At 47.1% G+C, this 288,358-nt stretch overlaps 1 long non-coding RNA gene across 2 annotated transcripts; it reads left to right on the top strand.

The window, feature by feature from the left end:
- Positions 1-57,897: 57,897 nt before the first annotated feature.
- Positions 57,898-253,055, top strand: LOC138247469 (uncharacterized). 2 transcript variants are annotated; one of them, XR_011194516.1, is made up of 4 exons: positions 57,898-58,486; positions 215,697-215,729; positions 216,969-217,012; positions 252,813-253,055. It is a non-coding gene; the product is annotated as an uncharacterized lncRNA (long non-coding RNA). The 2 variants fall into 2 exon arrangements; XR_011194517.1 differs by lacking the exon at positions 57,898-58,486 and adding an exon at positions 157,683-157,859.
- The last annotated feature ends 35,303 nt before the right edge of the window (positions 253,056-288,358 follow it).

The raw sequence follows: 288,358 nt of genomic DNA, 5'->3' as shown, positions 1-288,358 counted from the left end.
ATCATGAAATATTGCTCACATATCAAGAGCATCAGAACTGGTTTGAAGGCGCCCTACCACATGTACTAAGACGAGTGAGGCTAGGTCCTTTAAGTAATGAGGGACCCATATGGCCTATGTTTGCCACATATACACCTGACCCAGGCATACAGAATATGCCGATCGCAGATTTACGAATATTATATAATGAATTAGTAGCATTATATAGACGATTGGTTCAGTTCGTAATGCGAACATTGAACACTACACCAGCGCGTCCAGCACCACCAGCAGCTGGTGGATATCAATTGGTTACTGGGATTAATCCACAAACAGTGCATACTATTATGGGTAAGGTGCCCACGGAACGGGAAAAAATACCGTTCTGGATTGCCCAGAAAACAAATCAGCTGGAAGCTGTGTTCCCCCATATGGGGCCGCAGGAAAAACATAGATTGCGCACTATGTGCTTGCCGTTTGGGATGGTTCCCTCGGTGGATGAATGTACCACATGGGGTACAGTCTTTGCTGCCGTTTATACTACCACACATGGTACCCCTACACTTGCCAATTTACCGGAAGTGTTAAAACAAATACAAAATGAACATGGGGCCGCACCGGCCCTGGATCTGGGGATGAAATTGATGCGTAACTTTGACGCCATCTCCTCGATAATACTAAGTAATATTAAAGGGGAAGCGGTGGCACTGGCAATACGCCAGCGTCTCCGGGAAACTTCAAATATGGAACAAGAGAGACAGCTGCCGAAAATAATATCCGATACCTAAACTAGTATAGGACGGGATAGTTTGGGAGCCAAACCTAAAAAATTGGAATTACCAAGTACTGCCCATAAGGAAGGTACAAAGCAGGCACAAGAGGGCTCTAAAAAGCGCTGGGACAAACAAAAAGATTTCAAAGACAGGAGAAATAAAAGAGCTGATTCTCCACATCCGGAGTACTCCGAAAAGAGGTATAATCTCAGAAATAGGGATAACATTACAACTCCAGACAGATATACTGATTCACGTCCTTCTCGTTCCTTTCAGGACGCACCGGATAGATGTAGCGAGAAAGGGGGCCGTCAAGATCGACGTCCGGAATACGTGAAAGAAAAGAAAGACTCACCACAGTCTACCATTAAAAAAGAAGAAAAGACTCCTCGGCAAAGGCCACAATTTAAAAAGAAGAAAGTGGCAGCACTGACAGTTAAAAATGCCAGTAGTATTGAAAACACTGTTGAGGAAGAAGAAGTGGGTCGTGACTCTGTTGGACAGCGCGGCAGAAGTCACGATATGTTGCCAGAGTCTGAAAGATCATCTGGATGCGACAGCAACTAGCGATTGCATCGCGGTTGAGACAGCGGATGGCCACGTTCTCCCACCCGATTGGGTTTATGATTTAACAATTCAGATAGAGGGAGACGTGGAACACGTTATTAGTGTGATATTTTGGGATGAACTAACTAGTGATATCCTGTTGGCCGAGAGACACTGGCCACCTGAACATGTCCGCAAGCTCCCACATGGGGAAGATGTCATTTTGCCTTCTTTTTCTGATCTTGTTCCGGAGGCAGACAAAAAAGCCTATCCTGCTGAATGGACTTTAGCGCAGGCACCTGCACTATACCATAATCATGTAGGGTGGGACAAGGACTCTCCTTGTCATGTTATTCCCGTTAGGTCTACTCCCCACCCGCAGTCACAATACCCTGTTAAGCATGAAGCCAAAGCTCCGGTGACAGAGATTCTGTCACAACTTGAGTATCAGGGAGTGATTGAGCCTTGTACATCGGCCATGAATAATCCATTATTTGCCATTGCGAAACCAGATCATTCATATAGAATAGTGGTTGATGATAGACACTTAAATAGTCATACTCGCACATTTGCTATACAAAATTCACACAGCACAGCACTGATAAACAATATAGTGCGTAAAAAATATAAAACTACATTGGATATATCTAATGGGTTTTTCTGCCAGAATTTAGCACATGAAAGTCGGGACCTAAGTGCATTTTCATTTGGCTCTCAGAAACGCTTTTGTCGTTTACCCCAAGGCTATAAAAATAGCCCAGGACTGTTTTTAGCCCGTGTGACATCGATTTTGCACGAGCTTGATTCCGATGCATTGTCCTATGTGGATGATATCTATCTCACTGATGACGCCCTCGACATTCATCTTGCGAGGGTCGATCGGATCATTTTGGGGTTTGCAGAATTCGGTTATAAATTTTATTTTAAGAAAAGCAAGATAGCCTTTTTTAGTGTTTTGTTCCTGGGATATGAGCTATCGAACGAGGGGAAGAGCCTGGCCCCGCACTTCCTAGAAAAGTGTGCTCAGCTACAGCCTCCGAACACAGTTAAGAAATTACAGTCATTACTGGGTTTCTTTAATTTTGGCAGAACATACATTCCAGATTATGCAGAACGCATCAAACCACTTTATGACTTAATTCAGCCCAACTTTTCCAGCAGACGATGGACGATTGAACACACATACATCCTTAGGGACATACAACGGAACATGCTAGAAGCTAGACACTTATTCACACGTGACAATAAAACAAATTTGTTCATCAGAATAATTGCTGGAGTCCTTGGGTTTACCTATGTCACCTTTAATGAGGGTGACACGGTGCCGATAGCATACAAATCACACTTATACTCCAATGCTGAAAAATGTTTTGCACCTACAGAAAAGATTCTGACAGCAGTTCAGATGGCCGTCATAAAGGAGAGGCCACTTGCCCAGGGGAAACGCATTATTGTTGTCTCCCCGGTGCCGGCCATAGAGGCTGTCACTAAAGCGAGCGTTCCAAACGCTAAGGCATTACATCCACTTTGGATTCAATGGGCAACGTCTCTGACCACCACTGATGTTGATTATGTGTTTGACCCAAGACTTCAGACACAAGAATTTCTCCAGTATGAAGAGGAGTACCCTGCTCCTCTACATATCTTGCAATAGACAGTAATAATACCATCATTTATACTGACGGGTCGGCACAACCGGCTGTAGGTACTAAACATCAATACTCGGCGGCTTGCGCAGCCGTGTGCGGGACGATGGAAAACTGAGTTTTCCATCCTCACAATACCTACACGCAGACCTTAGGGGACTGCACAGCCCAGTTAGCCGAACTTAAGGCTCTTCTTCTAGCGCTCGAACATACTGAGCCAGGAACCCAGACTTTGATAGTCTGTGATTCATATTACTGCGTCCAGTCATACAATGATTATCTCAATCATTGGAAACTGAACAGGTTTAGAGATTCTAAAGGGAAAACCATTAAACACAAAATGTTGTGGGGAAGGGTGGCTAATCTTAAGGAGAAGCTACCATGTGTCCATGTAGTTCATACATTAGGACACCAATGTGTAGGAATACACGTTGCCGGCAATACATTGGCTGATGAAGCAGCCAAAGCATCAGTAGCTACGGCTTCTGTGGCTGCAGTGACTCGTTCTCGGACGAGGTTGGATAATGAAATACTGGTTGCCATTAAAGCTTCGGCTGCAGGCAAGACCCTTCCGAAAGGACACCCTACGAGCTATACTTACCATATCAGTGCACAGAATGTTGCTTATGCCACAATTCCTCGAGTTGGTGATCGAGTAATCCCCAATGAAAACCAGAGATTAGAGCTGATTACAGCCGCACACGAGGGTGTCGCTTCTGCACATGCTGGTATACAGGCCACTATAACAATTCTACAACAACGATACTGGTGGCCTTGTCTATGCAGACGGACTAAGCAGTATGTCCTTTGCTGTGACATTTGTCAGCAGATTAAGGGCTCAAATATCAAACGCCCTCTGCAGACATCCCTCTTAGTGTCAGACAAACCACTCCAATGTGTGTACCTGGACCATTGTGGTCCCTTACAGCCTGATGGTGCATACAAATACATTTTAGTGGCTGTGGATTCCTGTTCTAGATTCCTGTGGGTATGGCCACAGCGGTCGGCTGACGCCCGGACTGTTATAAAAGATCTGCTGATCTTTATCGGTACATATGCAGTTGCAGCATTCCATTCGGACCAGGGCCCTGCATTTGCCTCTAAAGCTTTCAGGGACACCATGAGGACAATGGGTGTTGAACTCCATTACTCCTCACCATACCATCCCGAGGGAAATTCGGTCGTGGAGAGGCAGAATCATGATCTAAAGCAGTCCTTAACAGCTCGAGTATTAGGTTCAGGCCACAGTTGGTTACATCACCTATATGGGGTCCAGAGAGCACTGAATAATCTGCCAAGACGGTCCTTGGGGGGAAAGTCTCCATATGAGGTTCTCTTTGGGATACCTATGTATGTCCCCGATCTTGATGCCCCTGGTATGGTGGCAGCAGAAACACCACTTGACATAAAAGAACGTCTCACTGTTTTACAGGAGCTTCAACAATTTCGTGATGATAAATCATCTACAAGTGCTGCCACCTTAGGAATAAGGGAATTGGCGAAAACTTCGACTGGCTAAATTCCGAACGTTGGGGATCTGGTTTGTGAGAAGATCGCTGTGAAAAAAGAGTTCAGTCCATCATACAGAGCACCTGTACCTGTCTTGGGAATAAAAGGCACCAGGACTGTCATCCTTCCACCATTGTCTGGTTCTAAATCGAATAGATTCATCTCCATTGATGACATCAAATTACACCATGTGGCCGATTCTTCACAGTAGACCAGGAGGTCCCTTGGGTGGTTCCCGATCCCCTCTCACTACCCAACAGGACATCCCTCTACATAGTAGGATGAACATCTCTGCTACTGACTATGCAACTATGTCCACTGCTGTTCCAGACACTTCCTCGACCATGGGGAGGGCGGAACATGAACTTTTGTTAGTTCCAGTCACAACTTCAGTGACAACCCGCTTCAAGATTTGGCTGTATTCTACACGAACACTTCCACGACTAATGATGTTGTCTATCAAGACCCTCCACGAGCGGTGGATCAGAATGCGGCCTGTGTTTGCAGAGACTTCCTCTGGCTATTTCATTGACATTGATGATTTTTCTTCGGATTCATCCTCAACTGTGACTGACAAACTTTCGATAAGTAATAAGCTGTATCAATGGCTTAAAAATAACTATTTGATCTACCCATGGAACTATCTATGGTTCTGTTTGACATTTATTGCATTATTTTTATGGATTGGTTTTGTGACTGTTTTCTTTTTACTGATTAATGGTCACTATATTTCTGATCGCTCCTCTGTGGAGCCTGTTGATGAAATTTTGACACCACATCATTATTCACATAAGGTCCGACGTGATTTGTCCCCTGTCAATATTACAGCTATGCCAATTGCTGATGGGATTGTGTGGGACAAAGTTCCATTCGATATATACGGGCCTACAGAGATAATTCAAATACCATACGTGTTCAAAATTTCAATGTCTGATGTTATTACTCCTAATGTTGTCTCTGATGATTGGGATGTCTACACAGTTGATTCCATGCTAGCTGAAATGAAGGACTATTCCGCTTTTGGAAGTGATGATGTGTATGATTATACAATGAATTATGGGGAAATGTTCTGCTATAACGATTGGGGACATCACTACCTACACCGTGCAACTAGATATAGGCCTATCTTGAACTATACACAATGGGAACATTGTTCGACACCACAGGTGGGGAGTCCGAAGTATTACAGCGAAAACTTTACATACTTTTCTGGGCATGATACAAAAAAAGCAGAGTCGTATTATTTTAAAGTACCTCAGGCACAAATTAGAAAACTGCTGCTAACAGATACAAAACTGATTTATTCAGATCCCTTTGTTTCCTGGCTCTCGATTGAGGGTTACGAATATTGGAAAGATACTATTGATTTGAAAAGTGTATGGGGGACACAAGATTGGCAGATACAGGGTAGGGAGGCTTTGTAACGAGCTTGCCTGATTCCTGTGCAAATGATTTTCTTAAATGACACTATTGAGCAGACATCCTGTCTGGGGTTAGCAAAAATTAAAGACCTGAACACACCCAGTATCCCTGCTCCGACAAAGTTTAAAGATTGGCAACACTTTCTCAATGTCTCAGAAGACAGGCTAGATGCAATGGTTTAGGCTGGTACCTATAATTCTTCACTTTCCCGTCCCGGCGGGTGGGTTGTTTGGCCCTCCGACACTGATGAGTGTACAAAACGTTTCTTGAACTCTTCAGGGGGTTTTTCCATTCACAGGCCAGACCCTTGCTTTATATCAGGTCAACATTCAAGTATAATTACAACATACAGTGTGGGTAAGCTGTGCCAGCAATGGGTGCAGACGAATACGTTAACAGCGGTTAAGCAACACCTGAACACTCTTTCTGACAGTGTAGACTTGCAGGATTTCCTGTTAGGTTCTAGGAAACAACGCTCGAAACGGTTCTTATATGCTATGTACAATGAGATTTGGAAACTTTCCCAGATTGAGGCTGCTGCACGTTTAAGGCAACTAGATAAAGAGAATTTGGAAAAGACATTAGTTGTTGTCGACAATGGCATGAACACGCTGTCCAACAGGATTTATTCACTATCAAATATAGTGTCGTCTGCTATTGATATCACTCAGACTGACTTGTCCCGATTATATCATGGGCAAACGCAGCTACGTTCCATCATGCAGCTGGGTTGGACATTACAGACACTGAAAAGTGGCCACATTCCATGGAAGTACATTAATGGGAGTGAACTATTCACTGCTTTTAATTTTTCCAGGGAAGAAGAGACAATGGCTTAAAGGGAGGCTCGTTTCACTCTGCTTCAAGTAGAGAAATTAGATAAGTTGCCCTTCATGGTAGCAGAGAGTCCTTCAACTATCTGGCTCTTGCACGGCATTATTAATTTACGGATTTCAACTTTTCGTTTCTCGAGCTGCCTGAAACATCTTGCAGTGGGACGATATGAGCAGCTAGGAGATAGCTTTATTAAGGAAGAGTGGGAGTTGCCCTTTGACTATAAATGTCTGAACGGTGAACAGGAGGTCTTTCTTAGCGGAAGTGAATGTGAGACTGCTGTTCGTTATTCTATGATATGCAAACAGGTGTCCCTTCACAGTCTTTGCAATGCGGGTGTCACGAATTTGGCCTGTTTTCTGAAGGGTACTCTCGTCCCGTTGATTTGTCCAGTGTTTCATGTACTTTCCAATGGAAGTTATATTCTACTGAACGATGAAAGCTGTTGCGACTTGCGACCTGGAATTGCCTACACAATTTCAGTCACGAAGGTCGTTACGTGTTGTGGACATGTTTTGTTTCCCCCCACACAAGAGATACAAGTATCTGAAATGTGGTCCCACATAGATACTATTAATATGAACTATGACAAGTTGAGTAGACTGAAGGCGCTATTGTTTCAGAAACAGGTCGCCTTAACATCCGCAAAAGAGACGTATGCTCTCCAGATTGCGAGATCATCAGCCGAGATACAATCCCTTTTAAATACCGATTTCCCCAAACACTTTGGAGAGCTGGTATCCAGAATATTCAATGCTACAAGCACGACTGGGATTGTTCATTTCTTTAAGGCTGTCGGGTCTGGTTTCGTGTCCATCTTCCAGACTGTCTTCGGAGTCATCCCATCAGCCATCCATTCTCTCTTTTCCAGTGTGTTTTGTGGCTTTCCAATTATTTTGGCTTTACTTGGCGGACTACTACTGCTATTTCTTCTGATTCGCAGTGGTTGTTTCTTTCCAGCAACACAGAGCAATGGAGCCGATCCTGTCAACCCCACTGTGCCGTGAACGCATGGTTCGGATCTTCGGTACACCTTTGCTTGTGGAACTGGAGTTCGACTGGTCGTTGTCATTCCGGCCGCTACTCTGGTGTGTACAGCCAGTCTTCCACTGCATATGGTGCCTCTTTGAACATCTGCCTATGGTCTGTCTTGTTGTTGCACCGACATCTCCTGTGGACCACGCACTGCTGATGTCCCCGATGAGGGTTCATTCACGGTCATGCCCCTTGAGACTGAGGTTGCACCGCGAGGCCACCTATGAGCCTTCCGTTATAAGATCTAACATGGATGAGGACACTGCAGCGAGTGTCGATGCACCAATGAATGTGGCTCACTTCTGCTCTGTGGATCCGTTGGTCCGTCCAGCAATAGATTTCACTTCAGACGACGTTGACTCGTTTTTGAGCTCCTTGACTGATGGCTTCGATGACATTCTTCAAGATCCTGCGTATAACACATAATTTGATGAATTTGCTTACCATTCCCGATTCCAAATTATGCAATTATAGTAGACGATTGCTGTACTTGTCATGGTTGATATTGACATCTCTGTATGTGTTTTTAGACAGATGTGTTTTGATGTGTTTTTCACCCACATCGGTTTTTATTATTATTAGCTTTTTATTAGCAGGGCTTTTGCCTTCGGCTTTTTTAGTTCAGAAGCAGCCTTTTTAACGTTTGGGTTCCTGTACCTTCATCATACCTGTTACGGCAATGGGGAGGGTGTAGTGAATCCTAGTTTGTTTTAATGGGAGAACAGGAGTTAGCATAGCCGTAGGCTTGTAAACTTGTGCCCCTGTCACCTAGTGACTTTTAACCTACTTAGCTTGTTCTGTCTTAGATCATTTATTTATTTATTTCCTTTAAGATGGCGGCCTTGTTTATAGTTAGGCCACTTCTTATGAGTTTTATTATCAGTGTCACTGCGCCAAGGCGTCAAGATCAAGCACGAAAGACAAACAAACAGTATGTGTTCACACTTAGGGATTTTCCCTCTCTATACTTTCGAGGGATTGTTGACGTTAATTGCTGTCCCAAGTATGCCTGTTATCTATTGTTTGGAATTACACCTACGTCAGGGGACCTTGTAGATCTGTATAAATACATCACACTTTAGACAGATAATCAGAGGGATTCCGACCAGAGGGCATCGCCACCATCGCTGATACCGATGCTGCAGTCGTCTTGAAGCTGACCCAGTCTTCTTGTCCCTACGGAGTCTGAGATAGAGACCTCATTCCAAGGTAACGAGGGTTGGGGGATCCTCTCATGGACATGGCTTTGGCAGATTAGGTTTAGCAAACCCAGCTCTCCTTTAGGTAGGAGGTTAGGCCTATTCTCATTAGGGTATTACGGCATATTCCACCTCGTACATATATATATATTTCTTTCATATATTGCAAAAATGGTGGGGGTATTTATAACCATGACTCTCTTCTTCACAATACTGTTGCTTGGTATATTCATTATCCTAATCATTGCAGTTCATGCAACTTATCACAAATGGCAGTTATGTTAATTAAAAACTATTATAACTTCACTGCATCTGTGTCATTGCCTTTGTTTGTATGAGACATAATATAACTGTGAGAAAAGGGTCATTTCCGTTTAACCACGACAACCCTGAGATATCGTACTTTGAATCCATGCGTAAGCGACTGCTACAAATCACCTTTTACTATTGTGTTTCTGGTGAGGTACTGCTAGTGAGCCGGTAAGGTTTGGACAACAGTTACAACTAGTTGTAGGAAGAGACCATGGTGGTCATTATGACCCTGGCGGTATTATAACCGCAGGGCCAAAACGACGGGAGCTGGCGGTGCCTCCCGGCGTATTTTGACCGCGGCGGTAGCGCCATGGTCGCACCGCCGGGGCCGGCGGTTTACCGCCACAATGGCCCCGGCGGATGTAATCAGCCAGGGCAGCGCTGCTTGCAGTGCTGCCCAGGGGAGTACGACTCCCCAACCGCCAGCCTTTTTCTGGCGGTCTGAGCCGACAGGAAAAGGCTGGCGGTACGGGGAGTCGTGGGGCCCCTGGCATGGGCAGTGCAGGGGCCCCCTGAGAGGGCCCCATGCGGCTTTTCACTGTCTGCTGCGCAGGCAGTGAAAAGCGCGACGGGTGCAACTGCACCCGTCGCACGGCCGCAGCACCGCCGGCTCCATTTGGAGCCAGCTCCTATGTTGCGGCCGTGATCACCGCTGGGCCAGCGGGTGGAAACCAGGTTTCCGCCCGCCAGCCCAGCGGGGATCTCCAAATGGCCGCGGCGGGGGTGCGGCCGCATTGGTGGCCGCATGGCGGTCAGATCTTGGCGGGCGGCTGATGCCGCCCGCCAATGTCGTAATGACCCCCTTAGTCACCTACAAACGAAAGTACTGTCATCCTGAGACCAGCAGTCTTGCTCAGAGCAAGAGTCCGAACTACGACAGTTTAGTGATAGGGAAGAACCCCTCTAGAGAATTTCTATTTAATTTGCTCATTGAGAATGATAAGTCCCTAGCTGGCACTTCAATTGAGAAGATGGTAGATAGCTCACACTCTGACTCAGGGGAACCCCTTGATGGAGGTGTAGAGGGTTCTCTTCCAAATCTGCCCCTTAGCAGACCTCCTAGCAATGCTGGTAGTAATAGAAGCTCTCATCATAGTAGGGAGGCTTTTGTTCCTGGAGGCCAGGTTGTTAGAGTCCAAACTGTTAGGGACAGATCTCCCTCTGTTATTTCCAATTTGTCCTCCGGGTCCCCTCAAAGGCAGTGGGCTGCTATTCTATGGCTATCTTTCAATGAAAAGGGTAGGGATAGGCTCCTTACTGTTAGAGAAAGTGATGCTAATAATTTTGCAGTTTTGAAGGATGCACTCTTGGATGGATTTGGCTTAACCACTGAACAATTTGCTGGGGCAGCTGTGCGCGGTACAAATAAAAATAACATAACATAACATAACATAACAATACAGGATTAAGTTCAAAGACACCAGAAAAGAGTCCTCACAAGACTGGATAGACTTTTTTGACTGTTCAGTGAAGGCCTTGGAGGGGTGGTTACATGGCAGTAAACTTTCTGACTATGAAAGCCTGTATAATCTTATTCTGAGAGAGCATATTCTGAATAACTGTGTGTCTGACTTGTTACACCAATATCTAGTGGACTCAGATCTGACCTCTCCCCAAGAATTGGGAAAGAAGGCAGACAAATGGGTCAGAACAAGAGTGAACAGAAAAGTTCATACAGGGGGTGACAAGGATGGCAAGAAGAAGGATGGTAAGTCTTCTTACAAGGGTGGGGACAAATCTAAAAATGAGTCTTCATCAGGCCCACAAAAACACTCTGGTGGGGGTGGTGGGTCCAAATCCTCTTCAAATCAAGTAAAAAAGCCTTGGTGTTATTTATGTAAAGTAAAATGCCATTGGACAACTGATGCCAATTGTCCAAAGAAAAACACCAAACCTCCCACTACCACAACCCCTACTGCAACCTCTAGTGTCCCTAGTAATAGCAGTTGTGGTGGGAGCAAACCTACTAATAGCCAATCCAAGGGAGTAGCTGGGCTCACTTTTGGTAATTTAGTTGGGGTTGATCTTGTTAGGTTTGTCCACAGAGGCTGTGCTAGTCTCTAAAGGTGCCATTGATTTGGCCACCTTGGTTGCTTGTCCCCTTAATATGGATAAGTACAAGCAACTTCCCCTAATCAATGGTGTTGAGGTTCAGGCCTACAGGGACACAGGTGCCAGTGTTACCATGGTGATAGAGAAACTGGTACACCCTGAACAACACCTACTTGGTCACCAGTACCAAGTGACAGACGCTCATAACAACACTCTTAGCCACCTCGTGGCTGTTGTGAATCTCAACTGGGGGGGGGGTTACTGGTCCAAAGAAAGTTGTGGTTGCCTCAGATTTACCTGTAGACTGTCTACTGGGGAATGATTTGAGACATCAGCTTGGGCAGAAGTGGAGTTGGAAGCTCATGCAGCAATGCTGGGCATTCCCGGGCATATTTTTGCTTTGACAAGGGCTCAGGTCAAAAAGCAAAAAGGACAGGGCGACGTGGATCCTGGAACAATAAACCAAGTGCTCCCTAAGGCTAGGGGTAGCAAGGGTAAATCCCTACCCTCTATCCCTCCCTCTACAGATGATTCATCTTCTGAGGAAGAAGAATTTCCTCCCTGTGCAGAACCTTCACCAGAGGAGCTGGCAGCAGACACTGCTGAGCTTTTGGGTGGAGGGGGGCCTGCCAGGGAAGAGCTGAGTGTGGCACAGCAATCCTGTCCCACATTAGAGGGTCTCAGACAGCAAGCTGTCAAACAGCAAAATGGAGATGTCAGTGACTCACATAGAGTTTACTGGGAGGACAACCTCTTGTACACAGAGGCAAGGGACCCAAAACCTGGAGCAGCCAGGAGATTGGTCATTCCCCTGCAGTACAGAGAGTTCCTTCTAACTCTGACACATGACATTCCCTTGGCTGGGCATTTGGACCAGATTAAAACATGGGAAAGGCTTGTCCCCACTGGCCTAGGATGTCAGAGGACACAAAAGATTTTTGTAAGTCTTGCGTGACTTGCCAAGCCACTGGCAAGACTGGTGGCACTCCAAAGGCTCCCCTTATTCCACTACCTGTGGTTGGGGTTCCCTTTGAAAGGGTAGGGGTTGACATAGTTGCCCCCCTTGACCCTCCTACTGCTTCAGGCAATAGGTTTATCTGGTGGTAGTGGACCATGCCACAAGCTATCCTGAAGCTATTCCTCTAAGGACCACTAGCACCTTCAGTGGCAAAAGCCCTCCTGGGAATCTTTTCCAGGGTGGGTTTTCCAAAAGAGGTTGTAACAGACAGGGGTAGCAACTTTATGTCTGCATACTTGAAGGCTATGTGGAAGGAATGTGGTGTAACATACAAATTCACCACACCTTATCATCCACAAACAAATGGACTGGTAGAGAGGTTTAATAAAATACTGATAATGAATGATAATGGGACTCCCTGAAAATCTCAGGAGGAGATGGGATGTCCTGTTACCTTGCCTCCTTTTTGCTTACAGGGAGGTACCCCAGAAAGGAGTGGGGTTCAGCCCCTTTGAACTCCTCTTTGGGCACCCTGTAAGAGGTCCACTAACACTTGTGAAGGAGGGTTGGGAACAACCTTTAAAAGCTCCTAAGCAGGATATAGTGGACTATGTACTTGGCCCAAGATCCAGAATGGCGGAGTACATGAAAAAGGCCAGTAAAAACCTTCAGGCCAGCCAAGACCTCCAAAAGCAATGGCATGACTAGAAGGCTGTTCTGATTCAGTACGAACCAGGACAGAAGGAGTGGGTATTGGAGCATGTGGCCCAAAGGGCACTCCAAGACAAATGGAGTGGACCCCATCTCATTGTTGAAAAGAAGGGCGAGGTCACCTACTTGGTTGACCTGGGCACTGCCAGGAGTCCCCTTAGGGTGCTCCATGTCAACCGCCTAAAACCCTACTATGACAGGGCTGATCTCACCCTGCTCATGGCAACAGATGAAGGACAGGAAGAAGAGAGTGACCCTCTCCCCTGATCTCTTCTCTTCCACTGAAGATGATGCTTTAGTGGAAGGTGTAGTTTTGGCAGACTGTCTTACTACAGAGCAGAAAGACAACTGCATAAATCTCCTAGGTCAGTTTTCTGAACTCTTTTCAACTGTGCCAGGCACCACATCTTGGTGTGAACACACAATTGATACTGGAGACAGCTTGCCTGTCAAAAGTAAAATCTATAGGCAGCCTGACCATGTCAGGGACTGCATAAAGCAAGAAGTTCAGAAAATGCTTGATCTAGGAGTGGTTGAACATTCTAAAAGCCCATGGGCCTATCCTGTGGTGCTTGTACCAAAGCCTCATTCAAAAGATGGAAAAAGGGAGATGAGGTTTTGTGTAGATTACAGAGGTCTCAATCAGGTAACAAAAACTGATGCTGACCCTATACCCAGGGCAGATGAGCTCATAAAAACGCTGGCATCTGCCAAGCATCTAAGCACCTTTGATTTGACTGCAGGGTATTGGCAGATCAAAGTATCAGAGGATGCTAAAGCAAAAACTGCATTTTCTACTATTGGAGGGCACTACCAATTCACAGTAATGCCCTTTGGTTTGAGAAATGCACATGCCACTTTTCTGAAGTTGGTGAATACAGTCCTGCAAGGGTTGGAAGATTTTAGTGCAGCATATCTGGGCAATATAGCTGTCTTTAGCTCCACCTGGGATGATCACCTGGTCCAGCTGTGGAAAGTTGTGAAGGCCCTGCAAAAGGCAGGCCTCACTATCAAGGCTTCAAAATGCCAGATAGGGCAGGGGAAAGTGGTTTATCTGGGACACCTGGTAGGTGGAGAACAGATTGCACCACTTCAGGGGAAAATCCAAACTATCATAGATTGGGTTCCCCTTACAACTCAGACCCAGGTGAGAGCCTTTTTAGGCCTCACTGGGTATTACAGGAGGTTCATTAAGAACAATGGCTCAATTGCAGCCCCACTTAATGACCTCACTTCAAAGAACATGCCTAAAAAGGTATTGTGGACAGCCAGCTGTCAGAAAGCTTTTGAGGAGCTCAAACAGGCCATGTGCACTGCACCTGTCCTAAAAAGGCCATGTTGCTCCAAGAAATTAATTGTTCAAACTGATGCATCTGAATTAGGGGTAGGGGCAGTCTTATCACAACCCAATTCTGAGGTCCAGGATCAACCTGTTGCTTTTATCAGTAGGAGGTTGACCCCTAGAAAAAAGTGTTGGTCTGCCATAGAGAGGGAGGCCTTTCCTGTGGTCTGGGCACTGAAGAAGTTGAGGCCATACCTGTTTGGCACTCACTTCATTGTTCAGACAGACCACAAACTTCTACTTTGGCTAAAACAAATGAAAGGTGAAAACCCTAAATTGTTCAGGTGGTCCATATCTCTACAGGGAATGAACTATACAGTGGAACATAGACTTGCGAGTACCCACTCCAATGCAGATGGACTCTCCAGATATTTCCACTTAGACAATGAAGACTCATCAGGTCATGGCTAGTCTTATTGTCCTTCGTTTGGGGGGAGGGTTGTGTAGGAAAGTTCCATCTTGCCTTGCATGTTACCCCCATATTTCACTGTATATATGTTGTTTTAGTCTATGTGTCACTGGGACCCTGCCAGGCAGGGCCCCAGTGCTCATAAGTATGTGCCCTGTATGTGTTCCCTGTGTGATGACTAACTGTCTCACTGAGGCTCTGCTAACCAGAACCTCAGTGGTTATGCTCTCTCTGCTTTCCAAATTGTCACTAACAGGCTAGTGACCAATTTCACCAATTCACATTGGCATACTGGAACACCCTTATAATTCCCTAGTAAATGGTACTGAGGTACCCAGGGTATTGGGGTTCCAGGAGATCCCTATGGGCTGCAGCATTTCTTTTGCCAACCATAGGGAGATCTGACAATTCTTACACAGGCCTGCCAATGCAGCCTGAGTGAAATAACGTCCACGTTATTTCACAGCCATTTACCACTGCACTTAAGTAACTTATAAGTCACCTATATGTCTAACCTTCACCTGGTGAAGGTTGGGTGCAAAGTTACTTAGTGTGTGGGGATCCTGGCACTGTTCAGGGCAAATTCCCCGGACTTTGTGAGTGCGGGGACACCATTACACGCGTGCACTATACATAGGTCACTACCTATGTATAGTGTCACAATGGTAACTCCGAACATGGCCATGTAACATGTCTAAGATCATGGAATTGCCAACCCAATGCCATTCTGACATTGGGGAGACAATTCCATGATCCCCCGGGTCTCTAGCACAGAACCCGGGTACTGCCAAACTGCCTTTCCGGGGTCTCCACTGCTGCTGCTGCTGCTGCCAACCCCTCAGACAGGTTTCTGCCCTCCTGGGGTCCAGGCAGCCCTGGCCCAGGAAGGCAGAACAAAGGATTTTCTCTGTGACACCCTCTCCCTTTGGAAATAGGTGTGATGTCTGGGGAGGAGTAGCCTCCCACAGCCTCTGGAAATGCTTTGATGGGCACAGATGCTGCCCATCTCTGCACAAGCCAGTCTACACCGGTTTAGGGATCCCCCAGCCCTGCTCTTGCGCGAAACTGGACAATGGAAAGGGGAGTGACCACTCCACTGACCTGCACCTCCCAGGGGAGGTGCCCAGAGCTCCTCTAGTGTGCCCCAGACCTCTGCCATCTTGGAAACAGAGGTGTTGCTGGCACACTGGACTGGCCTGAGTGGCCAGTGCCAGCAGGTGACGTCAGAGACTCCTTCTGATAGTCTCTTACCTCTCTTAGTAGCCAATCCTCCTTCCTAGGTAGCCAAACCTCCTTTTCTGGCTATTTAGGGTCTCTGCTTTGGGGAATTCTTCAGATACCAAATGCAAGAGCTCACCAGAGTTCCTCTGCATCTCCCTCTTCACCTTCAGCCAAAGGATTGACCGCTGACTGCTCAGGACGCCTGCAAAACCACAACAAAGTAGCAAAGACGACTACTGCAACCTTGTATCGCTTCATCCTACAGGCTTTCTTGCCGGTTTCCTGGTGGTGCATGCTCTGGGGGTAGCCTGCCTCCTTCTTGCACCAGGAGCTCTGAAGGAATCTCCTGTGGGTCGATGGAATCTTCCTCCTGCAACCGCAGGCAACAAAAGACTGCATCACCGGTCCTCTGGGTCGCCTCTGAGCACAACGACCGTGGTCCCTGGAACTCAGCAACTCTGTCCAAGTGATTCCCACAGTCCAGTGACTCTTCAGTCCAGGTTTGGTGGAGGTAAGTCCTTGCCTTCCCACGCTAGACTGCATTGCTGGGTACCGCCTCATTTGCAGCTGCTTCGGCTCCTGTGCACTCTTCCAGGATTTCCTTCATCCACAGGCAAGCCCGGGTCCCCGACACTTTAACCTGCAGTGCACAACCTTCTCAGTTGTCCTCCGGCGTCGTGAGACTCACTTTTCTGACTTCGGCTGGACTCCGGTTCACTCCTCTTCTAAGTCCTTTCTGCAGGTGCTGCCTGCTTCTGTTAGGGTTCTCTGACTTGCTGGGAGCCTCCTCTGTCTCCTCGTCCAAGTGGCGACATCCTGGTCCCTCCTGGGCCACTGCAGCATCCAAAAACCCTAACCATGACCCTTGCAGCTAGCAAGGCTTTTTTGCGGTCTTTCTGCGTGGGAATACCTGTGCAAGCTTCTTCACGATGTGCAACATCTATCCTCCAAAGGGGAAGTTCCTAGTCCTCTTCGTTCTTGCAAAACACCAACCTTCTTCCATCCAGTTGCAGCTTCCTTGCACCCTCAGCTGGCATTTCCTGGGCTCCTGCCCACTCTCGACACTGTTGTGACTCTTGGACTTGGTCCCCTTGTCTTACAGGTACTCAGGTCCGGAAATCCACTGTTGTTGCATTGCTGGTGTTGGTTTTCCTTGCAGAATCCCCCTATCACGACTTCTGTGCTCTCTGGGGGTTGTAGGTGCACTTTACACCTACCTTACAGGGTCTTGGGGTGGGCTATTTTTCTAACCCTCACTGTTTTCTTACAGTCCCTGCGACCCTCTACAAGCTAACATAGGTTTGGGGTCCATTCGTGGTTCGCATTCCACTTTTGGAGTATATGGTTTGTGTTGCCCCTATACCTATGTGCTCCTATTGTAATCTATTGTAACTTTACACTGCTTGCATTACTTCGTTTTGCTATTACTGCATATTTTTGGTATTGTGTACATATGTCTTGTGTATATTTGGCATCCTCATACTGAGGGTACTCACTGAGATACTTTTGGCATATTGTCATAAAAATAAAGTACCTTTATTTTTAGTATATCTGTGTATTGTGTTTTCTTATGATATTGTGCATATGACACCAGTGGTATAGTAGGAGCTTTGCATGTCTCCTAGTTCAGCCTAAGCTGCTCTGCTATAGCTACTTTCTATCAGCCTAAGCTGCTAGAAACACCTCTTCTACACTAATAAGGGATAACTGGACCTGGCACAAGGTGTAAGTACCTCTGGTACCCACTACAAGCCAGGCCAGCCTCCTACACTCTCCTGTGGGTTTCTCTTCAGATAATTAATGCAAGACCTCACCAGAGTTACTCTGTATCTCTCTCTTCGACTTCTGCCAAGGATCGACCGCTGACTGCCCCAGGATGCCTGCAAAACCGCAACAAAGTAGCAAGACGACTACCAGCAACATTGTAGCGCCTAGCCCTGCCGGCTTTCTCGACTGTTTCCTGGTTTTGCATGCTCTAAGGGCTGTCTGCCTTCACCCTGCACTGGAAGCCAAGAAGAAATCTCCTGTGGGTCGACGGAATCTTCCCCCCTGCTAACACAGGCACCAAACTTCTGCTTCACCAGTCCTCTGGGTCCCCTCTCATCTCAACGAGCATGGTCCCTGGAACGCATGAGCTGGATCCAAGTGACCCGACAGTCCAGTGGTTCTGTCCAAATTTGGTGGACAAATTTTGCCTCCCCACTCCAGACAGTAATCCTATGTACTGCCTGAACTGCAGCTGCTAGGGCTTTTGTGCACTTTTGCAAGGAATCCTTCATGCACAGCATAGCCCAGGTCCCCAGCACTTCGTCCTGCATTGCTCAACTCGCTGAGTTTAACCACTAACTTTGTGGGACCCTCCTTTGTAGTGTTGAGACGACCGCCGTGCTCATATTTCTTGAATGGCTGTTCAACTGCCTCTGCGGGTGCTGCCTGCTTCTACATGGGCTCTCTGTGCTGCTCAGTGCCCCCTCTGTCTCCTCCTCCAAGGGGCGACCTCCTGGTTATTCCTGGGCCTGGGCAGCACCCATTTTCTTCAACTGCAACCTTTGCAGCTAGCAAGGCTTGTTTGCAGTCTTTCTGCTTGAAAGCAACTCTGCATCCTCAAGCACGCCGTGGGACATCTTTTGTGCAAAGGAGAAGTTCCTGGCATTTTCCGTTGTTGCAAAATCTTCAGCTTCTTCCACCTGGAGGCAGCCATTTTGCACCTTCATCTGGGATTTAGTGGGCTCCTGCCACCCCTGGACACTTTCGTGACTCTTGGACTTGGTCCCCTTCCTTTACAGGTCCTCAGGTCCAGGAATCCATCTTCAGTGATTTGCAGTCAGTTGTTGTCTTTGCAGAATCTACTATCACGACTTTAGTATGTTTCTGGGGAAGTTGGGTAACTTTACTGCTAATTTTCAGGGTATTGGGGTGGGGTATTTTGGACACCCTTAGGCCCATATTTATACTTTTTTAGCGCCGCATTTGTGTCATTTTTTGATGCAAAATCGGCGCAAACGTACAAAATACAATTGTGTTTTGTAAGTTTGCGCCGATTTTGTGTCAAAAATGACGTAAATGAGGTGCTAAAAAAGTATAAATATGGGCCTTAGTGTTTTCTTACACTTCCAATGGCCCTCTACACACTACACTAGGCCTGGGGACCCTAAGTGGTTCACATTCCACTTTCTTAGTATATGGTGTGTGTTGCCACTAGGCCTATTGCATCCTATTGTATTCTACAGTGTTTGCACTACTTTTCTAACTGTTTACGTACCTGATTTTGGTTTGTGTGTATATTTTGGGTATTTTACTTACCTCCTAACGGAGTATATCCTCTGAGATATTTTTGGCACATTGTTACTAAAATAAAGTACCTTTATTTTTAGTGACACTGAGTATTGTGATTCTTATGATATAGTGCTATATGATATAAGTGGTACAGTAGGAGCTTTGCATGTCTCCTAGTTCAGCCTAAGCTGCTCTGCTATAGCTACCTCTATCAGCCTAAGCTGCTAGAACACTACTAATCTACTAATAAGGGATAACTGGACCTGGCACAAGGTGTAAGTACCATCAGGTACACACTATAAGCCAGACCAACCTCCTACAGTGTTCCCTGCAACATCCATGGATTTTGATGGATTTCTGGATTTACCAGAAGTGGTAGATCTGGGAACGTGCAAAAACCTCCACCTCCTTAGGTGGGAATATCTTTATTTCGCCTTGTTTTTCCTCTCAGGATTTTTTGTTTGTGCAGGAAGTTGCCCCTTGCTGCACAAAATCAATCCTGCATGCAATGCAGCCATGGTGCAGCCCATTATGCACCAAAAGGACAGGAATGTGCTGTGTTGCCTTAAATATGGGGCATTGCTGTCCTTTCCCTGTGGCGCTGTGCAGTGAGGTGACTTGCTGTGCTGCACCACAGTTTCATAAATATGCCATCTAATATATAAAAAGGCTGTAAACTGAAGAGATACCGTCTGCACTCAGTATACTAGAGTGTAGAGAGGGAGCAGCCTTTTACATGAGATCTCTCTCTTGGATGATGGGTGAGTGTTGTAGGATATTGGGAAGGACTGGCTTCTCCCTTGAGACCTCTCTTGGATGGCAGGCGTGCATTACAGGGTGTGTGGAGGGACTGATGTAGGAGGCTAGCCTGGTGTGTGGTGGGTCCCTATGGTACTTTTATGGTCCAGATATCCCTTTTTGTTGTAGTGTAGTCAGTGTCTAGAAGCCATGCTCTCTAGAGGTAGCTGTGAATGAGCAGCCAAGGCTTATCTAGGAGACATGCAAAGCTCACACAATATCACTGCAGTCACACAGTACTTAAACAGATAAAAGAAAACACTCAGTGTTAAAAAATAAAGGTACTTTGTTTTGGTGATACAAGTACCAAAAATACCATAGAGGCTATACTCCCTTAGGAGGTAAGTAATACACAAATTATATACACTACTATGCAGAAATAGGCATGACAACAGTTATAACACAGTGCAATTAGTGAAATAGAGAGAAATAGCCATAGGGGGAGCACAAGCCATATACTAAACAAATGGAATGTAAGAGTCGGTCCCCCACCTAGAAAAAATGGAGTGTGTAGAGGGGAGCTGGGAGTACTAGTACTAGGAAAGCCCAAAGGTAAGTACCAAAACCCACCCCAGCGACCAGGAAAGCAGGAATAAATCATTGTTAATTCCCCAGAACCCCCACTTGGAAGAAAAGAAGAAGAATGCAAAAGCCAAAAGAGACTGCAGGATACCAACAGTGGATTTCTGGACAAGTGGGCCTGTAGAAGACGGGACCAAGTCCAAGAAGCACAGCAGAGACCAGGATGGGCAGGAGCCCCTACCCACCAGACTGAAGGTGCAAAAGATGAGTTGACATTGAAGGAGAGTCAGCACCTCACCCAAGAAGACAAAGTCGAGTTCCTGGAGGATGCAGGTGTTGTTCCATGCCGGAAGGAGGATTGCAATTGGCTTTGTGTCTTCAGACTCTGCCAACAAACCTTGGCACACGCAAAACTCACGGTTAGCAGAAAGTGGAGTTGCCAGAGACCAGGAAGGACCAGGTGGACTCTACTCAGGAGTGGGAGTCAGAGGGGGCTCTCAGCAACACAGAGAGCTCACAGAAGCACAGGCAGCCCCCAGTGGAGTCCCACAGGACTGGGACACAGAAGTCTAAGAAGGAGCCCATTCAGCACTACGAAAAGGGGTTCCACGCCGCAGGAGAACCACTCAGGAAGCTGTGTATCACAGGATTGAGTGCTGGGGGCTGGAGATTCAAGATGCCTGAAGAGCCCTTGGAAAAGATGGCAACAAGCCTTGACAGCTGCAAAGGACCTGGTGCAAGGGGGTACTGTCCTGCGTGGGCAGGCAAGGGCTTACCTCCACCCAAGTTGGACAGCTGGAAGAGAGGACCATTAGGACAACTTCAGTCCACCACCCATGATGCAGGATCCACGCAGCTCAGCAGGAGAGGGGATCCACGCAGCCGTTCTTGCAGTTGGTGCTTGCAGATGCTGGGGATTGATTTCTTCACCCCAAGGGAGATTCCTTTTTCTTTCTGGTGCAGGCTGAAGACGGGTTGTCCTCAGAGGATGCACGACCGGGGAAATGTTGCAGTTGCTGGACAGAGCTGTGGATACAATGTTGCAGGAGATGTCTTGCTTCTTTTTTGCAGCTTGTCGGGTCTTGGAGTGTCCAGATGCAGTTTCTTCAGTTAGAAGTAGAAGTGGAGGTTGCAGAAGAATCATGCTGGAGTCGTGCAAACCGAATCTGAGAAACCACCCAAACGAGAGACAGTGAATAGCCCTGAAAGGGGGGTTGGTCACCTAGCTGGGTGACCACCTATCAGGAGGGGGCTCTGACGTCACCTGCTGGCACTGGCCACTCAGATGCTACCATGGCAAAACCCAGGGATCCTCTGGAGGAGCTCTGAGCACCACCACTGGGGTGGTGATGTACAGGGAAGTGGTCAGTCTCCAGTCCTTTGTCCAATTTTGCACCAGAGCAGGGACTGGGGGTCCCTGAACCAGTGTAGACTGGTTTATGCAAGGAGAGCACCAAATGTGCCCTTCAAAGCATTGCCAGTGGCTTGAGGAGTCTATCCCTCCCAAGCCTGTAACACCTATTTCCAAAGGGAGAGGGTGTAACACCCATCTCCCAAAGGAAATCCTTTGTTCTGCCTTCCTGGGCTTGAGCTGCTCAAACAACAGGAGAGCAGAAACTTGTCTGGGAGGTGGCAGCAGCTTGGGCTGCTCATAAACCCTGGGATGACTGTATTGGCAATACTGGGGGTCCTCCAAGGAGCCCCCAGAGTGCATGGAATCATACAACCAATGCTTGCAAAAGCCTTGAGGTATGATTCCAGCATGTTTGATACCAAACATGCCTATGTTGGGAGTTACTATTATGTAGCTGGAAATAGGTGGTGACCTATGTACCGTACACATGTAAAATGGCATCCTCGCACTCACGAAGTCTGGAGAAATGAGCCTGGAGTTTGTGGGGGCGCCTCTGCTAGTGCAAGGGTGCCCTCTCACACAGTTACTTTGCACCCTGCCCTCCGGGCTAGAAGGCCTGCCATAGGGGTGATTTATAAGTGACCTGGTGCAGTGAAAAGTGGCAGTGAAAGGGTGCTTGCACCTTTTCACACAGACTACAATGGCAGTCCTGCATAACCCTTTGCTTGGGCTCCCTATGGTTGGCAAAAGATATGTTGCAGCCCATAGGGATCCCTTGGAACCCCAATGCCCTGGGTACCTTGGTACCATATACCAGAGACTTATAATGGGGCACCAGTGTGCCAATTGTGGGATGAATTACAGAGTTTTGGGAGAGAAAGCATAATCACTGTGGTCCTGGTTAGCAGGATCCCAGTGAACACAGTCAAACACACTGACATCAAGAAGAAAAATGGGGTAACCATACCAAGAAAGAGGGTACTTTCCTACGGATGGGAACTATTGACCAGGTCATCTGACCTTACATGATTTCATATAAATTCACAGTAATCAGGAGGTCCTCACTGTGTTTTGTCTTTATATTGTAGACCTGAAAGCTGCCTTTGATTCAGTGGACAGGGGCAAATTATGGAGGTCATCGCTGGGCTTAGGGGTTGATGCTTCCCTAGTGAAAGCTATAGCGGTACTGCACTCAGATAACACGGCCAAAGTAAGATACGAGATGGGCAGGGGGTGTACAGATCCTTTCCAGTTACAAAAGGGTGTCCAGCAAGGTTGTTTCCCTGCTCCTCTATTCTTCAGCCTCTTCCTGAATGAAATGGTCCACTGCCTCCTAACAATTAGATATCCCTGTTGTACCCGGCAGGAGGGTCCCAATATTACTATTCGCAGACGACGTTGTGCTTATGGCACACAGAAAATGCAGCCCATAGGATGTTTGGTTGCCTTGTTAAATACTGCGAGATAAAATCACTGACCATCAACTGTAGTAAGACCATGGGGATGACCTTGCAGCCATTTCCTATTCTTCAGCAAAAATTAGCGATCAACGATGTAGCAATTGATACCATCAAGCACTTTGACTATATGGGTGTGCCATTTTCGGACAACTTAAATTGGGACACCCTCACACAGAAGGCAGTTATAGTCCTCAAGCAAGCAGCGGGAGCAATACTGAAGTTCAAGCGTAAGGCTGGAGCTAGAAGCATCAGTACCATCCTGACAATTTATATCCAAAAAGCAGAGACTGTAGCACTCTACGGGGCAGATCTCTGGGGATATGCAAATACTAGTGTCCTGCAAGCAGCTGAGAATAACTTTCTGAGGACTCTATTGGGGCTAGGGCTAGGAAGCTCCATTTTAAGGCTCTCTTTGCAGAGCTGAGACTGGTGCCGATATCAGAATTATCAGCTCTAAGGCCAATATTGTACTGGGCAAGGATAGTATGCAACCCCTGGCCGGCAGTGTATTTGGAAACTCTTGAAGAGGTCACCGTGAATGGTGGACCTGGGGAACGCTCGTGGGAGGGGGCAGACATAAAAAAAAACCTCTAGGGAATCTCCGTTTAGAGGCTCTGTGGGCGGATCTGGGCAGAGACAAACAGGACACTGTGGGTCAGGTAAAAGGCTGGTATCGAGAATTTAATGAGATGAGGGTGCACCAGCAACTTAGGCCCGATTCAATTACAGGTCATTACTTTAATAATGTCTATGACCCTGCCCCCTCAGATTATCTGGACCTGTTTTACCCCGAATTGAAGCACTCTCTGTACATAAACTCTAGGTTGGGTGTGCTGCCTATAAGAGGCTATTTGGTACGTACATGTAGGCTGGCTGCAGGACTGGAGTACTGTGACTGTAGTCCTGGGGAGGTAGACAATATTACCCACTTTACCCGGTTCTGTAGGCTTTACCCCCTTTTCAAATCTAATGGAGTGAACTGTACCAAAACTGTATTAGCACTTTGTGCAAGGCCGGGTAATATCAGGGCACACAACTTGGTAGCCTCATATATATGAGCTGCTTGGCCCTTTTTGAGGGAGTTCTCATCTAAACTAGGGTTGACTGAACTATAAGATCTCATAAGGCCTCAGTTTGATGTATGTGAGATGCAATTGCTTGCTACCATCTGTACAAATGTAGCCTTATTTAATGCATTGCTGCAACAAACATATTGTTGTCATTATTAATTGCTATATGCACAAGCACCGTCTCTCTGGGTTCCCTTTGTCGTTCTTTTTATAGACATAAATGGTGGGCTCATACTTGCATCGATACATGTAGCATTTATGATTAATGAACTGCCGGTGCGGAGTTGCTTGCTGCTGTTACATTTTTTTAACTCTGGTTGATTGATTTTATATGCAAATTAAGTTCTTTTATTGTTTATGTACATTGTTTTATAATATTGTGAGGCTTATAGCTGAAATAATTAAATAAATAAAACAGACTCTCATTTATTTCCATCACAGTAGTTATGCTTTGCAAACCTCCTGTCAAAAATTAGGGGGATAGGACGCCTTTCTCCTGTCCCCTTATGTACTTTTTATTCACAGTAAGCAGTAATGGCAGCCATTTCACTGAATTTCTAAACCTTCAATAACCAGACAATTAAAGATCTCTTTCCTGCAGGACTCATGTAAGTTTCTCGCTCCTGCAGGAGTGAGATGGCTAAAAGGGAAAACAGGCCCCTCAACCAATCACAGGGCTCTTTTCTTTGAACTTGCACTCCTGTGGACCTCTTGCAATACTCTCGTATACCAAACCTTTCAGGCATTCACACAAGTTTCAACTTCAATTTGCCCAAAAATCTTCTGAACAATTTACACAAAATCATGAAAAGCACTATCTGTGGACCAAAATCTAGCTCCCTGCCAAATTCAGTGTAATTCTGTTTAGGAGCTTTTGCTGTTGCCTTGCCTAAAACAGGACCTGGTGGTAAACTCTGCTACGCTGGCAGATTTTTTGGAATTCAGGCACTTTGCAGAGTAGCACAGAGTTCCCTAATTCCGCTATATGGCACGAAGTATGTTTTCTTCTTTCCATTCAAGCTTGTGAAATTAGTTGTTGGCGCTCGCGCAACAATATTCTCAGGCCGCTAGCTTGCACACATGAGATTTTGCGCTCACTTGTGTTGCTTCCGGCCATGACAGCACTAATATAGTGCCGCTTGTGAATGCACCTTGAGTAGATTTTCTATTCGAAAAGCAGCTAAATCTACTCAAAAATACATTTTTGAGTAGATTTTCTTCTCCAATGGACCGCTCAATTTGTTTTTTAGTGCAAGAAGCCCTTTTCTTTTTACTTTTCTTTCCAACAGTAAGTAAGTGACCCAGATACTCCAACTTCCTGTGCCTGTCCAGCAGGCTCCACCCAGTGCTTTGTCTGTCTCCTGGCCACTTTTCACTTGGATTTGAGGTAAAAGGATTACTCTGTCTACTGGATATCTACCTTTGGATTTAAGGAAACTGTTATTGTGATATCACACAAGTAATTACAAAAACTATTTTATAAAGGTGTTGTTTGTTTGATAGAGCATGCACCAGTATTTCTTTGTACTTTTGTTTGATTTTTAAATTTCATTGTATTGGGTGACCTGGAGTTTAAGTAGGGGCTTAGTTATTTTTTTGCATTTCATTGTTCACTTTTTGTAAAGGAAAAATTTTGCACAGTTCAGTACCTTTCGTCCATGTTTGTTACATTTGCAATATTCATTTATTTTACTATGTGGCCTAGTCTTTCAATGGGCCATCCAGCTCATAGGCCTAGTGCTAGTCCTCAGTGCATGAAATAAATGTTTCTGCGGTTATGTTTTTAAAACATCATTTAGGGTGGGAATGGCATTGGATTGAATTAAAAATGCTGGCTATTGTTTGTATTTTATGTTTTTTTCTGCAAAAAGTATATATGTGGGGTAACATATATTGCATGTCTTAGAAGGATGTGTGTTATTGTAAAATGTTTAACTTTTATGTTTTGCCTTGCTGACCTAATGGTAGCGTTTTCTTCAATGTTACTGTGCCTCCTTTTTCTGGCCAGTGCGTGTGAGTGTGTTTGTCATCGGCCACCATTTATCTTTGTTCTCCATTCCATGTGGCCAGGGGGCATTTTGTGTAGTCTCTGCCCATAGGCCTGAATGTGTTCTTTGTTCTTTATGCCTCCTCACTCGTTGTTGTTGGTGGACCATGTGGCTGGTTGGCATTTTCTGCAGCCAGCCAATGTGTTCTTGCCAAATGCATACATGCATTCTTAGTTCCCCATGCCTCCTTGCTTGCTGTTGTTGTTTGGCCATGTGTCTAGCTGCATTTTTGTACATCCAACCAGTGTGATTTTTTTGCCATAAGTTTGCATGTGTTCTTTCTTCCCCATGCCTCCTTGCTCGTAGTTGTTATTTGACCATGTGGATAGCGGCCATTTTGTGCATTCAGCCAGTGTGCCTTTGACTGTAGGTTTGCATGTTTTCTTCATTCCCTGTGCCTTTTTGCACACTGCTGTTGTTTGACCATGTGGCTGGCAGCCATTTTGTGCATCCAAACTGTTTGCTTTTGCCATAGGCTTGCATGTGTTTTTTGTTCCCCATGCCTACTTGTTTGCTGTTGTAGTTTGTAGGACCATGTGGCTGGCGGCCATTTTGTGCAACTGTGCCTTTGTCATAGGCTTGGATGTTTTCTTTGTTCCCCATGGCTCCTTGCTCCCTGTTGCTGTTTGACCATGTGGCTGGCAGCCATTTTGTGCATCCAGCCAGTTTGCTTTTGCCATAGGCTTGCATGTGTTCTTTGTTTCCTATGCCTCCTTGCTCGCTGTTGTTGTTTGACCATGTGACTGGTGGCCATGATGTGCATCCTGCCAGTGGTTTTTTGCCATAGTCTTGCATAGATGGATGTGATATAAGTTTAATAATATGCTTGAGGATCATTGTCGTATATGTATAATGAATATGTTTATGATGAACAGTGCTTTATATTACATGCATTTTTTTCCATTTTTCATTTGCACCTCCTTGCCTCACAATAGGTTTCTCATACTTCTATACGAACATCATTTAAAAAAAAAAAAAAGTGTATTATTTTTTTATTTAAGTTTTTTAAAAAGTATTTTTATTCTGTTTTAATTTCTTAAAATTTTTATTTTATATGTTTTAATTTTTTTTTTTTTTAATTTGTATTTTATTTTTGCACTTTGCCTCAATCCTTCCATCCACTGTAGGTGCACAGGCACACAACAGCATTAATTTATTTTAGGTATACTTCGATTTTCTCCTAGACCCCCTGTCTTCCATAGAGTAGGTGCATTGCAGACACATCAGCATCATTAGTTTTTTAATGATTATTCTATTTCCCCTTGACCTCCTTGCCTGCCGTAGGTGAACATTAACCCCCTGACCGCCACTGGTGTCTCCCTTAGGATAGATGCACATAAAACAAAAAACTATGGCCCTCATGATGACTTCAACGGTCTTTTCCAAAGACCGCCACAGGTGTCGAAATACTGCCAGTGCTGGTGGTCTTAAGCCCGCACTAATACGTCTGATCTCTGACTCCCACCCGAAATCAGGTGGAATTCTGAGACCAGTCATGCGGGCGATCAGCGGTGCAGACGTAGTACCAACACTGGTACCGCCATGCCAAAAAGAGACCGCACACTGTATTGCAACCCGCCAAGACCCATCCCCTCCCAGGCGACCTCGACAAACGAGGTAAGTAGATTGTCCCACAGGGGAGGGGTGTGTGTGTGTGAGTGTGTGTGTGCATGTGTGAATGTCATGAATGCGGGAGGAGGGGGAGTGTTTGTGGCTGCATGTCTGCGTGGGTGAGTGATTGTGAGTGGACAGAGGAGGGGGGTGAGTGTTTGTGTGAGTGGCTGGGGAGAGCGGGTGAGTGCGTGTATGCGGTGCAGGAAGGGGTGTGTGTGAATGTATGTATGCACATGGGGGAGTGAATGCGTGCATGAGCGGGGTGTTTGTATATGTTTGTCCGTGTGAATGGGTGTGTATGTCATGTTTGCATGGGAGAGTGTGGTGTGTTTGTGTGTAGAAGTGTGTGAGTGCATGTGTGCAGGTATGTGGACGTGTGTGCAAGTCTATCCTGGTGACAGGAATGCTTATTGCTGTCTCCAGGGTGCAAGACCACAGCTTTTTCTGGCGATGCAACCGCCAGAAAAATGCTACACTCACCCGCATCATGATACTACTAGCGACGTCACGCCATCCGCCTTGTTGGAAGTGCTCACATCCAGCCAGTTGGAATGCGGTAATGTGGAAGGATGGGTGGAGGCTCGATGGTTTGGCTTCAGCCAAACCACCAAACTTCTAATTTGGCAGTATTCACTCCCAGCCCATCGGCGGTGACACCGCCACAACGGCCCTGGCAGTCTTTGGACCACCATGGTCGTCATGAGGGCCAATATCTGTATGTTGTTTTATCCTGATTGAAAATTACATTTTGTCATTGTATGGTGGTGTGGTTCAACTTTAAAATGTTTGGATACATTGTTATTTATCACATAAGAAACCAACCGCATTAATATTGCCTTTGTCTGTACTAATTCAAACTGCAACAATGCCACCTTTCACTAACTAAATGTTTTTCTTCCTTGTTTGCTTTTAGGGGCACAAGAGAAGAAGAGACATCACACTCAGTACTGCCAAACAGAAGGGCTGTACATTGACTTCAGTCATCAAATCTCTTGTGCATGCCGATGAGCAATGAGGTTGAATTTGATTTGTCCCTTTCGTAAAGTAGTACCCAACCGTTTTAGGAAACAGTGCAAAGTGGACAGGAGCCACAGGCAACAATAGTAGATTTTCCTGAAGATGGAGTGGAACAGGAGGTTGAGCTTCATGCTGAGCAAGAATTATTGGCTCCCAGATCTCCAGCAAGGAAAAGGAAGGGTACTCCACTATCTTCTCCAACCACCTCTGGTGATGATGGGCACATGGAGTGGACCCCAACAGAGCCCAGCTGATGCCAGGAGAGGCTAGGGACAAGAAAAGTTCCTGAAAGCTGTAGAATAATGGAAAGGGATGATGAAGAGGATGACAACGACGAATAAGTCATTGTGGAAGCTGTCACATAGGACTCCGACATTACTCCTCCTGTTCAACCTGCTCTGAGGGATGTTTTACAGGTAGCACTGCCTGCTCCCATATTTCTAAAGCCCCAGCTGAGACATGCATGGTGATGAAGGTGAGGAGAGCTGGAAAACATTAGCTACAAGTCCTATCATGGTGGGAGGTCATGAGAAAGAAGAGGGTGACATCCTCATGCAAAACAGCACTATCCCCAGCAGTGCATCAGCATCACCCGCCTCAGGGCCTCACAATGGCACAAGAAGACTCCGACTTAGATGGAGACACCATGGAATACAGTGCCTGCCCCACAATGCACATTGAGTCTACCACTATCTACTTCTCGAAAGCCACCTGGGTCAGCAGCCTCAGAAAAGAAGAAAATCCAGACTACTATCACGGAGGATGTTTAGGCAGGAGGGTCCCTGCGACTGCAACCATCTATCGGTGCGTTTCTACAATGGGAAGCTAGCAAACATTTTAGCGCTGGACTCTTCCCTTTTTCTTTTGTGGAAGTCTTGGGATTCTTAGAATTTGTGACAGCCCTCTGCCTGAAATTGAAGGTTCCAAGTCAGACCTATTTTGCCACAGTTTCTATTTCAGTGCTGCATCATGATGTGCTGCAATTAGTTGGCCAATCTTTGCAGAAAAGGGCTGTTCGGACTGTCCACCTGACGACAGACATGTGTTCCAGTTGTCAGGTGACTGATTACATGTGCATCACTGCACACTGGATCTCTTTTGTTGGGGTAAGGCAATAGCTATCTATAGGTCTTGTCTTTTCAGAAAGCTTCAAGAGTGTTCGGCGGCATGCAACAGTAGCTATGTCTACCATGGAGAAATCACATTCAGCTGCATACATTTTGGATGAATTTAAGAGGAAACTGTCTGAATGGCTCTGACCCAGAGGTCTCCAAATTGGATTTGTTGCCATGGATAACGGCAGTAACATAGTCAAGATCAAAGCAGATGGTGGCTTTTTCAGGGTCCTGTTTTTGGCACATTGCAACAACCTGGGTGTGCAAGACTTTTCAAAAGAAGAAGACATTCAGCAAAATACTGTGAATCTACACTCATTTCAGCCATTCTTTTAAAGCCCGGAAGCAGTTGTGAGTTATTCAGTGTGCTAACAAAGTACCAGTTAAAGCCTTGATACAGGAGATGCCAACACATTGGAACTCAACCTATTATATGTTGCAACATGTTTGAGCAGTACAGAAAGATCAATGACTATGTCAGTCAAAGAGGAGGGCATTAAATTGGGAAATCTATGACTATGGATGAGGACAAATGCGGCCTAGTCAAATGCCTGGCATGGATGCTTCTGTCTTTTGAGGTTTTCCCTTGGAAAGTTAGTAAGGAGGACAGTACGATGGGCTATCTCGATGTTGCATCTGGTACATGACCAGCTAAAAGAAGTGTCTGAAATGTTCGCACTTGTAGGTGTGAACGAAAACCCAGAAGCTTATGCCTTTGTTGAGGGCTTAATCTTTCAATTGGTTTGTAATACACAGGGAACACATATAGGCCACAAACCTATGAGCACTGGGGTCCTGGCTAGCAGGATCCCAGTGACACATATCAAACATACTGACAACATAGGATTTTCACTAGGAGCACTGGACCCTGGCTAGCAGGATCCCAGTGAGACAGTAAAAACACCCTGACATATACTCACAAACAGGCCGAAAGTGGGGGTAACAAGGCTAGAAAGAGGCTACCTTCCTACACAGAGGTGGAGGCAAAAGAGGTCAAGAAAGTGTCAGCACAAGTGGCCATTTTGAGGATGTTCCAGGAGTATATGGATGCCCCAATGGAGGTCTCTGTGAATCAAAATGCATTGGTGTGTTGGTATGGGAAGATGTCCCAATGGCCAGAGTTCAGTAGGCTTGCTTGTCCTGTAGCCATTGTGTCTGCTGAGCGTGTGTTCAGTGCAGCTGGCACAGTTGTTGCAGTGAGAAGGACTAGTTTTTCACCTCAAAATGTAGAGAGGTTGACTATGATCAAAATGACCTAACATTTCATAACACATGATTACACCATTCCTGAAACAGCACAGGAGAAAGAAGAGGACGATTGGTCAGAATCAAGTATGTTAGCTGAACAACGTCTGGGAGAACCACCTTGGTTTGAGGTCAAACTCTGCTTCCCGGACTGAGTAAGACAGTGCCACCATAGAACTTTTTAATTATTAATCATTGAGCTTCTTCCTTTGAACAAAATACAGTAGCTAGTAGAACATTATGTTTCTGTCAGATTTATGCTGCACCACCATTTTGTAGGCATATATATGGCCGGATTGGAGTTGGACTAGTATGCAGTGAAGAAGCCTAGACAATTCCTTCATGGCAGTGGAGACAATGCCTGCCTCTCTCACAGGCCTAAACATTTTTTGCATCACTTAGCAGGGCTGCCACAGAAAATCATTGATTTATACGAGTGCCAATACCAAATTCCAATGTGTTGCCTGAATCAAAGATACAATTTTGTACCTACCACTGTGCTTGGGTTGGAAGAGGTAACTACAACTATTGCACCAATGAGTGAGTGATTGTGACTGATGATTTATATGGTAGACTGTGAGGGAGGTTGTTTTACTAATAGTAAACTTGATTTCCATGAATTGCAATGTTTGGGTCTGATGGGTGGTCATTTGTACTGAAGGTGAGTGGCCTTTAGACACGTAGTAAGTGAAAATGTACCTTTTGGGTCCACTCCTTTTTTCTGATTCTTCAGAGACCAGACCAGTCACTTTATTTAACAAACACAAATCTATACAAAATAATGCAATTCTGTTTCTATACTTGTTATATAACAGCAGTGCAAAACAGGTCTTTCTCGCTCAGGTGGGGAGTGGGGGCAGAGACGGATTTGCACAGAGTCAGGGGAAGGTGAAAGGACTCAGGGCTGGACTACCTCAACAGCCAGAAGGAGGAAGTTATTGACTTCAAAGGGAACCCATGGTGATGAGAACTTAGAGGCCCACTACTCAGCTGTGTGGAATGGAGAGAGGTGCGTTGATTTGGTATATGCTGCTGACTGTGTATGTTGCACGGGTGGCAAATATGAAACTCCTCTTGTTTTTGCTCTGCCTCTGAGTCTTCTTGGTACCGTTCTCATGAAGCTTACCGTCCTTCTGTTCTTCTCCTTGACTCTACAATACAGTTTCTGTTTTACAATCTGCAGGCATTCTCCTCTACTGCACAAATGAAAGGCAAAAGCTGAGCTCAACACTCCTGCTGGATCGGTTCAGACAGGCACCCAAGAGTGAAGGGCAATCCCGAGGAGAATGCAGATGCACTGCCCAATTTGGCAATACAGTATCATTTTTCTTTTAATATTTTTTGGAACTGAGTGGGTTCAATTCATTCCTCTATAATTTGATTTTTTCGGACAGAGATGGCAGAACATTTAGATATCAATAACTTGGCTCTCTGGGCCAGAAGGACTGTTTGCAATGCATTCAATGGAACTGTGTCATACTCATTCCTTTGTTTCCTTCCACAACAGATTGAGGATGATGTACTGCTCATCCTCCTGATGAATATTGTTTTTGTGTTGTGTTTGTCTTTGTCACACCTTTCCCCAAATCCCCTTTCCCATTCACTCAACAAACTCCTAACTCTCTTACCCCTGGTTGTGTGATTTTTTTAGATTTGTCATTTTCACACCAAATAGGTCACGCACCTGGTTGGGCTGATATGGCTACATGTGAGACCAACTCACTACAGGATCTTCTATTACCGGAGCAATAGCTCACACCGGCCCCACTTACCCAACCATGTATAAGAATATCATTCCTCAGTGTCAACATATCAATTCAGGCCTTTGTTATGTGTAAATAAATGCAAAACCTTGTTGAATACAGAGTACAGACTTTGAGTACACTTTTCCTGACTTGAGGATTTCGTAACATTGGTTTTCATTAAATTCTATACTCACCATTGCTCAGAATAATTTACTATAGTTGTTTTTTGTTATAATATGTGGTATTCTTTGATGTGTCATGGTGGTAATAGTCTGTATTCAGTCTTTCTAATGCTACAACATAAATGTACATATGTATAATCTTCTAACTCTCTGTTTTTCTTTCAGTGTAGTTGCCTGTGATGGATAATCCTTTTGATGAATCCTACAATTTGAGATCTCCTAGGTGGGAGTGGGACCTCACTTGTTGTGATGCTTTCCCTGTTAACACACTACCACTACAATAAAGAAGGCACCTTTGGAAAGCCTACATTAAGGTGTTGGAAGATTGAGTGAGAGAGAGAGCAGGCACCAGCCATCCCTTCATCTACACAGGTAAGACAACTATGGGGTGAAGTGAACTAATTCAGTTGTGTATCGAGGTTTCTGTAAGCATTGTAGGGAATGGCAGCATATATTTGCTTCGCAAATCATAACCTCTTTGATGGGCCAACTCAGTCAGTTTCCCTTTTCACTGTATAGATACTAACTACACAGCACTTTAAGATGGCTTGGGACTGTAGGTTCTACATGAAAAGAAGGACATGGAGAACACTAACTCACTGATATTATATTACTACTACTACTGCCACAGTACCAGTATCTTAGTGACAGGAGGACTCAGGATAAATATTCAGCCCAAGTGAGCGCCTACAGCAACGAGCAGAACTCGGTATCCCCGAGCTCCAAGCTCGCTCAAATTGGATCACAGGATATTTGAAACATTACATGAGCTTAACGTACCTCTGAATGTGAGCAGCATGCTTTTGAAAAAAAATAGCATTGTAGGTCATAAGAAAATTAGTAAGAATTACTAGTACTCACAAAGCTGCTCAACCTGGGCACCCAGCAAATCAAGCAGATCCCGCTCATTATCAAGGATAATGAAGATATCAGCTGAGTGGTTCATGAGCTGTTGATGGGTGTGCTGAACCCCGGTACATCTGTGAATGCAGTGGCGCACCCTCCCCCACACCAGCTGATGCGCCTGCAAGCCGTACCCACTCCTGGGCATGCCTCCTGCTGCCAGCATGGAGGAGAGGTGGTGCTGCATCAAAAAAAGTGTGTCCACCTCATCCTCACTAAAAATGGCACGAGGCTGCACCCCCTGGTGGCGCTGGCACCCACAGGGTGTGTAGTTCACTGTACCCCTTGACTGGCCCTGCGCCTCCCATGCTCTGCTATGGTAATGAGTGGGAATAAAAAGAGACAGAAGGAAAGAGAAGGATCATAGAGAAAGAAATTAGGAAGTTAGGGGAAAACAAAAAAGAGGAAATGTAACAGAAAATAAAAAAAGAGGCAAAAACGTAAAATATACCAACACAAATACACGCACTTAGCAAATAAATGTAAAACAGAGAGGGATAAGTAGGATAAGTAGGATCAAGTAAGAATTGGAAAGATATAGCTTAGATTGAAAAGTAGACCCTGGCCCACGCACAGAATAGGAAAACTAAGATGGCCGCATGCATGGGCGACCGTACGCAGTCGTTTGCACTTGTGTTGCAATAAGGAGAATGCTACTTGCACCAATAAATGTGAGCAGGCAGGCAAGCAAAACTCTGCCCCCTCACGGAGTTACTAGCGGAGTTTGCAGAGTTTTTTGGTCACTGTGAGGAATTTCACATAGCAGAACTCCACATCCTCCGGCGACCCCTACAGTTTACTGGATTAACAACTGGATCTGTCATTTTAGAAATGGAATTCAGGGAAGGAAATACTAAGCGGGGTATCCTTTAAAAGGTTCAAACTTGAACAACCAACAAACAAATATAAGCGCTTCCTCTACTGCTAGTGGATATTTCCCTACCATCATGGACATCACTCTATTATGGTGAATAAGGCACCTTAGGCACACACGGGAAACTACTCAGGAGACCCGTTAAATAAGTGCCTGTCCTGCATGCGTTGGGCGTCAGGTTATATGGTTCCTACTCAGATAATATGACTGCATATTTAAGGCGATAGAACTTCAGAATGTGGGAGACTGAGTCCATCCACGCCATTAGTGACTGTCTAGCTCACAGTGCCTAATCCAAACCCTCAAACCTCCCGGGGTGGAAGGTGATTATGGCACCCAACATGACTCTGACTCCCCAGGGAACTCATGCAAACAGATCTTACCTTTCATAATATTACTAATGCATGCCACGTCAGAATACTTACTGAACATGTGGTAGATCAGAAGAAGGCTGTACCTGTTGTCTGTGAACTGAGAGGATCCTAGCAGGACTGGACCTTCTCTGTCTTGTACCCAGGACAAAGAAGTTAACTACTGGGGTCAGTTTGCTTGCATTGCATGTGGCTCAGAGACACAGCAAGCTGCAAAAGGCATTGTCCCTGACGTTCCCTGCTGACCAATGGCAACTGGATATGGACTAAAGTATGCTGTTGGCCTCTGACTCATACCTTGAAAGTCAAAGGGCCTGATTTAAGAAATGTGGTACTGCATCCATTGCAGCTACACTTTTCTTGTGCCACTTAGTTCCCCCCTAACAGCACTAGGTATGTACAATATATAATATACGGCACACCATGGCAGTGGTAACGGAACTATCGTCAACATTTTTGATGCTAGTTTGGTGCGTTGCAGGAAAAGCACCAAAAATGTTGACATAATCCTGTAAAGCACATTGAGGCCATTATACATAACAGTATGCCTCGTTTTAACACCTGCTTTGTACAGGCATTAAAAATGCTAGAAAAATAGCACAAAGAAATCTTTTAGACGCTCCACTTGCATACATTATGCCTGGTGCAGGAATAATGTGCCTCAAGGGATTACAAAGTGGCGCATTGCATGCATTGCACCACCTTTAAATCTGTTGCAGTGATTTCGGCCTTGTTGGGCCACATTGGCGTAAAAAAGATGACACTAATGGGGTGCAAGGAGATGCTACACCCTCTTAAATCTGGGCTAAAGTGTGTTCTCCTGAGATTCTAGGGGCCATAGATGTGTACTCCGTTGGTTGTTTGTCACAAAGAAGAAAGTCAGAAAATGATTTAACACGTTCCTTTCTGAGTTCAGTAATGCGACTATTCAGGGCCGACCAGACACTGGCCATACCTACCCAGTCCATAACTAGCAGGCAGGACTGATAACATCAGCCACAGAATAAGAGAGAGAAATTTGGGGGCAAGTCTTACAGAACACTCTGCAGCATGTGGTCAAAGTTTTCAACAAAATCGTTTTCCCTGTGGGCAGCCAATGGAGTTCCCTCAGTCTTTTTAGGACAGAACATCACCAAGGCAATTTAAGAGCTAGTCTAATTGTGACTTTCTGAATGTCCTGCAAATATTTCCTCAGGTATTTAGGTATACCCAGATAGAGAGTGTTACAATAATCAAGCTGTGCTGTGATGATTGCATGGACTTCAGTTTTCTGTACCGTGAAATTAAGGAACTCAAAGAACATTCTTCAAGATTTAATCAAAGAGAAACACATTGCTGTGACTGTACTGACCTGGTGATAGAAAGAAAGATCATTATTAAACTTCACTCCAAGGTTATTTGCTGCCTCTGTGGGCATGGGAGGTTTAGAAAGCTCATCTGGCTACCAAGCTGTAGGAAAGTACCCTCTTTTTGCCATGGTTACCCCCATTGTCTGCCTGATGTCAGTGTGCTTAACTGTGTTCACTAAGGTCCTGCTAACCAGGACACCAGTGATTATACTCTCGCGCCTCTAAATTTGGTTCTTGCATACTGGTAACCCAGAATTCCAACCACAATTGGCATACTGGTGCCCCCTTATAAGTCCCTAGTATATGGGACATAGGTACCCAGGGCATTGGGGTTCCAGGGGATCCCCATGGGCTGCAGCATATATTTGGCCCCCCATAGGGAGCCCATGCAACCTGCGTGAAAGGGTCAAGTGCCGTTTACACTGCACCAGGTCCCTTATAAGTCACCCCTATAGTAGGCCCTCCAGCCCTGAACACAGGGTACAGAGTGCCTGTGTGAGAGGGCACCCCTGCTCTATCAGAGGTGCCCCCATGACCTCCAGGACCATTTTCCTGGACTTTGTGAGTGCATAGACGCCATTGTATGCATGTACTGGACATAGGTCACTACCTATGTCCAGCTACATAATGGTAACTATGAACATAGGCATGTTTGGTATCAAACATATTGGAATCATACCCCAAGGCTTTTGAAAGCATTGGTTGTATGATTCCATGCACTCTGGGGGCTCCTCAAGGGACCCCCAGTACTGCCATTACAGCCTTTTGAGGTCTTCTAGGCAGCCCTAGCTGCTGCCATCTCACAGCCAGGTTTCTGCCCTCCTGTTGCTTAAAATGCTTGAGCCCAGGAAGGCAGGACAAAGGATTTCCTTTGGGAGAGGTGTGTTACACACTCACCCTTTGGAAATAGGTGTTACAGGCTTGGGAGGGTTAACCTCCCCAAGCCACTGAAAATGCTTTAAAGGGCAAATTTGCTGCCCTCCTTGCATAATCCAGTCTACACTGGCTCAGTGAACCGCAGTACCTGCTTTGGTGTGAAACTGGACAAAGGAAAGGGGAGTGACCACTCCCCTGTCCATCACCACCCCAGGGGTGGTGCTCAGAGCCCCTTCAGGGGGTCCTAGGGTTTTGCCATCTTGGATTCCAAGTTGGCAGGGAACTCTGGGAGCATCTGAGTGGCCAGTGCCAGCAGGTAACATGAGAGGCCGCCCCTGATAGGTACGTACCTGGCTAGGTGACCAATCCACCTTTCAGGGCTATTCAGGGTCTCTCTGTTGGGTGGTTCTTCAGATTCGGATTGCAAGACTCCAGCAGGATCCTCTTCATCCTCCACTTCAACTTCTCACTGAAAAACTGCATCTTGACCCTTCAGGAACTCTACAAACTGCAACAAAGAAGCAAGACACCTTCTCCAACATTGTATCTTCTGCTCCTGCCAGCAACTGTTTCCTGTTCATGCATCCTCTGAGGACAGCCCGTCTTCCGCCTGCACCAGAAGAACAAAGGAATCTCCCTTGGGGTAAAGAAGTAACTCCCCTGATTCAGCAGGCACCTACTGCAATGATGACCGGCTATGTGGATACCCTCTCCTGCTGAGCTGCGTTGATCCTGCATCCCAGGTGGTAGACTGAAGTGGTCCCGATTGTCCTGACGTCCTACTGTCCAACTTTGGTGGAGATAAGAACGTGCCTCCCCACGCAAGACAGTACCCCAATGCACTGCATGTTTTGCAGTTGCCAAAGCTTGTTGGCATCCTTCCATGAAGCTCTTTATGCATCTTGCAGCTCCAGCCCCCAGCACTCTATCCTGCGACACACATCTTCCTAAATGGTTCTCCGGTGGTGTGGGAGCCTTAGCCATAGTGCTGTGTGAGCCTCTTTGTGCACCTCCTTTGTCCCCTGTCTCCTGTCTTCTGTGAGCACTGCCTGCCTGGTCTTCTGTGGGCTCTCTGAGTTGCTGAAAGCCCCCTCTGACGGCCCCTCCTGGGTAGAGTCCACCAGACCCTTGATGGTCCCGGGCAGCGCCATTTTCCGCTAACTGCAAGATTTGCGTGTGCCAAGGCATCTTGGAGGAATCCACTTTCGTAGTATACGGTTTGTGGTCCTCCAGGCCCATTTCTAACTGTTGTGATTTTCACTATTTGCACTGTTTTCTTGCTGTTTTTATGCCTATTTCTGCATACTAGTGTATGTAATTGGTAAGTTGCTTACCTCCTAAGGGAGTATAGTCTCTATGGTATTTTTGGCATTTGTGTCCCTGAGTGTTTTCTTTCATGTGTGAGTACTGTGTGACTACAGTGGTATTGCATGAGCTTTGCATGTCTCCTAGATAAACCTTGGCTGCTCAGCACAAAGCTGGATGTTGTCACCAAAGCAGATAATTTCTGTTTTATCTGTGTTACATTTCACATGATTATCATTAATCCTGATGCTTGTGAAAGACAATTTTGAAGGTTTTCATCAGAATTAGAGGAATTCTCGTTGAGCCAGAAGATCTGTTGGGCATCAGTGGCAGATGACCTATACAGTGACCCAGCTGCTAACACATTCAGAGTCTCCTCACCATTACCCAGACAATCTCTAGAAATGTGTGTTCTTATTACCTCTGGTTCATCCAGACCTCCATTTACAGGAGATGCTCTGTCCACTGTTCGGGCTGCACTATTCAAACGGGTCCCAGAAATGTCCTAATTCAGAAGGGCTATTCTTCATGTGACCTACTCAAAGCCCACTCAGTCCTCTTCTGTTACATTGTTAATGCTCTTTATGAGTTTGACACTTAGAACTTTCTTAGAGGAAAACCCTAACTAGGGATGTAATGAATTTGCATTTATTATGTACTTCTGCTTGGCCTTTGTAGTGTTTCCTGTATTTTATTCTCCCTTATACCATTTGTAATTTTATGTAATAAAATCCATTCTACTTATTTTTGACTTAGAACTCAAGACATTATGCATCTAATATTTTATTCTGTACAACTCTGATAAACTGAGTTTACCATGATGAGAAGAGGACTCTCTAACTGCTCGATCAATTGACGATTTAGGAGCCAAATTGTTTTGCTAAATATTGTGGTTTCCATCTTTTCTTCTATAACATTTCTCCTTATGAATATATTATTCCGAAACCTTACAAAGTATAACATGTCTGTCCATTACCCTAAAAGATGGCTGCTGACTTGAAGCTCACCAGGAAATTCAGACTAATCGCTATTCCTTCCATGCCTCACTCATCACCACTCATGAATGCATTGTCCCATTCCAGTCGGGCCTCAGATTGCCCGCAAACTAGCCTCTTGTTGGGAATACACCATTCTCTTTCCCCTCCCACATACACACTAGGTTTTTGATGCATCAAATATTTGTCTTTGATATTTTATTCTCTTCTTTTGAAGTACCTCAAGGCGCTCTCCTGGCACTCCTTCTGTTCACTCTTTATGTAGAGATACTTGGTGAACTTCTGTAAAAACATGGACACTTGTTCTATCAGTGTGTGGACACCTAGCTATACCTCTACCTGAACACTCTGACTTAACACATCTCTAAAGTACAGTCTTGGATAAAGATCATTGCATTGAAGTTCAACACACAAAAAAACTAAATTTGTCATACTATCACCCAAATCTATGAGCTCAACATAACATAGAAAGATCACCTGAACAGCACTGGAATCTCACCTGAAATCATCACCACAGAGAAATCCCAACGAATCACCCTAGATCCAAACCTAACTGGTAAGGTAGTTGTTAAACTAATATACAAATAACCTGATAAATCAAGTGCCACCAGCACAGTGGGTCAGAGTTTGGCCAATCTGCCAGAAAGTGTTGATGACCTATCTGTCATACTTAGACCATGGATATTAATGCACTCTTAGGGCCGTATTTATACTCCGTTTGCGCCGAATTTGCGTCGTTTTTTTCGACGCAAATTCGACGCTAAACTAACGCCAACTAACGCCATATTTATACTATGGCGTTAGAGGCGAATAGCGCCAAAGTTCCCGGAATGTGCGTCATTTTTTAGCGTGAACCCCTTCCTTGCGTTAATGATATGCAAGGGAGGCGTTCCCGTCTAAAAAATGACTCCCAGGCCTTTACGTGGTATTTATACTCCCGGGCAAAAGAGACGCCCGGGAGTGGGCGTGGCTAAAAACGGCGCATTTGCGCCGCTTTTTAACGCCTGGGTCAGGCATGGCGTTAAGGGACAAGTGGGCTCAAAATGAGCCCAGAGTGCCCTCCCCTGCCCCCAGGGACCCCCCCTGCCACCCTTGCCCACCCCAGGAGGACACCCAAGGCTGGAGGGACCCACCCCAGGGACATTCAGGTAAGTATTTGTTTATTTTTTTTTAATAATTTTTTTTGGCATAGGGGGGCCTGATTTGTGCCCCCCTACATGCCACTATGCCCAATGACCATGCCCAGGGGACAGAAGTCCCCTGGGCATGGCCATTGGGCAAGGGGGCATGACTCCTATCTTTACAATGATAGGAGTCATGTTGATGGGGGATGGGCGTCGAAAATAAATGGCGCAAGTCGGGTTACGACGATTTTTTCGACGTAACCTGACTTGCCCCATTTTAAGACGCCCATGCGCCATTTTCCCCCTATGCCGGCGCTGCCTGGTGTACGTGGTTTTTCTCGCGCACACCAGGCAGCGCCGGTCTGCTTGCGCCGGCTAACGCCATTCAATAAATACGGCGCCCGCATGGCGCTTCAGAATGGCGTTAGCCGGCGCAAAACTTTTTGACGCTAAACTGCGTTAGCGCAGTTTAGCGTCAAAAAGTATAAATATGGGCCTTAGTACGGTGGACATGCACCACCTAGCAGCAGATGTCCTGCATTTGCAGAAGTCTAAATAAAGCTCTTTGTCATTAGATAAAACTCACACAATACTCTGCTCCATCCCTCAAAGACAGACTGGGTCTGTGGGATGTATAGGCATCACAAATTAAATGCATCACCCTTCTTTGGGGTCTCATCTTTATGATGGAAGGTTTGTGGGCCGGATGAACAAAGATACACTTCCTTTGTAAATGGGAATTAACTATTTTCAGTGTTTAAAAGTAGGTTATTGTAGGAACGTACCATCTTGCCTGGCATGTTACCCCTATTTTTACATGTAAGTCAGTTTGTTTTTGCCTGTCTCACTGGGATCCTCCTAGCCAGGACCCCAGTGCTCATAGTTTGTGGCCTGAATGTGTATACCTGTGTAGTGACTAACTGTGTCACTGAGGCTCTGCCAATCAGAACCTCAGTGCTTATGCTCTCTCTGCCTTTAAAGCTGTCACAATAGGCTAGTGACCATTTTTACCAATTCTAATTGGCACACTGGAACACCCTTATAATTCCCTAGTATATGGTACCTAGGTACCCAGGGTATTGGGTGTTCCAGGAGATCCCTATGGGCTGCAGCATTTCTTTTGCCACCCTTAGGGAGCTCAGACAAATCATACAGAGGACTGCCACTGCAGCCTGAATGAAATAACGCATACGTTATTTTACAGCCATTTTACACTGCACTTAAGTAACTTAAAAGTCACCTATATGTCTAACCTTCAATTGGTGAAGGTTAGGTGCAAAGTTACTAAGTGTGAAGGCACCCTTGCACTAGCAAAGGTGCCCCCACATAGTTCAGGGCAATTTCCCTAGACTTTGTGAGTGTGGAGACACCATTACACACGTGCACTACATATAGGTCAATACCTATATGTATCTTCACAATGGTAACTCCGAATATGTCTAAGATGATGGAATTATCCCCCCATGCCGAATCTGGTATTGGGGTGCCAATCCCATGCATCCCCGGGGCTCCGCCATGGACCCCGGGTACTGCCAAACCAGCTCTCTGGGGTTTTCTCTGCAGCTACCACTGCTGCCACCCCACAGACAGGGTTCTGCCCTCCTGGGGTCTGGGCAGCCCAGTCCCAGGAAGGCAGAACAAAGGATTTCCTCTGAGAGAGGGTGTTATACCCTCTCCCTTCTGAAATAGGTGTTACAGGCTGGGGAGGGGTAGCCACTCCCAGCCTCTGGAAGTGCTTTGAAGGGCACAGATGGTGCCCTCCTTGCATAAGCCAGTCTACACCGGTTTAGGGAACCCCCAGTCCCTGCTCTGGTGCGAAACTGGACAAAGGAAAGGGGAGTGACCACTCCCCTGTCCATCACCATCCCAGGTGTGGTGCCCAGAGCTCCTCCGGTTTGTCCTAGACCACGGCCATCTTGAATCCAGAAGTGTGAGGGCACTCTGGAGGCCTCTGAGTGGCCAGTGCCAGCAGGCGACGTCAGAGACCCCTCCTGATGGGTGCTTACCTCACTAGATGGTCAATCCTCCTCTGAGGGCTATTTAGGGTCTCTCCTGTGGGCTTTTCCTGAGATAATGACTTGCAAGAATTCACCAGAGTTCCTCTGCACCTCTCTCTTCGACCTCTGCTAAGGATCGACCACTAACTGCTCCAGGACGCCTGCAAAACTGCAACAAAGTAGCAAGAAGACTACCAGCGACATTGTAGCGCCTAATCATGACCGCTTTCTCAACTGTTTCCTGGTGGTGCATGCTTTGGGGGCTGCCTGTCGTCATCTTGCACTGAAAGCCACTAAGAAATCTCCCGTAGATTGACGGAATCTTCCCTCTGCTCCAGCAGGCACCAAACTTCAGTGTCACCAGTACTCTGGGACCCCTCTCATCCTGACGAGTGTGGCCCCTGGAACATAGGTGGTGGACCCAAGTGACCCAGACTGTCCAGTGGTCCAACTGTCCAAATTTGGAGGAGGTAAGTCCTTGCCTCCCCTCTCCAGACAGTAATCCTGTGCACCACGTGAACTGCAGCTACTAAAGCTTCTGTGCACATTTACATAGAATCCTTTGTGCACAGTGAAGCCCAGGTCCCCAGCACTCTGTCCTGCATTGCTCCACTCCCTGAGTTTATCTTCGGCTTCGTGGGACCCTCTTTTGCAGTGTTGAGACAACCACCATGTTCAGTCTACTTGAACCCATTTTCAACGACTTCTGTGGGTGCTACCTTCTTGTGCGTGGGCTCTCTAGATTGCTGAGGGCCCACTCTGTCTCCTCTCCCAAGTGGAGACATCCTGGTCATTCCTGGGCCCGAGCGGCACCCTTTTTCTTCAACAGCAACTCTTGCAGCTAGCAAGGCTTATTTCTGGTCTTTTGCCAAAGAAACAACTCTGCATCCTCCAGCACTCAATGGGACATCTTCTGCATGAAGGAGAAGTTCCTAGCACCTTTTGTTGTTGCAGAATCTTTAGCTTCTTCCATCTGGAGGCAGCCATTTTGCAACTTCATCCGGGGTTTAGTGGGCTCCTGCCCCCCCTGGACACTTTCACAACTCTTGGACTTTGTCCCCTTCCTTTGCAGGTCCTCAGGTTCAGGAATCCGTCTTCAGTGCTTTGCAGTCTGTTGTGGTCTGTGCAAAATCCTCTATCACGAGTTTAGTGTGTTTCTGGGGAAATAGTAGTATTTTACTCCTACTTTCCAGGGTCTTGGGGTGGGGTATCTTCGACACCCTTAGTGTTTTCTTACAGTCCCAGCAACCTTCTACACACTATATAGCCTGGGGGTCCATTCGTGGTTCGCATTCCACTTTCTTAGTATATGGTTTGGGTTGCCCCTAGGCTTATTGCATCCTATTGTATTCTACAGTATTTGCACTACTTTCTGACTGTTTTACTTACCTGATTTTGGTTTGTGTGTATATTTTTGTGTATTTTACTTACCTCCTAAGGGAGTATATCCTCTGAGATATTTTTGGCACATTGTCACTAAAATAAAGTATTGCTTTTCTTATGATATAGCACCTATATGATATAAGTGGTATAGTAGAAGCTGCATGTCTCCTAGTTCAGCCTAAGCTGCTCTGCTACAGCTACCTCTATCAGCCTAAGCTGCTAGAACACTTCTAATCTACTAATAAGGGATAACTGGACCTGGCACAAGGTGTAAGTACCATCAGGTACCTACTATAAGCCAGGCCAGCCTCTTACATTGGCAGCAGCGATGGGATAAGTACTTGAAACTGCTTTACCGCTTTGTCATTGGTGCTTTCCATATGAAAACCATATTCTAAATACTTAGAAATATACATAGTTAACCTAAACAGTCTAAATCTCTTTCTAAGAACTTTCTAAAACGTTTCTAAAAAGTTTGAAAAAGTTTTTCTCTCTTCTTTAAAAGTTTCTAAAACTTTTTTCTCTCTATCCTAAATTATTTCTTGCAACTATGTCTGTAGTAGGGGCCACTCCCAAATTTGTACAGACAACCTATGACAATTTGAACTTTAAAAGTTTGAGGGGTCTCTGCATAGAAAGAAAGTAAGGAATTGGTAAGAACCCTACCAAAGATCTTCTCCTTAGCCTTCACCTTGAAAATGACCAGAACCAGTCTGGTCAAACCCAGGACCAGTAGAGGAGGAGGGTACCCAGGTAGAATCAGGAAAGGCCCGGTAACTAGAGTTGAGGTAGCTAGAGATAGGTCCACTTCTACCCATTCCCACATCAACTCTGAGTCAGAGAAATCCCAAGCCTCCCACCCTGAGGATTACACCCTAGACAGGGAACTCAGAAAGCTGAGGTTGGAAGAGGCCAGACTGAAGCTGAGACATCAGCAGTTGGCATTAGACAGGGAGGCCCGTATTGAAACTTTTTTTGCGCTGCATTTGCGGCGCGTTTTGACGCAAAATCGGCGCACACTTTCAAAATACAATTGTGTTTTGTAAGTTTGCGCCGATTTTGCGTCAAAAAAGTATAAATATCGGCCGGAGTCTCTAGATGTAGAGAGGGAAAAGCAGAAGTTGGGGCTAGTTCCCCATGGTGGCAGCAGCAGTGTTCTTGACAGTAATCCTGTTAGAGAAACAGATTAAAGAAACCTGCATAAGATTGTCCCCCCTTACAAGGAGGGGGATGACATAAACAAGTGGTTTTCTGCACTTGAAAGGGCCTGTATGGTACAGTTTGTCCCTCAAAGGCAGTGGGCTGCTATCTTTTGGCTATCTTTCACTGGCAAAGGTAGGGACAGACTCCTTACTGTCAGAGAGAGTGATGCCAACAACTACTAAGTTTTGAAAGATGCACTCTTAGATGGATTTGGCTTAACCACTGAATAATAGAGGATAACGTTCAGAGATACCAGAAAAGAGTTTTCTCAATGCTGGACCGACTTTGTAGACTGTTCAGTGAAGGCCTTGGAGGGATGGTTACATGGCAGTAAGGTGACTGACTTTGAAAGCCTATATAATCTTATTTGAAGAGAGCATATTTTGAATAATTGTGTCTCTGACTTGTTGCAACAGTACTTGGTAGACTCAGATCTGACCTTTCCCCATGAATTGGGAAAGAAGGCAGACAAATGGGTCAGAACAAGTGTGAGCAGAAACGCTCATATAGGTGGTGACAAGGATGGCCAGAAGAAGGATTGTAAGTCTTCTGACAAGGGTGGGGACAAAGATAAAAATAGTCTTCATCAGGCCCACAAAAATCCTCTGGGGGAGGTGGGTCCAAATCCTATTCAAACAATCAAAAGAAGCCATGGTGTTATTTATGTAAAAGTACAGGCCATTGTGCAAGTGATTCCACTTGTCCAAAGAAAAACACCGAGGCTCCCACTACCACAACCCCAACTGTGTCCTCTAGTGCCCCTAGTAATATCAGTGGTGGTGGGAAGAATACTACAAATAGCCAATCAAAAGGTGTAGCTGGGCTCACCATTGGTAATGTGGTTGGGGTTGGTCTTGTTAGGGAGACCACAGAGGCTGTTTTAGTCTCTGATGGTGGTATTGACTTTGCCACCTTTGTTGCTGGTCCCCTTAATATGGGTAAGTACAAGCAACTACCCCTAATAAATGGTGTTGAGGTTGAGGCCTACAGGGACACAGGAGCCAGTGTCACTATGGTGATTGAGAAACTGGTTCACCCTGATCAACACCTACTTGGTCAGCAGTACCAAGTGACTGATGCTCATAACAACACTCTTAGCCACCCCATGGCTGTTGTGAATCTCAAATGGGGGGGGTACTGGTCCAAAGAAAGTTGTGGTAGCTACTGATTTACTTGTAGACTACTTACTAGGCAATGATTTGGAGACATCAGCCTGGGCTGAAGTGGAGTTGGAGGCTCATGCAGCAATGCTGGGCATTCCAGGGCATATCTTTGCTCTCAGAAGGGCTCAGGCCAGCAAGGAGGACAGGGAAACTTGGATCCTGGAAAAATAGACCAAGTGCTCCCAAAAGCCAGGGGTAGAAAGTGTAAATCCTTGCCCACTATCCCTCCCTATCCAGAAGAAGATTCCCTTTTTGAGGAAGAGGAATCCTCTCCCTGTGCAGAACCTACACCAAATGAGCTGGCAGCAGACACTGCTGATCTTTTGGGTGCAGGGGGGCCTGCTAGGGAAGAGCTGAGTGTGGCACAGCAGACCTGTCCCACACTAGAGGGTTTAAGACAGCAAGCTGTCAAACAGCATAATGGGGATATCACTGATAGCCATAAAGTCTATTGGGAAGATAACCTCCTCTACACTGAGTCAAGGGACCCTAAACTTGGAGCTGCCAGGAGATTGGTCATCCCTTTACAGTATAGGGAGTTTCTTCTGTCTTTGGCACATGACATTCCTTTGGCTGGGCATTTGAGCCAGAGTAAAACTTGGGACAGACTTGTTCCATTGTTTCCCTGGCCTCATATGTCAGAGGACACTAAGGAGTTGTGTCGCTCCTATGTGACCTGCCAAGCCAGTGGCAAGACTGGTGGCACACCTAGGGCCCCCTTAATTCCACTTCCAGTGGTTGGGATGCCCTTTGAAAGGGTAGGTGTTGATATTGTTAGCCCCCTTGACCCGCCAACAGCTTCAGGCAATAGGTTTATCCTTGTGGTAGTGGACCATGCCACTAGGTATCCTGAAGCTATACCCTTAAGGACCACTACAGCTCCTGCAGTGGCAAAAGCCCTCCTAGGAATCTTTTCCAGAGTGGGTTTCCCAAAGAAAGTGGTCTCAGGCAGAGGTAGTAACTTCATGTCAGCATACCTCAAAGCGATGTGGATGGAGTGTGGTGTAACTTACAAGTTCACTACTCCTTATCATCCACAAACAAATGGTTTGGTTGAGAGGTTTAATAAAACTCTCAAAGGCATGATCACGGGCCTCCCTGAAAAACTCAGGCGGAGATGGGATGTCCTCTTGCCATGCCTCCTTTTTGCTTATAGGGAGGTACCCCAAAAAGGAGTGGGCTTTAGCCCCTTTGAACTCCTCTTCCGGCACCCTGTAAGAGGTCCCCTTGCTCTTGTAAAGGAGGGCTGGGAACAACATTTAAAAGCTCCCAAGCAAGACATTGTGGATTATGTACTTGGCCTGAGATCTAGGGTGACTGAGTACATGGCAAAGGCCAGTAAAAACCTTCAGGCCAGCCAAGAGCTCCAAAAGCAATGGCATGACCAGGAGGCTGTCCTGACCCAGTACCACATAGGACAGAGGGTGTGGGTATTGGAGCCTGTTGCCCCAAGAGCACTCCAGGACAAATGGAGTGGACCCCATCTCATAGTGGAGAAGAAAGGTGAGGTCACCTATTTGGTAGACCTGGGCACTGCCAGGAGTCCCCTTAGGGTGCTCCATGTCAATCACCTAACACCTTATTATGACAGGGCTGACTTAACCCTGCTCACTGCCACTGATGAAGGACAGGAAGAAGAGAGTGACCCTCTCCTGACCTTTTCTCCACCACTGAAGCTGATGGCTTAGTGGAGGGAGTTGTGCTTGCAGATTGCCTTACTGCTGAGCAGAAGGACAACTGCATAAAGCTCTTAGACCAGTTCACTGACCTCTTCTCACTGATCCCAGGTGCAACTACCTGGTCTGAGTACACAATCAACACTGGAAACAGTTTGCCTGTCAAAAGTTAGATTTATAGGCAACCTGACCATGTCAGAGATTGCATTAAACAAGAGGTACAGAAAATGTTAGATCTGGGAGTGATTGAGCGTTCTGAAAGTCCCTGGGGTAGCCCAGTGGTTTTTGTCCCAAAACCTCATAGTAAAGATGGTAAAAAGGAAATTAGGTTTTGTGTTGACTATAGAGGTCTCAATCAAGTAACCAAAACTGATGCTCACCCTATACCCAGGGCAGATGAGCAAGTAGATACACTGGCTTCTGCCAAGTATCTAAGCACTTTTTACTTAACTGCAGGGTATTGGCATATTAGGTTGTCAGAAGATGCTAAACCTAAAACAGCATTTTCAACCATTGGAGGGCGCTAACAGTTCACTGTTATGCCCTTTGGATTGAAAACTGCACCTGTCACTTTTCAGAGGTTGGTGAATACAGTCCTGCATGGATTGGAAGCCTTTAGTGCAGCTTATCTAGATGATATAGCTGTCTTTAGCTCCACCTGGGATGATCACCTGGTCTACCTATGGAAAGTTTTGGAGGCCCTGCAAAAGGCAGGCCTCACTATCAAGTCTTCAAAGTGCCAGATAGGGCAGGGGAAAGTGGTTTATCTGGGACACCTGGTAGGTGGGGAACAAATTGCACCACTACAGGGGAAGATCCGAACCATTATGGAATGGGCTCCCCCTACAACTCAAACCCAGGTGAGAGCCTTTTTAGGCCTCACAGGGTACTATAGGAGGTTCATAAAGAATTATGGCAGTATAGCTGCCCCTATTAATGACCTCACATCCAAAAAGATGCTTAAAAAGGTATTATGGACAGCTAGCTGTCGAAAGGCTTTTGATGAGCTCAAACAGGCCATCTGCTCTGCACATGTCCTAAAAAGCCCTTGTTACTTCAAGAAATTCATAGTCCAGACTGATTCTTCTGAATTAGGGGTGGGGGCAGTTCTATCACAGCTTAACACTGAGGGTCAGGATCAACCTGTTGCTTTTATCTGCAGGAGGTTGACCCCTAGAGAAAAGTGTTGGTCTGCCATAGAGAGGGAAGCCTTTGCTGTGGTCTGGATCCTGAAAAAGTTGAGACCATGCCTGTTTGGTACTCACTTTATTGTTCAGACAGACCACAAACCTCTATTATTGCTTAAACAAATGAAAGGAGAAAACCCTAAATTGTTGAGGTGGTCCATCTCCCTACAGGGAATGGACTATACAGTGGAACATAGGCCTGGGAGTACCCACTCCAATGCAGATGGACTCTCCAGATATTTCCACTTAGACAATGAAGACTCATCTGGCCAAGGTTAGCCTTATTGTCCCTTGTTTGGGGGGGGGGGGGGGGGTTGTGTAGGAAAGTACCATCTTGCCTGGCATGTTACTCCCATTTTTACCTGTATGTCAGTTTGTTTTCGCCTGTCTCACGGGTATCCTTCTAGCAAGGACCCCAGTGCTCATAGTTTGTGGCCTGACTGTGCATACCTGTGTAGTGACTAACTGTGCCACTGAGGCTCTGCTAATCAGAACCTCAGTGCTTATGCTCTCTCTGCCTTTACAATTGTCACTATGGGCTAGTGACCATTTTCACCAATTCTAATTGGCACACTGGAACACCCTTGTAAGAGCTATGTGTACACACACTGAACTTGTTTTGTATATTTTTCTCTTATGAAACGTACAATGGCAAGAGTGGTAAGTAGTCTCAAAGCACTTATCCCACCGCTGCACAACCAATGTAGGAGGCTGGACTGGCTTGTAGTGAGTACCAAGGGGTACTTACACCTTTCACCAGGCCCAGGTATCCCTTATTAGTGTATAGGGTGTCTAGCAGCTTAGGCTGATAGATAATGGTAGCTTAGCAGAGCAGCTTAGGCTGAACTAGGAGACGTGTGAAGCTACTACAGTACCACAAGTGTCACTTGCACAATATCATAAGAAAACACAATACACAGTTATACTAAAAATAAAGGTACTTTATTTTTATGACAATATGCCAAAGTATCTCAGAGTGTACCCTCAGAGTGAGGATAGCAAATATACACAAGTTATATGTACACAGTACTAAAAATATGCAGTATAGTCTTAGAAAACAGTGCAAACAATGTATAGTTACAATAGGATGCAATGGGGACACATAGGGATAGGGGCAACACAAACCATATACTCTAGAAGTGGAATGCGAACCACGAATGGACCCCAAACCTATGTGACCTTGTAGAGGGTCGCTGGGACTATTAGAAAATAGTGAGGGTTAGAAAAATAGCCCACCCGAAGACCTTGAAAAGTGAGTGCAAAGTGCACCAAAGTTCCCCCAAAGACAAAGAAGTCGTGATAGAGGAATAATGCAGGAAAGACACAAACCAACAATGCAACAACTGTGGATTTCCAATCTAGGGTACCTGTGGAACAAGGGGACCAAGTCCAAAAGTCACAAGCAAGTCGGAGATGGGCAGATGCCCAGGAAATGTCAGCTGTGGGTGCAAAGAAGCTTCTACTGGACAGAAGAAGCTGAGGTTTCTGCAGGAACGAAAAGGGCTAGAGACTTCCCCTTTGGTGGACGGATCCCTCTCGCCGCGGAAAGTCGTGCAGAAGTATTTTCCCGCCGAAAGAACGCCAACAAGCCTTGCTAGCTGCAAATTGTGCGGTTAGGATTTTTGGATGCTGCTGTGGCCCAGGAGGGACCAGGAGGTCGCAAATTGGACCAGGAGGTAGAGGGGACATCAAGACAAGGAGCCCTTTTAGCAGCAGGTAGCACCCGGAGAAGTGCCAGAAACAGGCACTACAAGGATGCGTGAAACGGTGCTCACCCGAAGTTACACAAAGGAGTCCCACATCGCCGGAGACCAACTTAGATAGTCGTGCAATGCAGGTTAGAGTGCCGTGGACCCAGGCTTGGCTGTGCACAAAGGATTTCCGCTGGAGGTGCACAGGGGCCGGAGAAGGTGCAAAAGTCGCGGTTACCAACAATGCAGTCTGGCGTGGGGAGGCAAGGACTTACCTCCACCAAACTTGCACTGAAGAGTCACTGGACTGTGGGAGTCACTTGGACAGAGTTGCTGGATTCAAGGGACCTCGCTCGTCGTGCTGAGAGGAGACCCAAGGGACCGGTAATGCAGCTTTTTGGTGCCTGTGGTTGCAGGGGGAAGATTCCGTCGACCCACGGGAGATTTCTTCGGAGCTTCTGGTGCAGAGAGGAGGCAGACTACCCCCACAGCATGCACCACCAGGAAAACAGTCGAGAAGGCGGCAGGATCAGCGTTACAGAGTTGCAGTAGTCGTCTTTGCTACTATGTTGCAGTTTTGCAGGCTTCCAGCGCGGTCAGCAGTCGATTCCTTGGCAGAAGGTGAAGAGAGAGATGCAGAGGAACTCTGATGAGCTCTTGCGTTCGTTATCTAAAGTTTCCCCAGAGACAGAGGGGGTCATTCTGACCCCGGCGGTCAGAGACCGCCGTGGCTAGGGTCGGCGGGAGCACCGCCGACAGGCCGGCGGTGCCCCCCAGGGCATTCTGACCGCGGCGGTTGGGCCGCGGTCAGATGCGGAAAACCAGCAGTCTCCCGCCGGTTTTCCGCTGCCCTTGTGAATCCTCCATGGCGGCGGAGCGCGCTCCGCCGCCATGGGGATTCTGACACCCCCTACCGCCATCCTGTTCCTGGCGGGTCTCCCGCCAGGAACAGGATGGCGGTAGGGGGTGCCGCGGGGCCCCTGGGGGCCCCTGCAGTGCCCATGCCAATGGCATGGGCACTGCAGGGGCCCCCGTAAGAGGGCCCCACTTTGTATTTCAGTGTCTGCTTTGCAGACACTGAAATACGCGACGGGTGCCTCTGGTCGCCCGCCAGCCCAGGGCAATTCCCAAAATACCCTCAGCGGTCTTTCGACCGCGGAGCGGTATTTTGGAGGGGGGAAGTCTGGCGGTCGGCCTCCGCCGCCCGTCAGACTCAGAATGACCCCCAGAGACCCTAAATAGCCAGAAAAGAGGGTTTGGCTACCTAGGAGAGAGGATAGGCTACTAACACCTGAAGGAGCATATCAGAAGGAGTCTCTGACGTCACCTGGTGGCACTGGCCACTCAGAGCAGTCCAGTGTGCCAGCAGCACCTCTGTTTCCAAGATGGCAGAGGTCTGGAGCACACTGGAGGAGCTCTGGACACCTCCCAGGGGAGGTGGAGGTCAGGGGAGTGGTCACTCCCCTTTCCTTTGTCCAGTTTCGCGCCAGAGCAGGGCTTAGGGGTCCCTGAACCGGTGTAGACTGGCTTATGCAGAATTGGGCACATCTGTGCCCAAGAAAGCATTTCCAGAGGCTGGGGGAGGATACTCCTCCCCTGCCTTCACACCATTTTCCAAAGGGAGAGGGTGTAACACCCTCTCTCAGAGGAAGTCCTTTGTTCTGCCATCCTGGGACAAGCCTGGCTGGACCCCAGGGGGGCAGAAACCAGTCTGAGGGGTTGGCAGCAGCAGCAGCAGTGAAACCCCTGAAAAGGCAGTTTGGCAGTACCAGGGTCTGTGCTACAGACCACTGGGATCATGGGATTGTGCCAACTATGCCAGGATGGCATAGAGGGGGCAATTCCATGATCATAGACATGTTACATGGCCATATTCGGAGTTACCATTGTGAAGCTACATATAGGTAGTGACCTATATGTAGTGCACGCGTGTAATGGTGTCCCCGCACTCACAAAGTCCGGGGAATTGGCCCTGAACAATGTGGGGGCACCTTGGCTAGTGCCAGGGTGCCCTCACACTAAGTAACTTTGCACCTAACCTTTACCAGGTAAAGGTTAGACTATAGGTGACTTATAAGTTACTTAAGTGCAGTGTAAAATGGCTGTGAAATAACGTGGACGTTATTTCACTCAGGCTGCAGTGGCAGGCCTGTGTAAGAATTGTCAGAGCTCCCTATGGGTGGCAAAAGAAATGCTGCAGCCCATAGGGATCTCCTGGAACCCCAATACCCTGGGTACCTCAGTACCATATACTAGGGAATTATAAGGGTGTTCCAGTAAGCCAATGTAAAGTGGTAAAATTGGTCACTAGCCTGTTACTGACAATTTGAAAGAAATGAGAGAGCATAACCACTGAGGTTCTGGTTAGCAGAGCCTCAGTGAGACAGTTAGGCACCACACAGGGAACACATACACATAGGCCACAAACTTATGAGCACTGGGGTCCTGACTAGCAGGGTCCCAGTGACACATAACAAACATACTGAAAACATAGGGTTTTCACTATGAGCACTGGGTCCTGGCTAGCAGGATCCCAGTGAGACAGTGAAAACACCCTGACATACACTCACAAACAGGCCAAAAGTGGGGGTAACAAGGCTAGAAAGAGGCTACTTTCTCACAGGTACTCAGGGTATTGGGGTTCCAGGAGATCCCTATGGGCTGCAGCACTTCTTTTGCCACACATAGGGAGCTCAGTCAAATCTTACACAGGATCGCCACTGCAGCCTGAATGGAATAACGCACATGTTATTTCACAGCCATTCTTCACTGCACTGAAGTAACTTATAAGTCACCTATATGTCTAAACTTCACTTGGTGAAGGTTAGGTACAAAGTTACTAAGTGTGAGGGCACTCTTGTACTAGCAAAGGTGCCCCCACATAGTTCAGGGCAATTTCCCCAGACTTTTTGAGTGCGGGGACACCATTACACGCGTGCACTATATATAGGTCAATACCTATATGTAGCTTCACAATGGTAACTCCGAATATGGCCATGTAACATGTCTAAGATCATGGAATTGTCCTCTCATGTCAAATCTGGTATTGGGGTGCCAATCCCATGCATCCATGGGCTCCTCCATGGATCCTGGGTACTGCAAAACCAGCTCTCTGGGGTTTTCTCTCCAGCTACCGCTGCTGCCACCCCACAGACAGGGTTCTGCCCTCCTGGGGTCTGGGCAGCCCAGTCCCAGGAAGGCAGAACAAAGGATTTCCTCTGAGAGAGGATGTTACACCCTCTCCCTTTGAAAATAGGTGTTAAAGGCTGGAGAGGGGTAGCCTCTCCCAGCCTCTGAAAATGCTTTGATGGGCACAGATGGTACCCTCCTTATATAAGCCAGTCTACACTGGCTTAGGGAACTCCCAGTCCCTGCTCTGGCACGAAACTGGACAAAGGAAAGGGGAGTGACCACTCCCCTGTCCATCACCACCCCAGAGCTCCTCCAGTGTTTCCCAGACCGCTGGCATCTTGAGTCTAAAGGTGTGAGGGCACTCTGGAGGCCTCTGGGTGGCCAGTGCCAGCAGGTGACATCAGAGACCCCTCCTGATAGGTGCTTACCTCAGTAGGTTGCCAATCCTCCTCTGAGGGCTATATAGGGTCTCTCCTGTGGGCTTTTCCTCAGATAACGACTTGCAAGAATTCACCAGAGTTCATCTGCACCTCTCTCTTCGACTGCTGACTGCTCCAGGACGCCTGCAACAAAGTAGCAAAAAGACTGTCAGCGACATTGTAGCGCCTAATCCTGACCGCTTTCTCTACTGTTTCCTGGTGGTGCATGCTGCCTGTCATCATCCTGCACTGGAAGCCACGAAGAAATCTCCAGTGGGTTGATGGAATCTTCCCCCTGCTCCAGCAGGCACCAAACTTCAGTGTCACTGGTACTCTGGGACCCCTCTCTTGCTGACGAGCCTGACCCCTGGAACACAGGTGGTGGACCCAATTGACTGAGACTGTCCAGTGGTCCAACTGTCCAAATTTGGAGGAGGTAAGTCCTTGCGTCCCCTCTCCAGACAGTAATCCTGTTCAGCACGTGAACTGCAGCTACTAAAGCTTCTGTGCACATTTCCAAGGAATCCTTTGTGCACAGCCAAGCCTAGGTCCTCAGCACTCTGTCCTGCATTGCTCAACTCTCTCAGTTGACCTCCGGCTTTGTGGGACCCTTTTTTTCAGTGTTGAGACGACCGCTGTGTTAAGTCTTCTTGAACCCGTGTTAAAGGGCTTCTGCAGGTGCTACCTTCTTGTGCCTGGGCTCGCTTCATTGCTGAGGGACCCCTCTGTCTCCTCTCCCACGTGGCGACATCCTGTTCCTTTTTGGGCCCGGGCATCAGCCTTTTTCTTCAACCCCGACTCTTGCAGCTAGCGAGGCTTGTTTATGATCTTTTGCCAAAGAAACAACTCTGCATCCTCCAGCACTCTGTTGGAGATCTTCTGCACAAAGGAGAGGTTCCCAGCACTTTTGGTTGTTGCAGAATCTTCTGCTTCTTCCATCCGGAGGCAGCCATTTTGCACCTTCATCTGGGGTTTAGTGGGATCCTGCCCCCCCTGGACATTTTCACAACTCTTGTACGTTGTCCCCTTCCTTTGCAGGTCCTCAGGTCCAGGAATCAGTCTTCAAAGCTTTGCAGTCTGTTGTGGTCTGTGCAAAATCCTCTATCACGAGTTTAGTGTATTTCTGGGGAAATAGTAGTACTTTACTCCTACTTTCCAGGATCTTGAAGTGGGATATCTTCGACACCCTTATTGTTTTTTTACACTCCCAGCGACCCTCTACACACTATGCTAGCCTAGGGTCCATTCGTGGTTCGCATTCCACTTTCTTAGTATATGGTTTGTGTTGCCCCTATGCCTATTGCATCCTATTGTATTCCACAGTGTTTGCACTACTTTCTGACTGTTTTACTTACTTGATTTTGGTTTGTGTGTATATTTTGTGTATTTTACTTAGCTCCTAAGGGAGTATATCCTCTGAGATATTTTTGGCACATTGTCACTCAAATAAAGTACCTTTCTTTTCAGTAACTCTGAGTACTGGCTTTCTTATGATATAGTACCTATATGATATAAGTGGTTTATTAGGAGCTTTGCATGTCTCCTAGTTCAGCCTAAGCTGCTCTGCTATAGCTACCTCTATCAGCCTAAGCTGCTAGAACACTACTTATCTACCAATAAGGGATAACTGGACCTGGCACAAGGTGTAAGTACCATCAGGTACCCACTATAAGCCAGGCCAGCCTCCTACAGTTATGATTTGCAATTGATAATGCACATTATGGTGCACACATTGCAAACTCTCATGAGTCACAAATGTTTATCAACCACCCATGCAGTCACAAAGCATAGAACTATTACTACTTGCTGTGGGCAGGTGGTGCCGATTGACAAAGTGTAAGCATTCACTTTCTGACCATTAGTGCCAGATGTGTGCAGGCTCTCTGCCCCCTGACCATGGAATGTTCAGCCTAGGTCCCAGTTCTCAGTAGAAATTACTGTCCTTATCACCTCTGTCCTTTCAAGCAACAGGGTCTCAATGCCAGCAGGTTAGAAGGCATTGAAAAGGCTCTGTTGTACCATGCATCGGTAAGACCCTCTCACTTGTAGCTAGGTCACTGCTGCCTTTTGCCCACACGACTTTCAGAGTGTCTGCATTGTGGTCAGAATAGCTTTCGTACAGGAAAATGTCCCTTTCTGAGCAAAAACTATGCTGAAAGGCAATTTCCTCTTGTGTGTGCTGCAGAAATAAAGATATTGATCCTTGTTACATTACCTTCAGGGTGATGCTGGATTTTAGCAAACTCCATGTCCACAAGTCTTTGTAGGTATGGGCTTGGTGAACTTAGATTTTCTTTCAGGTTGGTATTAAAAAAGTAATGCAAACCCCATGCAAAATCTTTGTTGATCTGGGCCAAAGTGTGTCCATTTCCTGGCTGAGATAGCAAGCCTACAAAGTTAAAGCGTGTCAAAAGACAAAGTGACTGTTTTCAGCTAGAGAAGAGGAGCTGACTTTTCTGGCGAAATAAACCCACACAGAAGATTTATGCAGAACATTGACAAACTCTAACCACAGACCTGAGGTTTCCATAGCTGGTGAGAGGGGAAGAGGCATCTCTGCATCATAGGGCAAGAGCAGGCACTCCTACTGCACACAGGATCATGAAAGGATCGGATTGTGAAAGGATCAGGAGTCCTGTCTCTGCAGAGAGGGGAGTACACAGGGCTGGTGAAGCGCTCTCACTGCTCACAGGATTGTGAAAGGATCGGATCGTGAAAGGATCAGGAGTCCTGTCTCTGCAGAGAGGGGAGCACACAGGGCCGGTGAAGCACTCTTACTGCACATGGGATTGTGAAAGGTTCGGATTGTGAAAGACTCAGGAGTCCTGTCTCGCAGACAGCGGAGTGCACAGGGCCGGTGAAGCACTCGTACTACACACAGGATTGTGAAAGGTTCAGATTGTGAAAAGATCAGGAGTCCTGTCTCTGCAGAGAGGGGAGTACACAGGGCGAGTGAAGCACTCTTACTGCCCACAGGATTGTGAAAGGATCGGATTGTGAAAGGATCAGGAGTCCTGTCTCTGCAGACGGAGAAGGGAGGGTGAAGCTCTCTTACTACACACAGGATTGTGAAAGGCTCAGGAGTCCTGTCTCTGCAGAGAGGGGAGTACACAGGGCTGGTGAAGCACTCTTACTGCACATGGGATTGTGAAAGGTTCGGATTGTGAAAGGCTCAGGAGTCCTGTCTCTGCAGAGAGGGGAGTACACAGGGCCGGTGAAGCACTCTTACTGCACATGGGATTGTGAAAGGATCGGATTGTGAAAGACTCAGGAGTCCTGTCTCTGCAGACAGGGGAGTTACAAAGGGTGGGCTCTCCACAATTGACTGGTCTTTAAGCTCAATTGTGAGCTTAGCTCGTGGTGTTTGAAGCAACATTGTGATTTCACTGAAGGGCTGGGCGCCAAGTGGACGAGTTCATGGTCACTGGGGCTGGATGCACACAGGTAAAAGCAAATGATGTGTGAGAGACACCATGACGAGTTCCTGCAGTGTCTACACAAGAGTTTTCCAAGGTCACACATTGTGTAATTTAGAGGTAGAGAAAACTGTCCTCAAAACATTACTAAATAGTTGCTTTGCTGGTGGCTGCAAACTCTGACTGTGGAAAGCCTTGTCTCTAAAGAATGATGTAAGCAGGGAGACAGAAGAGCAGGTGTATCTTCTACTTGCTCTTGTTCTTATAATACACTTAAATGGCCTTGAGACGTCTTCAAAGCACATAGGTTGAATAGGATAGGCGTGACGAAGTAAAACTGAGCGAGTGTTCTTACAGTTAGTGCACTATTGTTACAAGATGTGCACTATTGTGTGCACTATTGTTACTAACTGTGCACTAGTCGTGTGTACAGTGGTTATAAGGTAACCTACGGCCTTCTAATAACCAGGATGAGAGCTGTTTACTGTCCATGACCTCAATCAAGGGCCATGTGTGAAGGCTTCGGGGAGGCTTTAATTTCTTTTCATGACCTTCATGGGACCTTGAACACAAGGAGTTGACATGACAGGAGGTAAAGAGAAAAGGAGCCCTTATTTGTGTGTAGAGCCCTTCAACAGAGTGTTTCTACCTTGGAGGTGTCCCCTCCTTCCTGGGTGCAGCTCTCCCATTAGTTATTGATTTCTACTAGTCTTTGACCCAGTACAGAGCTCCGCTCCCTTTTGGCTAGGTTTGCACCAAGGAATACCATATTCAGAAATAGGTACAAACATATGTATCTGTTGTCCTGGTTGTGGCATCTGCTTCCCTCGAATTCATCTAGGCCACAGCAGCACCACTAACCTCAATACAGGCATTCACAGATATTGGCCCTCATTTCAACTTTGGCGGACGGCAACCGCCGCCCTCCAAGTTGAAACCGCCAGACAGCCGCCAATGCAGCCGCACTCCCGCGGGGTCTATTTGGAGAGCCCCGCTGGGCCGGCAGGCGAAAACCTGATTTCTGCCCGCCGGCCCAGCGGGGATCTCGGCCGCAACACGGGTGCCGGCTCCAAATGGAGCCGGCGGTGTTGCGGCTGGGCGACGGGTGCAGTTGCACCCGTCGCGCTTTTCACTGTCTGCATAGGCCCAGCGACTACCCTTTCCGCCAGCCTTTTCATGGTGGTTCATACCGCCATGAAAAGGCTGGCGGGAGGGGGTCTCGGAATCCCTTGGGCAGCGATGCAAGGAGCGCTGCCCTGGGGGATTACAACCGCCAGGACCAAAGTGGCGGTAAACCTCCGGAACCAAAGTGGCTGGAATCCGCCGGTCCCGGCGGTGCGACCGTGGCGCTTCCGCCGCAGTCATAATCCCTTGTGAAGTACCACCGGCCTGTTGGCGGTGCTTCCGTCAAAACAGCCCTGGCGGTCTTTGACCGCCAGGGTTGTAATGAGGGCCATACTGTTACTTATCCCAGAGTGGCGTCAAACAACACTCCGCCCTTTATTTATCCCCCCGGGAGTGGAAGTACTATACAATGTATCAATGAGGCTGGGTGTCATTCTACATCTCAGCTAACATTTATTATAATAGAAAATGTCACACCTCTCTCCTTGGAGCACAACAAACATAGCGCCTGATTTAGAAATTGCTGTAGGGGAATACTCTGTTACAAATGTGACGGATATCCCATCCACCGTATCACAATGCTATTATATTTTATGGACATTGTAATACGGCGTACAAGATAGCTGTCACATTTGTGATGGAGTATTCCATCTGCCAAGTTCTAAATCAGGCCCATAACCCTTCATCCTCTGGCTTGGTAGAGGGTTGGGCCAGAGTATATACTTCTGGCTCTGGCTACCTGAAACCCTCTTCGGAACAGTACCTGTGTCTGAGCTGGTCGCTCAAGTGTAATTGTTCCTGCTGAACGGAGCGGCAGCATTCCTGGGACTTGCAGCTCCTGCTGTTAACTCAGTACTCTCCTGTTCCACTTGTGTTAAGAGTTGCCGAGGGCTGGGCATCACAGTGTCTCCCCTGGCACTTTGTCCATCTTTCCTTGGCTAAAATCTTGGTCTCTTGCCAGGGATCCAACTCGCTCAAAGCAGGAGACATTCCTGGCGACTGTGGATTGACCTTGCTGAAGGGTGATCCTTGTTCCTTGGATGTTGATGACCTCCAACACCTCCTTCTCTAGTGGAGTGCAGAATTTCCACCCTGTGTCCCATTCCTGTGTAATTACCTCGTCTCCTATCACCAGATCAGGGGCCACTGCTTTGTGAGCCTGGCTTGCTCAGTCATTCGTGCACTATCTCTTCTCTTGGGCGGCCTGTATGTCAAAGATGGCAGGGCACCAGCTAGGTCTAGCCGGAATGATGTCCCAGGTGGGCCTTTGCATCAACAGTTCACTCAGGGAACAACTTGTGGTACTATGAAGTGCTTGCCAGTAAGCACTTAAGAATCATTGTAAGCAACACTCTGTGAATTCCGCTTGCTAAACTCCAATCCTTAGAGCCCTGTTAACCATGCACATGAAGTGCTATACTTCCCTGTTGGCTTGCGGCCATGCGGGGTCAATTTCTGATGTTAAATGTTTGAGACCGGGAATAGGACTGGAAATCCTGCACTTGGAATGAGGGTCCTTTAACCAGGGATAGCCGGGGTGTGGGCCCTGTAACCTTCTCGATCACCCCTTGTTGCTCTAATTGATCCAGTTCTTCCTCCACCAGTGGCCGCAAATGGAATGGCACCCTCAAGTGTCAGAGTGCCATCAGTTTCACAGATTTGTCAATCTGCAACTTTACTTTGAGGCATTTTAGTCACAGTAGCCTCTCGAACAGCTGAGGGAACTCTTGAAGGTTGTTCGCTACCTATGACTCATTTATTTGTTGTGTGAAGAAGACGAGCCCCAGGTTTTCTTCTATGTGGCATCCAAAGCGAGTGCCATGTTACCTTTGGCTACATGAAACCTGCCCGTATAGATTTCCTTTCACTCATTTCCATGACCTCTCTGACTCCTCTTGATGGCAGTAGCTCTGTGCCTCCGTAGGAATAGATTGTTGCCTTTGTTGGTGCTAGTTTGGGGTATGGCGTGATCTTGCCAAATTGAGCTGAGTTTATGGCTGTGATAAACAGGTCTTTACGCAGTGTGGCCCGACTTTCTGCCCGCATTTTTTACCCCTAGACACTGTTTTTCTGACTCTGACCATGCCCTGGGCTCTGCTGACCAGACACAGGGCCTGTGCTCTGAATAAAAGCATGTGCAATTTAGGCACAATTGTACTTGTCATGACAACCAACCTCTAACAACACAAAAGGATGTGACTGGGGGTGAGTGTTTGAAAAGTTTCAGCACTCCGTCCATCATTGTATTTTGTTTTGTGATGTTTCTTTGTGCGCCCTAAGTGCAGGGGTATGCCCAGACTTGGGTCCCTTGCTCACTGTGCCACTGGGTTCAAGCTAGCCTGGTTGATGAAGGGTGATACTCTGAAACCGGTCCCAGGATGCTTGTTTCCTGTCCAGGGAGGACCTGGCCTTGCAGTTTGGGCTGGACTGTTCCCATGAGGAACAGGGTCAAGACTGATTTGCATATGGCTGAGTCCAAACTGGGGTGACGTGGCGAGCAAAATAACAATGGATTAAACCCAGATCTGATACGGGGGATGATTTTTTGAAAAGTTTCAACACTCTGTCCATCATTTTATTTTGATTGTGATGTTGCTTAACCAACCTCTAACCCCTTAGCATATAACAGTGCATGGAGGGATATGGGCCAAGTGGATTTAATTTACTTAGGTGTGCACTGCTGTGGTGCCTTTTGTCATTTTAAAGGCAGCCCTGCTTCGCAGGCTCTTTTTAAAAGTAAAATTATATGCAAATTTGACTTTGAAATTAAAGGTACTTCCAAAGTCTCCAACTACCCTATTTTTGCATGTAAGTCACTCATAAGGTCTCCCCTATGTGCCCCGAGGGTAGGGTGCCTTGTATGCAGGGACATTATAAAATATGATTTATATGCTTGGTAAGGAAAAAGCTGCCAAATTAATATATCCCCATTGTAGTACTGTAGTTCCATAGATCAACAATGGGAAACTTTATTAAAGTATAACTTTCACTAAAAATGGTCTAACATTTCCATTCTTGAACTCAAAATGCTAGTTAGAATAAGCCTCATTGATTAGATTAGGGGTGGGGCTGGAGGGGGAGTGTTAGGGGAAATAAGGCATATCAGTGGGATGACTTAGCCAGATCTTGACTCCAAGGAGGGATTTCCTCCATCTTGGATTTTGAAAGAATAGTGCTTCCTGGGATTGGTTTTGGCCACACTTCACAGGAAGAGGTTTGGGGTACTCTCCTGCTTGCCAGCCAAGGAACACTGGATAAATATGAGAGAGTTGCCCAGAAACTCGAATCAATGCTTGAACTACAAGGACAAGAGGGACTGCCCTGCTGGAACCCTGGTCTGCACCCCAAAGGACTGAACTCTGCATGACCGCACTTGCTGCACACTGAGAAACTACAGCTCTAAGGACTTTGCCTGGCTACAAGAGAGTAACAGAGTAGACTCCCTGATAGTAAGTGGTTAAAAGAGATTCACCTGCAACATCCCCACCGAGGAGGACCCAGCTGACCATCTTCAACTGGACGTTTGAGGATTCATCAGATGCATTCTGGGAAATAAAACTCAAGGATAAAATCAGTCTTCTAGACCCTTGAACTGGTGTTGTGGACCACTGGAGACAAAAAGAGGAGGGCTTCTGAAAGGAGATCCAGAAGTTTGGAAAAGATTGGAAAAACATTAAAAAAACGTTATATAAGGTGACCCCCCCTTCAACGAGAATGAAGCCTCCAACGTCAAATTGTGGCCCACCTTCAAATTCGAGTTTGTCCTACTGAAGCACAGGAGCTTTTCCCAGTTGATGAGACTTCCAGGAGTTGACTGAGAGCCTGCGCTGAGCCAAGTCGACTACATTGCATCAAATTCCAGCCTAACGAGAAGTCTCACCTGACGATGAGAGAAAAAGCTCCAGAAACATGACTAAGGACCAGATTTATGACCCTGAGTTTTGCGACTTGCAATTTGCGACTCATTTGCGAGACGCAAAACCGTATGTACAACAGTGTACTACACACTGTTTTCGATTCCCAATGGGATTCCAAATGACCTACCTCAATAATATTCATGAGTAGGTCACAATTTGCGACCCCATTGGGAATGGCCGCACTCACAGGGATGGTGGTCTGCTGGAGACAGCAGACCACCATGTCTGTGACTGCTTTTAAATAAAGCAGTGTTTTTTTTTATTAATGCAGCCCGTTTTCCTTGAATGAAAATGGGATGTATTTAAAAACAAAAAATGAAAAGTTTACTTTTCATTTTTTCTGTGCAGGCAGTGGTCTGTGGTCTAAAGGTGAAACTTTGACCGAGGCCTCTCGCTCAGTGTATTTGAGCAGGTCTCCATTGCAGTCATCCTGAAATTGTGACTTGATCCCAGTTAAGCGCGACCAAAGGTTGCCAGTTGGTGCTACTGGTTTTTAAACACTAAAAAGCACATTTTTGATCTATTCTTTAAAAATTCATATCCCTGGTTCCCTGCATTGAATGTTTATTTTTGTTTCATTTCCTATTTTCATAATTTGATGTGGGATTCTTATTGTGTGTTGTGTCTTACTTATCTAATGTATTGGTGTTTTTAAATGCTTTGGACGCCTGTCTCCTAAATTAAATCTGCCTGCTCGGTGCCAGCTACCAGGGGTTGAGCAAGGGATTAATTTACTGTTACCTTCACTAAACATTTTATTGTCTTTGTTGCCTCACTGCTAGCAGTAGTACCATAGTTATCACTACTAATATCTCACTTTCCAACAATGATATTGTCTGATAAACCAATGTCGATTAGCTGGGTGCCTCCGATATGAACAGTGCACATCAGTGGGGGCTGCTTACCATTACCTTCCCTACCAGCGAATGAGATGGTGAATGCTTCCTCATCATCAGGGGGAATCAATAGGGTCGGGTCGGGTCGATTCGCTGAGCTTCTAACCTCCTCCTCTTCTACTGACAGCTGTCGTAGGGTCGCTCTCCCCTTTCATCCATACTCTGTCCACTGCTTCAGCACACCTTGGCAAAACGATTCATGTGCCCACACCCTGAACATTGTATTCCCTGTGCTGGGCATACATTGGGCGTGTGGTGTATCAGACTGTAGTTGCTGCACCCCCTTTCTGGCAACTTAAGGCCCATATTTATTCTTTTTGACGCAAACCTGCGCTAGCGCAGGTTTGTGTTCAAAAGATTAACGCCGGCTACCGCCATTCCTACATGCCAGCCGGGCATCTTATTTATGGAATGTTGCTAGCCGGGTTTGCGGCCTGATTAGCGTAAAAATAAATCACGCTAACCGGGCAGCGGGGGCGTAGGGAAGACTCGGGGTTGTGCGTCAAAGAATGGTGCAAGTCAGGTTAGCGTCAAAAATATTGACGCTAACCTGACGCATCATTTATTCATGCACAGCCCCCATGGGAATGACTCCTGTCTTAAAAAAGACAGAAGTGATGCCCCCCTACCCAATGGCCATGCCCAGGGGACTTCTGTCTTCTGTAACCCCTGACCTGCTTTTAAGGTCTGAACTCGCTCCACACGCCACGCAACTCCACCAGACTGTGCCTGCGCCCTCTACCCCGCCCTCGCTGCTGCCGCGAGTTCGAGGCCCTCCACCACCCGCAGGCACCTGTCTGCACTCATCCCTGGTGTCTAGTGGGTTTCCGTAAGTATTGTGTGTTGTTTTGTATCTGTCTTTGTTTTGTGCCATTTTCTGTGCTTGTTTTTTCCCTTTGTTTCCCTTGTTTTGTGCCTTTTTCTGTGCTTGTTTAGCCTTTTTTCTTTGTTTCCCTTAATTTGTGCCATTTTCTGTGCTTGTTTAGCCTTTTTCCTTTCTTTCCCTCGTTTTGTGCCATTTATTGTGCTTGTTTAGCCTTTTTTTGCTTTTTTGTGCCTCTGCACCCCTTCTGCCCGTTTTCGGCTCTTCCAAGCCGTTCTTTTACAGCTGCTGTGTCCCTAAGGCCCCGCCCCCCTCACGCCCCCATTCGCCCACCGCTCCAGCCTCCCAGCTGCTCCTCCTTCCCAACTCCTCTTCTTAATGGCGGTGCTCAGAGTGACCCCTGGCCTGCTTTTAAGGTCAGAGCTCACTCCACATGCCGTGGAGCTCCACCAGACTGTGCCTGTGCCCTCTACCCCGCCCTCACTGCTGCCGCAAGTTCGAGGCCCTCCTCCACCCACAGGCACCAACCTGCATCTCATCCCTGATGTCTAGTTGGTTTCCGTAAGTATTGTGTGTTGTTTTGTATCTGTCTTTGTTTTGTGCCATTTTCTGTGCTTGTTTAGCCTTTTTTTCCTTTATTTCCCTTGTTTTGTGCCATTTTCTGTGTTTGTTTAGCCTTTTTCCTTTGTTTCCCTTGTTTTATGCCATTTTCTGTGCTTGTTTAACCTTTTTTCCTTTTTTGTGCCTTTGCGCCCCTTCTGCCCGTTTTCGGCTCTTCTAAGCCATTCTTTTCCCGTGCTGCGTTCCTGTGGCCCCGCCCCCTCATGCCCCAATTCACCCACCACTCCTGCCTCCCAGCTGCTCTTCCCTCCCACCTCCCCTTCTTAATGGCGCCCGCTGCGCGGTGCTCAAAATGACCCCAGACCTGCTTTTAAGGTCAGAGCTCGCTCCACATGCTGCACATCTCCACCAGACTGTGCCCGTGCCCTCTACCCCACACTCGCTGCTGCCATGAGTTCGGGGTCCTCCACCACCCGCAGGCACCCGCCTGTGCCTCATCCCTGGTATCTAGTGGGTTTCCATAAGTATTGTGTGTTGTTTTATATCTGTCTTTGTTTTGTGCCATTTTCTGTACTTGTTTAGCCTTTTTTCCTTTGTTTCCCTTTGTAGTGTGGTCAGTTTTATGTATCCTTTGCGCATTAGCTTCAGGCTTTAGGCCTTTGTGCACTTTGCCCTGGATGTATTTTATTCCTTTGCTTGCAGCTTAGAGCCTCTGTGAACTTTGCTCTAAATGCTTTTTATTCAGCTTCGTACTGTTATTTTTCAAATAACCAGTTCTACGGTCTTGTTTTATTTTTTATATCACACTGTTTAGCCTACTTCAGCACTGGTGTTCTCAATAACACATTCCTGTTCACTCTGTGCTTCAGTCAAGGATACAGTCTGGTACATTGCTGATGGACGTGGTAGGAGTTTAGTCTTTGGCGTTCTTGCGTAGGGACATTTTGTGATCACGCTGACATGTTAGTTATAAAACACTTCCTTGTCCAAATACATGCAAGAGGGAGATTCCGACCAGGGAACCACGACTAGACGCTGACTGCCTCGTTGCAGATGCTGAACCAGATCACAGGCTTTTGCTCAGGTATGAGGGTTGATGGCTTCCCAGACAATCTGTAAGGCAAGTTAGAAGCTTAACATGCTGTGCTCGAACTAGAACTAGCTGAGAGAGAGTAGAAATTGTTAACACTATGATAGCGTTATTCTTATGTTTCACTCTCCTCGTGACTATTTCAATCCTACTGTGTTGTATGGTTCTGGTTATTGCGGCTCACGCCTTAGTATCTAAAATGCAGTTGTTTTATTAAAACAATGTATAAAACTTAAACTGCCTTTGTCATTTGTATATGAGATCATACTGTAAATGAGAGAGTTGGTTTGGATCTGAGTGACCACGACTTCCCTGAGAAGTTCCAAAGATGTCATGCGCTCGGCTGCCCAATCATCCTTCCCCATGGGAGAGATGAGGCACTGCTAGTTAGCCGGAGAAAAACCAGATTTAGGGTGACAGAGGTCCTTCCAAGTGGGTCAGACTCAGTCCCCCACACCGTGAACGATCCTGCTACCTAGAAATCCAGTAGTCTCATTTAGGATAATGAGAGCCCACGCGACACCTTGTTGTGTGCCATTTTCTGTGCTTGTTTAGTCTTTTTTCCTTTATTTTCCTTGTTTTGTGCCATCTTCTGTGCTTGTTTAGCCTTTTTCCTTTGTTTCCCTTGTTTTGTGCCATTTTCTGTGCTTGTTTAGGCTTTTTTCCTTTTTTGTGCCTTTGCTCCCCTTCTGCCTGTTTTCTGCTTTTCTAAGCTGTGCTTTTCCCGCCGCTGCGTCCCTGTAGCCCCGCCCCACTCATGCCCCCATTCACCCCCGCTCCTCCATCCCAGCTGCTCTTCCCTCCCACCTTCCCTTCTTAATGACACCTGCTGCGCGGTGCTCAGAGTGACCCCAGACCTGCTTTTAAGGTCAGAGCTCGCTCCACATGCTGCACATCTCCACCAGACTGTGCCCGTGCCCTCTACCCCGCACTCGCTGCTGCTGTGAGTTCGAGGCCCTCCACCACCCGCAGGCACCCGCCTGCGCGTCATCCCTGGTGTCTAGTGGGTTTCCGTAAGTATTGTGTGTTGTTTTGTATCTGTCTTTGTTTTGTGCCATTTTCTGTGTTTGTTTAGCCTTTTTTCCTTTGCTTCCCTTGTTTTGTGCCATTTTCTGTGCTTGTTTAGCCTTTTTTCCTTTATTTCCCTTGTTTTGTGCCATTTTCTGTGCTTGTTTAGCCTTTTTCCTTTGTTTCCCTTGTTTTGTACCATTTTCTGCACTTGTTTAGCCTTTTTTCCTTTCTTGCGCCTTTGCGCCCTTTTTGCCCATTTTTGGCTCTTCTAAGCCGTTCTTTTCCCGCTGCTGTGTCCCTGTGTCCCCGCCCCCCTCATGACCCCATTCGCCCACCGCTTCTGCCTCCCAGCTGCTCCTCCCTACCACCTCCCCTTCTTAATGGCGGCCACTGCGCAGTGCTCAGAGTGACCCTAGACCTGCTTTTAAGGTCAGAGCTCACTCCACACGCCACGCAGCTCCACCAGACTGTGTCTGTGCCCTCAACCCCACCCTCTCTGCTGCTGTGAGTTCGAGGCCCTCCACCACCTGCAGGCACCTGCCTGCACATCATCTCTGGTGTCTAGTGGGTTTCCGTAAGTATTGTGCGTTGTTTTGTATCTGTCTTTGTTTTGTGCCATTTTCTGTGCTTGTTTAGCTTTATTTCTGTTGTTTACTTTGTTTTGTGCCATTTTCTGTGCTTGTTTAGTCTTTTTCCTTTGTTTCCCTTGTTTTATGCCATTTTCTGTGCTTGTTTAGGCTTTTTTCCTTTTTTGTGCCTTTGCTCCCCTTCTGCCCGTTTTCGGCTCTTCTAAGCTGTTCTTTTCCAGCTTCTGCGTCCCTGCTGCCCCACCCCCTCGCGCCCCCATTCACCCACCGCTCCCGCCTCCCAGCTGCTCCTCCCTCCCTCCTCCCCTTCTTAATGGCAGCCGCTGCGCCAGAGACGCGCCAGAGGCAAGCCCATCTGCACCCGTCCGCGCCTGGACTGTGCCAGTGGCAGTCCCCCTGGCCAGCACGCTCCCCCTCTGCCAGACGCTACTACAGTGCCAACGAACTCCACACCCTCAACCCAGGCTGCTCCACCGCCTGTGTCCAAACCACCCCGAGGCACACCCATGGACCCTTCTCCTGTCGGATCTTCAGCTTCACCTGCCCCCAAGCCACCAAGCACAATGCCAGAACCACACACAACCTCCTCAGCTGCATCCTCCTCAGCACCCACTCCGTCCACAAGCACACAGTCGAACTCTGGGACCTATTCACCTCATATTTCCCAGACATCGCCTTCCTCACCGAAACCTGGATGACTCCCTCCTAGGAACCTGACATCGCCATAGCCATCCCCGAAGGCTATAAGATCACCTGCAGAGACCGCACCAACAGACCGGGAAGAGGAATCACCATAGTCCACAAGAACGCCATTAGAATCTCAACTAACACCGATGACACCCTCAATACCACCAAACACTTACACTTCCAGATCCAGATCCACATCAACGCCAACACCACCCTCAGAGGAACCCTTGTCCACAGGTCCCCAGGTTCCCGACCTCAGTTCAGTGACTCCATCGCCAACATAATCAGTACCCAGGCCCTTGCCTCTACAGACTACATTCTCCTCGGCGACTTGAATCTTCACCTTGAAAACGCCAACAACAGCAACTCCACTGCTCTGATCGACAACCTTGCCAACCTCGGTCTCAAACAACTGGTCACAACGCCCACCCACTCCGTCGGCCACACGCTCCACCCCGTCTTCTCCGCCAGCAGCCACGTCACCTTCAGCCATACCACCTAACTCCACTGGAGAGACCACTGATGCTTCCACTACACCTTCCAGAAACCCGCCACTCATCACCGCCCACAACAGATCCCCTGCCGCAGCTGGAACAAAATCTCGGAAGTCCAGCTGATCTCCACCCTCTTCTGGGCCCCGCCACTCCCTCTTTCCCTTCCCGGCAGATCTCATCGAGAAGATCGTCAACTTACCAGGACTTACCTGGATGGGACCCCCATCCATCGGTGTCCTCCAGGGGTGGGCGAGGGTGGCAGGTGGTGTCCCTGGGTGCAGAGAAGGGCACCTGTGGACTGCTTCCATGGTCTCCCACCATGGAAATATGCCCACAGGTCCCCTAACACCTGCCCTGACCCATCTGTTAAAAAATGGCGCTAATCAGGATTAGCGCCATTTTATAAGGCCCACCTCTTCCTGTGCGTCATTTTGGCGAGGGAGTATAAATAAGGCCTTGATTTTTTGCACAGGAACGCCTACTGTGCATGTCATTAGTGCAAGGTAGGTTTTCACGTACAGGAAATGACGTACACTCCATAACTTTGAAGCTAGACGGGTCTAGAACCAAAGTATAAATATGGAGTTAAGTTTGCGCTGGATTTGCGTTAAAAAAAATATGCCCCTCAGTGTGTTTGCAGGATGATATTGAGCAGGTGGTTTCTGAATAGCATCCACCTGCTCCTCTTTCACCACCAAGGCTGCAGCTGCTAGGATTGCTCCTCTCAAATAAGCCACCTTTGTAGCTACGGCCATGCTATCTGCCAGCTCAGGCAACCATCCCAGGACCAAGATTGTGTCCAGCTAAATACCTGGCTGGCATAGTATGAGCTTCAGCAAAACCTCTGATTGGCAGCCCTGCAATAGCAGTGCCCTGATCTCATCATGTTGGTTGATGTCTCTGCAGGTGCTCGCGATTTTTCTAAGCCTCACATAGAAGTGGGATGGGCAGCGAGCTCTGCTCTGGTGGCGGGGCTGACAGAGCTTTTGGCACTCCGCACTCTGCTTGGAGCACGGAGTTTGCTCCAAAACTCCGGTAGCCCCGGCAGTGGAGCTCAACGCATGCACACTGCAGCCTTGTTATGAGCAACATAGCGCAATCGCAGACTGTCTGTGCATGAACTGTGTGGCCCTAACTGGGCTGCTGTGCGCAGTCTCATCCCAACAGCGATGGAGCTGGCTCCCACCTCAGGGGACTCCAGTCTGGCCTTCCTCCTCCAGTAGAACGGGCAGGGCCCGGCACCAGGGGGCGGAGTTAGGCAGAGCACCAGGCCACTGGCAACAATGACCCAGGTGAGTCCTGGTCTTTATTTTATTTTTCATGCACCCTTGTAGGAGGCAGGCCTGGTTTGTAGTGGGTACCTAAGGTACTTACACCTTATACCAGGTCCAGTTATCCCTTATTAGTAAAATGTACACAGTGTCTGGAAGCTAGGCTCTCTAGCTGTAATGTGGATGAGCAGCCAAGGCCTAACTACGAGACATGCAAAGCTCATGCAATACCACTGTAGTCACACAGTACTCACACAAAATTGTCAGTGTTACAAAAATACCTTAGAGACTATACTCCCTTAGGAGGTAAGTAATATACACAATATATACACTAGAATGCATAAATAGCTGTGAAAACAGTTAGAATGCTGTGCAAATAGTGAAAATCACAATAGTTAGAAATGGGCGTAGGGGAGCACAAACCATATACTAAAATAGTGGAATGCGAAAGTCAGTTTTGCACCTAGGAACGTGTAGTGTTTAGAGGGTTGATGGGAGTGTAAGAAAACACCAAAGTTAAGTAATAGAACCCACCCCAGAGCCCAGGAAAGCAGGAGTAAATCACAGTAACTTTCCTAGAACACACAAGAACATGTGATAGAAGATTTTGCAAGAACCAGAAGAGACTGCAAGAAACCAACGGTGGATTCCTGGACCTGAAGACCTGTGGAAGAAGGGGACCAAGTCCAAGAAGCACTGAAGAGTCAAGGGAGAACAGGGGCCCCTAATAACCCGAATGAAGTTGCAAAAGAAGTATCACTGGTGAAGAAGAACAGTCAGTACCCCACCCAAGAAGATGGATGCGGGTTCCTGCTTGGTGCAGATGATGTCCCACCCTGGATGGATGATTGCAGCCTGGTTTGCGTCGCTGTATTCTGCCAACAAGTCTTGGTACACGCAAAGCTCGCTGTTAGCGGAAAATGGCGCTGCCCGGGACCAGGAGGGACCTTGTGGCCTCTACGCAGGAGGGGGAGACAGAGAGGGCTCGCAGCAAATCAGGGAGCCCTCAGAAGACCAGGCAGCATGCACAGGAGTACCACAGCACATGGACAAAGAAAGTGCAAAAGGAGGCCATGCAGCAATACACAAAGGGATCCCAAGCCGTCTGAGAACAATGCAGGAGGCTGTGCATTACAGGAAGGAGTACTGGGGGCCGGAGATGCAAGGTGGAAGAATGCCAACAAGCCTTGGCAATTGCAAACACACAGTAAATGGTGGTACTGTCTTGTGAGGGAAGGCAAGCTCTTACCTTCACCAAAGCTGAACAGCTGGACTTCAGGTTCATCAGGACTACTTCAGTCCACCACACGTGTTGCTGGATCCTTGCACTTCTTCAGGAGAGGGGACCCAAGCCACCGGTCATCACTGCAGAGGGGTGACTGCTGAAGCACAGAGGTGACTCCTTCACTTCAAGGGAGATTCCTTCGTTCTTCTGGTGCAGGCTGAAGACAGGCAATCCTCAGAGGACGCATGACCTGGAATCAGTTGCAGTTGCTGTCAGGAGCTGAAGAAACAATGTTGCAGAAGTTGTCTTTGCTTCTTTGTTGCAGTTTGTACAGTTCCTGGAGGGTCTAGATGTAGTTTTGCCAGTAGAAGGTGAAGTAAAGGATGCAGAGGATTCCTGCTGGAGTCTTGAAATTCCAATCTGAGGAAACACCCAGAGGAGAGACTCTAAATAGCCCTGAAAGGGGGAATGGTCTGCTAAACAGGTAAGCACCTATCAGGGGAGGCTCTGACATCACCTGCTGGCACTGGCCACTCAGATGCTCCCAGAGATCCCTGCCAACTTGGAATCCAAGATGGCAAAACCCAGTGACACTCTGGAGGAGTTCTGGGCACCACCCCTGGGGTGGTGATGGACAGGAGAGTGGTCACTCCCCGTTCCTTTGTCCGGTTTTGCACCAGAGAAGGGACTGGGGGTCCCTGAACTGGTGTAGACTGGATTTTGCAAAGAGGGCTACATCTGTGCCCTTCAAACCATTTCGAGAGGCTCTGGGAGGCTACCCCTTCCAAGCCTGTAACACCTATTTCTAAGGGGAGAGTGTTTAACATCCCTCTCCCAAAGGAAATCCTTTGTTCTGCCTTTCTGTGCTTGAGCTGGACAAGCAACATGAGGGCAGAAACCTGTCTGTGAGGTGTCAGCAGCTGGGGCTGCCTGTAAAACCTGAGAAGGGCATAATGGCAGTACTGGGGGTCCTCTAAGGAGCCTCCAGAGTGCATGGAATCATACAACCAATGCTTGCAAAAGCCTTGGGGTATTATTCCAATATGTTTGATACCAAACATGGCTATATTTGGAGTTACCATTGTGAAGCTCTATATAGGTAGCGACCTATGTCCAGTGCACACATAAAATGGCATCCCCGCACTCAAGAAGTCCAGAAATATGGTCCTGGGCGATGTGAGGGCACCTCTCCTAGTTCAGGGGTGCCCTCACACACAGGTACTCTGCACTCAGCCTTCAGGGTTGGAAGGCCTGGTATAGGGGTGCCTTATAAGTGACCTGTTGGAGTGTAAACAGCTGTGAAAGTGTGCATGCACCATTTCACACAGGCTGCAATGGCAGTCCTGTAGAAGCCTTTGCATGGGCTCCCTATGAGTGGCAAAAGAAATGCTGCAGCCCATAGGGATCCCCTGGAATCCCAATGCCCTGGGTACCTAAGTACCATATACTAGGGACTTATAAGGGGTGACCAGTATGCCAATTTGGGATGAGATACTGGGTTACCAGTGTGCAGTGACAAAATTTAGAGTAGAGAAAGTATAGGCACTGGGGTCCTGGTTAGCAGGATCCCAGTGACATAGTCAAACACACTGACATCACGCAGAAATTGAGGGTAACATGCCAAAAAGAGGGTACTTTCCTAAAACACTGGTGCACAAGAGGCCTGAAACGGCAGCCTTTCGCTGCCTACGGCCCTGGCCTGAATTCTCGTGCACCGGCCTGCCCAGGGCTTTTGTGCACCAGCCGTACCCTGTGTGCAGTGCACACTGTGCAGTCTGGTGTACAAGAGGCCTGAAACAGCAGCTTTCACTGCCTACAGCCCTCTCCTGAATGCACGAGATCTTGGAAGAGCTCAGCAGGGTCGGGCCTGGCTAACTAGGCCCGATCATGCTTAGCACTTTTGACATTTGATGCATTCAGCAAACGGTGCCACTCCGCAGCTCACGGAACTCCACGGAATTCCACAGAGCTTTAAATCCACTAAGTGGAATTCCATGGAGTGGGGCTCCATGAACTCCACCCAGGCCTACATAGAAGATATCTACTAACTTGTCTTCCACTTGCCTGGCTCAGTTTGAGTCCTTCATAGTCAGGGTTGAGCTGGGGATCAAAGTGGTGGTTCAGTGCTGCCACTGTAACAGCAAAGTCATGATCCCCACCCATGCTGGGTAGATGTTCATACAGGTCATAACGCTCTGCAGAGTGGCCTAGAGCGACCAGTCTGCTCTTTTTTTATCCGCTTTGGCCACACTCGTCTCTCGAGTGTGGAAGTGCCATAAGATGTATAGTAGGGGATGAGTGGCACTCTACACTGGTCACAGCACCAGGATGGGCGCTGACCTCCAACTTAGTGGGAGACTTTGTGGGATAGAAGTGGATGACGAATGCACGAGGTGCATGGGGAAAATGTGCACACCCTCCCTACATATGTTAGGACAGGGCACCCACTAGTAGTTGCACGCTGGCACCTTGGTGTTTTCATGTATATACTGAGCCTGGCCAGCTTTTTGGAATGTTCAGACTTGCACATTGGTGTTTTCTTGTATATTCTGAACCTGGCACAACTTGCCAGTATGTGCACACTTGGGCATTAGTGTTCTCAGATGTATACTGGGCCTGGATTATCTTGCCGCAGACATAGGACCCATACTAAGGCTAAACTATTATATAGCCAGCCGACAGCAAGGATTTGGACTGGGTCATTGATATCTGAAGCATTTGCTGTAGAGCAAGACACACAGCAGAGTTGTCCCTTCCCCCCTCTATGTGCTCTTGCTGTGGAGGTTTTTGCATTGATAGGGTCAGTATCGGGGGCTACAGGTATCTGGAGACCATGTGCGTATTTCACCATTTGCACACAACATGTTGCCATACATGCATGGGAGTCCCTCCAACTTGGAGGATGCAGCGTTGGCCTTACGGGCCCTTGGTAAGCAGCCAGATGTTGGAAAATGGGTTATTGGTAAGGGCAGGTAAGTACCTACACTTACCAATAGGCCACTAACCTCCACTTAGCTCCAATTAGGTCTCAGTAAGTTAAACCCAGCTCAACCCTTGGTAGCTTGGCAACGAGCGACAAGGCTTAACTTAGGAGACAGAGTGTAAAGCATTCAAATATCACAAAACAGTAATTAAATAAAACACAGGAAACTGTTTAAAAATCCAAAACCACTTTATAAAAATAGATTATATTTTTATTTTTAAAATGATACAAAAACAAATAAAATCTGACAAGGGGAACCGGAGATCTGAATTTTTAAAGAATTATTGTTTTCTAGTGCCTAGAAACAAAAAGCGCCAATCTGGTCATCTGGTCGCACCTCGACAGGGGCAAAGTCAAAGTTTAAGGCTGACCGCGATGGAGCCCGGCTCGGCTACAGGCCGTGGGAGGCCTCGGTCAAAAGTTTACCTTCGGACTTAGGGGGTCATTCCGACCCTGGCGGTCCATGACCGCCAGGGCCGGGGACCGCGGAAGCACCGCCAACAGGCTGGCGGTGCTTCCTGGGCCATTCTGACCGCGGCGGTAAAGCCTTTCCCCTGGCCCAGGGAATCCTCCATGCCGGCGCTGCTTGCAGCGCCGCCATGGGGATTCCGACCCCCTTCCCGCCATCCCGTTCCTGGCGGTTTTTACCGCCAGGAACAGGATGGCGGGAATGGGTGTTGTGGGGCCCCTGGGGGCCCCTGCACTGCCCATGCCACTGGCATGGGCAGTGCAGGGGCCCCCTAACAGGGCCCCATAATGATTTTCAGTGTCTGCAAAGCAGACACTGAAAATCGCGACAGGTGCCACTGCACCCGTCGCACCTCAGCAACTCCGCCGGCTCCATTCGGAGCCGGCTTCATCGTTGCTGGGTCTTTCACGCTGGGCCGTCGGCCTGCCTTTTGGCGGTTGCCCGCCGGCCCTACGGGAAAGCCAGAAAGACCGCTGCGGTCTTTTGACCGCGGTGCGGTCCGCCCGCCGCGGCCAGAATGACCGCTTTAGTCTCTTTTCTGAAGATTTTCTTCAGCGGGACGAACCTGCCAGTCCAATTCGACCTCCTGGAACTCTTCTCCGGATACGCGACGCTGGAGCCCTCAGTGTAGATTTTTACCTTCGGACTTAGTCATTTTTTTCGAGGTGAAAATCCTTCGACCGGGGAAAACCTGGATTTTGATCTGACGTCCTTAGAGCCCTCCTCGGATACGCTGGCTGGGAGGTCCCGGTCAACTTCCTACATTCGGACTTAGTCTCTTTTCTGGAGATTTTCTTCCCTGGGATGAACCTGCAAGTAAGGCCGGGTCGCGGTTGAGGCAAGCCGGCTAGAGTTGCTGCAGCGGGTCGGTCCCTCTATGGAGCTTTTTTTCAAAAGTTCTCCAAACTTCTCCAAACTTCTGGATCTTCTCCCAGATGTTCCTTTAAGGTTCTTTTGGGGTCCACAGCTCACCCCAAGGTTCCAGAAGCTCTGAGATGATCCTTGGGGGTGTGGACTACAACTCCCAGAATGTACCTAGTGTAAACTCCTTTTTAGCCACTGGACAGTGGTCAGCTGGTTGGTTTCTTAAGGAGTTGGTGCAGGGGACTCTGGTTAGCAATTTTTCACCTGTAGCAAACAGGGAGTCCCTCCTTGAACCAGTCGAAGCCAGGCAAAGTCCTTCTTGTGGTGAAGCCCAAGTGTGCAGCTGGTGAAGTCCTTCAGAGTGCAGGGTCCAGGTGCAGACCAGGGATCCAGCAGGGCAGTTCTTCTTCTTCTGTAGTTCTTCCTGGTAGGGATGTGGTAGGGAACTGAAGTGTGGGTGCAGGTCTGCCAGTTTTATCCTTGCTCCTGGGTGAAAAACAGGGGGTCCTGATTCTCCAATCAGGTGCAGGGTCCTTCCCCCTGTGATGACCACTTCCTGGGAAGTGTGGCAAAAATCATTTCCAGGAGGCAACATTCCTCAAAAATCCATCATGGCTGAAAGTGATTTTTGGAGGTTTCATCTGGCTGAGCCCACCCACTGGTGTGGCTAAAAATCATAAACACACCCCTCTCCTGCCCTCTCCTAATCTATTCAAGGAGGCACCTAGTTGTCTGGGGTTGTAGGATGTGGGGGTGTTGCTGGGTTACCCCGAATGTCCTTCTCTGCCTTTAAAGACCAGTTTGGCAGCCCTCCCCCTTCCTGCCCCACCATCTGTTGAGGGGAGATCCCCTCCCACAGGCACATCTCTTTGTGTGAAGCCAGGTCACTTCACACCTCATCAAGGCAGTCTGGCCAGGCTGCAAGAGGCTGGCCAATCAGAGCACAGCAGCAAAAACAATGCAGGGCTGAAGTTGGCAACTTTTCAGGTAAAGTTTAAAACTCTTTACCTGAACAAGTTATATTAAATCCAACAACTGGAAATTGTAGGATTTATTATAACAATTAATTTGATACCAAACTCTTAGTATCTGTCACTTAAGGGGACTTTTAAAATTAAAATAAAGTCTCCCCATTCTAGCCTATGAAGGCCATTCACTACAATGAGGGAAAAACGAATTTGCCAGTTTTTACCTCACCAGGGCTTATAACACTATTTTTATAAGGTCCCTGCTTATAGTTACATGGCACTCAGCCCTAGGGGCACACAGGGCACACCTTAGGGGTGACTTATATGTACAAATAAGGTAGTTTAAGACTTTGGAACTACTTTTAATTCCAAAGTCGAATTTGCATATAACTTTAATTTAAAAGCAGCCAGCAAGGCAGGCCTGCCTTTAAATTTAAAATGACACTGGGCACCACAGCAGTGCACCTATGGTGGGGTCCCTAAACCTACATGCCCTACCATAGACTAGGGAATTAGCCTAATTTGCATATCCACTTTACACAGAGCACAGGCCCTGGGACTGATTAGCAGTACCCAGGGCACCTTCACAGTCAGGAAAACACCAGCAAAAAGTGGAAAATGGGGGCAAAAAGTTAGGGGGCCTCTGCAATCAGCCCTGTTCTCTCACACCAGGGCTGGAGGTTAACTAGCACAAGTCTTGTGCTTATCGACTGCGGACTGGCTCAGGGGGCGACAATCCTCTCGCTGTTTTGCCAGGGCTGCGTTGGGAACATGTGTTTATTTGCTTTCTGGGAAGGTGTATATAATTCCGGAGTTGCTTCTTGAGAGTAACTTTATTTACAATCTACTGCACAGCAGTGGATTGCTTTCTAGAGCACCTTACCGGTTTCAGTCAGTGGTCGGATTACCATCTTCACAATGGCTCTGCTGCCACGTTTTATTTATTTATTCACAGCTCTGCCAGCTGAGCTCGCTAAGGTAATCCTTCAAAATATAAATAGGATCCTGATCCCTCTTTATTGGGGGACCTCACAGCGTAGGGTGGTCCTGAAGAAACAATGCTTGCCAGTCGACATGGGCAGTGTGGCTGCCTCAGATGTCGAGTTGTTTTATCTGGTAGCTCAGCTGCAATGGGTGGATCAGTGGTGGTATGCGCTCTGCGAGGTGGTGGGCACCCGGGAACGTGAGACTCCCTCCAAGATGTTTCTCAACCGAATCCTGCTGCACCCCACTCCTGCCTCAATGGTGTGTGGTGAGAATGTGCTGGTTTGCACAGAGCGCTATGTATGGGTGAAAGGTTTGCAAAGAACCCGCACCAGTGCCTCATATACCTGCGAGTCCTCCTATTGATTGCTCAATACTGGCCACACCTGGTATATCAGGCTAGACTGGGCTTATTGGCAGGGGACAAGATTAACTTCTCCCTAGATCTGAAGGAGACATACAACCTCCCAGAGGGACATTGCCTACTGTGTGGAGCCCTGACCAGCAGGATCTGTACCTAGTGGAGGGCAAGTACCTCTGGGACCCCACAAAGCAGGAGTGCCTCCATTATCTGTACTGGGGATGACAAAGGCGGTCACAGTACTTTAATGTGGCCTGTTGAAGGGGCCTAAATGGAACTGACTCAACGGCACTATCATTAGGCCACAGACATAGGACACATACTATGTGACTCTTCCTGGAAGAAAATTCTGACATTTACCCCAAATGTGTCTCAAAATTATGAATTTAAACCCATTCAATTCTATCATTTACACCAGGCATATCTCCCCCCATGGGACTTCGTCCGAGTGTCCCCACTGTCAGGGATCTGAGGCCGGGTTCTTTCACATGGTGCGGTCTTTCAAGGTGTTGGCCCCATACTGATCCTCAGTAGTGCAAGTAGTATGTCAGGCCAACAACAGATACTTAGATTGTTCCCACTAGCTGTGTTTACTGGGTCTGAGAACTGGTTTCTTTGAACCTGACAATAAAACTGTGTTTTTCATTATTAATTTTGGGAGAGTCAGAAAGACTACAAAAGCAATATTTTATTTGCTTTTTAAATGTTTTCTAGAATTACTCAAACAAATCCGTCTGGATTTGACACTCAGAACTCCTTTTTGAATCCAAATGAATGTCTTTAGAAATCTTGTGTTCTGCTGAGGTTCTCTGCAGCAGGTGTCCTAGCAGTTATAATGATGGGTGTTGAGGCTGCTGCTAGACAAGTTGATTCTCATGGTTCCTGGCGGATCAATACATTTTTTGTACATCAAAATAACTATTGAGTTTAAGAAAAACTGAACTAAGTGGCCAGTAACTGCTTATTCTTTCCCCTTTACTGGCCATTTTCAAATGTTCTCTTCATTTATAACCTGCCTAATATTTATTTTGAATCTGAAAAATCCAATGTGTCTAACAAATGAATTTCTTGCAAGCAGTAAAGAATATCTATGAGAATATCTAATACTCCACATCTATGAGGCTGTGAAAAGCCTTGCAAAGTGGCCATGTATGGCCTCATAGGCATGGCTTAGAGACTTACACCACCGGAGCATCAAAAAAGTGATGTTCCAGCAGCACAAGCCTCTCGTAAAGATGCACCTCAGTGCAGCTAAAGTGCCCAGCGGTCCACCAGAGGGTAAAAGGCCACACAAGCATGACATACTATGTTTACTTCTGTCAGCATGGAAGCTGCAAAGACTGGCAACTGATTTGCATTTAGCTATAATAGGAAAGACCAAAACAAAAATAATCATAATATAATTTTGTAGGATGTTTATGGCTTTCCTTGTGAGAGTGTGTTTAAGAAGTATTCTTTTAAGTTGGTGCAAGACTTCTCCTACTGTGAGGCCCTGTGTGTAGGAGGCTGGACTGGTTTGTAGTGGGTACCTTGGGTACTTACACCTTACATCAGGTCCAGTTATCCCTTGTTAGAAGACTGTAGGAGTGTTCTAGCAGCTTAGGCTGATAGAGGTAGCTATAGCAGAGCAGTTTAGGCTGAACTAGGAGACATGCAATATCACTTATAGTTACACAGTACTTAAGCACAAGTAAAGACAATACTCAGTGTTACCAAAAATAATGGCATTTGGGTGACACAGTACCAAAAATATCTTAGAGACAACACTCCTTCAGGAGGTAAGTAGTATACACAATATATACACTAGGCACAAAAATTAGACAAGTAAATAGTCATAGAACAATGCAAACAGTAGGAAATCCTATAGAATGCAATGGGAAAAAATAGGTCTAGGGGCAACAAAAACCATATACTAAAAAAGTGGAATGTGAATCACAAATTCCCCCCTAGATAAGTGTAGTGTGTACAGAATCGCTGGGAGAGTAAGAATACAGTAAAGGTAAGTAAATTACCCCACCCAAGAGCCCAGAAAAGCAGGAGTAAAGTACTGCAAGTTTCCTTAGGACACATTACACCTCGTTTTGGGGATTTTGCAGCAGCCAACCAAGTCTGCAAGGAACAACTGCTGGATTATTGGACCTGAAGACCTGTAAAGGAAGAAGACCAAGTCCAGAAGTTGAAAGAAGTTCCAGGAAGGATAGGAGCCCCTGCCAACCCAGAAGAGGGTGCAAAAGAAGAGTCCCTGGTTAGTAGAAGACTGCAGAAATGCACCCTAGGAAGATGCCAGCAGGTTCCTGCATGATGCAAAAGATGTCCCACGGTCTGAAGATTGTTGCAGATGAGATTGCATTTGGAAGGCACCAACAAGCCATTAACTACCGCAAAAGTGCATTTTTGATCAAAATGGTGCTGGACGGCTGCAGGAGGGACCTGGGGGCCTCAACTCTGTGTGAGGAGGGAGAGGGGGCTCTCAGCACTTTAGAGAGCCCTCAGGATGCCAGCCAGCACCCCCAGAAGCTGGAGGATCTGGGTTCAAAGGAGGTGCAAAATGTGGTTGATGCAGCATAACAAAAGAAGGTCCCACACTGCTGGAGTACAACTCAGCCAGTTGAGCGTTACAGAGTGGAGTGCTGGGGATCTGGGCCAAGCTGTGCATGAAGGAATTTTGCAAAGAGTGCACAGAGGCCTCAGGAGGCGAAGAAGACACAAAACACAGGGTACCGTTGTCGTTCTCAGGGAAGGCAAGGTCTTACCTCCCCCAAATTGTGTCAGCAGGACCTCAGGACAGTCTATGTCGATGATGTCCACCGTCTGTGTCCTCAGGAGCACAATCGTCATATGTGAGAGGAGTCCCAGGGTAGCGGTCGCCGCCTTGGAAAGTGCATGCTTGTAGCAGGGGAGTGACTCCGTCACTCCACGGGAGATTTCTTCGGTCCTTCTGGTGCAGGATGAAGACAGGGAGTCCCCAGAGCATCCACACCGTGGAAATTGTTGCAGTTGCTGACTTGGAGCTGAGGTTGCTAAAGAAAAGTGTCTCTTGTAGACACTTTGTTGCAGTTGCAGCTTTTCTTGGAGCAGGCTGCGGTTGATCTGAGGTCAGAGGATGCAGAAGTTGTTGCAGAGGATTCTTGAAGGAAACTTGCAAGCAGAAGAGAACCTAGAGGAGAGACCATAAATAGCCCTGAGAAGTGGATTGGCTACCTTATCAGGTATGGACCTATCAGGAGGGGTCTCTGACGCCACCTGCTGGCACTGGCCACTCGGAGCCCTCCAGAGTGCCCCCACACCTTGTAAAACAAGATGGCTGAAGTCTGGGACACACTGGAGGAGCTCTGGGCACCACCCCTGGGGTGGTGATGGACAGGGGAGTGGTCACTCCCCTTTCCTTTGTCCAGTTTCCCACCAGAGCAGGGGAGAAGGGGTCCCTGAACTGGTGTGGACTGGTTCATGCAAGGAGGACACCATCTGTGCCTTTCAAAGCATTTCCAGAGGCTGGTAGAGGATACCCCTCCCTAGCCTGTAACACCTATTTCCAAAGGGAGAGGGTTTAACACCCTGCTCTCAGAGGAAATGCTTTGCTTTGCCTTCCTGGGACTGGGCTGCCCAGACCCCAGGGGGACCCCGGCGGGGCAGAGACCTGTCTGTGAGGTGGCAGCAGCTGTAGCTGCAGTGCAAGCCTCAGGGAGCTGGTTCGGCAGTACTTGGGGTCCATGGTGGAACCCCCAGGATGCATGGAATTGGCTCCCAAATACCAGATTTGGAATGGGGGACAATTCCATGGTGACGCTACCTATAGGTATTGACCTATATGTAATGCACGCTTGTAATGGTGTCCACTCACTCACAAAGTCATTTAAGTTACTTAAGTGCAGTGAAAATGGCTGTGAAATAGTGTGTGCACTATTTCATGCAGGCTGCAGTGGCAGTCCTGTGGAAGGGTTTGTCTGAGCTCCTTATGGGTGACAAAAGAAATGCTGCAACCCATATGGATCTCCTGGAACCCCAATGCCCTGGGTACCTAGGTACCATATACTAGAGACTTATAAGTGGGGTCCAGTATGGCAATTGAAATTGGTAAATGAAGTCACTGGCCTACAGTGACAGATTTAAAAGCAGAGAGAGCATAAGTGTGAGAAGGTAGCCTCTTTCTAGCCTTGTTACCCCCACTTTTGGCCTGTTTGTGAGTGTATGTCAGGGTGTTTGTCACTGTTTTCACTGTCTCACTGGGATCCTGATGGCTAGGCCCCATTGCTCATAGTGAAAACACTATGTTTTCAGTATGTTTGTTATGTGTCACTGGGATCCTGCTGGTCAGGACCCCAGTGCTCATAGGTTTGTGGCCTATATGTATGTGTCACTGGGACCCTGTCACACAGGGCCCCAGTGCTCATAGGTGTGCATGTATATGTTCCCTGTGTGGTGCCTAACTGTCTCACTGAGGCTCTGCTAACCAGAACCTCAGTGGTTATGCTCTCTCATTTCTTTCCAAATTGTCACTGACAGGCTAGTGACCATTTTTACCAATTTACATTGGCTTACTGGAACACCCTTATAATTCCCTAGTATATGGTACTGAGGTACCCAGGGTATTGGGGTTCCAGGAGATCCCTATGGGCTGCAGCATTTCTTTTGCCACCCATAGGGAGCTCTGACAATTCTTACACAGGCCTGCCACTGCAGCCTGAGTGAAATAACGTCCACGTTATTTCACAGCCATTTTACACTGCACTTAAGTAACTTATAAGTCACCTATATGTCTAACCTTTACCTGGTAAAGGTTAGGTGCAAAGTTACTTAGTGTGAGGGCACCCTGGCACTAGCCAAGGTGCCCCCACATTGTTCAGAGCCAATTCACTGAACTTTGTGAGTGCGGGGACACCATTACACGCGTGCACTACATATAGGTCACTACCTATATGTGGCTTCACCATGGTAACTCCGAATATGGCCATGTAACATGTCTATGATCATGGAATTGCCCCCTCTATGCCATCCTGGCATTGTTGGTACAATTCCATGATCCCAGTGGTCTGTAGCACAGACCCTGGTACTGCCAGACTGCCCTTCCTGGGGTTTCACTGCAGCTGCTGCTGCTGCCAACCCCTCAGACAGGCAGCTGCCCTCCTGGGGTCCAGCCAGGCCTGGCCCAGGATGGCAGAACAAAGAACTTCCTCTGAGAGAGGGTGTGACACCCTCTCCCTTTGGAAAATGGTGTGAAGGCAGGGGAGGAGTAGCCTCCCCCAGCCTCTGGAAATGCTTTCTTGGGCACAGATGTGCCCAATTCTGCATAAGCCAGTCTACACCGGTTCAGGGACCCCTTAGCCCCTGCTCTGGCGCGAAACTGGACAAAGGAAAGGGGAGTGACCACTCCCCTGACCTGCACCTCCCCTGGGAGGTGTCCAGAGCTCCTCCAGTGTGCTCCAGACCTCTGCCATCTTGGAAACAGAGGTGCTGCTGGCACACTGGACTGCTCTGAGTGGCCAGTGCCACCAGGTGACGTCAGAGACTCCTGCTGATAGGCTCCTTCAGGTGTTAGTAGCCTTTCCTCTCTCCTAGGTAGCCAAACCCTCTTTTCTGGCTATTTAGGGTCTCTGTCTCTGGGGAAACTTTAGATAACGAATGCATGAGCTCAGCCGAGTTCCTCTGCATCTCCCTCTTCACCTTCTGATAAGGAATCGACCGCTGACCGCGCTGGAAGCCTGCAAACCTGCAACATAGTAGCAAAGACGACTACTGCAACTCTGTAACGCTGATCCTGCCGCCTTCTCGACTGTTTTCCTGCTTGTGCATGCTGTGGGGGTAGTCTGCCTCCTCTCTGCACCAGAAGCTCCGAAGAAATCTCCCGTGGGTCGACGGAATCTTCCCCCTGCAACCGCAGGCACCAAAAAGCTGCATTACCGGTCCCTTGGGTCTCCTCTCAGCACGACGAGCGAGGTCCCTCGAATCCAGCAACACAGTCCAAGTGACCCCCACAGTCCAGTGACTCTTCAGCCCAAGTTTGGTGGAGGTAAGTCCTTGCCTCACCTCGCTGGGCTGCATTGCTGGGAACCGCGACTTTGCAAGCTACTCCGGCCCCTGTGCACTTCCGGCGGAAATCCTTCGTGCACAGCCAAGCCTGGGTCCACGGCACTCTAACCTGCATTGCACGACTTTCTAAGTTGGTCTCCGGCGACGTGGGACTCCTTTGTGCAACTTCGGCGAGCACCGTTTCACGCATCCTCGTAGTGCCTGTTTCTGGCACTTCTCCGGGTGCTACCTGCTTCAGTGAGGGCTCTTTGTCTTGCTCGACGTCCCCTCTCTCTGCAGGTCCAATTTGCGACCTCCTGGTCCCTCCTGGGCCCCAGCAGCGTCCAAAAACGCCAAACGCACGATTTGCATGTAGCAAGGCTTGTTGGCATCCATCCGGCGGGAAAACACTTCTGCACAACTCTCCAAGGCGTGAGGGATCCATCCTCCAAAGGGGAAGTCTCTAGCCCTTGTCGTTCCTGCAGTATTCACAGTTCTTTAGCCTAGTAAGAGCTTCTTTGCACCAACCGCTGGCATTTCTTGGGCATCTGCCCATCTCCGAGCTGCTTGTGACTTTTGGACTTGGTCCCCTTGTTCCACAGGTACCCTCAGTCAGGAATCCATCGTTGTTGCATTGCTGATTTGTGTTTTCCTTGCATTTTCCCTCTAACACGACTATTTTGTCCTTAGGGGAACTTTAGTGCACTTTGCACTCACTTTTCAGGGTCTTGGGGAGGGTTATTTTTCTAACTCTCACTATTTTCTAATAGTCCCAGCGACCCTCTACAAGGTCACATAGGTTTGGGGTCCATTCGTGGTTCGCATTCCACTTTTGGAGTATATGGTTTGTGTTGCCCCTATCCCTATGTTTCCCCATTGCATCCTATTGTAACTATACATTGTTTGCACTGTTTTCTAAGACTATACTGCATATTTTTGCTATTGTGTATATATATCTTGTGTATATTTCCTATCCTCTCACTGAGGGTACACTCTAAGATACTTTGGCATATTGTCATAAAAATAAAGTACCTTTATTTTTAGTATAACTGTGTATTGTGTTTTCTTATGATATTGTGCATATGACACTAAGTGGTACTGTAGTAGCTTCACACGTCTCCTAGTTCAGCCTAAGCTGCTCTGCTAAGCTACCATTATCTATCAGCCTAAGCTGCTAGACACCCTATACACTAATAAGGGATAACTGGGCCTGGTGCAAGGTGCAAGTACCCCTTGGTACTCACTACAAGCCAGTCCAGCCTCCTACATTGGTTGTGCAGCGGTGGGATAAGTGCTTGAGACTACTTACCACTCTTGTCATTGTACTTTTCATAAGAGAAAAATATACAAAACAAGGTCAGTGTATATACACATAGCCAAAAAGTTTAGCATTTCCTCTTTTCACTCTTTTCTAAGTGCTGAAAAGTACTTCTAAACTTTCAAAAAGTTCTTAAAAGTTTAAAAAAAGTTTTTTCTGTCTTTCCAAAAAGTTCTGAAAACTTTTTTCTCTTTTCCTATCACTTTAACTCTCTCTAAAAATGTCTGGCACAGGCCAAAATGTTGAACTGTCCAAACTTGCATATGATCACCTTAGCTGGAAAGGAGCAAGGAGTCTCTGCATAGAGAGAGGTTTGAGTGTAGGGAAGAATCCTTCGTTAGAACTGTTAATTAACATGCTTAGAGTACAGGATAAGGCCATAAGTGCCCAATCTGGTGAAAAAGCAGCTAATGGTTCTCAATCTGATCCAGGGACTCCCCCAGGAAAAGGTTCAGGAAAGAAACTTCTCAGCCTGCCCATTACTAGACAGTCTAGCATAGTTGGTACAGAGGTTGAATCACACCATACTGATGGTGTGCTCTCACATTATACTGTTAGCCAAGCTGTTAGGGTGCCCTCTGTAAGGGACAGGTCTCCTTCTGTTCATTCCCATCATACCTCTGTATCTAGAAATGTCCCTCCCACCCACCCTGATGACAGATTGTTAGAAAGGGAGCTCAATAGATTGAGAGTGGAACAAACCAGACTGAAGCTCGAGAAGCAACAGCTGGATTTGGATAGACAGTCTTTAGAAGTAGAGAGGGAAAGACAGAAGTTGGGTTTAGAAACCCATGGTGGCAGCAGCAGTATTCCCCATAGTCATCCTGCAAAAGAGCATGATTCCAGGAATCTGCACAAGATAGTTCCCCCTTATAAGGAGGGGGATGACATTAACAAGTGGTTTGCTGCACTTGAGAGGGCCTGTGCTGTACAGGATGTCCCTCAAAAGCAGTGGGCTGCTATCCTATGGCTATCATTTACTGGAAAAGGTAGGGATAGGCTCCTTACTGTAAAAGAAAATGATGCTAATAATTTCCAAGTTCTTAAGAATGCACTCCTGGATGGTTATGGCTTAACCACTGAACAGTACAGGATAAAGTTCAGAGAGACCAAAAAGGAGTCTTCACAAGACTGGGTTGATTTCATTGACCATTCAGTGAAGGCCTTGGAGGGGTGGTTACATGGCAGTAAAGTTACTGATTATGAAAGCCTGTATAACACAATCCTGAGAGAGCATATACTTAATAATTGTGTGTCTGATTTGTTGCACCAGTACCTGGTAGACTCTGATCTGACCTCTCCCCAAGAATTGGGAAAGAAGGCAGACAAATGGGTCAGAACAAGAGTGAACAGAAAAGTTCATACAGGGGGTGACAAAGATGGCAATAAGAAGAAAGATGGTGAAAAATCTCAAGATAAGCATGGGGATAAGGGTAAAACCAAAGATCCCACTTCAAATCTTAAACACTCTTCAGAGGGTGGGGATAAAACAAATTCTTCCTCTTCTTCCCAAACTGCACACATTAAAAAGCCTTGGTGCTTTGTGTGTAAAAACAGAGGCCATAGGCCAGGGGATAAGTCCTGTCCAGGTAAACCCCCTGAGCCTACCACCACTAATACATCAAGCTCTAGTGCCCCTAGCAGTAGTGGTACTAGTGGTGGGACTGCTGGCAACAGTCAAGCAAAGGGTGTAGTTGGGTTCACTTATGGGTCCATAGTGGAAACTGATGTAATCAGTCCCAAGACAGTTTCTGTCACACCTAGTGGCATTGGCCTTGCCACACTGGCTGCTTGTCCCCTTACAATGGATAAGTACAGGCAGACAGTTTCAATAAATGGTGTTGAGGCCTTGGCCTACAGGGACACAGGTGCCAGTTTCACTTTGGTGACTGAAAACCTAGTGCACCCTGATCAACACATCATTGGACAACAGTATAAGATTATTGATGTCCATAACTCCACTAAGTTTCTTCCCTTAGCTATAATTCAGTTTAGTTGGGGTGGAGTTACTGGCCCTAAGCAGGTGGTGGTATCACCTAGCTTACCTGTAGATTGTCTCTTAGGTAATGACCTAGAGGCCTCAGGTTGGGCTGATGTAGAGTTTTATGCCCATGCAGCCATGCTGGGCATCCCTGAGGAATTGTTCCCTCTCATTTCAAGTGAAATGAAAAAGCAAAGGAGAGAAGACCTGAAAACTCAGGATCCCTCTCCATCAACAGGTAAAAAGGGTATCACAGTATCCCCTAACCACCCTACCATTCAGGATACCATTCCTGTGGTGGGAGAAACCTCTCCTGGGGTGGCACCTGTTCCAAGGGAATCATCAGCTGGCAAAGCTGGACTCCCTGAGGTGGAAGTACCTCTCTGTGGGATAACTAACATTGGTGAGAAAAACAGCACCATTTTAGTTAACATGGAGCATCCCTCCAACCCTCCCAGAGAAACTTTAGTGCAGAAACCCTGCACTACCTCACAACACTTAGGACAGCATCCCTGCCCTAGTGTGGAGCTCATAGGACAGCATCCCTGCCCTGCTCCAACTCAAGAGAAACAGCATCCCTGTTCTCTCTTCCAGCCAGATGGACAAAGTTTTTGCCCAGCTATGGCTTTTCTGAGACAGCATCCCTGTCTGGCATTTCCATCACTACAAATAGGTTCAGTGGACAATTCCCACTGCTCTAAACTAAAACTTACTGATAGAAACTCTGAAAATACATCTTCACATTGTTGCTTAGCTAAAAAACTTCAAACAGGGTGGTTTACATCCCCACAGGGAAGTAACCATATAGTGGATGATAAAGGGAGTAACCAGTCTATTGCAGAGCTACTCTCTACTTATCACCACTTAGACAATAAAGTCTCAACTGGCCAAGGTTAGCCTTATTGTCCTTCGTTTGGGGGGGGGGTTGTGTGAGAAGGTAGCCTCTTTCTAGCCTTGTTACCCCCACTTTTGGCCTGTTTGTGAGTGTATGTCAGGGTGTTTGTCACTGTTTTCACTGTCTCACTGGGATCCTGATGGCTAGGCCCCATTGCTCATAGTGAAAACACTATGTTTTCAGTATGTTTGTTATGTGTCACTGGGATCCTGCTGGTCAGGACCCCAGTGCTCATAGGTTTGTGGCCTATATGTATGTGTCACTGGGACCCTGTCACACAGGGCCCCAGTGCTCATAGGTGTGCATGTATATGTTCCCTGTGTGGTGCCTAACTGTCTCACTGAGGCTCTGCTAACCAGAACCTCAGTGGTTATGCTCTCTCATTTCTTTCCAAATTGTCACTGACAGGCTAGTGACCATTTTTACCAATTTACATTGGCTTACTGGAACACCCTTATAATTCCCTAGTATATGGTACTGAGGTACCCAGGGTATTGGGGTTCCAGGAGATCCCTATGGGCTGCAGCATTTCTTTTGCCACCCATAGGGAGCTCTGACAATTCTTACACAGGCCTGCCACTGCAGCCTGAGTGAAATAACGTCCACGCTATTTCACAGCCATTTTACACTGCACTTAAGTAACTTATAAGTCACATATATGTCTAACCTTTACCTGGTAAAGGTTAGGTGCAAAGTTACTTAGTGTGAGGGCACCCTGGCACTAGCCAAGGTGCCCCCACATTGTTCAGAGCCAATTCACTGAACTTTGTGAGTGCGGGGACACCATTACACGCGTGCACTACATATAGGTCACTACCTATATGTGGCTTCACCATGGTAACTCCGAATATGGCCGTGTAACATGTCTATGATCATGGAATTGCCCCCTCTATGCCATCCTGGCATTGTTGGTACAATTCCATGATCCCAGTGGTCTGTAGCACAGACCCTGGTACTGCCAGACTGCCCTTCCTGGGGTTTCACTGCAGCTGCTGCTGCTGCCAACCCCTCAGACAGGCAGCTGCCCTCCTGGGGTCCAGCCAGGCCTGGCCCAGGATGGCAGAACAAAGAACTTCCTCTGAGAGAGGGTGTGACACCCTCTCCCTTTGGAAAATGGTGTGAAGGCAGGGGAGGAGTAGCCTCCCCCAGCCTCTGGAAATGCTTTCTTGGGCACAGATGAGCCCAATTCTGCATAAGCCAGTCTACACCGGTTCAGGGACCCCTTAGCCCCTGCTCTGGCGCGAAACTGGACAAAGGAAAGGGGAGTGACCACTCCCCTGACCTGCACCTCCCCTGGGAGGTGTCCAGAGCTCCTCCAGTGTGCTCCAGACCTCTGCCATCTTGGAAACAGAGGTGCTGCTGGCACACTGGACTGCTCTGAGTGGCCAGTGCCACCAGGTGACGTCAGAGACTCCTGCTGATAGGCTCCTTCAGGTGTTAGTAGCCTTTCCTCTCTCCTAGGTAGCCAAACCCTCTTTTCTGGCTATTTAGGGTCTCTGTCTCTGGGGAAACTTTAGATAACGAATGCATGAGCTCAGCCGAGTTCCTCTGCATCTCCCTCTTCACCTTCTGATAAGGAATCGACCGCTGACCGCGCTGGAAGCCTGCAAACCTGCAACATAGTAGCAAAGACGACTACTGCAACTCTGTAACGCTGATCCTGCCGCCTTCTCGACTGTTTTCCTGCTTGTGCATGCTGTGGGGGTAGTCTGCCTCCTCTCTGCACCAGAAGCTCCGAAGAAATCTCCCGTGGGTCGACGGAATCTTCCCCCTGCAACCGCAGGCACCAAAAAGCTGCATTACCGGTCCCTTGGGTCTCCTCTCAGCACGACGAGCGAGGTCCCTCGAATCCAGCGACACCGTCCAAGTGACCCCCACAGTCCAGTGACTCTTCAGCCCAAGTTTGGTGGAGGTAAGTCCTTGCCTCACCTCGCTGGGCTGTATTGCTGGGAACCGCGACTTTGCAAGCTACTCCGGCCCCTGTGCACTTCCGGCAGAAATCCTTCGTGCACAGCCAAGCCTGGGTCCACGGCACTCTAACCTGCATTTCACGACTTTCTAAGTTGGTCTCCGGCGACGTGGGACTCCTTTGTGCAACTTCGGCGAGCACCGTTTCACGCATCCTCGTAGTGCCTGTTTCTGGCACTTCTCCGGGTGCTACCTGCTTCAGTGAGGGCTCTTTGTCTTGCTCGACGTCCCCTCTCTCTGCAGGTCCAATTTGCGACCTCCTGGTCCCTCCTGGGCCCCAGCAGCGTCCAAAAACGCCAAACGCACGATTTGCGTGTAGCAAGGCTTGTTGGCGTCCATCCGGCGGGAAAACACTTCTGCACAACTCTCCAAGGCGTGGGGGATCCATCCTCCAAAGGGGAAGTCTCTAGCCCTTGTCGTTCCTGCAGTATTCACAGTTCTTCAGCCTAGTAAGAGCTTCTTTGCACCAACCGCTGGCATTTCTTGGGCATCTGCCCATCTCCGAGCTGCTTGTGACTTTTGGACTTGGTCCCCTTGTTCCACAGGTACCCTCAGTCAGGAATCCATCGTTGTTGCATTGCTGATTTGTGTTTTCCTTGCATTTTCCCTCTAACACGACTATTTTGTCCTTAGGGGAACTTTAGTGCACTTTGCACTCACTTTTCAGGGTCTTGGGGAGGGTTATTTTTCTAACTCTCACTATTTTCTAATAGTCCCAGCGACCCTCTACAAGGTCACATAGGTTTGGGGTCCATTCGTGGTTCGCATTCCACTTTTGGAGTATATGGTTTGTGTTGCCCCTATCCCTATGTTTCCCCATTGCATCCTATTGTAACTATACATTGTTTGCACTGTTTTCTAAGACTATACTGCATATTTTTGCTATTGTGTATATATATCTTGTGTATATTTCCTATCCTCTCACTGAGGGTACACTCTAAGATACTTTGGCATATTGTCATAAAAATAAAGTACCTTTATTTTTAGTATAACTGTGTATTGTGTTTTCTTATGATATTGTGCATATGACACTAAGTGGTACTGTAGTAGCTTCACACGTCTCCTAGTTCAGCCTAAGCTGCTCTGCTAAGCTACCATTATCTATCAGCCTAAGCTGCTAGACACCCTATACACTAATAAGGGATAACTGGGCCTGGTGCAAGGTGCAAGTACCCCTTGGTACTCACTACAAGCCAGTCCAGCCTCCTACAATAAGCGCTGAAGTTCTGGTTAGCAGAGCCTCAGTGACACAGTTAAGCACTACACAGGCATTACACATTAGGCCACAAACTATAAGCACTGGGGTCCTGACTAGCAGGATCCCAGTGAGACAGGCAAAAACACACTGACATATAGGTTTGTATCTATGAGCACTGGGGTCCTGGCTAGCCGGATCCTAGTGACACAGTTAAAACACACTGACACACACTCACATACAGGCCAGAAGTGGGGGTAACCATGCTAGAAAGAGGCTACTTTCCTACAAAAGGCTGTACCTTTTAAGGTTATTTTCTAGAATGTTGTCCAATTCTCAGCCTCAAAGACTTGAAGAGCTTTGTTCTGATCAATGATTTCAGGGTGATCTCTCACCAGTCCATCATACCTATAAACATGAAAGGAACCTTTCCCTTCATATTCGATATACAGAATGCCTAATTTCATGTGTCTGTTCATATCAAGAACCAGGCCTGTCTGAGGATTGTAGTAGACAGCAATCATTTCCAGTTTCAAGTGCTGCTGTTTCTTCTGGTGACCTCTCTCTGTGTCTTCACAAAGGTATTTGTAAGAAGGTACCCTCTTTTTGCCATGGTTACCCCAATTTTCTGACTGATGTCAGTGTGCTTGACTTTTCACTTGGATCCTGCTAGCCAGGACCCCCAGTGATTATGCTCTTGCCTTTAACTTTGGTTGTTGGTTGGTAACCCAGTATTTCACCCACAAATGGCATACTGGTGCTCCCTTATAAGTCCCTAGTATATGATACCTAGGTACCCAGGGCTTTGGGGTTCTAGGGATCCATATGGGCTGTAGCATATCTTTTGCTACCCATAGGGACCCCATGCAAAGGCTTCTGCAGGATTGTCATTGCAGCCTGCGTGAAATGGTGCATGCACCCTTTCACTGCCATTTAAACTGCACCCGGTCACTTATTTGTCACCCATATAGCAGGTCCTCCAGCCCGGAGGGCAGGGTGCAGAGTACCTGTGTGTGTATGGGTACACCTGCACTTGCAGAGATGCTCCCACGACCTCCAGGACCATTTTCCAGGACTTTGTGAGTGTGGGGACTCTCTTTTACACGTGTACTGAACATAGGTCACTACCTATGTCCAGCTACATAATGCTAACTCCAAACTCCAGCTGCTGCCACCTCTCAGACCGCACCTCAGTGCATCGACGACCAGCAGTGTAAATCCCCTTTCCTGGACAAGCTGCTTGGATCCTGCATCACAGGTGGTAGACTGAAGCAGTCTCGACGGTCCTGACGTCCTACTGTCCAACTTTGGTGGAGGTAAGAGCTTGCCTCCCCACGCAAGACAGTACCCCCGTGCACCACGTATTTTGCATTTGCCAAGGCTTTTTGGCATCCTTCCACAAAGTTCTTTGTGCACCTTGTAACTCTAGCCCCCAGCACTCTATCCTGCGATGCACATCTTCCTGATTGGTTCTCCGACGGTGTGGGAGCCTTTGTCTTAGTGGTGCATGGGCTCCTTTTGCACCTCCTTTGTCCCCGTACTGTGGGATTCCTGTGCATGCTGCCTGGTCTTGTGTTGACTCTCTGAGCTGCTGAGAGCCCCCTGTGACTTACCTTCCTGGGTAGAGTCCACCAGGTCCCTCCTGGTCCCAGGCATCACCATTTTCCGCTAAAAGTGAGCTTTGGGTGTGCCAAGGCTTGTTGGTGGACTCCAGTGACGCAAACCCGACTGCAATCCTCCATCCGACATGGGACATCATCTGCACCAACCAGGAACCTACATCTGTCTTTTTGGGTGCAGTACTGACTGTTGTTCTTCCCCGGTGGTTCTTCTTTTGCACCTTCATCTGGGTTAGCAGGGGCTCCTGTTCTCCCTGGACTCTTCTGTGCTTCTTGGACTTTGTCCCCTTCTTCCACAGGTCTTCAGGTCCAGGAATCCACTGCTGGTGTCTTGCAGTCTCTCCTGGTTCTTGCATAATTTTCTTTCTCATGTTTCTGTGTGTTCTAGGAAAGTTACTGTATTTCACTTCTGCTTTCCTGGGCTCTGGGGTGGGTTCTAGTACTTACCTTTGGTATTTTCTAATACTCCCAGTGCCCCTCTACACACTATACTTGCCTAGGTGGGAAACTGACATTGGTATTCCACTTTCTTAGTATATGGTTTGTGTGCCCCCAGGCACATTTCTAACTATTGTGATTTTCACTATTTGCACTGTTTTCTAACAGTTGCTATGCACATTTCTAAATACTAGTGTATAAAATGTGTGAATTACCTACCTCCTAAGGGAGTATAGTCTCTATGGTATTTTTGGTATTTGTGTTACCAAAATAAAGTACTTTTATTTTTTGTAACACTGAGGCCCATATTTATACTTTTTTAGCGCCGCATTTGCGCCACTTTTTGATGCAAAAGCGACACAAACTTACAAACTACAATTGTATTTTGTAAGTTTGCATCGCTTTTGCATAACAAAATGATGGAAATGTGGCGCTAAAGAAGTATAAATATGGGCCTGAGTATTTTCTTTAATGTGTGTGAGTACTGTGTGACTACAGTGGTATTGCATGAGCTTTGCATGTTTACTAGATAAGCCCTGGCTGCTCAGCTACAGATACACTTAGAGAGCCTGTCTTCTAGACACTGCCTACATTTCACTAATAAGGGATAAATGGACCTGGTACAAGGTGTTAGTACCATAGGTACCCACTACAAACCACAGTGTTGGCTCCTCTGGTTGCCTGCTTACAATTGAAAGGTGTTGTTATATTTCCATACTTAGATGAGTGGTTATTGTCTGTCTCTTACCTGTTACGTCACAGCTGATAGCAGTCATGGCCCTCCAGGCTCTGAAATCCTATTTGACCCCTTTGCAAGAAAAGGACTTTATCAGGGCTCGATTCAATACTCAAGTATGAGCAGCTTCTTTCTGTCAACAGGATGCTAAGTTTCCCATCTGAGGTTTGAGGTATAAGTGCAAGGATTGTTGGGAGCCTCAAAAGCTGTGGTTGCATGGGCCAGGTTTCATTTAAAACCTGTGGTGAATCACATCCTTGAACTTTGGAGCCCAAGGTTGCAGAATTATGAACTGATCATTCCTCCCACACCACAGATCACTCAGGATCTATCAAGGTGACTGTTGCAGGACAAACTTCTAAAAGGCGTTCCATTCCAGCTCCTGCCTCCAATGCTTGTGTTCACAGACACCACTTTTGGAAATGGGCAGCAGTGTTGAATCAACAAGAAAAGAAGGCTCTTTGCTCTGTTAAGAAGAGTCACCAATCCTTGAACTGGAGGGAGCTGATGGCTATTAGAATGCCACTTATGGCCTTTCAGGAGCAGTTGGAAAGGAGGAATGTGGTGATAAAGACGGTCAATCAGGTGTCGAAGGCTTATCTGAACAGACAGGGGTGTAGGAGTCTGGCCCTCTATGTGGTGTGCAAAACTAGGCACACTGTGCAGGGGGTCCAGGCAACCACTCATTGGTTTCCAGAGGTAAAAATTAGACCACCTAAGGTTCCAATTTTTAAGGTAGCTGGTTGAGCAGTTAGGCTATTCCAGGAGATGTACTAAGCATTTGTTGTACTCGCAAATCCAATCATGAACCACACACACTAAATAAATAACTCGAGACCACAATTTATAAAAAATACTTCAGACTTTTATATAAATTTTAAGACCATGATCTTTAAGATACGTTAAGTACTTTTTGAGCTATGACTTTTCAAAGTTTTAATAAAGTTAGTCTTTCTGTGCATAATTACGCACCATAGGAATCAATAGGTGGTCACTGTAGGAGGCTGGACTGGCTTGTAGTGAGTACCAAGGGGTACTTGCACCTTGCACCAGGCCCAGTTATCCCTTATTAGTGTATAGGGTGTCTAGCAGCTTAGGCTGATAGATAATGGTAGCTTAGCAGAGCAGCTTAGGCTGAACTAGGAGACGTGTGAAGCTACTACAGTACCACTTAGTGTCATATGCACAATATCATAAGAAAACACAATACACAGTTATACTAAAAATAAAGGTACTTTATTTTTTATGACAATATGCCAAAGTATCTTAGAGTGTACCCTCAGTGAGAGGATAGGAAATATACACAAGATATATATACACAATAGCAAAAATATGCAGTATAGTCTTAGAAAACAGTGCAAACAATGTATAGTTACAATAGGATGCAATGGGGAAACATAGGGATAGGGGCAACACAAACCATATACTCCAAAAGTGGAATGCGAACCACGAATGGACCCCAAACCTATGTGACCTTGTAGAGGGTCGCTGGGACTATTAGAAAATAGTGAGAGTTAGAAAAATAACCCTCCCCAAGACCCTGAAAAGTGAGTGCAAAGTGCACTAAAGTTCCCCTAAGGACAAAATAGTCGTGTTAGAGGAATAATGCAGGAAAGACACAAACCAGCAATGCAACAACTGTGTATTTCCAATCTAGGGTACCTGTGGAACAAGGGGACCAAGTCCAAAAGTCACAAGCAAGTCGGAGATTTGCAGATGCCCAGGAAATGCCAGCTGCGGGTGCAAAGAAGCTTCGACTGGACAGAAGAAGCTGAGGTTTCTGCATGAACGAAAAGGGCTAGAGACTTTCCCTTTGGTGGACGGATCCCTCTCGCTGTGGAAAGTCGTGCAGAAGTGTTTTCCCGCCGAAAGAACGCCAACAAGCCTTGCTAGCTGCAAATTGTGCGTTTGCGTTTTTGGACACTGCTGGGGCCCAGGAGGGACCAGGAGGTCGCAAATTGGACCTGAAGAGAGAGGGGACGTCGAGCAAGACAAAGAGCCCTCACTGAAGCAGGTAGCACCCGGAGAAATGCCAGAAACAGGCACTACAAGGATGCGTAAAACAGTGCTCGCCGAAGTTGCACAAAGGAGTCCCACATCGCCAGAGACCAACTTAGAAAGTCGTGCAATGCAGGTTAGAGTGCCGTGGACCCAGGCTTGGCTGTGCACAAAGGATTTCCGCCGGAAGTGCACAGGGGCCGGAGTAGCTGCAAAGTCGCGGTTCCCAGCAATGCAGCCCAGCGAGGTGAGGCAAGGACTTACCTCCACCAAACTTGGGCTGAAGAGTCACTGGACTGTGGGGGTCACTTGGACAGAGTCGCTGGATTCGAGGGACCTCGCTCGTCGGGCTGAGAGGAGACCCAAGGGACCGGTGATGCAGCTTTTTGGTGCCTGCGGTTGCAGGGGGAAGATTCCGTCGACCCACGGGAGATTTCTTCGGAGCTTCTGGTGCAGAGAGGAGGCAGGCTACCCCCACAGCATGCACAAGCAGGAAAACAGTCGAGAAGGCGGCAGGATCAGCGTTACAGAGTTGCAGTAGTCGTCTTTGCTACTATGTTGCAGGTTTGCAGGCTTCCAGCGCGGTCAGCGGTCGTTTCCTTATCAGAAGGTGAAGAGAGAGATGCAGAGGAACTCGGCTGAGCTCATGCATTCGTTATCTAAAATTTCCCCAGAGACAGAGACCCTAAATAGCCAGAAAAGAGGGTTTGGCTACCTAGGATAGAGGATAGGCTACTAACACCTGAAGGAGCCTATCAGCAGGAGTCTCTGACGTCACCTGGTGGCACTGGCCACTCAGAGCAGTCCAGTGTGCCAGCAGCACCTCTGTTTCCAAGATGGCAGAGGTCTGGAGCACACTGGAGGAGCTCTGGACACCTCCCAGGGGGGGTGCAGGTCAGGGGAGTGGTCACTCCCCTTTCCTTTGTCCAGTTTCGCGCCAGAGCAGGGGCTAAGGGGTCCCTGAACCGGTGTAGACTGGCTTATGCAGAATTGGGCACATCTGTGCCCAAGAAAGCATTTCCAGAGGCTGGGGGAGGCTACTCCTCCCCTGCCTTCACACCATTTTCCAAAGGGAGAGGGTGTCACACCCTCTCTCAGAGGAAGTTCTTTGTTCTGCCATCCTGGGCCAGGCCTGGCTGGACCCCAGGAGGGCAGATGCCTGTCTGAGGGGTTGGCAGCAGCAGCAGCTGCAGTGAAACCCCAGGAAGGGCAGTTTGGCAGTACCAGGGTCTGTGCTACAGACCACTGGGATCATGGGATTGTGCCAACTATGCCAGGATGGCATAGAGGGGGCAATTCCATGATCATATATATGTTACATGGCCATATTCGGAGTTACCATTGTGAAGCTACATATAGGCAGTGACCTATATGTAGTGCACGCTTGTAATGGTGTCCCCGCACTCACAAAGTTCAGGGAATTGGCTCTGAACAATGTGGGGGCACCTTGGCTAGTGCCAGGGTGCCCTCACACTAAGTAACTTTGCACCTAACCTTTACCAGGTAGAGGTTAGACATATAGGTGACTTATAAGTTACTTAAGTGCAGTGTAAAATGGCTGTGAAATAACGTGGACGTTATTTCACTCAGGCTGCAGTGGCAGGCCTGTGTAAGAATTGTCAGAGCTCCCTATGGGTGGCAAAAGAAATGCTGCAGCCCATAGGGATCTCCTGGAACCCCAATACCCTGGGTACCTCAGTACCATATACTAGGGAATTATAAGGGTGTTCCAGTAAGCCAATGTAAATTGGTAAAAATGGTCACTAGCCTGTCAGTGACAATTTGGAAAGAAATGAGAGAGCATAACCACTGAGGTTCTGATTAGCAAAGCCTCAGTGAGACAGTTAGTCACTACACAGGTAACACATTCAGGCACACTTATGAGCACTGGGGCCCTGGGTTACCAGGGTCCCAGTGACACATACAACTAAAACAACATATATACAGTGAAAAATGGGGGTAACATGCCAGGCAAGATGGTACTTTCCTACAGTCACTTTTAAAAGTGCATTAAAAATCGTAGAGTTGGGTTACCAGTCTGTTCTTTTGCAGGATGGTTGAAGCCGTCAGTGGGCACGCTGCGTCAGATGGAGAGCCTCGGGTGGCTCCCAGTTCCGGCGGGACCAGAACTGGAAAGTGTCTTGGCACAGGGCTACTTGGAGGGGCCACCTGTAAAAGGAACTGGTTTGCAGATTTAAAGGTGGTACGTTTGGGTTCCCTTGGGCTGTTGAGGTCGCAAGGGGTTAGGGACCCGGGTCACACAACAGATTCCGCGATGCAGGGCTCAAGCAGCCAGATGCAGGGGGAGTTGGAGGTCTTGGATGCTGTGCGCAATGAAACCCTTTGGAACTGGAGGTAAGTCTTCTTCCTGGGGCCTTGCAGGATGACGAGGGTGCTCTGGTGGGAGGTCCAGGTTGCCTCTTTAGACCCTCGACTGGGGCTTCCTCCTGGTCCAGTTGCAGCTCTGGGTGAGCTATTTTTTAGTGGTGTCCGACATGCACTGACCAGTACCTGGGGTATTGGCACAACTCAGCTACGGGCGGGCACTGTGCCACGAAAGTTGGCACACTGCAGGTCTCGCCTGTGATATTGGTTTGTTGACAGGTCTGGCTGTGACTCCCGGTTGCAGAGATATCATCCAGTCGGTGAAGTGACCCTCACCAGATTGCTGGTTCCTTGTAGGTTTCTTTGGTTTCTTGGTTGGTGCCTTCACTCATGAGGGAGATCTCGGGCTATTGGCAAAGCCTGGAGGTCCTTGGGGTCTTATGAGGTTGGTCCAGTGGTCAGCTCCTCCGCAGCGGCGATTGTCGGGACTCTGGAGCAGCAAACAGGGGTCTTGCAACTTTTTCTGGTAAAGCAGGTTCTTGTACTGTTAGGTTCTTTGGTGCTGTCTTCCTTTCTTCCTGATGAATCTAGTTTCCTGGTCTAGGGGAGCCCACTAAATACTGAATTTAGTGGTAGTTTTAGGGGGAACCTGGTAGTGTCCAATGAGACACTTATCCTTGGGTGGCTACCTGTGGGCTTCCTGTGGGAAGGGTCACTTCCCCAAACCTCATTTCCTGCCATCCAACATGTAGGAAAATAAAATGGGGGTCCACTTCACCTGCAAGCCCCTAGGGGTGGTGCATGCTCAGTGGGACCCCTCTTCCTACATTTTATGTGGTTTCCCACCTTTGCTCCTGCCAAAAGTGGGAGTTGACAAAGCGGGAAGCCATCTGCTGCTAGCAGCAGGCTTGGGGGCTAGAGTTTCAAGGGTGGTAGCCCTTTAAAGCTCAACGTCAGGAGAGTGCATATTCCTCAGTGAGGGGGTGTTAGCTCCTACACCTAGGAAGGGCATTGTCTTACAAACCAGAGGATCAGGGCTCTCCCCCAGGTTTGTATATTGGCTGTCTGGAAGTGGCAGGCTGGATGGAACCAGTCAGCAACTATGCCAGTTAGGTTAGCTTTGAAGGGGGCCCCTCTATTGTGACCCCTGGGTACAGTTGGGGGTTAAATTCAATACTGGTACCAGTTTGGATTTATCATCCTAAGTTGTTTGATACCAAATAACTCAGGGTGCAGAGTAGTGTAGGAAAGTACCATTTTTCCTGGCGTGTTACCACCATTTTTACTGATATGTATGTTTGTTTTTGCCTGTGTCACTGGGATCCTGCTAGCCAGGGCCCCAGTGCTCATAAAGTGTGCCCTGTATGTGTTCCCTGTGTGGTGCCTAACTGTATCACTGAGGCTCTGCTAACCAGAACCTCAGTGTTTATGCTCTCTCTGCTTTTAAAATTGTCACTGCAGGCTAGTGACTAATTTTACCAATTCTGATTGGCACACTGGAACACCCTTATAATTCCCAAGTATATGGTACCTAGGTACCAAGGGTATTGGGGCTCCAGGAGATCCCTATGGGCTGCAGCATTTCTTTTGCCACCCATAGGGAGCACAGACATTTCCTACACAGGACTGCCACTGCAGCCTGGGTGAAATAACGTTCACGTTATTTCACAGCCATTTTACACTGCACTTAAGTAACTTATAAGTCACCTATATGTCCAACCCTCACTAAGTGAAGGTTAGGTGCAAAGTTACTAAGTTTGAGGGCATCCTTGGATAGCCAAGGTGCCCCCACATATTGCAGGGCAATTTCCCCGGACTTTGTGAGTGTGGGGACACCATTACACACGTGCACTACATATAGGTCAATACCAATATGTAGATTCACAATGGTAACTCCGAACATGGCTATGTAACATGTCTGGAATCATGGAATTGTCACCCAAATACCATTTTAGTATTGGGGGGACAATTCAATGCATCCCCGGGGCTCCAGCATAGAGCCCGGGTACTGCCAAACTAACTCTCTAACTCTACAGCTGCTGCCAATCCTCAGACAGGTTTCTGCCCCCCTGGGGCCTGGGCAGCCCAGTCCCAGGAAGGCAGAACAAAGGATTTCCTCTGAGAGAGGGTGTACACCCTGTCCCTTTAAAAATAGGTGTTAAGGGCCTGAGAGGAGTAGATGCCCTCCTTGAATAAGCCAGTCTACACTGGTTCAGAGATCCCCCCAGCCCTGTTCTGGTGCGAAACTGGACAAAGGAAAGCGGAGTGACCACTCCACTGACCAGCACCTCTCTTGGATGCAGAGGTGTGAGGGCACAATGGACACCTCTGAGTGACCAGTGCCAGCAGGTGACGTCGGAGACCCCTCCTGATAGGTGCTTACCTTTCTCTCTAGCCAATCGTCCTCTGAGGGCTATTTAGGGTATATCCTGTGGGCTATTCCTCAGATAACGAATGCAAGAGCCCACCAGAGTTCCTCTGCACTTCCCTCTTCGACTTCTGCCAAGGATCGACCGCTGACTGCTCCAGGACACCTGCAAAGCTGCAACAAAGTAGCAAGAAGACTACCAGCAACATGGTAGCGCCTAATCCAGCCAGCTTTCTTGACTGTTTCCTGGTGGTGAATGCTCTAAGGGCTGTTTGTCTTCACCCTGCACTGGAAGCCACGAAGAAAGCTCCCGTGGGTCAACGGAATCTTCCCCTTGCTACCGTAGGCACCAAACTTCTGCATCACAGGTCCTCTGGGTCCCCTCTCATCTTGACGAGCATAGTCCTTGGAACACAGGAGCTGGATCCAAGTGTCCCTGACAGTCCAGTGGCCCTTCTGTCCCAATTTGGTGGAGGTAAGTCTTTGCCTCCCCACACTAGACAGTAATCTTGTGTACTGTGTGATCTGCAGCTGCTAGGGCTCCTGTGCAGTCTTGCAAGGATTACTTCGTGCACAGCATAGCCCAGGTCCCCAGGACACCGTCCTGCATTGCTCAACTCGCTGAGTTGACCTCCAGCTTCGTGGGACCCTCTTTTGCAGTGTTCAGACGACCGTCGTGCTCAGTTTTCCTGAATGCCTGTTCAGGTACTTCTGTGGGTGCTGCCTGCTTCTGTGTGGGTTCTCTCTGTTGCTGAGTGCACCCTCTGTTTTCTTCTCCAAGGGGCGACCTTCTGGGCCTTCCTGGGCCCTGACAGCACCCAAAACCTTCAAACAGGACTCTTGCAGCTAGCAAGGCTTGTTTGCGGTCTTTCTGCGTGGAAATAACTCTCCATCCTCCAGCACGCCGTGGGACATCTTTTGACCAAAGGAGAAGTTCCTGGCACCTTCCGTTATTGCAGAATCTTCAGCTTCTTCACCCGGAGGCAGCCCTTTTGCACCTTCATCCGGGGTTTAGTGGGCTCCTGCCCCCCTGGACACTTGCGTGACTCTTGGACTTGGTCCTCTTCCTAAGCAGGTCCTCAGGTCCAGGAATCTGTCTTCAGTGCTTTGCAGTCAGTTGTTGTCTTTGCAGAATCCCCTATCTTGTCTTTACTGTCTTTCTGGGGTAGTAGAGTGACTTTACTCCTACTTTTCAGGGTCTTGTGGTGGGGTATCTTGGACACCCTTAGTGTTTTCTTACACCCCCAGCGACCCTCTACACACTACACTAGGCCTGAGGTCTCTTCGTGGTTCGCATTCCACTTTCAGAGTATATGTTTTTTGTTGCCCCTAGGCCTATTGTCTCCTATTGCATTCTATTGTGTTCTACAGTGTTTGCACTACTTTTCTAAGTGTTTTACTTACCTGATTTTGGTCTGTGTGTATATTTTGTGTATTTTACTTACTTCCTAAGGGAGTATATCCTCTGAGATACTTTTGGCATATTGTCACTAAAATAAAGTACCTTTATTTTTAGTACCTCTGAGTATTGTGTTTCTTATAATGTAGAGCTATCTGATATAAGTGGTATAGTAGGAGCTTTGCATGTCTCCTAGTTCAGCCTAAGCTGCTCTGCTATAGCTACCTCTTTCAGCCTAAGCTGCTAGAACACTACTAATCTACTAATTATGGATAACTGGACCTGGCACAAAGTGTAAGTACCACTTGGTACCCACTATAAGCCAGGCCAGCCTCCCACATTGGTGGCTGCAGTGGGATGCATGGAATTGTAACTGCTTTACCACTTTGTCATTGGTGCTTTTCATATGAAAAACATATACCAAATACTTGAGAATATACACAGTGACCATAACAGTTGAAACTTTCCTTCTCTAAAACTTTCTAAAAAGTTTCTGAAAACTTTTACAAGTTTTCAAAAGTTTGAAAAAGTTTTTCTTTGTTCTTTAAAAAGTTCTGAAAACGTTTTTCTCTATCTGTCCTAATCCTTTTCTATCATGTCTGCTGTAGAGCTTATTCCCACAGTTGTCCAGGCAACATATGGGAATCTAAACTTTAAAGGTTTGAGGAATCTCTGAATAGAAAGAGTTTTAACAATTGGTAAAAATCCTAAAAAAAAGATCTTCTCCTCAGCCTTCTCCTAGAAAGTGACCAGAACCAGTCTGGCCCATCCCAAGATCAGGAGGCAGAGGAGGGGGAACCCAGCCAGACTCAGGGGAGTCCCCTGGGGATGCTGGGGAGGGTTCTTCTAAGGACCTGCCAGCTAACAGGCCACCTAGTGACACTGGTAGTGGGAGAGGGCACACATTAGTAGGGCACCCTTCACTCCTAAAGGCAAGGTTACTAGAGTCCAATCAACTAGGAACAGGTCCAACTCTGCCAATTCCCACACAACTTTTGTGTCTCACAATTCCCAAGCCTCCCACCCTGAGGATAACTTAATGGAAAGAGAACTCAGAAAGCTGAGGTTGGAAGAGGCCAGGCTGAAGCTTAAACAGCAGCAGATGGCATTAGACAGGGAATCTCTGGATGTGGAAAGGGAAAGGCAGCGGTTGGGGTTAGTTCCCCATGGTGGCAGCAGCAATGTTTTTGATAGTAATCCTGTTAGAGAGCAAGATTCCAGAAACCTGCATAAGATAGTCCCCCCTTACAAGTAGGGGGATGACATTAACAAGTGGTTTGTTGCACTTGATAGGGCCTGTATGGTACAGTTGGTCCCTCAAAGGCAGTGGGCTGCTATCTTGTGGCTATCTTTCACTGGTAAGGGTAGGGATAGGCTCCTTACTGTCAGAGAAAGTGATGCTAACAATTACAAAGTTTTGAACGATGCACTCTTGGATGGATTTGGCTTAACCACTGAACAATACAGGATTAAGTTCAGAGACACCAGAAAAGAGTCCTCTCAAGACTGGACAGACTTTGTAGACTATTCAGTGAAGGCCTTGGAGTGTTGGTTACATGGCAGTAAGGTGACTGACTATGAAAGCCTGTATAATCTAATCCCAAGAGAGCATATTTTGAACAATTGTGTGTCTGATTTGTTGCACCAGTACTTGGTAAACTCAGATCTGACCTCTCCCCAAGAATTGGGAAAGAAGGAAGACAAATGGGTCAGAACACGAGTGAACAGAAAAGTTCATACAGGGGGTGACAAGGATGGCAAGAAGAAGGATGGTAAGTCTTCTGACAAGGTTGGGGACAAAGATAAAAAACATTCTGAGTCTTCATCAGGCCCACAAAAATCCTCCGGGGGTGGTGGGTCCAAATCCTCTTCTCACAATCAGAAAAAGCCTTGGTGTTATTTCTGTAAAGTAAAAGGCCATTGGGCAAGTGATGCCACTTGTCCAAAGAAAAACACTAAACCTCCCACTACCACAACCCCAACCTCAAATTCTAGTGCCCCTAGTAATAGTAGTGGTGGTGGGAAGTCTACTACAAATAGCCAATCCAAGGGTGTAGCTGTGCTCACTATTGGCAGTGTAGTTGGGGTTGATCTTGTTAGGGAGACCACAGAGGCTGTTTTAGTCTATGATGGTGGCATTGACTTTACCGCCTTGGTTGCTTGTCCCCTTAATATGGGTAAGTACAAGCAACTACCCCTAATTATCGGTGTTGAGGTTGAGGCCTACAGGGACACAGGAGCCTGTGCAACTATGGTTATAGAGAAACTGGTTCACCCTGATCAACACCTACTTGGTCAGCAGTACCAAGTGACTGATGCTCACAATACACACTTAGCCACCCCATGGCTGTTGTGAATCTCAACTGGGGGGGTGAGGGGGGGGGGGGGTAACTGGCCCAAAGAAAGTTGCGGTAGCCACTGAATTACCTGTAGAATGCTTACTAGGCAGTGATTTGGAGATATCAGCTTGGGGTGCGGTGGAGTTGGAGGCTCATGCAGCAATGCTGGGCATTCCTGGGCATATTTTGCTTTGACAAGCGCTCAGGCCAAAAAGCAAAAAGGACAGGGAAGCTTGGATCCTGGAATAATGGACCAAGTGCTCCCAAAAGCTATGGGTAGAAAGGGTAAATCCTTGCCCACTATCCCTCCCTCACCAGAAGATTCCCCTTTTGAGGAAGAGGAATTCTCTCCCTGTGCAGAACCTACACCAGATGAGCTAGCAGCAGACACTGCTGAGCTTTTGGGTGTAGGGGGGGCTGCTAGGGAAGAGGTGAGTGTGGCACAGCAGACCTGTCCTACACTAGAATGTTTAAGACAGCAAGCTGTCAAACAGCAGAATGGGGATGTCAGTGATAGCCATAAGGTGTATTGGGAAGACAACCTCCTGTATACTGAGTCAAGGGACCCTAAACCTGGAGCTGCCAGGAGATTGTCATCCCTTTGCAATACAGAGAGTTTCTTCTTACCTTGGCACATGACATTCCTTTGGCTGGGCATTTGGGCCAAAGTAAAACTAGGAATAGACATGTTCCCCTGTTTCACTGGCCTCACATGTCAGAGGACACCAAAGAGTTTTGTCGCTCTTGTGTGACCTGCCAAGCCAGTGGCAAGACTGGTGGAACTCCAAAGGCCCCCTTAATTTCACTTCCTGTGGTTGGGGTGCCCTTTGAAAGGGTAGGGGTTGACATAGTTTGCCCCCTTGACCCTCCAACAGCTTCAGGCAATAGGTTTATCCTGGTGGTAGTGGACCATGCTACTAGGCACCCTGAAGCCATCCCCTTAAGGACCACTACAGCTTCTGCATTGGCAAAGGCCCTCCTGGGAATCTTTTCCAGGGTGGGTTTCCCTAAGGAAGTGGCGTCAGACAGAGGTAGGAACTTCATGTCTGCATACCTCAAAGCAATGTGGAAAGAGTGTGGTGTAACATACAAGTTCACTACTCCTTATCATCCACAAACAAATGGTCTGGTTGAGAGGTTTAATGAAACTCTCAAAGGTATGATAATGGGACTCCCTGAAAAACTCAGAAGGAGATGGGATGTCCTGTTACCTTACCTCCTTTTTGCTTTCATGGAGGTACCCCAAAAAAGAGTGGGCTTTAGCCCCGTTGAACTCCTCTTTGGGCAACCTGAGAGTTCCCCTTCCCTAGTAATTGGTACCTAGGTACCCAGGGTATTGGGGTTCCAGGAGATCCCTATTGCCTGGAGCATTTCTTTTACCACCCATAGGGAGCTCAGACAATTCTTACACAGGACTGCCACTGCAGCCTGAGTGAAATAACGTCCACGTTATTTCACAGCCATTTTACACTGCACTTAAGTAACTTATACATCGCCTATATGTCTAACCCTCACTTAGTGAAGGTTAGGTGCAAAGTTACTAAGTGTGAGGGCACTCTGGCACTAGCCAAGGTACCCCCACATTGTTCAGGGCAATTTCCTCGGACTTTGTGAGTGCGGGGACACCATTACACGTGTACACTACACATAGGTCAATCCCTATATGTAGCGTCACAATGGTAACTCCGAACATGGCCATGTAACATGTCTAGGAACATGGAATTGTCACCCCAATACCATTCTGGTACTGCAGGGACAATTCCATGCTTCCCCGGGGCTCCAGCATAGAGCCCGGGTACTGCCAAACTAACTCTCTGGGGTTTTCTCTGCTGCTACCGCTGCTGCCAAACCTCAGACAGGTTTCTGCTCCCCTGGGGCCTGGGCAGCCCAGTCCCAGGAAGGCAGAACAAAGGATTTCCTCAGAGAGAGGTTGTTACACCCTCTCCCTTTGGAAATAGGTGTTAAGGGCCTGAGAGAAGTAGCCTCTTCTGGCCTCTGGAAATGCTTTGAAGGGCACAGATGGTGCCCTCCTTGCATAAGCCAGTCTACACCGGTTCAGGGATCCCCCAGCCCTGCTCTGGCATGAAACTGGACAAAGGAAAGGGGAGTGACCACTCCCCTGACCAGCACCTCCGCAGGAGAGGTGCCCAGAGCTCCTCCAGTGTGTCCCAGACCTCTGCCATCTTGGATGCAGAGGTGTGAGGGCACAATGGACACCTCTGAGTGGCCAGTGCCAGCAGATGATGTCAGAGACCCCTCCTGATAGGTGCTTACCTTTCTCTGTAGCCAATCCTCCTCTGAGGGCTATTGAGGGTCTCTCCTGTGAGCTATTCGTCAAATAACGAATGCAAGAGCTCACCAGAGCTCCTCTGCACTACCCTCTTTGACTTCTGACAAGGATCGACAGCTGGCTGCTCCAGGATGCCTGCAAAACCGTAACAAAGTAGCAAGAAGACTACCAGCAACATTGTAGCGCCTAATCCTGCCAGCTTTCTCAACTGTTTCCTGTGGTGCATGCTCTGAGGGCTGTCTACCTTCACCCTGCACTGGAAGCCAAGAAGAAATCTCCCGTGGGTCGACGGAATCTTCCCCCTGCTACCGCAGGCACCAAACTTCTGCAATACCGGTCCACTGGGCACCCTCTCATCTTGACGAGCGTGGTCCCTGGAACACAGGAGCTGGATCCAAGTGTCCCCGACAGTCCAGTGGCCCTTCTGTCCAAATTTGGTGGAGGTAAGTCCTTGCCTCCTCACGCCAGAAAGAAATCCTGGGTACTGCGTGATCTGCAGCTGCTAGGGCTTCTGTGCACTCTTGCAAGGATTCCTTTGTGCACAGCAGAGCCCAGTTCCCCAGCACTCTGTCCTGCATTGCTCAACTCGCTGAGTTGAACTCCGGCTTCATGGGACCCTATGTTGCAGTGTTGAGATGACCGCCGTGCTCAGATTTCCTGAACGCCTGTTCAGGTGCTTCAGCAGGTGCTGCCTGCTTCTGCATAGGTTCTCTCTGTTGCTGAGCACCCCCTCTGTCTCCTCCTCCAAGGGGCCATCTCCTGGTCCTTCCTGGGCCCTGGCATCACCCAAAACCTTCAACTGTGACTCTTACAGCTAGCAAGGCTTGTTTTCAGTCTTTCTGCGTGGGACATCTTCTGGCAACTTCCATTGTGGCAGCCCTTTTGCACCTTCATCCAGGGTTTAGTGGGCTCCTGCGCCCCCTGGACACTTGCGTGATTCTTGGACTTGGTCCCCTTCCTTTGCCAGTCCTCAGGTCCAGGAATCCATCTTCAGTGCTTTGCAGTCAATTGTTATCTTTGCAGAATCCCCTATCTCGACTTTACTCTCTTTCTGGGGTAGTAGGATAACTTTACTCCTACTTTTCAGGGTCTTGGTGTGAAGTATCTTGGACACCCTTAGTGTTTTCTTACACCCCCAGCGACCCTCTACACACTACACTAGGCCTGGGGTCTATTTGTGGTTTGAATTCCACTTTCAGATTATATGGTTTGTGTTGCCCCTAGGCATATTGGCCCTCATTACAACATTGGCGGTAAAAGCCGCTTACTGCCGTGCAGAAGACCGCCAACACACCGCCGTGGCCGCGGAAAACCGCCACAGCTATTATGACCCACAGCACGGAATACGCCAAAATTCAGACACACACACAAGTCCGCCACACCAAAGGTCAGTGATAAACTGGCCAAAACCTCCACAGTCACGCCAACAGAAATACACCCACACTATCACGACACGAATCCACGCAGCGGTATTCCATTGGCGGTACACACCGCCGCGCTCAAAATACACACACTTTTACAAAACACAGCCACATTGGACAATTCGATATACACACACCTGATACACATACACACACCACTCACACACACCCAAAACAATATAAAACACACACCCACATCACCCACAAACGCCCACGACCAAAAATTCCGAAAGAAGGCCAGAGAGAGACACCACCAGCAAGAACAACAGCATCCACAGGCACACAACACCATCACCCACACAACTTCCACGTACCTCACACAACACACCACTACATATCAGCACACTTATCACCACACAATCCACCCCACACATCACCTACACCACCCCATGGCACGGCAAAGTCAACCCAGGTTCTCGGAGGAGCAGCTCAGGGTCATGGTGGAGGAAATCATCCGGGTAGAGCCACAGCTATTTGGATCACAGGTGCAGCACACCTCAATAGCAAGGAAGATGGAGCTATGGCGAAGAATAGTGGTCAGGGTCAACGCAGTGGGACAGCACCCAAGAAATCGGTAGGACATCAGGAAGAGGTGGAACGACCTATGGGGGAAGGTGCGTTCTGTGGTCTCAAGACACCACCGGGCGGTTCAGCGGACTGGCGGCGGACCCCCACCTCCTCCCCCACAACTAACAACATGGGAGGAGCAGGTCTTGGCGATTCTGCATCCTGAGGGCCTCACAGGAGTAGGTGGAGGAATGAACTCTGGTAAGTCAAATCTTAAGTATTACATCCCCCACCCTACCTGCATGCTATCACATACCCCCACCCTCACCCCCAGCACCCCAACTCCTCACATATGTCCCAACATCACAAACCACCCATCCCAACACCAAGCCCTGCATGCAACTACAAAGCATGGACACCCATCACTAAAGCATGCCCACTGTACATACCCATACAACCCCCTAAACCACCATCACACAAGCTCCCACACAGGAATGCAAGCACTGGGGTACACGGTCACCCACCCATTGCACACCATGGCACATACAGATGTAATAACCATCCTTTTATACCCCTGCAGGACCCCTACCCAACATCACCGGACAGGAGGGTCAACACATGTCCACACCACCAACAGAAGAGGCCCACAGTGATGACAGCACCTCTGTCCAACTGGATCCAGATGACCAGCCTGGCTCATCGGGGACCTCTGGACAAACCGTTCCCCTCACACTGGCACAGGCCATCACAGACCTTCCCCCCTCTGGAAACACCAGCACAGCACCCACCCAGCGGGCCCATACCTCCGTCCCCAGGACACGTCAATCCGCAGTGTGTCCACCACTACAGGGAACCCAGGATAACCCACCACCCCAACAACAACAAGGACCTGGGGGCAGTGGTAGTGGGCACACGGTCCAGGGGACGGAGGCCCAGGAACACAGGGGAACTGGGAGGGCTGTTGTGCGACAGGGGGCGGACAGGCCAAGGGAGCCCACTCTCCACGAGGCCCTCTCCTCCATCATGGTAGCCTACCACCACTGCCAGGACTCCTGTGTCTCACTGGAAATATTGCTGGATCACTGAGTCCCTGTTGTTCAAGTCTTCTTCCTCTGCTTCCTCTTCTTCACTATCCACAGGCTCCACAGCTGCAACAACACTGCCTTCTGGACCATACTCCTGCAGAAAAGGCATCTGTTGTCACAATGCCAAGTTATGAAGCATACAGCAGGCCACGATGATCTGGCACACCTTCTTTGGTGAGTAGAATAGGGATCCACCTGTCATATGGAGGCACCGGAACCTGGCCTTCAGGACGCTGAAGGTCCGCTCGATCACCCTCCTAGTTCGCCCATGGGCCTCATTGTAGCGTTCCTCTGCCCTTGTCCTGGGATTCCTCACTGGGGTCAGTAGCCATGACAGGTTAGGGTAACCAGAGTCACCTGCAAATGTCGAGGGACAACTGTTAGACACACACTAACCTGTAGGGATATCCACCGACCCAGACAACCATTTCCACTGTCTTGCTTCCAGATGCTCACCTAATAGCCGCACAAGGTGCCTCTGGAGTTGACCCATCACATAAGGGATGCTGCTATTCTGCAGGATGTAGGCGTCATGCACTGAGCCAGGGAACATGGCATTCACATGGGAGATGTACTGGTCTGCCAAACATACCATCTGTACATTCATGGAATGATAACTCTTCCGGTTTCTGTACACCTGTTCACTCCTGTGGGGGGGGGCAAAGCCACATGGGTCTCATCAATGGCACCTATGATGTTGGGGATATGTCCAAGGGCATAGAAATCAACCTTCACTGTAGGCAAATCCCCCACCTCAGGGAAAACGATGTAGCTCCGCATGTGTTTCAGCAGGGCAGACAACACTCTGGACAATACGTTGGAAAACATAGGCTGGGACATCCCTGATGATATGCCCACTGTTGTTTGAAATGACCCACTTGCAAGGAAATGGAGCACTGACAGCACCTGCACTTGAAGGAGGATTCCTGTTGGATGGCGGATTGCTGCCATCAGGTCTGGCTCCAACTGGCTACACAGTTCCTGGATAGTGACACGGTCAAGCCTGTATGTGATGATCACATGTCGCTCCTCCATTGTCAACAGGTCCACCAACAGTCGGTACACCGGAGGATGCCGTCATCTCCTCACATGTCCCAGCGGATGGTGTCTATGAAGCACAACAGCGAGCACCGAGTCAAACAGCTCAGAGGTACGTACCCACAGTTTACCCAGAACACCAATCATACACAAAAGGTGGCCTGTATGTGTGTTGAGTCTAGGCCTAGGTATGTGTGACACAATTTGAAATGAAGCCATGTGGCCCCCCAAAATGGCGGCTGCCTGACCTCTAAAGTGGGTCAATGGGATGTGAGGTAACTGCACTGGCGTTGTACACCATCGCAGTAGGCGGTCGAAGATCGCGGCAAAATGCTGCATTGGTTAACATTGGACCCTATGGGTCCCAGGAGCCAATGACGATGTACGCCGGCAGTGACGGTACGCACCACTGCGGACGTGACCGCCATTTTCTATCTGTTCAATCACTCGATACCTGATTTTCGACAGGAGAGGACCTACACTGCAAGTGCTGCTGTGACCTCGGTCTGGAAAAGACAATGGCTCAAGTGTATGGGGAAAGGGCCCCTGCCTTCACATCGGAGGAGTTGGAGAAGCTTGTGGATGGGGTCCTCCCCCAGTACACGCTACTCTACGGTCCTCCAGACAAACAGGTATGTACACATGGAGCATGTTGTATGGGCTATGCCTGTGTGGAGAGGGCTGGATGTAAGAAGGAAGGGGGGAGAGTGCTGCGTGCATGAAAGACGGTGAATGCATGTGCCACATGGCAAGGGTAGGGATGGGGGCCAATCAATTTGACGGTGCAGTTGGTAATAACTTCTCTTTTTCCCCTGTACATTTCATGTAGGTCAGCGCCCACCAGAAAAAAGATATTTGGCGTGCCAAAGCCAATGACGTCCGGACCCTGGGGGTCTACCACAGACGGAGCACCCACTGCCGTAAAAGATGGGAGGACATTCACCACTTGATCAAGAAGACGGCGGAGGCTCAGCTGGGGATGGCCTCCCAACATGGGAGGGGTGCCTGTCGCACCATGACCCCCCTGATGTTCCGGATCCTGGCGGTGGCCTACCCGGATTTGGATGGGCGCTTGAGGGCATCACAGCAGACACAAGAGGGTGAGTACACTCTCATTCTGCTGACTTTGCGCACAGTGGAGGTGTCTGGGTGGGGGAGGTGGGCTGTGGGTTTCCTTACTCCAGGGCGAGTTCCGTAGGCAAGGCCCCTCCCTAAGGCAGGCTATGTGGCTCCCCAGCCCAACTCAGTACAGTGCCAAGTACACCTAGTCATGCCCCTGTGTCATCTATGTGTGCAGATGTAGTCCATAGCCTTGTAGGCCATTTCCTTAGAATTGAACAGTGGAGCCCAAGAGCACAGAGTAGTGCAGGAGGCTTCTGTGTCTGTCGTGTCCGCCAACGGTAGCGGTAGTGCATGCACTCAACATGTCTCTTTTCTGTCCCCCCCCCCCCTTTTTGTGGTCTCCCTGTTCTTGTGTGCATTAGCATCATCAGGCGGAGGAGCAGTGGCACCAGAGCACGAGGGAGCTGCATCCCACATGGCCCTGGAGGGAGAGACTACGGAGTCTGAATTCACCAGTGGGACGGAGGGCGAGGGGAGCTCCACGGCGGGGACAGGAGCTGAGACCAGCGACACGGACTCGTTCTCTGATGGGAGCTCCCTTGTGGTGGTGGCAACATCTGTGCCCCCTGCATCTCAGGTACAGCCGCCACCCCCCCTACCAGCACCGCCCTCCCAGCAGCCCCTGAGCCTTTGCCCCGTGTCCGCTCACCCAGGAGGGTGGGCATCACCTTCACCCCAGGCACCTCAGGCCCTGCCCCAGTCACCCCTGCTGCCCTCAGTGAGGAGGCCATTGACCTCCTCAGGTTCCTCACTGTTGAACAGTCTACCATTTTGAATGCCATCCAGGGTGTAGAGAGGCAGTTGCAACAAACTAATGCATTCCTGGAGGGCATTCATTCTGGTCAGGCGGCCCTTCAGCGAGCTTTTTAGACTCTGGCCTCAGCACTGATGGCAGCCATTGTCCCCGTCTCTAGCCTCCTCCTCCAACTTCCTCCACCCGACCCAATCCGCTGTACATGTGGGAGTGTGGAGTCAGCTGTGACACCTTCCAAGGTGGGGAAGGGCCACAAGAAACCTGGCAAGTGTGGGAAGAGCAGCACGGCGGAGAAGACCCCCATCATCCTCGCTGCCCAGGAGGCCACCACCTGCACCAGCCCAGCTGCCCAGGAGGCCACCGCCAGCACCAGCCCAGCTGCCCAGGAGGCTACTGCCAGCACCAAACACAGCTGCCCAGGAGGCCACCGCCAGCATCACCCCAGCTGCCCAGGAGGCCAACGCCAGCAAAAGCCCCATTGGGCCATGAAGGACCGCCATCAAAAGCCCCGTTGGGCCATGAAGGACCGCCAGCAAAAGCCCTGTTGGGCCATGAAGGACCGCCAGCAAAAGCCTCGTTGGGCCATGAAGGACCGCCAGCAGCTGAATCCCTGCAATGGAGACCGCCATCTCAAGCACGCTGAACAGGGCACCGCCATCTCAAGCACCGCTGCATAGGGCACCGCCATCTCAAGCACCGCTGAACAGGGCACCGCCATCTCAAGCACCGCTGCACAGGGCACAGTCTCTTAAGTCCCTCCAGTGGGTGGGTTTCCCACTGTACAATCCTGGGGAGCGCAAAGCCACAGTCTCTCAAGTGGATGTCAATCTCCACTGGTTCTGGAGGGGGCCTTGTGCCCAGAGTGCTTCATCCTGCCAAGGACTGAGGTAGTGGATGTCAATCTCCACTGGTTCTGTAGGGGGCTTAGTGCCCAGAGTGCTTCATCCTGCCAAGGACTGAGGTAGTGGATAACAGTCTCCTGTCATGACCACACAAACTTGCCAAGTCAAATCAAAGAAGTGCATGAGAAAAGCAAAGAGATATCCTCAGTGGAGACAGCAAAGCCCAAACTGGAAGAAGGTTAGCAGAGTAATCTTGCGCTTATTTCAAAGGAAGAATCAAGAAGAGAAGATCCAAGATGGCCGCTGTGAGTCCTGAAGGTAAGTTACAGTTCTAGTCTTGCAATCGGTTGGTTGCTAGGTTACGAGCTCTCCAGCTGGAAGCCTTGTACTTCAACTGAGGTCTGACAGGAATCAGCTGTGTGGAGAGAGAGCGCGCTTCAGAACAGAAACTCCTGTGAGGTAAAATTACATTTGAAGATTATATTACAGAATACCGATAAATATTGTCAAGGTTTATTCGAAGAGTTTGATAGTAGACCGTTCCCGTGGAAGTCGGCAAGGCTACAGAGTTAATGTTTGAATTAACCTTATGTTTACAAGGTTCTAGTTTAAGATATTAAAGTCAAAGAAAATACGATCTTTAAAAGAGCAAGTATCTACAAATGTCAAGGTTATAAACGAAGGCCAAGTTTAAAGGAGAAACGAACTGTTAACAAATAAGCATTTACAAATTCAATGGTAATAAACCAAAATAGAGTTTAAAAGAGAAACAAACTTAAATAAACAAGCATTTACAACTACAAGTTATCGACAGATGTTGAAGTAAGGAAGGAGAAACTAACTTTAATAAACAAGCATTTACAAATACAAGTTATCAACAAATGTCGAAGTAAGAAAGGAGAAACGAACTTTAATAAACAAGCATTTACAAATACAAGTATTGACAGAAGGCACAATAAGACAGGAGAAATTAAATAACATCAGCTGATTTGAGGAACGCATTATCCCCAACTATATATATATATATATATATAGCAACATAAAACCAATCTCTAACAAAGGTTGAGAAGTTCTTCCAGAATCAGTAATAAGCATTTTTTAAGAAGAGCTATCATTCATAGAGAGAAGCAAGGCTACAGAGAACTCAGGGTGAGTGAAGAAATAATAGAATTAAAGAGAATTAAGTGTTGAGAGTAGAAAGTGAAAAACTGATGTTGTATGTCCCTAGTAATTGCGACTGTGACTCTTGCAGGTGCTGTATCCAATCTTAGATGTGAAGAGGCAGACTGAGGGGGTCATTCCGACCCCGGCGGTCAAGGACCGCCAGGGCCGGGGATGCGGGAGCACTGCCAACAGGCTGGCGGTGCCCCGCCGGGCATTCTGACCGCGGCGGTTCGGCCGCGGTCAGACAAGGAAAACCGGCGGTCTGCCGCCGGTTTTCCGCTGCCCTTGGAATCCCCCATGGCGGCGCAGCTTGCTGCGCCGCCATGGGGGATTCTGACACCCCCTACCGCCATCCTGTTCCTGGCGGTTCGCCCGCCAGGAACAGGATGGCGGTAGGGGTTGCCACGGGGCCCCTGGGGGCCCCTGCAGTGCCCATGCCAATGGCATGGGCACTGCAGGGGCCCCCGTAAGAGGGCCCCACTGTGTATTTCAGTGTCTGCAATGCAGACACTGAAATACGCGACGGGTGCAAACTGCACCCGTCGCACATACCCACTCCGCCGGCTCCATTCGGAGCCGGCTTCCTCGTGGGGAGGGGTTTCCCACTGGGCTGGCGGGCGGCCTCCTGGCGGTCGCCCGCCAGCCCAGCGGGAAAGCCTGAATGGCATCCGTGGTCTTTCGACCGCGGAGCGGCCATTTGGCGGTTCCCGCGGGGCGGGCGGCTACTGCCGCCCGCCCCAGTAGGAATCACCCCCTGAGTACTGGCGTTCATCATCTCTGTGGCAGTCTCTCTACCATCCCATTCCCCTTTCCCCCTCCGGGGTACTCAGCACGAAGGATTAATATTCGTTGTGAGTAGCTCGGGTCAGGACTGAGGAGTTATCTTCTGCTTCTGAGGAAATCGAATTGAAGTATCCTGACATTTCCACTGGTTCTGGAGGGGGCTTAGTGCCCAGAGTGCGTCATACTGCCAAGGACTGAAGTAGTGGAAGTCAATCTCCACTGGTTCTGGAGGGGCTTAGTGCCCAGAGGGCTTCATCCTGCTCGTGGCGGCCTCAGTAGCGTCAGAGCTTTTGGCGCTCATGGGCCTCCGGTGCTTGTGGCGGCAGTATCTTTGGCAGCGGTGCTTGTGGCGGTAGTGTCCTTGGCAGCAGTGCTTGTGGCGGTGGTGTCCTTGGCAGTGTTGCTTGTGGCGGCGGTGTCCTTGGCAGTGGTGCTTGTGGCGGCTGTGTCCTTGGCAGCGGTGCTTGTGGTGGCAGTGTCCTTGGCAGCGATGCTTGTGGCAGCGGTGTCCTTGGCAGCGGTTCAGCTGCTGGCAGTCCTGTCTGTGGCAGTGTGGCTGCTGGCAGTCACCTCCTGGGCTACGGGGCTGCTGCTGGTGGCCCTGTCTGTGGCAGTGGGGCTGCTGGTGGTTGCCTCCTGGGCAACGGGGCTGCTGCTGGCGGTTTTCTCCGCCGTGCTGATCTTCCCAGACTTGCCGGTTTTCTTGTGTCCCTTCCCCAACTTGTAAGTTGACGCAGTTGACTCCACAATCTCAACTGTATCCCTGGGAGCGGCTTTGGTGGCTGGTGTCTTTCCCCTCTCCCGCCGGGCACTGGCCAACTTTTGATGTTTGACAGGTGGGGGACTGTCCGTGCTGTGGCTCCTTGCCACACTTCCTGCCCTGGTGCACTCCACAATCCGGTGACTACTGGCACCATTGGTCCCGCCAATGTTGTGGCTGAGATGCTAGGTTGGGACCTGGAAAGTCGGGCCCTAGGAGACTGACGGGTGGGAGAGGTGAGGGAAAGAGTTCAAGGTTGGACAGGAAAAGTTTCTTAGGAACACTAGGACGGGTGGATGGAGGGGGTTTGGGAGTGGAGGAAGAGGTAGTGGTCGTAGGAGGTGTACGTTTGCTGACTTTAGGTGAAGGTGCATGGGCTGGAGGCTATCTTGAGGTGGATGGCTGTCGGGTGGGTGTGTGGCTGTGTTTGTGGATGTTGGTATGTCTGCATGTGTCTGATGCTTGCGTGAGCGCCTGTGGGATGTGTGGTGCTTATGTTTGCCTCAGTTTCCTTTGTGTGTTGAGGTGTGCGCATGCTGGTCTGATGGTATGCTTGGGATAGGCTGAGGTACAGGGGTGTGGGTCTTGGTGGAGGAAGTTGGAGGGGGGAGGCTAGAAACAGGGACAATGGCTGCCATCAGTGCTGAGGCCAGAGTCTGAAAAGCTTGCTGAAGTGCTGTCTGACCAGAATGAATGCCCTCCAGGAATGCATTGGTTTGTTGCAACTGCCTCTCTACACCCTGGATGGCATTCAAAATGGTAGACTGCCCAACAGTGAGGGACCTGAGGAGGTCAATGGCCTCCTCACTGAGGGCAGCAGGGGTGACGGGGCAGGGGCTGAGGTGCCTGGGGCAAAGGTGATGCCCACCCTCCTGGGTGAGCGGGCACGGGTCAAAGGCTGGGGGGCTGCTGGGAGGGCGGTGCTGGTGGGGGGGTGGTGGGTGTACCTGTAGATGCAGGGGGCACAGATGGGGCCGCCACCGGAAGGGAACTCTCATCAGAGGAGGAGTCCGTATTGCTGGTGTCAGCTCCTGTCCCCGCCATGGAGCTCCCCTTGCCCTCTGTCCCACTGGTGAATTCGGAGTCCATAGTCTCGCCCTCCAGGGCCATGTGGGATGCAGCTCCCTGCTGCTCCGGTGCCACTGCTCCTCCGCCTGATGATGCTAATGCACACAAGTACTGGGAGACCACAAAAAGGGGGGGGCAAAGACAGAAGAAAGACATGTTGAGTGCATGCAATACTGCTACCGTTGGTGGACATGGCAGACACAGAAGCCCCCTGCACTACGCCAGTCACTTGGGGTCCACTATTCAATCCCTGGGACATGGTTTACAAGGCTATGGCCGATTCCTGCACACATGGATGTCACAGGAGCCTGACTAGTTGTAGCTGGCACTGTACCTAGGTGGGGTGGGGTGCCACAGGGTCTGCCTGAAAAAGGGGAATTAACTAGCAAACTCGCCCTGGCCTAGGGGAACCCACAGCCCACAGCCCACCTCCCCCACCCAGACACCTACGATGTGCGCTGAATCAGCTGAATGAGAGTGTACTCACCCCCTTGTTGCTGCTGTGATGCCCTCAAGCGCCCATCCAACTCGGGGTACGCCACCGCCAGGATCCTGAACATCAGGTGGGTCATGGTGCGACGGGCACCCCTCCCACGTTGGGAGGCCATCCCCAGCTGGGCCTCCGCCGTCTTCTTGCTCCCGCGGCGAATGTCCTCCCATCCTTTCTGGCAGTGAGTGCTCCGTCTGTGGTAGACCCCCAGGGTCCAGACGTCCTTAGCGATGGCATGCCAAATATCCTTCTTCTGGTGGGCGCTGACCTACAGGAATTGCACAGGGGAAAAAAAAGATAAGTTATTACCAACTGCACCATCACAGTCATTGGCCCGCATCCCTACCCTTGTCATGTGGCACATGCACTCACCGTCGTTTCATGCATGCCTCATTCTCCCCCCCATCTTTCATCCACATCACTCCATACAGGCATTGCCCATACAGGATGCTCACAGTGTACTTACCTGTTTGTCTGGAGGACCGTAGAGTACCGTGTACTGGGGGAGGACCCCATCCACGAGTTTCTCCAATTCCTCTGTGCTGAAGGCACCTGGGGCCTTTCCCCAGACGCACGAGCCATTGTCTCTTCCAGACTGAGGTCACAGCAGCACTTGCAGTGTAGGTCCTCTCCTGTCGAACATCAGGTATCGAGTGATTGAACAGATAGAACCGTCACCGCTGGAGTACATCGTCATTGGCTCCTGGGACCCATAGGGTCCAATGTTAACCAATGCAGAATTGCGCTGCGGTCTTCGACCGCCTACCGCGACGGTGAACAACACCAGCGCAGTTACCTCATAGCCCATTGTCCCACTTTACAGGTCAGACAGCCGCCATTTCAGGGGCCCATGTGGCTTTATTTTTTACTGTGTCACACATACCTAGGCCTTGGCTCAACACTCATACAGGCAAATTTTGGTTTATGAATAGTTTTCTGAGTAAGCTGTGTTTACGTACCTCAGAGTTGGTTGACTCTGTGCTCGCTGTTCTACTCCATAGGCACCGTCTGCTGGGGCATGTGAGGAGATGGTGGCATCCTCCGGTGTACAGACCGCTGGTGGACCTGTCGACAATGGGGGAAAGAAATGTGATCATCACCTACAGGCTTGATCGTGCCACAATCCTGGAACTGTGTGCCCAGATGGAGCCAGACCTAATGTCAGCTATCCACCATCCCAAAGGAATCCCCCCTCAAGTGCAGGTGCTGTCAGTACTCCATTTCCTTGCAAGTGGGTCTTTTCAAATAACAGTGGCCATAGCATCAGGGATGTCCCAGCCTATGTTTTCCAACGTGTTGTCCAGAGTGTTGTCTGCCCTGCTGAAACACATGCGGAGCTACATCGTTTTCCCTCAGGTGAAGGATTTACCTACAGTGCAAGGTGACTTCTATGTCCTGGGACATATCCCCAACATCATAGGTTCCATTGATGGGACACATGTGGCCTTGGTCCCCCCCGCAGGAGTGAACAGGTGTACTGAAACCGGAAGAGTTACCATTCGATGAATGTGCAGATGGTGTGTTTGGCTGACCAGTACATCTCCCATGTTAATGCCAAATTCCCTGGCTCAGTGCATGACGCTTACATCCTGTGGAATAGCAGCATCCCTCATGTGATGGGGCAACTCCAGAGGCACCGTGTGTGGCTATTAGGTGAGCACCTGGAACCAAATCAGTGGGAATAGTTGTCTGGGGATATCCCTACAGGTTAGTGTGTGTCTAACAGTTGTCCCTCGCCATTTGCAGGTGACTCTGATTACCCCAACCTGTCATGGCTACTGACCCCAGAGAGGAATCCCAGGACAAGGGCAGAGGAACGCCACAATGAGGCCCATGGGCGAAGTAGGAGGATTATAGAGCGGACCTTCGGCCTCCTGAAGGCCAGGTTCCGGTGCCTCCATATGACAGTTGGTTCCCTATTCTACTCACCAAAGAAGGTGTGCCAAATCATCATGGCCTGCTGTATGCTTCACAACTTGGCTTTATGACGACAGGTGCCTTTTCTGCAGGAGGATGGTCCAGATGGAGGTGTTGTGGCAGCTGTGGAACTGGTGGACAGTGAAGACGAGGAAGAAGAAGAAGAGGACATCGACAACAGGAACTCGGTGATCCTGCAATACTTCCAGTGAGACACAGGTAAGAAGACAGACCTGCCTGCTACATGTACTTTAACACTACTACCTCTCTACTGCCTGTCCTTTTCACCCAGTGTATGGTCACTGAGTTTTCACTTTCCCTTATGATTTCACAGATATGGGTCCCACTGAGTGACATCTGCTTTGTTTCCTCATGGACTAGAGCTGTGTGACATAGGTACATTTGAAAGAGCATTTTGTCACTGTAATTGCTCATACACTAATTCAAAATCACAGACAGACTCCAGATTGTTTTGTGCTTTAAGGGTGTTTATTTAAGTGCTCAATATTGGAGGGGGTTGTAAAATGGTGAGGGGTGAAGGTGGAGGAATGTCCATGGCAGAGTCCAAGCTATTAGTCTCACAGGTGTATTGTCCAAAGGGGCATAGGAAGTGGAGCTGGGGCAGTTTGAGGATGGACAGGATGACAAGGTGGGACAAAAGGATGACAATCAGGGTGGTCTCATTTCTTGGCGGGGGTCTTGGCATCGTTCTCTGTCTTTGTCATGGATCTCAGGGACTGTTTGTGGGGTGGTTCTCCATCTGCAGGGGGTGTGGTGCTGGTGTGGTGGTCCTGTGGCGGTGCCTCCTGTCCACTAGTGCCGGCGGAGGTGGTTGGCAGTTCATTGTCCAGGCCAGTGTCAGGGGCCCCTTGTTGTGCCACAGTGTCCCTCCTGGTGTTGAGGACTTACTTCAGCACCCCTACGATGGTGCCCAGGGTGGAATTGATGGATTTGAGTTCCTCCCTGAAGCCCAAATACTGTTGCTCCTGCATCCGCTGGGTCTACTGAAACTTGGCCAGTACCGTTGCCATCGTCTCCTGGGAATGGTGGTAGGCTCCCATGATGGAGGAGAGGGACTCGTGGAGAGTGGGTTCCCTGGGCCTGTCCTCCCCCTGTCGCACAGCAGCCCTCCCAGTTCCCCTGTTTCCCTGGGCCTCTGTCCCCTGAACCGTGTGCCCACTGCCCCCAGGTCCCTGTTGTTGTTGCGGTGGTGGGTTAGCCTGGGTTAACTGTAGTGGTGGACACACTGCTGATTGACGTGTCCTGGGGACAGAGGTATGGGCCCGCTGGGTGGGTGCTGTGCTGGTGTTTCCTTAGGGGGGAAGCTCTGTGGTGGCCTGTGACTGTCTAAATAAACTGAGTACACTGTTCCAAAAGATCTATACGCAGGGAAAAGAGGAGTCAGTACTTAGCAGGGAAGCCCTCAAGCATCTCCTAGGATGCTAGGCATCATCATTGGGCTGTCTCCTCGTCAGACCGGCACTGCAATGTCTGGCGGACCACCCCACAGATAGTGGTGGCACTCAACCGGAGATGGTATGGCAGATCCAATTGGGTCTGCAGTACGTACTGACAAAAAGGGTCCTGCAGGGGTGTAAAAGCATGATTATTGCATCTGTGTGTGCCATGGTGTGCATTGGGTGGGTGACTGTGTACCCCGGTGCTTGCATTCCTGTGTGGGACCTTGTGTGATGATGGTTTAGGGGATGTATGGGTATGTGCAGTGGCCATGCTTTGGTGAAGGGTGTCCATGCTTTGTTGTTGCATGCAGGGCTTGGTGTTGGGATGTGTGGTTTGTGATATTGGGACATTTGTGAGGAGTAGGAGTGATGGGGGTGAGGGCGAGCATGGGGGTATGTGATGGCATGCAGGTAGGGTGGGGGATATATTAGTAAAGATTTGACTTACCAGAGTCCATTCCTCCAGCTACTCCTGCGAGGACCTCAGGATGCAGAATAGCCAAGACTTGCTCCTCCCATGTTGTTAATTGTGGGAGAGGAGGTGGGGGTCCGCCGCCAGTCCTCTAAACCGCAAGGTGGTGTCTTGAGACCACGGAACGCACCTTCCCCCGTAGGTCGTTCCACCTCTTCCTGATGTCATCCCTATTTCTTGGGTGCTGTCCCACTGCATTGACCCTGTCCACTATTCTTTGCCATAGCTCCATCTTCCTAGCAATGGAGGTGTGCTGCACCTGTGCTCCGAATAGCTGTGGCTCTACCCGGATGATTTCCTCCATCATGACCCTGAGCTCCTCCTCAGAAAACCTGGGGTGTCTTTGCCGTGCCATGGGGTGGTGTGAGTGATGTGTGGGTTGGTGTGTGTTGTGATGTGTGGGGTGATATTTAGTTGTGTGTCGTGTGAGGTGCGTGGATGTTATGTGGGTGATGGTGTTGAGTGCCTGTGGATGCTTGTTTGTAGATTGTGGTGTCTCTCTCTGGCCTTCTTTCAGAATTTCTGGTAGTAGGGGTTTGTGGGTGATGTGGGTGTGTGTTTCATATTGGATTGGGTGTGTGGGAGTGGTGTGTGTATGTGTATCAGATGTGTGTATTTTGAATTGTCCAATGTGGCTGTGTTTTGTAAGTGTGTCTGTATTTTGAGTACGGCGGTGTGTACCGCCAATGGAATTCCGCGGTTGAAAGACCGCCGCGTGGATTCGTGGGTTGTGATAGCTTGGGCATATTCCTGTTGGCGTGACGGTGGAGGTTTTGTTTTCGCAGTTTGTCACTGACCTTTGGTGTGGTGGACTTCTATGGGTGTCTAAATTTTGGCGGAGTCTGACCTGTGGGTCATAATGACCGTGGCGGAATTCCGCAGCGGTGTGTTGGCGGTCTTCTGCACAGCGGTAAGCGTCTTTTACCGCCAATGTTGTAATGACCCCCATTGTCACTAAAATAAAGTACCTTTATTTTTAGTAACTCTGAGTATTGTGTTTCTTATGATATAGTGCTATATGATATAAGTGGTATAGTAGGAGCTTAGCATGTCTCCTAGTTCAGCCTAAGCTGCTCTGCTTTAGCTACCTCTATCAGCCTAAGCTGCTAGAACACTACTAATCTACTAAAAGGGATAAATGGACCTGGCAGAAGGTGTAAGTACCACTTGGTACCCACTATAAGCTAGGCCAGCCTCCTAAAAGTGGCCATCATGTAGCTGAGGAACTTGTGTTTGACCAGTGTCCAGTACATGTACTTAAAATGGCTGCTCTGTTCACTGACTATGTCCCAGGTTTGGTAAGGACACAGTGGGGGCATATTGCTCATGCAATCATGCCCTCACATATAGTAATGTGCAACCTGCCTTATGGCTGTACCAGAGGGGTGATGTACCCATAACCTATGCAGTTTAGGGTGGACAGGCACACGGAGAGTGTGCCATGTGGAGTTTGCCTTTTTAGGTTTGCCCCAGTACACTCAGGCTGCACTGGCAGTGCTGGGTGCATCTGGGTACAGGGCCCTAGAGGGTGGCACAATCAGTGCTGCTGCCCACAGGGGCCTTCCCTTAATATCCCATGCCCTGGGTACCCATTTACTAGAGACTTACAGTGTATGTAAGCGTGTATCCAATTGTGCCAAGCATCACAACAGATTTAGGGAAAGACCTCTGGCTCAGGGAACCTGGTTATGTAAAATCAAAGGTTACAGGAACGTTATAATTAGGCTCAGATTTTAAATGTACAGTTATAGTTAGTTATCTCAATTAACTATACCTCATGCCCAATGGTAACTATACGTCACGCACCCGCCATGCACAGTTTTTTTGTCAAACATTTTTACTGCAAATATTATATTGATATTATCAATGATGCTATGAAAAATGCCATGAGTGCCAAAATATGTGTCATAATTAGCAGTGCATGGCAAGGGTGCGAGTTATAGTTACCTTATGGCACAAATTATAGTTAGTTGAGATAACTATGACTATAACTGGCGAATTTCTATGGTTTTGTACGTTTAAAATGTGAGCCTACTTGTTACATCTCTGTAAACTTTATTTTGTTCTGTGAATTTCTCTGTTTTTAAAAAAAAGTATAGTAAGTTTAATTAGTGTATGTTCATCCAAACACCGCTAGGCACGGTCTTTGGGGTTAGAAAGACTTACCATTGCGTGCTACAACTGTCAGGGGAGGGGATAACACTCATGTATAAGGACTGGGATGTGGAGGACGCCTCAATGGGGTGATACAGATTAACGGTAAGTAACAGATTCATTTCTGCTCTCATCCTTTGACACAGTGCAATACTTTGCATGTAGTGCTGTGTTCGATGAAATCTTAGTAGATGTGCCCCTACAGTTGTTGAGATCCTACGTTTGTATTTTCCAGGTTTGTATAGCGCGATCTTGACTCAAAGGTATTGGAGCGCTTTACATGAGCACCAGTGGGATGACTTGAGGGCACATTCATTTTTTGTGGACATGGGGAGGTTAAGTGATTTGCCCAGAATCACAGGATGCTGAGCTGACGCAGGGATGCAGACCTCCTCAGAACCCCCAGAACTCCATGTCTGTAGATATATTGATTGAGTCCAAATGAGACGGCTTTCAGGCAGAAATTGAGGAGGTTTACATATGCGTTGATCTTAAAAGCTGACATAAGGGCTGGTCGGAGAAGTGACCGACTTCTTCCTGTAGATGTGGCCACCTCTGTGACACGACAGCTGAATGGATAGCCACCTGCCTCAATCAATCAATTATTTGTATAGCATTGTTATCCGTGGGGTCCCAAGATGTCTCGCATCTGTCCAGATGTAAAGGTTGATGGGGTGAAACTACTGAAACCTTTGTTATGGAAATTGGGGGAGTCAGCTGTCAGTGAGGCTACCCCAGGCATGAGACTGCTAATGGGAGACTGATGAAGGTGACTGACTGAACAATGAGTAGACTGATGAGACAAAAGGGATGTTGAGATCACACTCACTGTGAGATTAGGAAACAGGCCTTGTTGAGAAACCTCAGAAGAATAGTGATCAGCTGTAGGAGCTGAGAGGAGCTACAGTAAATGGTTTTAAAGATTTTGTTTTATCAGGTAACCTGGGTGTAGAATTATGAAATTAACTGGAGTTTGACTAATGTTGGTTGCATATACTGTAGGGCAGGGCAGCCCCGGGAATAATTATGTATATTTTATGAGGAAGTTTTGCTGGAAGGAATGGGTTTATTAATTGAGAATGTATTTCAAATAAACTGTATATCACTCAAAGTGTAGAAGTTAAATCTATGTGCTGGTATTGTAATGCCCTCAGTTAATCCCTATCAAGGATGTGTAATCTACTGATGTGTTCACTCCCACTGGAGTTTGTTGTTATTGGGGTTCAACTGCAGCTCCTCTAATGCTGTGTCTGTTCTGTCTTCTCTTTCAGCATTGATGACATCAGTCTTGGTGACGTCATTGCTCCAGTGATCAGCAGCGCAGCTGTCAGTCTCTCCAGATGTGGTGCCCGTGGCGGTGGGGGAGACAGTCAACCTGTCTGTGGGGTACAGAGGACGGTTACTGTACTTTAACTGGTTCAGGGGCGCAGGGACACACGCAGATGACAGCATCCTGGGTGTCATTGACAGCGACCCTCCTAACTATGGTCCTGGATACACCGGCAGAGAGGCATCGCTCCCGGACGGGTCCCTGCGGATCAGAGACGTGCAGACGGATCACACCGGGAGCTACACCGTGCTAATGAACACAGACCTAGGGGGGCTACGGGAGGCCACGGTACAGCTCAGAGTCTACGGTAAGTCCGGTCACACCCGTCCCCTCAGTGCCACCCTTACACTCACACTCCAGGAGTTCATGTGTGCGACCTCAGACACTTCACCTCTCAGCCGTGGGGACCCTGAGCCCCGGTGGGACAGACACCGCTGCAGGGCCACAGTCCCCCGTGTGCACCGAGGAGGTCACACCACAACTGGCGACCAGTGTAACTCTCTATAACACACTGGTCCGGCCCGTTATCACGGCCGGAGTCCCTGGTGGGGTGTGAAGACCATCTTACAGGGGCTCAGCATCCCTCCCACGAGGAGCAAAGGCCTCTGTAGTGACACCTTTGTCAAGAACATTCATCAGAATGAAAGGGATCGAAGGCTTTTGTACTCGGGCTTGGGTTGCGCGGTCCCCAGGGGTATATGGTGATGGAATAGCGTAGTGTGCATTTCCAAGAGCCTTTGACGAACCTTGGCGACATTTAAACCCACTAAATCGAAGAGTTTAGGATTTATTCATCTAAGTTTGTGAGAGAGAATTAGAGCCACATTGTAATTTTTAAAGTATTTTTTCAGTTTTATACAGTGCTCACCTGGCTCAATGGCATTGCTGCATTTTCCATCAATACCAGGTTACACTACGCATTTCTTCTAAGGATGGAGACATTAAGGGGCATATTTACAAGCCCATGGCGTCTCCTTGCACCGCCCTAGTGTAATTTTTTGTTTTACGTTAAGGAGGCGTTAATGAGGCCCCCACCGTGCGCCATATTTACAAAGTGGTGCATGCAGTGTGCCACTTTGTAACCTCTTGCTTCACGTTATACCTGCTCCAGGTATAATGTATGCAAGGGGGGCGTTCCCACGCAGAGGGGCCCAAAAATATGGCGGAGTGAAGTTTCAAGATTTCACTGCGCCATTTCTTCCGTCATTTTTAACGCCTGCTCAGGGCAGGCATTAAACTGGCGCTGCCATAATAACCTATGCGCCCCCTGTGCTTTTCTGGACTAGTACCATCATTTATGGTGCTAATCCAGCAAAGTGCTATAATAGTGTCATAAATGATGACACTGTTCAGTCAATCAATAAATCAGTGTTTTTAAAGTGCAGCTACTCACCCGTTAGGGTCTCAAGGTGCTAGGGGGATGAGAGGGGAGCTTAGCGTATACCGGTGAGGTGGTTTAGAAAAGCCATGTCTTCACTTCCTTCGTGAAGCTAAGGAGGGAGGTGGTTTGTCTGATGTGCATAGGTAAGGAGTTCCAAGCGGTGGCTGCGAGCTAGTACAAGGAGCGTCCTCCTGTTCTGGTTTCCCTGATGTGGGGTACTTCTACGAGAGAGAGCTGGGCTGAGCGTAGGGCCCTGTGGGGTACATGGAGGTTGAGTCGCTGGTTCAGGTATACTGGTCCGGTGTTGTGGAGTGCTATGTGTGCATGGGTGAGGATCTTGAAAGTGATTCTTTTATCTATGGGGAGCCAGTGCAGTGTACACAGGTGTTGCAAGATGTGGCAGTGTCGAAGTGGGTCGACGACCAGTCTGGTGGCGGCGTTTTGAATGTTTTGCAATTTGCTGGTGAGTTTTTTGTTGATTCCGGCGTAGAGTGCGTTGCCGTAGTCCAGTCTGCTGGTGATGAGGGTGCGTGTGACGGTCTTTCTATGTTCAAGGGAGATCCATTTGAAGGTCTTGCATAGGAGGCGGAGGGTGCGGAAGCAGGTGGAGGTGACTGAGTTGATTTGATGATTCATGCTGAGTTCGGGGTCCAGGGGTGGCCGTGTTTCTGAGAGTTTGTGGCCACCAGGAGTCGCTCCATGCTTTTGGTTGAGAGCTCATGATGAGTACTTCTGTCTTGTTTGTGTTGAGTTGAAGGCAGCTGTTTCTCATCCATTTGGCGACTGCTTCCATGCCCTCATGGAAGTTTTGTCTGGCCTTGTCGGGTTCGTTGGAGAGGATGAGTTGGGTGTCGTTGGCATAGGAGATAATATTTATTCTGTAGCTTCTGATGAGGATGGCTAGCGGGCCATGTAGACGTTGAACAGCGCTGGTGAGTGTGGGATCTGCGAGGAAGGGGGCGAGTCTCACCAGTTGCATTCTGCCGGAGAGGAAGGATTGTATCCAGTCGAGGGCCTTGTCTCTGATGACGGCTTTGTGGAGTCTTCTTATCAGGGTGTGATGGGAGACTGTCGAACGCTGCCGAGAGGTCTAGTAGGAAGAGTGCCGTCATCTCTCCCTTGTCATGAGGGCGCGGATGTCATCTGTTGCGGCCAGGAGGGCTCTTTTGGTGCTGTGGTTCAACCTGAATCCGGATTGGGAGATGTCAAGGATGTTGTGGTCATCTATAAACGTGGAGGCCAGGAGGGCTATTTCGGTCCTGTGGTTTAACCTGAATCCGGATTGGGAGATGTTGAGGATGTTGTGGTCTTCTATAAACATGGTGAGTTGGCTGTTGACTGTTTTTCAATGACTTTCGCAGGAAATGGAAGAAGGGAGATGGGCCTGAAGTTTTTGAGGTCGGTGGGGTCTGCTGAGGGTTTCTTGAGGAGGGGGTTAATCTCTGCGTATTTCCAGTCATCAGGGAAGGTGGTGGCAGCTACTGAGCGGTTGATGGTGAGGCGGAGCTTGGGGGATGGTGGTGTCAGCAGCTCTATTGAAGATGTGATTGGGGCATGGGTCTGTGGGGGCCCTGGAGTGTATGGACTTCATTATTTTCAGCGTATCTTCGGTGGAAAGGCATTTCCAGGTGAAGATTGTTGGCTTGTTGGTGTCGGGGTTTGGTACAGGGGGTTCTGCGTGTAGGTTGTCCTTGTTGAAACTGTCGTAGATGGTCTTGGTTTTGTGCTGGAAGTAGGTGTTGAGTCTGTCAGAGAGGTCCTGTGAGGGTGGAATGTCCATTGTTACACTGTTGGGTTGGGCAAACTTCTTGATGATGCTGAAGAGTTCCTTGCTGTTGTGTGCTTGTGAGGAGATTCTGTCTTGTATAGCTTTCTTTCTGGTGTTTCTGATGAGTGGGTGGTGTGCGGTAGTGGCAGCTCTGAAGTTGCTGTTGGCTTCTGGGGATTTGGTGTTTCTCCATATTATCTCAAGGCAGCCGCAAGTGCCTTCTCAATTCTCGGAGTTTCGGGGGTGAACCAGCTGGCTCTCTTTGCATGGGTGTTGTTGTTTTTGAGGGGGGCTATGGTGCTGGCGCAATTGGTGATCCATTTGTGGAAGTTACGTGCTGCAGTGTTTGGGTCGTCGTTGTGTGCAATGGTGGGGGCTCCGATGGCGAGGGCGGCGGTGAGCTGATCGTCGGTTATTCTTGTCCAATTTCTATGTGATGGTTGAAGTTGGGGTCTGGTGGTGGTGGGTGTGTTGAAGGTGAAGTGGATGCATCGGTGATCTGTCCATGGGAGTTACGTGGTGTGGCTGAAGGTAGCGGAGGTTCCTGTAGTGTAGCTGGGATCAAGGGCGTGTCCTGCTGAGTGTGTTGGCTATGTCACGATCTGTCGGAGTCCTATGTTGCTGAGGTTGTCAAGGAGGGATGCGGTGTTGGGGATTGTAGATTCTCGAGGTGGAAGTTGAGGTCTCCCAGCAGGGTGTATTTGGTGGCTGAGATGGCTTGTGAAGAGATGCAGTCTGTGATGGAGTCAGCAAATGGTTTACGAGGTCCAGGGGGGCGGTAGATGATGGTTCCCCTGATGGTGGATGTCAGGCTGGTGTGTAGCTTGAAGTGGATTCTTCGGAGACTTCAGAGATGTGTGTTCAGGCGGAGGTTGGACCTGTGGATGATGGCGATTCCTCCCCCCCCACGGTGGTTGGGGTGGTCTTTCCGAGCGATCTTGTATCCCAGGGGGATGGCAATGTCCGGGCCTGGGGTGGTGTTGGTCCAGGTCTCAGTGAGGAATGCGACATCCAGGTGGTGCTGTCAAGGAGGTCCCAGATTTCGGTGGCATGCTCATGGAGGGAGCAGACGTTGAGGAGGATGCTAACACTAATGCTGTTGTTCTAATGTGTGCCATGTAGCAAATACAGCACTACCATGGTGATGTTAGGGAGACACAGGGCGACACAGGTAAAGTGGCACATCAGACCTGATATTCCACTTTCCTGTAAATCTGCCCCAATATGAGTTCCCAGAATCACAGGATGTTGAGCCAAGGCCATGACTTGTACTTGGTTCTCCATTTCCCAGGTTAGCCACTCCGGGGTTCGAGCCACGCTGCCTCCCCGTTTAGCTCGCAAAAATAAAAGGCTCGACACACACAGGATGTGCTTCAGACTCATCATTATATTCCGATTTAACATCATATCTGTATAATATTTGTTGTAAGTGTCCTCGAGGATCCACACAAAAGACCTCTGTACAAGAGTTGGTGTCCGTCAGTGACTATCAGTGGTTCTGCTGTGTCCTGCTGGGACTTGCAAGTGTCCGGGAGGGGCCACCATGGACAGCACTTCCCTGTCATTGATGTGGCCATGCTGGCATGTATTTGGCTCTGTGTTGTATGAGAAGATTTAGATGTGATACATTGTGAACATGGGCAAAGGGATTGGTTTGCTACAGTCCAGTGGGTCAGAACAGCCAGTCAGGATGGAGCAGTCTATCCTACGACACGTGACCTTGACATGTCACCATTGATTCACAGGTGGCAGCATCTCTTGCAGGCGCATCTGCCCCTTTGGGAGTCTCTGCAGGAACCAAAACACAAACTGAGGGGAGTACAGAGTGCTACAGGCAATGTGTAGAAAGCAGATACATGTGTTATTTAAGTAACACATTTATCTTTAGTTCCTTCAATATAAGATAAACCCCATATTGTAAGATGGAACCATCTGCACTAAAGAATAAAAGTTTCTCTTCCTAATAGCTGGTTTGTGTGCATTAACCTGCACTCTGTCCATGATGTATGTATTAGACATGTAAACCTGTACACTCGCTATACTCCTCTGCCTGGCAGTGGCTTTGAAAATCATAAAACACAACATTCTTCTTGAAACCCTAAAAGAGAGATCATACCCAGTGGTTTACGCAAACAAATCACGCTCTTACTCAGTTTCTCCATCAGAAGAGGTCCGTCAAGGCTCCCCTCTTCCCCTAGCCATCTTTAACCCTTGCAGATCTCGGGCACAGTGTCCGACCCATGTGCCGATGACCCTCAGACGTACATCAAGGTCTCCACCCTGGAAGATCTACCTCACCTTCCTAACACCTCAGGGGACGTACAAACTTGGGGCCATCTGTGAGAAATTCACCAATAATGTTTCAAGTCCGAAGACTCTTTTATCCCATTTGGCTAGTGCAGACATTCACTTTGAAAACTTGTGAAAATGTCTGTCGTCAAATGTCCCAATTGTGGGAAATTAAGGTTTGCTCCCGGGATGGTGAAGTGTGACACAGCTATCAGACTTGATAAGCTCTAGACAAGTGAGGATTAACCCCACAAAATGTGCTACACGAGTCACAATCTCTCCTGCTCCTAAACAAAATCATCTTCTGATGTGTGCATGTTTGCAGATAGGCTACATGCATGCAAAAGTGTCCTGCCAAGTGATCATGGATCATGAGGTACCTGACTGGCAGGGCCACAGGGGACTGTGAAAAGTTCATGCATGTACAGGCAAGCATGGATGTCACATTAGTGCACTGCATGGCCTTGCAAGAGATGCCATCATTTCAAAGGGTCCCTGCAGTGAATGATGTCACAGTATGTCACAGAACAAAAGTTGACCAAAGGAGTCATCAAATTAGCATTCTGGGTGGTGATTGTTAGCGATGCAGAACTGAGTAAAGAGAGCTTTTTCCTTACACTGGATGAAGCAGAAAAAAGTAGCTTTTCAACCGCAGGAAGGGCAGGGAACATAAAGTTGTCCTCCTAACTAAATGCACCTAATGTGATCATTCTGTCCATAGTTAGCCTCACTGTGGAAGACACACAGGGGAATATTTAAGAGACCCTAATGCCACTGGAGCTTCACTTTTCGTGATGATCCGGTGGCGCAACGCCCTGTGTCGTATTTACAAGGTGGCGTTAAGCCACTTTTTGTGCCTTAATGCCATCTTGTAAATACGGCCCCTTGACACGCAGCACTTTGCGTGGAAGGGGTGTGCAATTGCATTTTGACTCTGCCTCAGAGTTACGAGTTTTCGTAAACCTGAGGCAGAGCCAAAATCTAACGCCACCCAGGGGTGGTGTTAGCATGGTACAACGAGGAGAAATGCTTTCTTTTCTCCTTGTTTTTTGCTCTTTCTATGTGTACTGCATTCTGCACCACACATAGAAAGAGCAAATCGCCTGTTAAGATTGTTTTTGTGCAGGAAGGTGTTCATTCCTGCACAAAAACTATCTCCCCCATAATGCAGCCATCCTTGCACTATGGTGCAAGGGTTGCTGCATTGGCATATGGCAACAAATTTAGCGCTGGTGCAGGGGGAAACACAGGGCTGTGTCGTATTCCAAGAAATGCAGTGCATCCCTGCGTTTTGAAAATGAGTGTGCAACGCTGCCAAATTTGGCACAGCGCCGTGCACCATCATTTTCTATTAAATCTGGCCCACAGTTTATTATCACCATCTGAACAATTATAACTATTTTGCAGGCTGTTAGCAGTTGTGTCCACTGTTTCACTGATTCAATGGCATATGGTACTTCCCAATCTGCTTTAGCTACATATTGGAGCAGGTGAACCTATTGACTTGTTGACCACCAAACTCTACCCACAATGTTATTTCCTGCCATACCTTTTTTATTGTGCTAGTCATATGGTTTGTCTCTTTTTACAGTGTACAGCGCTATAGCGCCAAGGGTCCAAGTGTATGCTATACAAAATAGGATTTATTTCAGTGTAAATCTGCCCAAAGCAGATACCCTTTTACCGCCCTCTTAATCTTTTCCAATTTACGAATCTCCATGTGAGACCGGTTTCCTTTTCAACACTAAATCAGTGCTTATTTTGAGCCAGTGGTTTCCAAGGCGGGCACTAGCTATTATTTTCTGCATCAGGCATTTACTGGCAGCAAAAGACACATATGGGAAAGAAGGAGGAAAAGCAAAACAAAAAAGTGTCACAAAGAGAGAAACCAGAAAGCTGCAAGAGTGAGCTAAAGGGGCAGGGAATGGGTGTAAATTGATTAAAGAGGCCCGAGATGGCTTTAGGATCACGCTGTCTCAGTATTCAGTGATCGCACATTTAAATGAAGAAGCCTCATGTTTCAGGGGAGAGCTTTGGGCACCAGCACATTTTTATTTACAAATTAAGCACTGCACTAAGGGCCAGATGTATCAAGGTTTTTTGCATTCGCAAACTGTGTGAATGCCTGTTTGCGAATGCAAAAAGCCAGTTCGGAATGTATGAAAGACATTCTGAACGCAATTTTAAAGAATCGCTAAAATAGCGATTCCGTAAAATTGCGACCGTGTTTAGAGAGTCGCAAACTGCGACTCTCTAAATAAGAAATCGCAAATAAGGATTCCTTATTTGAGATTTCTTAACACATGTATGAAGCCATTCCTAAATGCGTTTTGGGCATTTAGGAATCGCTATTTACCACCAGGTTGAACCTGGTGGTAACCATGTGCAAAATTTAAAAATGCATTTTAAATGCATTTTTAAAATGTACATGTAAAGCACACATGCCCTTTTGGCATGTGTGCACCTTACATGTCCCAGAAAATAATTTTGGGGTGCAGCAGAGGGGGCTTTAGGCTAAGAAATCACAATTTTGGAAATGCAAAGAATTAGCAGATATGGGCCAACAGGCCCATAGGTGCCAATGGGGCCGGTAGCGAAATTTGCAATTCTGTAATAGCTTTTGCGATTTTTAAGAAATCGCTATTACCGATTCACAAATGTGATACATGGCATTTTGCGAGTCGGAAATAGCGATTTCTTAAAAATCGCTATTTCTGAATCGCTAAAGGCCTCCATGATACATCTGGCCCTAAATGATTTCAAACCACAATGATAATAATAATGCTTCTGGCCAGTTCACCTCCAATTAAACACCATTCTACCCTACCTGCATGTAATACATCTTAAATAGAGCTACATACCATTGGTGCCATTTGAAATGTATTTAGTTAATTTTCACATATGCTAATGGGGGCTTCCCTAAACCCATCACTGTGTATGAAACAGTTTTGCAAGGCACAATGCAGAGAGGTGCAATATACTAAGAGAGAGAGGCGCACGGTAGAAAGAAGTACAATAGGAAGAGAAAGAGAGAGAAACAAAAGATTTACTATTGTACTCTACCTACAATGTTGCCCACTGCTTGCCATTGCTTGGCTTCACTGTCACTCTCATTTCCTTGCTTCTGATTGGTCAGCTGCTGTAGTCTTCTTTCCTCTTTGTGTATTTGTCCCGCATTTGGAGCATGGACACATTAATTGTGTCCTTGCACTTGTCATGCTTTTAGGTGCTACTGCTTTTTTGGGTTTAACCACTCCACCATAGTGCACCTCCTTTAGACTTTTCCCTTGTATGCTTTTCCCCCTACGTGTTCCTTCATTGTCTGTCTGCTTCTCAAGTCTATCCATATCTCCTTCGGCTCATTGCGAGTGTTTGCTTGCCCCCTCCCTTACTCTGTTGTCTATGTTGACTTGCCCCTACTATTCCTTCTTGCGATATTTGTGTTGACTTGCCCTGCCCCCACTTGTCCTCTCTCTTTACGTTGTCTGTGTTCCCTGACCTCACACTCCCTCCCTCCATAGTCGCTGTTTGCCCCTCCAGCCATCAAAAAAATATGATGTGATGCGAACACTGCTCGCCATGTCATAGCGCCTTTTTCCCTCCACCCTCCATTTCCTGTGTTGACTCCCATTCTACCCTCCCACCCGCCAGTAATAATTTTAGAAAAGTGCAGGCACAGCCACCTCTGGCAGCATCATGGAGCTTTTGTTTTACAATATGGTTAAAATAAAAACATTGACAAATCCAATACCTTGCATAGGCGAGAGCTTTTGGTTCTGCCAATGCTTTTTGAAGTCATGTTTCATTCTTTTTACTGTGCACCTCACTTTTGTGTCAAAAGTCCAAAGATGCAGTATACAAAGCTATAAAAGAATTTTTTTATTGGAACTTGCTTCCTTCCCCCTCCCTTTTAACATTTTATCATCACAGAATATCCATCTGACACCTCCTTACGACTGTTACTTGATAAACACCAATTAATAAATGTGCAAATAAATCTAATGCATATCTTATTATAGGGTCATTATTGTCCAGGAAGCAAATCAGGAAGCAAGAAAAGCACATTATGGGCTAATTAGGGACATAAAACAGACACAGATAGTACACAGCAGGGGGTAAATGGTGGTAGAACTGGCAACAACTTTTGAAGGGTTTTGGTCAGACGAAGAAGCCTCAGAGAATTGACTGGCATCATGGAAATTACGGACAAACAGCGTCCGTTACAAGTGTCATTGGGGACAACGGACATTGGGCTTCAATCACGGAAGATCCATGTGACTTATGGACCGGGGGTCACCCTATTCTAGAGGTTAACCCCCCTTAATGTTCAAGAGCAGAACTCCTGTGAGATTGTGGGAAACACCCTGGGAGAGGGTCATCCTCCCCTTGCCCTTTACTGTCTGTTTCCTGATTTATCCTTGCGGGTGCAGTGCACAGCACACCACAATCCTGTATCTTTATTCTGGTTGCAGAGCCGGTGACCAAACCCACAGTGAAGTATGTGAGCTCGCAGCTGGTGGAGAACCGGGATCCTGCGGAAATAACCTGTGATACCCAGAGCATGCCTGTCACAATCCTCTGGTCCTTTAATGGCAGCCCAACTCTACCTGGAAATATCATTCTGTCTGCAGACAATAGAACCCTGACTATCTCCAATGTGTCTCGGGAGGATTCAGGGATCTACCAGTGCATGACCATGAATGTTGCGAGCCATAGTACGAGTGACCCCCAGACTCTTAGTGTCACCTGTGAGGAATCCCAGTGTTCCCTCTTTCCTCTCTCCCCCCCCCCTTTCTCTGGTAAAGATGTACAGGGCTCAGAGACCCTTTCTCTCTTCCATCACAGATGGGCTGGAAAACTTAAAGATTGATCCGCCAGCATCTCAGTTGTTACAAATAGGGGATAGACTCTCTTTATCCTGCACTGCGGGCTCTGTCCCAGAGGCACAGTACCAGTGGCTTCTGAATGACACTGATCTAAACAGACCTGGAGACACCTACACCGTTGAGAAGGCATCCTCGCAAGATAACGGGAACTACACGTGTGTGGCTCACAACACAGACACCAGCCTGTCTGCGAAGGCTTCTGTCTCTATAACTGTATATGGTAAGTACTCACTCCAAGAATAAAGAAACTCCAAGCCTACTTCTTCCAGATCAGAACCATTTCTGACATTGGAGATTAAATTCAGCATCTTTTAGCTTCCTCCATCATAGTCTGTGCTTCCTCCATTTTCTAATTTACTACATTGTTCGCTTTCTCTAAGTGCCCGTCTTTAAACATCTTTCTTTCTCTCACCTTTCACTTTGTTTCATTCTTCCTTACTTACTTTGTCCTTGTTCAGATAAATCTCTGACAATGATAGCTTCATCCCTGTTCTTAAAAAGAGGACACCTAATGAAGATCTCAATCTATCCATGCTCATTCATGCCTCATGGGTTCAGCATCTCTCCAGCTGTAGGGGCTGTGCAGTGTGAGGTACCACAATGTGAGAAAGGAAAAGAGCAATTCTCAAAATACATGTGTCATCTAAATACATCAGGTATTCTGCCAAAATATTGTGAGACATATATATCATGGTAAAAGTAATGTGATGTGAACAATATTGTGTAATAGATGATAGAAGGTAATAATATTGTTTTACGAGTATTTTTAAATATAGTTGTGACTGTTATTTAAATCACTTTTATTAGATTTTGTGTTATAAATTGTTATTTTTTAAAGCTAAGAATTTCTAATTATGTTACAGTGGTTTTCTTTTTGTATAATTGGTGTTGCATTTTTTTTTAATATTCCTTTTTTGTGAATAGGGTGGGACGTTTTCTAATTATTTATCTTTTAACTAAATATACTTTTTTTATACATGGTACTTTGTTAATTAGTTATGCAAATTATTTTTTAATTTCTGGAATAGATAATTTGTTAATTAATTTTATATTTAATTAGTTAAATAACAAATTGATAACTATGTAATTGTTTTAATGAAAATGGATGTTTTTTTTATTTATGTTACCTTTAAGGTTTGTTGTATAATAATAATTTTAGGGTATTGCTATGGTTTAAACTACTATGTTTTGCTATTTGTGTTCTGTTATTATTAATTGTCTGGTTGAAGTTTAGGATATTAGGGAGGCAAGTGATTTAAATCTATTTTGTAATTATTTTCTATACCTTTTTAATATGATTTATGTATTATCATTATCATTATGTATAATGTTATGTACTATTTTTTGTTTTTAATTGATAAAGACTTTTATGAATGATAGTGTTAGAATATATTTCAATCAATCAATCAGGGATTTGTAAAGCGCACTACGCACCCGTGAGGGTCACAGGGTGCTGAGGAGGGGAGGGTGGAAAAGGTGGGGGGCTGCTACTGCCCGAACAGCCAGGTCTTGAGAAGTTTCCTGAAGGTAAGGAGGTCTCTGGTCTGGCGCAGGTGGGTGGGAAGAGTGTTTTACGTTTTGGCAGCGAGGTGCAAGAATGATTTACCACCGGTTGTAGATCTGCGGATGAGTGGGACGGTTGTGAGGGCAAGGTCGGCGGAGAGGAGATGCCAGGTCGGGGTGTAGAAGGAGAGTCATCTGTTGAGGTATTCTGGTCTGGTGTTGTGCAGTGCTTTGTGAGCGTGGGTGAGGAGTTTGAAGGTGATTCTCTTGTTGACTGGGAGCCAGTGCAGGGTTTTCAGGTAGTCTGTGATGTGGCAGTGGTGGGGGATGTCCAGGATGAGGCGTGCAGATGTATTCTGGATGCGTTGCAGCCTCTTCTGGAGTTTGGCCGTGGTTCCTGCGTAGAGGGCATTGTCGTAGCCCAGTTTGCTGCTTACGAGGGCTTGGGTGACTGTTCTTCTGGTTTCAGTGGGTATCCATTTGTAAATCTTTTGGAGCATGCGGAGGGTATTGAAGCAGGAGGAGGAGATGGTGTTGACTTGCTGGGTCATGGATCGTGAGGGGTCCAGGATGAATCCTAGGTTGCGTGCGTGGTCGGTGGGAGTCGGAGTGATTCCGAGAGTGGCAGGCCACCAGGAGTCATCCCATGCAGAGGGGATGGAGCCAAGGATGAGGACTTCCATCTTGTCAGAAATTAGTTTGAGGCTGCTTCTCTTCATCTATTCAGTGATGGCCTTCATTCCTTGGATGAGATGATGTTGAGGTTGTGGGATCGGGCGATGTTAGCGAGTGGGGCCATGTAGACGTTGAAGAGGGTCGGGCTGAGGGACGAACCCTGGGGTACGCCGCAGATGATTTCCGCGGCCTCCGAGCGGAATGGGGGAGGTGGACTCTCTGGGTTCTGCTTGTGAGAAATGAGGTGACCCAGTCTAGGGCTCTGTCGCGGATTCCAGCATTGCTGAGGCGTGAGCGTAGCGTGTGGTGACAGACGGTGTTGAATGCAGCCAAGTGGTCCAGGAGGATGAGGGCTGCGGTTTTGCCGCTGTCCATTATGGTTCTGATGTCGTCGGTGGTGGCAATGTGGGCCGTTTTGGTGCTGTGGTTGCTGCAGAATCCGGATTGGGAAGGGTCCAGGGTGCGGTTCTCCTCTAGGAAGCGGGTTAGTTGTCTGTTGACGGCATTCTCAATGACTTTTGCCGGAAAGGGGAGCAGGGAGATAGGTCGGAAGTTCTTGAGGTCTTTTGGGTCCGTCTTGGGTTTTTTGAGGAGGGCGTTGATCTCGGCGTGTTTCCAGCTCTCCAGCTTTGTTACATGCCTGTGGAAATATAAGGCCTGATTATGAGGCTGGCGGTCTTGAGACTGCCTACTTCTGGTGGTGGCTGGACTGTGTACTCCTGATGGTCCGACTCCCACATTATAACCCCAGTGGTCAGACCGCCATGGGACCACTGTTCCCGCCAGGGACATGGTTCCTGAGGGGCTGATGGTGGACAGAGTCCTGGTCAGCCACGGTAGCGCTGCATTCAGCACCACTGATCACGGAGTGCTGATCACGACTCTACTTTCCGCCAGCCTTTACATGGCGGTCTTAAGGGAGCCAAGACCAGTACCTTAGCATTACTCTCACCAGTTGAAACGTTGTATTAAGGTGATCTTGCCTGTCAGCCCGGTGGAACATCATAATACGACTGGGAAGGACGTCGCCGGTATGACAACAGCGTCCTATCCGTGAGTTTGGCAGTCGGCTCAGCCCATAGTTTATATATTTACTATGTCTATAGCTAATTTATTTTGTATTAATTTAGAATAGGCAAAACTAAATATGGGCATTCTAAAGCTTAACAATTTGCTAAAGTGGGAAAAGTAAATTTGACCTCTCCAAAGTTCAACATATTCCCTACTTTTGGTTAGGTTGGAAATAGTAAATGTGTCACCTTCAAGTGAAAATTTAGTTTTGGTCTGAACTTTTTAAAAAATGTTTTAATTCTCTATTCCTTTAATTATAACAGTTAATTTAATGTTAAATATTTGTATTATCATTTTTTGTAGTCTTTATATGAATCTGTTTCTTATATTAGTGTTATTGTATGTGTTTTAATTTGAATATCTTGAGTTTGCAATTATATTGAATTATCATCAGTATTTTTTATTAATTATGTTTATATATCAAATACATTTTTAAATGTTGTGTTTGATTTTTTCTGTGATTATTTTAAAGCATTTATTTTTATTTTATGTTGGTCGGTTTTGATTTTATATATATATTTTTCAAGTATTTTTAATGTAATGTTACTTTAAAGTTAATATATGTGTTATAGTTAATTTAGTAATAATACTCATCTATTTTGTTGATGATAGTGTGGTATTCTAAATTTTTGTTGTTGATATTTGTTGCAATGCAGCACGCAACTATGCTTTGCTGCACTTCTTGAAAGAGACAGCCCTTTCCTGCTCTCTGCTTGCACTAGTGCACAAACTTATACTTAGCGCCACCGCAGGTACCCTTGCACCATGCTGCTAGGGTGTCTCCATTGTAGGCAAGATTGTTTTTATGCCTTCAAAAGAACAATTCTCTGGGGCTTTTTCCTCCATAGAGAGAGGAAAAAACAAGGAAACATAAGCATATTCCACTTGTTATGCCTCCCCTGGGCAGGCATAGCATTTTGATGCATTCTCAAGTCGACCACTAATGGTAAATGTGGGAATGTGCCAACATCCATTGGTTAATGCCTGGGGACCCATATGCTCCACCCGTAGAACATGTCCCTTGGGCAGAGTAATGCAAGACAGCAACTTGATCTGCCTTGCGTTACTCCACATTTACTAAGCCACTCAGGGCTACTCAAGGTTGCCTTGTTTGGCTTGGTAAATGTCATTCTAGGTTTTACTTTGCCCTTAGGCTCCTTGTGTGGTGCACAGGCAATGAGAAACCATGATAAATATGCCCCAAAGTTTATAAAGTCGATATCTATGTCCTCATTATTTTGTCCTCAATATTTCATCATGTGATCCTACATGCAAAAATGTAAAATTGAAGCAAGTTGGTTAACAAGGTCTTTGGGGGAAATAAGCCATGGTTGGAACATATTTAGATGTGGTCTCTAGGTTTTCAAAACATTTTAAATGACTAGAAGAGAAGCAACGTTCAGAAGAGCAAAGGATGCTGTTTTCACACATGGGACGGCAAGGCCAGTGTAAATGTTTTGAATTCTCAACTTTAGGAGAGTCTGTTTTGAGGATAGATTTCCTATAGTGTAATTTTCAATGCTTAGAAGCCGTTACATGTTTTGTATATATGTGAGATATCTTTGGTGCATGATACCAGGAATATTTGAGCGCTGGTTGATTTGAGGTCCTGGGATGCAGAGAGCAGCACATCGTTCTATGGGTTGAGGGAAATTTAAAGGGACCTACAAAGATAGCATTCTTATTGTTGATTTCACTTTGAATTACTGACCGAACAGCAGCTCTAAATGTACTAGTATAAAAAACGGTTAATGTTGGAATAGGGTTCACATAGATAGCACATGAGACTTTGCTTAGATTCGCTATATAATCTTGCAAAGACAGTTTGGAGGTGGTGACTTGCACCCCACTCATCTTGCAGACAACCTACCATCTCTGGTGTTTCACTACTCATTGAGGGACAAGTGCTACAATGGGGCATATGGTTCCCATTAAGGAGGCAAATAAGGACCTATTACTTGTGCAGGACAGTTTCAGGACTGAGTAGTGAGAGGGAAGATCTTTGGGGGCTAATCAAAGCTAAATTCTATAGTAAATTTAGTACTCCTACAATAGCACTTCTAACGTATTGCAAACTGGTATTCACATACCGTCAGGAGGAGGTCTCCACATCTCCTATCTTATCTGTGAGAAGATCTCTACCTGAACTGTGGAGATCTCCGCAGTAAATGTGGGTGAGACAGAGAGGAGTGGATAGAAATTAGGGTACACTTATGAATAAAGGAGAAGGGTTCCGTGATGACTAAGGGCGGTTAGAGGGGATTAGGGAGTGACATACACCTACCTACAAAGGTATGATACTATTCTTAAACTGCTGTTCTACAGTTACTACAGCCAAACATTACCCAAAACATTTGTAAATGTACTCCAGCTCACAGCTGATTTATGTTCGGCACCACATATGGCCAACAACTGGTATGGAGGTGGAAAGAGTATGCCAAGACATGGGTCCTATGCTCACTGTGTCACTGGATTCAAGCTAGCCTGACTGTTGAAGGGTGATACCCTGAAACCAGCATTAGGATGCTTGTTTCCTGACCAGGGAGGACTAGACTTGGCAGTTTTGGCTGGACTGTTCCTATTGGGAGCAGGGTCAAGATTTATTTGCATATGCCTCGTCCAAACTGGGGTGGCATGGTGATCACAAAAAGATGGATTAAACCCAGATATTTGTGACTGGGATGAATGTTTGCATTGTTCAGCATTCCGTCCATCATCTGTTCTTTTTGCTTCTGACACCCTAAGTGGGAAAGGTATTCCGACTTCTGGGTTGCGTGCTCGTGCTCCACTGGATTCAAGATAGCCTGGATGATGAGGGGTGATACCCTGAAACCGGTCCCTGGATGATTGTTTCTAGTCTACCATATGTCTGTGTCCAAACTGGGTTGCCATTTGTTGGCAAAAAACTTTATGGATTAAACCCAGATATTTGTGACCTGGGTGAATGTTTGCATTGTTCAGCATTCTGTCCAATATCTGTTCTTTTTGCCTTGCAACAACAGGCACTATAACAGCCTCCCATAAAAAATAATACTGACATTCCTTCAGACAAGATTTTCTTTCAATAAACTCAAAATAATTACATTTGTGATTTGAATCAATGCCCATATTTTAGAAAAATGCCACACAACTGCGATAGCTCAGTTGTGCATCAAAAACTTTAGTGTGAGTTAACGCCATTCCCTAGTGCCATCCATGCACCATATTTAAAAAAAAGACACACAATGGCACTAAGGACTGGCTTGCATCTAAAGTAAAAATACACTAGCCAGTGTGGAATGGCTTTAGGGAAAATGGCACTAGTGGGCCAAAAATGACTCTAGACTGGTTAGCGGCAAAAACGTTGCCGCTAGTCAGCCTAGCCTAATTTATTGGTTGTCAAGCAGCCAAAAAAATGACGCCTAAGTGCAGACAGGAGACATTCCCACAACCTCAATGTTCACTGCAGGGAACAAGTGTCCCCAGGACAACCCCAACAGAACCAGTACCAGTAAGGGGGCCCTATGTAAGTGGCCCCCAGGGACACACAATAGACAAGCACGTACACTTCCCTGGGATGTCAATGTCGTCTCATCTTTCTGTTTCAACACCCTCCGCAAGATCTTCAGGTGGATCCCCACCGAAACCAGAAGGACGGTCACCCAGGCCTTCGTCAGCAGCAGACTGTACTACGGAAATGCTCGCTACGCGGGAACTACCGCAAAGCTCCAGGAAAAACTGTCAGGTATAGAGAACGCCTCCGCACGCCTCATCCTCAACATCCCATGCTGCAACCACATCTCAGCTCCCTGAGAGATCTACAATGTCTCCCCGTCAACAAGAGGAACACCTTTAAACTTCTCATCCACACTCACAAAGCACTCCACAATGCCGGCCCTACCTACCTCAATGAGCGACTCACCTTCTACACTCCCAACCGTCAACTCCGCTCCACCAACCTCGCCCTCGCCACCGTTCCTCGCATCCACCCAACTACAGCCGGCGGCAGATCATTCTCCCATCTTACCGCCAAGACCTGGAACTCCCATCCCGTCCACCTACGACAGACCCAGGACCCGCTGACCTTCAGGAAATGCCTCAAGACCTGGCTGTTCGAGCAGTAGCACCTCCCACGCCCCCCCACACCCCACAGTGCCTTGAGACCCTAGCATGTGTGTAGCGCGCTCTACAAATGACTGATTGATTGATGGGGTCCTTCCTCTTCTAGTGTCCCTGTGGTTTGGGTGGTGCTGGGGGTTGGAATTGGGCCTCTGTGTGCCCAAAACGGTGACACCGTGGTGGGCTCCATGGTGTTTCCCTAGGGAAATGTGCCTAACAGCACTTTAACAACTGGTCTGAAAAGACATTACATTTTGACGCTAATCGGCCTTAGCGTCATTCTTCGGGTTCGCTATCTGAGTGTGTATCTTTTTATCTATGGGAGGTAAATATGACGCTGGAGGGCTAGTGTCATTTTTTGGAGGGGAACGCCTACTTTGCATATCATTGCCGCAATGCGACGGAAGATGATTTGGCGCCTCCAAAAATGACACTAACTCAGATATTATGACTGTAGACGGGCCTAGCATCAAAATATTAATATGTGGTTAAGTTACCGCTGCTTTGTCGTAAAATAAATGACGCTAAGGCGGAGCAAACTTTTCATAAATATTGGCCTAAGTGTTTAACACTATTACATTTTCTTTATATTATTTGAGATTAAAAATAAAATATAACATTAATTATCATTAACTTTTAACATTAGAATATGTGCCTAACTGTTTAAAACATTTAATACTATTTTTAACTTTTTCCTACACATTACCAAAGGGAGATTACCACCCCAGTAGACCTCTCCCTACTTGAGGAAAGTTAGTTTTAGTAACGTTATACTTGTAAATCTGCCTCTGTCCCCTGAATTCAGGGTGTGGAGACGTGTAACTGTAATCATTGTAACCAATCAACAACAGTAAGTGGTGAATTGCCAGAATTAGAGTAAACTTACATGTGTAGATTTTACTCGTGTAAATTTACCTCTTCTGTGTCTAAGAGTGGTCAACCAATTTTAAGATGGATGGGTAAATATGACTTGCAAATGTTCATGAAACCAGAGCAACCTATGAAGTGATCAGGTAATGACTGTAGAAGCTGCAAAGCTGGAAGAGATTTTGTAGCAATTTGGGAAGGTATTTTTAGGACAGGTTGGGTTTGGCCAAGCAGTATGTTCACAAAAGTGTATTGAAAAATTGAGTCTTGCCTTTTAGACACAAGCCTAGGAGAATTCCATTGGCCATAAGAATGAAAGTGAAAGTTGTATTAGACTAGACGGTCACTGAAGGAGTCATGGAACCACTAGAAAATGCTGAGTGACTTTCTCCCATAGACATCAAAATATGATGCATTCTCACTCACTATTGATTACAAATTGATTTAAATCAGTAAGCAATATGTAGACTTTATTCACCATTTTGCTAATATTCATTCTATTGATCACAGTTAATTTCATTCCTTAAAACACTGCCAGGGTATCAACTAAAGATACTTGTTGATCTATAACATGTGCTGTAACATTTTTAATCCTTTGCAGGAATCAAGTGCTTCACCGAGGTTGACGGATATCTTGTCAAAGCAATAGAGTGAGGTAGAACCCTTAGCACATTTTAATGCCACCCCAAATATTTAAAATAAATCATAACCAATTTGACACTTAAGGAATACTCCAATCAAAAATGTAGTTAAAGGATTTATTACAAACACAAGCTCAAAGCCATGAAGACAATGCGCAAAACCAAACCATAAAGCTTCATAATTGTTAAATGTTGCCCAAGGCGGTGAAATAAGTTTAAGCCAACTAACATTAATAAAACTAAACATTCAAGAAGTATAAGACATAACATCAAAAAGGATATCTGTGATACATATATAAGGCCTGATTACAAGTCTGGCAGTCTGGCGGTCAGGGCCGCCACTGCTGTGATGGTTCGACTACCACATTATGATCCTGGCAGTCAGACTGCCTGGGTACCGCCATCTCCACCCTGTTGATTACTACCTGGTTGTCCATCAGCCTTTTCATGGTGGTTTTACCACCATGAAAAGGCGGTCGGAGAACAGGTGCAGGGGGCCACAGGGAGGCCCTTGCACTGCCCATGCACTTAGCATGGGCAGTACAGGGGTCCGCCTGCCAGCACCCTCTGCTGTGCAGTGAGCATTGGGAGGGTGCTGGTGCACCCTGCAACTGAAGCATTGCCGCCAGCTCAATTACGAACCAGTAACAATCAGGCCGCCACTGGGCTGATGGACAGAAAGTGGTAAAGTCGTAATGTGACCAGCAGTGAGGTAACCAGCATGACAGCAACCTCCCATCGGAGGTTATCCCATTGGTCGAACTTGTAATGAGGCCCATAGTTTGTTGCTCAGAATTAATAATCATCAGTCAAATCAAATTAGCAGAGTCAATAATCTTTAGCTGGGCCCAGGTCATCCCTACAACTAACCAAATTGGGAAAAATGCATGTGTGGGGAGAGACAAAACAAAAAGAGAAAAAATAATTTGGAAAAGGACTCATCTCTGTCTGCAGGTTAATAACTAAGATGAACAAAAATAAAAGAAAAATAATGTCAGCATGTCAGAAACTCAGTCAAGAGTCTTCTGAAGGGGAAATAAAAGATCTCTAAGTCTAAAAATGGCATTTAGAGGGGCAATGGCAGAGAGGGCTCAGCAATCTGGGATTCTACATCAGCAAAGCATTCAGGTCGACAAAGCTTCTGTAAGCATCACGGCAGCAGCTGGGAACTCTGACTAAATTCCAAATCTTCAATGATGTTTTAAAATGCACGAAGCATTCTGATTCATCAAAGGTATCAGTTCATGTCATTTTGAAGGGGCATCATCCAATAGCAATTGATCAGCAGACTCCAAGTTGGAACCATCTTCCTTCTCTGTGACTCCACACACATTTGAGTACAATACCAGTCCATGTTCCTGGACAGTCACATTTCCAAGGCCGAAAGAATACATCTTTCCACATTTAAACAATGGGATCTATTACAAAAGGCTCTGCTTCTCATGTGAACAAAATCTAAAGAGTCCATGCTATGAAAAAATAATTCAACACTTTTATGTGACTGCAAAATGCAAGCTCTGCAGGCCTCACTCATGCTAACAGAAGAAAAATATAATAATGTATTTAATTAATACATTTTAGTAAAACACATATAATATGCAAACTTGTGAACTCAACATTAATAATATTCCATTAATATGAATAATACTTTTAATTTCAAACAGGAAAGATTTTGTTACTGCATTTCACTGAGTATAGCAGAGAATGGTTCCATTGAATACGAAAGAGAAATGCATTGCTCTCATTTCTGCACATATTTTTAAACTTTTTCATCAATCATTAATCATTAGAAATTCAATATTGTTTCTATGGGTGCAGCTAGTTTTGTCTAAATTACATTTTAACATTCATTGTATCTTGCTAACCTATGATTAAATTCAAATACCACCTAAGTCGAACTCTGAAATACAAGCACTTAAATTGTGCGACAGTACAGCCTCTGTATCAAACTTTTAATACTTTACCTATCATTAAAAGAAAACTGTCACATTCTGATGAAGTTTGTGACATGAGGGGCATCTTTAAATTTTAAGCTCTATCATATGTAACAGGAACATCAAATACAGATCAAGAAACAAATGTGCAAACAGATACAAGTGTTTGAGGAACACAAACAAAATGTCAAAGACACATAACTGATACCACATAAACAGAAAACCAATGCATGATTTATATCTTAAATTTACATGAATTCCATGATATGCATTTACATATTAAAAAATAGTTCACATTACATTAACCCATGGAGGAGTACTCTTACAGTGTCCAGTAACTAAGTTGAGGTCAGTTTATGACGATTAAGAGTTTATATGAATGGCACCAAGGTACTCCACATTTAAGCCTACATGTTTCATTCTCTGTAAGGGTGACCTCAGTGAAATGAGATCTTCCTCAGGGCTCTTCAGATGTTTCCAATGCAAGCCAGATATTACTGGAGAGAATTAAATAAAAAAACAGGTATACTAAGGAGTCTGAATAAATATTTGTATACCCATAGGCATACCTAAGGTTCCTTATTCGTGCATTTCTAAGGAAAAAGAAAAAAGTGAGAATAAGTTATTCCTACAAGCTCTACTTTTGTTCCCTTCACCTTCATTCTCTGTCAGTCACTTGATGTTTTCACCTGCTGTCACTAATCAATGATTGGCAGGGTACTGTTGTTATACAGTTCCTATGAATTAAGTAGGACTGTATATAGGGTCAGCACAAACTTCCTGCTATGTGGACTTAGGGCCTGATTACGAATATGGCAGTCCTGGGACTGCTATACCCGAAGTGGGGGTCAGACAACCACCTCCCCGGTGGTCTGACTGCCAGAGTACAATGATGGTAGTCAGACCACCACAATATCACCGCAACTGCCATGATCTTGGATCCGCAGTGGCAACAGTGGGGAAACCCATGACCGGTTGTGACTGTGCCGTTCTGCTCACGACCTGCCTTTCCGCTGAGCGCCATGAGAAGCTCAGTGGAAAGACAGGGAAGGGGCCCTAAACAGGGCCCCAGGGTGATTTTACCCCTTGGGCAGTGTGACTGTGGCCACATGTGCCCCCCATGCCTGCACACTATTTGCCACGCTCAATATTGTGCATGGCAACAGTGCACCCGAGGAGTATCAGGCACTGCGCTGAGCTTCAGACTCGCTTTATGAACTGAATCATGCCCCACAGCGCCACTGCCACAGACACACCACCAGCCCATCAGTAGTGTCAAAATGCAGTGGTCAGATGGCGCCGGCTTGGCACCTTTCTCCCGACCGCCGCAATAGTGGTCCGGTGGTCGGACCTCCAAAGTCGAAATTAGACTATTAGTCTGTCTGTACCACTAGGCAATGCTGACTCAATTCCTAGCTAGCTCACAGTGCACCGTCAGAACCCCTAAACTTACTAGGGTACCAGATGTATCTGGAACTTCAAACATGACTACTCAGATTCCCAGGGAAATCGTGGAAACAGGTCTATCCTTTTGTTACTTTGCAGGCCCAAGGTAAGACACAATAAAGATCTAAAAATATATTTTCAAACATTTATTATAATAACCGTATCCTTGTATAGCAAGCATGAACTGCAATTATTAGGCAGGTGAAACAAAGCATGGTAACCAGCAGTATAAGATTGGTGAAAAAGATAAACAGTTCAACTATGAAAATGTTACTGTGTTGGTACACTCATTTTACTACCTACAATGTAGAGAACACAGTGGAAGTACCCTCCTCCAGATCGATTGGGATAGCCTAACCTCACATACCTGGGTGGTGGGGTCACGGTAATTTTTATGGGCAGGGTGGGGGGCCAGGGGAGTCACATGCTGGAACCATGCATGCCGTTCACTAATGCCTTTACCAGGAATGCCTTTACAATGAAAAATCATTGTTAAGGCATTTGTGGTAAAGACATTAGTGGTAACAACACGGTCGTTGTTCTGACTGTGTTGTTCAGGCATGCGTTGTTCTAGCATGCATTGTTCTGACGTATATTCAGGTCCATTATGCAATTGGGTTGGACACTTCAAACACTGAAGGCAGGTTGCGTTCCCTGGCAGCACGTCAGCGCAAGGGAAATATTTTCTACCTTTAATTTAACGCGACAACAACAACTAATGGCTAAAAAGAAGCGACTTATGTCATGCTAAACATCGAAAAGTTAGAAAACTTGCCTTTTACTGTGGCTGAAATACCATCTCCTCAGTGGTTAATACACAGAGTCATTAATCTGCCTATTTCCACACTTCAATTCACCTCCTGTTGAAAACACATTCCGGTAGGCAGATATAAAAGGCTGGGAGATAGTTACATCCATGAGGTGTGGGTGCTACCCTTCTCGTACAAATGTCTCAGTGGCGTGAAAGAGGTCTTTCTTAGCGGTAGTGAATGCAAGACTTCTGTCAGCGATTAGATGGTTTGTAAACAGTTGTCCTTGCATGGGGCGTGTAAAACATCTGCTGCAAACTTGGCTTGTTCTCTGAAGGGAATTCCGGTCCCCTTGATTAGATCTACGTTTCAGGTGCTTTCAAATAGCAGCTATGTCCTCCTCAATGGTGAAGACTGTTGTGGGATGCCGGAATAGTTTATGTTATTTCGGTCTCTAAGATTGTTACATGTTGTTACATGCTGCTTCTTCCCACTAGAATAAAGGAAGTAGCTGACATTTGGCCTCATTTCGCTACTTCTAATGTGAATTTTGACAAATTGAGCAGACTCAAAGATTTACTGTTTCAGAAACATGTGGCCCTCACATCTGCACGCGAGACCTACGCACATCGAGTGAAAAGGTAATCAGCAGAGATACAGTCCCTTTTAAGTAATAACTTTCGGGGACACTTTGGTGAACTCATGGGATGAATATTTAATGCATCCAGTACTACTGGATTCACACTTTAAGGCTGATCGTTCTGGTTTCATTCACACCTTCTCCTCCATATCCGGTTTAATACCATCAGCCATTCAGTCAATATTCTCCAGCATTTTCGGGGGATTTCCAATGACTTTGGCTATAATAGTTGGCATTTTGCTGTTGGTATTTTTCATGTGCAATGGCTGTCCCGCCGCAACAAGGAGGAATGAGAGCGCTCCCATCAGCACAGCTGTGTTGTGAACGCTTGATGCAGTATTTTGGAGCAACACTCCTGGAGCATTCAGACCAGTTTTGCATTGTGTGCAGCCCGTGTCTTGGTGCCTCTGGTGCTCTTTCGAACTTGCACCGGAAGCTTGTCTTTATACACAGCGCTTGCTTTCATTGGACGCTGATCTGTTGAGGTTCTCGCTGAGGGCTCATTAACAGACATGCGCGTTGAGGGTGCGTTTGCTACTGGAAGCTGCTTATGACTTGCCCTTTCTGGAGGATGCGGCTCTTAACTCATTATTGGGCACACCACGGGATGCCGCATTGGCTGAGTATCAGGCTGTGGAACACGACTGCTCCTTGGTTCTTCTCGGTGATGCCTTTCCAAGTTTAACACCTGCAGAAGTGGAATATTTCCTGTCCTCCATTATCCCGGATGTCCCGGCCATGTTGCATAGGCTCTCATTGTTCTAATGAGAATACTGTATTTTGAGCAGCAGAATTGCCCGCGGTTTGGGAGACTGAGTCTGACTGACTACAGGTGACACCTGTCACCCCAATCTGGGGTTTGCTCTGGCTAACTAGCAATGCCTCATCTCTACCCAAGGGCAGGGATGATTGGGCAGCCGAGCGCATGACATAATTGATTTCTCAGGGAAAACGTGATCACTCAGCTTTATCTGTTTCTCTCAGTTGCATTAGGCTCACATATACAATGACAAACAGAGGCAGTATATATTTCAATAAGATTTTAATGAAGCAACTGCATCTTAGATAGCAAAGCATGTGCTGCAATAACCAGGACGATACAGCATGACAATATTAAAATTGTGACAAGGAGAGTAAAGCATAAAAATAATGCTACCATATTGTCACTAGAGTCAATAGACTAATTCCTACCTAGGCTATTTATAGAGCACAACGTGTTATGCTCTAATTCTGCCCTTCCATTTCCCCTGGGAGGACATCATCCCCCATACCTGAGCAAAGGCCTGAAGTCTGCATAAGCAGCTGTAGTGAAGCGTTCAGCAATCAGCATACAGTCATTGTTCTCTGACTGGAATCTCCCTCTTTGCTCAAGGACCACCAGCCTTGGGGTGACAATCTGACTGACCGACACATTACAAGCCTGATGGGCAGACCTGCCAGGGCACCACCGTCTCTGTTGGGAACGCGGTTCCTGACGGTCTGATGGCAGACAGAATTGTACTGATTACAACTCAGCTTTCCGCCATCCTTCTCATGGCGGGGTCCCACTCAAACTGCAGCATGACTCCATGCCTCACTTGACCTTTTGCTTGAGTATATTGTGCTAGGTTGCCTGCTTTCCAAAGACACTGGTCCAGTTGCTTAGTTCACTTTTGATATCTCCCTCTTCCATTCAGTGGCAGCATCCCAGCTCCCTTCAGGTGTTCTTATTCACCTTTGCTGATTTGGTCTCTTTCAGTATTCAGTTACATGCCGATATCATCATTGACTGCTAGGTTATGTTGTTTGTCAGCATATCTCATACTAAGTTGCAATGCATCGCAATACTTCTTGTCTTTCGATGTCACTGTATTATTTGCATGTTGAGGGTGCATCATTAGGTATTTTGTAACATAACATTCCATCAATAGGATCAATGTTGCTTTATATGCTTGGGGGTGAGTTATACTTTTAAACTTGTTCTGTAGTCATTATACATGTATGTGGATTAGTCACTAATGTCCGGCTATGGAAGATGCTGTAAAAAGTTGTTAAACCGGTCATTACATGCCACATAAAATCACTTCTACATTATGTGTGTTTTAGACTTGACATCCTTGGCGTGGTCCCCCCTAACTTTTTGCCTCTGCTTCCTAGTTTGTTTCTGTGTGCTGGACTCTGTTTTTGCTGTTTTGTTACTCTGGGCACTTTACCACTTCTGACCAGTGCTAAAGCGCGAAAGTCCAAGTGCTCCCTAGTAATTTGTAATGGTGATTGGCTTTTTCCTGATTGATTTACTAGTAAGTCCCTAGTAAAGTGCACTAGAGTTGACAAAGGCCTGTAAATCAAATACTACTAGTGGGCCTGCCGCACTGATTGTGCCACCCACATGAGTAGATCTGTAAACATGGCTCAGGCCTTCCACTACAGTGTCTGTGTGTGCATTTTTTAAACTGCCAATTCGACTTGGCAAGTGTATCCACTTGATAGGCCTAAACCTTCACTTTTTATACATGTAAAGCACAGCGAAGGTAGGCAATAAGTATCCCCATGGGCAGGGTTCGTGTATGTTAAAGGTGGGACATGTAGTGATGTGCTTTACGTGTCGTAACAGTGAAATACTGCCAAATTTGTTATTCACTGTTGCAAGGCCTGTCACTCCCATTGGTTAACATGGGGTCTGCCTTTAAATATCCTTAAAGTGCAGATTCCCTTTCAGAGCATATCAGCAAAAACAATTCACCCACTGCCAGGGCCAACGACGGTCGAAACGCAGGACACACCACCCTGCCACCGCCACTCATTCAAACTCCCCGCCCACCAAATATTGATTCACTAATCAGCTCAGCGGACAGTGAAAGCAGAACAACCATTGGCGGTACCAACCATCGCGGTCAGCAATGCGAACCGCCAACAACAAATGCACACATTGGCCGATTTGTCTTCCACCTGAAGACGAAGGCTTCACTCAGGAGAGTACAGAGGGATGTCTGGGCACAGAGGAAATCCCTTACCCATCCCACAGTCCTGGACAGTCACCTTCCAGAAGCCCCACCCAGGACACCACTGACACCCCTACCACTCAGCCACCACCATCAGCTCTGGGCCAGCGCCCCCACACCGGTGTCTCCAGGCATTGGACTGGCTGCTCTCATTTACAGAGGCCCAAATCTCCTCCCACCACCAGGCAGGATGTTGAAGGGCCCACTGCAAGCGGGACTGCCAGACCTGTGCAGGAGACACAGGCACAGGGGGCTAGGGCCAGTGGGAGGGTATCAGTGGCCTGGGGGGGGGGCAATAAGGGATGCTCCTGCCCAGGAGTTCATTGCTGAGGTCCTGGGTGCAAACCACCACTCCCAGGACAGGATGGGCCAGATCCTGGCCATGTTGGAGCAGAATCAGAGGCTGCAGGTAGCACACACTAAGAGGCCATGGAGCAATGGAAACAGCTCAATACCACCATGGCCTCCGTTGAAGGGGTGCTGCAGCACCAGACCAACATCCAGCCTGAGTCCTCTACCCACCTGCAGGCCCCTTCCACTAGCAAGGACACTGCCCTGCCATCAACATCTGCAGCAGCTATTGGAGTGATGGCCCTGCCAGAGGACTCGCAGGACACCAGCACTCCTTCCCCTGCAGCCCAGGTACCCCCTCAAAAACACACTTTTGTTGTAGCCAAGGCTTGTTGGTGCCTTCCAACACAAAATCTCATCTGCAACGATGTTCACGCTGTGGGACATCTTTTGCATCATAAAGGAACCCGCTGGAATCTTCCTAGGGTGCATTTCTGCAGTCTTCAACTAACTAGGGACTCTTCTTTTGCACCCTCTTCTGGGTTGGCAGGGACTCCAGTCCTTCCTGGAACTTCTTTCGACTTATGGACTTGGTCCCCTTCCTTTGCAGGTCTTCAGGTCCAATAATCCAGCAGTTGTTCTTTGCAGACTTGGTTGGCTGCTGCAAAATCCCCAAAACAAAGTGTAGCGTGTCCTAAGGAAACTTGCAGTACTCCTGCTTTTCTGGGCTCTGTGGTGGGGTAATTTACTTACCTTTACTGTAGTCTTACTCTCCCAGCGATTCTGCACACACTACACTTGTCTAGGGGGGAATTTGTGATTCACGTTCCACTTTCTTAGTATATGGTTTGTGTTGCCCCTAGACCTATTTTCTCCCATTGTATTCTATAGGATTTCCTACTGTTTGCATTGTTCTATGACTATTTAATTGTCTCATTTTGGTGTCTAGTGTATATATTGTGTATAATACTTACCTCCAAAAGGAGTATTGTCTCTAAGACTTTTGGTACTGTGTCACCCAAATAAATACCTTTACTTTTGGTAACACTGAGTATTGTCTTTTCTTGTGTATAAGTACTGTGTAACTATAAATTGTATTGCCTGAGCTTTGCATGTCTCCTAGTTCAGCCTAAGCTGCTCTACTATAGCTACTTCTATCATCCTATGTTGATAGAACACTACTACATTCACTAACAAGGGATAACTGGACCTGGTGTAAGGTGTGAGATGTAATTACCCAAGGTATCCACTACAAACCAGGCCTGCCTCCTACATTGACATGTGATAGTTGAGAAGTACTTACCATCAGATCAGATTACATCCAGCATAAAAAGTAATGAATGCTAGATTTTGGTGAGTTGGGTAAACAGCATAATGAGATCCTTGAGCAACTTTTAGACAAGTTATGTACGAGCAGGTGTAGTGGCTATGTTCAATGTTGGTTTAAAAACTATTGTCACAGTGGATGCCAGTGTGATGGGTCTAGGAGGATGTTCTGTTGAAAGTATGTGAAGGAAGAGAGATGCTTTTGCTAATCGCTCTTTGTTTAGCACATTTAGGAATTACTCAGTAATTGAATGGGGGGCATTGGCAGCTTTCTCCACTGAGCATTTTTGAAGCTATATTTGGGGTCTCATGGTGATTTTGAAAACTGACCACAAAGCATTATTCAAAGTTCTGAAGCTGGAAAAGGTGAGCAAATGCTTGGCTAGATTAGCTGCCAAGATGTAAATTTACTATTGCAGCACAGACAACGTTGGTTTAAAAGAACTGTATTGCTGATTGTGTGTCTCACTTGCCAGAAGTGTCAGGAGGTGTCTATGACATATAGAAAGGAGAAGAGGTAGCACATATATGTGATGTCATGAAGGGTTTGGAAGTTCTCTTTCCAAGCAGGATTGGATGGAAGCTATGACGAATGGCTGTGCTTTAAAAGGAGTGGTTGTGTTAATACAGAAAGGGTCTGGAAGTGACACAACTTTTCCAGAATGTGCCCAACCTTTTAACAGCACTTTGGAAACATTGACAAAGAGCAATTGGTATATGATGATGCAAAGAGAACAATTTGTTCTCCTAATGTGTCAGCAACACTTTGTTAACATTGGACCATAAATGGCATCTTGGATGGGTTGGAAGATCAGGCAGATAAATGGGTGTTCAAATGATACCTGCGTAAGGAAGTGGAGAAGAGTTTGAAGGTTGGTTTGGGTACTGTAAATCCTGACCAACATATAAATGATCCTCAATTGTCATTCAACAAAACCCTTCCTGATTCTTACCGGATCTTGCAAGATGTGCAGCATTGGTTGTGGATCTTCATTCTATTTGGATAGCTCTATGATTCATGAGGAATGTGACCATCCGCTCTACCATTGTGGCATTGAGGGCACTTTTCAGTAGGAAGGGGATTCTGTCTTGGTTGGAGCTCTTTGAAAATGAACAACATTTTGGAAGGATCTGAAATTACTCATATACACACCTCTTTGTACAATCTCAAGGACAATAGGCAGGTGAAGAGAATAATCTAGTTAGTTAAGGGGACCATGGAAATGGATGTTAAGGCAGGTGGTTGAGAGGTTAATGTCAGATATGTTGTTGGAACACCATACTACAATTAATAGTGTATCTGTTAAATCCCTTTTTGAGATGAAATGAAATAGGTCACCTGGTACAAAGATGACTACAGGATGGTTGCACAACATTTATTGTGTTGAGATTAAGGCTTTACTATTCCCATGTCGAAATTGATATGCATGCCCAGTAGTTGTTGCTGGTACTTTAGATGCACAAAGACTAGCAGTACCCTACCACAAAATTTAGCCATATATTTATGAAAATGTATTTTAAAGTGTAGCACCCACCTCTTTACAATACTCATGCTCCCTTGCTCATCTGCATCCATTTCGCACTTCTAGCACAATCCCTAATGGGAAGATTTATAAAGGGATTTGCATTGTGAAAGCACCACACAATGTGGTACATGCATGACGCAAACCTCAAATGTGATTTATGAGGCCTTGCAAGGCCACTTTGTGTGGCCTTGAGAGACTTAATAAATCTTAAGTTAAGCAAAGCAGAGCACATTGCTGCCTTGTCTTACTCTACCATGAAAAGGGGTTCCATGGGTGTTGCGCGGGTGTTGCCACGCAATTGCAATGAATTATGAAACATTCCCAGATTTGCCGGAACTGATGAACGTGACGATGTGCCACAATGCTACGCCTTTCCAGGGGAGGCGTAACAAGGAGAAATATCTTTATTTCTCCTCGTTATTTCCTCTTTGTATATGTGCTGCATTCTGCAGCACACATGGATAGAGGAATATGATTCAGGAGATATTTCTGTGCAGGAAGGTGCTTCTTCCTGCACAGAAACAATCCTATGTGCAATGGAGGCCCCCTTGCATCATGGTGCAAGGGTGCTTGCGTTGGAATTAGGCAGCCAAAAAGGCACAAGTACAGGGGGAAAGGCAGGAATGCACCATCTTGACTTAAATACAGCACAGCCCTGCCTTTTCCGTGTCATGCAGTGCAGTGCAGAAAGGTGACTTACTGCACTGCACTACGTGTTATTCTCCTAAATATACCCCTGAGCCTTTAGTGAGGTGGCATTATTGCCCAGCACCCCCACTCTAAAAAATGTGAGAACACCAATGCATGCGTTCAGACCAAGGGGTATATTTACAAGCCTGGTGCACTGCCGGGGCAAAACTGTTTTTGATGCTCCCGCTACACAAACTGCAGACCCATATCTATGAGGCAGCCACTTTGTGTGACTTTTCATGGCTTCATAGATATGGAGCAAGACAGAGCAGTGTAAGTCACTGCATAGCCCTACTGTGCATCAGTGAGGCATTCCAGGGCCATTGTGGTGAGTTTCCTCAGCCAATACCCATGGGTTATGGTGCATTCCCAGATTTACAAGGACGTGGAAACCAAGTGCCGTAGAGAGAAGAAATATGCTTATTTCTCTTCATTTTTCCTCTTTCTATGTGTTTTGAATTCCACAGCGCACATAGATCGAGATAAATGCCTCCCTGGATGGTTTTTGTGCAGTAAGGTGTCCCTTCCTGCACAAAAACAATCCTGCATGCAATGCAGGCCCCTATGTGCCAGTGCAGGGAGAAGGGTCAGAAATGCACCTTATTTAAAAAAAAATACAGTGCATTTCTGCCCTTTTCCTGTGGAACAGCGCAGCAAGGTCACTTGCTTTGCTGCCCTACACCACCATTTAAGTACGTATGCCCCGAGTGTACATAATCCAAACACTCATTGGCTGCTTTCATTCTACTCCCTGTCACAGGCAGCCCTGGCTCCACCCCCGCCCCCTGCTCCTGCTGGCAGACCACACTGGGCGTGGCCTGTGGAGTTCTACTTGGTGCTGTAATCATTGTGGCTGGGATGGCTGTTCATTATAAGAGACTACTGGACCAGAAGAGCACAAACAAAGGTAAAAGTCCATAATATGGCCCTTATTTTATCTCTCTGTATATTATGAAACACAAGAGTAATGTTTCTGTCACTCTTTTCCTCAGATGAAAATGTCAACCAGAATCCCAGAGTTATCAGAAACTCCAATACTCAATATGGGAATGTGAGAAAAGGGCACGAGGGGCAGTCAGTGGTGAGTAGCAGACAGTGATGAAATCATGTTTCAAGTAAACATTTAGTTAATGCCTTGTTGTAACAAATCCAATTATACATATTGTTTTTGTTTTTAATTATCATGCTGTATGGAACAAAGTGCATAGGCCTTCCAGTCCGTGCAGGAAGAGCATAGCTTGGGGCGATAGTTTGAAGCCTGATGCATACTAGAGAGTAAGCTGTGCCTGGCAGATAGACTGACTCTTACTCTCCGGAGTGACCCCTGGGATGCTCTGCTCTGATAGTCTGGCAGTGGCTACCATCAACTGAAAATGCTGCAGGAAATCTTTCTGACTTTGTTAGAGGTAACCTTTCTTAACTTTTTTGTACATTTAGGGCCAGATTTAAAGAAAAGTGGCGCAGCACGGTGCTGCGCCAAAATTGGCAGCGCTGAGCTGCATCACTTTATAAATGCACGGATGAGCCGTATTTAAGAGAATACAGTGCACTCCTGCGTTTCCCCCTGCACTGGCACTAAATTGAGCTTCCAGTGCCAACACAGGCACCCTTACACCATTGTGCAAGGATCCCTGTGTTGAGGGGTGTGATTGTTTATGTGCGGAAAGGTGTCCCTTCCTGCACATAAACAATCACTAATGGCGCTTTGGCACTTCTGTGTGTGCTACACAATGCAGCACACACAGAAGTGCCAAAGCATCATTTTCAACTGATTGTTTATGTGCAGGAAGGGACACCTTCCCACACATAAACAATAATTTCTGGCATTTTGCTTTTTCTAGGCACGCCCACAGCAACACCCCTTGCACGCCCCTTCCACGCACAATGCTGCATGGGAAGGGGCCGTATTTACAAGATGGTGTTAAGCCACAAAAATTGGCTTAACGTCACCTTGTAAATATGATGCTGTGCTTAGCACCACAGGAACGCCATAAAAATGACGCTCCCGTGGCGCTAGGGGCCTATAAATATGGCCCTTAATTTTAGTAAATGTAGATGAGCTCCCTGCACTGGGCCTGACGGTGCCACTCCTCCTGGTTCTTGAGTCCCCATGACTCTGGCAATACACCCCTATACATATGGTGTCAGTGCCTAATCTTCTTTATATAATGTATGTTGGGGAGGGACTTTCTTCTCACTTTATGAAAGAAATACACACTTGTTTTAAAGTGTGTCCCTCTTTTCATGTCAGAGCAAGGACTTCTCCAAATATTGGCAGATTACATACCGTAAATGGAGTTGTGCAAATGCCTCAGCCATGGGATGACTTAGCTCTGTTTGTAAGCAAACTAATCCTGGAAACAAAAGGAGTCTCCACCTGAGGAACATCTTCCAGGTAAGAGCTTCAAACTTGATAATTAGTGTGAGGGAATCGGTTATTTGTTGGAGGGAATTCGACTCCTAGGTAAGTAACCAGTCTATAATCTTGTCAGGGGAATCACCAAGGCCCTCATTTACAAGGGCATTGCACTTCCGGAAGGGCACTTTTACCAATCCGCCGCTGGTGCCATGCCCTGCCCCATATTTACAAAGCGGTGTTAAACCACTTTTTGTGGCTTAACACTGCTTTGTAAATATGGCTACTTTACACACATCAATTTGCATGAAAGGGGCCTGAACACTGACGCAGCACCAAAAACGAATGCCACTTCAGTTCTACATGGTGCAACAAGGAGAAATACTTTTATTGCTCCTCGTTTTTACTTTTCCTATGTGTTATAAATGGGGCATCTGGTTGGCAGTCAGTGTGCACTCTGTTCAAGCAGGGACCCACTTTCTAGTCACGGTAAGGGAGTTACACTCCTAAGACAACTTCTGCTCACCCCCCTGGTAGCTTGGCACAAGCAGTCAGGCGTATCCCAAAGGCAATGTGTAAAGTATTTGTACCAACACACAGAGTATTACAGTGAAAAAACTTCAAAAGGGACACAAAGCCAGTTTAGAAAAATTGCCAATATTTATGTAAATCAAACAAGACCAAAATGACAAAAATCTAACATACACAAGCAAAGTCATGATTTCTTTTAAAGTAAAAAGATTCTTAATCCATAGAAGTCAATGGATGTGTAGTTTTTACATAAAGTACATGGTTTGCGAGCATCATGGGTGAGCGTGCATCAGAAAAGTCAACGATACGTCAATTTCTGACTCGCAAATGTGGCTGTGCATCGTTTCGTCTCCGGTCGAGTAGGAGATGCGTCATTTTTGTCTTCCGCAGAAGACCGATGCATCGATTTCCAGACAGGCAAACCTGGGTCCTCCCAGGTTCACGGGGATTTTGACACTAAGCAAAGACTTTGCATGTGACCGGGTCCAAAATGGGGTGGCGTTGTGGGCTAAAAAACAATGTACTAAATCCAGATCTTTGTAACTGGGGGTGAATGTTTGCTTTTTTCAGCATTCTATCCATCATCTGTTTTTTTTTGCATTTGTTGCCCTAAGTGGGAAGGATATGCCCAGATGTGGGTCCAGTGCTCACTGCACCACTGGATTCAAGCTAGCCTGGCTGATGAAGGATAATACCCCGAAACTGGTACCAGGATGCTTGTTTTCTGGTCCAGGGAGGACGTGGCTTGGCAGTTCAGGCTGGACTGTTCCCATGTGGAACAGCATCAAGACTGATTTGCATGTGGCTGGATCAAAACTGGGGTGGCATGGTGAGCAAATGACGATGGATTAAACCCATATCTTTGTGATTGGGGGTGAATATTTGCATTGTTCAGCATTCTATCCATCATCTGTTTTTTTTTGCATTTGTTGCCCTAGGTGGGAAAGGTATGCCCAGATGTGTGCCCAGTGCTCACTGCGCCACTGGATGCAAGTTAGCTTGGCTGATAAAGAGTGATAACCTGAAACCAGTCCCAGGATGCTTGTTTCTGGTCCAGGGAGCAACTGGCTTGGCAATGTGGGCTGGATTGTTCCCATGGGCAATAGGGTCAAGACTTATTTGCATGTGGTTGGATCCAAACTTGGGTGGTGTGGTAAGCAAAAAAACAATGGATTAAACCCAGATCTTTGTGACTGGGGGTGGATGTTTGCATTGTTCAGCATTCCGTCCATCATCTGTTACTTTTTACCTTCAAAAAGTGGCATTTTCAAACTTGTGATCTAAAAACCAACTTTATCGAAAGGTGTATTATTAAAGACCCCAAACCCTATGCCTCCATCTGCTACCCATGGGAAACTACACTTAAAAGATATTTAAAGGCAGTCCCCATGTTAACCTATGAGAGAAATAGGCCTTGCAAACCTGAAAAGCGAACTTGGCAGTATTTCACTGTCAGGACATGTAAAATATATTAGTATATGTCCTACCTTTAACATACACTTCACCCTGACCATGGGGCTACCTAGGCCCTGCGTTAGGGGTGTCTTACATGTAAGAAAAGAGAAGGTTTAGGCCTGGCAAGTAGGTACACTTGTCAAGTCGAATTGGCAGTTTAAAACGATTACAGAGCTACTAATGTTGGTGGCACAACCAGTGCTGCAGGCCGACTAGTAGCATTTGATTTACAGGCCCCAGGCACCTCTAGTGTACTTTACTAGGGACTAACTAGTAAATCAAATATGCCAATCATGGATAACCCAATCAACATCACAATTTACACAGACAGCATATGCACTTTAGCACTGGTCAGCAGTGGTAAAGTGCTCAGAGTTCAAAAAGCCAACAGCAACAGGTCAGAACAAATAGGAAGCAGGAGGCAAACAGATTGGGGATGACCCTGCATAAGGGAAAAAGTCCAACACATAGGGGGTCATTACAACCTTGGCAGGTGGCTGAAGCCGCCCGCCAAGGTTGGACCGCCGGGTGGCCACCAATTCAGCCGCACTCCCGCTGCAGCCATAATGAGATCCCCGCTGGGCCGGCGGGCGGAAACCTGGTTTCTGCCCCCCGGCCCAGCAGGGATCTCGGCTGCAACACAGGAGCCAGCTCCAAAAGGAGCCGGCGGTGTTGCGGCTGTGCGATGGGTACAGTTGCACCCGTCGCACTTTTCACTGTCTGCACAGCAGACAGTGAAAAGCTGCGCAGGCCGTGGCAGGGGGCCCCTGGGGCCCCGCGACTCCCCTTTCCGCCAGCCTTTTCATGGCGTTTCTTACCGCCATGAAAAGGCTGGCAGGAGGGGGACTTGTAATCCCCTGGGCAGCGCTGCCCTGGAGGATTACTCATGCTGGGACAAAAGTGGCGGGAAACCTTCAAAACAGTTGTAATGACCCCCATAGAAGGAGGATGTAATAAGGACATATAAGGACAAATGCCCCACTTGGGAAGGCATAGCATTTTAGGACATTCCCAGGTTTTCTAGCTTTAGTAAACCCAGGAATATATCAAAACCCATGGGGGGGGATAGACTGGAATGACCATGCTCCACCCATGGAATCCCTTCCCAATGCAAGGGATTGCAAGGCAGCAATATGCGATACCTTGCATTCCTATGTATTGTACTTAATTACTCAAAGCAGCTTTGTACGTCTTAGCAAATCCAAAAAATGATTTGGCATCATGGTTGACCCAGAAAAGTGATGCAACCCCAATGCAAAATCTTTGGAAGATAAAGATTGAGCTAGAGGGGCTGTCTTTTCTGTTTCCGTTGCCGGGATGTGTGGTGGATTAATCTTGGAAATAGCCTTATTTTCAACTGCCATCTGAAGTGTATATACTCCTGGATGCTTTGAATGCTGGTTGACAGTACATTACAGCGCTTAGAGGCATGTACTGAGAAAGCAGTGCCTCCTGCGGATTTCTTATAATAAGCTGGTGTACCTCAAATTTAGCATGTAGACATAGCAATACATTTTCTTAGGAGGCTCTTTGAACAATGCATAGTGTCTTCAACATTGCCCTTCTTGATATTGGTAGCCAGTGAAGTGATTGGAAGACTGGAGTGATATGTTCTCTCGGGTGAAGTCAGAGAAGAAGCAGCATTTTGGATGAGTTGTATTTTGCGTATGAAGAATGCAGGTATGTCAGAGTATGGGTGTTGGCATAGTCAAGCTTGGAAATTATGGTGGTCATTATGACATTGGCGGTAGTACCATCGCCAGGCCAGCGCTAATGACCGCCAAATAATGAGCATGGCGGTGATCCCTCCCATAGACAGCCAATGTACCACCCCAACCGCCAGTGCGGTACGACCACTGAACACAGCGGTAGCAATCTTCAGGCAGGCGGAAGACAAGCCTCCGCCCACCATATTATGACAGCATACACCACGATTACTGGGGCATTAGCAATGCCATCAAAAGCCTGGTGGAAACACACCATATAAAAGGAGACAGTCACCTCCAGGGACACAGAGGAGTCTGCTGCCGTCATGGAACCAGAACTGCAAGTCTTCCCGATGCTGTACCACGCCATGGCTATACTAGAGCACCAACGCCGACGAAGACAATGACAATGAGTACAGCCGCCTTACATACATGGGAGGGAGGGAGGGGAGAGTGACACACACACATGCACAACACACACGATACACACACCCGGAACCATCTGCAGAGTTAATCCACAGTAACAGAACCCAGGAGCAAAGAAAGCTAGGACACATACCTCTGTTCCAACCACTGTAATCTAGTAGGATGAAGTGCCCAAATCCAAACAAATACAGAATTGAATATACACATGCAGGGCCATTGGCCAGTTCAAAGTCTTAAAATGACCACAGGGCAAAGACCAAGCCCCAACTTGGATCCTGACAACATTGGGACGCCCCTGTGCAGGGGTATCATGTTGGAAATAGGCTGGCACCTCAGGGGGCAGGAGAAAGGTGGGGTTGGGGAGTGGGGACAGCTTCTTTTTGGGAGGGGGGTTCTTGGGCTTGGATTTGGGTTTGGGAGGGGGCGGCACGTTACCCTTCTGTTTTGGGGGCGGAGGAGTGGCCTTGGGGTGGGGGGGCCGGAGTTCCACTCATGTGCCTGTTAGTGGTAGCTGAAGTCTTAGGGGGTAGAACAGGGCTAGACTTGCTGCTGGAGGGACTGGGTTAGACGGGTGGAATTTTTCTCTTATGGGCAGGACGGTTGGAGGGGTAGGGAAGAGGTCAAGGCTTGAAAGGAAAAGCTTCTTAAGACCAATGGAGCGGGGTGTGGGAGAAGGCATGAGAATGGAGGTAGTGGGAGTGGTTGTAGCAGGATGCGGTGTGCTGGACTTGGGTACAGGTGCATGGACAGTGTGCGTGTGTGAGGTGGAAGGCTGTTGGGGGTCTGAGTACGAGAGTTTGTGTGTCTTTTGAGGGGGGCAGACAGAGTGAAAGAGGTCAAACAGGACGTGTGGATGGATGTTGTGGTGTCTGCACGTGAGGTGGGTGTGCTGCATGAGGAGTGATGGTGGTGGTGACTGCGCATGTGGTGTGTGGGGTGAATGTCTGCAGGTCTGCTGTGGGCAAGGCTGTGCAGGTGGCGGGTTCTGGGACTGTTGATGCAGTGCATGCTGGTGTGAGTGCTGATGTGATTGTGAGGGAGGAAGAGGGGGAGACAGTGGTGGCAGTGGATGATGGTGTGTGTGCATCTGGGTGTTGGCTGTGTGAGTGCTTGTGGACTGAAGTGTGCTGCCTGAGTTTGTCTGTGCAAGTCTTGTCTGTTGTTTTGGGTGCATGCTTGTCAGAATGTGTGCGTGGGATGGGTTTGGAGAGAGGAGACTGAGATTGGGAAGTGGTAGTTGGAGGGGGGACGGAAGAAACAGGGACAGCTGCCATCAGAAAGGAGGCCAGAGGCTGAAAAGATCTCTGTAGGGCCACCAAGCCACTGTGAATGCCCTTCAGGAAGGCATTTCATTGTTGCATCTGGGGTGCCAGCTCCTGGGTGAGCGGGCACTGGAAACTCTGTGGGGGGTTACTTGGAGGGCTGTGCTGGTATGGGTGGGCTGGCTGTAGAACCTGTAGCTAGGGTGGTCCCAGAGGGGTCTGCCACCACCAGGGAGCTCCCATCGGAGGAGGAATCAGAGTCAGTTGTATCAGCTCCTGTCCCCTCTATGGTGCTCCACTCACCCTCCATCCCATTGGTATACAGTGGACTCTGCCTCCTGGGTCCCATGGGCTGCAGCTCCCTCACTCACCGGTGCCCCTGCTTCTTCTCCAGATGACGATAATGCACACATGGACAGGATGACAAAAGGTGAGGGGGAGAAAGAAGTGAAGCACAGGGTCAATCACAGCACCAACAGCATAGATGGCATACACATCACTATCACACACAGAGTCTAAGAATAGGCAGTATGGACCACAGTGGCATACATACCATTGGCTAGGTTCCACAGTAGGTAGGAGCCAAACACTACCATCTGCACACCAACTGGGACCAACTATGCTTGGTCTGACATACAAAACCAGCTAACTAGCTATCTAAAATATGCATTACACCCAAAATTCCTAAGCTGGACCATGCAGCAATGTCTACGCTGGCAAATTCGGGCATCTACTGATTAGAACCCTGCACTCAAGTCCCATGCCTGGCAACAAAGATGGTTGTCACACACACTATACTCACCCCCTTGTGGCTGCTGTGATGCCCTCAAGCGCCCACCCAGCTCTGGGTAGGCCACCACCAGTATGAGGGCCATCAGGAGGGTCAGGTGCCGACAGGCACTAATCCGTCGTTGAAAGTCTGTCCCCAGCTGGGCCTCCACTGTCTTCCAGGCCCAGTGTCTCAGGTCCTCCCACAGTTTCCTGCAGTGGGTGATCCACCAGCTATGGACCCCCAGGGTCCGCACATCCTTGGCGATGGCATGCCACAACCCCTTCTTCTGATGGGCGCTGACCTGCAGTGGTAACAGGCAGACACACTTATCACACTGTCACACTTATGGCCTTCATACTGCATTTGCCCCGCATCAGGCACACACATGACCCATACCAATACATTAACACTGCCACCAGCCATCCCCCCCAAATGACACACTACCAGCACACACACATCAACATCCAGCCATGTTGCATGCAACGGACCCATGATGTACTCACCTGTTGGTCTGGAAGCCCATACAACTGCACATACAGAGGTAGGACCTCATCCACGAGCCTCTCCAACTCCTCTGACGTGAAGGCTGGGGCCCTTTCCCCTGTTGCACAGGCCTGGCAGGTTCTAGACGCAGGTCACAGCAGCGCACGCAGTGGGGATGTGGTCCTGTGGAAAGTCAGGAATCAAGTGAAGTGATGGACAGAAAATGGCGGTCATGTCCATGGCGGTGAACACCGTCACTACTGGCATTGATCATCATTGGTTCCTGTGCTCCATAGAGGCCCATGTTAGCCAATGAGGAATTGCACGGCAGTGCAGACCACCTCCCGCAATTACTCCTAATGCCGGCGGAGTGAAGTCACTTCCACCTGTCCCTGCATACAGGACAGGGGCTTGCCATTTTCTACTGCTGGTACACATGTACTGATTTAAAAGTGTGTCATAGGTGTTGAATGTACACACCTAGACAATTCCAGTGTCCAACATACAAACATGCTCTGTGTAACTGATGTAGTGAGGAGGAGGCAAGCACCCATGTACAGACCCTTTGTGGACTTGGCTACACAGGAGGAGAGGCACATCATACTCACCTATCGTCTGGACAGGGCTACAATCACAGAGCTGTGTGCACAATTGGAGCCTGATCTGCTACCTGCTATCTGTTGCAGCACAGTAATACCCGCTCTTGTGCAGGTACTATCAGTGCTCCATTTCCTGGCAACAGGCTCTTTCCAGGTGACAGTGGGCTTGGCTGCAGGAATGTCACAGCAATGTTCTCTATTGCAAGGGTTCTGGCAGCCTTGCTCAAACACATGTGGAGCTACATTGCATTCTCCCAGGTTGATGAATTGCCCACTGTGAAGACTGGATTCTATGCAATGGGACATATCCCACATGTGACTGGGGCTATTGACGGGACCCATATTGTCTTTGTCCCCCCTGGGCCAATGAACAGAGTTACAGGAAAAGGAAGAGTTTCCACTCACTCAATGTCCAGATGGTGTGCTTTGCTGACCAGAACATCTCCCACGTTACTGCCAAGTATCCTGGGTCAGTGCATGATGCCTTTGCCCTGGGGAATAGCAGTGTCCCACAGCTGATGGCAAAACTCCAGAGGCTCAGAGTGTGGCTTATTGGTGAGCCTGAGTCCCCACCCAGTGTATGTCAGTGTATGCCTTCAGGGGTCATACCCCATGCCATTGTGCAAGGCTAATGTGTATCCCTCACTTCTTCCAGGTGACTCTGGCTACCCAAACCTGTCCTGGCTCTTGACCCCTGTTAGGAGTCCGACAACAGGGTCTGAGAATAGGTACAGTGATGCTCATGGGCATACCAGGAGGATTGTTGAAAGGACCTTCGATCTCCTGAAGGCCAGGTTCAGGTGCCTCCATCTGACAGGTGGATCCCTAGGCTTCTCCCCTGAGAATGTCTGCAAGATTGTTATTGTGTGCTGCATGTTGCACAATTTGGCCCTCAGATGCCATGTGCCCTATCCACAGGAGGAGGAGGGTGACATTGCACCCGTGGCAGCAGTGGACAGTGAGGACAGTGAGGAGGAGGAAGAGGAGGAGCATGTGGACAACAGGACATATATGATCTAGAAGTACTTCCAATGACACTCAGGTAAGTCTGTTTAACTAAACTTTTCTCCATTTCAGTGCCCTACTGTGTGGCTGTTGCATAATGCTAGTCATTACCTTTGCATCCAACCTGACTGTCACCTATGCCTTCCCTTGTTGCAGATGTTGCTGTGGTTACAACAGTGTAATGCTGTGATGTGTACAGACTGCTGAGACACATTTGTAGGATGGATCAACATATCACTAGACATTTACACAGGATCATGCAGTTCATTACAGTTCAATACATTGTACATTACCTTACGATAAAGCACAATTACTCCAGTTGTGTCCATGAGAGTTTTTTAATTGTTCTGGTATACAATGCAAAGTGCAATAGAGTGGGGTGATGTTTGGGAATAGTCCAGTGTAGTAGACCAGTCTGTTTATTGCACAAGTCCAGTGTCCAAGGGGCTATAGGAAGGGGAGCAATGGCAGTTCAAAGTAGACAAGGTGACCCAGTGGAACACAAGGGGGACATTCAGGATGGGCTCATTTCCTGGCGGTTGTCTTGGCCTTGGCACCTGTCTCTGGTGCCTGTCTGGGTCGTACAGAACGTTTGCGAGGTGGTTCACCTTCTGCAGGGGAAGGGGTGCTGGTGGCCTGTGGGTCCTGTGGCAGGGCGTCCTGTCCACTAGCTGCAGCAGATGTGGAGGGCTGCTGGGTGGAGTTGCTAGTGGAAGTGGCCCGCTGGTATGCTCTGTCCTCCCGCATGGTGTTGGCCATGTCAGCCAGCACCCTTACAATGGAGGCCATGTTGGCATTTAGGCCTGCAACTGCACCATGACCTCCTGATGGTGTACCTCCTGCAGCCACTGGTTCGCCTGTATGATGTTGATCACCTGACCAATCCTGTTCTGGGATTGCTGGTATGCCCCCAGGACATTTGTGAGTGCCTCCTGGGCAGTCGGTTCCCTGGGCCTGTCCTCCCCTTCTTCCGGTGCACAACTGTCCTCTGAGTGTTCCTGGCTCCCTCTGCCTGTTTCCCCTGAATGGTGTGCCCACTCCCACTGACCCCAGGACCCTCGTTGTCTTGCCTGTGTGGTGTGGACTCTGGTCCCTGTACAGGTGGGCACACTATGATTGACGTGCCTGGGGACAGAGGTGTGGGTGCATTGGCTGGCTGCTGTGGTGTTAGATTCTGAGGTGGGGGCTCTGTGGTAGACTAGCTATGGGATGGGGTAGCCGACTGATCTGTGGTCCCAAATGGGCCAGCAAGTTCATCCAGATCCAGAGCTCTTGATTTGCTGTCATCACTGGGGGCATCTTCTGGTGGGGGACTGGGTAGCCGTGGCACCTCCTCGCTACTGAAATTGGCTGGGGCTCCTGCGGGGATATAAGTGATGTATTGTGCTACATGTCGGTGACATATTCCACATTACTAGCTTTTCCAAAGTTATTGCTGTTGCCCCCCCCCACCTTTGGTTGTGTATTGAGATGGATTGTGGGATTGTTAGTTCTCCATGCTGTGCATGCATTGGTGGTGGGTGTGCATGCAGAGCTGGAATGGATGTGCATGCAGTGGGTACAACATGCAGGGCTTGGCATTTCAGTTTGGTAATTGGGGTGGTGCACTGTGTGGGATGGAGTGGGGTGATGGGAGTCAGGGTGAAGGGTCGTGGTGGCATGCAGGTATGGGGGGGTGATAGGTAGTAAATGGTGACTCACCAGTTTCCAGTCTTCTGGCTACTGAAGTGAGTCTGAAAGGATGCAGTATTGCCAAGACTTGCTCCTCCCATGCTGTCAGCTGTGGGGGAGGAGGTCGAGGTCTACCGCCAGTCCTCCTGATGGCAAGCTGGTGCCTTGCTGCAATAGAATGCAACTTCCCCTGTAGGTTGTTCCACCTCTTCCTTATGACATAGCTTGTGTGTGGATGTAGTCCCACGGAGTTCACCCTGTCCACGATTTTCCGCCATAGCTCCATCTTCCTGGCAATGGAGATCTGCTGTACCTGTGCGCCAAACAGCTGTGGCTCTACCCTGACTATTTCCTCCACTATGACCCGCAACTCCTCATCAGTGAATAGGGAGTGCCTTTGTGGGGACATAGGTGTTGTGTGGAGTGTGTTGTGCAGAGGGTGATGTGTGATGTGGTTGGGTGTGTGGTTTGTGGTGTGTGACGGATGAATGGGTAGTTGAGGTGCGTGTGTGTGTGCAGTACTCTCTGGGATTGGCGTGGCAAAGTGTATCAGTCTTCTCATGTTTTCAAAGGATTGTGGGAGTGTGTTTTACAGTGCTGTTGATGGGTGTGTGGTGTGTGTGTATTTGTGTCAGGTGTGGATTTTTGGTTCTGGCCAATGTTGTCTTGTTTTGTTTTGGGTGGCCATATCCGCCTTAGCAGTGGACACCGCCAATGGTTTACTGCCGTTGAATGTCTACTGTGGTGATTCGTGGGTCATTATTTGGAGTGCATTGTTTTGGTGGCGTAACAGTACGGGTGGTAGTACCGACAGTTTGTCACATTCAGTGGGTCTGGCGAATTTGTGTTTTTTGCTGGTTTCTGTTAGTTTATTTGTGTATGTGTCATAATCTAGCGGACAGATGTTTTTCTCCACGGCAGTATGTTGGTGGCAGTCAGCACAGTGGTATTTGGAATTTACCACCAATGTAATAATGAGGGCCTATGACTGTGAGAATGAGTTGCAGTTTCTGGTGGTATCCATGGTATGGGAAAATGTAATGTAATGTTTTCATTGTGTAGAAACCACTCTGCTCTACGTTGTTAACCTGTGGTATCAAACATAGGCTTGAATCCATGGTTACCCTTGAGTTTCGGACTTCTCTTGTTTTGTTGGAGGGTACTCATGATCCTTAAGTCATATGGTGGTAAGCTGGTATTTTTGTCATTCTCTACATGTAATAAGTTCTGTCTTTGCAGTAATAAGCTTCGGATGGTTATTCATCATCCAGTTGTTTATGGTAGTCATCAAGATTTAGATTGTAGAGGTCTTCCAGACCATCCATTTCAAAAAACATGTGGGTGTCATCTACATAGTTGTAGCAGGTGAGGTCATTTAATCAGGTTTGGTTAGGACTTTAGGTAGATGTTGAATAATAGAGGGGATATAGTGGACCCTTGCGGGATGTCACAGTGTTGTGCGTGACAAGTTGATATGAAAGATGGTATCAACACTAGTTTACTGTCAACGCTGCGAGGCCAAACAAATGAATAGCCATTAGCTAACCTCCCTTCTAAGTTTCACATATGGCTGTGTGAAGAGATTATACAACTGTACATGCCAATGACTCATGTTGTTCTCCCGCCAGCAACTTCCTGACATTCCCTAATGCTGATACATAAGTGATTATCACTCAGAAGCATTCAGAAGGAATGTTCAATCAGGAATCTCCAGATTCCCATCTGGCATGGTGCTTTGATTAGACTATTGTGCAGGAGCACAGTTGTCACAAGTCAGGTATGTCTCACATTTTACTGACATTGCTCCAGTCTACACTGGCCTTTTTGCTCTGTAGACCGTTCTTTTGTTTACTGGAGCCATATTGAGGCATATATTCATAAGCCCCTTATGCCACCTGGTGCCATAATTGCATCATTCTTTTCCTACTAATGTGGCACAACAAGGCCAAAATCCTCACGCCATATTTACAAACTGCCGCAGTGCATCATTTTTTAGGTTAATATGCTTGTTGCAGCGGGCTTATGTAGCAGCAATGTGAATTTGAAATGACCCAATATAGCCTGCCACGTCACAAAGGGCTGCTGTAACAGGGTCAGATTGCTGAGGATTCATCTCCTTGAAACCACAACCAGGGCATTTGAAGCTGAACACATTTGTATTATAATTGGCCTCTCTAGACATCTCCACAGATCATGAACTAACATTTATATGTTGTAATCTTAGATCTGTAGTACTATGAATCTGCTTTAGAGAAATGTCTGATTTAGAGTGTTTGGTGTGCATTCTGGGTAAGAACAGGTATTGGGATCTACACAAGCGAATCCACTCCAGACTACGCTAGGTACATTTCTTTTAGAAATGTCTTGGCCTGTCAGGTTTTTTCTGGGTGTTGACTGATCCCAGGCCTAAATTCAATAGCTACCCACATCACCAGAATTGGTTGCTTTTTAAGACAAAATCTTGCTCTTTCCTTGTGTCTTAGGGGCCATAGGGAGGCTTTCAATTCAAGGGTGATATTTCAGTCACACTAGTGGGGTACTATTGTTATCTGGAGAAGTGTAGGAATGCAGTGTGGTAGTACACTTGTGGATACCCGCAGGGATAACTGGACCTGGCACAAGGTGTAAGTACCATCAGGTAAATCAGGCAGTGACCTGCGCAATGGGCCACTGCACTGGGGCCCCTGCACTGCCCATGCCAAGTGCATGGGCAGTGCAGGAGCCCCCGGGGGGGCCCAAGAGTACCCCCACCGCCAGCCTTTCCCTCGTGGGTAAAGGCTGGAGGAAAAGGGATCATTATTTGAAGGATGATGATTTCCTCCACCGTCAGGTAGCCTAGTGGTGGCCCTCCCTGTGCTCATTATATGGCGGCTCAAGCCGACATGGCAGTAAACTGCGTACACAGGCACTCTAGTGGCAGGCCTGAGATTCGAACAGCTATTTCTGTGGGTGGCACAATCAGTGTTGTGGGCCCACTAGTAGCATTTAATTTATAGACCCTGGTCACAGTTAGTGCCATTTCGCCAGGGACTTCCAAGTGAATTGAATATGCCATTTGGGTATAATCCAATTTTATCTTGTTTTAAGGTGAGGGCACAGGCACATTAGCACTGGTTAGTAGTGGTAAAGTGGGAAGAGTCCTAAAGCCAACAAAAATGAGGTGGGCCTACAGGAGAGTTGAAGACAAAACGCTAGAGGGAACACCATCCCAAGGAGGCCAGGTCTAGCATGCAGAATTAAACAAATTAAGCAAGATAATCCGGCGCAATCAAAATTCTGCCCCGGCCTAGACATTAGTTCTATTTCCAGTTAGAGGAACCATAACGGGACAGGCAGCAGAAATGCCTTTAATGCTTTGAGTGGTGGTTTCACGGTTTGCAACTTAGACGTCTGCTCTGTGATAACATCTCTGTTTGTTGCTGCTTGCATGGCACTTCCCATTTTGATGCTACAGAGTCTTCTACTTCAATAATTATGGACATTCTCTGATCTGTGTGACAGGTGCTGCTGCACCAGCTGCACAGCGGCATTGACAGCGGCTCCATGTGGAGCCACCGGAGATTCTACCTGCCGGCCCAGCAGAATGTTGTTTGGGTGGCCGGCGGGATCTCGAGGGGGCTGGCGGTCAGTGAAATTGCAGCCAGCATGAACAGGCCCTGCTCCATAGGCCACTGATGCATGCTGCATTGCTCAAAGGATACCCTATGGCCTGCAGAGCTCTTTCCCCCCACCCCGCAAAAGGCATTGAGGGTGAGTGGGGCTGGGGGGAGTATTACATCAGCACCATGCCCCCAGCGGATGATTTACTTGAACACAAGGCAGTCATGAGGGACCTAGAGAGGTCTCTCTCATGCTCGCTTTGGGACATCATCATTGTTTTTAAGCAAACAAAAAATATCACTAGGATTTTACGGCATTCCACTGTATTCGCTATCGTGCAATCAGACACCAGTAGCTAATCCCTAATGGGTATCGTTACCTGGAGCTATCGTGAAGCCCTAAGTAGAAGGGCCTGTGTTTGTCCAACGTTTGACAGAGAGCTCATCACTGGGAACAGTGCACTCATTTAATTACAGTATGTTCTTCTTTAGGATTGCATCCCTGGGGAAGTATTTTAGGTAGTTAGTAACTTCTGGTGCTTGCCCATTTGTGCCATCTTGCTCAGCAGCGTCACCCAAAGAAGTTGTCAACATTAATTGTTCATTACTTGGGGGCACTTTACTTAATGCGATGCTCCTTCCTCCTTCTCCATCAGCTTTTAGCGTGGATATTCCACCATTTTCCGTTGTCTCTGTAGACAATGGATCCCACTGCTCTTATCATGCATCAGGCAACTCTGTTTCCTGTTCGTTACAGTAATTCATGAGTGCTTCTAATACCTCAGACAGGGTGGCTAGCTTATCTATTATTGCATCATTGAGACTCCACCCACCATACTACTTTCATTCCATTTGTTCACCCAATTATCGAGTTTTCAGGTTAGTGTGTCCAGCTTTCTATCAAGTGTGAGCACACTTTGGACCAGCATGTGTGTTAGTTACAGGTGTATCTCTAATTTCTGTGACTGGCAGGTAAGAGCTTTATCTGCAGCTAAGAGGGAAGCATTTATAGTGTTTAGAATACAATCTGTCCTATCTTCTCCCACCGCCTCGCTCCAAGGCGAGTGGTCCCTTGAAATTTCAGCACCGGGTGCCTCCCTCATCTCCGCATCCCCACTATGGTCCTCCTTTCTTGGCTCTCATAGTGACCAACAGCCATGTGCAATAGTGGTGGACTTGACTCCATAGAGCCTGGCAAGAGGGAGGAACAAGACTGGCTGTTGCCTGGGGCCTCTTGATCATAAAGTTCCTCTAATTGGGAATAGGCCAGCTGGTGTATCCTTGCCTCTACTAACATTTTTTCTTGCTTGATGGAGTGGCACGGCTTACAACCAACGGGCGGATAAACATAGATGAGGAGATCTCATTTCTGTTGGGCTTATCCCCAGGCAAGGCCTAGTGTTGTGGCTGTTTCTGCTTTTTTCTAAGGCTGTGTCCACAAGCTTTAACAGTTGAGCAGCAGTTGAAGCGTCCAGGCTGGAACCAGCAGCGCTGCTGAATGTACTTGGCCCGAGTCTGGGCACTCGCGCAGTCGCTGTCTGCTAAGTTGGTGGACCAAATTCAAAGTCAGAGAGGTAATCTGTGCATCCTGGCCAACCAAGAGCTTGGTATCCTCTCCTGCTCACACCTTGCTCTCGTGAAATGGTTGTGAATAAAGGTTTTTCTGGTGTTCAGGCCTGGACCATTTACTCCCTTGCCCTTGGGGCCCAACTTATGCTCCTTTTCTGGGCTTACATTTCCGTTTCCACTATGGAGCGCCTTGTCCCGTGAACCACCAAGGATCTTCCTTGCGTGTAACTATTGTCCATTTTCTTCCTTGATTTCCTCCCCAGTTTCAATACTGGTCTATTTCCGGGCACTGTCAGCACACTTTGCACAGATATGAGACTGCTTCTCTGCCATAAGCCGCCCCCTTGTTTTAATGCAATACCTGCATGCGAAAAACAAACTTCCAGTTACCTGCAAATATCATAAGGTTTCTTTGTGCTTTCTGTGACTCAAATACTAATGTCCCGGATTTCGAAACTCTCGGTGATCTTGGTAAAAATGGATGAACTACTGGTGGTCCGGGCACAAGCCTCCTGAAAATGCATATGCCCGCCAGCAGAACTTGTCCACGTGAGCCTTATATGAGAACCCAGGCCCAGTCCAGGTGATTTCTTGAGTTATGATTTTCCAGTCTTTTCCAATCAACACCAATCAATCACTTTGTAGTTTGAGCTTGATACTTAACTCCTACGAGCGCCACTTCACCCCCTGCCTTTCTCCTTCGTCTTCTCCTTCTCCAGATGCCTCAGGCCGGTGAGGCGCGATCACGGTCCTATCACAGGGCTCCTCAAACATCCACAGGTCCGGAGTCACCGTCTGTTACCACCAAGCAGCTGCTGGGCCGAAGGAGACACTCACTACAAATGTAAGCAGGGACACTCACGAGCTCCACTTAGTGGCACAGTTTGCTGTGCAATCAGAGGTTTAATGGGACATATGCTGTGCTGTACAAGAAACAAGTGTGTGAACCAGTCCTGCTGTAAGGTCCACAAACGCACCAACCTACTGCTGGCTGCTCTCACCCCACCAGCAGGGACCGCGGCTCTGAGCCTACTACTATCATCCTGCTTGCGCACCTTGCTTGACCTCCTGGCTGCTTCAACTGAGCTTCAACCGAGCCAGTCCCTCAAAGCTACTGATACCGGTGCTTCCTAAGATGTTTCCTCAGGCACTCCCCCTCAAAAAGAAATACTGTGGGATGTGGAATCAGTGCCCTGGCAAACAGTGGGTCGGGGGGAAGAGGAGTAAGAGGGGGGCCCCTCACACTTGCACTCCCCTCAACTCGGCCTTGTTCCCCCCCACCACAGCAGCTGTCCGCACTCTGTTCTGTACCTGGCGGGTGGCGGTGCTCACCAGCGGCAGCAGCAGTCACAACGCCGTGCTGTGTTCACGTTCACAACACTGCTGACTGCACCTTTGAGACCCCCCGAGTCACAGCCCTCTCCTGCGCTTGTGCACTCTCATGCGGTGATCTCCTGCCACTAGGGTGACCACCTGTCCGTAAATTTCACGGACTGTCCGTAATTTCGCCCTGCTGTCCGTTGTCCGTGATGAAAGTCTTCACGGACAGCATTTGTCCGTAATTTCAGCCTTTCACCTAAAGGACAACGGAGGCAGGGCGAAATTACCGGCAGATCAGTTTCCCCAGCTGGAATGAAGGGCAGGGGGCCTCCTGTGTTCTGAGGGAGGGGCAGACAGATAAGAATCAGACCTTCTTGCCAGGGTGTCTGCTTCCCTAAAGCAATGCAAATGTGGATAACTGGTAAATCTGCAAATGTAAAGGCGCTTGAAAACCTGCACTGACTTTAATGAAAGGAGTCACTTGAAGCTTTCTGATGGCAAAGATATCTTCTTTTAGATAAGTACTGTAATGTTGAGCTGTAGAGTGTGTGGTTTTAATGGACTGTTATACATTTTATACCTAATACTAAAAAAATTTATATTATTCAAATCTGTATTTGAGATGCACTTTTTTCTATCTAACAGAACTGTATTTGCGCATTTTGTAGCAGCCTATATTAGGATGTAATTGCATTTATATAGCGCTTACTACCCCTGATGAGGCATCGAATACATATTTAAAATAAGGACTTACACATTCACAGTCCTTTCAGGAGCCTCAGTACCTCATAGTACTAACAAACATTAGCAAAGCCAATAGGTCTTGTTTACGTAAGAGTTATTGGCTTTGCCAATGTGTTTTAGCCATGGTCTGCACCAGAGTGGCTGCTGTTCAACATGGCTAAAAGTTAGTGGTGTGGAGTGGAGTAGAGTGGCATGGGAGCAGTGGTGTAGAGCCCAGTGGTGCAGAATACAATGCAAGGGGGTACAGTGCAGTTGTTTAGAGTGCATTGGCGTACAGTGCAGTGGTTTAGAGTGCAGTGGCATGGGACAGAATAGAGTGGCATAGAGTGAAGTGGAGTAGAGTGGCAGAGAGTGCAGTAGTGCAGAGTGGTACAGTGACATAGAGTGCAGAGTAGACTTGAGTGGCAGAGAGTGCAGAGTAGAGTATAGTGTTGTAGAGTGCAGTTGCATAGAGTGGAGTGATGCAGAGTAGAGTGGCATAGAGTGTAGAGGCATAGATTGCAGTGGCGTAGAATGCAGAAGTACAGAGTAGATTGGTGTACAGTACAGTGGCAGGGAGTGCAATGTTGCAGAGTAAAGTGTTAGTGCAGTTATGTAAAGTGGAGTAGAGTGGCACAGAGCAGTGGCAGAGTACAGTGGTGCAGAGTAGAGGGCAGCGACATACAGTGCAGCTGTTTAGGGTGCACTGACAGAGTGCAGTGGCATAGAGTGGCATGGGGCAGAGTAGAGTAGCATAGAGTGCAGTGGAATAGAGTGTATTGGTGCAGAATGTAGTAGTACAGAGTAGAGTGGTGTAGAGTATAGTAGCGGCCAGTGAAGTGTTGCAGAGTAAAGTGTCAGCGTGCAGTGGTGTAGAGTGTATTGAACTAGAGTGCACTGGTCAGAGTGGCGTAGAGTGCAGTGGCGTAGAATAGATTGTTTCAGAGTAGAGTGTAGTTGCATAGAGTGGAGAGGTTCAGGGTAGAGTGCAGTGGCATAGAATGCAGTGGCACAAAGTGCAGTGTGGCGTAAAGTAGATTGTTTCACAGTAGAGTGAAGTGGCTTGGAGAGGTGCAGGGTAGAATGGAGTTGCACAGAGTGGCATAGAGTGTGATGGCATAGAGTAAAGTGGTGTAGAGTGCCATGGCATAGAGTGCAGAGATGCAGAGTAGATTAAAGTGACATACAGTGTATTGATGTAGAGTGCAGGGGAATAGAGTTGAGTGTTACAGAGTAAAGTGCACTAGCATAGAGTGTATTAACTTAGAGTGCAGTGGCATATAGTGCAGTGTTGCAGAGTGACATAGAGTGGAGTTGTGCGAACTAGACTGGTGTTGCCTAGACTGGAGTGTTATAGCGTACAGAGGAGCAGAGCGCAGTGGTGTAGAGAGGCGTAAAGTGCAGTGTCATAGAGTAGAGTGGTACAGAGTAGAGTAGAGAGGCATAGTGTGAAGTAGCATAGAATGCAGTGGCATAATGTGGATTGGTTCAGAATGGAGAAGAGTGCAGTGGCATATAGTGCAGTGTTGCAGAGTGACATAGAGTGGAGTTGTGCGAACTAGCTTGGTGTTGCCTAAACTGGAGTGGTATGGCGTGCAGAGGAGCAGAGCGCAGTGGTGTAGAGAGGCGGAAAGTACATTGACATAGAGTAGAGTGGTAAAGAGTAGAGTAGAGAGGCATAGTGTGAAGTAGCAGAGTGCAGTGGCATAATGTGGAGTGGTTCAGAATGGAGAAGAGTGCAGTGCAATGGCATGGAGTGGCGTAAAGTGGGGTGATGCAGAGTAGGGTGCAGTGGTGTGGAGTGGTGCAGAGTGGAGTGTAGTAACACACTGCCATTACAGACAACACATTTTTAATTGAAATGATCATTACATTTGCACAGACGTACAGTTTTTCAAATCAAACTATACTGTGCACAGACGATGATGTGTGGAAATTACATCACCTAATGGAATGATTTGTTTTAATCATATAAAGGCATTTGTTTCCAGCACAGTTAAGGATTAACAAAAATGTGCTTCATTTGTACTCCTAATTCTGATATATTCTGAAGTATATTTAAATGTTGTCATGTGATAGGAAAACTCTTTTCTAACCCCTGTATCCAGCTAGATTGTCGCATAAATCCTCTCACCTTGAAGTCAGAGAAAGAAAAGTAAACACTAAGTTCCCACAGAAATCAGAGCCTGATATTTTACTTTGTTCTTTGAGTGCCCAGCAAATCTGATGAGATAAGAACAAGATTTACAGGCCTGTTTACTGAAATGGAGCACTCGGAAGGATACTGTAAATAAGGTTTGCGCAAGGGAAGGAACGAACTCAAGCTACATAGCTAAAACAAATAAATCCAGCAAATTGAAAGCAACGAAATGTGAGTTACGAACCACAAGGCCAATGGCAAGCAACGGGCAGAGTGCATTCCCAAGGAAGCACTATGAATGTGCATAAAGTGACAGCCGTGGGATACATTGTGGGGAAATTCCAGTATTTTACTCCAGTCCGTACCTTGCAGAGGTTTGGCCAAATCAATCACCCAGGTAGTATGACGAGAAGACCTGGAGTGGTTTCCATGTTGCAGCAAAGGTCTGCACATCCATTCTATCAGTTTGCCACCAGTTCCTATGGTGTAGACCTTCTGGCACACGTCTTGTAGGGTCAATGCTAGGTGGCAGACATGAAATAGGGCTTTAATGATTATTTAAGGTGGCTGTAAGTAAGAAGTTGACCTGGGTGAAAATGGTAGTCTGCCAAAAGGGTTTGGAAATTTAGTAGCTCATCATCCAGAAACAAATCCCCCAATTTAAAAATACCTGCAGCATGCCACTGATGGAGTTGCTCTGAGCACAGCCGGCCTGTGCGAGTGGGAAGGCTTAGCAAAGGTAGTGCAGGAGCGCAGGGTTTCTTCGTGTCAGTGAGTTTACAGGTTCCAGCAAGGCAAGAGAAAGCTGTGCATGATAACCCCGGATGGTGATCTGTAGAATGGTCAGTAGGAAACAATGAGCAGTGCATTAAGCCCTCTTTAAAAGTCTTTACTTACAAACCCCAGCTCATGCAGGGAGGTGGGCAGAAAGCCAGCGAGCCACCTATTGGACCTGTGCAGCTGAATAATAGCGTTCCAAGTGCAGAAGGCCTAATCCACCCCCAGTCATGGGTAGCTTTATAGTGCAAAGAGCTACCCGATGGCGCCGCAGCAACCAAATCAGATGTGTGGCATAGCTGAAGAAGGAATGAAGGACGAGCAGGAGAAGGTTTGCGAATTAATACTATCATTGGGGTAGCACCCCATCTTCACTAGTGCCACTTGGCTCACTACTGAAAGCAGAAGAGAAGACCTAAAAGCAAACTCGTCTTGGATGGACCGTGATGCTCTGCTGAGATTTCCATCCTGGAAATCAGTTGGAGAATGGTAAATATTAATCACTAGGTATTGAAAGGTAACTGGTTCCCAGTTCAATCTGAGTTCTAATTCTATATAAAGGGGAATACAATGCCATACGTTAAAGAAACACAAATTATATTTTACATTTTTTTTACATTTTGTTTGTGAAATTTACGTCCCAAATATTTTGAAGATTCTATGTGTACTTGACACTTAAGGATAACCCAGATCACTAGTTTGGCTTTTGCTCAATTTCAAAACCATTGAATGACATGGACAAAGCGGGCAATTGCCTTGCACAACCTTGCAAGGGGTCTGGCCCCTGCTCACTGTTCACAGCACGAACAGCGGACCATTGCACCAGAAGAGTTTGCCAAGGTGGATGGGTGTTGCTTCTTCAACCACTTGACAGTGGCTCTTCTGTTTCTCACCTGTGTGCATAGACAACTCCCTAGGTACCCAATACCTTCCGATAGTCTTGGTGGACCCATCTTGTCTCATTTTAGGAATTGTCCCACCTTGTTCTTCTCTTCCTTATCTATCCAGTTCTGAGCAACAACCCTTTGAATCACTTGCCGTGGATCTCCCATTTGATCTCAATTTCATCCTCCTCTTTTATTATCTTTGATTGGCAGTCCGGGCTCCCATTTCTGAGATAAATGTAGTCCCAGATATACAATCTAGTGCTGTGAGACTACAGACATGTTGTGGGTACCTCACACCCTGACATTAGGGGTGAGACTGTCACACAACCCGTCTGCCCTGACTCTTTAAAAAAAATGTAGGTTGAAAGTCCATGGGCAGTTGGTGTAAGCCAGATGTTTTTGTTAAATTTGTTTAAACTAACTTAAGGTTTATTACCTTAATGTTTCCCAAACTGTTTGCCAGGGGTTTTTAAATGTTCAGAAACATAATCAAAATGTTGCTGTTACTTTCTCTTCAAGAAAAAATCAGTAGATTTGGGTAGGGGTGATGGCCTTGGTGATTGGCCTACACTACTGAACAAGGACGTAATGTGACACCTGAATGTAGCATACCAGGAGGCAATCACAAAAAGACCACAGTTAATAAATAGTGTTATGTTAAAAAACAGTAAATAAATGTACTGACAAAATAGTGAGGCATGGCCTCTCTTGGGGGTGTCTGTAAAACTGACGGTTGTTCTTGAATTTCTGTCCTGAATTTTGACCCTTTGTCCTGAATTTTTGTCCTGAATTTTGACCCTTTGTCCTGAATTTTTTACAGTCCTGTCCAGAATTTGCTTCAATGCCAGGTGGTCACCCTACCTGCCACTCGCCGCTCCTCACCCTCAAATACCTGCAGGGCAGGAACTGCAGGGGGGCCCCACAGGTTCTGTGATGATTGGGGCATTCACGTTCGCTGCCTGCATTCGCCGCCCGCGGCTCCAGGCTTTGGACTCCTACTCCATGTGCACTACGCACTCTATGCACCCCTAGGTTTAGAGACATAGAAGTTCTCATGCATATCAGGCTTTACGAGACACATCTGGAAGAAGCGTCCCACAGTGAACAAATTGTAAATATCACTGTGTCAGTCGTATGTGAGTTTTTACAACAGAATGCCCACCTTGCATACATTATAAACTGTATAACAGAGTAGATCCCCGTGCAGGTTTTTTCTGATGCAGGCCTTGAAAAACTGATGCATCGGGCCAAATGCATCACTTTGTTACCATGGAGATTAAATTGTGCAGCTGGAGCATCAAAAAACGGACGCATTGGCAAAGCAAGCTCCTTGTAAATAAGCCACATTGTTTCTATACATATATATATTCTTGGGAAACATAAAGATTAAAGTGACTTTAAATGACAAAGTCACAAACAATGTAATAGAACAAAAAAAAACACACTGAAAATCAACAGTTAATAGCTAAGTGGGCTAGCTATAACTTGCACCCCTGTCCGGCACTACTTATGACCGCACATATTCCCCCTCTTATGGCATGTTAAATGACATCATTGCTGACATAACTAATGACATTTCAAATGACATCACTGATAACATGATCAGTAGCTCAGAAGACCAAGTTTAGCAAGTGCATCTCTTCCAGGCTGGGCTTCATTTGGGTTGGCTTGATCATGGGAAAATCATTGGTGGTAATCTTTGGATCGTGTGTGGTCTTCGGCTCTCCTGGTCAAGTCTTTTTGGTGCCAGTCCTGTTTAGCACCAGTCACAGGTCACTCCCCCAAGTCTCCAAATAAAAATGGTACCTCACTTGTGTGGGTAGGCCTAGTGCCCGCAAAAGAAAATGCCCCCAAAACACTATGTGGACACATCAAAATTATCAAATACAAAACTACCTGTTTTTGCGGTGGGGCACCTGCGTTTTTGGTCCTGGGCTCAGGAGCCATATAGGGAAACCTACCAAACCCAAACATTTCTGAAAACTAGACACCCAAAGGAGTCCAGGGAGGTGTGACTTGCATGGATCCCCCCGTGTTTTCTTACCCAGAATCCTCAGCAAACCTCAAATTTAGCTACAAAAACCACATTTTTCCCACATTTCTGTTTGAGATCACAGTACCAGAACAGATTTCGTACCACCCAACGTTCCCCTCAATTTCCTGGTAAAAGTGACACCTCACTTATGTTGGTGGGGCAAGTGCCTGTGACAGTGAAGGGCCAAAAATATGTTGAAATTAAGTGGGAACCAAAGCGGCAGTTTGAAAAAAACATTTTTAGGCTGACAAATGGGGCAGACTTTTTATCGGTATAGATGCCGCAATGCTGGATGGTAGGAATTTTGTGGATTCCTGTAGATTCTGGAAGGTTCCATCACAAAAATGATTGAAAATGTGAGATTTCCAGCAAAGTTGGAGGTTTTCAGGGCATTGTGGGTGCGGTTGCATGTGAAGTACACCACCTTGGACTCACCCAGATGTTTAGTTTTCAGATGTATCTAGGTCTTGTAGATTTTTCTACATGGCAGCATCCCAAAGTCCAAAATGTGCAGCCCTCACCATTCCAAGTGGACGATTTTGAGAGTTAGAGAAGCTCTCATGGCCCAAATGTAAACCCAAAACCCAAAATAATCCAATGTCCTCTTGCTTGCCGTAAGATATGTTGTTTTAGTGTGCGGGGGAGAGGTGAAAGACTGTTGCCCCCTTCAGTTGGGGTGGCGGCATAATCATGCCCATACTGATTGGTAGCCACCACCCCACTATTTTTTATTTTATTTTTAATTCCCTGGCATCTAGCAGGCTTTCTCCTCACTTGGGGAGTGGATCAGGGATAATTGCCCCATCTGCCCACTGGTGGGCAGAACAAATTTGGCCACATTTATTTGGGCTTGGGGTATGGCCATACCAACACCCTATTTTTTTTCAAAGAAAATCTTCTCTGGTCTCTAGTGGGCTTTCTGCTACCCCTTGCAGGAAATTGGCACCAAAAAAACCCTGGTGCCGAGGCCGATCTGCTGCTAAGGGGACAGAAATAGCCTAAAGTAAATTTGCCCCCCAGGGGAACAACCCTTGCCTAAGGGGTCGCTCAACTTGCGTGAAATTGAGGTAAAAAAATTAAAATCCCTGGTGTCTAGTGGTTTCTACCCCCCTTGGGGGAAGTTTAGCCTAACAAAAATAGGCCGATCTACCCCCAAGGGGGGAAGAAATGGGCTAAAATAAAATTGCCCCCCAGGGGAGTGACCCTTGCATAACGGGTCACTCCCCATCTGTAAAAAAAAAAAAAAAAGGTAAAAAAATCTGTGGTGCCTAGTGGTTTCTGCCTCCGTAGGGGGCAGATCGGCCTAATTAACATAGGCCGATCAGCCCCCAACGGGGGCAGGAATGGCCTTAAATAAATTCCCCACTCCCAGGGGAGTGACCCTTGACTGAGGGGTCACTCCCCTTACGTGAAACTGACCTAAAAAAATCCTTGTTGTTTAGTGGTTTCTGATCCCTCTTGGGGGCAGATTGGCCTAATGAAAATAGGCCGATCTGCTCTGCAGGGGGGCAGAAATGGCCTAAAGATAATTTTCCACCCAGGGTAGCGACTTTTGCCTAAGTGGTCGCTCCCTACGTGTAAAAAAGTAAACAAAAACAAGAAAAAGTGGATCCCTAGTGTCTAGAGATTTCTGCCCCCCTGGGGGCAGGTTGACCTAATTAGAATAGGCCGATCTGCCTGAGGTGGGGGCAGAAATGGCCTTAAAATTATTTGCCCCCCTGGGGAGCCACCGTTCCCCAAGGGGTCTCTTCCCTCATGACAATAACAAGAAAAAAACAAACTCCCTGGTGTCTAGTGGGGATTTCTGCTGCCCGATAGCTTTACGATCGGGCAGCAGAAATGCTCAGAGAGACATCAAAGGAAAGCAAAGGCCTTTCCATTCCTTTGATGCCTCTCCAGCCCCCACCATGTGATGGGAAGAGAATTGCTTTTGCATTTCTCTTCCGATCTGCGCTGGAAGCTGAGCTTCCAGTGCCGTGGGGACAGCCTCTGATGAGGTCAGCGTGCGAACCTGCGCTGAAGTCATCAAATGTCACTGGGGGTTTGGGGGTGGAAGAGGAAGCGATTCTCCTTCCTTCTCTGCCTAGGGGAGAAGGCCCATAGCAGGACGTAACCGTTACGTCCTCGATACCCAAGCATGCAAACGAGGACGTAACCGTTACATCCTGGACACCCAAGGGGTTAAGAGTTTTTTAATTATGTATTAACATTTTTAACCATGTAATCCAATTGTATTTTAATTGAATGTAAAATGTCTAAAACTGAATTAAGACAAAACAGAGGTGTCGGTGGTAGGAAGCAACCCCTCCCTCTGAAATAAACTTAGCTGGCTGAATGAGCTAGGGACGCTTCCGGCACCTGCTTCAGCTGTGAAGAGTTTAGGTTTCTGGGTTGGTGAAAGGCTCACTATGGAAATCCAGGCAAAAAAAATGGAGGCATGTTGCTTTGGATTTCTTTGTGCCTTAAGAAAGTTCTTGAGCTGGCTTCCTGTCAACCTGCACATAATAGTATTTCAAGGCTTCATCAACTTGTGCTTGGTCTATGGAACTCTGTCTACTTAGGCAGCCCTAAGTATATTACCAACCAACTGCAGATAATACAGAATGCAGCAGAACACATGCTTCCTAGAATCAATCAATCAATCAATCAATTTCTTAAGTGCACTACTCACCCGGTAGGGTCTCAAGGCGCTGGGGGGGGGGGTGTGGGGGGGTGGTGGCCAGTTACTGTTCGAAAAGCCACGTTTTTAGGTGCTTTCTGGGGAGGGAGTTCCAGGTCTTGTTGGCGAGGTGGGAGAAGGATCTGACGCCGGAGGTGGTGCGTTGGATGCGGGGGACTGTGGCGAGGGCGAGGACAGCGGAGCAGAGCTGGCGTGTAGGTATGTGGAAGTTTACTTGTTCGTTTAGGTAGGCCGGTCCGGTGTCGTGAAGGGACTTGTGAGCGTGGACGAGGACTTCGAAAATGATCCTTTTGTTGATGGGCAACCAGTGTAGGGATCTGAGGTGGGTGGATATGTGTTTGTGGCGAGGGAGGTTGAGGATGAGCCATGCGGCTGCGTTCTGGATTTGCTGGAGTTTTCTTTGAAGTTTGGCTGTGGTCCCTGCATAGAGGGCGTTGCCGTAGCCCAGTCTGCTGCTGATGAGGGCATGGGTGACTGTTTTTCTTGTTTCTAGGGGTATCCATTTGAAAGTCTTGAGTAGCATGCAAAGGGTGTTGACGCAGGAGGATGATATGGCGTTGATTTGCTGGGTCATGGAGAGGGATGAGTCCAGTATGATGCCAAGAATTCCCAAATGCACCTCAGCTGCTTTGCCCTGGCAGCGCTTCACTGGCTGCCAGTCAGGAAAAGAATAAAATTCAAGTCCTTATGCCTTGTGCCCCTAGCTGTACAAAGAAAAGGACACTTGCCAGTTCAACGTCTAATCTCTTCTTATGTCCCCAAACAAACCTTACTCTCCGGGGGTCAACACTTTCTCTGGGCTCCTAGGAATAAGAAAGTAAGGAGAGGTGGAAGCTCTTTTGGATTTCTAACTCCTAAGCTCTGGAACGAGCTCCCTCGCCACATTAGGCAGGAGAAATCAGAAATCGCCTTTAGAAAACTACTAAAAAACCAATTTATTTAACTGACTTATAGATATCTTTATCCAGAGCTGAGATCTTGCCAGCGCTGGGGGGTCCATTAGGTAGCCATGTCCTTTATAAGTGCTGGAAAATAGAAGTAGAAATGTCTCACATGGTTTTAAGACTGATTTGTTAATTTACTGAGATCTCCTTTCATTGAATCTAAAATGTCATATGTGGTATTAGGCTGAATTTGTCTATTTACTGTAGATGGCTTTGTAGATCTAAAACTTGTTAACCTTGAGCAGCTCCTCTCTCAGCCCTCCAAGGTCATCTTGCTGCCTTTTCCCCACCCTCCTTCCCTTGTAGTGCCCTGTGCTGCTCATGCACTTCCTACCTGACTTCCAAAGCCAGTTTATTGTCCCTGCCCATCCAACTTGCCCTCCATGGTCCTTGTGCTGCCCCTGCCCATAGCCACCTGACCGACGTGGTCCCTTGTGTTGCCGCTGACTTTCTTGCCAGGCACAGTGGCGTACCAAAGGCCCCAGCAACCCCCTGCGGTACGTAAACCCCCAAACTCCAGGGGGTCCCCCTGGCACAATCCCCTGGAGTAGGAGGCTGGCCTGGCTTGTAATGGGTACCAAGGGGTACTTACACTCTGTACCAGGTCCAGTTATCCCTTATTAGTGTAGAAGATGTGTTTTTAGCAGCTTAGGCTGATAGAAGGTAGCTATAGCAGAACAGCTTAGGCTGAACTAGGAGACATGCAAATCTCCTACTATACCACTGGTGTCATATGCACAATATCATAAGAAAACACAATACACAGATATACTAAAAATAAAGGCACTTTATTTTTATGACAATATGCCAAAAGTATCTCAGTGAGTACACTCAGTATGAGGATGCCAAATATACACAAGATATATGTACACAATACCAAAAATATGCAGTAATAGCAAAAGGAAGTAATGCAAGCAGTGTAAAGTTACAATAGATTGCAATAGGAGCACATAGGTATAGGGGTACCACAAACCATATACTCCAAAAGTGGAATGCGAACCACAAATGGACCCCAAACCTATGTGAGCTTGTAGAGGGTTGCTTGGACTGTAAGAAAACAGTGAGGGTTAGAAAAATAGCCCACCCCAAGACCCTGTAAGGTAGGTGTAAAGTGCACCTACAACCCCCAGAGAGCACAGAAGTCGTGATAGGGGGATTCTGTAAGGAAGACCAACACCAGCAATGCAACAACAGTGGATTTCTGGACTTGAGTACCTGTAAGGCAAGGGGACCAATTCCAAGAGTCGCGACAGTGTCGAGAGTGGGCAGATGCCCAGGAAATGCCAGCTGAGGGTGCAAGGAAGCTGCCACCGGATGGAAGAAGCTTTGTGTTCTGCAAGAAAGAAGAGGACTAGGAACTTCCCCTTTGGAGGATGGATGTACCACGTCGTGAAGAAGCTTGCAAAGGTGTTCCCACGCAGAAAGGCCACAAACAAGCCTTGCTAGCTGCAAGGGTCACGGTTAGGGTTTTTGGATGCTATTGTGGCCCAGGAGGGACCAGGATGTCGCCACTTGGATGAGGAGACAGAGGGGGCGCCCAACAAGTCAGGGAGCCCTCACAGAAGCAGGCAGCACCCGCAGAAGTACCGGAACAGGCACTTAGAAGAGGAGTGAACCGGAGTCCACCCGAAGTCAGAAAAGGGAGTCCCACTACGCCGGAGGACAACTCAGAAGGTTGTGCACTGCAGGTTAGATTGTCGAGGACCCAGGTTTGGCTGTGCACGAAGGAAATCCTGGAAGAGTGCACAGGATCCGGAGCAGCTGCAAATCACGTGGTACCCAGCAATGCAGTCTAGCGTGGGGAGGCAAGGACTTACCTCCACCAAACGTGGACTGAAGAGTCACTGGACTGTGGGAGTCACATGGACAGAGTTGCTGAGTTCCAGGGACCACGCTCGTCGTGCTGAGAGGGGACCCAGAGGACCGGTGATGCAGTCTTTTGTTCCCTGCGGTTGCAAGGGGAAGATTCCGTCGACCCACGGGAGATTTCTTCAGAGCTCCTGGTGCAAGAAGGAGGCAGGCTACCCCCAGAGCATGCACCACCAGGAAACAGTCGAGAAAGCCGGCAGGATGAAGCGATACAAGGTTGCAGTAGTCGTCTTTGCTACTTTGTTGCGGTTTTGCAGGCGTCCTGAGCAGTCAGCGGTCGATCCTTTTGCAGAAGGTGAAGAGGGAGATGCAGAGGAACTCTGGTGAGCTCTTGCATTCGGTATCTGAAGAATTCCACAAAGCAGAGACCCTAAATAGCCAGAAAAGGAGGTTTGGCTACCTAGGAAGGAGGATAGGCTAGTAAGAAAGGTAAGAGCCTATCAGACGGAGTCTCTGACGTCACCTGCTGTCCCTGGCCACTCAGAGCAGTCCAGTGTGCCAGCACACCTCTGAATCCAAGATGACAGAGGTATGGGGCACGCTGGAGGAGCTCTGGGCACCTCCCCTGGGAGGTGCAGGTCAAGGAAGTGGTCACTCCCCTTTCCTTTGTCCAGTTTCTCGAAAGAGCAGGGCTGGGGGATCCCTGAACCGGTGTAGACTGGCTTATGCAGAGATGGGCACCATCTGTGCCCATCAAAGCATTTCCAGAGGCTGGGGGAGGCAACTCCTCCCCAGCCCTGACACCTATTTCCAAGTGGAGAGGGTGTTACACCCTCTCTCTGAGGAAGTCCTTTGTTCTGCCTTCCTGGGCCAGGCCTGGCTGGACCCCAGGAGGGCAGAAACCTGTCTGAGGGGTTGGCAGCAGCAGCAGCTGCAGTGAAACCCCAGGAAAGGCAGTTTGGCAGTACCCGGGTTCTGTGCTAAAGACCCGGGGGAACATGGAATTGTCTCCCCAATGCTCCATGATCTTAGACATGTTACATGGCCATGTCGGAGTTACCATTGTGCCGCTATACATAGGTCCGGGCAATTTACCCTGAACAATGTGGGGGCACCTTGGCTAGTGCCAGGGTGCCCACACACTATGTAACTTTGCACCTAACCTTCACCAGGTGAAGGTTAGACATATAGGTGACTTATAAGTTACTTATGTGCAGTGAAAAATGGCTGTGAAATAATGTGTGCATTATTTCACTCTGGCTGCAGTGGCAGGCCTGTGTACGAATTGTCAGAGCTCCCTATGGGTGGCAAAAGAAATGCTGCAGCCCATAAGGATCTCCTGGAACCCCAATACCCTGGGTACCTCAGTACCATATACTAGGGAATTATAAGGGTGTTCCAGTATGCCAATGTAAATTGGTGAAATTGGTCACTAGCCTGTTAGTGACAATTTGGAAAGCAGAGAGAGCATAACCACTGAGGTTCTGGTTAGCAGAGCCTCAGTGAGACAGTCATCACACAGGGAACACATACCGGGCACACTTATGAGCACTGGGGCCCTGGCTGGCAGGGTCCCAGTGACACATACAACTAAAACAACATATATACAGTGAAAAATGGGGGTAACATGCCAGGCAAAATGGCACTTTCCTACACCTGGACTCTAGGCTCCTGAGTCCAGAGGAAGCCCAGTCCCTCCAGATTACCGAGCACAATTAAGTGGCTCTCTCAATCAGCTGACACACTTTCTGCATCCTACTTTCTACAAAAGCACCCTTTCACTACACTGCAATAATATTTATATTGTGCTCAGGGTAGTTTTTGTGCAGGAAGAAATCCCTTTCTGCACATAAGCAATTCTTTTAAAGTAATTGCCTGTATGTATGTGTACTGTCGAAATGTGCACTCATGCACTCACGCAAACAGGAAAAAATAATGGATATAAAAATATGCAGGATTGGGGCACAAATTCTTGCCTACTTGTCTTTGTAGATATGAGTTGGCATTTAAAATCCATGACCAGATATATTGGAATGCCCATACAACACTCACGGACACATCCTTGACTCGACGTAATGCAAGGCAGTGCATTGAATTACTTTTGGCTATAATCTAAAGCAAATAGTGTTTTTAAGGCTTTTTAAATATAAAGTAGATTTTTGTGTCATGTCTGCGTGAAAAAGTAGGCCAAACATGAAGCAAAATCTGATGTACATCTATTGTTGTACTTGCTTGCTTTTCAGTTCCACTCATAACAATACACTTCCCTTTATTATCATGAATAAACTGCTATTGCAGACTTTTATGATATCTCAACGTAGAGACTTCCATGAATAACAGAATTAAATGTTTCTATTTGTAAACCAAAAAAGGATGTTCTACATATATATATATATTGTTTTCACAGTTCTTGGATGGGGTTCAACTTAAAACTAGACAATAGAGCATAAAAACTTGTAGATTGGGACAAAAAATAAGAACTACTTTTTCCCCACATTGGCATTCAAACAGCAGAGTTTCTCGGGCAACAGTACTTTACCCGCAGATGACCACAACTTTTTGACACTTTCCACAAAAAAAAAAGCATATGTTGTTATGCAGGAACAGTGTCGGGCTGTTGCTGGAGGACTTCAGGTGGAACACTGTTCCAGGTGTCATCGATGATCCTGATGCAGAAGTGGATGCTTCTGCTTTATCAAGCTGCTGCTTTGCTCTTATCGGGCATCTGAACTCCAGCGACCTCATGTGTTTCCACATTGCTGACATCCTTGTATGCTGTAACACAAACAAAATCTTTGACACATAAGTGGCAAGTGATGATTTTTGCCCTTACCTTCATCTCCATGTGTTAGACCTGACAAGGTGAGGTAGTGGTTCCCTAAATCTTTTGCTTTTTCCCATAGGTTTTGCTGATTCTCTCTTAGTGGATTTAGGGCTCTGGCTCCTTTCTTACTGTAATAACAGTGTGAAAGTGCATGCACATTTCCTACATATGTTGTCATAGCATGTCTGTGTGTGCACACTGGCACCTATGATGTCCTTAAACATTAGCCAAGCCTGTCACAGCAGGCCTCCGTGTGCACTCTTCTGTGGTGTTTTTAAACATGTATCCCACCTGTCATAACAGCCCTGTGTGCGCGCACTTGCACCGATAATGTTCATGTGGCCTGTGTGTGTGCAAGGGCACATGTTCCCAGGGAGCAGAGTACCCATGTGTGTTTCCACTACCAATGAGGAGTGCTCTGCCCACAGGTTAGCATGGGGAAAGTTTACAATCACTCCTAACTGCAATAGTGAATTGCAATGGAGCAGCCTCATGATGTTTCCTATCATTGAAATCATCCTGACAAACCCCTTCCTATGGTAGAGGTATTTTTGTCAATAATGACTGAGAATTGCCGCTTCTAGAAAATGGGCATTTCTTTACTCTAAAATGCTTTGTGTGCCTTTCTAAATCAACCCGAGTTCACACTGGAGGCTGGGGGAGCACATCTGCGCATTTCCCACGGTTATAAACCTTGGGCATGCAACTGGAATGACAGACATCTGCCATTTGAGGGCCTGGCTGGATAGTTTGGAGGGAGAGTTTTGACACTTGGCCTCCTAGAGCCAGATCATGGCCCCACTAAAGATTAAGATCTGCATTCCACAGCCTCATGGCAGACAGGACAATCATTTTGGGGGGACTTCTGTGCTTCAAAAGGGAACCCTCTGAACCACCCCCAACTTCAAAGGCATGCTACAGTATAACTACTGGTGCCACACTGCAGCAAACTAGAGATACACTTGCGGGGACGCAGGACCAGATGTACTAGACTGTGTGGTGCACACTGCCAGAGGAATCTGTTGTGCACAAGGAGTAATTACTGCCCTTGGAAGAGACCACTCATCCTTCCTGAAATGTGGCTTGTCTGGGTTGATTGCCTGCTGCTGTATGGCGCCCCTAAGTGTGCTCTTCAAGGGCTTGTTGGCTTTCCCCCTATTCTTTTGTGGAGGTCTCACGCAAATCAAAGACCTCCTGTGAGGGACCTACTCCTTCTACCTTTGACATCTGTAGAGAGTGTCCTCTTAAGTGCCCACATCATCTGCTCGATCCCATCTGGTAGCAGCAATGTGAGCGTGGAATCAAGTATTGTGCCTGGAGTCGGATTGCCCATTGCAGAGCCCCAAAGGAACCACCAGTATTCAAGTAGTTTGGCCCTGTACCATGGGTCCTCGACACACATAAGCATCTTCTTGGTGGTGAGTGGATTCACTGGTTGCGGAACACACCGCATAGCCCACTGTATGAGGCTAGCTCTCTATATGGTCTACAAAAATGATATGCACTGTACAGACAGTCTAAGCAACCCCACCTTGGTAGCCAGAGGTAAAAACTATACCAACTAATCCTTTAATTTTTGTGGTAGCTTTGTGGAGCAGTTAGGCCAATCTTGGAGAACTGCTAAACATTTTTTATATTCACAGTATACATGTGGACACATTACACAAACAAATAACTCAAGACTTATTTAAAAACATACTTCAGATTTTTATAAAAATTTGAAGCCCAAGATCACCCAAAAAAAGTTATTATTTTTCAAAGTTTAGCAAAATAGTCTTCTTGTGCGTAACTACGCACCATAGAAATCAACGGGAGAAAAATACAAAAATGCATATAAAATCAGGCAATGTTTTCACCGATCTAATCTTCTGTTTTTAGGTCGAGGTCATTGATATATCCTGTGGTCCACCCGGAGAAGTTTGGGTGGTCTCCAGTTCAAGCGGGAGCAGCAGCTGAAAGTCTTGGAGCGGGTGCAGGACAAGCTACAAGGACCACTTGGAAATGCACTGCACAGGCAGACGTAAAGGTGAGTCTAGTGTGTCCCCTTGGAGTGTATAGGTTGCAAGAAGTTGGGGACCCCTAGAGCACAGCTTGTTTTCTGATGCAAGGGTCTGGGAGGCGGGGTTCAGAGCAAATTGGTCAGCCAAGAGCTGTGCGTAAAGGAGCCTTTGGGACCAGGTGGCAGGTCACTAGGAAGGTGGATTGCAGGTCAGCAGGGCCACGCTGTGGGTTGGTTTTTGGGTGAACTGAAGTCCCTCAACTGGTGCTTGCTCTTGGAGAGTCCGGAGTGGACTTTTCTTCTGGGTGTCCGATGTTGCGGTTCCTTTACTCCTGACTATTGCACGGTTTAGCTGCTGAAGGTTACAGTACCACCAAACCTGGCACACTTGCAGGGTTTGTCCTCTGGGTCCATCAGGTGGAAGTTGATCCAGCTGCTGTGTCTGGTTCATTGGTCAGCGGACGGTCAGTGAACAGGTTGCTGCCCTCAGAGGTGGGCGTAACCGTAGCAGTGCTACATTCTACCTCTTGTGGCACAGCTGAACTTGCGTTCTCTGTGTGAGACTGAAATTGTGTTGTGCGGCTCACATTATTGTGCACCAGACATTGTGCCTCATTCCAGGGAGCTACTGATTTGTTAAATCTCTATGTATGACTGGAATTGTCTGGCGTGACTCAAGTCATCGCACACCAGATTTTGTGCCTCATTCCAGGGAGGTACGGATTTGGTAAAACTCAGTATGTGACTTGGATTGCCTGGTGCGTCTCAAGGCATCATGCACCAGATGTTTTGCCTCATTCCAGGGAAGTCCAAATTCGGTAGCTCTTTGTGTGTGATCAGAATTTTCTGGTGCGACTCAAGTCATTGCACACCAGACATTGTGCCCCTTTTACAGGGGGTCACGGAGGAGTATATTCATGTACTGGAGTACCACGCTTGTCTGGGTGCTATTTTGAGTGGTGGGTGTCCTATGGTGACCCTCTCTCCGTACCTTGCAGAACAGGTCCCATGCCAGGAGGCACAGTGCTGCGACCTTTGAAAGAACTTTCAGAGTGGGAGCCAAACCTCCATTTGTCACATGCTTTGTGATCAGCCTGTTATCTTTTCCTTTCCCCCCACCTTTCTCCCATGACCTGAATAAGTGTGACTCCAACTGTGATCGGCCTAGTATCCGGGGACAGGTTTCTTTATTGAATCAATTGCATCCTAGTATAAAAAACATGAGCTGCGATTATAAGGAAGATTAAACATTACACAGTAATCTTCATTGCAACCAGTTTAAAGAAGATGAGCAACCATTTTGTGTGGGTGCAGGATTTCTAGTGATTCCTGCCTGACCCTTATGCCTAGATCTGAGAGCATAGTAGTGGTAACCCATCTGCCGTCCCAATCTAAGGGAGAAACCAGACCCCATACCTGAATAGAGTGGCAAGGGTCTGCCTGTTTGAGGATGGGCATCCTCTCAGGAAGCTGTCAATGCCAGGATCAGCAAGGCTGTCTTCTTTATGGTGTGCTTCCAGGACAGTCATGACTGGAATACCCTCTAATCCTCCTAGGACTTTGTGTTGTTTCTATAAATATCCACACCGAAGGGATCATTTACAAGCCCTTTGCGCCACAGTAGCATCACTTTTTTATGATACAGCAGCACAGAGCAGTACCCCACCCCGTGCCGTATTTACAAACTGGTACAATGGTACCTTTGCGCCAGTTTGTAAACCCTTGCACCACATTATACCTGCGCCAGGTAAAATGTATGCAAGGGAGACGTTCTCCTGCTAGGAGGCCCAATGGAATGACACAGTGTAATCTATAGGATTTCACTGCATCATCTAGCATCATTTTGTAATGCCTGCTCAACGGCAAGCATTAAAGTAATGCTAGGCTGTTTTAAATGGGCCTCCCCAACCTTTGCTGGACTAGAGTCAACATTTTTTATGCTAATCTAGCAAAGCGCCACAACTGCATCAGAAATTCTGATGCACCTATGCTAACAGGGGCCATGGGAGCTGTATTGTAAAAATGGCACTACTGTGGTGTCATTAGGGGGGTGCAGGGCTGCAAAAGCAAACTAACACATCGTGATCGATGCACCAGTTTGTTGTAAATAAGGCCCAGAGTTCCTGGAACAGGCCTCATGTCATTTAGGGGGTCATTATGACCCAGCGGTCGGTGACAATGTGGCTGTAGTACCGCCAACAGGCTGCAGCCAACCCGCCAATTTACCATTCTGACCGCCGTGACAGTAGCATACGCAGGGCCCGAGATAAGAATCTCCAGCCTGACGGACGCTTCCATACCCCCACGCCATCATGACCCTGGCTACCCCCATGGTTTCCGTGGCGTTCACAATGCCATGAAAACCATAGAGGTAGGCCCTACCAGTGAGTGGGAATTCCTTCCCTGTCACTGGTAGGAGGCTCACCCACCACTCCAAACACTCCCCAGATGCCCCCCACCCTCCACGCATGCCCCCCTTCTGATCCCCCACCCTCATCATTCATGCACACTCGCAAACACGTACCACTCATTCACACAATCACTCACACAAGCATATTCATTCATACATGCATCCATTCATTCTCGCACACATCCATACACACATTCACATTGGCACGCAGACATGCATTCACATTTCCATTCATACATGCATTCTCACACATGCATACACCCACGTAAACAACACTACACACACATTTGCATTCATGCACACACTCACACATTCATGCACCCAACCCCACACACACACACACACACAACACTCCCCATCCTCCTCCCCAGTCGAAACCCAACTTACCTGCATCCAGGGGGTCTTCCGGCAGGGAACGGGACGGGGCACTGCTACCGCCAGCAGCGCCCACCACCAGAACACCACCAGGCCGTATTATTTTTCATACTACGGCTGGCGGCAGTCTACTGGTGTGGCACTGTTTGTGGCAGCAGCGCCACCTTAACACCATCCACAAGTATGGCCACAGACAGATTTCCATCCTTCTTGTGGCAGAAATCTGGTTGTGGTCACAATCTGGCAGATAGATGTTAGCCGCGGAGACAGTCTTTTGTCAGCCATCGCCGCTGCGGTAGGCGGCATTTACTGCCACTGTCTTAATGAGGGCCTTAGGGCCACATGTAGCAAAGTCCGAGATTGCGACTCGGAAATTGTGAGTCGTAATCTCGGATGCAGAACGGTTTCTCAGACACCGTCTGCGACTCGCTATGGGGTCGCAAAGACCCACCTCATCAATATTAATGAGGTGGGTCGCATTTTGCGACCCCATAGCGAGTCCCTGCACTCACAGGGATGGTGGCCTGCTGAAGTCAGCAGACCTCCATGTCTGTGACTGCTTTTTAAATAAAGTAGTTTTTTTTTTTTCATTTTGCAGCCTGTTTTCCTTAAAGGAAAACGAGTTGCAAAATGAAAAAAATACCGAAACCATTTGGTTTCGTTTTTTCAGTGTAGGCAGTGGTCCATTGGACAACTGCCTGCTCTGAAAAAACATTCAGGGCAACATTCACAAAGGGGAAGGGGTCCCATGGGGACCCCTTCCCTTTTGCGAATGAGTTACCACCAGTGTGACACTGGTGGTAACTGCGAGTTGCTTTGCGACCGCATTCGTGGTCACAAAGCAATTCTGAATTGCGACGCGAGTCGCAAATAGGAAGGGAACACCCCTTCCTATTTGCGAGTCGCATTCACAAATTGCGAGTCGGTACCAACTCGCAATTTGTGAATGTGCATTGCATTAGGCCGTTTGCATTGCACAAACTGCGATTTTCGAAGTTTGCACCATGCAAACGGCTACCTACATCTGGCCCTTAGTGTCTTGTGTTTAGGAGCTGACTCCTAGGCGGGTAACACAAGTTAATGTATCATGTTCTGTACATAAACATGGAAGAGGCACAGAATGCACGCTGTACAATGTATCAATCAATCAATCACTCCAAAAATTTATTAAGCGCACTGCTCACCCGTTAGGGTCTCAAGGCGATGTGGGGGATGCCGTTTACTGCTCAAAAAGCCATGTCTTGAGGTGCTTTCTGAAAGTTAGGAGATCCTGGGTCTTGCTTAGGTTGGTGGGGAGGGAGTTCCAGGTCTTGGCGGTGAGGTGGGAGAAGGATCTGCCACCGGAGGTGGTGGGTTGGATGCGGGGGACTGTGGCGAGGGTGAGGGCGAGGTCAGAAGAGCGGAGAAGTCGAGTAGGTGCGTGGAGGTTTACTTGTTCATTGAGGCAGGCTGGTCCAGTGTCGTGGAGGGATTTGTGAGCATGGATAAGGACTTTGAAGATGATCCATTTGCTGATCGGCAGCCAATGAAGGGATCTGAGATGAGCGGAGATGTGTTCATGGTGGGGGAGGTTGAGGATGAGACATGCAGATGCGTTCTGGATTTGCTGGAGTTTTTGCTGAAGCTTGACTGTGGTACCAGCATAGAGGGCCTTGCCGTAGTCCAGTCTGCTGCTGATGAGTGCGTGGGTGACTGTTTTTCTGGTTTCTAAGGGAATCCATTTGAAGGTCTTTTGTAGCATGCAAAGGGTTTTGAAACAGGAGGACGATATGGTGTTGATTTGCTGAGAAATGGAGAGAGATGAGTCTAAGATGATGCTTAGGTTGCATGCGTGGGTGGAGGGTGTTGGGGGTGGTCCTAGGGCAGTGGGCCACCAGGAGTCGTCCCATACTGTCTTGTTTGGGCCGAAGATGATGAGTTCTGTTTTGTTGGAGTTGAGTTTGAGGTGGCTTGCGTACGAGACGATGGTGATTCTGTGGGGGCGGAGGATGTTGGCGAGCGGGCCATGTAAATGTTGAAGAGGGTAGGGCTGAGGGAGGATCCTTGGGGGACCCTTCAGATAATCTTGGTTGCTGGGGAATGGAAGGGAAGGAGGTGAACTCTCTGTGTTCTTAGGCGAGGAAGGAGGTGAGCCCGTCTAGGGCCTTGTGTCAGATTCCTGTGTCAAAAAGGCACGCGCTGAGGATTTGGTGGCATACAGTGTCGAAAGCTGCGGAGAGGTCCAGGAGGATGATAGTGATGATCTCGACCTTGTCCACTCTGGTTCTGATGTCTGTGCAGGCGTTGAGGGTGGTCTCAGTGCTGTGGTTCCTGCGAATTCAAGACTAGGAGGTGTCGAGTGCGTTGTTTTCCTCTAGGAAGTGAGACAGTCGGGCGTTCACTATCTTCTCAGCGACCTTGGCGGGGAAGGGTAGAAGAGAGATGGGGCAGTAGTTCGTGAGGTCTTCCGGGTCTGCTTTGGGTTTTTTGAGGAGCGCGTTGACTTCGGAGTGCTTCCAAGGTGTCTGGGAAGGTTGCATCGTCGAAGGAGCTGTTGATCACGGCGCGGAGCTGGTGAGCGATGATTTGGCTTGACTTGTTGAATATGTGGTGGGGGCAGGGGTCTGTGGGGGAGCCTGAGTGGTTTTTTCGGTGCCTTCATCATTGGTTGGGGTCCAGGTGTGCAGTTGTTTGGTGTGGGGGGCATTGTGCTGTTGGTCATGTCGGTGGTATCGGTGGTGGCGGCAGTGGGTGCGGATGCTGTGAAACTGTTCTGTATGTCTAAGATTTTGAGGTGAAAGTAGTTGGAGAGGGAGTTGCAAAGGGACCCATAGGGCCAAATGTTAACCAATGCAGGATTGCGCTGCGGTCTTTGACAGCCTACTGTGACGGTGTACAACGCCAGCGCAGTTACCTCATATCCCCTTGTCCCACATTACAGGTCAGGCAGCCGCCATTTCAGGGGGCCACATGGCATTATTTTTAAGTGTGTCACACATATCTAGGCCTTGCAAACACACTAAGACAGGCACATAGCAGATTGAAAAATGTGTGCAATAAACTTGGGTTTTCGTACCTAGGTGTTGACTGATCCTCTGCTCGCTGTTCTCCTCCATAGAGCACGTCCACTGGGGAAGGTGAGGAGATGGCGGCATCCTCCGGTGTACAAACCGCTGGTGGACCTGTCGACAATGGAAGAGCGACATGTAATTTGTCACCTACAGACTGGACGGTGCCACAATCCATGAACTGTGTGCCCAGTTGGAGCCGGAACTGATGTCAGCTATCCGCCATCCCACAGGTATCACCCATCTAGTACAGGTGCTGTCAGTACTCCATTTCCTGGCAAGTGGGTCTTTTCAGACGACAGTGGCCATGGCATCAGGGATGTCCCAGCCTATGTTCTCAAACGTGTTGTCCAGAGTGTTGTCTGCTCTGCTCAAACACATGCACAGCTACATTGTTTTCCCTCAGGTGGAGGATTTGCCTACAGTGAAAGGTGACTTCTATGCCCTGGGACATATCCCCAACATCATTGGTGCCATTGATGGGACACATGTGGCATTGGTACCCACCCACAGAAGTGAACAGGTGTACAGAAACCGGAAGAGTTACCATTCAATGAATGTGCAGATGGTGTGTTTGGCCGACCAGTACATCTCCCATGTGAATGCCAAGTTTCCTGGCTCAGTGCATGATGCTTACATTCTGAGGAATAGCAACATCCCTTATGTGATGGGGCAACTCCAGAGGCACCGTGTGTGGCTATTAGGTGAGGACATGGACCCTATACAGTGTGACTAGGTGTCTGGGTCTGGGGTTGTCCCTAAGGGTTAGTGTGTGTCTAACTGTTGTCCCTTGACATTTGCAGGTGTCTCTGGGTACCCCAACCTGTCATGGCTACTGACCCCAGTGAGAAATCCCAGGATAAGGGCAGAGGAACGCTACATGGGTGAACTAGGAGGGTTATAGAGAGGACCTTCGGCCTCCTGAAAGCCAGGTTCAGGTGCCTCCATATGACAGGTGGTCCCTATTCTACTCACCAAAGAAGGTGTGCCAGATCATCGGGGCCTGCTGTATGCTGCACGACTTGGCTTTACGATGACAGGTGCCTTTTCTGCAGGAGAATGGTCCTGAAGGAGGTGTTGTGGCAGCTGTGGAGCCTGTGGACAGTGAAGACGAGGAAGCAGAAGAAGAGGATATCGACAACAGAAACACAGTGATTCATCAATACTTCCAGTGAGACACATGTAAGAAAACATCACTGCCTGCTACAACTGATACACTTGTTCTACCTCTCATCTGTCTGTCACTTTCACCCAGTGTATGGACCCTGAATTGTCACTTTCCCTTTCGATTTCACAGATGTGGGTCCCACTGTGTGACCTCTGCTTTGTTTCCTCATGGACTAGAGCTGTGTGACATAGATATGTTGACAATACAATGGCTATTTCATTTCTCCTCAGTTATTGCAAATACACATTTGTGAAAGCACAGACTGACTCCAGATAGTTTTGTGATTTAAGGGTGTTTATTTAAGTGCTAAATAGTGGAGGGGGTTGTAAAATGGGCTGGGGTGATGGTGGAGGAATGTCCATGGCAGAGTCCATTCTATTTGTTTCACAGGTGCATTGTCCAAAAGGGCATAGGAAGTGGAGCTGGGGCAGTTGATGGATGGACAGGGTGACAAAGTGGGACAGGAGGATACCAATCAGTGTGGTCTCATTTCTTGGCGGGGGTCTTGGCATTGTTCTCTGTCTTTGTCCTGGATCTCAGGGACAGTTTGCGGGGTGGTTCTCCATCTGCTGGGGATGGGGTGCTAGTGTTGTGGTCCTGTGGCAGTGCCCCCTGTCCACTAGCGCCGGCGGAGGTGGTGGGCAGTTCATCGTCCAGGCTAGTGTCAGGGGCCCCTTGTTGTGCCACAGTGTCCCTCCTGGTGTTCACGAGTTCTTTCAGCACCCCTACAATGGTGCCCAGGATGGTATTGATGGATTTGAGTTCCTCCCTGAACCCCTAATACTGTTCCTCCTGCAGCCGCTGGGTCTCCTGAAACTTGGCCAGTACCGTTGCCATCGTCTCCTGGGAATGGTGGTAGGCTCCCATGATGTTGGAGAGGGCTTCGTGGAGAGTGGGTTCCCTGGGCCAGTCCTCCCCCCTGTCCCTGCTGTTCTTGGGGTGGTGGGTTAGCCTGGGTTCCCTGTAGTGGTGGACACACTGCTGCTTTACGTGTCCTGAGGACAGAGGTATGGGCTCGCTGGGTGGGTGTTGTGCTAGTGTTTTCAGAGGGGGGGCTCTGTTGTGGCTTGTGCCAGTGTGAGGGGAACGACTGTCCCAGGGTCCCAGATGGGCCGGACTGGTCATCTAGATCCAGTTGGACAGAGCTGCTGTCATCACTGTGGGCCTCTTCTGTGGGGGGAGTGGACATGTCTTGAACCTCCTGTCCGGTGACGTTGGGCAGGGGTCCTGCTGGGGGGTAAAGGCATAGCTTTAGTATCTGTGTGTGCCATGGTGTGCAATGGGTGGGTGACCCTGTACCCCAGTGCTTGCATTCCTGTGTAGGGGTCTGTGTGGGTATGTGCAGTGTCCATGCATTGGTGATGGGTGTCCATGCTTTGTTGTTGCATGCAGGGCCTGGTGTTGGGATGTGTAGTTTGTGATAGTGGGACATCTGTGAAGAGTTGGAGTGATGGGGGTGAGGGCGAGGGTGGGGGTATGTGATAGCATGCAGGTAGAGTGGAGGACATAATAGTAAAGATTTGACTTACCAGAGTCCATTCCTCCTGCTACTCCTGCGAGGCCCTCAGGATGCAGTATGGCCAAGGCCTGCTCCTCCCATGTTGTTAGTTGTGGGGGAGGAGGTGGGGGTCCGCTGCCAGTCCTCTGAACTGCAATGTGGTGTCTTGAGACCACGGAACACACCTTCCCCCGTAGGTCGTTCCACCTCTTCCTGATGTCATCCCGTGTTCGTGGGTGCTGTCCCACTGCGTTGACCCTGTCCACGATTCTGCGCCACAGCTCCATCTTCCTAGCTATGGTGTGTGCTGCACCTGTGATCCGAATAGCTGTGGCTCTACCCGGATGATTTCATCCACCATGACCCTGAGCTCCTCCTAGGGGTGTGTGGTGTTTTTTGCGTGGATGTGTATGTGTGATGGTGTTTTATGCCTCTGTATGGTGGTGTTGTCTTTGCTGTGCTGTCTCTCTGGCCTTTGTCAAAATTTCTGGTAGTAAGGGTTTGTGGGTGATGCGGGCGGGTGTTTTATATTGTATTGGGTGTGGGGAATGGTGTGTGTATGTGTATCAGGTGTGTGTACTTGGAATTGTCCAATGTGGTTGTGTTTTGTAACTGTGTGTGTATTTTGAGAGCTGCAGTGTGTACCGCCAATGGAATACCGCGGTTGAAAGACCGCCGCGTGGATTCGTGGGTCGTGGAAGTGTGGGCGTATTCCTGTTGCCGTGACGGTGGAGGTTGGAGGTTTTGTTATCGCCAGTTTATCACTGACCTTTGGTGTGGCGGACTTGTGTGGGTGTCTGGATTTTGGTGGATTCCGAGCTGTGGGTCGTAATAGCTGTGGTGGAATTCCGCGGCTGTGTGTTGGCGGTCTTTTGCACAGTGGTAAGCGGGATTTACCTTCAATTTTGTAATGAGGGCCAATGTCTGCAAAAGAATTCCTTTGGATCTTACCACTTGTAAAATTTCAGGGGGTGGAAACCTGAAATTAAACTTAAACCTTGTTATATTTAATATTGACACCTGTGGAACAGTGTGCTATCCAGGCGCATCACCACAGTACATCTGCACCCCATGCCTATGTACCAGATCATTATGAAAGCAGACACATTCAGTATTACTACAAATCAGTATATTGTGTAAGCAAATGTAACCCATTGTGTTAGGCATAGACCAAGGTTTACTGTGCACACACCAGTACACCAAACAGACACAGCAGTGAGCTGTTCATATAAACAACTACATTGAGAACTGAAACTAATACACTGTTTTTAAAAGCCAGATACCCTAAACTGTATGCCTTCTTAGGCAAACCAGTGTGCTTGATTAATGCCTGAGTAGCTTACCTGCATGTTAACCAGTATACTGATTACTCAAACCAGTGTTCCTGTCTAACAGCGGTATAATGCAGGCAAAGCAATATTACTTGTGTGTATCAATGCAGTGCACACATATACACATTACATACTCTTCATACATAAACCAATATATTTGCTATATGAATAACTTTGAATGGTATAAACCAATATGTGTCACATATGAAGTAATTGAATTTTGGCCTCTTTGCCACCACATATCAAACCTTGTTCCTGCATCCAAGAACTTTCCAGGGTAGGCTGTCTATTGCCTATTCCCCCATGTCAGGTCGGTAAGATTTACCCTTTGCTGCTTATATCATCCATGCTTCACTGTCTTATGTATGTGTCCAGACATTCCCTGCCCTTTACTCTCCCCTCCTGATCCACATAGGCCAGGATTCAGTGCTGCAGACATATTGTTACTGATATATATCATAATGATTGAAAGTTAGGAAGGTCGCTGGGAAATGTTTGCCAATTCAATGAGGAGAGCCTCACCCGCAATATATTGTGGCATGCTTCATCATCAGAAACCGACCCACACAAGAGTAAAATGATACTACTCCAGCCGACTCAAACAAACCTGGGACTTCGTAGATATTCTTTTCTTCAGGATAGTTACAGGTGTCCAGATCGTATGGTACAAATACCTAAGAGTATACCCAAGGAATTGACTTTTATTTATAAGTACCCTTAGTATGTATCAAAAACAAAAATGTGTATTGTAAATATCAAGATTATTCTTTCACCTAATCACATATGACTGCCAACATGTTTTAACTGAGCTGTGTATCAACACTGGTCACCAGTCTTCTTCAGGGATTAAGAACTCCCTGCCTGAAACATACTTGCATTGCATGCAAAAATATGAGCCATAAAGCTGGCATACCTGTATGATGTAACTCAGTAGTGAGCCCTGCAGGTAGGAAAAACATGTCTAATAATATGTAACTATAAAACAACCATACTAGAAACATTCATTTTAATGTATGGTTTATTATATTTAATATATCACTAGATACACATATATATATATGTTTTATGGCATGTATAGCTGCAGATACACATGCTTTGCATAAGTCCGCCATCTAGTGTTGGCTCGGAGTGTTACAAGTTGTTTTTGTTCGAAGAAGCTTTTTTGAGTCACAAGATCAAGTGACTCCTCCTCTCGGTGATAGTGCGCATGGGCATCAAGTCCTTTGTTGGATTGTTTTCTTTCCACCGTCGGGTTCGGACGTGTTTCCTCTCGGTCCAGTAGATCTCGGTTTGGTACTATCTGAACTTCTCTCTTCTTACTCTAAATGTTGCGTTTTCTCACTGATATTCAGTCCAATTGTATTGTTAGGTCAATTAAATGCCCTTTCAGACGACAGCGCCCTTCTCAGGCCCACTTCGACTAGTGGTCGTCAAATGATGTCAGGCTGATGTATCGGACTCCATTTCGCTTTTGCCCTCAGTGTCAAGCCAAGTTCCCATACACCGACCAACACTTGGTGTGCAACCTCTGGCTCTCTCCCGATCACAAGGAGGAGCCTTCTGTTCCAAGAAAGCTCTGCTGGATCGAATTGTGCGTCGGTTAGAGATGGCATCCAAGTCGTCGGAACAAACGTCCAACACTTTTGGAGATGAACAAGCTCAGACTGCAGTTTCCATCGTAGATTCTGATTCCGACCGAGACTCTGATGGGGACAGCCAATCAATTCCAGTGGTGCAGTACATGAGTACATTAGCCCCTTCCCATCATCAAAAACATTTGAAATACATCAGCACTGTTCTTGGGTCCACCACTGCTGGCCGGCCATGGTCGGACCTGAAAAATACATTCCAATGACCAACCCTCGGCTTCGGCACTGAAAAAGAGCAAAGTTCATTCAGCATCGACCAAACAGCATTCCACATCTGTTTTGGGATTGAGTCGAAGAGTGGAGACTTCCACCTCAGAGCCAAAACACCCATCTTCCTCCTCGGAGCTGAAAAAACTACTATCCATTTTGGAGCCGACTTGTGGTCAGCCTTGCGCCGCTGTGCTGATTACAACTCTTGCAGGAACCCTGCCATGGTAAGGCTGCTGAAAACACAGCACTGGTGGTCATACCCTCCGATTGCACACTGTCTGCTTTGCATTCTGAGGGTGCTGTTGTGCTACAGTACTGGCCTCAGCTCCCGTAAGGGAGCCAAGATCAATAATATAGCACTGTTCCCACATGGCTGACTTGTGGAAGTATCGTAATACGATGTTCCAGCCATTCAGCCCGGTGGGAACTTTGTAATAAAGCAGGGGGTGAGGCAGCCGGGTAGAAAGCCGCCTCATTCCTGTGAGTTTGAGGGTCAGCTCGTCCAAACACCAAACTCGTAATTAGCCCCTAACACAATGTCAAGATTATAGTGACTAAACAAAAGCCCAGCCCTTTGGTACAAGTTTAACCCTCCAGACAGGCAAGTATTTTTAATCTTTTCATGCCCCCCACCACTTCTATTACACATAATCATAGTGAATTAGATATGAAGTCCTTCCAAGTAATTTGTTGGTCGCAGCATGGCCCGTCCCGCAGTAGAAGAACCCAATGATGAAGCATGCCACCAAGGGATAATCCTGATGGGTGATGGCTTACTAAGGAAACTAATCAGTTTCCCGATTCTCTCTGGAAGGTTAACATTTTAACAAAGGGCTGGACTTTGGTTTGGCTTAAGGTATATGATTTTCTAGGCAGGTGAGCCACACCCCTTATATAATTGTCTTCCTTACTCCCACTTTAGTGTTTGGTATGATTATAGTGACCTCTTGTAACAAGGTCTGTGGCTGAATGTAATTAGATGGATAATGATAAGCGGCAGTCTGTTGTCTGTCATAATAACATCTTTGTTTTATGCCACTGTCACATTAAAATTCAAAAACACTTTGTCAATGAGTAGTTGCAGCCTTCTGTACCTAATGAGTCCCTACACTGCTGCGGAGCAGACAGAATGCCCTCATCATGCAGGATATTTCAACGCATGACAACATTGCGATGCATGCATGTATAACATGTATGTAACACTGCTCATTGCTTCTACACTGACTATACTGCACCCGCACATCTTTTTAAAATGGAGCTCTGTGGGGATGCGCGTTGTTTGAGATGCCGTTCCTCATAGGCCACCATCATTCATTTAGCCCAAGGCATGCCGAGGGTGGCGGAGTTTTGGGATGGTGTATTTTCAGCCACACACGCTATCACTAGTCACCTTTTTCCTTGTACCCCACTGGTGGTCCTCCCAGACTATGCCAAGCATGTCACAGCATGCAATCGCCAACTTATTGCAGTGTTCCTCCTTCTAGCTAAGTGCAGAGTGGCCATACACTGGGGTTTGCGACCCACTCCTAAAGAACCAGCTTGTATGCGAGATGCAACATATTGCCAGGAGCAATTTACAAACATTTAGGAATTGATGCCTTTGCAGTTATGCCCCAAGAATACTTGGGAACCGCTCTTTACTTATGTGTGCCTCAAGAACTCTCCCACAAATTCTGGGGATTGTACCTTGCCCCCTACTAATTAACATTGCACTTCCTGAATGATGTGAGAGATCCTGATAATTCACCACAGCAGATGCTGTAGCGTGACCCGAACAACTTGTCACCGCCCGCTCAGTTATCTATGAGTTTTGCAAATATGATATACTGGGAAGCGCTGTGAGTGAAGGAGGGGCAGGAGCCCTTTAACTTTGAAATCGCGCTCCCGCCGTCGCGGGAAGCGCCGTGAGCGGAGGAGGGGCAGGAGCCCTTTATATTTCTGTCGCGCTCCCGCCGTCGCGGGAAGCGCTGTGAGTGAAGGAGGGGCAGGAGCCCTTTAACTTTGAAATCGCGCTCCCGCCGTCGCGGGAAGCGCCGTGAGCGGAGGAGGGGCAGGAGCCCTTTATATTTCTGTCGCGCTCCCGCCGTCGCGGGAAGCGCTGTGAGTGAAGGAGGGGCAGGAGCCCTTTAACTTTGAAATCGCGCTTCCGCCGTCGCGGGAAGCGCTGTGAGTGAAGGAGGGGCAGGAGCCCTTTATATTTCTGTCGCGCTCCCGCCGTCGTGGGAAGCGCTGTGAGTGAAGGAGGGGCAGGAGCCCTTTAACTTTGAAATCGCGCTCCCGCCGTCGTGGGAAGCGCCGTGAGCGGAGGACGGGCAGGAGCCCTTTATATTTCAGTCGCGCTCCCGCCGTTGCGGGAAGCGCTGTGAGTGAAGGAGGGGCAGGAGCCCTTTAACTTTGAAATCGCGCTCCCGCCGTCGCGGGAAGCGCTGTGAGTGAAGGAGGGGCAGGAGCCCTTTATATTTCTGTCACGCTCCCGCCGTCGCGGGAAGCGCTGTGAGTGAAGGAGGGGCAGGAGCCCTTTAACTTTGAAATCGCGCTCCCGCTGTCGCGGGAAGCGCCGTGAGCGGAGGAGGGGCAGGAGCCCTTTATATTTCTGTCGCGCTCCCGCCGTCGCGGGAAGCGCTGTGAGTGAAGGAGGGGCAGGAGCCCTTTAACTTTGAAATCGCGCTCCCGCTGTCGCGCTCCCGCTGCGCGGGACGCGCGCGGGCGGCGCCCGGGCGAAGCCCGGGCCAAGGGCGGGCCCGTCCTTCGCCCGTCATCAACCGGAAGAGGCCGGGCTGGGCCCCCCCCCCTAACGTCTACTTCTTCTGCCTGTGGAATCTCCATCGGGGTGCTGTTTCAGATACTGTGTGAGTTTGTTACCAAATATGGGGAAAAGAAAGTCTAATGTTCAGAAGGGGGAAGCCGGGTCCAGCTCCCTTCAGTCCTCCATTACTAGTTATTTATCTTCTGTGATGGGGCCATTGAATCCGAACTTGAACATGTAGAAGAAAGGATTGGGGCTGTCCAAAGTACTGTTCAACACCCCCCCTTGGAACATACCATCCATATTTCCACTTTTCCAAGGACTGGTCCTTCATCACTGATCTCGCCTCTGAATACCAGCCAGTTGGGCGCCGATATACTCCCCACTACCGACCAAATTAATTCTTCTCTCCTTTTAGCTATTCCTCCTCCTGAAAGCTCTTGCTCTCAGGCCGATTCTCCCCCTTTGAAGAAGAGGAGAGCCGGGAAAAAGCTCAAAAATACAAAAAAGGCCCTGGGCTCCAATAAGAATCTACCTACCTCCCTGGCCCATAGTGACCAACCCCCAATCCCCCTGGTCTCTTTCCCCGAATGCCCTCCGAGTAAGGATGCTCCTGAAGATCTTTCTAGTTTTATTGACTTGACACTCAAATCCTTTTGCGCAACTCTTGAGGCAAAAATTTCCACCTTGATCGCTAGGAAGCTCGATTGCTTTTGTAACGATGTGACCAGGTTTTTATCTAGTTTTTTAAAACCAGGTCCTTTATGCACGGGAATACTTAATAGCCCCGAACCAGCACATCAGTCTACTCCTCCCCCTACTTTGGTACCCCAAGGAGTAAGTAATTTTTTGCCTGATCCACGAACCGTCTCTGGTCAAGGACCTTTCGCTGACAACCCTGCATCAGGGCCGATAAGGGAAGTTTATTCCTCTAGAACGCATGACAAAGATCCTACTAAACTTACTAACCATGCAGACTTTTTACATTTACCACCTGCCTGCAACCCGTATGTTCTGGTTCTCTCAAATGTTCCTCCTCTGGAGTGCTCCAAACAAGAAGATACCCACTCCCTAATTAGAAAAGCTGGTCACTGGTTGAACTTCAATTTCAAATCCAATTGTTTCCACAATGATAAGATTCTCATGGCCCGAAGAGTGAGGAGGGTAGGACACTCCAAAGTATTGGAGGAGGGAGACTATGTTGTTTTAAATTTTGCTAATCCTCGTTCAGTAGACAATTTTTTGACCAATTTGGACTACTGTAAAATGTCAACTAACAGGATTCAAATACATCCCCTGTATCATTTTTACGACCCTGTGCTCCTACCAAACCGCATTGTCACTAATTCTAGTATTCGCAGACCAGATTTTGAAAGGCTTCATTTACAGGTAAATGTACCCTCTAGCAACCGGTTCTCGACTCTCAGTCACCTTGACGTGAACGATTGACTATCGGTGACCCACCCCTGTTCTTCTAAAAAGGAGAGACCAAAGGCTGGGAATGTCCACGCTGAATGTATCTGGGACACAGGAAAGCCTGATTTGGACCTGAAAGCTCCTATAAATACTAAAGTTCTAATGTCATGTCCTGTGTCTAGACCATTAACTCTGCTTAGCTGGAACATAGCAGGGCTGCGATCTAAATCTGACAATTCGGACTGGAAGAGCTTCATTTCCTCCTACGATATAATCTGTCTACAGGAGACCTGGTCCAAAGATACGTTCCTCCTGAACGGTTTCACCTCTTTGTGTCAGCCGGCATTAACCTCCCAGATGGGGAGAGCTAGTGGCGGCCTCTTAGTTCTCGTTTCCGTACATCTCCCGCTTTTAAAAGTGTCTTTAATCTGGTCTTCCCTTTATTTTATGGTTGTCCTAGTCTCTATTTGTGGCCAAAAGGATATCCTTATTTTAAACTTTTATAACAATATCCCTCGGGGCCTCCTTATGGGTCATTTGGAAGAGGTAACGGATTTTATAGATTCTTCACATGCTTTGCAGAATAGTGACCTAATTATTATATGGGTGGGCGATTTCAACACTCCTCTGTGCAGCAAAGAACACATGGACCTGTGTGCCTTTCCTGCTGAGGGCAGAGAGTCAGTATTTCATTTTAACCATACATCTGAAGGAGATGCCTTAAACCTTTTTACTTGTAAATTTGACTTGGTCCATGTTACAGAGAAATTGGCCCCTGACGCCTGCAATATACCAACCTTTACAGGGAATTTGAGGGGGAGTATTATCGATTTCATACTTATCAGCTCCTCTGATTTTTACGTAATTCAAGATTACGCCCCACTGTGCGAGTGATCATAACCCCCTTAGTATTATATTGGACCTAAAAATTATTCAGGCACCCAATAATAAAAGCTTGAGCGCTGCTACTGTTTATAATCCAAACTGTGGCATACGTTTAAAATGGGACAAAATAGATCCAAAACTTTTTAACCAGGAAATTGTAAGAAGTAGGTCGGACTCGATTCAGATGTGTCTCTCCCAGCAGTTAGATTCTGACCGCATAGTGCGTGAATTTGAATTTTTAAGCACTGACATTTCACGCGCCTTGGCGGTGGACAGGCCTGCGAAGGGGCCGGCGGCCCACAGATGGTTCGACTCCGCGTGTTCATCTGCCCACAAAAAACTCAAAGATGCACTTAAAGCAGTTCCTCTCTCCCGTCAATTAGTTAAAATAGCCAGAGTTGATTATAAGGCTGCCATTGACAAACGGAAATCAGAAATTAGGTCCAGGGCCTGGGGCGATCTTTTGGCTGCATCTGAGCAGAAGGACACTTCTAAATTTTGGAAAGTGATTAATCACTCATACTTTTCTGGTCACCACTCTTTGGCCGATGACTGTCTTATTACTGAGGATGTCTGGTTAACTCATTTTAGGAAAGTCTTCTGTTCAGGAACCTATGAGAATTCGCATGTAAATCCTTCTGCACTTTTCAATTTAGATTCCAAAACTAAGGCCCCAAACATTATTTTTGACCTCCACGAGGTCAAAAATGCTATTAATAGATCAAGGCAGGGAGAAGCTCCCGGCCCCGATGGGGTTCCCGCTGATCTTTTTAAATCAGAAATCGATCTTTGGGGTCCGCTAGTTACAAATGTTTTGAATAGTGTGGTAAACAGTAACGTGCCCCTTTCATGGAAATCGGCCATTATTGTTCCTATCTTTAAAAAAGGTAATAGACAAGATCCTTCCTGTTACAGACCAATCTCTCTTATTGATTCGACGGCAAAGATTTTAGGTAGTGTGATCTTGTCCCGGTTAGAAGACTGGGGGGGTGATTCTGACCCCGGCGGTCTTAGACCGCCGGGGCCAGGGTCGGCGGGAGCACCGCCGACAGGCCGGCGGTGCCCCGCAGGGCATTCTGACCGCGGCGCTTTGGCCGCAGTCAGTGCAGGAAAACCGGCGGTCTCCCGCCGGTTTTCCGCTGCCCGTCAGAATCCTCCAAGGCGGCGCAGCATGCTGCGCCGCCTTGGGGATTCTGACACCCCCTACCGCCATCCTGTTCCTGGCGGTTCGCCCGCCAGGAACAGGATGGCGGTAGGGGGTGTCGCGGGGCCCCCTGCAGTGCCCATGGCATGGGCACTGCAGGGGCCCCCGTAAGAGGGCCCCGCAAAGTATTTCAGTGTCTGCAACGCAGACACTGAAATACGCGACGGGTGCAACTGCACCCGTCGCACCTTCCCACTACGCCGGCTCCATTTGGAGCCGGCGTCCTCGTGGGAAGGTCGATTTGCCCTGGGCTGGCGGGCGGCCTTTTGGCGGCCGCCCGGCAGCCCAGGGCAAATCCCAAAATACCCTCAGCGGTCTTTTGACCGCGGAGCGGTATTTTGGAGGGGGAACATTGGCGGGCGGCCTCCGCCGCCCGCCAATGTTAGAATCACCCCCTGGGTGTCCGAGGCCCAGATTTTATCCCCTATTCAATTTGGTTTTAGACCTGGTGTAGGCACAGTTGAGCAAGTTTTAAACTTGCAGCTGATACTCAGCAAATATGTGACAGTCAAAAAAGAGTCTATTCACATGGCTTTCATTGATCTAACCAGTGCCTTTGATATGGTTAATAGGTCAAAGTTATGGCAAATTTTGGAAGCCTTAGGCTGTGATCCGCCTCTATTGGAGCTTATTAAACGCCTACACACAGACCTAACAATTTCTGTTCAGGTCGGCTCACATGGGCAGAGAACCTCCCCCATCCCGTCAACTAGGGGCGTAAGGCAGGGATGTATCTTAGCCCCTTTTCTCTTTCTGATTTATATAAATGGGCTCTATGATTCACTTTTAAAACATGCAAAGGACATACCGAAGATGGGTCAGAGACACCTTCCAGTTTTATTATACGCTGACGATGCAGTTTTAATTGCCCGTACTGCAAACGGTTTACAGGGACTACTGGATGTATTTTACGATTTTATGCTGAATCTGGATCTGAAAGTAAATTACCCAAAGACTTTTGTTATGACTTGTGGCCCACGCAATACAAAGTCTAAACTATTTTCTATGGGAGGGCACACTCTTAATAAGGTCAAAGAATTTTGTTATCTAGGCATGTACATGAGTTCTTCTTTGTCCTGGAAGACACACATTAATTTTAAGCTCCAACAGTTGATAAGGAACAATGAAGCAATTTTTCGCTTTTCAAATAAACTAGGTCACAGACCCCCTGCTCAGTTGAAAACTCTTTATAATTCCAAATGCACTGCATCAGTCCTTTATGGGGCAGGCGTCTGGGGCTATAATAAAATACCGTCTCTTCAGAGTGTAGAAAATAAATTCCTGCGCAGATTATTGTTGGTTCCAAAATGCACCGCAAACATAATCTGCCATGAAGAACTGGGTCAGTGCTTTTTGGAGGACAGGGTCTTTATGGCTCCCCTACTGCTGTGGATCAAATGTTGGTCAAACCCTATGGCAAGTTTGGTCCAAGACTGTATCACTGATTGTCTTCAATTGGAATACTCAAATAGGATTCCCTGGCTTATGTTTCTGCAAAACTCCTTTGAGAACCTAGGGCTTAGATATATGTTTGATGATCCCCATCTATTAACCACAAACTCTAGGTCTGTTTTGAAGTCTACTTATTCCAAGCACATATCAGAGCTGAGATTTTATAGTTCCCTGAAATTGAAATCTTTCGATTCTTATTCTCGGATTGTGACTGTTCCATGCCTTGAACCCTATTTGTCTTGGTTTTCAAGTTTTAAAATAATTTCCTTTTTAACACTTTTTAGACTTAATCTAATTCATTTTAAGGTAGCTTTCCCTGAACCATGTTTCTGGAAAAAGGATTTACCGCTTTGTCCCTGTGACTCCAAATCAACCCAGAGCACTTTGCATTTTTTTCTTTTTTGCCCTTTATATGCTGCACCTAGAGGGGCCTTTATTTTACCCACGTTACGTCTTTTTAGACCTATTCATTATAAGGAAGCCCTGCTATACCTTCAGAGATTGCCTAATATCCAAATTTGTCACCATGTATTAGACTTTGTCACAGCTTCTTTACGTATTAGGAAAAGGCCTACTCCTTTTTAAATATTTTATGTACGTATAGTATATCTTTTTAATGCTAACATTTGTACTTTTCTGACTTTGTGATTTTTAATCATGTCTAGTATATTTATCTATGTATGTCAAGGGGTTTCAGATTGGATGTTCATCTGGTGCTTCCAGTAATGGTTTTAAAGTTTTATTTTACTATTTATAGATTGGGAAATGTGTCTTGGTTTGTACTTTTATGGCAATTGCCGAATAAAGTTATTTGACTGACTGACTGACTGATATACTGGGGGTCAGCACATTCTACTGATAATGTTTGTGTCAAGCTGCATGTGGATGGGTGTTTTTCTCTCATTGTCATTATACATTTACCAAAGTAATACCATCCTTTTTCCCTTTCTGTCCTCCTAACCTTCTTTTACCCCATTTTCTTTTCCCCTCCCCCTCCTCCCATACCACATAGTTGTGACAGTTGCCTTGTGTTTGTCCTATGTTAATAAAAATAAATGTAAAACCAGACATTGCTGGGAATACTGGGAACTGGAGTACAATTAGATGCAAGAACACAGAAATGCCTCTAAAAAATTATGAGAAGTTTGCTCTGTTTTATTTTTGATGAGATGTGATCAACAAATCAGCTCTGTTTTATTCTTTCAAATGGGGAGTGAAGTGTAAAATATTCTACAATAGTAACTGGTTGTAAAAAAAGAATATTACAAATGGATGTGATATCAGGATCTAACCTATACTGGGAGCCAGTATGTATAAGCCAGTAATAGGGTAGGCTACAAGCCCAGAACACAAGGTAAAATTAATGCCTTTGGCATATTTGCCAACCAAACGTTTTGAAAAGTATTTCAATATGAAGAAAGTTGCGCTAATATTGAAATACATAGGATCGACAGAGAAAATTCTTCACTGGTTTTATACTATATGACAAGCAATCACACACCCAAAATAATGTCCTACTAGCAAGAGCCTGGAATGGTATGGTGGAGAACAATAACCTGTCACAGCAAGCGTAATACAAGTGAAGTGATAGGAGGTATGCCCGCTCAACTTTGTCATCGATACTCATATTTATTGTTACAAATAGATAAACCCACTGTTCTATATGAAGAACCTTGCAATCAATAGCACCTGCTCATGACAATCCATCCCAGGTCTCATTCCAGGACACTTGATGGCCCACCGGTCTCGGACCCACTCCCCCCCAAAAATACCACGCCTGCAACCTCTGCATCATCCTGAACAGCACACTGACCATGAAATAACAGATTATACAATAATCAAACAATAAAAATACAATTGATAGTTTGAATAAATGACACAGTAAAAATGTAGGTACAAGAGAATCTTTTCTCTAAGAACACAACTTACATAGTAATATATTGAATTTTAAACACACATTCAACATATATATATATATATATATATATATATATATATATATATATATATATATATATATATACATATATATATATACACATATATATATATATATGTATATATATATATATATATATATATTAGACGATTTAAAGTATTTGTCAGCACAATAAAAGCAACAGAAACAATTAATGTAGGTGAAAAACCTCTTCATGTCTAGGAAAGTGAGTACGTGAACAGTAAGCTAAAAGGTCTAGGAAATTTTTAATGGGTATCTATAGCATGTCTCTTCTAATAGCAAGAAATAAAGGGGATATATACGCTCTATCTAGTCTATTGTTATAGCAAACACCATACCTCCAAGCCTGAAAGGATCATTCTGAAGAGTCTTTCCAAGATTTTGTAATTTGCTAAAATGCAACAGCTAATAATAAATCTAAAATTTAGATATTTGTTTTCTGATAAGGAAACGATCCCTCCGCAAGACTTCCAAAAATATACTGGTGAAATTAAAAGTGATTTAAGTATTAAATATAATATTTATATGATTCCAAACTTTAACCCGATATTGATATGTAAAAGGACACTCAAACAACATATGTTTAAGATTTGAGAAAGGCATACTGCAGGACCAACAAGAGGAAGGAGAAGCAGAGTTAATTTTGTGTAATGACAATCGAGTAATTAATAATCTATTATACACAAACAACAAAGTTTGAATTGTGTTGACCGGTCTTGAGGATTTACGTATTTTAATCCAAACTTTATTCCATAAGGAGATTGGAAAAGAAGAATCTAAATCTTTTCGCAATTCTACTGTGGATTTGGGTCTTTCTCCAGGAGGGGCAGTAATAACATGATAAATATGTGAAGCTGAATGGGGAATTTAATAAGAGAATTTTTATTTCAGAAGATTGAACAGTAGATTTATGTACAATACTTATTAAAGTAGTGTATTTTATGCAAATGAGGATGGAAATAAAATTGCTGTTCAGCTTGTACAAAGGAAAGAGGAATCCCATTATCAAATAACTGATGCACCCATTTAAAACCTTTTATATGCCATGTTTTCCAATAAATAGTTCTATTATTAATCTTGATATATTGGTTATACCAAATTGATCAGTTAAGAAATTGATCGTTACTGTCATTATAAGAAGCTTAATTGGGCTGTAAAATTCTACAGGAATTTTTCAGGATAGGAAAAGAGATGGAAGCTGGTTTCTATGATAGAGGTAAAACGTCTGGGAATGAAAAGGGGTAAAAAAAATGTTCTTTCTACATCCACCCATAATGGCAATGTAATAGAATTATCCTCATTTAATAAAGAAGAAGCCTGCTTGAGGGAAAAGGCCATATAATATGAGCAGAAAACTGGGAAGTTAACTCCTCTTAGAAGTTTAGGTTTCATTAGTTTTTGAAGGGACATTTGTGGTTTTTTATTATTCCATAAAAATGTTGATATGAATTGATCTTTTTAAAATAATGACAGGGAATGTTAATTCGGATACTTGATGAATAAAAAATAATCACAGGAAGCAACATCATCTTAAGAGAAACTAATCCGTCCCACCGAGCTAAAAATAGAAGGTTCCATTTAGATATAAGAGAGTTGAGCGTAGAAAACAATTGCAAAATATTACAGGAGATTGTGGGGGTCTAAAGACCAATAAAGACTTAAACCAAAACCAAGCAGTCTGGTGTCATAGATCGGCCATCCTCGTACACTCTGTTAATCACATTAGTTTCACCTGCTGCTAAAACTGCAAGTTGGTTATGTTTGAGCCAATAGTATCCCTTGATGTGTAGGAATTATTTTGCACATGCTGGGTAACTGTGGACTCAGTGACAGAACTAAAATGAGATTGCTGTGGGCCTTTAACCTAGATCAAAGTGTGATTCTAGTCTGTGCTCACCTGTTGTGCCCGCCAGGTGGACTATGGTGTATGAGGCAGGAACGCTGTTCTCTCTTCATCTAAATATCTGGTGACCACCTCTCTTCTTTTTGCCATAGGCGCAGTCCCGTGATGCAGGCCACACCTACATGGTAAGATAAATGTAAAGTACCTCTTAGCACAAAATGGATGTTTCTGATTGCTTAGATAAATGCCATTTTGTTATACTTCCTGAGGTTTCCTAGTTCTAACTAGGTCACCTCTGTAACTGCAACACGATCCAGTGGGAGGTTAATAAGGTCTGGGTTCTGTATTACTTTGTCATGGATACCTAAGCTTACAAAACCGAATCTTTAGAATTGGCATGGGAAGATACTCTCCCCTATAGCTTGTAGAATAGTTTTAGCAAATACAATTTTCGGGCTGACAAGGTTGTGCTTGTGGGAACAATGTATTTTAATTCATTCTCCAAAGACCTTTCGGTGCTGTAGAAGTAAAAGGAAGGACTCTTAATAGGCAGTGCTAATTACTGACAGATCAGAATGACAAGTTTGGGAAACTAGCAAAGAAATACCACCAAGTGTGCAATCAGAGGTGAGGTGTTCCAGAAGAAGACAACCTTCACTGACAAGTATCCTACCCTACAGTTGGATCTCTGTTGTAAGGGAGTAGGGTGTTGAATGCACCAGTTTTACATTTAGAGGTGAGGTGGTCAGCAAGATGAATGTCTTCACTGAGAAGTATCCTACCCCACAGTTGTATCTCTGTTGTTCTGTTGGAAAGTACAGAGTGAACTGCACTATGTGTATGTTCAGAGGCGAGATAGTCCACAAGATGGCTGCCTTCACTGGGAACAATTGCACCTTAAAGTTGTATCTCTGTTGCAGGGATGTAGAGCGTGGGCCACACCATGTGTATATTCAGAGGTGAGATGATCCACAAGATGGCACCTTCACCGAGAAGTATCCCACCTAAGAGTTGGATCTCGTTTGTAGGGTAGTAGAGTGAGGAAGCGCTATCTTGTCAGCAGTTTGATATGATCTCAATGAAAGACTTTGTGAACCAGACAGAGGGAGACAGTCACATGGAAAGTCTCTCCTGACTTTGTCCTGAATCTAGTAGAAGTCCATGAACAAGGGCTGTCAGAGATTCGATTCCACTCTTCATCCACTCTCCGAAATCACACCTGTTCATTGACATATGAAATACATGCCTTCTTTCATTTTCTTCAGGAAAACAATAACAATACATAAGCGAAACAATATAGCAAATAGAATTGAGAAAACAAAATAAATGCCATAGAAAAAAAGCCGCAGTAAGACTGTCCATGTCGATACAATCCAGCTATGTATCTTCTGAAGGAGTCTTAATACTGTCTCTTTCACTCGCAGGCATTACAGCTTGGAGATCAGACAACATACGATCACCTGCAAAGGTAACGGATGGTAAACGTCAAAGTCTTGTCCTCACTGTCATATCTGCATTATCTTTAACAAACGTTAGAAGCCATAAAAAGGCCCAGCATGAATTAAAGGAATAATTGAGGGGATAGAGCACACTTGGAGGCGGGGGTACATTAGAAATAGGCATATACATTGGAAATAGTCTAGCACTCGCGGCGTACCTTTATGGATAATTTATATCCCTTGGTATCTTATTTCGTAAGTACATTTTGATTTGGTAACAACTGGCAAAAGTACAATAATGAACAGACTGCATAAGGAACAGCTTCTTTTTTGGTACAAACTTAATTGCATCAGGCACAGGTTCATGTGTGGCATGATAATTTGTTGTTTAGGCATCCAGGCCCAGATTTATCAAGGTTTTGCATCACACTTGAGTTACACAAGAGAACGCACGGTGCAGTAAAACCTAGAATGAAATTTACCAGGCCACGAAATGCCACCTGTGGGGCTCACTACATCTTGAGTAACACAAAGCGGTGCAAGTTCACCGGGAAGGCAATCTATGGCTGGAGAGTGGGTGTTCTCATCCGCTCACAGACGTAGGTGAATTCCCAGATTTAGAAAGACTCATAAACTTGGGAATACTTCAAAGTGCTACGCCTGGAGAGGTGCTACTAGGACAAATATCTTTATTTCTCCTCATTGTTTCCTCCTTGAAAGTGTGCTGCATTCTGCAATACCCTTAGAAAGAGGAAACATCTTCACAGGATTGTCCCTAGCTGCACAAAAACAATCCTGCCCTCAACACAGGCACCCTTGTACCATGGCACAAGGGTGCCTGCTTTGGTGCTAGGCTGTACTGAGAGTGTAAGAGCAAGCAGAAGACGTGAATGTACCATATCTTAGCAGATATGGTGCATTTCTGCCCTCCCCTTTTCATGCAGCACAGCAAGTTATTTTGCTGTGTTGCATGAAAAAATGATAAATCCAAATGTCTCCTGTACAGATAAGTGATTTGCTGATGCTGAAAAGTAATGATTTAGGGTATCATGGTAGAAACTCAGGCATCTATATGTTCAATTTCTTCTCCTTAAGAATGGTCTCTAAAACCTATGCATTATCAACTACTTTCCTTGAAAACGTTCGGGCCATGCATCACGCTTCTTTTTTTTGCACTAAGGTGGCCTTTTCCCCGCTGCTGATTTACAAAGTTGTGCAATGCTTGCATTGTGCCACTTTGAGAGACCTTGCGCCACATTGTGGCCCTAATTTTGAGTCTGTTGGTCATTAGATGTAGCCTAGGGCCACATCATGACCACAGTGGTCGTGCAGCAGTCGGACCACCAGCACCGACGGTCTGGCGGTTGCGGTGGTCCTAATCTGTCAGGGCAGCACTGCCTTTGCGTCCCTATATTTACAAATTTTAATTTTCTTCAATTTCTCTAAAACTACTGAATGGGTTTACACAAAATCACAAAAAGTTTGCTTTCTGGACCAGACCCTAGCTTTCTACCAAATTTGATGTAATTCCGTTCAATGGTTTCAGAGCTTTTGCAATTCAAATTTCCTATAGAAAAATGAATGGGGAAAAAGAGTTTTGGGCCCCTTCCCTTTCTCTTAGCCCCCACTTGATGGATCACCCCGAAACTTCCAGACAGAATTTGAAGTGAGCATCGGATTTTCTTGGAAAAGTTTGTGAAGATTCATCAAATGGCACCAAAGTTACTAGCAAAACAAAAAACGCTTTTCCGATGGAAACTATGGGCCTCATTACAAGTCTGGCAGTCTACTGAGCGCCAGACTCGCGGTCGGACTACTGCCAATGCCGTGGTCCAATCGCTACATTATCACGGTCGGATCGCCAGCACTGCCAGGATTTGTTGTCCCAGCGGTCTGGCAGCTGTGGCGGTCCTAATCCACCGGGTCAGCGCTGCAAGCAGCGCTGCCATGGGGATTACGACTTTGTTCTCTGCCAGTGATTTCATGGAGGTAACACCACCATCAAAAGACTGGTGGAGAATGGGTGCAGGGGTCCCCAGGTGTGGAAATCCTAATTGAAAGTGGCATGGGGTTCAGGGTGGATGTACCATGACCCCAGGGGTGTGATTTAGAGGTGTTTAGGGGCAAATTATGGGTTTAAAATAATTTGTGTCACCATGCGCGATATTCACAAAAAATCCTGAATATTCACAAAAGTTCGCAATTTATTTGCAAAATATTTGCAAATGTGAAAACAATTTGACAGAATAACCACAGGCGTATTCGTATATTAATAAATTCACTCATACATGCACTCAAAGACTCATGCGCTCACTCAGGCACCCACTCAGACACTCATGAACCACTCAGCCCTACTCAGATTCACACACTCACTTTCAGACACACTCAAACACTCACGCACCAACTCACAGATTCATTGACAGAGACAGACCATGTGGCCAACCTGCACTGCGCACGACCAAAGGACGTGCATGGCACTGGATTTTTTGGTTATAAGGGCATGATTGAAAGGCCTTTGTGTGGTGGGATTGGAATAACGTGTAGTAATTACAATTACTTTACATTGAAAAACCATAGAAATTCACAGAAAAAAAACAAAGGTCACATGAACGTTATAGTCATGTTATGAATTTACTCATACAAAACTATAGAAATTCAGCAGTTATAGTTCTTTCATGTAACTTTAACTCACACTTTAAGGTAACTATAACTTATGCCTTCACTGTGTGTGCTTAGCTAATTACTCTACATATTATATCATTGATGAGATCTTGTATGGCATCTTTGATATTATCACTGCAGCATTTGCAATAAGATCATTTGTGATAAGAAAACTGTGCATGGCAAGGGTACGAGTTAAAGTTACTTCAGGGCCCTTGCTGTCAGAAAGCAGACTTGGGCCCATATTTATGATTGGTTTGTGCTGCTAAAGCGTAAATTTTTGTTTTACTCAAACGGGAAGAACCTAATGCCATATTTATACTTTGACGCTAGACCCATCTTGCGTCAAAATATTGGGCTTAGCACCATTTCTAGGATGCACCAACCCACCTTGCATCAATGGGATGCAAGGTAGGCGTTCGTGTTCAAGAAATTACTCTAACCCCCTAGCGCCATATCTATACAGAGACTGCGCGCAAGGAGTAGGCAAACTCAGATAATGGCGCTCAGCTTGCTCAGCGCCATTATCTAGCGCCTGGGGGTCAGTCACCATGGAATGGGCCCACGGATGCCCACCCATAGCCCCAGGAACACCCCCACCCACACCAGAGGGACAGCACAGGATAGGGGACAACATCGCAAGTAAGTTAAGGTAAGTTTTTATTTAAATTTTTAGGTGTGCCATTGGTAAGCCCTGGCATGGGGCCCCCTGCCTGGTACTTGGTCTAATAACCTTACCAAGGGGACATTGGTCCCCTGTGCAGGCCATTGGGATGGTAGGCATGACTCCTGTCTATACTTAGATGGGAGTCATGTTTGAGGCTGCTTGTGCATCAGAAAAATGACGCTCGGCTGGTTAGTGACATATATTTTGCAGCTAACCATCGTAACGTCATTTCAGACCCACTAGCGCCAAAGTCCCTAACGCCATCCCTGACCAGCTAGTGTCTTTTTTCTACACGCTAGCCATTCCTTAGCCCCATTTTGTGTCATTCCATAATTATGACATTAAGATGGCTCTAAGGAATGGTGTTATCTGGTGTTAATATTTTTGTCGCAAAACTGCAAGGGGCAGTTTTGCGACAAAACAACATATACATGAGCCTTTGTTTGCTATTGCTTGGTTGGGGCTGTCAGCTCCCACCAAGCAAAAGCAAACAGCTATGTCCTGGGGTTGGGCGCTCTGGGACATAGTGGAGATGGCCTTGGGGGGTGGCAGTTTCCTCTGTTTCCCTGCCTGCATCTCACTGTCAGGAAAGCAGAGGAAACCTTTGCTCTGAGAAAGCAAGAGCTGTTTGACAGCTCTCGCTTACTCAGAGCAGAGTGTTTGCTCTGATGTGGTGGGAGCTGTCAAAGCTCCCTCCAAGTCAGAGCAAACAGCTATGTCCCAGGGTGGGCACAGCAGGGACATAGCAGGAGCCTGCCCTGGGGGATGGTGGTCCCCAGGGTCATCAGTGGCTCCTCAAGGGGGGCTTCCCAGCCCCCCTCCAATGTTAAATAGCCTCAGGGAGGTGGTGATCCCCAGTGCTGAGGGGGGCTGTATTTCTTCAGTTCAAAGTCCTGGAGAGGTGGTGATCCCTGGTGCTCTGGGGGGCCTCGCAGTGTAGAAAAAAAACCCTTTTCTGAGCTTGTTACCCTCACTTTTTGCCTGTATGTCAGTGTGTTTAACTGTTTGTCAGTGTTGAAAGAAGAGTGGCCCGGGCACATCAATAGCATGAATCCTGATAACGTTCAACAATAAGTAGAAAGTTCGTTCTTGGAAGATGATGTGTAGATATTTATTATAAGTGCAGGTAGAAAGTAGAAATCTCAATCAAAAGACTGCGTTGTACAAAATGACCATGTGTCCAGAGCAGCCAGATGGTGATAGGATGGTGATAGGATGTTCGAATGTAACAATAAGCCCATACAGCAAAACAGCCAACACGTGTTTCGTCTTCAAGACTTTGTCAAGGCTATGGAAACATAGATGAAAAATACATACATGTCGGTATAGTATAATTGCGCAAGGTGACTTCACAACGTCTAAAATTCTTTGTACAGAGGTAAAGAGAACAATCCGAGCGAAGGTGCAATAGAATTGTGTGAATTAAGTGCAGGGATGTGTATCGTTAATGTGACGACCAGAATGTAGTGAGAATGCCTCAATAGGTCTTATAGAATCACGTTCCAGAAGAAAAAGGCAAACAAGTCAGTCTAGAGTGGAATAAAACGGCAACATCATGCGAGGTGAGATTGTCATAAACGTGTCTACACAGTGTGATACAGTGCATGTGCTTTAAATTTTTTTAGAAAACATTGAATCTTAGTGGTGAAGAAACATGGGGGGATGCGAAGTGTGTTGTGATGTGGATAGAAGATCTATAAATAGTGTGAAGAAAAAAGAGTAAAGAAAGAAGTAAGAAGTAATTGAAAGGGGGTAAGTGTAGCCGGGCGATCCCGGCTACGAGCGAGTCGGATGACGTATCGGACGAGGCCGATATGTCATTTCCGCGTCTTCCCGTTGCTGGGGAGACGCGGTGCGAGCGAGGGAGGCGGAACGGCGTTGCCCGGGAAACAACGTCAGTTTCCCGGGCTGAAGGAGAACAAGAGGGAGACGCGCTGGGGGAAGAGGGAAGAGACAGGAACACGGAGACGGCGAAACCGAGAGCCCCAGAGCCTGGAGAAAGGGGACCAGCAGGAGGAACACTACCAAGCCAGCCACGACCCTGGAGGGTCGTGGCTAAACAAGGTACGGTTCTTTTGGACAAAAAGAAGGGAATTTGGAGGAAAGGGGACTGGGGAGGGGTCATAAAGGAGGGTTGGAAAGGGAGGTGGAAGGAAGGGCACTATAATTATCACATCAGTGTCACTTATCCCTGCACTCAGATTAGATGTGATCACACTATACCCTACAACAAACACCTCACCGGCACCCACCCCCTCCCTTTGTGTTTACCGCTTCCCAGTCCAGAGATAAGAGAGAGAGGAAAACACCAATTATAAACCAATACTTACCTTAGCGTTCTCCCTTCTATTTCCGGCATCACTCTGGACTCCAACGAGCGAGCACAGCGGATGGGCACCTGAAAAACAAGACACACGAACATAAAATCACGAACCTGGGAAAAGATACGAAAGAAGAACAGAACGACGGAGAAAGACAATAGCAATTGTAGTTTTGTTACCATACCCTACTTCCCGTATAACTAAAAATAAACCACTTACCACTAACAAATAACGCCTCATTGGTCTTCATACTGTTCGACCTGCCACAGTAAGGTACCTTCAGATGTATATAAAACATTATATGTAAACACGAAAGGTACATAGATCAAGCTGCTGGTAGTCATGAGCCCTTGGGAGAAATCAAATAGTATAGGCAAATGATGGCCATGATAAGCCTGGGGTATAAAACAACAAAAAATACAAATTAATGTAAAGCAGGTGTTATGCAGAAAGCTACTTGATTTTAAAGCTACATACGGGGTAAATAATCTGGTATGCCAAGGTCTATAATGTCGCTGGAGCGTTGCCCCGTCACTAGCTTTACCAAGGTTGATGTGATTTTACATGTGTAATATTCTTTTCACTTTCTAGAAAAACTCGAAAAGTGCAGATGGAGCCTAACAAATTAGAAAGGTTTTCTCAAAACGCAATTAAAAATTCTAAAGGATCGTCTTACTTAGTCTTTTTATGCCCATGCCATGCCCCCTTATGCCACTTTAACCGCTTATAAAAACCAAAATCTCGATCAGAAAAAATGTTATTCTAAAACTAGAGAACGTTTTATCACTTAGTATCTGTCTGTGGTATAACTTTACTTCATGCCATGTTAAGACACACAATCGGAGCATGCTGCGCACTACCAGACTTCTACAGAAATTGAAAGCTATTCTATTCCCACAACGTGGTATGCTTTTGTCACATATTTATTTTTTCTAGCCGACACAGATTAGTAGAGCTTTCCTCGTCTGGCTGCCCTGAGTTCGCCGTAAGTGGGAGAAAGTAGTGAGACAAGCCAGCAACGCTGTCAGTACCTTGCCTCAAGTATTTGTGGAGCGAATAAACCTGTGCCATGTGCGTCGGGGTTTTGGCAGAGTGTTTGGCCCATGTGTGTGTCAGCCTCTTTTTATAGGTTGATCGGTTCAGGCAAAAGAGAGTCAAAATAGAAAAGGGACTCTAATTGAGACGGCGAGCAGTTTGAGCAGCCCAAGGTGGGGGCCATTTTGAAACGGAGTGAGTCCATATAGAGACTAGTGCTACGAGCAATGGAGGCATTCAGAAAAGGAGAGGGGTGTGGAGATCAGACGTAAGAGTCATGCAGAAAAGTGTATATAATAAATATAATATAACTGTAGTTTGTTAGAAGTACCATTGTCACAAGGTAAGGCATAATACACAAAAGGTGTGTAGCCGGGCGATCCCGGCTACAAGCAAGGCAGATGGCGTATCGGCCGAGGCCGATACGTCATTTCCGCGTCTTCCCGTTGCCGGGGAGACGCGGCCCGAGAGCGGCAGGCAGGACGGCGTTGCCCGGGAAACGACGTTGGTTTCCCGGGCTGGGGTCGCACAAGAAGAAAACGCGCTGAACGCGGGGAGAGAGAGGAACGCGGAGGAGGAGAGAAACGCGGAGAGAGAGAGGAACGCGGAGGAGGAGAGGAACGCGGAGGAGGAGAGAAACGCGGAGAGGGAGAGGAACGCGGAGGAGGAGAGGAACGCGGAGGAGGAGAGAAACGCAGAGAGGGAGAGGAACACGGAGAGAGCGAGGCAAGAGAGGCGTGAGGAGGAACAGAGGACCAGGAAAGAAGCAGACGAGGCACTGGAGGAGAGAGAGAGAGAAGAAGAGCTTCAGAACCTGGAAACAGAAGACCAGCAGGAGGAACACTACCAAGCCAGCCACGACCCTGGAGGGTCGTGGCTAAACAAGGTACGGTCCTTTTGGACAAGAAGAAGGGAAATTGGGGAGAAGGGACTGGGGAGGGGTCATAGAGGAGGGTTGGAAAGGGAGGTAGAAGGAAGGGCACTATAACTTAACTCACCAGTGTCACTTATTCCTACACTAAGAATAGATGTGTTCACACTATTCCCTAACACACTCCTCACTGGCACCAACCCCCTCCTTTTGTGTGTACCGCCTCCCAGTCCTGAGATAAGAGAAAGGGAAGAACCCCAATTAAACATCAATACTTACCTTAGCGTTTTCCCTTCTATTTCCGGCACCACCCTGGACTCCGACGAGCGAGCAAGGCAGCTGGGTCACCTGTAAAATAAGAAGCAAGAACATACACTCATGAACCTGGGGAAAAGATACAAAAGAAGAACAAAGCGACTAAGAAAGACAATAACACTTGTGATTTTGTTGAACATACCCTACTTCCCATATAACTATAAATAAACCACTTACCACTAACTAAATAACGCCTCAGTGGTCTTCATACTGTTCGACCTGCGACAGTGGTGTTAGAAGTGGGATTCAACCTGTGTAGACTCCTCGCAGTAATCGAACAGTTTAACCATGAGTGACCAACCCTCATTGGAGGATATGATAAAGCAATTGGCCGAGGGCCAACGTCATCTCCAACTGGTGTGGGAGGCCCACCAGCGAGAGGCCAAAGAGGACAGGGAAGCGTTACAGTCGGCTTTGAAAAGTCAGGCGACCATCCTTGCGAATAATCAACTGGTCCATGAGACGGCCATGAAAAAATTGACTGAGACCATTGCTAGTAGTAAGGTGCATCCCAATGTCCCAAGTTCCGTGTTGCAGAAATATCAAGACGGAGAAGACCCCGAAGCCTTTTTTACTAATTTTGAGAGAGTGGCATCATCCGCCCAATGGCCTGAGGATAGATGGGGTCAGTATGTCGCCCCCTTACTTACAGGGATCTTACAAGCAGCATATCAAGCGGCAAACCCGGGTGGAACCACGCCATACCAAGAGATAAAGACTAGTATATTAGAACGTGTGGGACATGACACGGAATACTATAGGGTTAAATTTAGAAAAATCAAATGGGGACCGAATGAAGATCCCCGAACCTTTTATTATCGGGTAAAGGATTTGGCCTTAAAATGGTTGGGTTCTTCCGGAAATAGTAAGGAGGAAGTGATCCAAACAATTGTCCTTGAACAATATTTAGAGTCCCTACATACCACCACTAAGCACTGGATCCGTCAACATCCAAAGGTGACTACTGAGATGGCAATTTATCTAGCGTGTGCTTATCATCGCTCCGCCGATGTGAGAAATATGTCCACCCGACCCAGCCTAAAGTCAGGACCTTCCCATCCTAAAATTATGCCAAGACCCTTTTCGGAGGAACCTGTACCTCACCGATTTCCTAACCCTCCACCGGTAGCAGGACCCCAATGTTACAGCTGTGGGGAATGGGGCCACATTGCCCGAATGTGCCCCAGAAAACAGGATAGTAGTGAGCCAATGGAAATCGGAGTTACTAGGCGTCGGGTACTGTGTACCGGAAGAGGTAACCAGAAGTTTAAACAGCTTCTGAAAGTCAACGAGAAAACACTATGGGCCCTTATTGACTCAGGGTGTAGCCAGTCGGTGTTAAGAAAAGACATAGTCCCCATAGTAGAGGAAAGCACAGAACAATGGGTGAATGTATGTTGCATACACGGAGATAAGGAACAATACCCTTTATATGACGTCACAGTAGAGTGGGGAAAACACCGGGATGCCTTACCGATGGGTATAATGACCAATCTGATTGAGGAGTGTATCATTGGAACTGATTATGAACATTTCCAAGAAATACTGGATTATGTTCGACAACCCAAACTGACACAGGATTGGTGGAGAGACGCTCCTTTTTCCGATAGCAGTATAGAAAGCCCCACAATACGGAGGAAATTATCTCGCAGAGAGAAACGAATAGAAAAATTGAATTACTTGGGAAAGGAGAGATCAGGACCGAACACAGGCATTATTGCAGAAACCCATGAAGTCCCTGTCAGTTTTCCCCATCAGCAAAGAGTAGATCCTTCTCTCGCCCACGCCTGGAAGTCGGCCAGAGAAGAAGAAACCGAAGAGGTGGGTCCCTACTTCCTCATTAAGAAAAACCTCTTATATCGGATAACCACTACCGGTACCGGAGAACATAAACAACAATTAGTGGTACCCGATCATTATAGAAATCAGGTCCTAACGATGGCACACTGTCAACCGGGGGGAGGTCATTATGGGAGGGAAAAAACAGAAGAATATCTTCTTAGATGGTTCTATTGGCCGGGAGTGTTTGCTCACATACGTAAATATTGTTCCCAATGTCCCAGATGCCAACTCACTGAACCCGGCAGACCTAAGAAAGCACCTCTGATGCCCCTACCCATTATAGACATCCCCTTCAGTAGAATAGGAATGGACCTAATTGGACCTGTAGTACCATCCACAAAGGGTCACACGTATATCCTAGTCATGGTTGACTATGCCACACGATACCCCGAGGCCATTCCCTTAAAAAGTATGACAACTAAGACAGTGGCGCAGGCAATGATAAACATTTTTTCCCGAGTCGGGTTCCCGCGTGAAATACTCACCGACCAGGGGACTCCTTTTATGTCCACTCTCATGAAGCAAGTATGTAAAACCTTAGGTATTTCCCAAATCCGTACCTCGGTATATCATCCACAGACGGATGGACTAGTGGAACGATATAACCGAACAATAAAAACCTTATTGAAAAAAGTGATGGAAGAGTCAGGGAGAGACTGGGATCAAAAATTACCCTTAGTATTATACGCTATTCGAACACATGAACAGTCCTCTACAGGACACAGCCCATTCGAGCTGGTGTTCGGAAGACAGCTGAGATCTCTTCTTGACATGGCCATAGAAACATGGGAGGAAGAGGCAGAAGAAGGGGGAAGACCCCTTCTAGAATATGCCCACAATTTAAGGTCACAGCTACAAAGTCTATGGGACACGGTCAAAGTGAATATGGAACAAGCTCAAAACATTCAAAAATAATACTATGACAGAGGGAGCAAGTTACGGGTTTTACAACCAGGAGATCAGGTTTTAATTATGCGTCCCACCTCAGAACAAAAACTAATCGCCAAATGGCAGGGCCCTTATAAGATAATAAGAGCAGTATCTCCGGTTACCTACCTGGTTGAATTATCAAACACTCCCCAGAAATCACAGATTTATCACATAAATCTCCTTAAAAAATGGGAAGAACCAGACCCCTCGAACACTGCCAGCGTGTTGGCAGGATTCCTATGTCCAAATAATGAGTTAAGTATTGAGTTCTGTCCAACCGACCACAGTAATGGGAAAGATCTACCCCCAGTAAATGAAACCTTAACAAAAGCAGAAAAGGAACAGGTATACAGCTTTCGGGATTTTTTTTCGGCATTACCCGGTAAAACCACCTTGATAACCCATAAAATAAGAACCATACCAGGGAAAATTGTGAGGTTACGGCCATATCGTATTCCTGAGGCGAGGAAGCAGATTATGGAGGCTGAAATACAGAAAATGTTAGAACAAGGGGTGATTGAACCGTCAAATAGTCCCTGGTGCTCCCCAGTTGTTTTAGTGCCAAAACCCGATGGTACTATTAGATTCTGTATTGATTTCAGGAAGCTTAACGAGAACTCCATGTTTGACACATATCCTATACCCAGAGTTGATGATGTATTAGAGAAACTAGGAAAAGCCAAATATATGACTACCTTAGATTTGACAAAAGGGTATTGGCAGATTCCCTTAGCCACAGAGGATAAAGAGAAAACAGCGTTCGCAACTCAGTCCGGTCTTTATCAGTTCACTGTGCTACCCTTTGGTCTCCATGGAGCACCAGCTACATTCCAGCGGTTAATGGATAAACTCTTAAATCCCTTCCAGTCTTTTGCAGCAGCTTACCTAGACTATGTAGTGATTTTCAGTGAAACCTGGAATGATCATCTAAAACATTTACACCAAGTTTTCCACACTCTTGTCACCGCTGGATTAACTGCCAATCCTAAAAAGTGCGTCATAGGAACACCCGACATATCATACTTGGGCTACAAAATTAGTCAAGGGAACCTAAAACCTCAAACAAAAAAAGTAGAGGCCATACTAAATGCACCTAAACCGACAACAAAGAAAGAGTTACGATCCTTCTTAGGGTTAGTAGGCTATTATAGAAGATTCATACCTGATTATTCTACATTGGCCGCCCCTCTCACGGACCTTCTGTCTAAATCCCATCCTAATAGGCTAGCACCCTTTTCGGATCAACAGAAAACCAGCTTTGAACAACTAAAATCCTTCTTAACCAAAGACCCGATACTCCGATGCCCGGATTTCTTGAAACCTTTCCATCTTTATACTGATGCCTCCGATGTGGGTTTAGGGGGAGTATTGGCCCAACCCGACGGGGAAGGTAGGGATCATCCGGTAGTATATGTCAGTAGGAAGCTGTTTCCCCGGGAACAACACTATCCGACCATTGAAAAAGAATGTCTGGCCATAAAATGGGCCGTGGATACATTACAATATTACCTTCTAGGCCGACCCTTCATACTCTTTACGGATCATGCTCCCCTCACATGGTTGTCTGCCCATAAGGATACCAATTCTCGGATTTTACGATGGTTCCTTGAACTGCAACCATTTTCCTTTCAGGTCCGTCACATCCCCGGTCACCAACAAGCCCCAGCTGACTATTTATCTCGATTCCCAGCCGCTGCTACGGTCCTCGAGCAGGACCTTTCATGGGGAGAGGTATGTAGCCGGGCGATCCCGACTACAAGCAAGGCAGATGATGTATCGGCCGAGGCCGATACGTCATTTCCGCGTCTTCCCGTTGCCGGGGAGACACGGCCCGAGAGCGGCAGGCAGGACGGCGTTGCCCGGGAAACTACATTGGTTTCCCGGGCTGGGGTCGCACAAGAAGAAAACGCGCTGAACGCGGGGAGAGAGAGGAACGCGGAGGAGGAGAGAAACGTGGAGAGAGAGAGGAACACGGAGGAGGAGAGGAACGTGGAGGAGGAGAGAAACGCGGAGAGGGAGAGGAACGCGGAGGAGGAGAGGAACGCGGAGGAGGAGAGAAACGCAGAGAGGGAGAGGAACACGGAGAGAGCGAGGCAAGAGAGGCGTGAGGAGGAACAGAGGACCAGGAAAGAAGCAGACGAGGCACTGGAGGAGAGAGAGAAGAAGAGCTTCAGAACCTGGAAACAGAAGACCAGCAGGAGGAACACTACCAAGCCAGCCACGACCCTCTAAACAAGGTACGGTCCTTTTGGACAAGAAGAAGGGAAATTGGGGAGAAGGGACTGGGGAGGGGTCATAGAGGAGGGTTGGAAAGGGAGGTAGAAGGAAGGGCACTATAACTTAACTCACCAGTGTCACTTATTCCTACACTAAGAATAGATGTGTTCACACTATTCCCTAACACACTCCTCACTGGCACCAACCCCCTCCTTTTGTGTGTACCGCCTCCCAGTCCTGAGATAAGAGAAAGGGAAGAACCCCAATTAAACATCAATACTTACCTTAGCGTTTTCCCTTCTATTTCCGGCACCACCCTGGACTCCGACGAGCGAGCAAGGCAGCTGGGTCACCTGTAAAATAAGAAGCAAGAACATACACTCATGAACCTGGGGAAAAGATACAAAAGAAGAACAAAGCGACTAAGAAAGACAATAACACTTGTGATTTTGTTGAACATACCCTACTTCCCATATAACTATAAATAAACCACTTACCACTAACTAAATAACGCCTCAGTGGTCTTCATACTGTTCGACCTGCGACAAGGTGGTATGAACTACCGTCAAAAAATGTATAAGTATACACAACAGTAAGCATGATACAAGACCAAGATGAGTGGGTTACAGATTCATCTTGTAAGTCAGAGAACTTACTAATATAGAGAACAGAAGTTATAGCTGGACAAATAAAAAAAAATACATCTTAGTGTATGAAATATATGGAGGTGAGTGTTTTTATACAGCTGAGTTTTAAAGAAAGGTGTATAGATCCTTGTCAATGTTAATGCTCTGCTCAACAGCTCTGAGTCTAATAATCCAACTGCTTTCCAGTTGTCTAAGCCGTAGCGTTTTATTGCCGCCTCTGGGTGGTGAGTTCACTGTGTCAATGCCATGTACACTGATGCCCAGTATCTCTTGTTGTCTATGCTTGCATTGTAGTGAACCGCGAAGGGGTAGTTGACATTATTGTTGCGGATGGCCCTGATGTGTTCTTGCAATCTCTCCTTAAGAGGTCGGATAGTGCTCCCCACATAGATGAGACTGCAAGTGCAGATAATGCAATACACTACAAATTTGGTGTTGCAGTTAATGAATTTATTGATTTTGTAAGTAACTGGTGAGTTGTATTGGAACTCAGTAAGTTTATCTTTGATGAAGCAGCAAATATTGCAGTGCCCACATTTGTAGGATCCATGTGGGGCCGTTTGTAACCAAATGTTTGCTTGTTCAGGTGGCAGAAAGCTGCGACACAAGTGATTTCGAAGGGCGGGTCCCCTGCTATATGTGATGTTAGGTTTGGGAGGAAGGCTGGTTTTAAGGAATCCATCAGCTAGGAGAAATGACCAATGTTTATGAAGAATCTTATATATGTTTGAACTGAGTGCATAGTAGGGGGTAATGAAGGATGGAGGTCTGGGTGGGTTATTCTTGTTGATGGAAGTAACCAGCAGATCTGATCTTTTAACATGCTGGATTCTGTTGTTAGCTCGTGATAGTGTGCTAGGTGAGTAACCCTTCCGTACGAATTGTGCGTTCATTACTTTGGATTCTTCATGGAAGATGATATCTTCACTGCAATTTCTCCTGATCCTGGTGAGCTCTCCATAGGGAATAGCCTTAATTTGAGAGGCAGGGTGTGAACTGTTAGCATGTAAGATGGCATTGCATGCCGTAGGTTTTCTATATAGTTTAGAGCAGAATTAATTACCTCTTATGTAGAGTGTTAGGTCCAAAAGATTGACCTGTGATGTACTGTGTTCCCCAGTAAAAGTGATGTTAAAGGAGTTGGTGTTGAGATGTTGTAAAAAAAGGTCAAATGTATCTAAACCGCCTGACCAAAAAAGTAAAACGTCATCAATGTATCTGCCCCAGTATAGTATGTGTTGAGTCAAGTCCGGTGGGCACTCTCTCCATATATGTTGCCATTCATAAAAGCCTATGTACAAATTTACAAAAGAGGGGGAAAATGTGGCCCCTATTGCCACACCTTGGATCTGTTTGAACCACGTGCCTTCATGGACAAAAAAGTTGTTATCCAAAACTATCTGTATTAGATCTAAAAGCATATTGGAGTGTTCTAGTAGTGAAGCTTCACATGTATCAAGAAAGTGCTGGATGGCAAGTAGACCCTTGTCTCTCGGTATACAAGTGTATAGTGAGGTAACGTCTAGGGTTGCTAGGATGGGCCCCCCCTGTCCATTCAAAGTCACTAGGTTTGCTGAGGAGATCCTTGGTATCTCTGATAAAGGAAGGGACATTAACGACCAAAGGTTGTAAAAACAGGTCAATGTATTCAGAAATTCTTTCTGTTGGCGAGCCAATTCCTGAGATTATAGGCCTACCGGGCGAAAATGGACCCGGTTTGTGAATTCTCAGTAAAATGTAGATGCATGGCAACGTGGGGGTTGGATTGTAGATGTACTTGAACTCCAAATCAGTGAGGAGACATTTGCCTCTCCATGTGGATAGTGTGTGCATTATGTGTTCATTAGCTTTGGCCAAGTGGTTGTGTGACAAGGTAGAGTATGCAGTGGCATCATTTAGTTGCCGGTCAATTTCCTTGATGTAATCAGACTTGTTCATGATCACAATGTTCCCCCCTTTGTCGGCCTCCTTGATGATTATATCTTTGTTTTGAGCAAGGGAGTGAAGGGCTTCTCTTTCAGGGATAGTAATGTTGTGTGTGATGTGTTTATGTCCTGAGCGATATAAGTCCTCAAGTTGAGAGAAGTCAGCCGTGACTTGTCTGTAAAAGATGTTGATGACATTGTCACTTCCTAGATTAGGAGTAAATTTTGAGGAGGTCTTGAGACCACTGTCCAGGTGTGTGTAAGGATGAATGTTTGAATCTGATGTGGTGTCTGTGAAAGATGGAGGTATGTCCGATAGAGATTCTAAAGAGAGAAGGGTCTGAATGTCTTTCAAGTCTTTAATGGTGATGTTACTAGTGGGACAGGGAACAGGAGCAGTAAAATCAGTCTGCACTGGTCTACCTTCAAAAAATTTCGCAAGTTTTCATTTACGAACGAATTTAAAGATATTTATATGCAGTTCAGTGAAGTTAGGTAAAGATGATGGCACAAAACCCAAACCTTTGCTCAAAATATTTATTTGTTGCATATTCAATTCAATGTTTGTCAGGTTTACAATAGAAATCTCATTATTGGTACTCGAGACAGAGTCAGTCATTTCTGATTGCGGGTGGTGGATCTCGTTGTAACCCCTTCTCTCTCTCTTGTTGTGTCTGTATGCCTTTCTCTTGCCTCTCCTAATGGGATGGTGTGAGAGTCCTCTCTCCTTCGGTTGAATATTTGGCCCTTTCTGCATCTCTCTAATTCCACTAAAAAAGGTGATTTGTGAGTGGTTGATACCGTAGTTTGTAGTGTGGAGATGCAAGTGTCACTTCCACTGATACTAGAGGTGCTAGAAAGATCTGTATCACTTGTAGAGTAGGTGGAGGTGGCCCCGTTGTCAGGTGGGTGTGAAGAGGTATCTTGTCTATCTAGTTTGATGTTATCAAATTTACGCGAGTAGGTGAAAACCCTCCCATTCTTGTAATCCCCTTCATCCCTCTTAAGTTTACGTGTTTTTTTCTCTTTGATGTATTCTTGGTGTTTAAGTAATATTTCCTTAAGGATTCTATAGTTTTTTTCTTTGGCCTCATGTAAGTTAATTTCTTTTTCCAAGGTGAGAATTTCCTCAATGAGTTTCTCTCTTTTGGCCCGGGCATCCCTGATTAGTATGTCCATCATACCAAAGGAAGAGGTAACCAAAAGGTGTTCCCACTCCTTTAGGAGTTCAGGACTGAGGTCTTCGAATGAGGGGAATAGAATCACACGTAAGCCCCTGGGAATTTGTTTGTTGTCGATATATTTTTGTAATATGGTGTAGTCCCACCATCTTGAAAGCTGTTGTTTTTTGAGGCGTTCAAGTTTAACAAATTTCTTTCTAAAGCCCTCTTTTTTAATGGGTGCGTTATGGCTGGTAGATGGGCCAGTGTCTGTTTGAAAAATTTCCTCAAGAAGCGCATCCCTGTTGTCATTGAATGTATCCATGTTATATCAGTGAAATTAAATGCAAATACAGCAAACAAAGATAAAGCAATACGTAATACAAATGTATAAAACAGTGATATAATCAGAATGCAAAGTGCTAAGCCGGCATCAATAGGGTAAGTCAGGCGAAGAAGGTGGCGGATGCCAGAGAGTGCTTTGACATCTGCAAAGCGTATGTCAATAGTCAAATCCGAGCGAAGTCATAAAATTTAAACAATATGGTGTTGGGTGCCAGGCTAGCCCTAACACCTGCCACCACAGGTTTCGGAGAGCCACACACTAAAGAGTGGGTGGTTGCCTAAATATTGAAAGAAGAGTGGCCAGGGCACACCAATAGCATGAATCTTGATCCTGATAATGTTCAAGAATAAGTAGAAAGTTTGTTCTTGGAAGATGATGTGTAGATATTTATTATAAGTGCAGGTAGAAAGTAGAAATCTCAATCAAAAGACTGCGTTGTACAAAATAACCATGTGTCCAGAGCAGCCAGATGGTGATAAATGGTCAAAGTTACAATAGGATGTTCCAATGTAACAATAAGTCCATACAGCAAAACAGCCAACACGTGTTTCGTCACGTGTTTCGTCTTCAAGACTTTGTCAAGGCTGTGGAAACATAGATGAAAAATACATACATGTCGGAATAGTATAATTGTGCAAGGTGAGTTCACAACATCTAAAATTCTTTGTACAGAGGTAAAGAGAACAATCCGAGCGAAGGTGCAATAGAATTGTGTGAATTAAGTGCAGGGATGTGTATCGTTAATGTGACGACCAGAATGTAGTGTAGAGGAAAAACGAGGAGCTGGACAAAGAGCACAGAAGACAAAAGAAAAAAAACGAGGAGCTGGACAAAGAGCACAGAAGACAGAATAAAAAACGAGGAGCTGGACTAAGAGCACAGAAGACAGAAGCCCTGTCCAGCTCCTCGTTTTTCTTCTGTCTTCTGTCTTCTGTCTTCTGTGCTCTTTATCCAGCTCCTCATTTTTCTTCTGTCTTCTGTGCTCTTTGTCCAGCTCCTCGTTTTTTCTTCTGTCTTCTCTGCTCTTTGTCCAGCTTCTCCCTCTCCAACTACTTTCACCTCAAAGTCACAGACATACACAACAGCTTCACAGCATCAGCACCCCCCATCACCACCACCAACACAACCAACAACATAACGCGCTCCCACACCAACCAACTACACACCTGGACCCCCACCAATGACAAAGAAATCAAAAAAACCATGAACCCCATCCACTCAGCCACCCCCACAGACCTCTGCCCCCACCACATTTTCAACAAGGCTAGCCAAATCATTGCTCCCCAGCTTCACGCCGTCATCAACAGCTCCTTCAACACCGCAACCTTCCCAGACGTTTGGAAGCATGCCGGAGTCAACGTCCAGCTCCTCGTTTTTTCTTCTGTCTTCTGTGCTTTTTGTCCAGCTCCTCGTTTTTTTTCTTCTGTCTTCTGTGCTCTTTGTCCAGTTCCTTGTTTTTTCTTCTGTCTTCTGTGCTCTTTGTCCAGCTCCTCGTTTTTCCTCTGTCTTCTGTGCTCTTTGTCCAGCTCCTCGTTTTTTCTTCTGTCTTATGTGCTCTATGTCCAGCTCCTCGTTTTTCCTCTGTCTTCTGTGAATTTCCCCACTTTCTCTCTTTTTTCGGCCTCCCGCCCCTGCCCTCTGCTTTCCGCCCGCTGCCGCCCGTACGGCCCTGCCCCCCGCTCCCATTCGTCACCCTCCCTCCCACCTCCCGCCCCCAGCTGACCCCTCCTCCCCCCCAACTCCCTCTAATGGCGGCCGCTGTGCGGCAGAGACAGCGACCCTTGACCCTAGGGCAGGTCGCTTCCCCTGCCGCTGCAGCTCCACCTGCCCAGGCCCCTGCCACCTCCAGCAGACCGTAAGTCTACGTCCCGCCTTTCCGCTCAGATCCCACCGAGATCATCTGCGGCGTCCCACAGGGCTCCTCGCTCAGCCCTACTCTCTTCAATGTCTACATGAGGCCCCTCGCCGACATCGCACGCAAACACAACATCAACATCATCTCCTATGACGACGACACCCAGCTGATACTCTCCCTCACCAAAGACCCAGCCACCGCCAAAGCCACAGGATGGTATGAAAGACGTCGCAGAATGGATAAAGCTCAGCCGCCTGAAGCTGAACTCAGACAAGACGGAAGTCCTCATCCTCGGAAACTCCCTGTCCGCCTGGGACGATTCCTAGTGGCCCACGGCCCTGGGCACCGCACCGACCCCCTCAGACCACGCACGCAACCTCGGATTCATCCTGGACCCCCTTCTCACCATGACCAAGCAAGTCAACGCCATCTCGTCTTCTTGCTTCCTCACACTCCGCATGCTCCGAAAGATCTTCCGCTGGATCCCCGCCGACACCAGAAAAACTGTGACCCACGCCCTCATCACAAGCCGCCTGGACTACGGTAACACCCTATACGCAGGAATCACCGCAAAACTTCAGAAACGTCTTCAGCTAATACAAAACGCTTCTGTATGCCTCATCCTCGACGTACCTCGCCACAGCCACATCTCCGCCCACATGAGACACCTGCACTGGCTACCCGTCAACAAAAGGATCACCTTCAGGCTCCTCACCCACGCACACAAAGCCCTCCACAACAAGGGCCCCGAATACCTCAACCGTCGCCTCACCTTCTACACGCCCACCCGTCAACTTCAATCCACCAGCCTCGCTCTCACCGCCGTCCCTCGCATCTGCCGAACCACTGCTGGTGAGAAATCCTTTTCCTACCTGGCAGCCAAGACGTGGAAATCCCTCCCCGCCCACCTCAGGACCACCCAGGACCACCTCGCCTTCCGGAGGCGGTTCGAGACCTGGCTCTTCGAGCAGCAGTGACCCCCTCCCCCCCCCAGGCGCCTTGAGACCCTCACAGCTGAGTAGCGCGCTTTATAAATATGATTGATTGATTGATTGATTGATTGATTTGACATAAATGAACGTCTCACTGTTTTACAGGAGCTTCAGCAATTTCGTGATGATGAATCATCTGCAAGTGCTGCCACCTTAGGAATAAGGGATTTAGCGAAAACTTCGACTGGCTGGATTCCTAAAGTTGGGGATCTGGTTTGTGAGAAAATCGCTGTGAAGAAGGAATTCGGTCCATCATACAGAGCACCTGTACTGGTCTTGGGAATCCAAGGTACCAGGACTGTCATCTTACCACCGCTGTCTGCCCCTAGAACAAACAGATTCATTTCCATCGATGACACCAAATACACCATGTGGCCGATCCTTCACAGTAGACCAAGAGGTCCCTTGGGTGGTTCCCGATTCCCTTGCACTACCCAATAGGACATACATCTACATAGTAGGATGAACAACGTTACTACGGATGATGCAACAATGTCCAACACAGTTCCAGATACCTCCTCGATCATGGGGAGGGTGGAAAATGAACTCTTGTTAGTTCCTGTCACCACTTCAGTGACCACTCCTGTCCAAGATTTGGCTGTTTTTTACACAAACACATCACAGACTAATGACACTGTCTACCTAGAGCCTTCATGTGAAGTGGACCAAAATACGGATAGTGCACCGGCTCCCGTGTTTGCAGAGACTGCCTATGGCTATTTCATTGACATTGATGACTTTTCTTCAGGTCATTCACTACTGTGATTGACAATGTTTAAAAATGAAGTAAGCTGTATCAATGGCTTAAAAATAACTATTTGATATACCCATGGAACTATTTATGGTTCTGTTTGACATTTTTTGCATTATTTTAATGGGTTGGTTTTGTGACTTTTTTCTAATTGCTCATAAATGGTCACTATATTCCTGAGCGCTCCTCTCTGGAGCCTGTTGATAAAGTATTAACTCCATATTATTCCTCACATAAGGCCCGAAGAGACTTGTCCCCTGTAAATGTTACAGCAATGCCGATTTCTGATGGGATTGTGTGGGACAGAGTTCCATTTGATATATACGGGCCTACAGAAATTATTCAAATACCATACGTGTTCAAAATTTCTATGACAGATGTAATTACACCTGATGTTGTCTCTGATGATTGGGATGTCCAAACAGTTGATTTCATGCTAACTGAAATGCAGGACTATTCCGCTTTTGAAAGTGATGATGTATATAAGCATACAATGAATTATGGGGAACTGTTCTGCTATAACAATTGGGGACATTACTACCTACACAGTGCCACTAGATATAGGCCAGTATTGAACTACACACAGTGGGAACACTGTTCTACACCACCGGTGGGGAGCCCAAAATACTATAGTGATAAATTTACATATTTTTCTAGGCATGACACAAAAAAAGCAGAGTCGTATTATTTTTAAATACCTCCTGCTCAAATTAGGAAAATTTTGCTAACTGACACAAACATTATTCATTCAGATCCCTTTGTTTCCCGGCTCACAGTTGAAGGTTACGAATACTGGAAGAGCACTATTGACTTGAAAAGTGTATGGGGAACACAAGATTGGCAGATACAGGGTAGGGAGGCTTTATTTCAAGCATGCCTGATTCCTGTGCAAATTATGTTCTTAAATGACACTATTCAGCAGATATCTTGTCTGGGATTAGCAAAAATTAAAGACTTGAACACGGCCAGTATCCCCACTCCAGAAAGGTTTAAAGATTGGCAATACTTCCTTAATATCACCAAGGTCAGGCTAGATGCAATGGTCAAGGCAGGTACCTATAATTCTTCACTTTCCAGTCCCGGCGGGTGGTTAATATAGCCCACTGACACTAGTGAGTGTCAAGCGCGTTTTTTGAACTCTTCAGGGATTTTTTCAATTAACAGGCCAGACCCTCGCTTTGTATTGGGTGAACATACAGGTATAGTTACAACATACAGTGTGGGTAAGCTGTGCCAGCAATGGGTACAGACCTACACGTTAGCCCAGTTAAGAAACACTCTTTCCGAAGATGTAGACTTGCAGGATTTTCTGCTCGGTCCTAGAAAACGGTGCTCGAAAAGTTTTCTATATGCTACGTACAATGAAATTTGGAAACTTTCAGAGATTGAGGCTGCTGCGCGTTTAAGGCAATTGGACAAGGAAAATTTAGAAAAGGCTTTAGCGGTTGTCAACAACGGCATGAATACTCTGTCTAACAGAATTTATTCACTATCAAATATAGTGTTGTCTGCTATTGATATCACTCAGACAGACTTGTCCTGGTTATGTCGTGGGCAAGTGCAGCTACGTTCCATTATGCAGCTGGGTTGGACTTTACAAACACTGAAAAATGGCCATATTCCATGGAAGTATATTAACAAGAGTGAATTCTTCACCGCTTTTAATTTTTCCAGAGAACAACAGACAATGGCTAAAAGAGAGGCTAGTTTCACCATGCTTCACGTAGAAAAGTTAGATAAGTTGCCCATCAGCTATCTGGCTCTTACATGGCATATTAATTTACCGATTTCGACCTTTCGTTTCTCAAGCTGCCTGAAACATCTTGCAGTGGGAAGGTACGAGCAACTATGAGATAGCTATATTAAGGAAGAGTAGGAGTTGCCCTTTGATGATAAATATCTGAACAGCGAAACAGAGGTTATTCATAGCGGAAGCAAGTGTGAGACTGCTGTTAGTCATTCCATGATATATAAGCAGGTGTTCCTTCATGGTCTTTGCAATGCGGGAGTCGCAAATTTGGCCTGTTTGCTGAAAGGTACTCCTGTCCCTTTGATTTGCCCAGTATTTCATGTACTTTCCAATGGAAGTTATGTGGTGCTGAACGATCAAAATTGTTGCGGCATGCGACCAGGGATTGCCTATGCAATCTCGGTCTCGAAGGCTGTTACATGTTGTGGACATGCTTTGTCCCCCCCCCACACGAGCGATAAAAGTATCTGACATGTGGCCCCACATCGATACTATTAATGTGAACTATGACTAGCTGAGCAGGCTAAAGGCGCTATTGTTTCAGAATTAGGTCGCCTTGACATCCGCAAAGGAGACGTATGCTCTCCAGATTGCGAGATAATCAGCTGAGATACAATCCCAATTAAATACCAACTTCCCCAAGCATTTTGGAGAACTGGTATCCAGAATATTCAATGCTTCAAGCACCTCTGTGATTGTTCATTTTAAGGCTGTCGGGTCTGGTTTCGTGTCCATCTTCCAGACTGTCTTCGGAGTCATCCCGTCAGCCATCCATTCGCTCTTTTCAAGTGTGTTTGGTGACTTTCCAATTATTTTGGCTTTGATTGGCGGACTACTACTGCTATTTCTTCTGATTTACAGTGGTTGTTTCTTTCCAGCTACGCAAAGCAATGGAGCCACTCCCACTAACTCCACTGTGCCGTGAACTCATGGTTTGGATCTTCGGTGCACCCTTGCTGGTGGAACTGGAGCATGACTGGTTGTTGTCATTTCGGCCTCTTCTCTGGTGCGTACAACCAGTTTTCCGCTGCAAATGGTGCCTCTGTGAACATCTGCCTATGGTCTGTCTTGCTTTAGCACCGACATTTCCTGTGGACCACAAACTGCTGATGTCCTTGATGAGGGTTCATACATGGTCATGCCCCTTAAGACTGAGGTTGCTCCGCGAGGCCACCTATGAGCCTTCCGTTTTGAGATCTACCATGGACGAGGGCACTGCAACGAATGACGTCACACCAGAAAGTACTGCTTACTACTGCTCTGTGGATCCGTTTGTCCACCTAGCACTTGATTTAACATCAGATGATGTTGACTCATTTTTTAGGTCATTGGTTGGTGACTTCGATGACACTCTTCAAGATCATGCGTACAGCAAATAATTTGATGAATTGACTTGCTATTCCTGATTAAAAATTATGCATTTAAATTAACTTGCTTTGGCACGCTGTGCTTGTCATATTTGACATTAAAATCTCTGTATGCATTTTAGCTGAACTGTTTTTATTACCTTTTTAACACATTTTAAAGATTTTTTTGGCTGGTTTTCATGCTTTTAGCTTTTTAGTTCAGAGAAATTTTAGCATTTGGGTTCCTGTACCTTCGTCATACCTGTTACGGCAATGGGGAGGGTGTAGGGAATCCTAGTTCGTTTTAATGGGATAACAAGAGTTAGCTTAGCTTCTGGCTTGCAGACTCGTGCCCTCATCACCTAGTGAATTTTAACCTACTTAGCTTGCTCTGTCTTAGCTCATTTAAATATTTAATTCTTCTAAGATGGCTGCCTTGTTTATAGTTAGGCCACCTGTTATGCTTTGCATTATCAGTGTCACCGCGCTAAGGCGTCAAGATCAAGCAACAAAGACAAACAAACAGTAGGGGTTCACATTTAGAGATTTTCCCTCTCTATACTTTCGAGGGATTGTTTATATTAATTGCCGTCCCAAGAATGTCTGTTATCTATTGTTTGGAAACACACCTACGTCAGGGGTCCAAGTAGATCTGTATAAATACATTGCACTTTAGACAGATAATCAGAGGGATTCCGACCAGAGGGCATCGCCACCATCGCTGATATCGATGCTGCACGTCGTCTTGACGCTGACCCAGTCTTCGTGTCCCTGCGAAGTCTGAGATAGAGACCTCATTCCAAGGTAACAAGGGTTGGGGGCTCCTCTCATGGACATGGCATTGGCATATTAGGTTTAGCAAACCCAGCTCTCTTTTAGGTAGGAGGTTAGGCCTCTCACATTAGGGTATTAGGGTATAAGGGCATATTACATCTCGTATGTCTTTTCTATGCATTGGAAGATGGTGGGGGTCTTTGTAATAATGACTCTCGTCTTCACAATTCTGTTTCTTGCATTATTCATTATCCTAATCATTACAGCCCATACCACTTATCGCAAATTGCAGTTATGTTAAATACAAACTATTGAAACTTTATTGCATCTTTGTAATTGCCTGTGTTTGTATGAGACATGATATATCTGTGAGAAAGGGGTAATCTCCGTTTAACCACGACACTCCCTTAGATGTCTTGTTCTCGAGTCCATGCGTAAAGGCTGCCACAAATCACCTTTTACTATTGTGTTTTTGGTGAGGTGCTGCTAGTGAGCCGGTAAGGTTGGGACAACAGTTGCAATTTGTTGTAGGATAGGCATAGTTGCCTACAAGCAAAAGTACTGTCATCCTGAAACCAGCAGTCTTGCCTAGAGCAAGAGTCCAAACTACGACAGTGATACCTCCTCCTGGCTTGTTTATGCAGTCTCTATGGGTGATTTTGTACCCTTCTGGGATGGCTATGGCTATGTCGGGTTCTGATGAGGGGTTCATCGAAGTTTCCATGAGGAAGACGATGTCAGGGGAGTATTTTGTGAGCAGGTCCCAAAGCTCGATGGCGTGTTTGTGGCTGGAGCGGGTGTTAAGGAGGATACAGTTAAGGTGGTTGTGGGGGTTGGTGTTATTGTGGTACGTGTTGGTGTTGTTGCTATTAGTGTGAGTGCAGGAAAAATGGCATGAGTGGCATGAGAATGGTCCATGTGTGTCTTTGGGGTTGGCCTAGGCACAGGCGGGGTGCTGGCCTGGGTTGACGGCATGGAGTTCTATGGAGGAGTAGTGCTGCTTCGGGGGGGTCGGAGCAGCGTGTACCAGGGGGACGGGTGCTGGGTGTGGTCCAGGTGCAGACGGGCGCAGACGGGCTTTCCCTTGGTGCGCCAGCGGCACACCCGCACAGCGGCTGCCATTTAGAAGGGGGGAGGTGAGAGGGAGGAGCAGCTGGGAGGTGTGAGGCAAAGACCAATGGGGGCGCAAGGGGGGCGGGGCTGCAGGGGACGCAGCGACAGGGATCAGGAGACTGGCAAGAGCCAGATGAAAAGTGGGCAGTGATCATGTAAGGTGTCTAACATCTTGGAATGATGCCCCAATGCTGATTCTAACATGGGTTATGTAATTCCATGGACTCTGGGGGCTCCACAGTGGACCCCAAGTACTGCTATACCTGCCTTGTGTGGTTTTGAAGGCAGCCCAGCGGCTGCCATTCCACAGACCAGTTTCTACACTCTTGCTGATTGTACAGCTTTAGCTCAGGAAGACACCCTCTCCCTTTGGAAATAGGTGTTACAGGCATGGGAGTGATAGCCTCCCAGAGCCTCTGGAAATGCTTTGAAGGGTAAAAATGGTGTCCTCCTTGCATAATCCAGTCTACACTGGTTCAGGGACCCCCATTCCCTGCTCTGACATGAAACTGGACAAAGGAATTGGGATTGACCACTGGCCTGTCCATCACCACCCCAGGGGTGGTGCTCAGAGCTCCCCCAGAGGGTCCTTGAGTTCTGTCATCCTGTTTTCAGGATGGGCAGGGAACTCTGGGAGCATCTGAGTGGCCAGTGCCAGCAGGTGATGTCAGAGCCCTCCCCTGATAGGTGCTTACCTGTTTAGGTGACCAGTCCTCCTTTCAGGGCTCTTTAGAGTCTCTCCTTTGGGTGGTTCTTGAGATTTGGATTGCAAGACTCCGGCAGGAATCCTCTACATCCTTTACTTGACCTTCTCACCAAAGAAACTGCATCTGGATCTCCAGGAACTCTACAAACTGCAACAAAGAAGCCAGGATGACTTCTGCCACACTGTATCTTCAGTTCCTGCCAGTAACTGCAATTTGTTCCCGGTTGTGCATCCTCAAGAGGTAAGAGCTTGGCTCCCCATGCAAGACAGTACCCCTGTGCACCGCGTGATTTGTATTTTCCAAGGCTTGTGTGTGACCTTCCACAAAGTTCCTCAGGCACTGCACAGGCCCGGCCCCCAGCACTCCATCCTGCGATGCACAGCTCCCTACGACGTTCTCCGGCGGCTTGGGAACCTTTGTTCTAGTGCTGCATGGGCCTCCATTTGCACCTTCTTTGTCCTTGTCTTCTGGGACTCCTAGTCTTGCTGCCTGTTCTTCTGAGGGCTCTCTAGAATGCTGAGGGCCCCCTCTGACTCTTCCTCCTGGGTAGAGTCAACCTGGTTCTTCCTGGTCCTGGGCAGCGCCATTTTCCTCCAACCACAAGCTTTGCATTTGCCAAGGCTTGTTGGCAGAACCCAGCAGCGCAAACCAGACTGCAATCATCCATCCGGCATGGGATATCATCTGCACCAACTGGGAATCCGCATCCTTCTTCTTGGGTTCAGTACTGACTGTTGTTCTTCACCAGTGGATCCACTTTTGCACCAGCTTCCGGGTTAGCAGGGGCTCCTGTTCTTCCTGGACTCTTCTGTGCTTCTTGGACTTGGTCCCCTTCTTTCACAGTTCTTCAGGTCCAGAAATCCGTTGTTGGTGTCTTGCAGTCTCTTCTGATTCTTGCAATATCTTCTTTCTCGTTTACTTCTGTGTAGGAGGAAAGTTCTTGCGATTTACTCCTACTCTCCTGGGCTCTGGGGTGGGTTCTATTACTTGCCTTTGGTGTTTTCTAATACTCTCACACCCCTCTACACACTACACTTTCCTTGGTGGGAAACTGACATTCGCATTACACTTTCTTAGTATATGGTTTGTGTGCCTCCCAGTGCTAAATTTGTAAATTAAAAGGTGCCGGTGCTCAAAGCCTTCCTCTTAAACACGCGGCTGCTGCAATTAAATCTGCAAACACGGAATACTGAGGCAGCGTAATCCCGATGCCGCCTCTGACCTCTTCAATCCATTTACAGCCACTCCTGCTCCTTCAGCTCACACCTGCAGCTTTCTGCTTTCTCCCATCATGACGCTTTTTCGTTTTTCTCTTCCTCCGTCTTTCCAAGACGTGTATTTTGCTCGCAGCAAATGCTTGAGGCAGAAGAATAAGCGCCAGCCCTAAAAAACAAGTGCCGGTGCTCAGCGCCGGAAACAACAAGCACAAATTAAGCACTGGTTCCACCTAGGCCTATTTCTAACTATTGTGATTTTCACTATTTGCACTGTTTTCTAACTGTTTACTTACCTGTTTTTGGAAACTAGTGTATATATTGTGTTTATTACTTACGTCCTAAGGGAGTATAGTCTCTAAGGTATATTTGTCAAGTGGTATCACTGAGTATTTTCTTTAATGTGTGTAAGTACTGTATGACTGTAGGGGTATTGCATGAGCTTTGCATGTCTCCCAGTTAGGGCTTGGCTGCTCAATCACACTACCACTAGAGAGCCCTGGCTTCTAGACACTGACCACATACACTAATAGGGGATAACTGGACCAGGTATAAGGTGTAAGGACCTCTGGTAAACACTGCAAACCAGACCAGCCTCCTACAGGCAGCCTGCCGGCTTTTCAGTTTTTTTAAGTCCCCTGGGAGGTGGTGGTCCCCGGGGCTGCAGGGGGGATGGGCGGCCCGCAGCATTAACTTTAAAAGATTAGCCCTGGGGAGGTGGCGGTCCCACATTGCAAGTATGAATGCTTCTGGGATACAGTTAGGCATACATGTTAAGTATACAAAACCATAGAAATTCACCAGTCATAGCAAGAGTTATCACAAGTAACGATAACTCATGTCCTAAGATAACTAGCCCTCGGGTGGTGGTGTCCCTCATTGAAAATCTGAATGCCCCTGGGACCAGGCCCACCTGAGGGCTCCAGTGAAACAAGCCTGTGCTTTTTTCTGAATTTTCTCTGAGATTCGCGGATCCATCGCGACGCTCGACAAAAAAACAAAACATGTTTTTTGATCTGGGGGGTCCCTTTGGGACCCCACCACCAGAGCTAAGGAGTAAGGGTTTTCCTACCTAGCCCCTTTAGTTTTTTTCATTTTTTTTCTGAGACTCAGCTGAAGCTGAGTTCCAACATGGCTGTCTGAAGTGTTTTCAGACAATCTAATCTCAGCACAAGACGGGAGGGTTCACGGAGCCTTCGCGTCCCTATACATACAAATTTGGATTTGCTTTAATTACTAAACAACTACTGAATGGATTTACACCAAACAACAAAAAGCTCGCTTTCTGGACCAAGAGCTACCTTTCTGCCAAATTTGGTGTTGTTCAGCCTAGAGGTTCAGGTGCTATCGCTGTTCAAGTGTCCATGGAAAAATGAATGGTGAAAAAGCATTTAGGGACCCTTTTCTCAGCACCCACTTAACAGATCACCCCAAAACTTTTCAGACAACAGCTCACATGAGTGTTAAATGTTTTTGAAAAATTTTGTAAAGATCTGTCAGCTGTCACCAAAGAAATAGGAAAATTAAAAAAACACTTTTTCGATAGAAACTAGGTCCTAACTACAATTACATAGTGGTGACCGCAAGTAGGTCATATATATATAATTCGTGCCCTAAGGTAACTATAACTTACATTCTTGCTGTGCACAGTTTTTTCGTCAAGAATATCACTGAAAATATTACATTGATATTACCAGTGATGTTATCAATGATGTCAGGAGTGCTGTATTTGTGGGGTAATTAGCAGTGCATGGTGAGGGTGCGAGTTATAGTTACCTTAGGGCATGAGTTATAGTTACTTGAGATAACTTGACTACAACTGGTGAATTTCTGTGGTTTTATACATGTAAAAGGTGTGCCTAACTATAACGTCTCTGTAACCTTTGGATTTTACAGTGAATGTCTATTTTTTTAAAATACTATTTCCTAACTATAACACCGCTGTAATCTTTGTTTTTTCAGTGAATTTCTATAGTTTTTTTTTTAAGTATAGTAATTTTCATTACTATATGTTAATCTAGCCAACACCATGCATGGCCTTCGGCCTGCGGCCAGGCCTTGAGACCAAACCCCTATAAACAACCAACCTTGCTCTGTACAGGTCTTTACCTGTGCGCAGCAGGGGTTGCCTGCAAGGCCTGGCCTGCAGCCAGACTCTGAGGCCAACCCCCTTAATGATCCAACCCTACACGCACACAGCACTTTGGCCGTACGTGGCAGGAGTTGGCCGCAGCCTGCCACTCTGGGTGTGAGAATAGGCATGAGAAGGTGTATCTGAGGATGATAGTGGCTGTGAAAGTCTCTATCTGTGTGTGTGCGTGTGTGACATTGGTTTTAGTGGGTGCGTCAGTGTCTGTGCACGTCTGTGAGTAGGTGCATGAAGGTGTCAATAGGTCTGTGAGTGGGTGTGTAAGAGTCTGAGTGGGTCTGTGAGTGGGTTTGTGAGTGCCTGAGTGGGCCTGTGAGTGGGTGGACGGAGGTCTGAGTGAGTCTTTGAGTGGGTGTGTCAGTGTCTGAATGGGTGTGTAAGTGGGAGAAAAAGGTTGAAGGAGAGAGAGAGAAAGGGAGTGAGAGAGAGTTTTTTAGGCTTTGATGGATGACATACTTAGAATGAGTAAAATTTACTATTCCCACTCCAATCTGTGCAACAGTAGGGAAACTGTTGGACTCAGACAGGGTTAAATTTACTATTCCTCCTCCAGTAAGTGCAACAGTAGGGAAAACGTTGGACTCAGGAGGGGTCAAATTTACTAGTCCCACTCCAATGAGTGCAACAGTAAAGAACACGTTGGACTCAGTAGGGGTAAAATTGACTATTTCCACTCCACTGTGTGCAACAATAGGGAAATTGTTGGATTCAGAAGAAGTTAAATGTAATATTTCCAGTAAGTGCTACAGTAGGAGTCAGGACTCAGGAGGGGTAAAATGTACTGTTCTCACTCCAGTGTGTGCGACAGTAAGTAAAGGATTGGACTCAGGAGGGGTAAAAGTTACCATTTATATTCCAGTCAGTGCAACAGTATGGAAAGCATCATACTCAAAAGAGGTGAAATGTACTATTCCCATCCCATTCACTGGTCCAGTACAAAGAAAACACTTCAATTCAAACAAACAACATATTTTAACAAATCTATTAAAGACCCCAAAATATAAAATTCTAGTTATGAAAATGAAGGGCCTGATTATGACTTTGGAGGTCAGGCCGCTGCATTACGACATTCCCACGGGGCTGACAGTGTGTCAGGGACACAGTCAAGGCAGTGGCATGATTTGGCTCTAGGAGAGAGTCTGAAGCCAAGGCAGGCTACACTGCAGCGAGTCGGGCACACTGTTTCCGTACACCATGTCATGCATGGCAAACAGTGCGTGAACTGACATTACAGGTGGGGGAACAAAATGGGCCCCCACCACAAGCTACGTGTGCTTTTTTGCCCTGGGGCACTTTTTTGTGGCCATTTACCTGCCTTTCCGACGTCCTTTTAATGGCAGTTTCCACACCATGAAAAGGTCACAGAAAGGCAAATCATAATACACATGGCAGTGCCAATGGCAACACCGCCACCATTGACTGCCGCTGTCCCTGCTGCCACTGCTGTGGTAGCTCAAATGTCAGAGGTAGCGACAGTCTTGTGGCAGTCGGACCGCCATGGCCACCGAAGTCATAATCAGCCTCTTAATCTCTCAATTTTAACAAAATGTTTTAAAATAACATAACCATTACAAAATGTGTTACATATTATCAGTTTACACAATCAAATATTGTTAATATAATTGAAATACCACGCTATGGGCCCTAATGCGAGTTTGGCAGATGGGGACACCCCTCCACCAAATTCCTGACGCAGAGGTTGACACTTTGTTGGCGACCTCCCCGCTGGCCACATTAAGGCTTCCCCACTGGGCTAACCAACGGAAACCAAGGTTTCCACCAGTCAGCCCATGAGCCCTCGGTAATGCTGCCACACGCAGGGGACACCAGCACACTCAAAATGCGCACTGTCTACACTTAAAGAATAACTTAAAAAATAAATTAATTTAAGAATTTACATACTCATCAATTAAATGATTAATAATTACAAATTAGTTATTAATTAATTATAATTAAATTATTTTCCACCGTACACCCCTACAAAACCCACAACCTGCACCTAAAACGTAACTGAAAAAATGAATTAATTAGAAAATTTACATAATTCGTTATTCATTATATAGTTAATAATAATTGGAAATTAATTATTACTTAAATATACAATTAATAATAATTAGAAATTAATTATTAATCAATTTTAATTAAATGACTCCCCACCTAATTCCCCTACAAAACCCGCAACTCGTTACAACACTAAAAATCACAATAAACAATTACATTAAATTAAAAATCAACTAAAAATGTATAAACTATATAAAAAAACGTCAACAATATTTATACAAACAATATCAACACATCAGCTTGTTGAAACCTCTTCCTTCCATTCTCCAAATGAGATTCTGAGTCTCCATATGGCATTATTTGATACTTTGTGGGATCTTTTTCTTAAAACCAACAGAGATGTCAAACACCCAGTGCAACAGGTGGTTTGACAAATCATGTAGGGCTGCTAGAAATGGCTTGATCAAAGAGATCAAATCAAGAGATACAAATCTGATAACGAATGCCAGACGAGATTATGCGTCAACAATAAAGCAGGCCAAAAACAATTGGGAAATGGAGGCCTGGCAGAACCTATTGACAGCAGCCAGGGAAAAGCATACAAAACGTTTTTGGTCCCTGGTAGCTTTCAATGGGCCAAACCAGGGCGATAGGCTTGACTGCCATATCCTCGCCGATACTTGAGTTGATCATTTCACAAAACTCTATGAAGAGGAAGTGAATGTTCGTGAGGCATACAAATTGGGTTCTCTTTCCGAAAGCAACTCTAGGCCATTTACTTTATCTGAAACAAGAGAGGCTGTTATGTCCCAAAAATCGGGAAAGGCTCCTGGCCTCGATGGTATTCCGGCAGATTTATATAAAACCGACCGAGAGACATGGGTCCCATATATAAATATAGTATCAAATGCAGTCTTGACCACTGGAAATTTCCCTCGCACTTGGAGGGGCGCTATCATTATACCTATCTATGAAAAGGGAAATAGATCTAACCCAATAAATTACAGGCCAATCAGTCTTTTGGATAATCTCCAAAAAATATTTTGTCGTCAGATTTTGATGAGAGTCAAGGTATGGATGCAAGAAACACAAATCCTGAGTGACCTCCAGGCTGGCTTCAGGGAACAAATCAACCAGATATTTAGATTCCTCATGATTAAATGGAAGTCTGTTGACCTGGAAGGAGGAAAGCTATTCGTAGCCTTTGTGGATCTTAGATCTGCATTTGACCTGGTCCCACGCCAAAAGCTATGGGAGATATTAGGTAGAGCAGGACTCCCATGTACGCTACTAAATACAATCAAAAGCTTGTACAATAAGACCTTTGCCAAAGTTAGATGGGGACCAAATGGGTAAGTAACTAGAGAGATCCCAATTAAAAGGGGAGTGAGACAGGGGTGTGTTTTAGCCCCAACCCTCTTCCTTATTTTCATAAATGCTTGCATTCCTTATCTTTTTGCTTGTGATAACAATGCTCCCAAACTAGGGGGGGTGAAGACACCATGGCGGTCATTCTGACCCTGGCGGTCAAAGACCGCCAGGGCGGAGGACCGCGGGAGCACCGCCGACAGGCCGGCGGTGCTCCAATGGGGATTCCGACCGCGGCGGTAAAGCCGCGGTCGGACCGGCACCACTGGCGGGCTCCCGCCAGTGTACCGCCGCCCCATTGAATCCTCCACGGCGGCGCAGCTTGCTGCGCCGCCGAGGGGATTCCGACCCCCCCTACCGCCATCCAGATCCCGGCGGTCCGACCGCCGGGATCCGGATGGCGGTATGGGGGGTCGCGGGGCCCCTGGGGGCCCCTGCAGTGCCCATGCCACTGGCATGGGCATTGCAGGGGCCCCCGTAAGAGGGCCCCTAAATGTATTTCACTCTCTGCTGCGCAGACAGTGAAATACGCGACGGGTGCAACTGCACCCGTCGCACAGCTTCCACTCCGCCGGCTCGATTCCGAGCCGGCTTCATCTTGGAAGCCTCTTTCCCGCTGGGCTGGCGGGCGGCCTGAAGGCGACCGCCCGCCAGCCCAGCGGGAAAGTCAGAATTACCGCCGCGGTCTTTCGACCGCGGAACGGTAAGCTGACGGCGGGACTTTGGCGGGCGGCCTCCGCCGCCCGCCAAGGTCAGAATGAGGGCCCATGTCTGCTCTTTGCAGACAATACATTATTGCTATCCCAAACTGCGTCTGGTTTAGCAAACTTACTCCAAAAATTCACATCCTTCTGTAGAGATCACGGTCTTGAAGTGAACTCTACGAAAACAAAGTATATGATCTTTGGTGACAATAAACACAAAGTAAGAAAGAACATCTTTATGGAAGGGGTAGAGTTGGAGAGAGTTGCCGAATGTGTGTATTTGGGGGTTAGACTGGAGGATACGCATAGATGGCAGGCTCAGATAGCAAGGGCTCATATGTCACTAAAGCAGAACCTGGGTGGTGTACTGAGATTTGCGAACAGGTCCCCCAGGTTTGCAATCACTCCAGCAATGGAAATATACAAGTTACAAGCAAGAGGGAACGCTCTTTATGGAGCGGAACTATGGGGACATGAAAACCTAAAGGATCTGGAGATTGCTGAAAACTTCTTTATAAAGTCTATCCTTAGAATACCCACTAGTTCTCCTACGTTGCCTGTACGCATGGGCGTGAACCTCGATTCTATTGCTCATATAGCAGCGCTGAGACCAATACTATATTGGATCAGACTTTGGTCCTTGGACGTACTTAGCCCGTATAGAATATGGTTGAAAGTCTTGACAAGTTGAAACAACGCAGAAAAAATTCCCTGGTGCAAGTATGTTAGGGCTAGTCTGTCTAAACTGGGGCTGGCCCATTTTTTGATGGCTCCTAATAATTTACCCAAAAATGCGGCACAAGTTGTTAAGGATGGATATTGGCGGTGGCTAAAAGTGGGGAATTTAACAGAGGTCCCTCTAGATAGTTTGACGGACAAGTTTACATTAGTCAAATGTCACTATGAGTTTGAATCATACATGGATTTGATTACACTCCCTCGAGCCCGCGCCCTTTAGATCAGATTCAGGCTAGGCTTTCTTCCACTACGTTCTTTTACCTGTAATTGGTCTAAAGATGATTCTTATGCCAATCTTTGTCTGATGGGCTGCTCCCTTCCTGAATGTAGTGCTCATGTACTGTTTCATTGTCCTGCTTACGATAGACAACGAAATAAGTGGATCGACCCTCTTTGTAGAATTATGGGTTTCCAGAACCGTTTTACTGCCCTCAGAATTTTTAGGTCTAATACTGAGGGCATGGTGGCATTTGCCTTAGCAAGCTATTTAGATGAAATTTGGTGTGTTAGAATAAAAATGTTAGAATCGTCCCATTAACAGGAGTTTATATTGGGAACGTCTTGTATACTCATTTAACCCATCTCTCGTTTTTAAATTAGGAATATATTTGTGTCATGATATTTATTATGGAAAATGTAATATTTATTTTCTCACGATTTTATATGGTTTGCTCTTAAAGGGAAAAAGTCTTACATTCAAGGACTTTTGCATATGGACTTTTTATCTATAGTATACTTTTGTAAAATTGTAATTTTTTGTGATGTGCTTTGAAGGTATCTGTGTTTTACCGAAATAAAGCTATGATGATGATGATGATGAATATATAACACACGATAAAAATGTTTACTAAAACACACAAAAACAGTGAAAAAACAATATTATTGACAATGAAATTTTGCAAAGGATATTAACAACATAGATATTTTTAACATCAATATTACTTACCTCTAAAATCTATATTCTTGTCAGAGATATTCCTGCATCACGAAATTTGTGGATCACAATATTTACAACTCATTATTTATGTATCTCGATATTTTAAATGTGATATTTTTTCTGAATATCATATTTGAGAACAGCATGCTCTCTAGCTCTAGGGAAGGAGGAATTTCACATGAAGAACAAGCAGTCTAATTACACAAGGACTCCAAGTCCCACTTTTGAAAGGTAGAGTCCGAAGACATGGAATTGTGTCTGTATTGTCTATACTACCCCTCACGTCCACACAGCCTACAAGGTCACAAAGTCCTGAATTTAACAAAATGCATTCCATACTGGCATGCACTTGGTGCTTTAAGGGTAGTTGGACCTTCCTAGCACAACATGGTTTATTAACTGCTAAAAAACATATAATGTTGTTCTAAGTTCCTGACTAATCCCAAACCTAGGCTGAGGATTGTGTTAATGTCTCTTTTGTGTCTTCTTCCAGACCCCAGGACTGAATTCAAGATGTGTGAGCAGATCCGATCTGATGTGCTGAATACCTCCTACTGCTCATAGTATATATGATCCCCTCTGATGCATTGAATACCTCTTACAGCTGATACTATATATGATCCACTCTGATGCATTGAATAAATCTTACAGCTGATACTATATATGATCCACTCTGAAACATTGAATACCTCCTACTGCTCATACTATATATGATCCACTCTGATACATTGAATACCTCTTGCAGCTGATACTATATATGATCCACTCTGATGCATTGAATACCTCCTATGGCTCATATTATATATGATCCACTCTGATTCATTGAATACCTCCTACAGATGATACTATATATGATCCACTCTGATACATTGAATACCTCCTACAGATGATACTATATATGATCCACTCTGATGCATTAAATACCTCCTACAGCTGATAATATATATGATCCACTCTGATACATTGAATACCTCCTACTGCTCATACTATTGTAGTGTAGCCATTTTTAATATAGCTTCATGCACGTTAGTTTAACATACTAGGCCGCTGTGCACTTTGCCCTAGATATATTTGATTCAGCTTCGCACTGTTATTTTACAATAACCAGTTTTTACGATCTTGTTTTAATTTCTTTTATCACACTGTTTAGCTTAGTTCGGCACTGTGTTCTCAAATAATGCATTCTTGATCGCCCTGTGCTTCAGTCAAAGATACACTCTGGTACATTGCCGGTAAACATAGTAGGAGTTTAGTCTCCAGTATTCGTAGAAAATACACATTCTTACGTAGGGATATTTTCTTAGAACATCTGCGTGTTAGTTATAAAAACACTTCCTAGTCCTGGTACACGTCAAGATGGAGATTCCAGCCAGGGACCTACAACTAGATGCTGAATGCCCGGTTGCAGATGCTGATGCAGATTACAGGCCTTTGCTCAGGTATGAGGGTTGATGTCCTCCCGGGGGAACCTTAAAGGCAGACTTAGAGCTTCACATGCTGTGCTCGAAATATAACTTAGAGAGAAAATAATGTAGCGGCACTATGATAGCCTTATTCTTGTGCTTCACTCTTATCGTTACTATTTTAATCTTATTGTGTTGTATAGTTCTGGTTATTGCAGCTCACGCTTTGCTATTTAAAATGCAGTCGTTTTATTAAACCAGTCTGTAAAACTTAAACTGCCTTTGTCATTTATATATGAGACCGTACTGTGTATGAGAGAAGTAACCTGAGTGACCACGACTTCCCTGAGAAGTACTAAGATGTCATGCGCTCGGCTGTCCAATTGTCTCTTCCATTTAGGAGAGATGAGGCACTGCTAGTTAGCGTCAGCAAAACCTGGATTTAGAGTGACAAGTGTCATCCACGTGGGTTCGACTCAGTCCCCTGCACTGTGAACGATCTTGCCGTTCAAAATCCAGTAGTCTCATTAGGATAATGAGAGCCTACACAACACTATATATGATCCACTCTGATGCATTGAATACCTCTTGCAGCTGATACTATATGTGACCCTCTCTGAAACTTTGAATATACCCTATCGCTGATAGTATGTATGACCCTCTCTGGTAGATTGAATACCTCCTACTGCTCATAGTACATCTGATCCACTCTGATGCATTGAATACCTCCTACTGCTCATACTATATATGATCCACTCTGATACATCAAATACCTCTTACAGCTGATACTATATATGATCCACTCTGATGCATTGAATACCTCCTACTGCTCATACTATATATGATCCACTCTGATGCATTGAATACCTCTTATAGCTGATACTATATTTGATCCACTCTGATGCATTGAATACCTCCTACTGCTGATACTATATATGATCCACTCTGATGCATTGAATACCTCTTACAGCTGATACTATATATGATGCACTCTGATGCATTGAATACCTCTTGCAGCTGATACTATATATGATCCACTCTGATGCATTGAATACCTCCTACTGCTCATACTATATATGATCAACTCTGATGCATTGAATACCTCTTATAGCTGATACTATATTTGATCCACTCTGATGCATTGAATACCTCCTACTGCTGATACTATATATGATCCACTCTGATGCATTGAATACCTCTTGCAGCTGATACTATATATGATCCACTCTGATGCATTGAATACCTCTTGCAGCTGATACTATATATGATCCATTCTGATGCATTGAATACCTCCTACTGCTCATACTATATATGATCCACTCTGATACATTGAATACCTCTTACAGCTGATACTATATATGATCCACTCTGATGCATTGAATACCTCCTACTGCTCATACTATATATGATCCATTCTGATGCATTGAATACCTCCTACTGCTCATACTACTGTATATATGATCCACTCTGATACATTGAATACCTCTTACAGCTGATACTATATATGATACACTCTGATGCATTGAATACCTCTTATAGCTGATACTATATTTGATCCACTCTGATGCATTGAATACCTCTTACAGCTGATACTATCTATGATTCACTCTGATGCATTGAATACCTCTTACAGCTGACAGTATATGTGACCCTCTCTGAAACTTTAAATATACCCTACCGCTGATAGTATGTATGGCCCTCTCTGGTAGATTGAATACCACCTTTGGCTGATACTATGTATGACCCTGTCTGGTAGATTGAATACCTCCTACCATGGATGCTATGTATAACCCTTTCTGATACACTTAATGCCTCCTATGGCTGATACTATGTACAAGGCAGCTGGAATATCGCGATTGTGCAGCTGCAATTGCCACATAATCCATTTTCTGCCACATCATTTGCAGTTTTTTGAAGAAAAATTAAATTGTGTTTCTAGCTCAAACGGTTCAAAAATTACTAAAAATGTAGCAACACGTGTTGCCACGCAGTGAAAGGCCGTTGCATAGCAGAACAAGCCACCTTTCTGTTGCCTTTTTGCTACATTTGAGTGTTAGAATGAAATTAATGAGGTGCGGCCAATGCCCAGACAGTGTTACCAAGTTGAAGAATGGCAAAATAATGACATATTTCTATTACAAAATGTGCCTTTGCCTTCTCTTGCTGCATAATGTACTAAACCCTGGCACATAATTTGGCCCTCACTTGCAGCATAGTGCAAGTGACGATGAGTATGTATGAAGCTCTCTGTTGCTTTGCGTGAATTCTGCTTGTAACATACCAGCTTTATCTCATCATTGACTAATACTTGGAACCTCCTTTCTTTATTACACTAGGTCTTCAATACTGAAATTGTTTCATATAGAAAATGGCACTTATAGTCAAAGCTCTACCTGCTTCTGGCGACCCTTCCCACTGGTAAAGTTCCAATCGTATGCTATTTCTGTTCTGATAATTAATCATTATTCTTCAGACAGCTTGGAAATAATAGCACAGGCAAAGGAAGAAACAACTATCAAAGGTTTGCTAGCGTTAGGAGACCTTTCATCTCTGTGGCCACATCATAACTAAAGAACAACCTATCAGAGATGAGTGTGTCATATGTAAATCTCAGAGCTGCAAGAGGAACAGCAGAATTATGGGAAATTCAAGCTAGGACCATGGCCAATGCTGATGCTCAGTGACAAATGGAAAGAGAAGGACCATGAAGACAGATTCCCTTTGATGTATGAGAGATGGAGAGACCTCAGACTGGCAAATATTGTTGTATGCACGACAACGTCTTGCCTTCCTTCCGGTATCTTAAAGCTTAGATGTTGGACACACACTGATACGCCTTGAGTTGTTCCACATACATGTCTTCAGAAGTTACAACAGGTCTGATCTGGACCTGGTGACGGAGAAAGGTTTTGGTTTTCAATTGCACGCATGTGCTTTGCTGTTCAATAGCACCCATGTGAGTGATTCTACTGAGATGCTCAGCTAGCAGCGCTGGGTGTTAGCGTCATGTTCTACAGGGCTTAACTGATGGCAGTCTGCCCTGGCCCCCCGTATCTAACACTAATGGCACTGTCAGCAAATAACATCCTGAGGGTATGGAAAATGGAATGAGGAGAAGAGAAACACAGCTAACTTCTCTAGGAGTCTTTTCTCAATGTACAGAAAGTAGAAAGAGGGAGCTTTCTGATATAATATTGAAGCTAAAAATATAGGGCCTGATTAGGAGTTCAGTGGACAGTAAGACCCGTCAGCCAAACTTCCGATGGTGAGGTTGCCACCACACTGGCGACCACTCTGCCGAAACCATTACGACTGTACTGCTAGGCCGACAGGCGGAAACCAAGGTTTCTGCCCGTCAGGTCAGCAGGAAACGGCCACAGCATTGTCGGTGGCTCATAATCGTGCAGGGTGTAATGCTGCTGCAGAGTGCACCAAATAAATATCACCCCTGAAGCATCGGAATCCAGAAGCACAGCGAAGCTATTCCCTATTTTTCACATGCGCACATCACAAATAGCCCAGCAACAAGATCATGCAGTTGAACCAATATTGGCTCCACAATGCAGGAAAGGGAAAGCCGCACCATGGGCTCAAACATCGATACCGGCCAAATCACGGTCACAACGCTAACGGCCCAATCACAAGAACAACCAGTAGCATCAACAATGCTGGCTCCCAGGGATCATGACGTAGCAGAAGTCACTGGGCTGCGTTCAACATCAGTCAACAGTAAAAGCAGCACAGTCATAGTATTTGGAAGCCCAGGGGCTCAGAAACCCTCTGAGGATCAAAGAACCCAAGATCCAAGGGCCCGCTTGAACTCAATCCTAGTAAGGACCTCAACAGCCTGCTCCAGCGAGGAAGGAATTAGGGAGAACTCTAGTCCACACAGCATGCCGGGCAATTACCAGGATCTGCAAACAAGGGGGCACTACAACCACAGCACGTAGAGACATCAGGTACCATCGGCTTTGCGGGTGACAGAGAGCGGGTCCTCTACTCAGTGGTAAACAATATTCACCATGCCCCTACTGGTAGGGATTCCATTCATTGGGCCAGTTTTGAAGCAGGTTACACTAGATCCAGTAGAGTATGACTCTCTGGACCTAGTGTTCATCCCCCACTATACCTCAAAAGGTCTCATAGATATTCTAAATAGAAGGAATTTACTGCACTTATTTGCTCAAGTGCCACCTCTTAGGCACAACACCTTGGAAGAGATGGAATGGGTTAGGTTTGAGCCCCCCACTCTAAATGCAACAAACAAGATCACAAAAACAACTTGGAAAAGTGCAACACTGAGGGCCGCAGTCTGGGCCGCAAGGGAGTCCTTTGCAGACTGGGGCATCTAACTATATATCCCCCTGCCTGACAAATACCCGTTCATCCTCTTAAACACTGTCCCTGCTCAAAAGCCAAAAACTGTTCTAAGAGGCTCTGGTGGGGGGAGGAACCAGGAGACCCATACAACAGTGACCCAGCAGACCTTAACCATAGTCTATGCGCAAAACAGGAGAGGTCCATACGGTCACACAATCACTTCTGTAAAGCAAGCAGGGGGCACGGTAAGAACTGAGGTATCGGTCCTAGCACTAAGGGGACCATAAAGCACCATCCTTTGCAGGTACCGGAATCTTTGTCATTCTTGTCATGGAATTTGGCAGGCCTCATGGGTATCAGTAGATATAGTGAGGTAATGTCCTATTTAAATTCCAACAACATCATCTTCATGCAGGAAACCTGGGAATGCTCTCCATCTGTTCTCCCAGGCTATTAAGAGATTTTGCAGCCATCCATGCGCTCAAGTATTTTTGGTCGGCCTTCAGGTGGATTATCAATTTTTATTAAACATGCAGTCCGTTTGGCAACCACAGAGCTCGCTATTAATAGTAAAATTGCACAAGTAATCACCATTAGGGGCGTGAACATTGTTCAACACTATGTGGACCTGATACTAATCAACTGCTATGTAAACGCCCCAAGGAAATCAAAGGCAGTAACATTCCTTGAGCTCCTGGAGAAATTGGAAACAGTCATCTTCAGCCACCCTGGCCACGAAATAATCATGCTGGGTGATTTTAATGTACATGGGCTTGATACACAAACAGAGAACCCCCCCCGGATAGAGGTCATGAACTACTTCAAAATGGGTACCCCTTTCCTTCATCATTCAAGGAAGGCTCAACCATCGATTATGTATACCTCTCAGAAAAGCTCAAGCAGAGACTTAGGGCGTCATTCTGACCCTGGCGGTCGGTGTTAAAGCGGCGGCCAACCCGCCAACAGGCTAGCGGTCCAAAAACTGAAATTCTGACCCTGGCGGGAACCGCCAACACTGACCGCCGCTTTAGCACTCCGACCGCCACGGCGGCACAAACAAACAGCGCGGCGGTCACCGCCAACAGCCAGGCGGCAGTCAATGTACCGCCCACCCTATCACGACCCACCAATCCGCCACCTTTTCCGGGGCGGGAGCCCCGCCGATAAAAACACGGCAGAAACAGACATTTTCAATGGAAAACGCTCAACTCGAGACACTCCACGCGGAATTCTGCCAGCATGGAACCCGAACTCCACGTCCTCCCAGTCATTGCCTTCCTGCTCTTCTTCCAGGATCACGAACGTCGCCGCAGATGACAACGGTGAGTACTGCACCTACGACACAGGGGAGGGGGGAGGAGGAAAGGTTACGGGCACACACATACGCCACACACCCACCCACACCCTCAACCCCACCCAAATACCTACACACCAATGCTGATTAAAAAGTCAGAGTGACACCCCCAAACCCCTCAAAAATAAATGCAAAGACAAAAGGCCATGATTGGAAAAATAGAACTATATAATATCAGTAAGTAAGTATAGCGAACTCAGCAATATAATAAGAAATATTTACACATCTGGAACAAAATATATACATTGAGCCAAAGTCCGGCACAGTAATCCAACTTCAAATGTCCGTAGGCCAATGTGCAGTAACACACGGGCAAAGCCCACACACGAGACAGACTCCATTGGAGAGAACACTGCAGGGGCATCAAAAAAATTAAAGACAGGCACCTCAGGGGGAAGGGAAGGGGGGGCACCTCAGCCACATGAGTCCACTACGCCAGATCCACGAAGCTCCTCCATGCCCACTGTGCCATCCTGGGGAGTGCAAAGACACAGTCTCTCAAGTCTCTACAGTGGGTGGGCTGCCCACTGTGCCATCCTGGGGAGTGCAAAGCCACAGTCTCTCAAGTCTCTACAGTGGGCGGGCTGCCTACTGTGCCATCCTGGGGAGTGCAAAGCCACAGTCTCTCAAGTCTCTACAGTGGGTGGGCTGCCCACTGTGCCATCCTGGGGAGTGCAAAGCCACAGTCTCTCAAGTCTCTACAGTGGGTGGGCTGCCCACTGTGCCATCCTGGGGAGTGCAAAGCCACAGTCCATCATGTGGATTACAGACTCCACTGGTCATGGAGGTGGGCAGAGTGCCTCGTGAAGCCCTGCCCGACACAGATCCGGGGATGCCAATGGGCCAGCGGTGCTTGAGATGAGGGCCCAGCGGAGCGGTGCTTGAGATGAGGGCCCAGCGGAGTGGTGCTTGAGATGAAGGGCCCAGCGGAGCGGTGCTTGACAGGAGGGCCCAGCGGAGCGGTGCTTGAGATGAAGGGCCCAGCGGAGCGGTGCTTGAGATGAAGGGCCCAGCGGAGCGGTGCTTGAGATGAGGGCCCAGCGGAGCGGTGCTTGAGATGAGGGCCCAGCGGAGCGGTGCTTGACAGGAGGGCCCAGCGGAGCGGTGCTTGAGATGAAGGGCCCAGCGGAGCGGTGCTTGAGATGAAGGGCCCAGCGGAGCGGTGCTTGAGATGAAGGGCCCAGCGGAGCGGTGCTTGAGATGAAGGGCCCAGCGGAGCGGTGCTTGAGATGAGGGCCCAGCGGAGCGGTGCTTGAGATGAGGGCCCAGCGGAGCGGTGCTTGACAGGAGGGCCCAGCGGAGCGGTGCTTGAGATGAAGGGCCCAGCGGAGCGGTGCTTGACAGTAGGGCCCAGCGGAGCAGTGCTTGAGATGAAGGGCCCAGCGGAGCGGTGCTTGAGATGAAGGGCCCAGCGGAGCGGTGCTTGAGATGAAGGGCCCAGCGGAGCGGTGCTTGAGATGAGGGCCCAGCGGAGCGGTGCTTGAGATGAGGGCCCAGCGGAGCGGTGCTTGACAGGAGGACCCAGCGGAGCGGTGCTTGAGATGAAGGGCCCAGCGGAGCGGTGCTTGAGATGAAGGGCCCAGCGGAGCGGTGCTTGAGATGAAGGGCCCAGCGGAGCGGTGCTTGAGATGAGGGCCCAGCGGAGCGGTGCTTGACAGGAGGGCCCAGCGGAGCGGTGCTTGAGATGAAGGGCCCAGCGGAGTGGTGCTTGACAGGAGGGCCCAGCGGAGCGGTGCTTGACAGGAGGCCCCTGTTCAGCGGTGCTTGTCTTGGCGGGGCCCTGTTCAGCGGTGCTTGTCTTGGCGGGGCCCTGTTCAGCGGTGCTTGTCTTGGCGGCCCCTGTTCAGCGGTGCTTGTCTTGGCGGGGCCCTGTTCAGTGGTGCTTGTCTTGGCGGCCCCTGTTCAGCGGTGCTTGTCTTGGCGGGCCCTGTTCAGCGGTGCTTCACACAGCGGCCCCTCTTCAGCGGTGCCTGTCTTGTGTTTCCAGTCAACCACACCTGCCCAATACTTGCCGCTCATTCTGCATCGGACCTTTCCATTGCAGAGCCCTCCTGTGATGGAGCCCTGGGGCCCTGGGTCTCCTCGGATACCCCCGGAATGGGGCTGGTGGGGCCCTCATGGCCAGGTCGGCTGCTCCCTGACTTTTGCTCCTTGCTACCCTTGGCCTCCTTGGCAGACTGTCCGTGGCCCTTGGCTCCCTTCCCCGATGTGGCAGGTGACGGGGCAAGGCTACCCTCCTTGGGGGCAGGCGTATCAGGCCTGTCGCGCCTGCCCTTCAGTTTTTTGCTCCTCTTCCCAGGGGGGGGCTGGCTGTGCCTTTGCTGCTGGTCGATGTCCCAGACCAAGGAAAGGGTGGACTCCAAAACCCAGACACGACGTGCTTGGGAGTTGCTGGGCTGGTGGTGGCTGAGGTGTTTGTGGAACTCTTACGGGACGGAGGGGGTGGGTCAGGTGAGGAAAAGAGGTCAATTTTAGAGAGGAAAAATTTCTTTGGAGCCATGGGAAGGGTAGCTGGAGTGGGTATGGGAGTGGAGGAAGAGGATGTGGTTGTAGGAGAGTCAAGTGTGCTGTCTTTGGGTGCAGGTGCTTGGGCTGGAGGCTGTTGTGAGGTGGATGGCTGTTGTTTGGGTGCCTGCCTGCGTTTGTGTGGTTGGGAAGCGGGGGTGACAGACACACTGGGAGAGGACACAGGGGACGTGTACATGGCAGTGGGGGTGGTGACTGCAGGTGTGCGGACTGCTCTGGAGGGAGTGCTGGTGATGGGTGTACTGGCTGATGGTGGTGTGCATGCAGGTGTGAGTGGAGACGTCACAGGGAGGGAGGAGGGAGACGAGGAGGTGGGGGACACAGAGGAGGTAGTGGCTGTTGGCATGTCTGCATCTGGATGTTGCTTGTGTGAATGCTTGTGTGTTTTGTGGTGCTTATGTTTGGATGAGCTTGCCTTGGGTGTTGAGGTGTGTGCAGGCTGGTCTGTAGGTGTGGATGGGATAGGCAGAGGAACAGGGGAGTGGGACTGGGTGGAGGCAGTTAGTAGAGGGAGGCTGGAGACAGGGACAATGGCTGCCGTCAGTGCTGAGGCCAGAGCGTTGAACGATCGTTGCTGGGCAGCCTGACCCGAATGAAGGCCCTCCAGGTATGCATTGCTTTGATGCACCTCCCTCTCCACACCCTGGATGGCATTCAAAAGGGTAGACTGCCCAACAATGATGGTCCTCAGGAGGTCAATGACCTCCTCACTGAGGGCAGCAGGGGCGACTGGGGCAGGGCCTGAGGTGCCTGGGGCGAAGGAGATGGCCTGCTTCCTGGCCGTGCGGGCACGGGCCGAACGCCGAGGGGCTGCTAGGAGGGCAGAGCTGGTGCGCTGGGTGGCGGCTGTACCTGTAGTAGATGTAGGCACGGATGGTGCCACCACCGCAAGGGAGCTCCCATCCGAGGACGTGTCGCTGTCACTGACGTCTGCACGGGTCCCCGTTGTGGAGCCCCCCTCACCCCCCGTCTCACTGGTCACCTCGGAGTCCGTTTCATGGTCCTCCGGGGCCATGTGAGATGCAGCTCCCTCTTGCGCCGATGCCACTTCTCCTCCGCCTGATGATGCTAATGCACAAATTCAGAGAAAAACAAAGAAAATGGGGGAGGGGAGAAATAAAGACAAGTTGAGTGCATGCATTGGGGACACCGTTGGCGGAGAGGACAGACACAGAAGCCCCCTGCACTACGCTGCGCACTTGGGGTACACTACTCATTCACTGGGACATGCCCTACATGCCTATGGGTGACAACTGCCCACACAGAATACACAGGTCCATGAATAGCGTTACTAGGCACCCTACAGAGGTGGGGGGCGGGGCACAGGACCATACCTCACGGAGGGGCCTAGCCTACAGAAATCGCCCTGGCCTAGGGATACCTACAGTCCTCCTCCCCCACCCAGGCACCTCTACTGCGCGCAAAAATAGCATAAAGTGCAGGTACTCACCCCCTTGTGTCTGCTGTGATGCCCTCAAGCGCCCATCCAAGTCGGAGTAGACCACCGCCAGGATCCGGTACATAAGGGGGGTCAAGGTACGACTGGCACCCCTCCTAGGTTGGGAGGCCATCCCCAGCAGAGCCTCGGCGGTCTTCCTGCTCCCGCGGCGGATGTCCTCCCACCTCTTGCGGCAGTGGGTGCCCCGTCTGTTGTGGACCCCCAGGGCCCGGACGTCCTTGGCGATGGCACGCCAAATCTCTATCTTCTGATGGGCGCTGACCTATGTGACATGTACAGGGGGGGAAAAGAAACATCATCAGTCTTCTGCATGGTGGGTGTGAGTGGCCCCCCCTCCCCAACCTTGCCATGTGGCACATGCTCTCATCTGTCGTGCCATGCATTCCTCATTCGCTCCCCTCCATCGTACATCCACCCCACTCAACACAGGCATAGCCCACTAAGCATGGTCCCAGTGTACTCACCTGTTGGTCTGGAGGACCGTAGAGTAGCGCATACTGGGGGAGGACCCCGTCCACGAGCTTCTCCAACTCTTCGGAACTGAAGGCGGGGGCCCTTTCACCAGTAGCAGCAGCCATTGTCACTTCCAGACCGAGGTCACAGCAGCACTTGCAGTATAGGTCCTCTCCTGTGGATGATCAGGTCTCGAGTGATTAAGCAGATAGAAAATGGCGGTTACGGCCGCGGCGGTGCGTGCCGCCGGCGCACATCGCCATTGGCTCCTGAAACCCATAGGGTTCAATGTTATCCAATGCGGGTTTGCGCCGCGGTCTTCGACCGCCTACCGCCACGGTGTGCCACGCCAGCGCAATGACCTCACTTCACATTGTCACACTTCACAGGTCAGGCAGCCGCCATTTCAAGGGCCCACATGGCTTAATTCCTACTGCGTCACACATGCCTAGGCCTTGCATCGACACTCATACAAGCCATTCATTCCAGAGAGACATCTGTACTGTACAAGCTGTGGGAACTTACCTGTGGGTTGATTGACTCTGTGCTCGCTGTTGTCCTTCCTAGGCACCATCCGCTGGGACTTGCGAGGAGAAGGAGGAATGTTCCTGTGTACAGACCGCTGGTGGACCTGTTGACAACGGAAGAACGACATGTCATCCTGACCTACAGACTCAACCGTGCCACTATACAGGAACTGTGTGCCCAGCTGGAGCCAGAGCTAATGTCACCCATCCGCCAACCCACAGGGATCCCCCCTCTAGTGCAGGTGCTGTCAGTACTCCATTTTTTGGCTAGTGGATCTTTTCAAACTACAGTGGCCATATCTTCTGGGATGTCTCAACCTGTGTTTTCTAAGGTATTGTCCAGAGTGTTGTCTGCCCTGATGAAATACATGCGGAGCTACATAATTTTTCCTGAGGTGGGTGACTTGCCTACAGTGAAGGGTGATTTCTAGGAGGGTGATTGAGCGGACCTTCGGCCTCCTGAAGGCCAGATTTAGGTGCCTGCATATGACAGGGGGATCCCTGATGTACTCACCAAGGAAGGTGTGTCATATCATCGTGGCCTGCTGCATGCTTCACAACCTGGCTTTGCGACGCCAGGTGCCTTTCCTGCAGGAGGATGGTCCAGATGGTGGTGGTGTGGCAGCTGTGGAGCCTGCGGAGAGTGAAGAGGAGGAAGACGAAGAGGATGACACAGACAACAGGGACAGAGTGATAGAGCAGTATTTCCAGTGACACACAGGTAAGAATTTACTCCAGCATTTAAAACTATCTGTAACAGTACAGGCTCTCTACTGTCTGACCTTTCCCCCCAATGTATGGTATGTTAGATGTGGATTTCCCTTCCTATTTCAGTGATCTGGTCCCCACGGAGTGCCCTCTGGTTTCTTTCCCCATGGACTACCGCTGTGTGACACTGGTATGTTGTCATCACAATGTAACTGGACTTTTTGGGTTGGTTATGTCTATTACCTTTGCTTTAAAGAAAATAAATTAGAGACTCCAGATGGTTTTGGTGCAATAATTGTGTTTATTAAAGTGAAGAAATGGGTGATTAGTTAAAGAAGGGTGATGGGTGATGGTGGAGGCATGTCCTTGGCAGAGTCCAGACTCTCGTTTGCACAGGTGCATTGTCCATATGCCTGTGGAAGGTGGAGCAGGGGCAGTTCTAGGTTGGACAGGGTGAACAAGTGGACAGTGGGATGACATCCGGGGGGATCCTTTCCTGGCGGGGGTCTTGACATCCTACTCTGTCTTCTTCCTGGATCTCAGGCCTTTCTTGCGGGGTGGTTCCTGTTCTGCAGGGGGTGGGGTCCGGGTGGCCCGTAGCTGTTGTGTGGGGGCCTCCTGACCACTAGCGCCGACGGAGGTGGTGGGCTGTTCTTCGTCCATGCTAGTGGCAGGGGCCCTTTGGGAGGCCACAAGGTCCCGCAATGTGGTAACAATCTGGTTGAGTGCCACCACGATTGTACCCATTGCGGAACTGATGGTGCGCAGTTCGTCCCAGAACCCCATGTACCGTTCCTCCTGCAGTGCCTGGATCTCCTGGAACCTGGCCAGGACCGTCGCCATCGTCTCTTGGGAGTGGTGGTAGCCTCCCATGATGGTGGTGAGGGCCTCTTGGACAGAGGGTTCCCTAGGCCTGTCCTCCCTCTGTCGCACAGCAGCCCTCCCAGTTCCCCTTTGTTCCTGGGCCCCTGTCCCCTTGACGGTGTGCCCACTACCACTGCCCCCAGGTCCCTGTTGTTGTTGGGGTGGTGGGTTACCCTGGGTGCCCTGTAGTGGTAGACACACCGCTGCTTGACCTGTCCTGGAGACAGAGGCATGGGCCCGCTGGGTGGGTGCTGTGCTGGTGTTTCCTGAGGGGGGTAGGTCTGCTGTGGCCTGTGGCTGCCTGAGGGGAACCGACTGCCCAGAGGTCCCCGATGGTCCGGGCTGGTCATCAGGTTCCAGGTCGACAGAGCTGCTGTCATCACTGGGGGCCTGTTCTGGGGGTGGGATGGACATTTCTGGACCCTCCTGACCGGTGTGTTGGCGTTCGGGTCCTGCAGGGGTAAAAGAGTATGGTTATTGGTTCTGTGTGTGCCATGGCGTGCAATTTGTGGGTGCCCTTGTCCCCCAGTGGTGCCATTCCCTTGTGGGAGGAGTTGTGAGGGTGGTTTGTGGGGGGGGGGGATGGGTATGTGCAGTGGTCATGCTTAGGTGATGGGTGTCCATGGTTTGTGTTGGCATTCAGGGGTTGGAGTTGAGTTGGGTGGGTTGTGCTGGTGAGACATTATCAGGGAGGATGTGTGATGGGGGGTTGGGGGTGAGGGTTGGGGTGTGGGTTGGCATGCTGGTGGTTGGGGGGATGAAGTAGTTGAGATTCGACTTACCAGAGTCCATTCCTCCGGCTACTCCAGCGAGGCCCTCAGAATGCAGGATGTTCAAGACCTCTTGCTCCCATGCTGTAAATTCGGGTGGGGTGGGTGGGGGTCCGCCGCCAGTCTTCTGCACAGCGATATTGTGCCTTGACACCATCGAGCGCACCTTCCCCCGTAGGTCGTTCCAGCGTTTGCGGATGTCCTCCCGATTTCTGGGATGCTGTCCCACAGCGTTGACCCTGTCTACGATCCGTTGCCATAGCTCCGTCTTCCTGGCTATTGTGGTGTGCTGCACCTGTGTGCCGAAGAGCTGGGGTTCTACCCTTATTATTTCCTCCACCATGACCCTTAGTTCTTGGTCCGAAAACCGTGGGTGCCTTTGGGGTGCCATGGGGTGGTGTGGATGAGGTGTGGAGTGGTGTATGTGGTGATGAGTGTGGTGGTGTGTGGTGCTTTGTGCGTTGATGTGGTGTGGGTGATGATGTTGTGTTCCTGTGTGTGTTATGCTTTGCGTTCCCTGTGCTCTCTCTCAGTGTATTGCGGCTTCTCTCGTAATTTCTGTTTGTGGGGGTTTGTGGGGGTTTGTGGGTGATGTGGGTGTGTGTTTTATAGTTGATTGGATGTGTGGGAGTGGTGGGTGTATGTGTATCAGGTGTGTGTATTTCAAATTGTCCAATGTGGCTGTGTGTTGGTGCTGGGTGAGCATTTTGACCGCGGCGGTGTGTACCGCCAATAGAATACCGCGTTTGAATGACCGCCGTGTGGATTCGTGGGTCGTAATGGCATGGGCGTATTTCTGTTGGCGTGACGGTGGAGGTTTGGTCATCTCCAGTTTATCGCTGGCCGCTGATGTGGTGGACTGCAGTGGAGGTCGGATTTTTGGAGGTTTGGCAGTTGTGGGTCAGAATGACCGTGGCGGTTTACCGCGGCCGCGGCGGTATTATGGCGGTCTTCTGACCGGCGGTAAGTGCCTTTTACCGCCGAGGTCAGAATGACCACCTTAGTCACTTTGAAATCACTGAGAGGGCAGAGAGTGTCCAAAATCCCCTGAAATAAATAATTGAATCACAAGCTCAGGCAGCAGAGCAGTATGCAGTGGTAGGGGCCTAAAATGGAGAAGACAGTATTCATCTAAAATAATCCTATGGTTAAAAACTCAGCTTCGGGAACTAAACCCGAATCCTGAATGGTGAACGAAGTCGGTAGGTGATCTACATTTGCTGCTGCTGGGCAAGCCAAGGTGTGCTCGCACATTCCATCCCGTCCGAAGAAGTATACCACTCCAACTGGACAAGAATGTGTTGAAGGCAAGGCGGGCACTTCGTAGAGCCTTACGCAGGCACAAGCAAAAACCCACACCAGACACAGCGGCACAGATGACAAATAGCAGAAGATCCCTGAAGAAACAGATATGGGAGGTCAAGGGGGAAAAAGACAGGAAAGAATGGGGCATCTTATTCCAGCCCCTAAAAGACACAAACTATGCCTGTTTCTGGGACCATGTCAATACGCTAAGAAACAGCCATAAGAGAGAATGGTGTATCAGAGCCAGCATGGGTCTCGCAAGTTACACATTTGTACACGACCACCGAACTAGCATTAGACTTCGCCAGCAATAGCCGGGACAAGATTCAGTGTCCATCCACTCCCAACAGTGATAATTCCTCTTATAGGGCCAAAGAACAACAACAGAGAGAAGCAGACCAGTTAGCTGCACCACAGGATGCAAAAGCCATTGTTTTGACACATTTCTCCATTAGTATGACAGAGAATTTCAGAAAGAGGATTAGGAAGGATGGCGCCCCAGGACCTAACGACTTTCCTGCTTTTCTGTTCAAATGAACAGATTTACACACGTTTGGCAGAAAGCTTGATCTTGGTCCAGAATGCGTGCTTTTTATGATTTGGTGTACATCTCTTCAATAGTTTTTGAGAAATTAAAGTGCAAAATGTGTGTGTATATCATGCCACGCAGGATCTGAGGCAGATCCACTTGATATGCAAGCTCAACCATATGTTGTGATTGGCTGGCCATGATCTAATGAAACATTGCAGCGATCATCTTGGGCCTCAGAGCCACAAGGAGAAGAAACCTGAGCAAAATGACAATACTCAAGGATAATACCCCAAAGAAACTCAGCAGGGTGGAAAACAGCAAAAGTATGGGTTGCAGAGCAGAGAACAAACTAACATAAATGAATAAACCCCATAATGTGTAAAGTTGCTAGGCATCTGTTTGTTACCAAAGACCTATAAACACCATGGACTGAATGATGGGTTGGAAGACCAGCTTCCAGATAGCCATTATGCACAAACACAGAAGCATACAGAGTGCAAAGTAAAGCCCTTCCTGGTGAATATGTTGCTTATAACATAAATGCAAAAATATTTTGACTTTGAAGAGTGAACGCAAACAGGCTCCCAACACCAATCTGACCCATAACTTATGCAAGCAACAACATATTGTAACTGTCCTTAAACCTATGAAGAATCAGTCAAGAGACCCACCACAAAAAACACGGAGAAAGAAGGCGAGCCTTAGATATCGATTGGACAGGTTTCACCAATAATATGTGAAACACCGGGGGTAGATTTACAAACATTTTGTTTTGCGGGTTGGCATCACAAAAGTGATGCTAACCAGCCCAAAATGGTCCTTTCCTAATTTACCTTCCTGTGAAAATCTTGTTTGTCGCTGGAAAGTACCCTGAAAATAATGCAATGCAGAACAAAGCACTGCTTTGTGTTACTTAGCTCCAAGAGGGCGTTTCATGGGTGGTACATGGGTGTTGCCATGCAACCACTCATGCCTTTTGATGCAAACCCTATCTACAAACCGTAGTAGGGTTTTGCACCAAAAGTTAACGTCATGTGAAAGCAGGAAATAAAAGGAGAAATGTTTTTATTTCTCCTTTCGTTCCTGACTTTGCATGTGTGTGCCTAAGAATAGTATTTTGTACTGTAAAGGTACACTTCCAGTAGAAACCCTATGCTAGACTCATGCACACACCCTTGCACTATGATGCAAAGGTGTGTGCGTGGCGCACAATAGATAAAATCTGCACCAGCGGTAGGGAGAGGGAGGAGGGTGCCATATCTATGTATCTCCTGCTTACTGACTGTCACACAATGGAGAGCATCATTTGTGGCTGCGGGGCTGCATCCCTTGCCACCTTTTTTGTAAATCTGGGACCAGGCGTACTAGCCTTTGTCGAGGAAGGACGAGTAAAAGCTCTCGTGACCTGTTATCTGAATCACCAGGAAGTGAACCATGTAAGACGGTAAAAACCTGGAAAGGAATCCTGAAAATGATAGGAATCAAGTGGACAGACAAACCAAATCTCCCTAAGTATAGGGGGAGCTGAGTGACAGTGACGACCATCTAAACGCTCCCAGTCAGCTTTGGCTTGGTAGAAACGGAGGAAGGCATCAGCTTGAATCCTGGCACTAGGAGGCAGAAGTGCTGTGACCAGAGTCTATTTCAGAACATGATCAACATCCATTTGAATCCATTCACTGTTATTACCTGAAGCCAACAGTTTACAGTGCTGAGACCTACAGTTTTTGCCACAGCTTGCCTTTCCCACCTTCATTTATTCATCTGTGTTATTTACAACGTGCACTTTATTTTACATTGTATTGATTGCAAAATGAAGGATTTGTAATTTGACTTTGAATCCATCTTGGTTTGCTTCAGTTATGTTAATTAGGAATAATGAAGGAATGGGAATGAGCCCAGCAAAGGTGACAGTATTTACATAAAAATAATTCCAGGACCCTGGGGAGGTTGTGGTACTTATAGCTTATGAGAAAAGGCACATTCGCATTTTTGGCATGAAAGTTATAGCAGAAATGTAGACATGTTGTGACCGGTTGTAAGGGGACAAGTGAACAATCTTCTTGTGTCTTTGTATCATAAATATGAATGTCCTAATAAATGATTGTATTAAAGTGAAGATGTATTCTTGCATTCTTGTGTTACATGTGACTCTCTAGCATATCTAGCAACAACTTTTTTCTCTTGTTCCGATCATGTCGGTCCTCATTGGCGTTTTCCCAGGTTTCTTGACAATCACTGCTTCTGAGAGATCCCTCTGCCTCCTTTAGTTTCTCTTTCTTTTTTCTTTAGCATGAGAATGTCCCACACTCATCTGGCTCCCACCGAGGGGTGCGATGCGGGACCTCCAATCCCGCCTGGGGGTGCACAGTGTAACAAGTAACAACTGTATAGTTCCAATGACAGCCCGCAGAGGGGAAAGGGGGAAGGGATAAAACAAGACAAGACCGACCCACGTCACTGAAAGAACTGTTGCAGCCTCAGGCACTGCCAGAAGGCTGCGACTCTCAGGGCCTCTATGTCCTCTATGCAGATGCCACACGCTACAAAATGACAAAAGACAATGAGCCTGGTTTAGAGTTTGGCGGATGGGTAACTTTGTCACAAACGTGACAGATATCCCATTCACCATATTATGATCATCATAGGCTATAATGGAATTGTAATACAGCAGAAAGGATATCCGCCACATTTGTGACAGAGTAACCCATTCTGCAAAACTCTAAGTCAGGTCCAGTGACATCAAAAGATTCCCGACTTAGAATCGCAAACAATAGTTTGTGCTTCTGGTGCACTTACAGGCATCATCATAATTATTGCATGAAACTGAGAGCAGCAACCAATTCAAGAATAATTTATGAACTTCTGGAACTACAAAACATACACGATTCCTGATTATGAGCAAATATAACTTCAGGCTCCACAAACGTATTCCAAGGCACTCGATACAACTTGCCGAGAGCACAATGACAAACTTTCAGTTCATGTATGAAGATGTGAGAGCGCTACAATAAGAGAGTTACTAGAGATGGGCCTTAGGGGGAGAGTTTCATAATCCAACAAAGTACAATATCTAAAACGGGCTCACACCTTCAGGTAATTAGGTCTTGAAAATATTGCAAATCTATGGTTTAGTGTGGACTAACCTGAAAGTTATGTACTTAGCCTTACCAATACTGGAACTGGAATCTAAGGCGATTGGAAACTTGGTACAAAAAGGTCAAGAAAAGGTGGAATCATAAATCATGAAGAAAAACTGTGGTAGCATTACAGATGCCAGAATCATGGAGTCATCAGGTGGGTTTGGAAGGCGAGACCGCTAGAAACTCTGGGCATATAAGGAGAAAATCACAGGAAAGAAACTTGCACAGGACTGGAAAACAGGAAGGTGAGTGCTGGAATATTGCTTGTGCATGTTGGGAACAGATTTGAGGCCAAACCCTGCTGCAAGTTGAAGGGGGGTATTTATCCAGGAGGGCACATGACCCACATGGAAGCACGGAATATTGCAATGAACCTGGGGGGAAATCCATATGTTAACGGGTAGCAAATGCACACATTAATTGACATATAACTAATACAACAAAGCCCAAGTGCCTGATAGTACATCCCAGTATTCTACAGTGGAAACATGACTATTCTGAGTAGAGATGTGATATCTGCAGGTGAAAATTGGATGAAACTTGTATAGCAACACAACAGGATTTTTAGTAGTTGAGACTTCTCGAGAGGGGGGAAACCATAGAAACATGGTCCTGAGAAGTGCCACTAGGAAAGCCACCAGGGAAGCAAGCATGGCTGAAATTATTCAGGTTTCAAAGGTGCCACAAAAGAAGCATGACATGAACCAGTAGTAAAACCCACCACACATAGGACACACAATGGAGCTGGGGCGAGATAAAACATGTTTGTATTAAAATTCATTTAAGAAAAACTTACAGAAATGAGCATATTGAAGCTATAAACAAACACATTGTAATACATTTATAGACTTTCATATGAAACACAAAGTTGATACCATATCTGCACAGATGTCCACAGCTAAAAACGATTGGTTGAGGCTCCTGGATCCTAATGGTATCTGTCTGACATTGCGTCACTGTCTACAGGACGGATCCACTTTTGTTATGTGAACCATTATTGTTCCATGACAGTCGCCTACACAAGACCCACACTACTAGGTACTCCTCTCCACCATAAAGCATGGCGACTTGGGGCCCCTGTGAGCACCTGTCTCTGTGTCTTGAAATCATGAAACCTATACCTAAATACAACATGTAATAACTGACCCTTCCCAAATTCCTCCCTAAACTTCCAAATATACATATTTTGATTCACTCTCTCACATATTGAAAATTTTATTTTGGCAACACCTCATTCTGGAATCCTTGACACCGCTTGTCTCACACAACAAGGATCAGCTTCTGGTAGTCCTCAGGTAGTCACTTGCCTCAGTAATGACATTAGGTACATAAATCAGTCCTCCTGTTGATATCCAGGAGAATGAGTCTGCATGCTCAGTTCTACCACCCCTATTTGTGTTATCATTAACTACCTGTGTCGTCATGGTGATCCTCTGCATAAGGAGATGCTATGAAGCTCATTTTTGTTTGCAGCTTTTTACTTTTAACCCATTTTGAGGTCTCCTCATGGCATCTGCTGTTTCATAGTCACCTAGCTTCATCTGGGTCACCATCACTGTCCCCTCCCCACATTCATTTTAGCGTGCTCTGGAGCCAGGGATTCCTAGCATGCTGATGTCCCACTTTTCAGAAGTTTCTGCGAGTGGTGGGTCATTGTCTTTGACCTTGCATTCCATCTGGACAAAGCTAGTGGTCTTCTTTTCTTCCCTCAGTCCCTTGCAGTTTCAGACAACTCAATAAATATGGACTTATATTAGAAGATGAACCTCACTTTTGATGCGTACAGAAACAGATATCCAAAATCCATCGCTCTCAGTTTTTTTTTCAATCCATTAAAACATTTTATCAGCTGTTTAACCTGTCGTATCTGGGGGACATATGGTTGCATTCAAATGAAACTGAATGGTGGGTAAACACCAACGTCAGAATGTAGCGATTTATAAACATGGCCCATTCGTTCATTCACTCATTCATTAATTCATTCAGTCGGTCATTCATATCTCTGAACTTCATGGTCTTTGCAATGTGTGTTACATCTGGGTCCCCTGGTGGTGTCGCTTTGTCAGTGCATGATGTGTTCGCTCTGTCTCAAATCAAATGGAGAGATTTCCTGTTGAAACAGGCTCCCTGAGTCAATTCTTCTGGAATACCGCTGACTGCATGGCCTCACGCTTTTCCAGGAGCCCTACAAAGCACTGGTTATTTCACATCACTTTGCGCCCTCCCCTAACTTTTCCAGGTTCTATGTTGCGCTCATTAGCTGTGGTCCCATTTCTTGTAGGATTTTTAGGCCCTCTAAGCTTGAGATACAATCATTTTCCTCAACCAGTCTGTCTACTGCATTCCTGAGAGCTAGACACAGGAAACTAATATCTAGGCCACCTTCACTGCTCTCTGTCCCAAGAGTGGTATATGAGGACTAAAGGCATAATCATGAGATTTTGGTGCAGGGCAGTTTGCCTTGCTGGTCTGCCCTGCGTCAAAGGAAAAGGACAGAAATGCACTGTATCTATGGCATATGGTGTATTCCCGTCCCTTCCCCCTGCGCTGGTGCCATTTTGCAAGCCTAGTGCCAATGGAGGCACCTTTGCACCATGGTGCAAAGGAGCCTGTGTTGCATGTAGGAAGACGTTTGTGCAGGAAGGGGCACCTTCCTGGACAAGAAACAGTCCTGAGAGCCATGTTCCTCAGCACACATAGAAAGAGGAAAAAATGAGGAGAAATAGTGGCATTTCTCATTGTCGTACCTCCTCTGGGAGGCGTTAGGTTTTGGCGCATCTCCTGGTTTAAATCTTGAGATGCCTCAAAATCCATTGATGTTGTGTGGGAAAACTCACTGCCACACCTATTGAATTTCTCTCTAGCGAAGAGTAAGGCAACGCAGCAATTTGCGTGACTTACCTTACTCCATTTTTATGAGCCCATTCAAGGCCACACAAAATGGCTTTGCATGGCTTCATAAATATTATTTAGTGGTTTGTGGTACTGTTGCGTCACAAAAAGTAATGCAACAGTGGCACAAGGGGCTCGTAAATATGGGCCTAAGTGGCCTGTAAAATATTTTTGGTGGATGTTGAGGGTTTGAAATCATCCACCCTAGCACCTATTTGGCTTGAGCTGCTCCTGGAAAGACCAGGGCTAGGGTGTCATTGCCTCTAGTGAATCTTTCTGTTTTCCCTGATGGGATATGTGCCACATATATCCTTTGCTGTGATGATTTTCTTGGTGTGCGTCATTATTTTCCAGATCACCTTTTTTCAACTGCACCATCAACGAACAAGGTGTAGCCATATCTCATGTTACTTTCCCGGGAAATTAATGTCCGCTGCACCTTGTTGTTCCCCGGCTGCAAAAGCATTGGTGTACCACCCGAGTGTGATGTGTCTGCTTCGTGGGAACTATTTGTTACATCTTCGGTCCCTCTAGCCACAGTGGGCCCTGTCACTATCCTTGTTGCCCCTGAAGGCTTTCCTGAATAAGGGGCAGAGGTATTTAGCCCTCCGATGAATACTCAAACTCCACATTTATCTCTGAAAACTTGACCTCTATTTCCAAAGCCACCCTTTCACCAAAGTGAAAGCAGCCGCAAACTTCCTTCCACCGAGAATTCCCCCAAGTTTCCTAATAAAAAGAGTACCTCATTTGTGTGGGTAAGGCTAGTGCCCATGAAAGGAAATGCCCCAAAACACAACATTGACACATCATATTTTTCCAATGAAAAGCACATGTTTTTTGCAAAGTGCCTAGCTCAGCCGGCACCTAGGGAAACCTAGCAAACCTATAAATTTTTGGAAATTAGACACCTAGGGGAATTCAGAATGGTGTGACTTGTGGGACTCTCACCAGGTTCTGTTATCCAGAATTCTTTGCAAACCTCAAAAGTTGGCCAAAAAAAACACTTTTCTCTCAGATGTCGGTGCTGCAAAGTTCTGGAATCTTAGAGGAACCACAAACCTCCTTCCACCCAGCATTCACCCAAGTCTCTCGATAAAAATAGTACCTCACTTGTGTGGGTAGGCCTAGTGCCCATGACAGGAAATGCCCCAAAACACAACATGGACACATCAAATTTTTACATTGAAAACTGATGTGTTTTTTGGAAAGTGCCTAGCTGTGGATTTTGGTCTCTAGCTCAGCCGGTACCTAGTAAAACCTACCAAACCTGTGCATTTTTGAAAACTAGAAACATAGGGGAGCCCAGGATAGGGTAACATTTGGCGCTCTTACCAGGTTCTGTTACCCAGAATCCTTTGCAACCTCAATACTTGGCAAAAAATCACTTTTCCTTACATTTCGGTGATAGAAAGTTCTGGAATCTGGGAGGAGCCACAAATTTCCTTCCACCCAGCATTTCCCCAAGTCTCCCTATAAAAATGGTACCTCACTTGTGTGGGTAGGCCTAGTGGCCCTGTCAGGAATAGATCACACAACGGTCAATGTTGGTCCTTAGATGAGGGCAACTGTTCACCCTGGTTTGATCCATTCCTGACGCAGGCACTAGGTACAGGCACTAAAGTGGGGTAGCGTTTTTATCAGGAGAGGTAGGGAAACACTGGGTGGTGGGAATTTTGTGGATCCCAGAATATTCCTGTAGTTTGTGTGACAGAAATGCAAGAAAAACATTCCACCTTTGAAGGGTATTCTGGGTAAGAAAACTTTGGGGAATCCACACAAGTCACACCTCTGTGGACTCACCTGGTTGTCTAGTTTCCAGAGATGTCTGGGTTTGGTAGGTTTCCCTATATGGCCGCCAAGCCCAGGACCAAAACCGCAGATGCCTGCCTTACAAAACCAGGTTGTTTTGTGATAGATAATTTTGATGACTCCACAATACTCATACCTCTGAAGGAGATGCCTTAAATTCTTTTATTTGTAAATTTGATCTGGTTCACGTTACAGAGAAATTGGCCCCTGATGCCCGTAATACGCCCACTTACACCAGGAATTTGAAGGGGAGTACCATTGATTTTATACTTATCAGCTCTTCTGATTTTTATCTAATTAGAAATTTTAAGATTACGCCTCATTGTGCAAGTGATCACAACCCTCTTAGTATTACACTGGACCTAAAAGTAAATCAGGCACCCTTGAACAAAAATTTGTGTGCTGCTACAGTTTATAATTTAAATAGTGGCATTCGTTTAAAATGGGATAAAATTGACCCTAAAAAGTTTAACCAAGAAATTGTAAGAAGTAGGTCTGATACGATTTATACGTGTTTGTCTCAGCAATTAGACTCTGACTGTATTGTGCGAGAATTCGAATCCTTAAGTAGTGATATTTCACGCGCCCTGGTGATGGACAGGCCCGGGAAGGGGCCGGTGGTCCATAGATGGTTTGATTCTGCGTGTTCTTTAGCCCATAAAAAACTTAAAGAAGCTCTTAAAGCAGTTCCTCCCGCACGTCAATTAGTAAAATCAGCGAGGACTGACTATAAGGTTGCCCTTGATAAACGGAAATCCGAAATTAGGTCCAGGGCTTGGAGCGATCTTTTGGCCGCATCTGAATTTAAGGACACTTCCAAATTCTGGAAAGTGATAAATCACCCTTACTTTTCTGATAAGAACTCTTTGGCCAATGAATGTTTTATTACTGAGGATGTCTGGATAAATCATTTTAGGAAAGTTTTCTGCTCTGAAACTTATGAGAATTCGCATGTGGCAGTTACTCCTGCTACACATTTTACTCCAGATTTTAACTTTAAGGCCCTAAATATTATTTTTGATCTCCATGAGGTCAAAGGTGCCATTGATAGATCAAGGCAGGGAAAGGCCCCTGGACCCGATGGGGTTCCTGTCGACCTTTTTAAATCAGAAATTGAGCTCTGGGGCCCTTTGGTTACAAATGTGTTGAACAACGTGGTAACTAGTAATGTGCCCTCTTCATGGAAATCGGCTATTATTGTTCCCATCTTTAAAAAAGGTAATAGACAAGACCCCTCTTGTTACAGACCAATCTCCCTTATTGATTCAACGGCAAAGATTTTAGGTAGTGTGATCTTGTCCCGTTTAGAAGATTGGGTAACAGATGCCCAGATTTTATCTCCCATCCAATTTGGTTTTAGACCCGGTGTGGGCACAGTTGAGCAAGTTTTAAACTTACAATTGATACTTAATAAATATGTGTCTGTTAAGAAAGAGTCCATCCATATGGCTTTTATCGATCTAACCAGTGCCTTTGATTTGGTTAACAGATCAAAGTTATGGCAAATCCTAGAAGTTCTAGGGTGTGACCCGGCTCTATTGGAGCTTATTAAACGTCTACATACAGACCTAACGGTTTCTGTTCAGGTCGGCTCATTTGGGCAGAGAACCCCTCCTATTCCGTCAACCAGGGGCGTAAGGCAAGGATGTATTTTAGCCCCTTTTCTTTTCTTGATTTATATAAATGGGCTCTATGATTTTTTGGTTAAACAAGCAAAGGATGTACCGAAGATGGGCCAAAGATTACTTCCAGTTTTATTATATGCGGATGATGCAGTTTTAATTGCTCGTACTGCAAATGGCTTACAGGGCTTATTGGACATATTTTATGAGTTTATGTCGAGCCTCGATTTGAAGGTCAATTACCCCAAGACTTTTGTCATGACCTGTGGCCCACGTAACACAAAATCCAAACAATTTACTATGGGAGGGCATTCTCTTATTAAGGTCAAAGATTTTTGTTACCTAGGCATGTATTTGAGTTCCTCTCTGTCCTGGAAGACTCATATTAATTTTAAGCTCCAACAGCTGATAAGGAACACCGAAGCGATCTTTCGCTTCTCTAATAAATTAGGCCATAGACCCCCTGCACAGATGAAAACTCTGTATAATTCTAAGTGTACCGCAGCTGTGCTCTACGGAGCAGGCGTCTGGGGCTGTGTAAAGGTACCATCTCTCCAGAGGGTCGAAAATAAATTTTTGCGAAGATTACTGTTGGTTCCAAAATGTACTGCAAATATCATCTGCCACGAAGAACTTGGTCAGTGTTTTTTGGAGGATAGGGTTTTTTTGGCGCCATTATTGCTTTGGATTAGATGTTGGCTAAACCCAATGGCAAAATTGGTCCAAGATTGTATTTCTGAATGCTTACAATTGGAAAATTCAAATAGGGTCCCCTGGCTTATGTTTCTACGAAACTCTTTTGAGAATTTAGGTCTTAGATATATGTTTGATGAACCTCACCTATTAACTATAAATTCTAGGTCCGTTCTGAAGGCTACTTACTCCGAGTACATATCAGACCTGAGATTTTACAGTTCTCTGAAATTAAAATCCTTTGATTCCTATTCTCAGGTTGTGACAGCCCCATGCCTTGAACCTTATCTGACCTGGTTTTCCAGTTTTAAGATACTTTCTTTTTTAACACTTTTTAGACTTATTTTAATTCATTTTAAAGTAGCGTTTCCTGAACCATGTTTTTGGAAAAGGGATTTACCTCTTTGTCCCTGTGATTCTAGATCAACCCAGAGTACTTTGCACTTTTTTCTCTTTTGCCCTTTTTATGCTGCTCCTAGAGGGGTTTGCATTTTACCCACTTTACGTTCTGTTAGACCCATCCATTACAAGGAAGCTTTAATATATTTTCAGAGATTGCCAGATAGACAAATTTGTCATTTTGTATTAGATTTTGTTACAGCTTCTTTAAGCATTAGGAAAAGGCTCATTTCATTTTAAATGTATATGTATGTATAGTTTAATATTGTAAGTTAATTTTTGTATTCTGTTATTGTGATTTTTCTTATGTTATGAGTTTTATTTGTTTATTTTATGAGATTTTAGACCGGATGTTTACGTAATGTTTTAGATATGGTACTATTTTATTCTTCTATCTATTTACTGTAACGTAATTATTGTGTGGTATTTGTGTTTTTGTCTGTACTTTTATGGCATTTGCCGAATAAAGTTTTGTGACTGACTGACTGACTGACTGACTCCACAATACAATTTGTGCGGTGGAATTTGGGGCTGAACTAAATTGGGGAGCTCCCAAGAGAGCACTCTCTCTGTGCTTGCTGCCGCATGCACCAGCTTTCTGGGTTGGGCTAATCTGATATTGGCCTGCGGCACAGACTGTGCTTGCGAAGGGACAGCAGGACTGTCTTCATTACCTCCCTCACAATCAGTGGAACAGGAGTTATTGAATGGGACTCCTCCGACTGAAAAATCACTCCCAGAGTCTGTGAATTTGTCCTATCCCTCAGATGCTGTCTCAGTATCTGCTGTCTCAGTCCTTGATCCTATGTCAGAGCTGTCCTCTATAACCCGAGTGACGACATCAGCAGCAGTCACCCATCAAGATGCCATCTCTGCTATTGGCTAAACTGTTGCTCTAAAACACTAGCCTACGTAGACAGTCACAAAATTGCTGGTGTGAGTGATACGTGCAACAGTGGAGGCCACCTTACCTGCGCTTCTTCCCTCAATCAGCACGTTCTTTCAAGACACTCAAAAAACACCTTGTCACATACCATTTGTCACAGTCTTTAGCACCTCCTGCGCCCAGTCCAACAATCATTACTGGTACTCCCACTCCCATGACCTCCTCCTCGGATTCCCTCACTACCACCCAGCTAAAGTGCCCTTCATCTCTCCATAGCTGCCCTTGCACATACATTTCATTTGTATTATAGAGCAGGTAATGGCTGGCTTTACTAATCTACTCAGCTATTTACATAAAATACAGATGTGATCTTTGCAGTAGGCATATAAACCTTCTGTGCTACTTTATGGCATCAAAACTGACACTAGACAAAAGTCAGATCCTTTTGTAGCACAAACATAATCACAAGACTTTACTTTTTTATTTCTGCCTAAAAGCTACAGTTGAAACTCGTCAGTTGAAGTATGTGCATTGGTTTGAATACACAAGGTGCAACTGCAAGATAACTGGTGCTGAATATATATATATATATATATATATATATATATATATATATATATATATATATATATATAAAGAGATCACTTTTATATGTGGGTGTGGTTTTCCTGGGGGCCTATCGCAGCCCCCAGGGAAACCACCCATGTGCTGACATATATGTTCACCACCAGTTCTCTTTCAGTTGCAGCTTGCATCTTCAAAGCAATGCACATACTTCAACTGACACACTTCAACTATAGCCTTTAGGCAGCAATAAAGAAGTCAAATAGTATATGGTACCTCGGTACACAGGGCATTGGTGTTCCAGGGGATCCCTATAAGCTGCAGCATTTCTTTTGTCACCCATAGAGAGCCCATGCAAATGCTTTTACAGGACTGCTGTTGCAGCCTGTGTGAAATGGTGCATGCACCCTTTCACTGCCATTTACACTGCACCAGGTCACTTATAAGTCACCCATATACCTGGACTAGGTGCAGAGTACATGTGTGTAGAGGCACCCCTGCACTAGCAGAGGTACCCCACGTCATCCAGGACCATTTTTCCAGACTCCGTGAGTGCGAGGACGCCATTTTGCGTGTGCACTATACATAGGTCACTATCTATGTACCGCTTCATAATGTTAACTCTGAATATGGCCATGTTTGGAATCAAACATGTTGGAATCATACCCCAAGGCTTTTGCAAGCATTGCTTGTATGATTCTATACTGTGTAGAGGACCCCAAGTACTGCCATTACAGCCTTCTAAGGTTTGCCAGGCAGCTCCATCTGCTGCCACCCCACAGGCAGGTTTCTGCCCTCCTGTTGCTTGTGCAGCTGAAGCATAGGAAGGCAGAACAAAGGATTTCCTTTTGGAGAGGGATGTCACACCCTCTCCCCTTGGAAATAGCTGCTACAGGCATGGGAGGGGTAGCCTCCCAGGGCCTCTGGAAATGCTTTGAAGGGCACAGATGGTGCTCTCCTTGCATTATCCAGTCTACACCGGTTCAGGGACCCCGAGTCCCTGCTCTGGCGTGAAACTGGACAAATCACCAGCCCAGGGGTGGTGCTCTGAGCTCCTTCAGAGTGTCCCTGGGTTTTGCCATCTTGGATTCCAAGTTGGCAGGGCAGTCTGGGAGCATCTGAGTGGCCAGTGCCAGCCGGTGATGTCAAAGCCCTCCCCTGATAGGTGCTTACCTGTTAGCAGACCACTCCCCCTTACAGGGCCATTTAGGGTCTCTCTCTTGGGTGGTTCTTCAGATTTGGATTGCAAGACTCCTGCAGTAATCCTCTGCATCCTTTACCTCAACTTCTTACTGAAGAAACTGCATCTGGAACCTCCAGGAACTCTACAACTGTAACAAACAAGCAAAGATGACTTCTGCAATATTGTATCTTCAGTTCCTGCCAGCAACTGCAACTGCTCCTTCAGCTTGCAGCAGAAGAAAGAAGGAATCTCCCTTGAAGTGAAGGAGTCACTTCCCTGCTTCAGCAGGCACCCCTTTGCAGTGGTGGCCGGTGGTTGGGTCCCCTCTCCTTAAGAAGTGCATGGATCCAATAACACGGGTGGTGGACTGAAGTGGTCCTGACAGTCCCGAAGTCCAGTTGTCCAAGTTTGGTGGAGGTAAGAGCTTCCCGCCCCATGCAAGACAGTACCCCCGTGCACCATGTGTTTTGCAGTTGCCAAGGCTTGTTGACAACCTTCCACGAAGTTCTTCATGCACCATATAGCTCCGGCCCCTACCATTCCTTCCTGCGACGCACAGCCTCCTGCGTGGTTCTCTGGCAGCGTGGGATCTCTTTATGTAGTGCTGCGTGGGTCTCCTTTTGCACCTTCTTTGTCCCCATGCTCTGGGACTCCTGTGCATACTGCCTGGTCTTCTGAGAGCTCTCTGAGTTGCTGAGAGACCCCTCTGTCTTCCCCTCATGGGTAGAGGCCACCAGGCCCCTCCTGGTCCTGTCTCATCATAAGAGGGACAGGGAGATTATTAGTCCAGTGTACAGCCTCCCTAATAATAATGCAAATGAAAAAGGTACAATGTTACACAGAAAAATAGACCACAGGGCACTTCTAAATATAGAAGCAAGAGCCATTTGGATGTCATGCTTCATCATAAGGCTTGCTCCTCATCAGACTGGTGCTGCAATGGCTGACAGGCCCTGCAAGGAGGCTCTTTGCCGGAGATCTTAATTGGTAGTATGTGACGTAGTAACAATATGTAGGGACCAATCTCAATCTACAGGCAGACAAGAGCAGGAGAGAACAGAAGTTAAAATTGGCTGGAGCACCTCAAAAACCTGTATTCCCGAAAGTCAAAAGTTGGACACGGCTGGGGGGTCAAGTATGCAGGTCATTACGAGGAGGTCCAATCAATAGAAAGCCTTGTGTGTGAGAGGCAGTGTCTCTGAAAGTAAAGGCCCGCCCATGGGAAAACAAAATGGACAACGGACTAAGAGAGCGTCTCCAGGGGGACCACGGAGAGACAACGATCTGTACGTGATGGTGCGTAAAGCATTGAAGTGACACACCCCTTGCTGTCGGGCACATAATAAAAATCAAAAGGGGACCAAACGATCGTCTTGAACTGGAGACAAAACACTAGTACAGTTCATTCATAAAAAGAATAAAGAGGAAACAATCAATACAATCCGAGGGCCGTAAATGGGCCGGTCATAACGGAGAGTCAGAGGAAATGAATAAAAGAGGACATATCCCACAAATAATCGGGTAGGGATGACTGCATGATATACAGTATTATCAAGGTCATCAGCAGCAAGACTAGTGTTGTGATAACTAGTGTACAAAAAAGTACCAAATTGTAGATGTCATAAAAAGGGGTAAATGAGAATCATATACATGGAAAATACTAAAGACTCATCAGAGACATTGTTGTGAGCCAGTAACACATGTTATGTGTTGCTGGAAATGTCAAAGCTTCAGCCCTAGAACAGACAAGGAACCAATCAGGTTTAAGGGTGAAAAAAACTCATCCAAGGGATATCATCATTCAACCTGTGGATATGAGTCCCAAGTCTGAACACCCAACACTGTTCTCTTTCTAGTAGAGTCTTGGACCCACTAGATATATAGTTAAGTGTGTCCAGGACTACCCACCACATTTCATTAGGGGTGTGTGTAGGGACGTACCATATTTCTTGGCATGTTACCCCCAATTTTACATGTATGTCAGTATGTTTTGCCTGTCTCACTGGGATCCTGCTAGCCAGGACCTCAGTGCTCATAGTTTGTGTCAACACAAGGACAGTGCGTGCTCTACAGGTGACTGGAATGCAAAAACCCAACACTCTCAAGATAATGTAATTTATGCATTGTACTGATATGTTATTGTTTAACCTTTTGCATTGCAGAATTCAATCCAGAAGATTCACTCTTAAGGTGCTTATAAATACTGTTCATTTGCAATGTATTGCTGCAGGCTTTCAGAGTGAGTCAGGGTGTGGTCCCTTTCCAGGGCCTTCTAGAAGCTTTCCCTGCAGCATGCCTGGGTCTGGTTGTGGGCTGGTCCAAGACTCTATAAAAGGGAGCCAGCCCAGCTCCACGTGCTCACTATTCAGAGGTCCCGGTGCAGAGCAGAAGCAACTTCCTGAGCTCCTGTTCCGGTGGCCTACCTTGACCTTCCAGGCCTCTGCGCTTCATACTACAGTGGTGATCCTTAGTCAGGGCGGTAAGACGGAGGTTGGGCTGGGCCCCGACCCCGTAATCGAAGACGCTCAAATTCTTAGGCCTAATCCTTCATGTTAAAACAATTTGCTCTTGCGTGTGCAATTATGCGTTTTGGATTTTTCATGGCATTTGCATGCTCGTATTCGTATCTGCAAGACGCGCGATTCTTTCCTTGTGAGTAATTCTTGATATTCATTGTATGCTACCATTTCCTTGGCAGTTTCATGGTGGCATTCGAATTGGCAACACGTGCAATTCTTTCCTTGTGTGTAATTCTTGATATTCATTGTACGCTACCATTTCCTTGGCAGTTTCATGGTGACATTCGAATCAGCAACCCACACGATTCTTTCCTTGTGTGTAATACTTGATATTCATTGTACGCTACCATTTACTTGGCAGTTTCATGGTGGCATTCGAATCAGCAACACACGCGATTCTTTCCTTGTGTGTAATACTTGATATTCATTGTACACTACCATTTCCTTGGCAGTTTCATGGTGGCATTCGAATCGGCAACACGCATGATTCTTTCCTTGTGTGTAATTCTTGATATTCATTGTATGATACCATTTCCGTGGCAGTTTCATGGTGACATTTGAATCGGCAAGACGCGTGATTCTTTCCTTGTGGTTAATTCATGATATTCATTGTACGCTACCATTTCTTGGCAGTTTCATGGTGGCGTTCGAATCGGCAAGACACGCAATTCGCTTCCTAGTGACTTAACCTTTGATTTTCATTGTGCGCTACCATTTTTTGGCAGTTACATGGTGGCACTCGAATCGGCACGACGCCCGATTCTTTCATCGTGCTTAATTAATGTTATTTACTGTGTGCTACCATTCTAAGGCATTTCCTTGGTAGTATTCGAGTTGACAAGTCGCATGATTTATTCCTTGAATCTACGTTCTGTGATTTCATGGTTCACAATCCTTCTATGGTGTTTAATTCCTATATAAAAACCTGCAATGTGCACAATTCATTTTTTAATGTTTTGAGAGAACACAAAAAGACCAGAGTTCTAGATGTAATGCTGTGGGTTCCTGATATGTATTCTTAAAATAAGATTCATATGATGGTTCAGAAATTACTCAGATTGTTTCTTGATCCTCATGCTAAAGAAAGTACTTGAATCTGAAAGTTTTATCTAACTTCTTTTGTTTCCTCCACAGGTATTCAGTCTTCTAAAAGCCTAGTCATTTTAAGACTATTCTAATGTTGTTCATGTTTTCAGAATGACGTTGCTGAGATTCATAGCATAGTACTGATTTCATGAGATGTAGTTTTGATGTTGTGTGTTTTATCCTTCTGCTTCCTACAGGTCTCCTTCCCGCCTGTTCCCTTCCTAATCCCCTTTTGTCCACTTGGACTCTCTTAGACTCTGTGACAAATCTAATCAGAGTATTGGAGCTGTCTTGTGGTGGAAGTGTTGGGAACATGCACAGACCCCGAGAATCTGGTGACTCTGACAGAATAGTGAGCCCACAAATTATTATCCTCCTGGTTTGTGTATGTTCAAAGTCCCACAGGTGTGTCTTGGCCAGGTACTTCTTCTCAGACTTCTGGAGGTAATCCGACAAACATTTCCCTCAGTGTTCCTTCAGCCATTCCTTTAGCTCAGGTGACCCCTTGAAAGCGCAATCTTTCCTGGTTCAAGATGAACTACACTTCACCTGCAGACCACATACTTTTACCGATGCCCAGTCCAAAGTGGCTTTCTTGTTGTCATATCTGTCTGGAGATACAGCTATCTGGGCTATTCCTCTTGTGCGTAAAGATAGTCCCCTGTTGTACAACTGGAGAAATTTTGTTCATGAGTTTGAGCGAGTTTTTGATCGTAGAACTGTAACACGATCAGCAGATCGTGAACTATTAGACTTACACCAGGGGAATCAATACTTAGGGGGTCATTAGAACATTGATGGTAAAAGCCGCTTACTGCCGTGCAGAAGACTGCCAATACACCGCCGCAGCCATGGAATTCCGCCACAGCTATTATGACACACATCTCTGAATCCGCCGAAATTCAGTCACCCTCACAAGTCCGCCACACCAAAGGTCAGTGATAAACTGGTGATAACAAAACCTCCACCTCCACGCCAACAGAAACACGCCCATGCTATTACGACCCACGAATCCACACGGCAGTCTTTCAACCGCGGTATTCCATTGGCGGTACACACCGCCGCGCTCAAAATACACACACATCTCCAAAACACCGCCACATTGGACAATTACAAATACACACACCTGATACACATACAAACAACACTCCCACACACCCAACACAATATAAAACACACACCCACATCACCCACAAACCCCTATGACCAAAAATTAGTCACGAAGGCCAGAGAGACAGCACTGATTAGACAATCCCACCACACAGAGTCACACAACACCATCACCCACACACCATCCACACACAAAACACCACACACCACTACACATCACTACACTCATCACCACATACACCACCTCACACATCACACACACCGCCCCATGGCACGCCAAAGACACCCCCGCTTTTCCGAGGAGGAGCTCAGGGTCATGGTGGAGGAAATCCTACGGGTAGAGCCACAGCCACAGAGCTCACAGGTGCAGCACACCTCCATAGCCAGGAAGATGGAGCTATGGCGCAGAATAGTTGACAGGGTCAACGCAGTGGGCCAGCACCCAAGAAATCGGGAGGACATCAGGAAGAGGTGGAATGACCTACGGGGGAAGGTGCGTTCAGCGGTCTCCAGGCACAACATCGCGGTACAGCGGACTGGCGGCGGACCCCCACCTCGTCCCCCACAACTAACAACATGGGAGGAGTAAGTCTTGACCATCATGCATCCAGAGGACCTCGGAGGAGTCAGTGGAGGAATGGACACTGGTAAGTCTAATCTTAACTATCATATCCCCCACCCTACCTGCATGCTATCACACACCCACACCCTCACCCCCTCCCCTATCACTCCAAATCCTCAATAATGTACTAATAACACAAACCACTCATCCCAACACCAAGCCCTGCATGACCCAACTAAGCATGGACACCCAGCACTAAAGCATGCCCACTGCACATAGCCAGAACAACCCCCTAACCATCATCACACAAGCCCCCACACAGGAATGCCTGCACTGGGGTACACAGAAACCCACCCATTGCACACCATCACACACACAAATGGATTAATCATGCTCTTATGCCCCTGCAGGAACCCGAAGGACCGTCACCACACCAGAGGGTCCAGACATCTCCACTCCACCCACAGAAGAGGCCCACAGTGACGATAGCAGCTCTGCCCTACTGGAGCCTGATGACCAGCCCGGACCATCGTGGGCCTCGGGACAGTCGGTTCCCCTTGCACAGGCACAGCCCAACACTGACCTTCCACCCTCTGGTAACACCAGCACAGCACCCACCCAGCGGGCCCAAACCTCCGTACCCAGGACGGGTCAATCAGCTGTGTGTCCAGCACTACAGGGAACCCAGGATAACCCACCACCCCAACAACAACAGGGACCTGGGGGCAGTGGTAGTGGGCACACGGTCCAGGGGACGGAGGCACAGGAACACAGGGGAACTGGGAGGGTTGCTGTGCGACAGGGGGCGGACAGGCCAAGGTAACCCACTCTCCACGAGGCCCTCTCCTCCATCATGGGAGCATACCACCACTCCCAGGAGACGATGGCGACGGTCGTGGTCAAGTTTCAGGAGACCCAGCACCTGCAGGAGGAACAGAATTTTGGGGTTCAGGGAGGAGCTCAGAACCGTCAGCTCCGCCTTGGGCACCATCATAGGGGTGCTGAAGGACATACAGCAGACCTTGAGGGACACCGTGGCACTGCAAGGGGCCCCTGACACTAGCCAGGACGATGAACTGCCCACCACCTCCGCCGGTGCTAGTGGACAGGACGCCCTGCCACAGGGCCACCACACCAGCACCCCACCCCGTGCAGACGGACAACCACCACGCAAGCGGTCGCTGAGATCCAAGAACAGGACAGAGGAAGATGGCAAGACCCCCACCAGGAAATGAGACCACCCTGATTGTCCCCCCACCTTCCCACTTTGTTACCCTGTCCATACTTAAACTGCCCCAGCTCCACTTCCTATGCCCAGATGGGTAGTGCACCTGTGAGACTAATAGA

Source organism: Pleurodeles waltl, chromosome 7 (genome assembly GCF_031143425.1).
Source record: "Pleurodeles waltl isolate 20211129_DDA chromosome 7, aPleWal1.hap1.20221129, whole genome shotgun sequence".
Taxonomy (NCBI): Eukaryota; Metazoa; Chordata; class Amphibia; order Caudata; family Salamandridae; genus Pleurodeles; species Pleurodeles waltl.
Note: the sequence above shows the minus strand (reverse complement) of the source record. Positions and strands in the feature narration are given on the sequence as shown.